This window comes from Triturus cristatus, chromosome 5_2 (assembly GCF_964204655.1).
Source record: "Triturus cristatus chromosome 5_2, aTriCri1.1, whole genome shotgun sequence".
Lineage (NCBI taxonomy): Eukaryota > Metazoa > Chordata > Amphibia > Caudata > Salamandridae > Triturus > Triturus cristatus.
In genome coordinates, this window is record NC_140588.1 from 168,564,334 (window position 1) to 168,852,691 (window position 288,358).

General features: G+C 45.7%; 1 protein-coding gene across 2 annotated transcripts; it reads right to left on the reverse strand.

Annotated features, from left to right (window-relative positions):
- Nucleotides 1–13,708: 13,708 nt before the first annotated feature.
- On the reverse strand, nt 13,709–189,831 carry LOC146822742 (MARVEL domain-containing protein 3-like). Of its 2 annotated transcripts, XM_085606928.1 has the most exons (5): nt 189,436–189,831; nt 121,557–121,831; nt 99,003–99,178; nt 26,226–26,264; nt 13,709–16,058 (listed from the first exon to the last, which is right to left on the reverse strand). In XM_085606928.1, the coding sequence occupies exons 2-5, from the start codon at nt 121,781–121,783 to the stop codon at nt 15,379–15,381; spliced, it is 1,122 nt and encodes a 373-aa protein (XP_085463054.1). In that variant the 5' UTR covers nt 121,784–121,831; nt 189,436–189,831; the 3' UTR covers nt 13,709–15,378. The 2 variants fall into 2 exon arrangements, with proteins under 2 accessions (XP_085463054.1, XP_085463055.1); XM_085606929.1 differs by lacking the exon at nt 26,226–26,264 and having other exon boundaries at nt 189,436–189,828.
- Nucleotides 189,832–288,358: the final 98,527 nt, after the last annotated feature.

The following is a 288,358-nucleotide window of genomic DNA, read 5'->3' on the forward strand; positions in this document are numbered from 1 at the left end:
GTGCAATTTTACATTTGAAAAATCAGAACTTAATGACATGGATTCTTACCCCATTTCTTGAGTACAAATATGTAGATTTTTTTATACCTTTCCATTAGCTCTATATGACCTAGGTTTGTTCCTAGTGAATTACTTCTGTATTGGCCTATGTAAGCAATGTGCGACAATAACTTTGATGAAGTGAGATGTAGCAAACGTCGACAACACGCAGCATGTATGTACTCATCTATTACATTGATGGAGAATGTCAATGTGCCTTATTATGAATGTGGATAATATGACCTTGAATGTTGTAACAAATATGTACTCTAGGTACATACATCACAATAAATGAGCAAATGGCAGGTATACACCAGCGATGATATTACTTGATCCAGCACGTTCAGTACTTGACAGTCATTGATATTTAAGATTGTGAACAAACTATCAGTCCTAAAAAAATCATCAGCCATCAGATATAATGCCATATGTACAACAGATACTTTAGAAGTGAAGATTTTTGCCTACACTATTTTATTGTCAAAAGATGTTCATACATTCCCACCTTGATACATCTTTGCAGGCACACACACATCTCACATTTTGCGGTTGTTACCTTCTAAACAAATGTGGGGTCCATGGTTTGCTGTTTGCTTTTACACTACTTGTGATTCTGCTAGCTCACACAGTATGACAGGTCTGGGTATTTTTTCATCCTTCCATTTCTGAATCTGTGAGGTAATCACACATTGGGACATCATTGGTTACATGTTTAAGTGACATACTACCACTAAGTGCACATCAAAAATGCACAGGTGGGTATTCAGTCATTAATTTATTTCAATTTAGGTAAACTATTTGTTATCCTGTTTTTCTTACCAATGAGTAGGCCACTTCCGTACCGGCCGTTCTTGAACAGCTGATTGATGAGACTGTGGCAGAAAATGTAGGAATCATGGGTAATTCCAGGATTTTTAGCCAGAATGTTGATGAAGAGTCCCTGATGGTCCACTATTGCCTGGACATTTATTGAATAATTAGGTTTCCTGTCCTGTATAGGTGTGTAATGTCTGCAGAGGGGCACCAATTGCTTGTGTGTGCAATCTATGACGCCACATGGGAGAGTCATGCAATATTGTAGAACCCTTGCTTGTTCTCGAACTGTTGATTCGTTTTGCGGAAGTGTAGGTACTGTGGAGTCAGTTTAACTACGGCATCCAACACAGGTGGGAGAAAGGGAGATAATGCTCTCTGTTACAATCTTGGTCTCTGGATTTTTCCAAACGTCAAGGACAAGATTCACAGAGTCCTCAATATGTCATGTGCTAGAATGGTATGGGTCCTTGTAGTTGCTATCTGGAGACTTGGGGCTATCTTCTCTAAGAAGTCCATGATGGACTCCCTCTTAAACCTGTATGACTTACTGCTCCCTGAGGTTGAAGAGGGATATGCTCTTGGGGGGGGGGGCGGGTGGGGAATACGTTCCTACCTCCTTCTCTTCCTACCTGGTGGTGATCTTCTAGCTACTCCTAATTGCAAGCCACTTATAATTATGCCACTCAGTTTCTTGTGGAATTAAACTGAGGAGCAAGCTCTGTTGTTCAAGTGCATGTCATTCCAGGTTTTAGGAGCAAGGTAAGAGAAGGCACAAACTGCAGATATGGTTCTGCATACGCTGAAGGTATGTGTAAGTAGGAATCCAGCTGAGCAGAGGTGTTTGGTAGGTTTGTGGAAGTTTAGGCGGTACGTGGGGCCTATGTTGTGTAATGCTTCATATGTGTGCCTGAGTTCTTGTTTTTGGATTGGGAGCCAGTAGAGCTCTTTGAGGTGCAGGGTGATGTAAGTACAGGATGGTAGGTTGAGGGTGAGCCTAGCAACTGACAGGACATCACTGAATTTTGTATGGACTAGTCTTCCTGATTCCAGCATAGAGTGCATTGATATATTCCAACTTGCTGGTGATGAGGGCTTTAGTGATAGTTCTGCATGTGTTGGTGGAGAGCCATTTGAAGATCTTCATGAGCATCCTAAATGTGTGGAAGCAGGAGATGGAGACTGCATTCACTTGGTCTGTCATGGTAAATTGGTTGTCAATTACTATTTCAACATTCTTTGCGTGGGATGCCAGGAGCGGGATGGGTCCAAGTTCGGCAGCCCACCAGGTGGAATCCCCGAGCGAGGCGTCTTTGCCATAGATACCTACTTGTGTCTCGTCTGTGTTGAGCTAGAGGCAATTGTTTTTTGTCCATCTGGCAACTTTGGTCATGCAGGTGGAGAAACTGGTCCCCCTGTTTGGCATCTAGTTGGAGAGGGAAGAGTATCAGCTGGGTGTAGTCAGCATAGGTATAATGTTGACTGTTGGCACAGATGATGCTGGTGAGTGGGGTCATGTAGAAGTTTAACAGAGTAGGGCTGTGTAAGGATCCTTATGGGACTCCGCAAATTATGTTGACCGGGGCTAGGTAGAGTGATTGGGTGTGGCCTGTCAGGAAGGAGCAAATCCAGAGCGGGACCTTGGATGGCAACTCCATGCAGTTGTTGGATAAGTATGGGGTGATAGATGGTGTTGAATATCCAGGATAAGAGCAGTGGTGTCCTTTCTGTCCATGATCATCTGGATGTCGTCTGTAGCAGAGATGAGGGTGGTCTCTGTTCTGTGGTTGGGCCTGAATCTAGAGTGAATGGTGTCGAGGAGGTGGTTGTCAGTAAGATGGGTGGCTAGGCATTTGTTTATCATCTTTTCAATGACTTTTGCCAGGTAGCGTAGTAGGGAGATAGGCAGTTAGTTCACTAGCATCTTCAGGTTTGCTGCAAATTTCTTGAGGAGGGAGAACAGTGGCATATTCCAGGGATCCAGGTAGGTGACAGGGAAGATGGAGTAATTCAAGATCGGGCTGAGGGCTGTGCTGTGTGGGACCAGTCCCTTAAAGGTTTGTAGTTTTCGTAGATGCGGATGATCTTGTTGGTGATGAATAGGGGCATCTGGGTGAAAAAGGTCCCTCATGGAGCTTGCTGCCTGAGAGATGAAGTCTTTCACGATGGCAAAGATTTCCTTGGCTCGGTTGGTGCAGCTTTTAAAGTGGTCTGTGAGTGTGAAGCATTTGGTGACTCTGATTTGCTGATTGTAGCATCAGAGGACGGATTTTTCTGAGTCATTCTGACTTTGCCCCATTTGCATTTAAGTTGCTTGCATTGGTGTTTGGTGAGCCAGAGCTCTTCCATGTACCCACTTGCTTGCTCTTTGGTTCTCATGACTTTGTGAGGAGCCAGGGTATCTGTGCAGGCGGTGAATCAGGCATTGAAGTTGGGAGATGGATTTGTGGATGATGTTGACCAGGATGCTCCTGAGATCGTGATGGGGCTGAAACAATAAGATTTTATGATGGTGTTTCTGTGGTGGTGGGGAATGGGTATGCTGAGGTTGATGAGGATATGGTCAGATCTAATGATTGGTGTGGGCTGGTCTACTCAGCTGTTGCTGAACCTGGGGAACATGGGGTCCTGTAGGTGTCCTGCAGAGTGTATGGGGCCTTCCACTCACTGGGTGAGTCCGAAGTTGGGTAGGTCCTCCACTTGTTTGGTAGTGTTGGGATCGGTGAGGTCCTCTTGGTGGTAGTTGAGGTCACTAGGGAGGATGAAGGAGCTGGAGTTAAAGATCAGGGGGGTGACAAAGTATGCAATGGTGCTGCTGAAGATGGCACATGGTCTGGGAGGGTGGTAAACCAGGGTGCCATTGAGGGCGTAGTTGGCGGTGATGAGGTGTTTGAAGGTCAAGTGTTCCATGCTACTGTTGGAGCTTTATGGGGTCGGTTTGTCCTTTTGCATGGGAATGTTCATGTACCACTCATGAAAAGCCCCCTTGGCTCAAACTACTACATAGCACTTCTTTGCGTGACCTAAGTCAACTTTCCAATACAAATTATGATTTGTTTTTAAAAATAAATCCCAACACAATACTTTGCACCGAGTTTCTGTCACTTTGCACCAAGCATGCATTGCAAAAGTATTTGTAAATTTCCTCCCTAGTCTTTTGGACAAGTAGATATTTTATAAAATGTACACCCCTGAGTTTACCACTACAGATAAAATCTCAGATAAAATCTCAGCCAGAGATCATGACATACACTTCAATTTCATCTTCATAAATGAAGACAATTCTAGTAATGGATCTCCTGTGATGGAAATTCAAGCTCAACTTAAGGGAGGTAAAATGTGATGAGTGGCTTGATAACAATGGCAAAAAAGCATTGGTACTAGGGTACAACCTTTTATGAATGGTTGCCAGTTCATGGAGTTGGTCCAGGGTCAGCCAAACAACAGACTGTATAGGAGACAGATCAGGAGAAGGAAGATCATTCCAAATTCAAGAGTCTAAAGCGTATGAAACAAAATCAAAGGCCACCGAATCAAAGCCCACTCCACCTTATGGTCTGTCGAGTGGCTGATTTTCCTGTTGAGATCATAGCTCAACTTGAATTGTGTGTAAATTAACAGAAGCAAAACAAGCAAGGACAAATCTGAATTGATACTTGGTGATCAAGGAGGGACCAGCTTGATAAAGTCCAGATAACTGACGGAAGTAGGGCAACTCGAGAGATAACCACCACTCGAGGAAATCTTTAGAATGTTTGTAGAATAGTGTTATGTTGGTTTTGCAGTGCTATTTGTTAGCAGAACACATGTAGAGGTCTTGTTGTCAGACTATAACAGGACAAGTAAACCTTGGAATGTTGTTACCCACTGAAAGAGGGTAATGCCAGCTTTGCATGTATCAAGCCACATCAAACCCCCTCCTACCCGCCCTGTAACCTCTAGAGAATTGAGGAGTCTAAAATTGGCACAATGCTTCTAATATTCAGACTGCTCTATTCGCAGTTAGCTCTTTCTCAGAATTTGTTACATTTGACATATCAGAGAAGGATTATTAGTGTTCTAGGTCTTTCCCCTCTTGCTGAACGGTTAAGAGCCAATGTATCATGGACATGTGGACCCCTAATTTGGCAGCTATAAACATAACCAAATGCAAAACCTAAAGTTCTCCCACTCTACTGCCCTAGGCAAAGCAGAAAGGAGTTTACGTCAAAATATTTGACATCAACTTGTGGATATATTCCTTGCACACCTTATAAGTTGAGGACGCCTGAAACTTTCAGCGCAGGACCCAATGGAGGACCCCTCAGTTTGATGGTAGGAGGGTGGTAAACTGAACTGTGGCAGCAGAGCACTCAACACAGGATGACAAAATAATGTATAAAAGAATGACTGTCCAATCATGAATCAATTAAATAGCACAACAGAGTTTGTTGAATAAAATTGGAAATGGTAGATTCTCTAGCATCGCTCATCAGCATACTGTCAAATCTTTAGTCCATAAGATTTGAAATGGACATCAATCTCCAGTGATGGTCTTGAGAGAGGAAGCATATAGCTAGGAGTATTTATAGAACAGAACACCATTGATTTTAAGGATCATAGCTGTTCAGACGACACACCTGAAGGGGGTGTAACTTGCCTATTAATAAGGCATATCATCCCAACGGATCACTATGAAGAGTCAGATTTAACATAACCCATCGATGGAACAGATATGTTAAAGCATACGGGAGAAGCACTTGGTACATTTTATTTCAAAATCCAATATTGCCAAGGCAAACTTTATGAGAAACAAATGGGTATAGTGCAAGAGTCCATTTTCTTGGTCAAGATACTACAGACCAACTGCACTGTTGTATTAAAACTTGTTTAAAGTTCATTTACACAGGCGATCACAATTGTACTCTATGAATTACAAGGGAACTCTTCCTGCTACCGAATTGAAGGAGATATTTTACAAACTTTATATGAGCAATGTTGGAGTTTCGTTATTTGCCCTGAAGAAGTCCCGTTGTCCATGGGACAAAACGAGCTTGCTGTGTCCATGTCTTGTTCTTTATTTTCATGTTTGCCAGACACAAAAAAGTTATAATACAAATCTACAGTGGTCCATAGTATCTTGACCAAGAAAATTGACTCTTGCACATGATCTTTTAATTTCTCCTAAATTTTGCCTTGGCAATTTTGGATTTTGGAATAATATATATGGAGTGCCATATGCTTTGATATATGTGGCTGGGTTGTTTTTTTGGGATGGTTAGCCCAGGAAGGTGAGCACCTGTTCTTTGGGAAAGTGCAGTGACTTATACCACAATCATTCCTAAGCACTCAGTTTGCCATCTATGGAATAGAATTGTTTAACCCTCAGAAACTTGATGTAAAAGAGAAATGATAGGACTATTCATCCCACCCTTTCAATGGATTGATACAGTCAGATGTAACTAAATGGGGATCCCAGTAGGAATAATACTTTGACCTATTTACTGCATAGAAGGAAAGACTGCCTGTTGCTTTATTACCAAAGCAACAGAAACAACCCTCAGACGCAACACAAATGGATTGTATAAGAGTCAAACCACGGGAGCACAGCATCATATCATATGCTCGAGACAGCCACCATCCACCTTGCGGGGGGGGGGGGGGGGGGGGGGCTGGTTCTAGATTCATGTACAAGACTGTGGAGGCAGAGCATACGCAAAGAGCTCAAACGTAGAAATGCGTTTTATTGTTTTTGTTGCTAGCACTTGTTGAGACAGTACTTTGAGCAAGGCCTGGAATCTTGGATGAAAGCGTGAGTTTAAGTAGTTTTGAAAAAGCAAAACTGATCCCAACTGAACCCTCAAAATCACCGGGAACATCATGGTGTATTTGGTGTTGCATTTACTTAGTTCCATTTCCACAGTGCTGAATGTGTGGGACTCCTGCTGGATTAGCTGGCTGAAGTCTGGGTACTGGTCAACCATGGTGAAGGAAGGTAATATCCAGTCATGGACTACATTTCGTAAAGGATGCACTCTCCCATGAAGTCCTTCTTGATCACTTACAGAAAGAGATACATTTTATTATGCTAGTATAGGCAGAGTGAGGAGTATAAGACTAACCTGCTGTTTATGCACTTTTGATAAAACTGCCACAGTGTTTGGAGATATATATGCTTCCATCTCCTAGTTGCCCAATTCATTACTACAATTCGGTCATTCCCTCGCCCACTTTATCAATGCTGCCCCAAATGCTGCAATACTGTCCATATTATCTGTAAGTTTAGATCACTAAAGCTATTCTCAGGGAGGTTAGCCTCAGGTTGGAGGTGATCATAGTGATGCCCCTGCTATTATGGGAGCTTTTAGCAGCAGTAGAGTCCATTACTCTATTTCTGTCTCAGTCCGTGAACTTCTGGAGGGTTGAAGGGTTACACCTTCTTTCTGATCTGCCCTTTATTCCGAGGCTGGTGGGTAGTCAGTAATGTAGCTGGATGGGACAGGAAGAATAGGGTGGACAAAAAGGTGGTCCAGGGGACAGTAGCCCATAAATTAGTGACCAATGTAGGAATCCTACTCAAGTGTTGTGGTGCTTAGTGGCATGTTACCTCTTGAAAATACTTACATTAGTACTCACGAATGGCCAAACTGGAAATTCCAGACAAAGGGACCGCCTATCATCTGAGGAAGAGATCTTTGAAAGTTGCAAAATAGCCAGGCATTTCTAGAAGTAACAGCATAACACTGATCATGAAATTCCCACGCCGAAAGGAAGGATGGTCTCAGCGAGTATTGTGTCAGGTAGTCAGAAATCAAAGTAAGTATCACTAAGGGGCCTACGAGATGGTGCAACATTGTCTGAGCGTACCTCATAGGCTCATGCACTGCGCCATTAGCGCAGGGCCGATATTTGAAGGAACTGCCCCCATTTCCTCAGCATCACTTCCACCAGGGAAAATTCTCATTGAGACAAAAAAAAAGGCTATGAATGGGTGAGGGGAACATGGCGGCCAGCTAGGAAGCCAGTTGCGAGCCGTTCTCCACGAACCTTCTTATATGGACTCCCCTTAACGCTCTGATATGACTCCGTTGATACTCTCTAAGCTGTAATTGAGGACGCTTTCTTGTACGCTTTGCCCTCTTTGTTACGGCCGTGTTCCTGTAGTGTACTTTGCTTTTGTAAATCTTGGCGGCTTTCAGGAACCTTAACCGCCGACCCCCTTTTATGTTTGAGCTTTGCCGCCACCACCGTAATCATGAGGCAATCCTGAGGCAGTGTTTGACGCTTGAGGCGGCGAAGCCGAGCGCGCCGTGAGCACCTCTCTTAGCCGCAAGCCTGGGGTCATTCATTTCAGCCGAGAAAACAGTGAGCAGCTAGAGAGGGTGAGGCGCGGAGGAAGCCGCCATTGGAGTGCAAGGGGAAGCTGCGCCGTTGGTGAGCTTGCACTCCTGTTGGGATTGGCAGGGGCTTTGATCCTGGATGTGTGGTGGATCTGTCTTCGCGTTTGAGGGCAGCCGGAGCGCTTGGTGAGTCCCGCCGCGGCCGGTGTTGTTCCTTTGAGCTGTCCCCTTACCATTGGGTGGGCTCCGACAGAGCTAGCACCCATGCATACGTTGCTCCTTAGTGTGAGATGAGAGTGCTTGTTGGTCCCAATTTGAGGTGTGTACTCCACCCATAGGTACCTCGGAAGGAGGCTTCATAACAGTCTGCCCTGTTAAAGATTTAGGCCAGATAAACAGGGATAAGGTAAGGCATGATAAGGCATCTGAGTCTATGGAGTTAGCTCTTCAGCAAGGTGGGGGAGAAAAAAAATTCAAAGGGGGGTCTCCCAACATTACACAAATCATTATCTGCCCTCCCTACCAGCCTTATTCCAGATAGCAAGGCATTATTAGGCAAAATGTACAAACTAAGATTCAGCACATTTCTTGGGAGAGAACCTCCTCCTCAACAAGATACACAGCTCAGCCAACCTCCAGGGGCCTTACTGAATAAACATAAATATAGGAAGCTGACCGTTAAATCAGGGAAAGCCACACCTGCAAAGGAGAGCAAGAAAACAATCTATTCTAGCGCCTGCAAAGGTGACTCCTTCACTCAGATCCTATTTTAAACTTAACTCGCAGGGTGGTATGGAAAACACTAAGCAGGGTTTATCTGTACCAGGGAACTCTCTGCCATCAAATCCAGCCATCACCTTGTCTAATAGATTCTCTCCTTCAAGTGAGTCAGCCGCTACATCGGGGGGAGGCAGTCAGAAGGAAGGTGACCGGATAGGAGATGCGTCCCCAGAGGTGGCCCCTGTGGTAGCACAGGGCTCGGATCCAATACAAGGGATGTTGAGCCAATTATCTGTGTAGATTAAAAAGCGCTTTTCTACCTCAGAAATAAATAAAAAGAAAATCCAAGATACTTGCACCAGTTTAGAGGAAAAAATGGGAGATGCTAAGGAGTATTCTTTCTACAGTAAGAAAAATGCCCATTACTCCAGAATTGATTATATATTCATAGAACTCCCAGAATTAGGTAAAGTAAGGCTAATTGAATATCTTCCTATCCACCTCTCCAATCACGGGGCAATAACCCTAAACCTGGAACTTCCCCCAGAACCCACTCCAAGGAGATGGACTATGAATAGGAGACTTCTCCTACAACCATTTATCTGAGGCTTGATAAAGAGGGAAACAGCCATCTTTTTTCAGCATAATCTGGGGTCAGCCCCCTTATATATAGTGTGGGATGCCTATAAGGCCTGGTTGAGAGGGACTCTAAAGGGTGCAGCTGTGGGTTGGGCTAGATCTGAAAAAGAAGAGACGGCAGATTTGGAGGTGCAGCTGGCAAAGGCAGAGGCAGCTTTAAAGGCTGGGCAGGCCTCGGGCGCGGAGAAAGAAAGCTTACTAGGGAGGGTTGAAGATCTCCAGCTGCAGTTTGGACTCAAAACGGAGGAGATAATGCTTCAGAAGTGGGAGGTAAGCAAAATTAGGGATTTTGATCAGGTTGATAATTGTGGCAAACTTCTCGCCATGAAGAGCAGAGCAGATAGATCATGCAATATTAGCAAGATTTAAGTGGGTAGCCAAGTTATGGAGGACAAATGGGATATTGAACAGGCCTTTCTGGAATTTTTTCAAGGTCTATATCGTAAGGATGTATCAGTGGAGGAAGAGGTTATAGATCATTGGCATACTGGGAAACAGCTTCCATAACAATCAGGATAGCCAAAAAACTTGTACCCAAGATATAACAGGGAGTGAGATATTGGCTGTCCTAAACAAAGCTAAGAAAGGGAAAGCTGCAGGACCCAATGCGATCCCAGTTGAGGTCTATGTTTTAATGATCGAATAAGTTATCCCGGTTTGGCTGAAACTGTTTAATTAAATTCTAGGAGGCCTTTCCCCTTTACCTGACTAGTGGAGTGAGGCTGTCATTACACTGATTCTGAAGCCCGGGAAGGATCCAGCCCAGTGCCAGTCTTACCGGCCAATATCTCTACTAAATTGTGACTGCAAAAACTTTGCAGGGATTTTGAATGCCCAGCTCTGTAAAATCGTGGGGCCGATAATCTATGAAGATCAAAAGGGCTTCCTCCCGGGCAAGCAGATGTCGGATTTGGTGTATACCTTAATTGGGGCGGTCAATCTGGCAACTGCACAGGGCCTCCCCCTTTCAATCATTACCGTTGATGCAGCAAAAGCCTTTGACCGAGTCAACTGGCACTATTTGAATAGGTCTATGAAGGCTTTTGGTTTTGGCGATGTCTTCAGGGAGGTCCTTAAGAAAATATATAAAGCTCCCCGGGCTCAAATTTTGGTCAATGGCAGCCTTACTGCGGAGGTCACAATAGAGCGTGGCACAAGGCAGGGGTGCCTGCTGTCCCCTATTCTTTTAGATTTGTACATAGAGCCCTCGGCCCAGAGCTTAAGGCAGAATGAAAAGATCACCCCCTTCACAGTAGATGGGTTTACGAGGAAGTTAGCATTATATGCTGATGATCTGATTTTATTGTTATCAAATGTCAATCTTGCGCTATCTGAGTTACTCATTGAAGTTCAGGCTTTTGGGAAGCTATCGGGCTATGAGGTTAACAATGATAAACAGAGATCATGGCCTGGAACATCGTAGCTCAAGGGGTGAGGCTCTCCAAGGAGCCAAGATACCTTGGAGAAATAATAACCCAAGATCTCAGAGATATTCCCAAAACTAACTTGGAGAGAGTCTCCAAGGAGGTGGATGTTTTATTGAAAAGGTGGCAGAATATCCGGTTATCTCACTATGGGTGGGTTAATCTGATTAAAATGTGTGTTCTGGCTAAATATGCCTATCTTTTTAATAATGTCCCCTTGGAGTTCGGTAAAGGAGATCTGCTTAAAATACAGGGTAGGATTTCTTCTTTCATCTGGGCAGGCAAAGGGATCAGGTTGTCCCAAAAGAAATTAAGACGTTAACTCTCACACGGTGGTATGAGCTTACCGGATCTCCAGTTGTACTGTTGGGCATATCAATTAAAAAATTGTAGGATGCTACTTCTCAGGCCAGACAGCTCGCTGTTAGGCAGCATGTTTAAAGCCATGCTGTTGGATGTAGAGTTGGAATGATATATGTATAAATTTGGCGCTCCTAAATTCTTTAAAAAAGTCAGTCTTAAGATGTTGTATGCGGCTGCCAAACTTTGGTTGACTGTCGGGCCTGTTTGGGATTGTCCTATTATAGTGAATGGACCCCAGTGTGGGAATCCCCCAGAGTGTCTTTTGGACGCTTTAGTTCAGCCACTAAAAGACGCGGTTGTCACACACTGGAAGGACATTGTGGTGGGCAACAATTGTTTCCCCTGGGACTTATGGAGTAATTTTACCAGCGGAGCTCTCTCCAGATTTAAGTATTACCAAATTTCATCATGGTGTAAGAGCCAACACTGGCCATCCTCGGAGGACAATTCCATGGAAGATGAGTTACAAGATCTGACTTCAAAAAAGAAGGAAGTGGCACAGTGGTATAATCATCTCCTTGCTGCTGCGGATAGGAAGCTGGAACATCCATACTTGGTCTGGGAGAAGTGCTGGTCGAGCGAGGAGTTGAAAAATCTTTGGCAAGTATCTCTAGACACACTTTATCCAGTGATTAAATCTGCCTCACTAAGGAGATACCACTTTTTACGCTGAACAGGATATACTAGTTCCCACTCAAACTATCTCAAATAAAGGGCAGTGGAGAAGCTAGATGTATGAAATGTGGTGCCCAGAAGGCAGACAATATCCATATGTTTGCTTCCTGCCCCATGATTCAAGAATTCTGGGGCAACGTGGGCAAGACTCTGTCCGATGCCTTGGGCATTGAGGTAAGCCCTTCTCTTATCTTGTTTGGCACTGTATTGAGTCCCAAAGGGGATTTGGGCTTCACAGGGATACAGAATAAATTGGTGTTTTATTTGATCCTTTTGGCAAGAAGGGAGATATGCAAATTATGGCGTCAGGCGGTACCCCCAACATGGAGTGTCTGGTGGAATTCAGTAAGATACTATAGAGATTTAGACCAGAACGTTAATGTATATAGAGAAAGAACAGAATTTGGGTTATTTTGGAATTTGTTAGATGATTTAGATCCTGATTAGAATACTTTATAAGGTCCAATGATTATACCTTTTGGTCAGCTCACGATGTGTGATACGGGTGGTTCCCGTAAGATCAACTGAGATTGGAATCCCCAGATTATGAGCAGCAGGGGTGGATCAGGCTGAGAGGGTGCTATAGCTACGGAGGTCATACGAGGACAAAAAAAAAAAAAGCTCTGAATCCTCAATAGGCAACCTGGAACTCAGTTGCTGGGTCAGGTGTTATCTGGCCCAGTACCACAGCATTTGGTGGCAAAACATCAGTGGTTGGCATTGTGCTTCGGAGGTTCTCGGACTCCAAGCAACAATGAGAATCCCTAGTAGGAAAGCAAACAAGTCGGTATATGCAAAGGGGATGGCAGTTGCCTTACCTGTATGTGTGGCAGCAAACCCACAAGCCAATGCGGATGACAGGCCCTAGATGGGGTTCATTAGGAAAATCATTAACTCTTCTGCGATCATTGGTGGTAAACGCCATACATGTACAGGAGACTCACCTGTGGGGAGTGTAACTTGCCTATAAAAGGACGTCATCACAGTGGATCACTATAGGGGGGATTTTGAACAAAATCTAGAGCTAGGAATCACTTATGCAGGATCAGCTTCAAAACAGAAGAAACAAGTCTTGAGGGAGAGAGGAGCCGGAGCCTCTCGCATCATCCTCGTGTGCCACACAGCATGCTCCTCTCACCTTCCTAGATGAAGCACATTTCAGTATTTCCATGGCATCACTGTAAGGCGATTTCGAAATTCATGGTTACACTTAACATCTGATGCCCTATCATCTGAGGTATTAGGAACACGTTTATGGTAGTTTCTAGTGATCCACAGATTGGCCTACACTCAAGTAGATTACTTATGTTAGAGTGGAGGTCTACTTACTCTGAGAATAATTTGAATTGTCAGTATAGTTGCAGGCCATCTAATCAAAGAATTACATTAGCGAGCTTAGGAGTGTAAGGGCAAAGCCAAAAGCAGACACCTCTTGATTTTACAATTGCTTGTTCAAGATGGCTGGTGGGAAACAGTTAGTCGAAACTAGTTCTTAGAATACAGGAACATTGTTGGTCAGAGACTTAGGTTAATCACTTAACAGTTCCTTTCGAGCATGGACTGCATAAGTAATCCTTAGAGTGCATTAAGCTCAAAACAAATCTCAGCAAAGAGGCAAATTTAAAGATCTTTTTAAAAACTGGAACAGTTAAAATGAAAGTATTTAATCAATCACATACCAAGCATGAATTCACTAAATTGGATCAGGACAGCGAGTGATAAACAGTGAGAATTTTAATGCATCATGCCACTTCAGAACACTCTGGAATATCATGTTTAGGACAAAGATTTATTCATAAAATTTGCAGCACAACTCCCACTATCGGAGGAACGAAAAGTATTAAAAAAGGCTGTATATAATACAAAGGGCTGAACTATGCGGATATAATCATTTAAGAAATCGTACACTTGTAGGAAAGACTTTAATAATAGAATTGTGATAAAGCACAAGGAATGTCTGCGAAATATGCACTTTGAAGTGCATAGTGCAAGGTTAACATCACTCAAAAACTTCCTATTTAGCACATATCCACTTTTTATTTTTTTTATTTTTTACAAATCTGATACATGCAGCACATTTTCCTATATAGATGGAAGGAAAAACATTGGAAGGTAATAAATAGTACACGGTGAACTTCTGTTCTTGTATACATTCCTACATAGAATGTCATAATTCTAGTAATAAAATTTAACAAAGTGATACAGTTCAATGGTAACTTTCTATTTGTAAAACCCAATGCAACAATGACCCTAGAGTGTGTTTAGCAGCACACAAAGTGCATTTTGTGGCTACATCTGACGGTATACATGTACGGTATCTAACCTCATAAAGGTACTCGCCCTGCAGCATTCGGCTTCTGTATGGCTGCGGAAATCCCTGGTGGTTTTTAATATCCCAATTAGATATGGGGGTGCTGTATCCTAGATAAATACATTGTTTTTCATAGTGGAAAATGGCAATATTAGCTACAACCTAGTCTTAAGTTTGTTGATCTTCAATTTCTCCCCCTAATTATCTGCCGGTAGGCGCATACAGTTAATGTTGTCCGTTCGCCTTAATTAACGTATGTGCATCTCCTAAGTATAAATTCAGTTTATATAGGAAACATATTGCACCAGAACAAGCCTGGTGGGTCTACTTTAATGTGATAGTTAATGTAATGGAGTAAGTCACCTTCGTTGACAAACCAAATAACCAAACCTTGAGCGATATTTGTCACTTTCCCTTTCTTCTGCACTTCATGGTGCAGCAGTGCCAGCTCAGTCTTGAAACTGCTTTAAAGTGGCGGTAGACTGTAGCAGTGAGTAGTTACAACAGCTGGTGCTGTTCACTATATTGCTCTCTGGATAAGGAATATTCTGTAAGCTTACATTTAGGTCAGTCTAGGCAACTTTGAAATATTTGTGCGAATCATAATAAAACCTTGCGCCTCGATATAAAAATAAAGAATGAAAAACTAAAAAAACAGGACGTTGTCAAACAATTACTATATCGTCCCAAGAAATAAATGATAGATGCTACACTAAACCCTCATTTGACGCACACACACATGCAGTACACAATTAAATCGTATAACTTAAGACGTATCTCTGAAAAAGCTGCAATTAAAAAAATTACAAAGATAAGACATGTTCCTTCTTTTGTTAATCCCCATTTCTTCTTCCTTCCTTGATGGCTGCCTGCCTTGCCTTACACAGGTACAGAAACAACCTTTCCAGCAGTCACTCAAGCAAACCTTGCCTTGCCTGGCCCTGCACAATCACTTTTGCCTCCTCCTTCACCTGCACAAAGATGGAGTGCTTGATTGGCTATTATGGAGACCATCAAATTTACTTTCAAGAATTGCATTACTTTTACATACTGCAACATGCTTCCTGCCGGAAAACTACACCAGCGTAATTTCTGCTGCATCTTCCTGGTTTCGGTACATCTTGTAATCTCGCTCTTTGAACGAGCTAGCGATGTAGTCCTCTGGGGGAAGGTTCCTCCTGTATTCCCGAACACTTTTGATAGTCAATCCACATAGCACTGCACTTGGCAAGTACAAACAAGCAGCAACAAGGCCAAAAATGGCAACCGCAGCATCGCCACCTTGAACCTCGCAGTTCATCCAGTTAAAGCCACGCCTTGCGTACAGCTGAGCCCTCTTTTTACACAAGTCTGTTGCATTCACCACCGTGATAAAGTGGAGATAGAGGGCAACAGCTACAATGTAGCCCACACAGGCAAGTACTTCAAAGACCAGTTCGGCCATGAGGATGCGGATTGAGAGATGATGGAAGGGTTTGGCTCCAAGAATTAAGAAACCAAGCGTGATGGCACCTACTGCCAAGCTGAAAGACACTCCACCATAAACGCCAGGTGATCTCAATTGGCTATATTGCATGTCTAGTTCACGTGCCTGCTGGAACTCTGTACCTTCAAATGGGCTGATCATCGAATCCATAGTCAAGGAGCCCATTCCTGCACCACTAGAGGAAGTGAACCCCGAGGTCACAGCAAAGGAGGCTACCACACATATAAGGACCAAAATGTTGACTAGAATTTCCACAAACTGCAAGATACCTGCAAAAAAAAAAAGAAAAACAATCATTTGTGGAGGACTTCTTGGTGCAAATTATTCACCATTAGACTGCACAATTTTTGTAGAAATGCACTCATAACATCCCTATATCAGTGACCAGTTAAAATTAAATTGAAATATTTGTGTTCGATCACATTACTGTAGCAACACCATATCATTATATTTCTTGGGTCCAAAGCGGTGGCACTTTCTTCTCAAATACCACCAATAGGCTCAGCTTATGCGCTATGTGACAAATCTCAGCATTATAGATTGTTTCACTCCAGGCTCACTTGTTCTTGCAGCTGGGGAATGAGTAAATTACCAGAGCAATGACATTTTACATGTATCCTGGGGAAAGTGTTTTATGGAATATCAGCATTATTTTATTAAACATCCATGGTCCACAATAGTTCTCAATTGGCTTTAGCGCAGGGGTTCTATATAGTTGCCTGCTTTAATTGGGTTGCCACTGTGTGCACTGGAAGAACATGTCCGAACAGATTTGAGGAAGGAAGGCTGCAAGTCGAACATTTGCTGCAGATGTATGAGGTGGTCAGCAGGTTGGCAGTACAAAACCAAAGCGGCTGTTTGAAGCACCTGCTCCATCTTTTTAACAGTGCAAGGGGTATCCTGCCTGCATGTCGAAGGGGAAACAGATCTCCCTACAGGATGGTGCAGTGAGGAACTGCACCCACTTACAGGGAGATGTCTTGGGGGGGTGATCTATGGAACGCACTTTGCCCCCTTTCAGGGATGCCAGGGAGGGAGAAACATTGCACCACGTCTTTGTGGCGCACAGCCAGTGCAAACACAGCACAGTGGCAAATGGTTTATTGCATTAGCATGGGGTCACGCCCACATGCTAATAAGGAACATCTTCTTAAAATAGTTTTGAATTATTCACCTGCAGGTGTTTAATTGGTCTGGATATGTTTTTTCGCTAGTCAGGCTCCAGTTAGTTGTCAGGGTGTTTGACTATTTGGAGCTAGGTGGTAAGTGCGGATGCTTTACTTTGGAAAAAAGTATGAAAGTTGCCTATGCCTGGTGACTGCACTATTGAACCCTCATGGAGGTTTCCAATACTTCTGTTAAACTGCCTAAACCCAAGGCATTGCACATTAGGTTTGGCATGATATCACTTGTGTGGCATTAATAGGAAGAGCTGCAAGTACTTGGACAACGAATTACAGCTGCATAATAATATAATTCACCATTCTCAAGGGTGATGTAGAAACCCCGTGTCTTGCTTGTGAGCTCAGTTGGTCTGGCTGGCACAGAAACATAACCATCTCCTGGTTAGATATGTGTTGGTTTAATCCCGCTCTAGTAGTAAGAAATAAACTGCACAGCCCCTTAAGGAATTTGTGGGACTTGTGCATCCTTTATTGTTTATGTACATGGGTCGTTGGACCTTGGACTATCTACAGCAGGGTCAAACTCTTGTCTCCAATATCCATACCAGTAGGCTTGTGCAGGAAGATAGAATAACATGAGTGTACATGATGTGCAGACTTTCTGCCAAGATAAGGGTGTCTCTTCACCATGGCTGTCACTTTTCAGAGAGAGCAAACTAATACGTAGCTCAAATTCTCCAGCAGAATTTTCAAACCCATTTGTTGTAAAAAATAGAAAGGACTTTCAGTCAAAAACTCATTATACCAGGTTTTGCTTTTCTGCAATTCATGCAACCATCTATCTTTACAAACACCTTAACTTGAACTACCCAATCAACACTCACTAGAAAAGCTCCTTCCATCCTTGGCAAATCCTTCCACACATCGCTTCAGGACCAAATATCACAGTGGTTCACACTCTAACAAAACATTTCAGGAAGCAAATACGCAGGACTTTCACAATACAAGCACAATCGCCTCCCAAAAGTAGAAAATCTACCTGCCAAACTGAGTACAGGCCTTAATAAGACCTTTTAATCTTGATTCCTAAAAGCGTCGATTGATTGAATGAAAGCCAAAGCAAGGGTCCCAGTCAAGATTCTTTGCCCCAAATAGACCGACTTGCATGCCAAACAGATCTTTCAGTTCTTCCTTTCTCCCATGACTTTACAGACCCATATCCAGAACACATCAGGGACTAGGACAGGTACTTCTTCATTTGGAGTCTCAATTTCTAGAACACCTTCCATCTGCACTGTAAATCCCGCACTACTTCTAATCTGCTTTTGGAGGCCTTCAAACCATACTACAAATCTCCACCAATAGCACCACCATAATAACAATATCACTGCCAACAAAAATACATCACCAATACCACACCACCACCAATACCACAAATGACATCAATACCACCATCAGTAACAACCATAGCTACCACAAATACCACCACCACTTCCAATATCCATACCACCACTAACAATATCCAATTACATATTGCCACTAATCCAAATATTACAGTTACCACACCACCATTCAATTCCAACCGCAACAGGAATATCACCACCAATATCACACACCAGCAATACTATACCACCACCAATGCCAATACTAATAACACCATATCCACTAAATACAACCACATATTACTATTAACCCCTTGAGTGCCCATGACGAGATGGTCTCGTCATGGGTCGCGGTTGCGCTGTGCCCATGACGAGACTATCTCGTCATGAGCCTCGCCCGCTAATTAAACGCCCGGCACAGGGCGTGGAAAGGGCGGGGCACTCAAGGGGTTAATACCTCCTATACCACAACCACATGTACCACACCACAATCTCAATAACACACCACTAATTCAACCCACATATCACTAATATTACCACACCCAAAACAACATCATCAGGACCAGTACCAAGCACTAGCAAAGACAATACGACTGGCTTTGATCAATAAGCTGTTGGATGAAAACCTCTGTATGCTTGTTTCTGCACGTGTTAGTCCATTGAATCCAGACCAATTGGCGTTGCCACTGCTTGCTCCCTTCGGTCCAATACCTCCCCCCCCCCTCTTAATTTGTTTCTACTGTTTGATTGTATGTTGGTCTTCCTGTATATGCTTTTCATCCTCTTCACACGCTCTCAATTCTCTTCATTTCCTCCTTTACAAACTTTTTTGCATTTCTCAATTCCTTGCTCCTCTTCCTCAACTCCCCTTTTGAACTTTAATAAAACTCGGCATTCTTAACTCTGCTGACAAATTCATATATGATCTTGCTCCTTCTCATCACTCTTCTGTTATTCATATTCATCTCTCATGTTACAATGTTTACTGGGCAGCCTAAGTTCTTATTTCGATCCCTTCGCTTGAGACTTCTCTGGCATTTAATGGGTCATGTATAATTGTCCACTTTACCTATATATCAATCAATCATAGGCATTTGTATAGCGCACTGCTCACCTGGAGGGTCTCAAGGCGCTGGGGGAGGGGGGGGGGGGGGGAAAGCTACTGCTCGAACAGCCAGGTCTTGAGTTGCTTCCTGAAGGCGAGATGGTCTTGCGTTGTCCGGAGGTGGATGGGGAGGGAGTTCCATGTCTTGGCTGCCAGGTAGGAGAAGGATCTTCCTCCGGCTGGGGCTTTGCGGATGCGGGGGACGGTGGCGAGAGCGAGGCTGGCGGAGCGGAGCTGGCGGGTGGGCTTGTGGAAGGTCAGGCGGCTGTTGAGGAACTTGGGGCCCAGGTCGTGGAGGGCCTTGTGTGCGTGGGCGAGGAGTCGGAACGTGATTCTTTTGTTGACGGGGAGCCAGTGCAGGTCTCTCAGGTGTCCGGAGATGTGGCTGTGTCGGGAGATGTCCAGGATGAGTCGTGCTGAGGCGTTCTGGATCCGTTGGAGTTTCTTCTGGAGTTTGGCGGCGGTGCTGGCGTAGAGGGCGTTCCCGTAGTCCAGCCGACTGGTGACGAGGGCCTGGGTGACCGTCTTCCTGGTCTCGGTGGGGATCCACCGGAAGATCTTTCGAAGCATGCGCAGGGTGTTGAAGCATGAATACGAGACGGCGTTGACTTGTCTGGTCATCGAGAGGGAGGAGTCCAGGATGAAGCCTAGGTTGCGTGCGTGGTCCGTTGGCTTGGGGGTGGCTCCCAAGGCGGGGGGCCACCAGGAGTCGTCCCAGGCAGAGGGTGATGATCCCAGGATGAGGACCTCCATCTTGTCTGAGTTCAGTTTCAGGCGGCTGTTCTTCATCCATTCAGCGACGTCTTTCATCCCTTCGTGTAGGCTGGCTCTGGCGGTGTCCGGGTCGCTGGTGAGGGAGAGGTTCAGCTGGGTGTCGTCGGCGTAGGCGATGATCTTGAGGTTGTGTTGACGTGCGATGGTTGCGAGGGGGCTCATGTCGACGTTGAAGAGGGTGGGGCTGAGCGATGACCCTTGTGGAACGCCGCAGATGACTTCGGTGGCCGCTGACCGGAACGGGGGGAGGCGGACTCTCTGGGTTCTTCCGGCGAGGAATGAGGTGATCCACTCCAGGGCCTTCTCCTGGATGCCGGTGTTGTTCAGGCGCTGTACCAGGGTGCGGTGGCAGACAGTGTCGAACGCTGCGGAGAGGTCCAGGAGGATGAGGGCCGCAGTTTCCCCGTTGTCCATTAGGGATCTGATGTCGTCTGTGGCTGCGATGAGGGCGGTCTCTGTGCTGTGGTTGGCTCGGAAGCCGGATTGCGAGTGGTCGAGGGATCCGTTGGTCTCGAGGAAGGCGGCTAGCTGTCTGTTGACGGTCTTCTCGATGACTTTGGCAGGAAACGGGAGGAGCAAGATGGGGCGGTAGTTCTTGAGGTCGGAGGGGTCTGCAGTTGGTTTCTTCAGCAGGGCACTGATCTCGGCGTGTTTCCAGCACTCCGGGAAGGTGGCGGTGTTGAAGGAGGCGTTGATGATGTCGCGGAGGTGGGGTGCGATGATGTGGCCAGCCGTGTTGAAGATGTGGTGTGGGCAGGGGTCCGTAGGGGATCCGGAGTGGATGGTGTTCATTGTGCGTGTTGTGTCTTCGGTGCTGACTAGGGTCCAGGTGCGGAGGGTGGCGGTGGGGGGCATCGGTTCGGTGGTGGTGTTCGTGGTTGGTGGGCCGAATCTGTTGTGAATGTTGGCGATCTTGTCGTGGAAGAAGGCTGCGAGGGAGTCGCAGAGGTCTTGCGAGGGAGTGATGTCATTGTTTCCGGCATCGGGGTTGGAGAGCTCTTTGACGATGCTGAAGAGTTCCTTGCTGTTGTGGGTGTTGTTGTCCAGTCGTTTCTGGAAGGCTGTCTTCTTTGTGGTGCGGATCAGTTGGTGGTGTTTGCGGGTGGCATGTTTGAGGGCCGTCATGTTGTCTGTGGTCTGGTTGGTGCGCCAGGTGTTCTCCAGGGAGTGGCAGTTCTTCTTGGAGGTGATGAGCTCGTCGGTGAACCAGGAGGCTTTCTTGCTGCCGCGTCTGCTGGGGGGGTTCTTCTTCAGTGGTGCGAGGGCGTCTGCGCAGTTGGTGATCCACTGTGTGAGGTTGTTGGCAGCTTCGTTGGGGTCCGTTGAGCTGGTGGGGGGGTTCTGGCTGAGGAAGGTGGTGAGCTGGTCGCCGGTGATCTTGTTCCAGCTCCTGCGGGGGGCTTGTTGAGGGTGGTGGTGGGTCGTCGTTTTACTGAAGCTGAAGTGGACGCAGCTGTGGTCAGTCCACTGGAGATTGGTGGAGTGGCTGAAGGTGGCGTATTTGCTGGATGAGAAGACTGGGTCAAGCGTGTGGCCGGCGTAGTGGGTGGGGGTGGTTACCAGTTGCTTGAGTCCGAGGTTGGCCAGGTTGTCCAGCAGAGCAGTGGTGTTGCGGTCCTTGTTGTCCTCCAGGTGGAAGTTGAGGTCCCCCAGGAGGATGTAGTCGGTGGAATTGATGGCGTGCGGGCTGACGAAGTCTGTGATGTCTTCGCTGAACTGTGTGCGTGGTCCCGGTGGTCTGTAGACGAGGGTGCCTCTGAGCGTGGTCTTGGGGTCGGTGTGTATCTGGAAGTGGAGGTGTTCGGCGGAGGTGAAGGTGGCATCGGAGTTGGTCGTGATGCGGATGGTGTTCTTGTGGATGATGGCGATGCCTCCTCCTGTCTGGTTGACGCGGTCCTTCCTGGTGATTTTGTAGCCTTACGGGACGGCGATGGCGACGTCGGGCGCTGAGGAGGCGTTCATCCAGGTTTCCGTCAGGAAGGCGATGTCTGGTGCTGTCGAGTCGAGGAGGTTCCAGAGTTCGACGGCATGCCTGTGAACGGAGCGGGTGTTGAGCAGGATGCACATCAGGTGTTTGTTGCTGGGGCTCGGTTTAGCAGGTGCGGTGTTCGGTCGGAGGCCGGTGAAGCGGCAGGACAGGCAGGTGAAGGGTCCGTGGGTGCGTCTCGGGGGGGCCCGGTAGCAGGCGGTGTTTCGGCCGGCATTGAGTGCGTGGAGGGTTTTGGCGTCGCAGATGTGCAGGGTGTGCTGGCGAGGACCAGGGGGTCTGGCGCTGGGCGTGGTCCAGGCGCAGACGGGCTTACCTTTGGCGCTCAATCGGCGCGTCCGCTGCGCGGTCGCTCTGGGGGCGTCATAAGTAAGGAGCCGGGAGGGAGGAGCAGCTGGGTGGCGGGAGCGGGGCGGCGAATGGAATCACAGGGGGGCGGGGCCGCAGGGAGGCAGCGGCGGGAAATTCCAAGAAGCAGCGGGCAGCGGGAAATTCCCAGGAGCAGCGGGAAATTCCCAGGAGCAGCGGGAAATTCCCAGGAGCAGCGGGCAGCGAGCGAAGGAATCTGCAGGCAGGAGGCGGCAAAGGCAGGCAGGAGCGGCAGCAGTGAGTGGGGCGACCAAGCCCTGTGGAGAGCTGAGCGGTCATTACATACATTACTTTAAGTAATGTATGTTATTTTGGTAAAAGCAACTTCTAAATGTAATAAGAGTACAAATAAGTGAAGGAACCAGAAAAATACATGTTCAAGTAAATATTTCATGGAAAGGGTCACGCACCATGCTAAGTCAAAGACTCTGGTGGGCTGGCCTGTTTTTTTATGTCTTCTGAAGGTGCTTGGACGTGCAGTACTAATTTGAGCCCCTTGTGTTAACCCACAGCCATGGTTTAAATTTGTATATCAAGATCTATACTCCAAAGATCCTTCTAGTCAAAGCAAAACTGTGTTTCACAGATGAGCAGAACTTACATCTGCAAACAAATTACAGACCCCGCGCCGTGGGCCTTAGGAGTTTCATAACTGTCAAGCTTCAATAGGGGATACAATATACGCATCATTATATATATGCTTGTCACATAGCCTACTCCTGGGCCTAAAGGACCAAATGACATGGAAATCTAGTATACTCAATTTGTGGGTCTCTCCTAAGGAGTAATATACCCTAATGATTGACAGTATTTTTAGTGTTCCACTGTAGCTTTGCTTTCTCTTGGCCCTAAATGGCGATGCCCTGAAAATATCACAACATTACAAAGGGAAGGAGCCTTACCGATGAAAATAAACTATAATCTTCTATGCACAAACATGCCTGCCTGCATGATGTATGCTAATGGAAAAATTAAACATTAGCCTTGGGAAAAGAAATCCGTTCTAATTGGCCAAGTTATTAAGGAAGAAAAAGCTAACTTCTTTTAAGGACACAAAGTTGCTTAAAAAATAAGACTTGTCAATAGTTACCACAAGGTAATATATGTTACACTCGTAAAAAATAAATATAATTTTCCAAAAATATGCAAATCTGTTAAATTGCTAGCACTTTCATTGCATATTGTTAATACACGAATATAAATATTCAACATCTTTATACTGCATGGGTTGTAGTACTCTTTGGAAAAGTTAACATTAATTAATGGGCATGGATTGTAGCCACTGAGAATGGATCAACAATCTACTAGGCAAGCAATTTGCCACCTCAGATTCACTTTTGTCATCATAAACCTATTGAGCCCTGCTTCGCGAAAACATGGCTGTTCTGGATATTAAGAGACCCCTATGCCTCTATGATTCCACATACAATTTAATCTACCACTAAGCCAAGGATGCAAACAGAAAGTTCTGTAAATGTTAGGCTTCAGGGGGCTGAGAGTGGATAGCACGCTCCCTTTGTATTTTGTTCCAATCTCGGCAAGCAATTATTTCAACTGCCCCAGGTCTCCAGATACAATTCACCATCTTCGGTTCAGAAGTTCTAATCCTTTTTGCAATGAAATCACTACGTTCAGCCCAAAAGACAACTGGATGTCAAGGACCTTTAAAGTCTGAGAAAAAATTATCAATAATTTAGAGAGTCTTGCCCTTACACAGTTGGCGCTCATTGAAACAAGGATTGCCGTCCCTCTAATGCCACTATCAATTTCAAACAATAACTCCTCCCTTTTGTCAACCATGCCAGTGGCGATGCAACAGAGAAGAATTAGCATGTTCTACTTACTCCACAACTAGTACAACCTATCTCAAACCCAGCTAGCTTTCTCTACACAGTCTTGCAGTATCTCAAAGTACCGAAGGGGGAGGCCCCAATGTGACACCCTAGCTAACTCATGCAGATCACTCAAAACCATCAGCATCCAAGAAGTGTGAAGCGTGTTGGCAGCTGGTGAAAATCCCCCATGACTTCAGACATTAAACAATGTTTTACTCACACCGGCCTGGAGATCATTTGAAAAATGTGCCCACCACGCCTTGTTCTAGGTCTGCTATTCCAGTCTCCTATGTGAGCAGGATACAATATTAAGCAGGACAGGCAAAAGCAACACCGAAAAAGGAATACACCCAAATGCAGAAAATAGGATGGTGAACATCAAACAAAGACTTGATAAATGGAAATCAGTCAGATCCTTTGCTCTAAACCATGTGATGTAAGTTATAAATACTAATCTAAAACTAATATGGGCGGTTTATGGAAAATGCATATCCTAGGTGTCCTGGTGGGCAAAGATCACATTGCATCAGTTCCACAATTTCTACATTTGCTGTTTTTTTTGGGAGAGTGAATCTTTGAAGTGCAATTTAACAAGCTCAGGTGGGCTTAGAACTCTACTATCTAAGGAGCAAGAACAAAATTAATCAGCAGACTGCAGGCATCGGCGCCAAGTGCTTCAGTTTCACTAGCTACATACAGAAAGAGCCACGCGTGCCAACCTTTATCAGTGACTAAAGAGCGGATGCCAAAATCGAAGATTATACCGTGCTGCTATAATTGCCATTTTTTTTCAGCACGAAGGCCAATAAAGCTGGATGGATTTGTTCGTTGTAATGGTTTGGCGCAACTATGAAGAACTCTTCAAGCGCCAAGTAAACCATTTCAGCATATTTTTTGGTGATCTGGAATTTCTCTTTAGACTTTCGACCTCACAACAGTTCATTCTCTTCATTTCGTTTACGATTTGTGAACCAAACATTTGATATTTTGGATATTTGCTAGTCGGGAGCTTCATGGGGAGAAGGAATATCAAAATGCAGGGTAGGGCTCCTCGAAGTTGGAAACCAAAATGAGCACAGAAGTATATCAGTAAAACAGAGAGGGGTGGTTACAAGAGCTGTGAGGGGAGTCAGGTCACCATGAATCAGACCGAGGTTTTGCACAAGAAATAAGTGGGAGTAAACACTTGCTTGTGAAAGACACCCACAAACTCAACAGTATAGCAGAAAGGCTGCTCGTGGCAGACTGTGACGGGAATGCGACTGAAAAACCTCAAGTACCAGGTTTAAGAGAAGAAATATGGGATTTAAATATGTGGGATATTTTTGGAGCATGCAGGAAGAGTGTAAAATCAGATGGAGGCTTGCAATCCTTTGAGATCATATTATGATGAGAATTTGGACAGTTGGTCCCAGGCATGTGTTGAGGACTGAGACAGTGACAAGATACGGGACAGCAAGGCAGGACAATTAAGCCGTAGAAGAAAGTTCAGCAGCTAAGCTGATGATCTAGAGAAAGGGTGGTTCCACACTGGCGAATCCAGAAAGCTCAGTATCCAGGGAAGCCAGAAAGAAATTAGGAGACCACACAGAAGATGGAGTGTAAAAGTTGAGAGAAATTCCAGTCATGAGGGTGCATGGGAGCTAGTTCGAGATGCTCAGAAGGTGCACCACTAGCAAGGGGGACCATACGGATGAGAGAGAAGGGACACTGTACTCAGCCAACAAAGTTTCCGTTTCAGAAAGGGATTGAATTATACCCGTTAGGGCAGTACAGATAAATACAGTCAAAGTATTATTATTTTTTTAACAGACACTCAGCTAAGTTTAATGGAATAGTCCATGCTCAAGTAAAACCTACCAAACAACAGTTCAGCTTCCCCAACGATAATGTAATTATCTAAAAAAAAAAAAGAAATAGTGCAGATTCCATAAGAACCAAGCAGGTTGGAACAGAAAGGCTTATGCCATTGACAGAATAGACCACAAAAAAAATCTACTTCTACGACACTACATATTAAAGCAAAGATGCCAGAACATGCCACAGCTTGCTTTTCAATACTCCCACTCGCCAAATTACCTTCTCCAATTTACACCTACTCTTATAAGCAAGTGAGTAAAATTATATTTGTTAATACCACTACTTCAAGAGTTTGTTTCTCAGCTTCCTGGAAAAGAGCATTTTTTTCTAGAAACGGGACTAAAAACACAAGAATTAAATACACATTTGCAAATACTTACGAATGCCACGCAAATGTAGTAGATAAGCTCAGAAAATAGAAATTATGTGCATTAATTTTTTTTTTTTAACTATTCTGAATAGATACAAGGTACTGCTAATTTCCGAGGAAAGCTAAGTAAACCCAACTTTAATTATTAATGTAGATATTGTTAGTAAAAAGCTCAGGGAGCAATACAACATGCACCAGGGCAAATTCTTTACCTGCAACGCAATAATGAACGCACTGTGGTCTCAACTGCACATTAGGGCGGAAGAGCCACCCTCGCACACGCTAATGCAGGCAATCAACACAATGAGCACCGGTCTGCATCTTATTAGATGGCTGTCTAAAGCGGACGTCACTCACACGTTGTTCCTCCTGGACAGGCTTCGTAACATGTGGGAAACAGAGCTAGAAGAGAGTTCAATACGCTGGCTCATATTTTCACTGTACCTAGGAATGCTAGATATAAGCGTATACAGTGTTATGTACTACAAAGAGCCTACCAGGCCCTGGGAAAATTACATTATTTTTTTCCTGGGTGCCAACGCTCAATGACCTCGATGTCAGCTACTGGACCTGGAAATGCCACAAGCTGAGGACATGCTCTGCATTGGCCCGTTTCTGGTTAGCGGATTCCCAACTGGGCCGAATATCAGGATACAGTAAGCTACACAGTAGCTGGGCTGTCTGCACACTGAGAGGCATATTTATCATAGGGTTGATTCACTTTTGCATCACGCAACGGAGTGCAAAAGCGACGCAACCCTTAAGTTTGAATTATCAAGCAAGGCCACATTCCAGATTTACCAATACTGGTAGACCTGGAAAAGCGCCAAAATGCTACGCCTTCCCAGGGGTTGCGTAACGAGGAGAAATATCTTAATTTCTCATTATTTCCTCTTTATATGTGTGATGCATTCTGCAGCACACATAGAAAGAGGAAAATGCCTGCTTACAATACAAGCACCCTTGCACTATGGTGTGAAAGTGCCTGCGTTGGCACTAGACAGAAATGCTCCATATTGTGATAAATGATGTGACTTCCTGCCATTTCCCTGTCATGCAGTACAGAAAGATGACTTGCTGCACTGTATGACTTTTTGTTATGTATGCCCCTAAGATTATTCAAGTGCTAAAAAAAAAAAAGCTGCTGAGGCTTTCTTCCTAGGCCTAGCCCCTTTTAAGGCAAAGTGCTTTATAAAGCCCCTTTAGAAGGCCAGTGCGCCCCCTCCCTTACCTTGCGTCACACCACGCAATTGCAGCTCTCACCCCTTAAAAGACATATGATCAGTCACTTACATCGTAACTCTTTCCAAGAACCAGCTTAGAATTTGTTGTTTAGCTCTTTATCACACACCAAGGGCCTAATTATGAGTCTGGCAGTCAAAGGACCGTCAGACTTGCAGGGGCGCAGCAGTGGTGGTCCAGCCACTGCCGCACCAGCGATCTGACCGCCCCATTAAGAGTTGGGCAATCAGACCGCCATTGCACCGCCGCAGCTGCCAGGGAACCGCCGCATGACGTTCAGGGCCTCATTAATATGTTGGTGGTGCTGCTGCTGCGACACCGCCATGCATATTATGAATTCCGGACTGCCAGCGGTGTCATGGAAGTCTTTTCTATATGAAAAGGCTGGTTGTCCTGAAACAAAGGGGGCCATACAGGGCCCCCATTGCCCATGTGCAATGGGATGCATGCAGGGGGACACAGCATGTGCTCTCCTGTGTGCATGCACTCCAGTTCCTGCACGGCTTGGGCTTTACAGTCCATGCCGTGCAGGAACTGTTTTTGGCGTTCCCATTGCCCATTTTCAGAGGCACCGCCTTGGGACTGCCAAAAACAGCACGCCAGACACACGAAACTCGTAATTGGGCGGGAGGTGCAACCACAAGTTTGGCAGTACAGGAGCAGACCGCAGGCATGACGGTCTGCTTCTGCACTGCCAAACTCATAATTAGGCCCCAAGTCTATTAAAAAAGATGACATACTAGGCAGTTCATCTGCCACAAAAGAGAATCCATCAATGACTTACCACACATGTCATCATTAAGATGGGACTAATTTTGTCATCTGTAGCAGAACGTTTCTTTATTATTTTTGGCTACATGGCCAGCTTACTGCACCTGCAATGCTTAAAACAAATATAATGACTGACTAACAAATCGAATGCCCAATGTTATTAGATTGTAACAAAAAAGTTAATTTTGCTTGTTGTGCCAACACTCATTTTACCACTGTTCTACCCAGTGCCTACCAAATAAACAGCCAACACTGTTGGATAATCTATTCAGGGCACAACTGGCTCTAAACATAAAAATATTTTACTGGCATGCAAAAATAAATGAAAACACTTCCACTAAAACATTACTGGTACATCTAACGAAATCAAACACTCACCCCCAGTCAACTGATCTGGGTTTAATCCATCATCATTCTTTAGCTCACTCCACCACAACAGTTCAGACATGGCCATATGCAAATCAGTCTGACCCTGTGCCTCATGGGAACAGTCCAGCCCGAACTGCAAAGCCACGTCTTCCCTGGACCGGAAACAAGCATCCTGGGACCGGTTTCAGGTTCATAACCCTCATCAGCCAGACTATCTTGAATCCAGTGGCAAAGTGAGCAAGGGACCCACGTCTGGGCATACCCTGCCAACTTAGTGCGAACAAAGCGATACCAAAGGGGATGATGGACGGAGCGTTTGAGCTGGACTGTTCCCATGAGGCACATGGTCAAGACTGATTTGCATATGGCTGGGTTCAATCTGGAATGGCATGGTGAGCAAAAACACAATGGATTTAGGCCCAGATCTCTGTACTGGGGTGAATGTATGACATTGTTCAGCATTCGGTCCATCAACTGTTTTTGCATTTGTCACATTAAATTATGAGCATCATAGTGTCCTGCAGCCTTGAGCTGCTGCACTCATTGCCTAGCTGCCTGAAATTCAAGCAGTGGATCATGTTACACAGGCTCACAGCGAAACCAAATTAACATGTCCCTATGTTATGTATAAATGAAAGGTATACACTAATTTCTAGGCCATGGCATGTGTATGGACACATTGAATAATGGTGCTCGAGCACACCCAATAATAATGGTAATTTAAAGATGTCCATGTCCTTCATGGTCTTCCGTCCTTCATCCAGAAATCCTAGGACCAATTTTTAGCTTTCTCCTGCACAGCGCTTATGAAGTCTTTTGTAAGTAAATAAAATCATTAAAGGGACTTACAAACCGGATCCAACTTTCCATTTGTTTTCCTGCTTGTCACTCTTTATCTTGCATTTTAAGGGTTTGGGCGTGTTATTTCCTGTTAGTTTCTGGTCGATTTCTTTCGTTTTCGTGGTTTTTTTCGATTCTGTTGAGCGTGGACCAAGTACTCATTCTCATTGCAGATTTCATCCAGCTTACTCGAGCTACTTTTTTCTTTGTCATGCAGCTTTATTGTTGACTGCGCGTCTTTTTGGGAGCTGAAGATAGTAATCAAGCTGGTTTGTCTGCTGCACCTAATTTGTTTGTGCAGTTGTGTTGTTTTTACAAGACATCCCTTCTGTTACATTGCATATGGACTACCATAATTTTTTGGAATACAATTTTTTCTTTTTTTTAATGCAAACACATTATTTGTTTGTTTAATGCACTAGTTCATCCACTGGGAGCTGTGTATGTTGAGCCTCCCGCCGAGAATCTAATCGGGTTCAGCTGTCACGCCATATTGCCGCACACCATAAGAGTACATGAGTTTGAACACAGTCTCCCCTTTTTATTATTATGTATATTACACTTTAATATAGCGTGAACTCGACCTGAAGGTATTGAAGCAAGTGTATGTGTGCGCATGTGTTTGTCAGAGGTGAGAGGTAGGGGTTGCCGCATTGGTCATCATGTGAGCTGAAGCTGGTCCAGTCATGGGGAAAACACCAATCTTTTGCAAACTCATTTTTGCGCTCTACAGTTGCCTGTCCCCAGCTTGAATTTAACACAAAAATCGGTTGATGGCTGCACAAACTTGCACGTAGTGGCGATGACTACTTGTGTCTTCACTTAAAAGCCTCATAACGTCTCTCTAATCAAGGCTGTTTGTATTATGCCCTAAAACATTCCAGACCGATTTCGAGTAAAGACAGCCTTTTGTAGTGTCTGACAATATTACGACCCAAAATATGCCTTAAGAACTTACTTAGTGCATTATGTTGTAAACACAGTCTTTAAAAGTATTCCCATTTTACTATAATTTTTTCCTGGCTGGCAAAAGCGCTGTAGCACATTCAGTAATTCATTCATAACAACCGAGGTATACCGATAATGCAGGGTAGATTTGTCTTAGTGGTTTACATCAGACAAGCGTTCACATTTGATGTTCAAGGATCCCCGGCTGTAGACTGGCAATCTTCAGTAAACTGCTATATAATGTCGGCAATTAAACAAAGGAATGAACTCGTTCACTTAGAAATTTTGGACTATGAAACAATATAAAGTGTATTTTCGTTATGATATGTATAATGATTATGTGTATTTTAAATATGTAATAATGCTGCTTCTTTCTGGTTATAAATGAATTTTTATTGTATTTTATAGTATGCTTTTATGGACATTTTGTAGGATCCGATTAAAGCTTGATATTGATTGACTGGCAATCTTAAACTGAAAGCCTTGTTACACCCCCGCCCCCCCCCCCCCCCCCCCGCTCATCCCTCTCTCCCAGAACAGCTGCTTACAGCTCAGCAGTAGAAGGCATTGCTCCGGTCAGTCCAATAGTCAGGGCCACTGGAATTATGCAGCAGGAGAGGGTAAATTAAGAGGCAGGGTTCAGTAAATTATGCAGCAAGGAAAGGCAAATTATGCAACATAATGCAGCACATTTTATAGTCGCATTACTTCATTATTTAATCATTTTTAAACTTGGTTAGACTATCTGGGCATTGGTAGCACCTCAATAGTACCAGTTTAATATTGAAATATAGCAATTGGCAACAGAAAGGTCACCAGTCCTGCTTTGCTAAGGACTTTGCACTGCACAGCAACACCTATTGCTGTATTTTAAGTAACTTGTGATACGTTTGAGCTATAAACAAAATGTATTTTTTGTTAAAATCTGCAGAATATGCAGCAGATGGACTATTTCGCAAATTAGGCAAATCCATACTTATGCAAAAATCGTTGCAGCATCACAATTGCATAATTCCAATGCCCCTGACAATAGAATAGCATTGCTTTGCAAGAATGCTTTTTATTGTCTCAGACTGTGTGCTACAGTGACAAAAAGGGAAATAGTTTTCTAAAAATCATGAAACTTATCCAGTATAGTTTGTGACAAAAAAGCAAAAATTTTCCAGCTTCTGGGTAAATACATTGTGTTAATAACTAGTATATGTTAAAGCAGTATGGCATAAACCACCTGTGCAGATTTATGACTCACGGCTGCCCTGTGCCTACTCTTGATCACTGCAGGAGGACGAGATAATTTACTGTCGGTTGACCTCAACTCAACAGATATGCTTGACCAGTCAATGAATGGGATTGTGCTGTTTCACGGAGTTTTTTTTTATTATTATTATTTTTTATATAGCACAAACTCGACCCAAACATTTTGGACCTCTTTAAATGAGCACCACTTATATATCACATGGACACATTCATTTTTTGTTGGCACAGGGAGATTGTGATTTGCCCAGAATCACAGGATGTTGAGCCAACACAGACTGGGATCTGGTTCCACAGTTCCAAAGTCGGCAGCTCTGTCCCTTATGCCACATCCTCTCCCAAGGGTTTCAGCTGAGATTACGAACTGAGGTGCGCCACAAACGATATGATAATGTTAAGGACCTGGCTTGATGTTTATAACTTGCTGTTTGGTTTTATTTTGCACTGCTTGTGCTGTAATACGAAGATGTTCCACTGTGTGATGGTAATTATTGAATTGGGGCTTTTTCCAGGTTGTGTGGTCCCTTCAAATCGGTGTAAACTGATGTTTTATTGGTCCTTTAATACTATGCTGTCGAGAAACGCGTTATTTCCAAGAGGAAGCACCTTTTATTGACCGTAATAAGTATGTTTTTTTTTTCTACTTCCGTGCCCCTTCTTGGTCGATATTAAAATTGTTAACATGCCCTCATTTATCAAATTTACACAATTGCAGGAGCACACAATTTTAATTGGCTGACTCGTGTCCTTTTCAAATGTTGAAGGACTTAATTAAGGAACTGGCACATCAAACGGTTTTGATTTTTTTTTTTAGATGTGGACACAATGCTGATATTTGCACAAGACGGTTCCGCACTCAACAACGCAACATAAAAGTCAAGACAGTCTCTGTGTGCTTATTGAAAGACTTCCAATTCACGATTGTTTCTTTTTGATCTAAACTGTTCTCAATTAAATTTTCTGTTAAAATTCAATGGCCATAGCCGACGCGTTTCGTCCCCAAAGGGACTTCTTCAGGGCTCCACAGTGTAATAAATAGCTTCCATTAATAACATTAGTTCTGTAGTCTGGTTTAGGTCTTCTGTTCAAATATTTTGTACGGTATATTTTACATTTTTACGGCTCGATAACCGGCGGTCTATTAGTGCAAAAGTTTCAGAATTTATACTTTTATTTTGTATATCTGCCTCCTTACAATAACTGAATAAAGATTGAATGATTGGTTGAGTGTATGCTTCCACTGATGAAATTATCTTTTTCATCATTATTTGTGATTTAGCATAGATGAGAGTGTTATGTCCTGCTACTTTCCCACTCATTCTATTTATCCCTGATCAAGTGCATGCTCTCTTTCCCTTGCTTCCTCACCTCAGACATCTTTCTCCTCTCCCTCTGACACCAACCACTGCTGTGGCCCAGAGACTCTCTCATTTTTCACTCTCTCGCCCCCCACCACTCGCCCCAGCTCTATCCTACTACTAGCCATCATCCGCTTTGCCAATGCCTGAAGCTTTAAAAATTGCATCAGCAAAGTCAATAATGGCAGCCAGCTATCCTCTTGGAAGTTTATTTATTACACTTCCAAAATGACTGCCATATTGCAGGACATGGTGTTAATCTTGGAAATGTAGTTTTTATATTGCTATCTTAAGTGTATATTTTTTACTTCCCCGATGCTCTCCACGTTACATGGTGTGGTGTGACACTATGCCTTGGGAGTGTAAAAAATTATGTTGGAAAAGGGCCGAACATTTTCTAGGAGATTCAAAAAATATATTTGCTTGTCGTTCTTTGCCAATACCAGCTCAAATTTAACAAGCACTGCCAAAGCAAACAGCACCAATAACAAGAATGGCAAAGCGGGACCAACTAGCTCAGCCAATGCTTGCTACAAACGTGGATCCACAAAAAGAGACTCTGCTCAGTCGGAGAGGATCTAACACCTTCATACTTGAACCTCATCTTTTCTGACCTCTTCTCAGTACTGTTAGTCTGCAGCTTTTGTGATAGTCTAACACAGTCAAGCGTTCCTAGTGGCATCTCTACCTAAAGTATCCTTTGAGGACATCAAAGCAAATGACCACACATGCTAGGTGAGATAGCCAATGCAACCTCATTAGGTTACGTTAGGGCCTGAGAAAGCCCAATATTGAAAATCCTTGCATTTAATCTCTTGGGTTCGCCTCTTTGCACCTGCCATTCTACATCTCCTCAAACATGGTAGGACACAAATCACATAGAATCAGGAGGTCTCGCTCATACAACATCATCTACATATCGGACCTTCACTCCATCGCTATACAGCATTTGTCATTGCTTTCTGGAGCTACAGGATCCCTACATCACTTTGAGCCTTGTCAAATCATCTTCTACCTGAACAGCATGGCACAGGACAGCTCCAGGGATCACACAACCCCATTTCAGGGTTCCTGTCACTTTACCCCCCATTTTCCAATTCACCCTACGGCATTCTAGAGCACTTTTCTTTAGCCATGGCAGGCAGTGGCCACAAAGTCTCCCTGCTGCGTAAGGACAAGGAACTTCCAGGGTCTCAGTACTACATGCACAATGCATCCCACAGAATGTTCAGGGGCAGACATTTTTGCTAACTACACAGAAAGGCCCTCTCATAGTTCAGTCAGCAAGAAAGGATGCTGGTCACGGCAACACTCAGGCTCCACAAACTCTGGCATGTAAGAGGAAGGAACATTCTAAAGACAAAGTGCAGCAACAATGTAGAAAATGTGGGCAGCAGGAAACGTGCAGCTCTAATTCCACAGATAATTTCAGCCTACTTGAGGAGTGGGGATATCCTTTACATGTTTTTCTTATGGGCAGAAAATGTATTAAAGCAGCCAATTGCATCAGGGGTAGTTTTCCATCTGCATTTATTACATCTTGTCCTCTAAAGTAGATAGTCTTCCTTTCACTTAAGGACACATCTTCATCTTTCACAATACTGGTCACACAGCTCACAAATCTGTTTTGTAATATCACAGCATATTTCAGAAGAAAAACTTACTCATCTTTAGAAACAATAACTCTTGTAATTTACTTACCTTCAGTAACAATGTTCTTGGTGGGAACAATCTTCCTGGTGTCAGTATGGTGCAGAAAAGTATTTCCCAAGCAATATCACTCCAGTGCTGCATGTGGGTCATGCCAATTTAGCCTCAACTCTGCCACTAGATATGAAGACACCAGAGTATGTTAGGCACCAATGGGCACTGTGGCATCAATTGCTGCTTTTCCATGCCCCATCAAGGAGGAATCGCAAGAGCATCAATGACAGTAACAAACATGGTGCATAAAAGGATTACAGACTTTGGGATCTTATTAATCATAGCACTAACTCAGATGAGTTACCAATGGCTCCACAGCCTACACACACACTAGAGTCTATACTTAACTTGGGATAGGGGCAGAAATTAGTGCCCTTAATATGTAAAGACCTTAAGACTGTAAGGAAAAACGTGATACTGACCGCTTTGGAGGATGACGTGCAAAAACGGAAAAAGGATGCAGAATGGAGTGAGGTGTGTGCTCATGTGAAGAGGGTCACAAATATTAGGTTTAGTTCGACTCACTTCAATTATTTGCAGCGCATGTACCTGACCCCCAGTGACATTGAAAAAGATTTATCAAGAGAGGTCCTCGAACTGCAACAGGTGCAAGGATCCTGAAGCCACATATGTACATCTTGCATTACATTGTGAAGTAATACAGAAGTTCTAACTGTTGAAGGTGTGCTTATCGATGCTCTTTTCTTTACAATTGACACACACAAGAGGTTTCTTTTGTGTGAATCGCATCTTTTGGTAGTAGATGTGGTAGAGTGATATAAGCACCCCATAACCCAATTGACAGATTTTGTTATTTACTCACACTGCACTACCTTGTATTTTGATACTGATTGAATTATTGATGTGCGGTTCCGTTCCCTTTAGAGGAAAACACTACTACCAATGTGTTTATAGTTTGTAATAAAGAAATGGTGGTAGAAAAGCTACACAGGGTAACAGTCTTTAAGTTGAAGGTTTTCCCTAAACAGTGCCTTCGGGGGTTCATAAAAAAACTCAAATAAAAAGTCCATGGTTGATTTGTGACACTGAGCTAGTACCGGGGAAGAGACACCTAGATACTGTCCTCGAAGTCTCACAGGAAGCGAATGGTAAAGAGATGTCACTAAGACACTTTAATGCGGTGAGGTGTGATGATGGAGCACATGAGGACCTGACAGTGTGAGTGGCTATGTTAAGGAAATGACAATTGTGAGAAGTTGGCCTGGTATATGATGCTCACTAGTTAAAGTGATCACCTTGTACCATGCCAAGCAACCCTTATGGTGTGGTTGTAAGTCAACCTTTTCGGACTAGCTGCCCTAGTGGTAGCGTAGGCTAAGCAGTCTTTGAGGCTAAACTCGTGAAGCGTGTTAAGCCAGCTGTTTTACCAAATGCAACCCCCTTTTATACCAATGAAAGGACACCACACAGATATATATTCAAAATATATATGTATTTATTTCTCAAAGTAACCCCTAGTCTCTTTATGAGCACAGGAGCACAAATCGTCAAACAAGATTATCACAGAATACACAGAAGTTGCACGTTATATGGATAGGCCCTGGTGGCCACTCAAACCATATACTAAAATAGTGGTATAAGTACCACGAACAGAAAAGGAAAAAGGCCTAGGGCCTCTAGAATCGCTGGGCCTACAAGGAGCTAACGTCAGTTAGTGACCAGGAGGTCCACGGGTGGCGTGTGCAGAGCAAATAGTCACACGCGTGCTCCCATAGGTTTCAATGGGTGCGTAAAAAGTACAAAGTTACTGCAAAGGAGATCTTCCGGGTTGACTAGGAACTTAAGATTTGGAACACAGGCACTAGAGATGTATTACTACACATGGGCACCGGAGTACCAGCTTTACCTCACCCACAGGAAGCGGGTGCATAGGCCTCAAAGTGCGTCGGGTTTCTTCTATCTGTTCCGTGGAGCTTGAAGACAAAGATGCTGCAGGCGGTCGGTCCAGGAGAGATGCAGTGGATCCAAGAGTGGATCGGAGATGTTGAAGACCTGTAAGCAGAGGGGACAGTGTTCACAGTCACTAGCCAGTGACCAGCGTGGCACCAGGGGGGTACCAGGCGATGTCGGGTGCAAACAGGTGATGAGGGGTAGCTTGTCTCCGCAGCCACGTGGTCCCTGAAGGTCGACGACGTCCAGGAGTCGGCTCACGAGCTGTCCCACGCAGGTTCTCGCTGTCGGCGGTGTCGGCGACTTGATCGAAGCAAACAAGCCTTGGCAAAAGCAATTGTAGGAGGATTCGGAAATCAGCTGTTGGTTCTGACCAGCAAGGTCAGAGGGATTGTTCCTTTGGAGGGGAGCAAGGGCCAGTCTGGAGCAACCAGACCAGCGGTGTTTGTCGTAGATTTCGTCGCCAAGATGGCCACTAGCCAGCGGGCCAGCAACCGGTTAGGCGCGTCGAGTGGCAAAATGCAGAAGGGCCCCACGCAGATCGTGGAGATGCTGGAGGGCTCACCTTTGGTGCAGATGCTGCTCGAGGGTTGGGCTTCTCAGGACCCAAAGCACAACTTGGAGGGAGCCTCGGTTGTTGCACTTGTCAGCTTGTCGTAGTCGTTCCAAGATGGCTGGCTCCACGTGTCTCGGTGCCTCCACGGGTCTCCTCTTTTCAGGGACTGTGGATCGGGCGGTGAGAGGTCTGGAGGTCCAGGTCTTGTCAGTCTCTGGGCTCGGGCTCCGGCGGGAGGCGGCGGCAAAGCAGACGGTGATTCGCTGGATGGTGCTTGCGTTAGCAAGGTGGTCACTCCCTGACCACAGGGGAGATTTTCTTCAGTCTTCTGTGCAGCAGAATGTCGAAGTTCCCGTCTTCTTCTTAGTTTCAAGTTGATTCCAGGATGTCTGAAGTCTTAGGACACAGCTCCTACCTTTAAGCGGATTCTAGGGGCCGGACTACCTGCTAGGTCCCTCCCTATGGGTGGGACCAGGAAGGGGGGTGGTTACACCCCCAACCCTTTGTCCAGCTCGCCCCAGGCCCGGGACTGGTGTGCCCCAGGACCGGTTTGAACTGGCATATGCACCGAGGCTCCTTGTGAGCCACAGGCATGTCTGGTTTCTTTCAAGCCCTACCTGACCAATACACAAAATCCTGTCTGGGGTGGTGCACGCACCTCCCCTGGCAGGAAACCCTTTGTCCACACCTCCCAAGCTGGAAGGACTCCCAGCAGCAGGAGGGCAGACTTGTGTCTGTGGTGGCAGCATCCATTTTGTGGAGCTGAGGCTATGTCTGATTTTACCCGGGTTTCAGGTACTGTACATGTCGTGTCCCTCTAGAAGGGTGGAATGCTAACCCCGTCGCCAGAATTGGCGAGGGGTTAGTATTCCAATTCGTATGACACCTTACTCGACATGTTTTGATAAAGCCAAACCAAAGATAGCATTTAACCGCGAGGTTCATAATGCACTTAAGAGTATATGGTATGACGATATCTGGAAACAGTAGAAGGAAGTTGTTCCGACCACTGCAGACAGGCTCAGCTCATGCCAGAGCACCATCTCACATGGAACCAAGCACTCTGCCTTCAGGATTGTTAAGGCCTGCCATAGGAGTGACTTATAGGTTACCAGGTGTCCCATTTAAGGTTAGGTATAGGTATACTACACCTAAGTAAGAGGTGATTACACCAACTTACCCCAGCTGAGTGATCAGCCAGTTGTGTCAGATTGTTAGGCCAAGCCTGGGGTGGCATAATACATGCTGCAGCCCCTGGCAGGCCTTGGGTACACCAATGCCCTGGGTACCTAGTGTACACTGGTACAGGGGCTGACAGGGTGATCCACTTCCAATTGGTTATGCACCTAGGGTGCATAGTTTTAATTTAGTAGAGAGAACAGCAGGCTGGGGGTCTGATTGGCAGGCCCACAGCCTCAATATGTCAAAAACCAGTGAAGCAAAAAGCAAAAATTTGGGGTGACCATAGGATAGCAGACCCTACTCTCCTACACAACCCCCCCCCAAACGCTGGGACATTAAACTAGCCTTGACCAGTCTCGTCTTCATGTCCTAAGTGGAAGTACCTGGAGAGACCATCTGCATTCCCATGGTCAGTACCTGGCCGGTGCTCCACTGTAAAGTCCATCCCCTGTAGGGAAATGGACCACCTAAGCAGTTTGGGGTTTTCACCCTTCATCTGATTTAGCCACAAGAGGGGCTTATGGTCGGTCTGAATCTTGAAGTGAGTGCCAAACAAGTATGGCCTCAGCTTCTTCAGGGCCCACACCACAGCAAAGGCCTCCCTCTCAATAGCTGACCAATTCTTCTCTCTGGGGGTCAACCTTCTGCTAATAAAAGCAATGGGTTGGTCTTGACCATCTACATTAAGTTGTGACAGCACAGCTCCCACACCCAACTCAGAAGCATCTGTTTGGACAATAAACTCTTTGGAGTAGTCAGGACTTTTCAGGATAGGTGCAGAGCACATGGCCTCCTTCAGGTCATCAAATGCCTTTTGACAGCTTACTGTCCACTGAACCTTTTTGGGCATCTTCTTGGATGTCAGATCATTAAGAGGAGTCACAATGGACCCATAGTTCTTAACAAACTTCCTGTAATACCCAGTCAAGCCCAAGAAAGCTCGAACTTGAGTCTGGGTGGTTGGAGGGGACCAATCCTTGATGGACTGTATCTTACTCTCCAGTGGTTGAACTTGGCCCCCACCTACAAGGTGGCCCAAATACACAACCTTACTCTGCCCTATCTGGCACTTAGTAGCCTTGATAGTGAGGCCTGCCCTTTGCAGAGCCTCAAGAGCCTTCTTCAGGTGGATCAGGTGATCCTCCCAGGTGGAACTAAAGACAGCAATGTCATCAAGATATGCTGCGCAAAAGTCATCCAACCCAGTAAGGACTTGGTTCACCAGCCTTTGGAAGGTGGCAGGTGCATTCTTCAGACCAAAGGGCATCACCACAAACTGATAATGCCCACCTGGGGTTGAGAATGCTGTTTTGGCCTTAGACTCCTCAGCTAATCTGATTTGCCAATAGCCAGCTGTCAAGTCAAATGTGCTCAAAAACTTTGCAGAAGCTAGTTTGTCTATGAGCTCATCTGCCCTTGGAATAGGGTGTGCATCTGTCCTGGTGACAGCATTGAGTCCTCTGTAGTCCACACAGAACCTCATCTCTCTCTTGCCATCTTTGGTGTGAGGTTTGGGGACCAGAACCACTGGGCTAGCCCAGGGGCTCTCTGAGGGTTCAATGACACCTAATTCCAGCATTTTATGTACCTCAGCCTTTATACAGTCCCTGACGTGGTCAGGTTGTCTGTAAAGTTTGTTCTTTACAGGCAGACTGTCACCAGTGTCCACAACATGGGTACACCAGTCAGTTTGACTAGGTATCAAGGAAAACATATGTGAAAATGATTGTAGAACCTGTCTACATTCAGTCTGCTGATGGGCAGTGAGGTTGCCTCCAAGGGTCACTCCTTCAACTGAGCCATCTTCAGGGTTCTGAGACAACAGGTCTGGGAGAGGGTCACTCTCTTCCTCCTGTCCCTCATCTGTAGCCATGAGCAAGCCCATGTCTGCCCTGTCAACATATGCTTTAAGCCTGTTAACATGGAGTACCCTGTGGGGACTCCTGGGAGTTCCTAGGTCCACCAAGTAGGTGACCTCTCCCTTCTTTTCCAGGATTGTATGGGGTCCAGACCATTTGTCTTGGAGTGCTGCTGGGGCCACTGGCTCCAACACCCATACCTTCTGTCCTGGCTGATACTCAACCAAGACAGCCTTTTGGTCATGCCAAGCTTTCTGTAAGGCCTGGCTTGCCTCAAGGTTTTTAGATGCCTTCTCCATATACTCAGCCATCCTGGAGCGGAGACCAAGTACATAGTCCACTATGTCTAGCTTAGGCTTTTTGAGAGGTAACTCCCATCCTTCCTTCACCAAACACAGTGGGCCTCTCACAGGGTGCCCAAACAACAATTCAAAGGGGCTGTAGCCAACTCCTTTTTGTGGGACCTCTCTGTAAGCAAACAGAAGGCAGGGTAGAAGGATATCCCATCTTCGCCTGAGCTTTTCAGGTAATCCTTTGATCATACCCTTTAGGGTCTTGTTGAATCTCTCAACAAGCCCATTGCATTGTGGGTGATAAGGGGTGGTGAACTTGTAGTTGACACCACATTCCTTCCACATAGCTGTCAAGTATCCTGACATAAAGTTGGTACCTCTGTCAGATACTACCTCCTTAGGAAACCCCACTCTGGAGAATACTCCCAGCAGGGCCCTGGCCACAACAGGAGCTGTAGTGGTCCTAAGGGGAATTGCCTCTGGATACCTGGTGGCATGATCCACTACCACCAGTATAAATCTGTGCCCAGATGCAGTGGGAGGATCCATGGGACCCACTATGTCTATTCCCACTCTTTCAAAGGGGACCCCCACCACAGGTAGTGGTATTAGGGGGGCCTTTGTTGTGCCACCTGATTTGCCACTGGCTTGGCAGGTAACACAGGAGCGACAAAACTCCTTTGTATCTTCATTCATATGAGGCCAGTGAAAGTGAGGGACAAGCCTGTCCCAAGTCTTGTTCTGGCCTAAGTGTCCTGCTAAAGGAATGTCATGGGCCAAGGTAAGAAGGAAGCCCCTAAATTGCAGAGGTATGACCAACCTCCTGGTTGCACCAGGCTTGGGGTCTCTAGCCTCTGAATAAAGGAGCCCTTCATCCCAATACACTTTATGGGTACCTTGAGCATTCCCAGCAGCCTCAGCAGCAGCCAGCTGTCTGAGGGGTTCAAGAGAGGGACAGGATAACTGAGCCTGCCTCAAGTCAGCCCTTGAAGGTCCCCCTGTCCCCAGAAACTCAACCTGATCAGGTTCAAGCTCTTCAGGGACAGTTCCTTCAGGGTCCTCTAGATCAGCTTCCTGGGAAGGCTGATCATCACTCTGAGGCAGGGGGGAAGGCACAGCCTTGACCCTCCTGTTCTTCTTCTTGGTAGGTGCTTGGTCCATTGTTCCAGGATCCAAGACCTGAGGTTCAGTGAGGCACTTTTTGGCCTGTGACCTGGTCACAGCAAGGACATGTGATGATATACCTAACATCTCTGCATGAGTCCTGTACTCCACTTCTGACCATAGAGAACTCTCTAGGTCATTGCCCAACAAACATTCTACTGGGAGGTCTGCACTAACCACAACCCTTTTGAGGCCAGTTACCCCTCCCCATGAGAAGTTAACAACTGCCACCCTATGTGAAGTAGTGGCATTGCTGGCATTGGTCACCAGGTAGTTCTCACCTGGTATGTACTGTCCAGGGTCCACAAAGCCTGGTGTCACCATAGTGACACTGGCACATGTGTCCCTGTAGGCTTGAGCCACTTTGTCATTAATTAAAGGAGTCTGTCTGTACTTGCCCAGGTTACTGGGGCTCACAGTCAGGGACAAATCAATGTCCCCATCACAGATCAAGACTGCCTGTGTAAGGGTTCTGTCTAAGTCAGAATCTCCTTCAGTTCCCATAGTGATTCCCACTACACCCTTTGTCTGGGGACCAACACTGCTAACAGTAGTACTGGGAGCAGGTGCCTTAGGGGCAACAGTGTTGGGGGCTCCACCCTTTTTGCAATCACTAGTCCAGTGAGTTGTATTTTTACAATGATTGCACCAGGGTTTCTTCTGACCTTCTTTCTTCTTCTTGGACTGTTGGGACCCACCCTCCTTAGCAGTAGTTTGGGGCCCTGTTGAAGACTTCTGGTCTTTAGGTTTCTGATCTCCACCCTTTTGGTCTGTTTTCTTCTGATCACCCCCTTGGCCCTGGTTCTGGTTCTTTTGCTTAACCCTGGTTCTGACCCATTTGTCTGCCTTCTTTCCCAATTCTTGGGGAGAGGTCAGATCAGAGTCAACCAAGTGTTGATGCAGTTGCTGGTTTTGACAGTTATTTAAAATCTGTTCTCTCATCATCAAATTATACAATCCTGTAAAATCAGATACCTTACTTCCCAGCAACCAACCCTCCAAAGCCTTAGTGGCACATTCAATGTATTCAGACCAGTCCTGAGTCTGTGTCTTTTGGGTGTCTCTGAACATTAACCTGTACTGTTCAGTGGTTAAGCCTAACCCATCTACCAGAACACTCTTCAGGACTCTGTAGTTTCTGACATCCTCTTCTCTAACAGTGAGGAGTCTGTCTCTGCCTCTTCCTTCAAAGGAGAGCCAGAGGATTGCTGCCCACTGGTCTTCAGGAACCTGCTGTACTTTGCAGGCTCTCTCAAGAGCAGTTATCCATTTGTGGATGTCATCCCCACTTTTGTAGGGGGGCACAACCTTAGACAGGTTCCTATTGTCAAAGACCCTATCTTTGTCCTTAGGGACAATGCTGCCACCAGTGGGTATAGACCCACTCTCTCTAGGTTGCCTAGCCTTGTTCAGTTTTTCTTCCATCAGGGCTACTTCTAGCTCCTGCTTCCTGATCCTCAGCTGGGCTTCCTGCATTCTGGCCTCATGTTCCCTCCTCTGAGGGGTGGTCATCCTTTTCCTGGAGTGACCTTGAGAGCCCCTAGAGCCATGAGAAGCATTGGAGTCACCTGAGCGATTCCTTTGCCTCCCAAGCCCTGTGTTAAGTCCACTGGGGAGATCCAATGGGGGGAACCCATTGTCAGTCCCCAATAGCCTTAGTTTAGCTGGGCCAAGTATAATACTTGGCACTGGGCTAGTTCTCCCTTCATCATCACTACTTTCTGTATCCTCACCACTTTCCTCCCCTGTAGTATGGTTCTCATCTAAGGGATGGCTATTGGAACTGGGTACCTCTGTAGTATCTTCAGAAGGGGGGCCTCCTGTTCCTGACCCTAAGGGGGCTAACTGGGAAGCTTTCTTGAGTGCTCTCTGATTCTCATCATTCTGTAAGAGCTCTCTGAGCTCAGCAGAGTTTGGGTTCTTGGGCTGTTTAAGGCCTCTAAGAGTTGCCAAATGCCTGAGCTCATTCTGATTAAGGGTAGCAAAGCTGGATGGTGCCCTCTGGGGGTCACTCTCAACAGAGATGGGTACAGTGGACCCCTCTGCCCCGGCCATTGCTCTTAAGTGTGGGTGGATGTGTTGCAATCTACCTACACTTGGGTTTACCTACTAAACCTATCTAGTAGTTGTAGTCAGGGTGTGCTACTCCCTTTGCTCTACAACAACTAAGTTCAGTAGAACTTATGTATATCTAATCTTGTTTTATATGTACCTACAGGTACCTATGTGATCTTTCAATTGGTAACCAAGAGATTACAATGGTAAAACACAGCAAGCTCAAATCCAACCGCTGCTCACCAATGTGAGAAGTTGGCCTGGTATATGATGCTCACTAGTTAAAGTGATCACCTTGTACCATGCCAAGCAACCCTTATGGTGTGGTTGTAAGTCAACCTTTTCGGACTAGCTGCCCTAGTGGTAGCGTAGGCTAAGCAGTCTTTGAGGCTAAACTCGTGAAGCGTGTTAAGCCAGCTGTTTTACCAAATGCAACCCCCTTTTATACCAATGAAAGGACACCACACAGATATATATTCAAAATATATATGTATTTATTTCTCAAAGTAACCCCTAGTCTCTTTATGAGCACAGGAGCACAAATCGTCAAACAAGATTATCACAGAATACACAGAAGTTGCACGTTATATGGATAGGCCCTGGTGGCCACTCAAACCATATACTAAAATAGTGGTATAAGTACCACGAACAGAAAAGGAAAAAGGCCTAGGGCCTCTAGAATCGCTGGGCCTACAAGGAGCTAACGTCAGTTAGTGACCAGGAGGTCCACGGGTGGCGTGTGCAGAGCAAATAGTCACACGCGTGCTCCCATAGGTTTCAATGGGTGCGTAAAAAGTACAAAGTTACTGCAAAGGAGATCTTCCGGGTTGACTAGGAACTTAAGATTTGGAACACAGGCACTAGAGATGTATTACTACACATGGGCACCGGAGTACCAGCTTTACCTCACCCACAGGAAGCGGGTGCATAGGCCTCAAAGTGCGTCGGGTTTCTTCTATCTGTTCCGTGGAGCTTGAAGACAAAGATGCTGCAGGCGGTCGGTCCAGGAGAGATGCAGTGGATCCAAGAGTGGATCGGAGATGTTGAAGACCTGTAAGCAGAGGGGACAGTGTTCACAGTCACTAGCCAGTGACCAGCGTGGCACCAGGGGGGTACCAGGCGATGTCGGGTGCAAACAGGTGATGAGGGGTAGCTTGTCTCCGCAGCCACGTGGTACCTGAAGGTCGACGACGTCCAGGAGTCGGCTCACGAGCTGTCCCACGCAGGTTCTCGCTGTCGGCGACTTGATCGAAGCAAACAAGCCTTGGCAAAAGCAATTGTAGGAGGATTCGGAAATCAGCTGTTGGTTCTGACCAGCAAGGTCAGAGGGATTGTTCCTTTGGAGGGGAGCAAGGGCCAGTCTGGAGCAACCAGACCAGCGGTGTTTGTCGTAGATTTCGTCGCCAAGATGGCCACTAGCCAGCGGGCCAGCAACCGGTTAGGCGCGTCGAGTGGCAAAATGCAGAAGGGCCCCACGCAGATCGTGGAGATGCTGGAGGGCTCACCTTTGGTGCAGATGCTGCTCGAGGGTTGGGCTTCTCAGGACCCAAAGCACAACTTGGAGGGAGCCTCGGTTGTTGCACTTGTCAGCTTGTCGTAGTCGTTCCAAGATGGCTGGCTCCACGTGTCTCGGTGCCTCCACGGGTCTCCTCTTTTCAGGGACTGTGGATCGGGCGGTGAGAGGTCTGGAGGTCCAGGTCTTGTCAGTCTCTGGGCTCGGGCTCCGGCGGGAGGCGGCGGCAAAGCAGACGGTGATTCGCTGGATGGTGCTTGCGTTAGCAAGGTGGTCACTCCCTGACCACAGGGGAGATTTTCTTCAGTCTTCTGTGCAGCAGAATGTCGAAGTTCCCGTCTTCTTCTTAGTTTCAAGTTGATTCCAGGATGTCTGAAGTCTTAGGACACAGCTCCTACCTTTAAGCGGATTCTAGGGGCCGGACTACCTGCTAGGTCCCTCCCTATGGGTGGGACCAGGAAGGGGGGTGGTTACACCCCCAACCCTTTGTCCAGCTCGCCCCAGGCCCGGGACTGGTGTGCCCCAGGACCGGTTTGAACTGGCATATGCACCGAGGCTCCTTGTGAGCCACAGGCATGTCTGGTTTCTTTCAAGCCCTACCTGACCAATACACAAAATCCTGTCTGGGGTGGTGCACGCACCTCCCCTGGCAGGAAACCCTTTGTCCACACCTCCCAAGCTGGAAGGACTCCCAGCAGCAGGAGGGCAGACTTGTGTCTGTGGTGGCAGCATCCATTTTGTGGAGCTGAGGCTATGTCTGATTTTACCCGGGTTTCAGGTACTGTACATGTCGTGTCCCTCTAGAAGGGTGGAATGCTAACCCCGTCGCCAGAATTGGCGAGGGGTTAGTATTCCAATTCGTATGACACCTTACTCGACATGTTTTGATAAAGCCAAACCAAAGATAGCATTTAACCGCGAGGTTCATAATGCACTTAAGAGTATATGGTATGACGATATCTGGAAACAGTAGAAGGAAGTTGTTCCGACCACTGCAGACAGGCTCAGCTCATGCCAGAGCACCATCTCACATGGAACCAAGCACTCTGCCTTCAGGATTGTTAAGGCCTGCCATAGGAGTGACTTATAGGTTACCAGGTGTCCCATTTAAGGTTAGGTATAGGTATACTACACCTAAGTAAGAGGTGATTACACCAACTTACCCCAGCTGAGTGATCAGCCAGTTGTGTCAGATTGTTAGGCCAAGCCTGGGGTGGCATAATACATGCTGCAGCCCCTGGCAGGCCTTGGGTACACCAATGCCCTGGGTACCTAGTGTACACTGGTACAGGGGCTGACAGGGTGATCCACTTCCAATTGGTTATGCACCTAGGGTGCATAGTTTTAATTTAGTAGAGAGAACAGCAGGCTGGGGGTCTGATTGGCAGGCCCACAGCCTCAATATGTCAAAAACCAGTGAAGCAAAAAGCAAAAATTTGGGGTGACCATAGGATAGCAGACCCTACTCTCCTACAACAATGGAGAAAGAAACTGTGTCACAGTTCACTAATAGAGCCTACAATAGAAGCCCTCCATCGCACAAGAAACTGAAAAACACTGAAGATAAGGTAGGGATAGGGATTAATAAAAATGCGGCTCCAAATTTTGAAATACTTTGTTTTCTATGAAAATTATAAATAAGCTGTTTAATAAAATTCACAGGTGGAGCCAAGAAATAGAGGTATGTGCAGGAAGCTAATCCATCCAAAATGTAATTTCTAAAGGTAAGTATCTTTTTCTTCTCATAGATACTTCTTCATGCAAAATCCTCACCTTAGTTACTATATAGCTATCCAGTAGACATCTGCAACCAGGACACCTATGGATAGAACTGTAGAAGCAACCATAGTCCTAGTGGAAAGGGCATGGATGCCCTCCTTAGTGCTTATACTGGCTAGTGTAGTCAATCTTAATATAGCGGATAATCGAATGTACAAATTGGCGGTTTGTAACCGCGTTGCCTTTCTTAGAGTGAGCAGAGCCCACAAAGTGCTGCTCATCCAGTCTGTCCTGTAAGGTGCCGTTGAAGCAATAGGATGCCATACACCTGGGATCAATCCTGTACCATCTCTCCTCCTCTATCGTTAGATGTGGAGTAGTGAAGAATGACAGAAGTGAGAGAGACAAGCCCATATAAAATTCAGAAACCACTTTGGTTATATAGGGTGACCACCTCTCTCCAGGTCATTAAGGATACCGTTTCCAGTCCTGGACTTCTGTGATAGCCTAATGTATTCTGGGTGTTGCAGTCTTCTTTTGCTTATATTGAACTGAACTAGCTTACCTGAAAGCAATCAGTTCAGGATCCGTGTCTGTAATGACTTAGTGGGAGGATGGGCAGGTGAAAAGGACTAATGAATCTGTGTAGTGAACTGTGAAAGAAGGAGGAGCTGAGCCAGTCTGAAGCGCTCCAACCCCTTGAATTGAAGGTATCATCATCATCATCATCATCATCATAGTTGACTTCATGGTAAGCCCAATTGGGCAACCGTGCATCAGCTCGAATGGGGATGACATCAAGAAAGTTACCATAATATTCAAATCTTACTGAGGAACAATAAACAGAGTGTCTGAAAAGAGATAAGTGACAGACCAAAAAAGACAACCAGGGGCAAGAGAGACAAGCGAACAGAAGAGGCAAAAGACACACAGGGGTGTAATAAGCAGACAAGACAAAAGGAGACAAAAGGCAAAATGTTGTGGGCAGAAAGTGTACTTTGAACAACTGATTAGAAGACCTGTTGCAGTAGGAGCTGGCACGAGGACCTGCTCAATGGGGTCATACTGTGGTCTCCATTACGTAGGTTTTTGTGAAAAGGAGGGGCGGAAGGAAACAGCGGGAGGGATAAAGAGACAAGCAAGAAGAGATGAAAAAAGGCAAACGGGGGCCAAAGTGCTAAACGAACAGAGGAGAAAGACAACAGGGGCAAGAGTGACATGAGTGACAAATGAGCAGCGGAGACAAGTGGCGACAAAAGGCAGAAGGCAAACGGTTGTGTGTGGACTGTGGGTAACTCATCAGGAGACCTCTCGCAGCGGAAGCTGGCACGAGGACCTTCTCCCACTGATGGGAGGATCTCTGGAGAATGGTTAGTGGTGGTGAGGTTGGTGTATTGGTCCTATTGGACCCATCAGCAGCTTTTGATACCACTCCGATATTATTTCCCAGAGGGATCCATCCTATGTCCTGTAATAGTTCCCCAATGGATCTATCATAGTTCATATATTATTCGCCATCTACTAAAGATGGGTGAGCCCACAATTGAACAGGTACAGCCGAGCCAGAGATCAGCCAAGGGTGTGCACGAGCAGAGCCATGAAAATATTTAGCATGTAAATCATGCAAGAACAAAAAATATCTTAAATGACTCTTCAAATTAAAAAAAAAAAGTATTTGTCTAACTTGTGGAAGCATTTCACCTTAATACATCAGATTATATCACTGCAATGAGAGGTTTTTATTCAAAGTGATCGCTTGTAAACTTGAACTCTGAAACATTCCTGGCTCCTCGCCCCTTGACAACATCATTAATGGACGAAGCGTCAAAGCGGTTGTCCTCTCACCCTATATGTAACCTAGATTCTCATTATAGATGGCGCAGCTTATAGTTTATTTAATCAAACACAAGGTTTTTGTAAAAGTCACATCTTGAACTTGTGTATTTGAAGGTGATCACATATGTGATAATGAAGAAAAAGGACCCTGTCAGCCCAATTTTTTTTTTTAATCAAAGATGAATGCTTTATCTAATATTTTGTGTGTGAGTTTAGAGCATGGGTGGCAGGTGAAAGATGAATGAAAACTCAGCCCATTTTAGGTTGAAGGTCAAAGAGGACCTTGAGCAGAGCCAGGTTACTAGCTCGAGCTTTCAGTGGCTCATCCACCTCTAACATCTACACATACCCTTCGGCAGTTCCACTTCATCATATGAAGACTCATATTTATATGGATGTTGATGACACCCAAGTTATTTTCTGCTTAGCTAAAGAGAGCCATCTTATCAAATCATATGGCCCTTCCACGAAAAAGTGTTTACTATATACTAGGTGGCAGATGTGGAAGAACATTTTCAACCCATCCCCCCCAAAAAAATTACAAAATAAAGCTAGCCTCTTTTAACTCCGGACGAGTCCTGCCCAACAAATTCCTTAGATTGTCACAAAAAAATGGGCCCTTGTTCAATACTCTCTATAAAAGGAACATACTTCACCATTGATAATAGCAGTGATCTTTCACTGAAAGCTCAAGCAAAAAAGGCTGGTGAACCCAGCTACTGGCAATTGAAAGCTCTAAGAAAACGTCTTGCCTTAATAGAATAACGGGTTCACATTACAGTGATGACTTTTCTACTCCAATCTTGATTAAACCTTGGAAATGAAGCCTATTTGTCCTCTCCATAATCCACTATTCATCAATTACAGCTAGTTCAAACTTCTACTACACGTCTTATCACAAAGACTCCCAAGAGTGCACGTCCCTACAGTACTACCTCAGTTGCACTGGGTCCCTTATAAAGAATAGGATAGTATTGAAACCAGAGAGGACTGTCTCAATAATCACCGCACTTTCTTGTAAAAACTCTCCTAGACAACTGTTGTAATAAATTCCCACTTTTTCGCAGCACTCCCCAGTCAGTGAGGACCAGCAACAGAGCTTTATCGGCGAGAAAGTGGAACTCTTTTCTTACTCATCTTCAGGCTGAACCAAATGTCCAATTCAGGAAACTTCTAAAAACTCATTTATACAGTTGGTAATGTGTCTGTCTTCTGGGTTGTGCTGCATACTGTAGACGTACAAAGAATCTAAAGACAATACTCCACTTTAGATGTAATCCAACATAGACCATATCCCTTCTCTTGGGATACTAACTTTATAAGACGCAGTCACTATTGTTTTGGTCTTATTTGGCACCGCGCCTGCTTCTCTGCAACTGTGTTATTCACTATGGGTTTATATTCCTATATATATAAATATTTAGCCTATTAATTAAACCATTCTCAAGTTTCGTAAATGTCCTCAGATTTATCAGTGTCTAACTAGGCTTGAAATTAAATAACAGTATTAACGATTATTGATGTAGCTTTCTTATTTTCAGAAGGAATTAAAGGGCTCCAATCCCACTTTAGCGGTTGACACTGGAAGTCATATAGCCATCATGCTTCCAGGTTACAACACATTGCTCCTCCACACTTAGTAATGCTGGAGAGATGGCAAAAAGCAAAAGAGGGCAAGGAAACTCCTGCCAAAAGGATAGGAAAATTACAAAGTTAATAGACATTTTGAAAAATGCTGGAGCTACTTGTAACGTAACTATTCCCTTTTTTATTTTTAGAATGTTTATTCACATCACAAGTTTAAACAAGAGACATAGTAACAATAATCAAGTTGAGTCTGACAGTTTTAACTTGCATAGAAATCCTGAATAAAAGCTACCATTTTAAAACCATTCCTACCACCAAACGTTCTTGAAGCAAAAAGAAGTAATACCTTGCCAAATAAGCAATGTCAAACTCAACAGGTCTGCCTTCCATTTGAAGGTTATTGGTCAGACTTACTGGCTTTGGCAAAGTCACTGGGGATACTGAATTTGCATTGCTGAAGCAGCCCATAGTCAGAAGCAGGGGAGCTGCCATGCACACTGAATCTTAATAGCCTAATGCTGAATGTGGCCTGGTAGGGAAGGCAGAAACCATTACAGTAACACTTTGGCATCCCTAGAAGGTCATCTGTTTTATACTTAAATCAACTAGGGCATAGTGCAATAAAAAACATAACAGAGAAGTTTCCTTTCTGTACTTCTTTGGCCTGATCAAAGATGTAGTGGAGACACTCCCAAAGTAATGACAAAAATTGGTAACACAAAGCGCACATTAGGCCCTATTCACGAAGATGAATTTACATTTAAAGAATTTCTTATGGTTAAACTTACTCTTACACTTAGGTGTAACTTTATTACTTTTGACTATAAACTATTTCCATAGTAATGTTACTACAAAGTGTAGGTTTACATGTCCCAAGCCCTGAAGTCAGGGAATGGAGCCAAGCGTACGAGTAAAGTTACTCCTAGTAACTTTTCACGAGTAGGCGGCCGTCTCCACCACAGGTGCAGAAATCTTCCTATGATAAGGTATGGGGAAAAGTAGAAAACAGTTTATCAAAACTGTAAAATAATTTAGTAAAAATATGTTTATTATTGCAAAAATATTTGTATATATTTGTTTAAACGCAGAACAAAACAAAGTTACAGAAATATAAAAGTATATAAAAATTTAATTTAAATATATTGAAAGTATAATTATGTCTTTAAAGATTTAATATATATATTTTATTGTAGGTAGAATATTTTTTAATCTTTTTTAAGCTGTATTAAATGTTACTAAAATGTATGTGTGCATTCAATTTTAATTAATAGTTTTACAAACATAAGACATTCATTTTTAAATGTTTTAATTTATATTTAAAAATTTATGATAAAGGTTTTAATTATATATCTTTTTGACATTAAATAAAATGTAAGTCTATTTTTTTTAAAAGTCAAAATAAGTGAATTTATTTTAATAATATTTCCTATGTCATTTTATTTCAATCACCTGCCTCCATTATTTTCCTATAGAAGGGATTTGCAGTATTGGCTATTTGTAGTCCTGGACTTACTCCAGGTTTGACCTGGAGTGCATTTGCAATTGTTTTGTGACCCTTTTAACTGTAGTAAATGTATAAGTGCAGTTTGTGAGTAGCAATAGGCTTTCTCTTTTATGGTGGGTGTTTGTCTCTCCCTAAGCCCCTCCTCCTTACCCCTTCTTAAATACCTTCCTTTTTATAGTAAGTATTCCCCATGTTTTAGCCACTCCCCCTGTAATCCCACATTTACTAAAAAACACATGGGCTTACTTATGTGGAGATGTTCACATAGAAAAGAAAGGTGAGATTACGGTTTCTGAGTGCAAGTTTGTGAACAGCATTTCGTAGAACATGAGTTGTACTACAAGGTGCAGTTGGTGAATATTGTAAAGAACAGGACATTAAGACCGCTATTCTGTCAATTTAAAAACATTTAGTGCTTAAAAATAGCTTATATAGATCTGCTGAAAAAACTGATCATAACTCAATCATATTTTTTTATACAACAATAAAAGAAGCCAATTGTTACCCAATGAATCTGAATCTTAGATTTGCTGATAGCAGATTATACATCATCTTTTAGGTATTTGCATTCTTCCATGGAACTAAAAAAATAATCAAAACTGACAAAAAAATAGTTCTATGTTATCCTCTCAAACGAAGGCAGGTATGGGGCAGGACGGTGATGTTTGTAACTATACTTTTAAATAAGTCTCCCTCCCCATTTCCTTGCAAATGGCTATGTTCACTTTACGAGAAGTGACCTAACAGTTTTATGCACACGCATGAAATATCATCTTCCAGACTCTCTCACACGCCTCTCTGTCCATATGTACCCCTTTCTTACTCTCACCCTGCACCTTACTGATGTTAGTGTAGGCAGTGTCACCATGTTGAACAAGCACTCACACAAGCCGACATGAGAATGGCCGTGAATGCAGTCTGCAATTTGCTTGCGGAGGTCAAGTCATCTTACCTAACCCTCATTTGCATCCCATTCCTCTGTTGGACTTATTGGTAACTACTGTGGAACCATGCTCACCTGGCTCATTTTCTCTGTCAAATGTTCTATAGTTTTCACATTTTGCAAATGGCCTTATGGGGACTTTGCAACCTGACTTAGCTTCCACAAATCATTGCTCACTGTGAAATCCGGGCTGCCCTTTTAAATAATTCAAATACCTCCCAAACGATGAAAAATAAAATTGAGTTTGAATCCCTCAAAGCACAACTCTACTTTTAATCTCAAGGTCAACACATTCAGCTACATTATAGCAGGAAATACCAGCACCTAATATTAAAGTCCTTGCAAAAAAGAAAAATACTGTGATATATCAACATTATCATATAGGCCTTAAATCCAAGTCTCCTTAGGTTTTGGAGCAGTTCAGAACTGAAAGTTGAAGGTTTTACTGAAATCTTCTCCAAGAAGAACTGCAAGATACAAAATGTTATTACCTTGGCAGGCACTCTTCTTCATGTCTGCAGCACTGGTTGGTTAAGAAGGTTTTGACAAGTATTACCACATTCTGTCCAAACACTCCTATTCGCATGTGGATGGTGGCAATGCCCTACTTTACTGCCTCACAGATTCCACACTGGCACCCCCTAAGGGCATCCTACACACTGCAGCATGTCTCATCCAGGGCCTGAAGAAATATTAAGACAAAATCCCCATCCCGATGAAACTTCATTGGTTCTCCTTGCTGGTCTGCACCATCTTCAAAACCAGCTGCATCTTTTACAAACCTATCAGTCAGCACCCCCAGTAATTTCTCACACACGCTCATCTCTGGTGGATCCCAACATGCCCACAGCCTAGACCCCCATCAGACTGCAAACTAAGAAGTGTGGAAAAAAAAAACGGCTGACCTTTTCCATCGATGCACCCATGATAGGAAAAAACAACGCCCTATCCATCACTACTGCCCTAACGCTGCTCCAATTTAGGAAAGATTTGAAGACTCCCTTATTTAAAGGACACTACATCACAATGCATTAAATGTCCTCAACACCAGCTTCCTCTCCTGTTACTCATTGACTTTATGTTCGCCTTTGACCATAAACAGCGCTCGAGTCCACTCCCTTTTTGCTAGTTTTCAGCAATAGAAATACCATATACATGCATGGTAAAGCACATGGATGCACAACTATTGTTTAGGAGCTCCTCATCAACAGGTAGAGCGACAATCTAAATTTTGAAAAACTTTACTCTGAACGGCTTCCAGAAGTGGACTAAAGTGTAGGGCACTATATCCATGGTTACCATCCACAGCACAGAATCTCTTCCACATATAAATTGTAAAAATGTTGCCCGGCCTGTGAATTTACTTCAACACAATGTTTGGACCATGACGAAACAGAATGGTAGCCCGCTCATAGCAATGAGGGAACAGAGTAGACCAAGTGCCTCAAGGGAGCAAACCTGGTTCTGCAGTAGTTTCTTGGGCGTGGTAGAAACCTCTGGCAGCACATGAATCGAGGTCAACATGCATGGGAAAAGAGAAACCACAATAGAGCTGTGTCATTTTGCAGAGGTCAGGTCTTCCCAGGCCTAAGACAAAAGGCAATCAATCCTGTGGACAGAATGAACTCTTCAAAGGACATAGCCATTCGACAATAACAAGGAGCTTCATCAACAGGAAGGCCATTACCTGCCAAGGGGAATTGGATGCCTCACCACATAATCCAAGGGTTGCACTATGCACTATGGATCACACAGGAACATTTTAGTTTTGAAATATACAGATTAGCTAAGCATTAAATAAAACGGTGGTCTACACTTTGGATCTCTGTTTACATATAAACACATTTGAGGTATTTTTTTACGTCTTACACCTGCCGGTTTTTTCTTCGTGCCAAAGATAAATCGACTAAGAGCTTCTTCAAAGGCTGCTGCATCTTATTATGGATGGAATGTTTATCTTCACTTTGTAGTGCACTCTTCCAACAGTGGGTTGTCCCTTTTAAAAGGACTGAACCAGCGCTTTTATGTTTGAGGACGTCATCAAAACGTCTCTCTCACATAACTATCCCAAGGAGGGCATTGTTGCTTGCTTGTTCCCAGACAACAAAACGTCTTTTCATTCTGTAGGTGCAGAGTGCATAAAGCGTTCTGCCACCACAAAGCATTCGGAGTAACCAAAGAACGCCGGGAAATTCCCAGTTCTCACAGGCAGAAGCAGACATCGCGTTGAGAAACCGCCGTTCTCCTCCGTGTACCGGTGCATGTAAACACTACCGGTCGCCAAGCGGAGGGACCACAGAATAAATGTTACACAATGTACAGGTTCCCGGTTTGCCATTAGTTACAAGTATTAGCCTAGCGGCACAAGCTGGATTAACGTAATGAGCAAAAGTAATTTATTAACATATTGTAGTTACGCTTAGGCACATTTTTTATTATGACTTCTATGTACATATGTAGATCATCATAAAAATAAAATTAAAAAAGTGACTTCTTCAGACTGCTCTAGGCAAATACCGAGTAAATAAGAACTGCTTTGATATCGAAAATCAGGGCACAAGTTAAAAAAAAACAAAAAAACAGTAGTAGAGGACTAGTTACCATTTGCAATTCTTTCACAGCCAGGGACCTCATAGGACAGGATATCTCATTCCTAATATCCTCTGTGTAAAAGAGAACAGCTTCTTTTACAACGAAAAGTGTGCTGCAGTCTTTTCTAAATATATAAACATGTAAGTACTTGTATAGAATGTATCTACTTAACTAAAACCAAACATATATTTTACATATACTTGTCTGTGAACACAAAGGGGTTAATGGTTTAGACAGTTAGCAAATCTATGTTTAAAGTACAGTCCATGCTTTTATAAGCATTTTAAATATTTGAATACTATAAAATAATGTGCAAATGTGTGCATGTGATGTTGGTAAGATAGGCGCTGTTGAAGTTGTCATTTATATTTTTCCGATAATGAAGCTGGCATCCCGGACAAGTAACGTTAAAGAGAATTATTTGTGGTACATAAAAAATTTGACAGGGGCCTGCGCTTAATTTGTGCATCACACTTTTGACCAAGATTAAGAAATGAATGCATAAAAGAAAGGAGGAACAGAAAGATAGGATAACAGTGTCAAAGGGAAAAAGGGATGAAAAAGAACCTACAATGGTAAGAATGTTTCAAAGTGAAATGAGGTGCAAGAAAACAGGAATGAGATGGAATAAAGACTAAGCATCCCTGGAATTTGGCAACCCAGACCTTCGGCTGCGCCAGCGATGGACTCCCAGAAAAAAAAGGTATTTTTTTAGTTTTTTTTATTGTCAGTTAAATGCGAACATGGTACATCAGGTTTGTGATCAAGTGTAGTTTTAACACCCTCTCTGAAGAGGCCTTCAGTCCAGGTGCGTAATGCCCTTGGGCTAAAGGTCATATCGTTCACTGTGCACTCACATAAGCACTCCTGTCACTCACACAGCTCACCCTTCACTTACATGGGCAAGGCACTCACCCTGCAATAGCAGCACGCAAACAAGCACAGCACTCACTCTGGAGTTACACCACTCACCCTGCACTTCCTCCTCTCACGTGCGTCAAAATATTGTAAATGAGACCCATGGTGGGAATGTGTGTGTGAGTGTATGTGTGTTATTGGTGCAAGTTTGCTGCTAATCTGGCATACTGATGGTTATTCTTACCTTATGGACAAGGGCATTAATAGCTTATGGATGGGAGGTGTTACCTATGGCAAACTGCTGGCCCTGACATGCTTCTATTAAGACACCATCATTGGCTGTGACGCATCAAACTGTCTGACTGAGAAAGCCCCTAGCCCAGTCATATCCAGTGGCAGGGACTCAAAACGCACTACCACACCTAGCAGAATGACGTGACATGATGCACTTAATTCTTAGCATATGGATTGGACCCATAGCTAAATGATGGAACTGATATTTGAAGTAACTCTTGTCATAAGATTTCCTGTACTGATTTTATAGGGGGTGTCAATGACAACATGCTAACCATTGTATACCTGCATACACCTGCTTGGCCTAAGGGGCTCACCCATGAAAAAATGGGTGTAGTGGGAGTAAATTCTGACTTAGGACATTTGAAAAAAACGAGATCTACTCCTAGGTTTGGCCAGGTTTCCCTGGCGCACAATGAATGTACTGGAATATTTCATGAATGCCCTATAAGGGTCGGAGGCATTTTAGCAAATTTTGTTCCAGAAGTTTAAAAAAAGTCTCCAGGGAGAAGTCTTCTCTCCCTTAAATCATCTACAAGAAATCCGTCAACTTGTTTTGCTTGCTGGAATTTGGGGGAAGTATCACACCCCACCACTTACACAGATTGGGTGTAGTTTGCGGAGTTTTGCTACGCAGAACTCCGAAGATACAAAAAAACTGTGCAAAGTTCAGCGAGTGGCGGAGTGCAGTGCGAACTGCATTCGTGCTGGTATTCCTGCCGCTCAAGCAGAAATTCTACCCAAGCGGCAGCTCGGGAACTTACCGTTTGCGATTGCAAACTTTCTGTTCGCGATCGCAAGCAGGGAAAAAAAACTCAGCTGCACATCCCGAAGCGGAGTTTTCTGCACTCCGCAAGCTCCGCGGAGTGCGGACAACTCTGCAAACTCCGCGAACAGAGCAAAGTTCACCGCCCAGGCCTAGTTACCCTCATATAATGGCTATGAAGTTCGCCCTGAACCATTTCTGGAAATGCTCGTCCTGGCCCATTGCTGGGAGCAGAAATGGCTTTAGGGCAGTGCAACCATTGTAGCTACAACTGGCCTTGTCTTTGGTGGGGGGGGGGGTGCTAGGTTTAAAAGCACACGTACGTCAGTGTGCATCAGGCAGTATTCAGGCAACAGTAAAAATGCCAAGATAACCCTGATGATTAATGTTCCTACTGATGAGTGTTCGGAATTTCATCTAATGGTAGTTTTGGATCATCGTAAAGTAGCGCAGAGGGTTAATGTGCCTGCTGCAAAGAACGTGTACATGCAGATCAAAGAACAAAGAACTGAGTGTGAGTGAACTAGGAGTAGCACTATAAAAAATTAAATATATATGGGAGTGGGGCTGTGGAAAGATGAGGTGCACTTTTGGAGAGTGGTAGTGAGGGATTGGATGGTGGAGTAGGAAGTTATGGGGGGAGGAGAGCAAAAAAGTAGACTATTGTTATGGCCACCACCAGAGCTCGAGCCGGCTCTGGCAGGGACTCTTAGTCCCCGCACCCCTGCTGAAGTTTGGGTCGAGTTACGCCCCTGCTTCAGTCTGCTTGTCTGCTTTATAAAAACAAATGTGGAAAAAAAGTTTTGGTTTTACAGTTTTACTTTTTGTATAACGCCTCTGTTTTCCCAACAAGTGAACCATTTTATACAGTTGAGGAGTTTGGTTATCACATTCTACAATTGCTTTTGCAGAGTTAAAAAAAGATCTATATATATATATATCTACTACCGACAGCACTGTAATTCATACTTTTGATCTTCCTAAAGCAAACAATGCTTTCTCATCATTTGACGGCTTCAGTGTCCATTTTTTGTTGCTCTTAATTCAATTACTTTGCACCCTATTCTTGTGTATGCTCTGCCCCTCGAGCATTTTTGCCTCACCCTTGTTTTTAAATAGTTGAATGTATTCTTCCACTAGTAAAGTCAAGGAACATTTTTTTCTATCTAATTTTTTCAAAACATTACATTGTGATCTAGTACTCAAGACCGTGCGAGCCCTGCTCCTTTCTCTCTGTCTGCCTCTCCTCTATGGACTGTGTGCACCAAGTCACCCACCCCTTTTTACATATCGCCTAAGGCAGAGGATATGCTGTCTTTTGCAAGACATTTGTTAACTTACAGTAGCCTTAGAGCCCAGACACAGCTTCTAATTGGTTGGTGTTCCTGTCAGTCATTTGCTTGTTTATTATTTGTTAGCTTCCGAGGGTTTTCTCTCCTCTTCTGGTTTGTCCCTCCCAAGAAGTGTGGACCAATTACTTGCATCCTTCCACTCCTTTCTTTTCAGGTGCAACTTTTCTCTTTTTGGTTAAGCCCCCTACAACAGTACATGTGTTTTCCAGCGGTCTCTCTCACGCACTTCGTATCACTATTTCTCCCTTGTATATTTCTCCCCTTGCTCTCCCCTCCCTCAGTTGCTGTCCTTGCTTCCTCCCAGACACCCCACCTTTGGCTGTTGTTCTTGCTGTCTATTGTCCTTCCCCAATCCCTATCTGTCCACTCTCTCCTCTGACATGTGCTTGCCCATCCATGCCCTTCTGCATCCAAGAGCTTCCATATTATTGTCTCTTGCTTGTCCTTCTCCCGCTGGGAGCATTCTCTTCGCCCTTCCTTCGACCACGTTTCCTTATTCCCGCCTGCTCCTCTTCCCCAACCCACTCCCCACTGTGTTTCATTCTTTAAAACACATTTCACACAACATTTTATTACTAATGAATCTCGGATTGGCAAATAAAAAGAAAAAAAAAAAAGACTGGCTCGTTTTTTTAAGGGCACGCATCGGTGTTGGCAAGCCTACAAACCATTGCAACCGCCATGTTACAGCACTCTTTTTGTAATACTCTTTTCAGACAATGTTCCACAGCAGCTGCTCTGTTTCTTAATATACCTTTGGCAGCACAAGTAAATGCTGCAGGTCGGTGTTGGTCTTTCTCTTTCCCTCCATCGGTCTTTCCCCTTCACTGCTTTACTCTATTCCATCTTCAACTTTTCCCTCCCTCCCTTATTCCAATTGACTTGGCCAACAGCAGATGCTTTTAAAGCTTTGCCAGCATTGGCAAAGCCAATGTTGAAAGCCAGCCAGCTTGGCAGTATACATAAGTTACATTCCAAAATGGTTGTACATTATTCTTTTTTTTTTTTGCTGATGGTCTACCATGCTGGGTCGACATAAATGGACAGCCCTCTTGAAAGTATAGAAAGCCCACTTCCAAAGCAGCACAATAAATAAGCATTGGCAAACCAAGATTGGCTTAATTATTTTTTAAATAAAGAATTAACCTTTTGCTGTTAGTTTGTTTGCTTCTTGCATGCACTACTCCTTAACGATGAAAGGGTAAATAGCGGACACTTATGGCATACACTGTTAACACAGACCCCTCCAAGTTTATTCTCACAGTTGAAGAGGGCCTGCCACTGGGCTGGAATGTCAAAGTCAAGAAGCCACATTGCAGGACTATGATCTGTGATACAATATTTATAAATGGAAGTTGGGACACAAAGGGACACCACAAATACTTCTCTGCCTCTGTCAACTTCAGGCTAAGGGGGCAGGGTGTCAATCTGATAAACATAGTAAGGGACAGTGGGGGAAACATGTTCCACCCAAGGCGTGTGCTCGGTCTTAAGATATTAAACTTAAAAGTATCGTTTAGGCGATGTACCTCGCTAAAGTCCCATCCACTCCCCTATTCTTGCCAAAATGCACCTTCTGTTCACCTCCTATCATTCTCACTCACTGAAATTCTCTGAAGGTTGTTTTGAGCCTGTGATTTCCTGTTCTATTTATACTGTTCCTATGTACCTGGTTCCTAGGTGCTCAGCCAGTGTGAGTGTTCTGTGTGGAATGTTGGTGTGAGTGACATGTTTGGAATGCTAAGGTGCTTGGTGTGAGTGTTGACAGTTGAAGATGGGCTGAGCAGCAGGGAAGCTGCTCCTGGTGGGACTGCTGGTACTGATGTACTTATCTTCCAGCTTTTACATGGACTTAATAAATAATCTACTAATTTACTACTTGGCTACGTCTTGTACTTCATCTCCACTCATGGTACATCATTATTACAGAGTCAAACTCTAAATTCCAATGAAGTTACCAGTGATCACAATGCCACTTAGTAAACCTTCCTCCTCAATTTGCTTGAAATCTGGTCAAAAATTGTATTTTAGGTAAGCAAATCAGAATTTTAGGAGTCAAAACAGAAATCATGAACTAGACAAGCACACATCTTGTTCAAAACACGTTTTGTTTCAAAGTTACATCTAGACCCGATTTTTTTTTTACTCATTATAAATCAGTGTGAGTGCTGTGCAATGAGTAGAATCAAGATGTGCATTAACATGCGTTTTCAAATAAAGATAGGCTTACAGTTGATGAAAATCTTATTTTAGCCACAGTAGGGCACGCCCTTTGTCTGTATCAAGTTATAGTGCAATCACATAACAAAAAAGACCACACAGATGTCCTCTCTAAAATACAGCACCTTGTTAAAAATAATTTCTGTATACAAACTGTGGTTTATATAGTTGTATGTTTTGTGCACAGTTAATTGTAGTAACACTATCTTGCAGTATAACGAGTCATCTCACCGCTGACAGTAAAATGTAATTTGAAAATTCCTGCCGGATAATCTACAGAAACAACAGTACAAACAATAACAGTAAAAACAAAGGTATACCTCACTTTTAGTTTAGAAAGATGGAAATTGAATTACAACACAACAATGTTTAATGAGCGAACAAATTCTTGGATCACGGGGGAAACATGGCGGCCGTGAGCTAGCGGTCGCGGCACCCGATCTGTGTAATGCCTGGCGCTCGGCATCACTGAGCCTAACAATATGATGCCTATACGCCGATTTATGAGCCTGAAGTGATTGCGGTTTCTTTTTTTACCTTCAGCCCCCAGGGGGGGAATAACTGTCATCGTAGTCTCCGTTGTCTCCGTTGTCTCCGTTGTCTCCGTTGTTGTCCTCGCCGCTGTTTTGCACCGTGGTGACCAGCCTTGCACTTCATCAATGAGCGGTTCCTCTTCCGGGCTCTCGCTGCAGCATTCGACTCTCTCAGGCGTCCCTTGCTGGATTCGGGCGTCACGGGGGGTTCGGAGAGCGAGGAGCGGACTGCAGAGCTCTATGCGAGGCTGGGCGCGGGATAGGACGCTCAGCTCGGCTCCTGTGAGAGGCTTCACCCTGGAGGGAGACACAGCAAGCTTTCTGAAGGCGACTGAGCAGCTGCCGATTACCGAAGGAGTGTGTGAGGTGGTAAGCCCATTAGGGGAAACGGCAAATGTTAGGCAAGCCCAGACTGCCTGTGCCACCCGAAGCTCTAAGCGTCAGGGCGGACAGGCAGTTGCGCAGGATAAACAAGACCTTAAAAACAGAAGAAAGGGGGTAAAAAAAGAGTGTAGTTAAACCCCGCAAAAATATCGTCACCGCTGTCACTACTACAGCTATTGTTAGGAGACCACAGCAGACGACGGGTCCAACGAGCAAGCCGTCTGGCCAGACAGACAGCCCGGTAGCTCTCTCAGGCGTCACTTTTCCAACGGAATCAGTTCCTTCTGTTCCTGCTGTATCCTTTGAACCAGTAGCCACCCCAGTGGCAGGCAAAGTATATACTTTAAAACAGAAACGAAAAAGCCAACTGGGGGGGTTCTCAAAATAACACCTTCCTTGAGATCTTATTTCAAGGTGTTACCCCAGATTTTGGCGCTCCCCAAAAGTCCAACTTCTTGTACCACCTCAATGCAGGACTCCTTAGAGCTTCCTGTCATGAGCTCCTCGGAGCTATCAAGTAGTCTTTCTCAGAATGACTTGTCCTTAGGGGCCTTAGGGGAACCCTCGCAATCTCAACTGGGGGTTAAGTCTCAAAGCGGGGGCGCAGGAGCGGGACTATCTGATACTACCGAATTGCAAGATGACACAATTGCGTCCCTTCCCGGTGGAGAGCTCTCTCTGCCTCCAATAGATGAACAATCGGAGTACTCTGTTGGGCAAATGCTGAGAGCACTATCTCAGGACATTAAATTAGGTTTTCAGACCTCAACTGCCAACCAGTTGGAGATCAGGAGTTTCTGTGAGTCTTTGGAGACAAAAATTGACCTTCTAAATACTAGAACGGCAACACTAGAAAGCAATGTTACAAATTTAACCTCGAGTCTTCAACAAGCGAATGATAAAATAGAGCTCTTAAAAACCAGTGAAGCTAACCAAGCGGAGAGAATGGAGGCCCTGGAAAACAACAGTAGAAGGAACAACCTCCGACTTCTTAATGTTCCGGAGGAAAGAGAAGGGGGCGATATTAAGCAGTTTATTGTTTCCCTTCTAAAAGAAGCTCTGGGTCCAGATATATCGGAAGAGGAGTTATTGCGAGATATACAAAGGATCCATAGAGACCCATTTCGTAAATCCCCACAAAGACAGAAGCCCAGGAAGATTCTAGTCAACTTCTTGACGTATACCCTTAAGGAAAAGATATTAACTCTAGCTCTCAAACAGAAATCACTTTCAGCCAAAGGTTTCTCTTTTCAGATTAGGTCAGATCTTTCAAAAACTACTCTTGAAAGACAATGGGAGCTAGGTAAAAGACTGGAAGACTTCCGTAAGCTGGGTGCTGTGGCCCAGCTGAAGTTTCCCGCTGCCTTGAGAGTAATGTACAATAACAAAATGTACAATCTTAGATCTGTGGAGGCAGCGGATGGGCTTCTTCAACAACTTAGAGGAAAGTAATCCAAAAGAAAAAGTAAAAGAAAAAAAGGGAAGGGAAAAAGGGAGAAAAGAGGAAGAAAAGAAAAAAAAAAAAAAGGTTATTCCTTTATTTGCTTGGCTTGCGGGATGATAGAATGGGATAATAAAAGAATAATATAGGCATGAAGTTAATCACAGTCGAGTGCTTTGCACTATGCAGCTAAGGTGCTGAATTCTGGACTAGGTCCAGATTTTTGGGGCAAGGGTTTCCATGGTTGGGTGTTTAGGGGTGGTAGTGGTGGCAGGGTTGGGACGAGGGCACGGGGGGGTGACAGGGTTGGGTGTTGCATTGGGAAAAAAGAAAAAAACAGTCCTCATTCTTCTCATTATAGTCCATTCTGTCCTTTGTTTGGGAGTTAGAAGCATGATAAGTTTGTATGGGATTTACAGCCAAGAGGTTTTTTTTTTTTTGGTTTTTTTTAGGATGACTCGGAATCATGAATAGCTTAGGCATTCTCTCCTGGAATGTTAATGGCTTGTGCACTAACTCAAGGAGGCATCGGATTTTCCAATATTTACGGGATAGTAGTGCGCGGATCATAATACTACAGGAGACGCATTTAACTGAGTCAGAACTATCTGTTTTTGTTAAGAGGTTGGGCTGGTTGGATTTTACAGTTTGTACCACTCAATCTGTTAATACCAGGGGTGTAGCTATACTGGTTAAAAAATCGGCCCAAGCAACACTTCTTTCTAAAGTCGTGGATTCAGGGGGGAGATGGGCCATAGCAGAGTGTCAAGTAAAGCATGCAAGAATAACAATTGCTGGTTACTATGGTCCAAATCAGGACGACCCCTTATCTTTCAATGCCATGACATCTGCTTTAATAGCGTTTTCTAGCCCAGTCATCTTGGCAGGTGATTTTAACCTGATATTGAATCCCCTGTTAGACAAGACCTCACAGTACAGGCCATCTACATCTCACAAAACTAGAACATGCCTTAATGATTGTATGAAACAATTGGGTTTCTTGGATATATGGAGGATAAAGGCAGGGACTAAAAGAGAGTACTCTTTCTGCAACTATAAATACGGGCATAAGTCTAGGATTGACTTTATTTTAGTGAGTCAATCAATAAAAAGCTGGGTAGAGGATATTTTCTATCTTCCGTCTCACCTCTCTGATCATTCTGCGGTCAGTCTAGTCATCAATAAACCGGCACCCCCAGTAGAGATGACATGGTCAATGGACCGTACTCTACTTATGCAGGAAGAGATATTAGCGGACCTTCAGGTAGAAACTGAATTATTCTTAGCTAGAAATGCCCTAACTGCGTCAACCACTACTATATGGGAGACTCTTAAGGCCTATTTGAGGGGGCATATTATAAGTATTTCCTCCCATAGGTCAAAGAGGTACAAGGCGGACATCGCGGATATCGAAAGTAAAATCAAAGCAACCCAAGTAGTTATTGATCTGGGCAACCGAGAGAGTATTGAGGGTGCACAAGAGACTCTACGGTCCCTGAAGGGGGACCTGGAGTCTGTCCTTAATTCCAGACGATCACAAAGATGGGAAGCTAGCAAGATCCCCCATTTTGAGTATGGGGAGGGCGCCGGGAAACTTCTTGCCTGGAAAATTAGATCAGACCGGGCAAGGAATTATATTAGCTCAGTTTCTAAATCTGGGATATCGTACACCTCTGACGAGGATATCAAAACACAATTTTATTCCTTTTTTTCGGATTTATATAAGGAAGAGGGAAACCATGACCCCGCTAACGCTCAGTCCCTGTTAAATAATATAAACCTTCCTGGGTTAAATTCAGACCAACAAACGAAAATAGACGCACCTATGGCTTACCTTCGGAAATGTATATATGCTTGGCTAAAGAGATCGTCCCTTTTCTAACTACCTTGTTTAATGAAATCTTACAAGATGGTACTCCTCTTCCTCCCTCGTGGAATAAAGCGACAATATCACTAATATTGAAGCCTGGGAAATCGGCTTCAAGTTGTGAATCTTACAGGCCAATCTCAATTTTGAACACCGATTACAAGATCTTCGTTTCTATCATGGCCAGTAGATTGGGAGGAGTCGTAGGTGCTCTATTACATCCAGACCAAAGGGGTTTTGTTAAGGGCCGTCACCTGTCTGACTTAACCTATGATTTCATTGGAGCCATTGATATGGCTTCAGCATGGTCTCTTCCTTTGGCGGGAATGACACTGGACGCGGATAAGGCCTTCGACAGGGTCAATTGGCTGTTTATGTCGGAGGTCTTGGCCAAATTCAAGCTAGGCGATAAATTTAGACGAGTCATCTCTCTTATATACTGCAATCCATTGGCTAATATACTGGTTAACGGTTCCCTCACAAAATCTCTTGCGATAACAAGGGGTACGCGTCAGGGATGCCCTCTTTCCCCTTTACTATTTAATTTATATATTGAACCCTTTGCACAGATGTTGCGAGATGACATTAGGGTGTCTCCATTTAAATACGGAGAGTGGAAAAGGAAAGTGGCACTATATGCCGATGACATCCTTATTTTGACAGACAACTTAAATATGGCGTTCACAGCTGTTATCGAACTAGCCCAGAAATTTGGATTCGTTTCAGGCTATAAGATTAACACCTTGAAGACGGAAATTATGGCCTGGAATATGTATGTAGACTCCCATCTTCCTTCCTTAAAAACTGATATGAGATATCTGGGTGTCCATGTTCTTCATGAAATTGATAAGATTCCCTCTCACAATTTACTATTAATTATAAAAGAAACCAGAAAACTATTGAAAAATTGGGCCAATTTACCTCTGTCTATGTTGGGTCGGGTTAATCTGATCAAAATGTCAATTTTACCAAGGTTTACTTTTCTTTTTGATTGTATCCCCTTATTTTTTGAGAGTGCTCCTCTAGCAAAAATACAGAGTGAACTTAACACCTTTATTTGGGCTTCTAGAGGGTCCAGGATCGCCTGGAAGAACATAAGAAGACGTAGAGAGAAGGTCGGCCTGGCAGCCCCAGACCTGCAAATATATGCTTGGGCCTTCCAATTCGCCCATTCACGGATGCTACTAAAGGTTCCAACAAGTAGCGGTATAGGTTTGATGTTCCTGTCCATGCTAAGAGTGAGTGGCTTTTCCGAAGATGGCTTTCTATTTAAATATGGAGATCCCAAGTTTTAAAAAAAAGTTAGATTAAAGGTTTTATGGGGTTTGTTAAAAACTTGGGTTAAAATGCGAACCGCAATGAAGATGGGGTACTTCTCGAACCTAGCTCCAATCTGGGACTCGCCTGGGACACCCGAGTTCCTAAAGGATAGTTTGTCCTTACCACTGAGGGTGGCCGGTATAGCGAGGTGGGGTGAACTTTTCGTGGAGGGCTCACTGATCCCTTGGGAGGCCCTCTGGGAAAATACTGGCTTTTCTATCTCTAGGTTCAAATTTCTCCAGCTCTCTAGCTGGGCCACCACAAATCATGCTATTAGAAGCAATTACATCTTAGGTAGGGATACACAATTGGAGACACAGGCTACGCAGAAACCTCCATTTAGAAAAGAGGTTGGTTTTTGGTATCGCACTATTCTTGAAGAGATCGACGGAGACTTTAAACTCCCAACTTCACTGTGGAATAGCTGCATCCCACAGGTTGATCTTGAGCTGCTGTGGCTTAATTCGTGTAAGACACTATGGCATACTGTAAAACCTGCTTGGTTAAGAAGGAATCACATCTTCACGATCCATAGAGCCTATTTTTCACCACAGAGGCTAACTAAATTTGCAGCAGATCTTCCTGTGTGCTGTGCTAGATGCGGTGAAGAAGCGGCATCAGACGTCCACATGTTTCTGACTTGCCCTCTTTTATCGAGCTTTTGGTACCAAGTGGGGAAAGTTTTGTCCAGCTCTTTAGGGATATCTATTACCCTTGACTTTCCTCTGATTTTCTTTGGATTAATACCCAATCTGGCTGGTCCACCCAAGCATCTGCTATTTTATGCCATCTTAATAGCAAGAAGAGAGATTTGTATTAAATGGAAAGACCCCAAGCCTCCGGAATTTTTAGACTGGCAGGCTTCTCTCTTAAGGATATCCAGGATGGACCTTATAAGACCAGGAAGTAAGAAGAAGCAAGAATTCTGGAAACTTATGAAGTGGTGACGGGGTTATTTTTTTTTTTTCTTTTTTCTCCCCCCTGTCCAATGATTTCATTGCCCTTCCTGCCTAGACAGATTTCCTCTTTCCCAAATATAGGGGATGGATAAGTTGCTATTGCCTCTCTGGCCTAGCAATTGGGTCCCTCAGTGGATATCGCCCTCGGCTAGTGTTTGAGAAGGAGATGCACGGTAAGCTTGTCTGTTGATAAAGTTTACAAATCCAGTGCACTGAGGCGGTGTTACTCTTTTCTTCTCGCTCCAATGCCTGGGTGGCTCCAAATGGGCTGAATATGAGGACAAAAAAAAAAAACAATGTTTAATGAGCAAGGATAAAGGCTCTAGAGCCAATATTACTTTTTATTCTACTGAAATTGACGTTTTACTGCCAAACCACAGTAGGAGAATCATCTTCCGCTTTTCAGTTATGGTAAGCTGCAGTGACAGAACAATGCAGCCTTTATGTAAAATTAATTTCAAAGTTACATGAAATTTGTAAATTCCATCATGAGTTAGTCCCACTTTTAAGCCACAGCTGTGCTTTGGTAATGGTCCCAGTGAGAGGGTAGGGCAGGGAGAAGATTCAAAATTACACCTGCTAGCAGAAAGCGTAATTCCATTGGCCTATGTTATTATGTACCCCCATTGTTTACTATTTTTTGTGTGTTGATATTGGCAAACTTGTGCCTCGTTTTCAAATCTTCAATAGTGATCAACAGAACAAGCATGCAAGTAAATTGTTTGCGAACAGTACCCGTGCGGTGCATCTGTCATTATGGTTACCTATACCCAAGAACTAGTTTGGATATTTCTGAAAAAGACAGTTGCAAGACAGTGAATGGACACATTTTAAGAGGGGACACTTCCCAATTGCTCCTCTGTCACTCTGTTTGGCATGGCTGTCTGGATAGACTATGCAAGGGATCCTGCCTGAAGAGCCCTGTAAGGTGTACCTGGTCAAATGCATGCAGACTACTGCATGTGACAACTGTATTGCATTCTGGGGAGAAACCCTTCCCACACAACCCTCTTTGGAGGGAAACTGTGGCCAACATTTGTGAATGTACCGACTACCTGGCAGTGGGAAATGCACTACCTCCTGAACCTGAATATATAAGCTGGAGTTCAATTCCAGCTTGAACACGTTTTGTAAATGGATGTGCATGGACCCTGCTGCTGTTGATGGCAATGATGATTCCAGAGTATGGAGTAGAGTGCTGCCCACTTACACTAGGTTGGAAACAAAGCCATGTTGAATCTCCTTTGGACTGTTGTTACTGACCCTGTGTGCACGGAAATCAATGGACAGCCTGAAGAGCCACAGAGGGATACTTTGCTCCCACTGCATCTCTTACCAGAAAAAGCTGGATGGATTCCTTACAAAACATAACACTGCAATAGCAGGTGAACTGAATGGTAACTGCTCAGTAAGCAAATTCCATCTTGCACCCACTTTTATTATTTTCGGTGTTTAATTGGCTCAGCTATTTACGATGGGCCAGTTTATCAAAGATAACCACAACCATGATCCACTCACCTTATGTCCTGCAATAGCAAACACATTCAGCAATAGTACATCACCTTCAACCTCTGAGGACAATACTCAATCCTCCACCACACATGATCATACCATATCAAAACACCTCCCTTAAACTGCCTACTAATAAATGCCCATTCTATGTCCAAAAACAAGCACTACATCTTTGTTAATGTTATTGATATTTCTAGAGCGCATCTGTTACCCGGAGGTGTCCTGGCGCTAACTGAAGTCCTACAGAGGCCCAAACAGAGGAGGAGTAATGATGAAGATTAATCAGTAAAAAGACAAGTTTTGAGGGCTTTCCTAAAGGCGAGTAGATTTGTCATGCATCTAAGATGCAACGGGAGGCCCTTCCATGCCTTGGCTGCCTAGACCACAAAGCTTCTGACACCCCAGTTGGCTTTGTTTACAAAGGGCACTGACACCAGTTTTGCTTCTGTGGAGCGTAGTGCTCTTTTTGGTATATACCAGTGGAATAACATTTTAAGGTGATTGGGCCCAGTTCCTTGAAGGGCTTTATGAACCATGCAAAGAGCTTTGAACTGAACACGTTTTTTCACAGGCAACCAGTGAAGCCTTCTAATCTCAGCCGAGATTGAAGCGTATTTTGGTATACCGGTAAGCAATCAGGCAGCGGCATTCTGCAGAAGTTGAAGTTTGTTCATAAGCCCTTTCTGGATATTAATATAGAGACTATTGCAATAGTCTAGTTTGGACACGGCTAAAGCAGTGATAACAGTTTGTTGGCTGTCTTTGGGCAGGAATGGCATAATTTTCTTGCAGGATTTCAGAATATACGATGCAGAGGAGACTACCGCATTTGCTTGATCCCTAAAGCTGAGTTTATTGTCTAAGTAGACAGCCAGATTTTTTACCTTCTTAATAGGAGTAGGTAGCGGACCCAGTGTATCCGGCCACCATGCCGGGGTCCAGAAATTAGGGTCATTACCAAACAAAACCACCTCCGTTTTACTGGAGTTGAGTTTAAGGCAATTTTGGGCCATCCAGATACCCACCATTGTCATGCAGTCGTGGAATCAGTGAGTCGTTTCCTGTTGCTTTCCTGGCAGTAGTGACAACACAATTTGGGTGTCGTCTGCATATGAGGTCAGCTTAAAACCAAAAGATTCAATCAGGGAAGCCAATAGTGATACATGCACATTAAAAAGTGTTGGGCTCATAGATGACCCCTAAGGGACCCCACAGGGCAAAGTAAAAGGTTTAGCAGAGAAATCGCTGAGGGAAACAGTCTGTAATCTATTTGATAGAAAGGATTTGAGTAGTTTGCAGGCGGTGCCCTGGACTCCAATCTCCTGCAGCCTGTCCATCAAGAAGACATGATGGATCGTATTAAAGGCCGCTGAGAGGTCCAAAATAATCATAGCAGCTTTTCCTCCCTGGTCGAGTATAGCCCAGATTTCTTCAGTGGATTTAAGAAGGGCAGTCTCCGTTCTGTGCCTCTCTCCCCCCTCCCCCCCCCCCCCGATCGATTGCCTGACCTACTCTTCATAAGTATTGCTGGGAGGGGGTGGGTGGGAAACATTGCCTCAATATTGCATGAATCCGTTCCCCCACGCTATCTAACTGTTATACAAGATTGCATAGGCAAACAAAGAGGTGGTTTAGCCATCATATTCAAGGAGACAACAATTCTCACCAAAGCAGAGGATGATTCCTTGCAAGGTTGTGAGGTCTTCCTGGTCAGAAACAACTCTCCAACAATGATTTCCTCCAACTTTGTCCTTCTTTACAAACTACCACCTAGCCATGGAACACTGCCAGACACCTTGCTAGACATACTTTCAAACCTACGTAACAAATACTCAAACCCATGCATTTGTGATGACCTGAACATATGATTTGCCAAACGTAATATGCCCCCACTTCAGAGAAATCCTCACTGGCCTGGACACACTTAACCTAAAACAGTTATATTTCCAGCACAAGACAGCATAGCCCAACACAGCTAAATGCAACTTAGCCACAACTACATATCAATCTAGGAATAAGCTGATGTTGGAGAACCTGTAATCCCAGCTTACTTCGAACACAGATCTAGACACAAACTCAGCTCAAAAACTCAATGGATGGCTTTATAAAGCTTTTGATATTTCAATCCCACAAAAAAACATCAAATCATAACACAAGAAAACATGAATGAATGCAGTTTTAATAGAGATGTAAATCACTAAACTTCAATGCACCTGGCTCAAAGCTAAAAATCCTCAAGATAAATTACAACTACTCAGAGAAAAAATAAGTCAACAAAAAACAATCTAAAAAGCATACTACTCAAGCAGAATCCAGAATAGTAAATGCCCCAATAAATTGTATTGTATTGTATTCTTATATAGAGCGAACTGTCACCCTGCGGGTATCCTGGCGCTGTAATCTAGACAGATGGATTCAACAGAAACGAACCTGATTATTAGTGGGGAGCATTGCTCACATTTCTGGGGAATAGCCAAGTCTTCAGACTCTTTCTAAAACATAAAGATTTAGCTTGTCTGATGCTCTGAGAGTAGCTCTTTCCAAAGGCGTGAGGCTGCTGTGCCAAACGCCCTGCCTCCCAGCCTGGATTTCTTAAATCTGGTAGTTGTTACCAGATTTGCACTGGAAGAGCGAAGATGTCTAGTGGGCTGGTACCAGGTAAATCTCTCTTGCTTAGATAGAGGGCCCATACTGTGCACGGCTCTATATACGATGCATAGAGATTTGAAGCTAACTAAATAATTTTATAAAATACTCTCAGAATTTCACAATCTTGAATGCACCAAAGAAACCCATCCCATTTCCCAGGAATTTTGTCACAACCTGGCAAATCATTACACAACATAATCAGACATGTTGAATTCATGCCTGATATGCAAAAAAAAAAAAAAAACACAACAACAGCACTAATCCTTTTCCAACAATCCCCTCCAGAGGCAGGTTAACACAGCCTTAGCACCCCTTCAAAGAACCTTCACCAACTGACTTTCTGAATCTTGTCAAAGCCACCAGGCTGAGTCGGCTGCCTATCTGACACTTTTCACTCACAAATCTTCAAAAACATTGTGCTAACAACCTCAGCAGAAATTCCAGGCAGAACAATACTTCCTTCCTTCAAGCTCAAAAAACGCATTCACATGAAGAAAACAAACCTGGACCGTCATGACCCGGCAATTACAGACCTATAGCAAATGGACCATTCCTATCCTTCACCCAAATGTCACAATCCATTGAAGAAAGCACCCAGTCTAAGACTTTCAAATGGGATTCCATCGAGGAAGAGGCACTGAATAAGTCCTAATCTCCACCCGGCATGACCTCAAAAACACAGTAGACCAGAATGGGGTTTGCAGTGCTACTTTTCTCAGACCTTTCAGTTGCCTTTGACACAGTCAATCATGACACACAAATCCAAAGACTTGAGGACGCCGGCATACAAGGTACAGCTCCAGCTTGAGTCTCATTTTACCTAAACACTAGAACAGATGTAATCCATAGTCGTCCTCTCTCATCCAAACCATACAGCATAAAAGAACCATACAGCATAAAAACAGGAGCCCCTTAAGGCTCTGCCATCTCACCCCTCATTTTCAACATCTACATGAAATCATTACCAGAACTGATCAATGTTTGAGTTCAAATGCTAAAACTACGAAGATGACATTCAGATACTTCTTAAATTGGAAAGCCCCAAGGAAATCGGAAGCTGTTAAATCTTCATTTGCCTCCGGGCTGTTGACCAGTGGATGACATGGCCTCAACTTAAATGCCTCCATAGCAGAAATACCAATCTGTAGTGACTGGAAAACCTATGACCCAGCCTGCACCTGGCCTGATGATCTAGGACCATGCCAAAAATATCCAAGGAGATAACAAACCTTGGAGTTACCATGGGCTCCAAGCTGTCCATGAATACCAAGTGCCTAAAATATCAAGATTAAGCTTTTTAAAATTTTTACATGAAAACACAGTGACATCTTCCCATGCCTAGGATTTCCCCAAAAGGTAAAGCACCAATCTCTTTTGTCCTAATAAAACTAGACTATGCTAATGGTCTAATCACACTCACGTTATCAAGCTTGAAGATTACAGATAATATAGTACTCTGATACCAGACTATTTTTTTTACATGTAAGCCACAAGCCCATATCTTCCCTGCCTTAAGAGCCTTCACTGGTTACCACTTGCCTAAAGCTCCTCCTTCAAGCTGCTTTGTATCACCCATAAGGCAATAAGTGGCAAAGGACCGCCTTTCATCTGGAACAAAATCCCAAAATATATCCAACAAATACACTCTAAACTGCCACCCAGTCTCAAAATTCAAGCCTACAAGAAAGAAAACCATGGGTGGAACATCTTTGAATGTGCAAGCAGCTAAACTATGGAATTTCCCCGTCCCGTAAAAATGAAATGCAGTGAAAATCATCTCGCCTTCAGAAGACTAGTCAACGGATGGCTCTTCCCTACATGATAACAATACTCACATCAAAAATGAAGTACAGCAATCAACAAGACATCAAAACAAATTATTTAAAAAAAAAAAAACTCTATGTACACAACAATGAGTGTGCATTTATACATGACAACGAACACATTTATATATAATGCGTAGATCAATCATAATGGATGTGTTGGTACATGCGTGACGTTATATGAACCCGTACTTTGTATGGGGTTGTGAAAGTTAGGTGCATATACATAGACATACGTTTGTCCCTGCGTATCCAAGTCTATATTTACAACACACACACACACATACATGTATATACATATGCAGGTTAATTTATGCACTACATAAATTATGCCTATCTGGATACATAACTGTTGCTGTGTAAATATGCATTTGCGCATATAGCTTTAGCCCCTGTGTAGGAATGTACCTGCTTATTTGTGTACGAACATATGTGTTTGTGTAAACTTCAATACATTTATTTATACATGTGTGTGAATATATATTTTTAATAAAAAAATGTATGATCAGGAGAATTCATGCATGTGTATGCATTGTATGGACATGCATGTCAGCCCATATAAATATTGCTATGTGCGTGTAGATGAGATTAATCTATGTACTTGAGATAATGCATTTTAGCAGGATATATGGTTTATATAAACAGAAAAAATTAAGTTATGTAAACAGTAAATGTATGTTTATGCTTTACATATTTATACAAGTTAAAAAATGCAGATAACATATGTATGAATGAATCGTTTATTGTTCAGTAAATTCAAACTTTTACAAAAACGCAGCCAGTCATACAAGATAAAATATTGAAAAACATAATATTTGCAGAACCGTCGCCAACAATTTACAAACATAATGGAAAAATGTAAAAACGTCGTGCTACACTGAGTAAGGATATTGCTTAAAATACTAGAGGGAGAGTGCAGTGAAACACGATGCCATAATTTGGCAGGAACACGTCAAGTTGCCTCAGACTTGAGGTAAATGCTGTGATTATCACCATAACGTCTTCCTGCACTTTACGATCATTCACCCCTAACCAGTAAATGAAGTGCTTGATAAGAGGTGCAAATGCAGCAAGACACAATGCATTGGTTTGGCAAAAACAAATTAGGTTACAGCACACCATACTGAGTGCCGCATTTACCAACGTAACACAGGGGCACAACGCCCATTGGGCTGAAAGGGATTCAGCTGTAATTAGCAATAGGCAAAATGTGAGGCAGTAAACCTAGGGCTGGCTCTGGTAGATGAGACATGCCAAGGCACACTAAAAACAAATCAGAAACCTAGGTCAGCAGCAACAGGGTGGCAATCGCCTCCAACATACCGTGAGCCCACAGTAGGGCCCTTTGGGTTCATGGACGAGACCTTCAGGCACCTGGAGAGCATTTCACACACTCAGTGCAAGATGCGGCAGAAGATATGCGAGTAAGGATGGCCAGATATGCAGGAACTTGGCAGCCGTATGGGCCAGGTTGTGGAAGAGTTGCTCCAACGCCATCACATGCCAGAGGCGATGAAACCATTGAGTGACGGGGCGCCATCGGCTTCTTCCAAGCCAGCGCTATAAGCTGCTGGGGAGCATTTAACAAATGACTGATGGGCCAGTCTGCGTGGGTCATAGCTTCTAACCACTGAGGCTGAATACCCACGGTGACAGTGGCGTAAGTGTAAGGTATCGGGTATCCTACCACCTCTTTAATGTGCCCCAGGACTTCCTTCCAGTACGTAGCTATAAGGGGAAAGGACCACCATGTACAATAGAAATCTCCATGCTCTGACCCACACTGCCAGCAAATGTGGAGATGTAGAAGGGTAGATAGTGTGGAGGCAGGACGGCGTATTGTACCACTGGACCATCAGCTTATAAGCAGTCTCAAGCTAGGGAATGCTTCGGTATGTTTTGGGGATATCCTCCCGCAGAGTTTCCCATTGTGTGGCCAAAATGCCCTCTGGTGTGCTAGTCTGCCAGCTAGTTTGGTAGTTATGCATGCAAAGGGGTGTGGGGTGCTGTAGAACTCAATAGGTGTTAGAGATCAGACCACTGAAGCCAGAATAAGCCTGGACAAGTGTTTCAAAGGGGTATAGTCTTGAGTGGCTCCTTGGTGGTTGGTGGGATGTATTGCCCAGTGGTGCAATTGATAGTACTGTAGCCGTGCCGTCTCAGGGAGGTTAAAAACTGCCTTACATTGCTCAAAGGCACTCAACAGCACCACCCAGGCACTCAACAGCACCACCCAGGGTAAGACCTTCAACATTTTACACTCCCCTTCTGCCCAGCTAGGGAACACGTTCATAGATAAAGTGCTAGTGGGCCATCCCAGACATATTCTAGAAGATTGGGGCTTGCCACGTTCCCTCGGTCTCTATGCATCAAGAGAAGGGAATGTTGCAGTCTAGGTCACTTACAACAACCCCCCCAGATAAAAGCCTGCAAGTCCCCCTGTAGCCACAGGATGTCATCCTGTTGGATGGATGTGGGCAGTGACTCCTTTTCCATGAATAAGTGAACTTGTATCAGTATGTGAGGGGCTGAGTTGGGGCGGTGAGCTGCTGTGGACACCCGATGCAACCTGTCAAGAGCCGGCAGCAAAGCATCACCGTATCCCCAGATCATGTGCAGAAGGTCAGCAATGAAGGCCATAGTGTCATCATCTTCAGCTCCTATTCATTTTCCTTGGATACAGAAGTTGTTCCTGCGACTTCTGTATTCATGATACTCCTCCTTGGCTAGTAGTTCGATCTGCTGGTCCTTTAGGGCCGCTACCCTGCGCAAGAGCATTTCCTAGTCTTCCGTGCGCGCATCTATTGTTCTCTCCAGATCATTGATGCTCCCTCAAATGTCAGACACTTCCCGGCATACATCTTTGGGGGCATGATTTAAAGTCTGTCTTGAACGAGCTTATTTCAGAGCGTATCTCTGCAAGGAATTGGGCCCTATATGCCAGGGAGATGGGCACAGACTACGAGCTGCAAGGCGCTGCCGAGGACATAGTTTTTACCAGGGCCACCTCCGCTGCAGGCACCTTGTTTCAAAGCGAAGTCACAGAGGGTTCCTAGGCAGATTTGGAGCGCGGCATATCAGAGTGCTATGAGAGTGCAGGTGCTACACGAGAGTTCTACTTGACAGTCAGTCAACTGATAAGGGCAGCCAGCAGTGAGGCAGTAGAAGGAAGATGAGGGAGGCTCGGGGCTCCCATAGCAAGTGTCCATGGTGCCACAGTGCACAGCTCTAGTTTTCCTAGGAGGACTCCCCCCCCCCCCCCCCACCCCGGGGACATAGGCTACATCCCAGGGCCCCCACAAGGCGGATACAGTGCATTGCTCAGCCTACAGCATCAATTGGCCCCAAGTGGCTACCCTGTCTCGCTCTCCAAGACCACTCAGTAAAACCAGGGTAGGGAAGCATAAACCAGAATGGCAGCCCGGCAAAACTGGACCAGGCTGTAAGCTGCTGGGATGGCCCCCAAGAGCTAGAAGGGCTACAGAAGTGTTAAATAACCCTCCTCAAAGTTCAAGGAGGCCCCCATAGTGGACAATCACAGGTCATGGGAAGATGGGTGCCAGGCACAGAGGAGTCCACCCTGCTAGTGCTGCTTCTAAGGAAACTAGCAAAGCACTGCACAAATCCTCCCCCAACAAAGTCTCCGGGAGGCCATACTGCACAGTTCAAGGGCCTCCTCAGGGCAGGCACAAGGGTTGCATAATTCCCACCAGCTGAGGGCTCCAGATGATTGTCCTCTAGGACTCCAAAGATGGCACAGCGGTCCCAGAGCAGCAAGGCCTAAAGAAGAGGGCAGCTCCGCGAGGCGACCACGGGCCTCCATACGCAATCCCAGAGGCAGCCAGCCCCCAAGGAGACCATCTTGTGCCCCAAGAGACCATCCCAACACAACAGTAAAGGCACAAGGAGGAGGAAGGGGAGGTGGCAGTAGGGCAATGTGGTGACAAAACCGTCCCTCCATCAACGCAGCTCGCGAGATTAGCACTGCAGCACATGGCTCTCCCACCGAGGCCCACACACTTATTTAGGAGGTCTCGATGTAATGTAGAGTTCACTGCTGTCACTGCACACTCCACCCAGCTGCCCAGGGTCCCCAGGCGGAGCAGGAGCTAAAATGCAGAGTGGTAGCAGGCACAACTACTACTCAGGGGGAGCAATACAGGCTGCAGATAAGCAGGTTCAGGCGCAGGCATGTCGTCCAATTCCCTGCAGGAATCTGGGAGCACAGCCGATGCAGTCAGAGCAGGAAAAATAGCAGCAGCTGTTGAGCATTACAATTTAATGGCAGGCCTGCCCCCAGGTGCAGTCTCAGTGGTGATGCAACTTCATGGCTTTGGGGTGCGATGGCTGGCCCTTCCTGCAGTATCCTCACCTCGTGTCAGGACCACACGAACCCCAGGGACACTCCTTTAGGGGTCAAGCCAGCCGATAAGTAATGCCCAGGCCGGACTCTAGTTACAATATCGCCCCTGCTGTCAGACAGCCCGACGGCGATCTCTCCACTCAGAGGAGCTGGTGCCGGATTGTGTGGCAGAAGCAGTGGCATAATGAAACTTAAGGGGACCCTCCTACAAAATACATTGAGCCCCCTGACCCCCTAACCCAGTGAGGAGCTCTCGGCAGGACCCTGCCACCTGTGCACAGTTTACTGTGCTGGCGGAGCCCCATGGCACTCGGTCCCCCGCACCACGAGGGTACTGTTAAGCCAGTGATAGCGCCTCTCTTACCAGCATAGGGTTTTAGAGCACTTTACATCACTCACACATACAAAGACAATGATTCAGAATAGGTTACATGAGACAAAGGAGACTACAAGGTGTAGGATTCACATTTGTACTAGGAAGCATTTATTTATTTATTTATTTTTTTTAAAGAGTGCTCGGTATGGGGAAGCATAACCTCAGGATTAGGAACATAGGACCAGGGTTAGGGTTGGCTTTACTAATAACCATGTATTTCTACCTAAACAACACCTTTTTATTAAAATTGGGATAGTCAAAGACTGGGGCGGGGGGGGGGGGACATTACTTTCTAACCTGTACCATGCTGCTTGCATACAGCTCTTTGATGGCTGCTCATAGCTCACTGCGCTACATTATGATTGTAACTTGTGAACTGCACACTAACAAAAGATATTTGTGACGAAAGCAGCATCCGACTGAGCATCGCTTATGAAATACCGTTCTGTGATCGGCATGGTAAACATACTTTGCAGCAGGCATATTAACCCTCTGTTCTACCTTAGACGAGTCAAAACTGCCACTAGACAAAACTCCAATATCTCTCCAGTAGACACATTGATTACCAGAGTGATCTTGGCGCACTTATTGTAGCCTGAAAACTGTTGGAGATGCCCAGAACACTGAAGTGCTATTAAAACTGATGCACTGCTACAAAACCGCTCCCCCCGTAACAAAAGTAGCCCCCCACCCTACCAGCCTCCCGGTACGGCCTGCCCGGCCTTGATGTAGATGTAGTGTTCATATCTGCAGCATGACACTTTTTCACTAAGAAATGTTTTCACATTGAGGAAATGTATTGTGAGCTCACTTGTAATACAAATATAACCTCAGAAAAAGCTTAAGCAGAGTTTAAACATTCTGTGCCTTTGCTACAATTCTGTTTTGCTAAACTTTGTACACAAAAAGTCCTTTCCATGGGTTTAGACGTGCCAGTGGATGGGGTAATTAGGAAGATCATATTCGCAAATTGTGCATTGGTCTTTATTAGAAATCTGTATCGGTTCTTAATGGATGCAACAATCTCTGCCTGCCACCGTGCAGAGGTTGGGATTAAAAGTACCTTTCCGTTCTATGCCCGTCATTTGCTCGGTGTGAACAGTAAGTGAAGCCATCTGTCTGGCTGTGGCAACCCGGAGTCCCTAAATACAGCAGCACCCTACGCCCACTTCAGAGAAGAGAGAACAAGGCATGTGATTGTGATATAGAGAGTATGTCTCATCTCGTTTCACTCTCACCTGTGGCCTGCAGCTTGGGTGGCAAGAGAACTGATCAGATGCCCCCACCGGCCACCGCACGTGCGGTTTACACTGCTCAAGTGTGCATGACACAATACAGTTGCACCCGCCCTACCCCACCCTGTGCCCCACCCTGAAGACCACGCAGCGGCGCACACAGAATACATGCACCATGTGTAACATAGTGAACGCACGAGCAAGCGTAACTATACAACGGACTTATCCCAGACCCAGTTAGTGAGTCCATGAATGTGTTAAGCTGAGGGGGCCCCTGAAGCTTAGTGCCACCCCCCTGTGCCACCCCCCTTCAACCCCCCCCCCACCCCCTCTTTGGGGGCTTTGGGGACTTGTGTTACGACAGTGAGCTGAAGACAAGATGGCCATTTGGTGGCAACAAGTCGAGCAGCGGAGCAGCAAACACAAGTGTCTCAGATCTCTCCCTGGGTGCGGTCGCCCCCTTCTGCTCCCCCACACTGGCACAGGTGTAGCCCCAGCATGGCTGCAGCAGTGGTGTCAGGTGGGTGTCTAATAACAGCTGCATAGGCCCACGGGTATCCGGAGCTGAGGCACCCCCCCTTGATTATGCTTCTTTGTATGATAATAAATATACGTCATTATGTATACATGGTTATACGTACCACTACCTAAGCTTATTGCTCCTTACGCTTTCTATGAGTGTATTAAAATGTATTTGTATTTTAGAAAATATGTAAAAAATATATATGTGTAAGAATTTAAATATTCCGAATATGACAAAATGTTTAAGTCTGGTTATACAGAGGAGGTTGTCTTCATGCTTTCTATAAGCATATAACAATATAGGTAGATATTTAACTAAAAAGAAATAAAAAAATAAAAATCCATGAATATTCTAACAACGAAATATTTATGTCGGGTTATGTAAATGAGGTTCTCCATATACATGCGGGTATGTATATGGGTGTATGCTCCCATTTATAATGGTATGCATCTATGTAGAAATTGAAAACAAAAAAAATCTATGTATATTTATGAACAAAGAAGCCATGTGTATGTTTGGTCATATAAGAGTTATAAGAATTATGTTACTTGCCCTGTAAGCATCTGTTCTTGGCATGTAGTGCTGTAAATTCACATGCGTTGCATATTCCTGCCATCTAGTGTTGCATCTGGATGTATGCAAGTTGTTTTTCTTTAAAGAAGTATTTCAAGTGACAAGGTAGAGTGACTCCTCCTCTTGGTGATAATGCTCATGAGCATAGACTCGATTGTTAGATTGTTTTCCAGCAAGCGAGTGAGCATGGAGTGTAAAGTAAGTGCAAGTAAAGAGATGTCCACGCATATAAAAAGGTAAAGGAACTGCGATGGTCACAGGTTTCTGGGGAGGAGGGTGGATGCATGCAAATCTACAGCACTACATCCCAAGAACAGATGCTTACAGGGTAAGTAACATAATCCGTTCAAGGCATGTGTGGAACCCGGGGTGGAATCATTCTCTTAAGCCCTTCCATAAAGGCTTTGATGACTGGTACTTTGAACAAAGACAGGTGTTGTCTATGTTGCAGATAGGCAGCCATTGCAGCCACATGCAACCATAAGGATGTGAAAGCAAGGCTAGAGAGCAGTAAATGCAGAAGGTACAATGTTTTGTATTGTAGCATTAAACGGATTGATAGTCTTATTACAGTAATAGACAAATCTTTTCCATGGGTTGTGGCTTGAGCAGCCATCATAATGGACGTGCTTGAAGCAAGATCTGCTGTTCACCCTGGTTATCTGGCAATTATCGTGCCGGGAGCCTATCATCTACGGTCATACACCTCCGTCCTCTTGTTCCCTGTCTGCCCTGCTGCCATCACGGGTGAGATCGCTGCTGTGGGAGGTGAGGAGGCGGATCTGCAGCATACATTTGCGTGGGCCTGGGACAGGGTCTGGAGCCCACAAGGCATGGACTCCGAGGTGGCGTCCCCCGGATGAAAGTAAAGAGCAGCGGAGGACATCGCTGCAGACATCTGAAGCCACCGGTCCAGGTCTGAGAAGCTGTGCACTGAGGAACACAGAGGTTTCAGTGTGCCTGTCTGTCCTGGACCACCCTGGTGAGGTGAGTTTCGTGGCTGAGAAAGGGAGACAGGCCTTGGAGCTCGCTGCCAAGTAGTGAGTTGAAGCATGTTGCGGTCCTGGAATGCCGCACTGAGGATGCGGAGGACTGGGCACGCAGCAACAATATAAGTGTGGTGGGCTTACCAGAGGCAACGGAGGGATAGGATGCCATTGCTCATGTGTAGCAATGGCTGCAGTGGCTGCTACCTCAGGATACTTTTTAACAGTTTTTCCTCAGTGGAGCACCCGTCTTGTCCCTGTACATTGCCAGCTGCCGAGCTCCAACCCCAGACCATTTTTGTTCCGCCTACTACACTACAGAGACAGGGATGCTGACTTGCGCAAGGCACGAAAAAGCTACACGACAACGCAAAGGTACTGTTTTTCCTGGAGTACACTGTAATGGTGCAGAAACAACACAGCTCCTTTCTCGCGGTTAAGCGCTGGTTCCGAGAACTTGACATCCGATATGCTATCCTCTTTCCAGCGCAACTGAGGGTAGCCGTGGGGGGGTAAGACACACTTTTACAACTACCCTGAAGATGCATGTGTCTGGCTGGAGGCGGAAAGGCACTCAACAGCTGATCACACTGTACAGACTGACACCGCAACTTATGGTGGGACAGCCTTGGGGCAGCGTGGCAGATTTCCCCGAATTCAACACTTTCCTCGATTGAAGAATGCACCTGACTTGGAACAAGTTATATGAGAGAGACGTCAGGCTTTGCATTATGCTGCAGCAATAAGTGAACATGGCCTATGCTCGTACTCGGATGAAGACACTGAGAAGTCCATCAGTGATGACGATTCCTTGACCACGTGGCCGTTTAGAGTGGACTCATTGGCAATGCCTGAAGTCACGCCAGAAACGTCTGAAGAAATTATACGATTTATAGAATGCCTGAATGCTGCTGCCTGGCATTTTCGCAATATCTGCGTGGACGTTTCTCGATGTGTCCACCTCTTGTAATGTATAATCTATTTGTTCTCCTTCTTTTGCAAGAGTGAGGGGTCAATGGTACAGGCCACTGCCAGGCCCAATTTTGGTAATCTTATTACACTTATGCACGTCTAAGCGAACATATTGTTCAGGTTCTGCTAGAAGTATGGGCTCCTGAAAGTACCTCATTAACAGTATGGGGTGTCCCATCACTGACTGTGTAGCTTTCCCCCCATCAGCTCCACGACTGGTTAACTCTTGCGGAGTTTGGTTATTTAATTGGTTGGGTGAAACATGTTGTCCCTCTGCTCTCCTAGTATTTAAGTACATGTTGTCCCTCTGTTCTCTTGGTATTTATGTTTTTCTATTAATGCTTCACATATTTTCAGTTGTGACCTGTGACTCTTCTTGGCACAACACCACTACACTTTAGCTGCCACATGCGCTGCGCTCAGATCATGGGTGTTAGACCTGGCACCTTGGCGTGAGTCTCCCTTCCACTTTTTGTCGCGGTGCCTCATGTGTTTTTATGGTGTTGGCTGCTCAGAGTACTGTGCCACTGCCAACCAGTGCCACAGTGCAAGTGCTCCCTAGGTAAAAATGTATATGTTGGTTGGATTCCATGATTGGCTTATTTGGTTTACTGTCAGACCCCAGTAAAGTGCACCAGGAGTGCCCAGGGCTTGTAAATACAAATGCTGCTGGTGGGCTTGCAGCACTGGTTGTGCCACCCACAGAAGCGGCCTAGTAAGATGTGTCTAAGGTCTGCCATTGCAGAACCTGCGTGCAGTCTGGTACTGTCATGCTGACTGGGCAAGTGCACCCACTTCCCAGTCCCTAAACCTTCCCTTAACTTCATATTAGTCACCCCTATGGTAGGCCCAAGGGCAGGGTGCATTGTAAGCATAAGGTAGGACAAGCCCTGATGTGTGTGGCATGTCCTAATAGTGAATTACAGCCATTTTCGTTTTTCACTATTGTAAGGCTACCTGTTCTCCATAGGCCAGAATGGGCTGTTAGAATTGTTACATCCTATGATCCTAACAGACCCAGGGAACATGGTAGAAAATCGAGTTTAGTATGCCTGAACTCAGAATAATAAAATACATCTTTTAGTAAAGTTTATTTTAATATTCTGTGTTTGCAAATACCACTTTTAGAAAGTAGGTATTTGCATGCTTAAGCATTTCAGCCCGCCTCTGCTATGACGTGTATCTGCCTGTCTGGTTTGTGTGAGTGACAGGGCTGGGGAAACCCAGAGGGGCAGGGCTAGGTAGCCTGGTGGTGAATGGAGAGATTGGCATCCAGATGGGTGGGAGGAGTACACCTGGACTCTGAATAGGGTTGTGCTCTGCCACCACAATGCTGGCTCCACCTCCTGTGGAGCGGCTGATGTCTCTGCCCGGCACCCTGAATAGAAAGGCAGAGTCATGTCAACAGAGTGCTCAAGAACTGGTTTGGACTGGGCAAAGGCCCCTCTACCCCAGAGGAACAAAGGAATTAGGGGTATAAGTATTGGGACCCTGCTCCCAAGAAATTAGATCCTGCTTGACAAGAAGAACCTCTGCCTGAGGAGAAGGAACTGGGAAAGCTGTAAGGAGGAGTACTGTCCCTGACCTGGGGGATTGGCCTGCAGTGGTTGCCTTGCTGCTGAAAGGAGAGGAGAAAAGACTACAAAGACTTTATTTCAACTTGTGCTTAAAAGATCTCCAAGGGCTTGAACTGAGCTTGCCCCCTGAACGAAGTCCCAGGACCTGTGGACTTCACCCCCAGCTCCCCAAAGTTTTTTGGAGATGCCTGCTGCTGTTGTTGGGCCTTCTGAGGGACTACGTGTCGCAAGGAGCTGGAAGCACGACTGAGGAAGGAGAAGCGTACCGCCGTCGGAGCCGCTGTCATCGCATCTTGCAAAGGGTGTCGCCGCTGCAGCATCGCATCGAGCGGAAGCGTCTCGCATCATTCCGGAAGTATCTTGCATCGAGGAAGAAGCGTGTCGCCATCGCAGCCATTGTAGTTGTCGCATTGCACCGCATCAAGAAAAGCGCCTGGCATCCACGGAGAAGCGTGCCGCCGTCGGAGCTGCTGTCGTCGCATCGCGTAAAGGGGTGACGCCGCTGCAGCATCGCATCGAGCGGAAGCGTCTCGCAAACGTCGGAGAAGAGTGCCGCTGCCAAGGCCGCTGTCGTCGCATCGCGTAAAGGGGTGACGCCGCTGTAGCTGACGCATCGAGTCGAGTCTTCTCGCAACATCGGAGAAGCGCAACGCATCTGGAAGATCTTCACGTCTTTATTTCTTTGCACCAAAAACTTCATCGCATCAGCATCGTTGCAACACTTTCGTTGCCCTGCGTGTCGCATCTAAGGTACGTTGACTTAAAGTGTTGCATTTAAGAACTTAAAAGAACTAAGCAAACTTCTACCCTCTGAAAGTAACAGTATTGTGTATTTTTGTCGTTTAATGGTCTTGTGATAATTCTATATAAAGAATCCTTATTTTTGATATAAAAACCTGTGTGGTGTCCATCTGTAGGGTTGTCACTTGGTTACTGTATGTGTTCACAAATGCTTAACCTATACGCTCTGAGATAAGCCTTGTCTGCTCGCGCCAAGCTACCTAGAGGATGAGCAGGGGTTATTTTAGGAGTGTAACCCCTTACCCTGACTAGAGGAAAGGTTCCCTGCTTGTCACAAGTACCTACCTGTGCCAACCAGAGAACCCGGATTCTAACAATGGGCAACAAGTCGCATCATTCATGACCCAATTTAATATACTTACATGCAACTTGAGGTGTATGCCTACACCATTGTGCCGCTACTGAGTCTACTCCTACCTGAAGCGCCGCTCCACGCATATTGCGCTGTTACAGGAGACTCATCTCATACATGCAGAAAGCACCAAGCGGCAATGGCGCAGGTGTGGGCAGGCATTTGCTACCAACTACTACACCTATGCCCGGGGGTGCTCATACCTGTGACCCCATTTGTAACGGATGACGCAATACTAGACCCCAAGGGCTAGGTGTAAATGTCGGAAGCCATTACCATACACATGGGGAAGAGACAGGGCTGCCCGTTATCACCCCTATTGTTTTCCCTGGCAACTGAACCTCCAGCTCTGGTAATGCAACATAGGGAGACACAGTGGAGCATCCCTCTGGACAATGGCATGCACATGATATCTTTATACACAGACAATATGTTTATCTACATCAGGGACACACACAACATTCATGTCATGATTGCTTCAACTCTGACCATTTTTGCCACCATTTCTCAACTGCAAGTAAACTTGACGAAATCTTTTCTATTCCCATTTCTACCTGATGTCTCTGATCCATGCTTTGTTCTCAGCAGAACACAAGTAGACTGGCAGCAGCATACATTCCAATACTTGGGGTTGCAGTTTTACCACTCTATGACTGATCTTGATCATGTGAAGGTAAAGTCATTCCTTTGGTAACATCTCTGCGTGCCCAGGTGGCTTTCTGGCACACACTGCCACTGGCAGAGTGGGTGGCACGATTAAAAGTGGTGGTCTTGTCCCAAATTATATATTTTTTCATAAATCTTCCCTTTCCCACCCCTGTTGCATTCTTCCGTGTGCTTGATCAACAGATCCGAGAATTCATTTGGAAAATAAGGAAGTGAAGGGTGGCATTGATAAAGCTCTACTCGCCCACGTACAAGGGAGGTCTAGCTTATACGCATTTTAAGTAGTACTATCTCGATGCCCAAGTACAATTGATTGATATTACTATTGCTGGGGGTTGCGTGTCATTGCTATCGTATATGCCTAAGCTTCATTAACCACGTGATCCTGTGTGTTCGGGGCTGGCACTGCTGGGTACACCTAGGGCTAGGGGGCCCACATCATCCGCTGAGCTGATGGCGTGGCATGCACTGGGGGACCTGTATGAGAATGGTACACTGCCCTTGTCTGAGCTGTTAATGGAGGAGGATGGCCTACCCTTGGGATAATTTTTGTCTCACAATTCATTGCTTGCCACGCTCGGGCACCACCGGGGAGAAATGACCACAGAACTGCCCATGCATCTCACAAACCAATATTTACATGTGATCGGTAGAGGCAGACACCTCATATTTTGTTTCGCTGATTCATTCCACTCTCACACTATCCCACAATTCCTCACACTACGGCAATTTTGGGAAATGGACTTAACGTGCCCCTGCAGTGAGAAGGAATGGGCCACCTTATTGGAAGGCCCACAATACAGGTCACGCAATACCCAATTCAAGCTTATTTAGCTTTAGTACACAGGGCTTCTCTTACACCTGCTAATGTAAATAGGTTTTATCATAGAGAGGATGCAGCTTGCCCCATGTTGCGCTCACGTAAACTCTGACATTCTGCATATGCTTTGGTCCTGCCCCATTTACATACATATTGGACCAGCATTACATCAAACTAATCTGCATGCACCGAACACCCAGACCTGCATAAGTGGGAAATATGCCTCCTGGGGTTGTATCGTAGGAGCAAGAAATATAGGGTAACCTCCCACATTGTAGACTTGGGTTTCATAGTGGCTAAGTGTCTTACTACACACAAATGAAAATCCTCTGAGCCCCCACCAGTAGCAGCGAGGCAGCGCTCGATGCTCATTTGGGCACAAGCAGAAAGTGTAGACTTGCATAGAGGGGACATGCATGTGCTGAGGAAGTACCCCACTGGTACTTACTGGGATACTATTTTATCTTATTTGCAGTCCACTTGTTCACACAAGACAGACATTAGTGCTGAGGCAATGGCAAGGGCCCCACATAAGTAGACAGAAGCTGTGGGCTGCTGTTGCAAGCCTTGTTCACCATGGCGTCCCTCAGGCAACCCTTTTTGGGGTTATTGGCGGTGGTTATTTCACACAGCATCAATCGAGGATGAAGGATGGCAGAAATGGGTGCAGGTCCTTACGTTGTGTGGTCTGTTAAAGTTGTTTCGTTTAAGTATTTATTGCTAAATGTTTATCAAAATGTACAAATCTGTTCCTAACGTCAACTATGACTTGCCTCGCGTACCACCTTTCCTAATTTTTATTGCAGGGGTTGACATGAAGACATCTCATTCATCACGCAAATATGTACATTTTGGACATATGCCCTATTTTGGAGCGAAGCTCAAAAATTCATCCTATGGCACAGGTTTACTGGTGTCCGTTCACTAATGTCACTCAGCCGTATTATCACCATAACATGACTGCAAAAATATTTTACTTGAAAAATGTGCCATCATGCCTTCCACTGCGTAACATGCAACCTGTCTCTTGCTTTGCCATTGTACTGTATAATTGAATAAATGTCAATAAACAGATAAAAAAAAAAAAAGACCAATCTTTTCCACTTAGCTGCATAGCATGCTCCAGTAATAAGCATGCACGATTCTTTAAGAATGGTCCTACATTCAGGTGGGAGATTGACATAACCGAATTTTATGACCTCAGGAGCAAAATTGTTAGGTTGAGTTCCTTGGAATTTGGGTGCCTCATTGCTCTATTGTTCTGAGTGAAAAGGTCTGGGTTGGAGACAGATTATTGTAGGGAAATACTAATTTAGCAGTGTTGTGAACCAGGGCTGTCGGGCCCATGTAGGAGCCATTATGTGAGTGTGAGAGAGGTTTATCCGAGCTTCCAAACCAGAAACGGAAGAGCAATCTTACCGTTACTTTGTAATCTATACATCAAGCCCTTAGCTAATGCAATTAGAGCTGCTCAAGAGGTTACTCCCTTCCATTTTCAGGGGTGGCAGAAAAATGTGGCATTTTACGCAGACAATTTAATGATTTTTACAAGCAATCTAATAATGTCACTACCAAAAATAACTAACATCTTAGATCAGTTTGGGATCGCATCCGGATATGAAATTAATCATCTAAAAACAGAAATTATGGAGTGGAACTCCCCGAACTCTAAACCCCTATCAAAAGACAGGATAAAATACCTAGGAGTAGAGGTATTGAAAAATATTGATGAAATAGCTCAAGTGAATTTTAACATGAAGATGAAGGAGATAAACAAGCTATTAAAAGTATGCAGTGGTTTACCATTATCGTTTATGGGGAGATTCAACGCAATAAAGATGTCAATATTGTGAGAAGTTGGCCTGGTATATGCGGTCCACTAATTAAAGTGGGCACCTTGCACCCGTCCAAACAACTCTTATGATGTATGAGGGCAAACATAACCTTTAGAAAGCTATCCTAGTGGTAGCTGTGGAGAGCAGCCTTCAGGCTTAGTCTTGAAGGAATGTAAAGCAGCTTGTTTTACCAGAATATCACCTTTAGTATTAATCAAATGAAAGGAGAACCACACAGTAGTTACAAAAATATGTATATAACACTCTCTAGTATCCTCTAAACGAGGATGCAACACTAAGCACACAATACTTTAGCAAAGAAACTGTTCTAAGTAGCACAATACACAGTGGGCTCCAGGGGGAGACCAACCCCTATACTAAAATAGTGGTGAAGAACCACGACTGGAGTCGAGACAGTGTCTAGAACACGAAGAATCGCTAGGACCCCAAGGAACCACCCAAAGTGAGTAAACAGGGACTTCACGGAGGACGGGTGCAGTGTGCTAACACGACGCGGGCTTCGTACAATTTAATGGGGAAGTTGTGGTCACAATTTTAAAGTTTAAGGACCCTTCTCAGTGGACTTTGAAGAAACCCTTTGAAACTTAGGAGGTTGGAAAGCCACCCCACCCGTGGATACCAGAGTACCCGAGTTACCTATCCCAGAGGAGCCGGGTGCATAGGTCTGGACCATCGTTTTCAATGGAGGGCTTCAAAGAAAAGCTGCTGCCGGGAAGGAAGAAAGTGTCCGTTAGAATCCAAGGGTGGATTCGTTATGGAAGGAACCTGAAAGCAGAGGGGACAGAGTCTGGGTCACTTCAGGGTGACCAGGGGTTCGGTAGACTAATGCCCACTGATGTCAGGTGCTTCAGGTGCAAAGAAGGGATGCCGGACTCTACGGCCAGGAAACGTTGAGGACAACCAGGAGCCGGATGCGAGCTGTCCCATGAAGGATCTCGAGTGCTGAGGGGTCATTGTCCGGCTGGAGAACCAACAAGCCTTGGCAACAGCAACCCACGCAGGAAGGTCAAGCAGGTTACGGTGTGGACCAGCAAGGTCCAGGGGACTCACCAAGCAATGGGGAGTCAGGGCACATCTGGAGCAACCAGGGAGGCCCAACAGAAATCAAGTTGACCCTCAAGAGGAACCACAGGTCAAATGACCAGGAGTCGCGAGGGGACCTCAGCAAGGTCACAAAGTACCAGCCTACGGAGCACTCCGTGTGAGGTGGCTGGAGTTCTTTGGTGGAAATACTGCTCGGGGTCAGGACTACACAGAGTCCAATGCACAAGCTCAGGAATCATCAACAAGCATATGCACTTGCAAAAGTACACGGTGACCCCACGAAGCTCGCTTCAGAAGGGTGGAATCATACCTCCCACACCGGTTTCCGGTGTGGAGGTATGATTCCAAGGTGTTTGATACCAAACACGAAATGTTTTGTGTCAGCCATTTTCGAGATAGCATTTACTGCGAGGTTATAATGCACACCTCTACCTATATGTCTGGATGAGTCACAGGCAACCCGGGAGAATGGTCTCCAAAGGCTGCAGAGGGGCTTTGCTCATGCAGGGGCACCCTCTTACGTAAAACCCAGCACACTGCCATCAGGATTGTTAAGCGCTGCTATAGGGGTGACTTAAGTTTTAGGTGTAGTGATCTTATAGATATAGTGAACCTATATCTTAAGTAAGTGGTGCAAGCACCAGCTTACACAGGCTGCAATGGCAGACCTGTAGTTCCATTTTGCATGGCCTCTCATGGGTGGCATAATACATGCTTCAACCCAGGGGAGGCCTCTGGGGTACCTATGCCATGGGTAAATGTGTACCATATACTAGGGACTTATAAGGGTACCCCAGTATCCAATCCGGAGTGTACATGGCATAACATTTTAAGGAGAAAGCAGATAGACTGGGGTCCTGATTAGCAGGATCCCAGTCAGACTAGTCAAAACAGTGTAACATCAAGCAAAATGTGGGGGTAATCATAAGAAGCAGATCCTACTTTCCTACAAATATTACCCAAATTCACCTACATCTTTAATGCTATACCCCTTGTGCTACAAGGGGAACTAAATAGTTTTATTTGGGCTGCTAGGGGAACAAAATAGCTTGGAAAATGTTGTGACGAAAAAAAAGAACATGGAGGGATTGCTAATCCGGACCTCTTACTATACTGTTGGGAATTTCAGTTAAAAAATATAAAATTGTTGCTCAAGGAACATCCCTTCAACGCATTATATCAACAAGTATTAATTGAAGGAAGTTTCTTCCTCTACAAGTTCGGTCATCCTAAATACTTTAAAAAGTTAATCTGAAGACACTTTTATCAGCTTGTAGACTCTGGTATCAAATTAGGAGAACACTAAGGATTCCATACAATAGCAATTATGCCCCAATTTGGGAATCCCCAGGAAAGATGCAGAAATAACAAAGTGGCGGCAGTTGGCAGAAGGAATATCTATGATAGGTTGGGAATCCCTGTCAATAAGCAGACAGAAAGTGGTCTAGATTTAAATATTATCAGTTGACAAGTTAGGAAAAAGAGTTGGAGAAAGACTGCGTTGGAAATATGGAGTTAGAGGAAGAATGACAAGGAGACCCAGTACGTAAGAAAGAAGTAGCCAAGTGGTAATGGACTATGATTCAAGCTAGAGAAGAAGACTTTACACTCCCAACAGAGCATTGGGGAAGAGACCTGCTGATGCGGTATGCACAATACCTATGGCAAGTATCTATGTTAGCATTATGGTACACAACAAAATCGGCACTTCTCAGGAAAAACCATTTGTTCACACTACACAGAGCCTAATGGACCCCAGAAAAGTAGACAAAGATAAATAAGTGAGAGCTGAAGAGATGTCCGAGATGTGGAAAAGTAAGAGCAAATGACATCCATATGTTTTGGCAGTGTCCCCAACTCCAGCTGTTTTGGTCCAATGTGGGTAAGGTCCTGAATGAAGTGTTGGGGCAAGATATAGAGGTAAGCACAGACCTAGTTATTTTGGGGGTTGTGAGTAATAATGCTGTGTCACCTTTTTTTAAATAATAAGCAAAAACAAATTTTATTTGGATTAATTTGACTTGCTAGGCAGGAGATATGTATAAAATGGATACTTAGCAGTCCTCTGGCGCTACACGAATTGCTAGCATCAGTGCAAAGTGTCATTAAGTTAAACCGTAGTAGAGAGAAAATAAGAGAACACAATTTTGGGACACATTGGACCGGAATAAGGAATAGGTATTTAGAGGGGCTGTGTAGGAAGTGATTACATTCTACAGCAATAAGCATTATTCGGGGGATCTGCTGTGGAGGCTCCATGAGCAAATTTCCCATTGGATCTGGGGGAAGTACCTGGTCGGTAGAGTTTTAAAAGAAGGAACTCACATTTCTTCTCATCTACTTGTTGCACAAATGAGGACAAAAAGAAACTGAAACGGAAGAGGAGGTAGATGTAGAGACGGATAGGCATAGGCAAATACCCCTGAATAATTAATTCATAGAACATTGCCTTTGGATAGTGGGTGTGGGAACCTGGAGGCAAAGTTTTGGCATTTTGGGTTGTCCGCGGTTGCGAACAGATCTATTTGTGGAAATCCCCAGTTGTGGAGTTGTTGCTGCATCCTGCTGAGGAGGTCCGCAAGATCGCTGTCTGTTTCCGGGAGGTGTTCCGCTAACAGAGGAATGTTATGGTGTAGAGCCCAACGCCAAATGGTCTGAGATAGGTGTTGTAACTGTGGAGAATTTACCCCAGCCCCGTTTTTTAACATAACTCATGGTTGTCATACTGTCCATCCGGATTAAGGCAACCTTGCCGATCAGGTGAGGCGGGAACGCTTTCAATGCCAAGCGAACAGCTTGAAGATCTAGGTAGTTGAAGTGGAGGCCCTGGTGTTAGGTGTCCCAGAGACTCTGGACTGTGAGGCTCTAAGTGAGCACCCCAGCCCGTCAGTGATGCATCCATTGTCGGGATTATGTGGGGAACAGGGTCTAGGAAAGGCTGTTCAATCAATCAATCAAAGCATTTATAGAGCACGCTACTCACCCGTGAGGGTCTCAAGGCGCTGAAAAAGGGGGGGCTGCTACTGCTCGAAGAGCCAGGTCTTGAGGCGTTTCCTGAAGGTGAGATGGTCCTGGGTCATTCGTAGGTGTGCGGGGAGGGAGTTCCATGTTTTGGCTGCCAGGTAGGAGAAAGATCTTCCTCCGGCGGTGGTTCTGCAAATCAGTGGGACGGTAGCGAGGGCGAGGCTGGCGGAGCGGAGCGGAGCTGGCGGGTGGGAGCATAGAATGAGAGGCGGTTGTTGAGGTATTCGGGGCCTATGTCGTGGAGCACTTTGTGTGCGTGGGTGAGGAGCCTGAACGTGATCCTCTTGCTGACGGGGAGCCAGTGCAAGTTTCTCAGGTGGGCGGATATGTGGCTGTGGCGAGGGATGTAGAGGATGAGTCGTGCGGAGGCGTTCTGTATGCGTTGTAGTCGTTTTTGAAGTTTGGCAGTGGTTCCTGCATAAAGGGCGTTGCTGTAGTCCAGTCGGCTGGTGACGAGGGCCTGGGTGACGGTCTTCCTGGTTTCGGTGGGGATCCACCTGAAGATTTTCCGGAGCATGCGCAGGGTGTTGAAGCAAGAGGACGAGACGGCGTTGACTTGCTTGGTCATCGTGAGGGAGGAGTCCAGGATGAATCCCAGGTTGCGTGCGTGGTCCGAGGGTGTCGGCACGGAGCCCAGTGCTGAGGGCCACCAGGAGTCATCCCAGGCGGAAGGGGATTGTCCGAGGATCAGGACCTCCGTCTTGTCTGAGTTCAGCTTCAGTCGGCTGAGCTTCATCCATTCTGCAACGTCTTTCATTCCATCCTGGAGGTTGGTTTTGGCGGTGGCTGGGTCTTTGATGAGGTAGAGTATCAGCTGGGTATCGTCGGCGTAGGAGATGATGTTGATGTTGTGTTTGCGTGCGATGGCGGCGAGGGGACTTATGTAGATATTGAAGAGGGTTGGGCTGAGCGAGGAGCCTTGGGGTACGCCGCAGATGATCTTGGAGGCCTCTGAGCGGAAGGGAGGAAGGCGGACTCTCTGTGTTCTGTCGGAGAGAAATGAGGTGATCCAGTCCAGGGCCTTTCCTTGGATCCCAGTGTTGAAGAGGCGAGTTATTAGGGTGCGGTGGCATACGGTATCGAATGCTGCCAAGAGGTCCAGGAGGATGAGGGCGGTTGTTTCTCCGTTGTCCATCATGGTCCTGATGTCATCGGTGGCTGCGATGAGGGCGGTCTCGGTGCTGTGGTTGGCTCGAAATCCGGACTGGGATGGGTCGAGCGAGTTGTTTGCCTCGAGGAAAGCAGTCAACTGTTTGTTGACGGTCTTCTCAATGACTTTGGCCGGGAAGGGGAGAAGAGAGATGGGGCGGAAGTTCTTGAGGTCTTTGGGGTCCGCTGTAGGTTTCTTCAGAAGGGCGTTGATTTCTGCGTGCTTCCAGCTCTCCGGGAAGGTGGCTGACGTGAAGGAGCTGGTTATGATGTTCCGGAGATGGGGTGCGATGATGGTGTCGGCTTTGTTGAAGATATGATGGGGGCATGGGCCCGAGGGGGAGCCGGAGTGGATGGAGTTCATGACAATGGTGGTGTCTTCAGTGCTGATGGGGGTCCAGGAGCGGAGGGTGGTGGTGGGGGTCGCTGGTTCGGTGGTTGGAGGCGGAGTCGGAGGTCTGAAGCTGTCATGTAGATCTGCGATTTTTCGGTGGAAGAACGTGGCGAGGGAGTTGCAGAGTTCTTGTGACGGTGTGATGTCGTTGCTGGCGCTGGGGTTGGAGAGCTCTTTGACAATGTTGAAGAGTTCCTTGCTGTTGTGGGTGTTTTTGTCTAGTCGCTCTTTGAATGATGTCCTTTTGGTGATGCGGATCAGTTGGTGGTGCTTGCGAGAGGCGTTCTTGAGGGCTGTCATGTTTTCTGTAGTCTGTTCGTGGCGCCAGGTTTTTTCGAGGGATCTGCAGGTTTTCTTTGATTCTTTGAGGGCGTCTGTGAACCATGAAGTTTTCCTGTTGCTGGTCATGCCTGGGGGGTTCTTGAGTGGTGCGAGGTCGTCGGCGCAGTTGGTGATCCACTGTGCGAGGTTGTGGGCTGCGTCGTTGGTGTTGGCTGGCGGGTTCTGGCTCAGTGATGAGAGTAGCTGGTCTGTGGATATTTTGCTCCAGCATCTGCGGGGGATTTGTTGCGTGCGGTGGTGGGATGTGTTCTTATTTAAGGTGAAGTGAATGCATCTGTGGTCGGTCCAGTGTAGTCCGGTGGAGTGGCTGAAGGAGACGTGGTTGCTGGCGGGGAAGATGGGGGTCGAGCGTATGGCCAGCGGTGGGGGTGTTCACCAGTTGCTTGAGTCCGAGGTTGGCGAGGTTATCGAGCAGGGTGGTGGTGTCGTTGTTGCTGTTTTTCTCCAGGTGGAAGTTCAAGTCCCCTAGGAGGATGTATTCTGGTGAGGCTAGGGCGTGTGGGCTGATGAAGTCGGCGATGGTTTAGCTGAATTGTGTGCGTGGGCCCGGGGGTCTGTATATGAGCGTTCCTCTGAGGGTGGTCTTGGGGTCGGTGTGAATCTGGAAGTGTAGGTGTTCGGCGGCGGGGAGTGTGTCATCGGTGTTGGTCGTGACGCTGATGGTGTTCCTGTAGATGATGGCGATTCCTCCTCCAGTTTTGTTGATGCGGTCTTTCCGGGTGATCTTGTAGCCGTCCGGGATGGCTATGGCGATGTCGGGGGCTGAGGAGGCGTTCATCCAGGTTTCCGTGAGGAAGGCGACATCCGGTGCTGTTGTGTCGAGGAGGTCCCAGAGTTCGACGGCGTGTTTGTGGACGGAGCGGGTGTTGAGGAGGATGCACTTGAGGTGGTTGTTGTTGCGAGGTCCGGCGGGTGGTTTGCCGGTTCGGAGGCAGGTATATTTGCAGGTTTGACAGGTGAAGGGTCCGTGGGTGTGCTTCGGGGGTGGCTCGGTAGCAGGCGAGTGTTCGTCCGGTGTTGAGTGCTTTGAGGGCGGCTGAGTCGTATCCCAGCCGGGTTCCTTGGCGGGGGCCAGGGGTTCTGGCGCTGGGCACGGTCCGGGCACGGTCCAGGCGCGGACAGGCACAGACAGGCTGCCTTAGGCGCGCCTTCAGCGAGCCAGCGGCGCGCCCGCTGTGCGCGGCCTCCATATGATCGGGAGAGGGAGGGAGGAGCAGCTGGGAGGTGGGAGAGGGCAGCCAATGGGAGTCAAGGGGGCGGGGACGCGGGTCGCAGAGGCGGGAAAGAACCGGCAGGGGACACGGAGGCAACGGGGACAGAAAGGAAAAGGGGGTACAATGTGGGAAAAACGAACACAGGGGTACAAAAGGCAAAAGTGGCACAGGCAGAAAACAAGCAAGAATGAGCACACAAGAGCAAGGAAACACAGTACTCAGCCAGGTTTCAGGCGGCTAACACGAGCGGCAGCAGAATACAGGACACGAAGGGGGCTGCGCGGCGGTGAGGGGAGCGACCTACCTGGTGACATGGTTGTTTAAGTTCCACCACTGCACAGAGTGATGAGTGCGGCTGTTCATCATTACTAGCTCCTCTAATTGAACCTGTGACTAAGACCACTGTTGGGTTAGACATTCCAGCAGCGGACGGATGAGCAGCTGAGCATATGACACTATGGCGATGCATGACGCCATCATGCCCAGTAGGCACATGACAGATCGGTCTGTCAACTGTTGAATGACTGGGAAACATGGATTCGTTCTGTACTGGGATAGGCTAATCCCACCTGTGTGTTTAGGATAGCCCCAGAAATGTGCAGCTACCACTGCTAGGTATTTGGTGAATTCTTGAGCTGCCGTAGTCACTCCAAATGGGAGGACTTTGAAGTGGTAATGTCTGCCTGCTATCACAAATGTTAGGTATTTGCGATGTACTGGATGAAAGTCTAGGGCTGACAGAAAGTTGCCTTGCTGGAGAAGTGGGATCACGTCTTGGAGAGTGACCATATGGAAATGTTTTGACAGGATGTACATGTCATCCCCTGCCCCATGCCTGAGTGTGAAGGAGTGTGGGGACCCTTGAGGTGTGATGTTCAAGGGATCATCCTGCAAGTGAGGTGAAGAGGGTGAATCTGGTGGAGGTGGTGGAAAGAGGGGTAGGAGTAGGGGTGGAGATGGGGGTAAAGGACTGATGACCTTGTCCGACTTCGTCCTCTTAACCTGCACAGATACATCGATAGCTTCTCTGAAACTGGAGCTTTAGCAATAATACGCCCAGTACGAGGCTGGATATGGAACTGCTTTAGGCGTACATCCAGTTTCGCCTGCAACTTATGGAGAATAGACTCCCTAGGATTGCCTGAGTTGGATTTAGGAGCTCGTTTGGAAGGTAAGATTTTGTTTCAGCGCCGAAGTGGTCGGTGCGAAGATGGAGCAGGTTGGCTCAGCACCGAAGGTCAACTCCGCACCAAGGTGCTGATTATTTCGGTTGGTGTTTCGGCACCGAATCAGAGTTTGGGCGTCCTAATCATTCTTTTGATGCCGACCAAGGTGTGAAGGAAGTGGTGGATCAGGAGCCTTGTGCTCAGTATAAACCAAATCTCTTTTAGGTTGAGGGACAGGAGCTTCTGTACTCCCGGTCCGTTGAGCGGGTGGAACGTCCTGCATCTCCAAGTTGATCTCAGAGCTGCCCTCAATGGCGAATGCCTCTTACTCCTCCATGGAGGCCTCAGGGAGGTCTTGCTCTTCTTCCTCGACATTTTGATGGCCGAAGATGTCAGGAGTGTCTTCCATATCCCTCTAATGCGTTTCTCTTTGATGTGCCAGATGGTCTCAGAGTCTTCTTCTAGCGGAAAGAGAAACAGGCCTCGCTATCCTCCTCCCTGGGTTCCAGTGACAAATACAGCTTATAGACCGGATGGAGAACGGTCCTGGGGTATTTGGCATGGCAGCTAGGGCAGCAATGGAAAGGCGTCCATTTCATCACCAGCAGGGCATTCTTCGGTGAACCTTGAGGGGATCAAAATGTAGGCCCCATGGGTGAGGCCCTTGAGGTCTACCGGTATAATTTGTTGCTTGTCGATTAAACAACAGTTAACGTTTTATAAACTTTGATACGCAAGTTGGAGTATGCAAGCAAAAACCACATCAACAAGAGCGAGAGTGGAGCACGACTCGAAAAGAGTGTCCAAACCCAACAGTGGAAAGAAAACAATCCAATATTGGGGTCTATGCCCATGTGCATTATCACAAAGAGGAAGAGTCACTATCTCCTGACTTGAAAAACTTCTTTAGAGGAAAACAACTTGATCACATCTGGACCCCACACAAGGTGGCAGGAGTACACAAAACGTGTGTGCGTGTGCGTGATTATATAGATCTATTACCCAGTGGAGAACCGATTCTCCCAAATACCACCTTCAATACAAGGATTTGTGTTTGAACACAACTAGAACCTCAGTATGCTTTCTTTATGATTATGGCCTCCAAACACGAAAAAGTTCTCACAGCGATTGCTATTAGATAATAAAAGGTTGTGCCATGTTGCAAAATTGTAATGATGACAGTCATTTTGCCAAACTATAGAAAAGGTCTCTATTTGCTCATTCTAGCACAAGATCATCACCATGGACATTGTAAGCACCATCCATGGAAAGGCATTTACTTCCACCTTCCCTTGGTGGCAAACTATGTGCAGATTGATTCAGAATACCTACAACTATACACGTTTGTGTTCTTTTCATTTTACACGCCCATTTCAACCCTCAAATTACCACAACTTCACACCCAACCCTAATTTCATGAATGCTGTATTTCGCCCCCCATTTATGGTTGTCTACACTCATAACTATATTTTAACAATAAGGAACATTTTGCGAATGCAGAGTCTGTGAATCGAGGGATGGATCCGTCATGTGTAAACAGTTCTCTTGGCAAAACTATGTGGGATGCAGATGTGTCAAATCTGTGAATGTGGCCCTCCAGGACTTCTGGAAATTAGGAGAATTTTTAATGGATGGTTTTGTTATTACCAAACATAAATTAACAGCAACATATTTATGTAATAGTTGTTGATCCAATAGATTTAATGCAACACAACAGAATCAACCTCTTCATTATTGTAACTTTAAAGAAAGCATGCTTTTTCTACTCATGCACAATGACTTGAAAAAAAAGATACCTCTTCGGGAACACAAATTTGAGCACTTTTCAGAAAAGGACAGCTTTTCCAGGGGCATGTTGCGTGATGGAATGCCGTACGACTGCGTGGCAGATACTGGTGATCTTATATGTGACTCAGAGTGAACAGTTGGTGGTCTTGAGTGTTGGCTTCGAGGAGGGCCTTGTGAAGGTGGCCTGTGAGCAGGAAAAACTTAGGTCAACAATGGACGGCAAAGCAGAAGTTTGAGACAATTCTTTCACAACACATTTGATCAAATGTCAATTTGGATCTAGCACTATATTCAAAAGCATGCGCTACTCAAGTAAGGCAGTGTTAGGCTGAAGGTTCTTGTAGCGTGCAAAAAAAAAAGTCCCACACCCTTAACAAAACCAATTACTATAACCTGCCAGAAACCAGACAAATCAGGAAATATGGGCGTGCTCACTTCAAAAAGTATGTAAACCAGTAATAACTAGAGTATTTTTTTTTATTGCTTAACATTTCTTTCCATTTGTGAAATTTATGAGCATATGTTAAATGAGGAGGAGTGATAGAGTATTAGTACATCAGTGATGTTATAAAAGCAAAACATGGCATAGATAACATGTACACCACTGTGTGTAAATGCACAGAAACCTGTGGTACTGTTGTTACAACACATAACCTGTTTTGGATATGTAAAATGTTTAATCAGGAGGCACTGCTCATCAGCAATGCAATTATTAATAGGGATATCAAATCCTGACTGTATGTGCTTTTGATATGATTAGTCATTGAAAGCGACAGAGCAGGCACCAGTTAGGAAAAAAGGGTAATAAGTTATGGAAAGAAGACAGAGCTCTCGATGGAAACACTTTAACAGATCCTTGAAGACGTTCAGTCACTTTATAAACTTATCAGTAAAAGGTTCAATAAATGTATAGCAACTGCCTGTTCCATATTGCAACAGCCAGTACTTGTTAGGGCTTTTTGCTGTTTAATGATTTTTAAGAATGTCATCCAAAAAGCATTACAAAAGTGACAATGAAAGAGGCACAATGAGATGAGTGAAAACAGTAGAATCTGAATTTTAAACTAAAAACATTATTTAGAGATATCACGGAAAATTACAGTACACATTTTTCAATTAACAATTTACAGAATATGTATTTTGTCACGATTGGTGTACTGCAGTTACGACTGATAAATTAGTGACTGTTCATCATCAGGACTGGTAATTCAAAGTAATTGTCGACGATCTTAAGTGAAAAAACAACAATAAGCAATTCAAACAGCCCACAGCCTGTCACATTGCTAGACAACTATAGATATTTAAAAATTGCTGTCCCACAAACACCTCTTCTCAGCCGTGATGTGGGTTCAGATATTGCAGTACACCATAAATTAAATAAAACGGTTAACAATAGGTGTAAATTCAAGAAAGTACTGTTTGTATAATCTACTGATCCAATTAAGATTATTCCAATACCTAACACGCAGTAAAACATATAGTAAAACGATTACCATAAAACACCTTGTAGCCAAACTGTCAGTGATGAGAGGGTGTACAAACCAAAGGCTGCATAGACAGGTTGCAAATAGCAGGTGTGGACGGTACATAGACTTTGTGTGTTTTGCTTGCCATTTTACGAACTGAACTACATTCTAAACGTTTGCATGGCAAAGGGCCCCAAAATTACCTGCCTAACGTATGTTAATAAGGTAGACTCCATTTGCATGGGGCCATCTTCCCATTTGTGAATCCTATCACCCCAAAATGAGTCTAACTTTTCAATGGTATGCAACCACAACTGAGGTCACAAGCCACTAATACATTTCATGACAAAGGAGGGGATACTCCTTTCAAGCCCTCTCCTAATTGCGACTCAGAACTACAGAACCCTTTGTGAGTCTAAGAATTTTCAGATTCGCAAAACAGGATTTATTACATCTCAAAACACTCTTTTGGGGGTCATAAGCCCTGTGATTTTGCAAATTATAGGCTATGTGTTAGACCTGGCACCTTGGCGTGAGTCTCCCCTTCCACTTTTTGTCGCTGTGCCTCATGTGTTTTTATGGTGTTGGCCGCTCAGAGCACTGTGCCACTGCCAACCAGTGCCACAGTGCAAGTGCTCCCTATTTAAAATGTATATGTTGGTTGGATTCCATGATTGGCTTATTTGGTTTACTGTCAGACCCCAGTAAAGTGCACCAGGAGTGCCCAGGGCTTGTAAATACAAATGCTGCTGGTGGGCTTGCAGCACTGGTTGTGCCACCCACAGAAGCGGCCTAGTAAAATGTGTCTCAGGTCTGCCATTGCAGAACCTGCGTGCAGTCTGGTACTGTCATGCTGACTGGGCAAGTGCACCCACTTCCCAGTCCCTAAACCTTCTCTTAACTTCATATTAGTCACCCCTATGGTAGGCCCAAGGGCAGGGTGCATTGTAAGCATAAGGTAGGACAAGCCCTGATGTGTGTGGCATGTCCTAATAGTGAATTACAGCCATTTTCGTTTTTCACTATTGTAAGGCTACCTGTTCTCCATAGGCCAGAATGGGCTGTTAGAATTGTTACATCCTATGATCCTAACAGACCCAGGGAACATGGTAGAAAATCGAGTTTAGTATGCCTGAACTCAGAATAATAAAATACATCTTTTAGTAAAGTTTATTTTAATATTCTGTGTTTGCAAATACCACTTTTAGAAAGTTGGTATATGCTTGCCTAACCATTTCAGCCCGCCTCTGCTATGATGTGTATCTGCCTGTCTGGTTTGTGTGAGTGACAAGGCTGGGGAAACCCAGAGGGGCAGGGCTAGGTAGCCTGGTGGTGAATGGAGAGACTGACATCCAGATGGGTGGGAGGAGTGCACCTGGACTCTGAATAGGGCTGTGCTCTGCCACCACAATGCTGGCTCCACCTCCTGTGGAGCGGCTGATGTCTCTGCCCGGCACCCTGAATAGAAAGGCAGAGTAATGTCAACAGAGTGCTCAAGAACTGGTTTGGACTGGGCAAAGGCCCCTCTACCCCAGAGGAACAAAGGAATTAGGGGTATAAGTATTGGGACCCTGATCCCAAGAAATTAGATCCTGCTTGACAAGAAGAACCTCTGCCTGAGGAGAAGGAACTGGGAAAGCTGAAAGGAGGAGTACTGTCCCTGACCTGAGGGATTGGCCTGCAGTGGTTGCCTTGCTGCTGGAAGGAGAGGAGAAAGACTACAAAGACTTTATTTCAACTTGTGCTTAAAAGATCTCCAAGGGCTTGTGCTGAGCTTGCCCCCTGAACGAAGTCCCAGGACCAGTGGACTTCACCCCCCAGCTCCCCAGAGTCTTTTGGAAGTGCCTGCTGCTGTTGTTGGGCCTTCTGAGGGACTGCGTGTCGCAAGGAGCTGGAAGCGCGACTCAAGAAGGAGAAGCGTGCCGCCGTCGGAACTGTTGTCGTCGCATCTCGCAAAGGGTGTCGCCGCTGCAGCATCGCATCGAGCAGAAGCGTCTCGCATCATTCCGGAAGTTTCTCGCAACGCCAAAGAAGCGTGTCGCCATCGCAGCCATCTTAGTTGTCGCATTGCACAGCATCAAGAAAAGCGCCTCGCATCCACGGAGAAGCGTGCCGCCGTCGGAGCTGCTGTCGTCGCATCGCGTAAAGGGGTGACGCCACTGCAGCATCGCATGGAGCGGAAGCATCTCGCAAATGTCGGAGAAGAGTGCCGCTGCCAAGGCCGCTGTCGTCGCATCGCGTAAAGGGGTGACGCCGCTGCAGCCGACGCATCAAAACGAGTCTTCTCGCAACATCGGAGAAGCGTAACGCATCTGGAAGATCTTCACGTCTTTATTTCTTTGCACCAAAAAATTCATCGCATCAGCATCGTTGCAACACTTTCGTTGCCCTGCGTGTCGCATCTAAGGTACATTGACTTAAAGTGTCGCATTTAAGAACTTAAGAGAACTAAGCAAACTTCTACCATCTAAGTAACAGTATTGTGTATTTTTGTTGTTTAATGGTCTTGTGGTAACTCTATATAAAGAATCCTTATTTTTAATATAAAAACCTGTGTGGTGTCCATTTGTAGTGTTGTCACTTGGTTACTGTATGTGTTCACAAATGCTTAATCTATAACGCTCTGAGATAAGCCTTGTCTGCTCGCGCCAAGCTACCTAGAGGGTGAGCAGGGGTTATTTTAGGAGTGTAACCCCTTACCCTGACTAGAGGAAAGGTTCCCTGCTTGTCACAAGTACCTACCTGTGCCAACCAGAGAACCCGGATTCTAACAATATGCAATTGTAAAAGTGTTTTAAACATTGAGCCCTTAGTTTCCAGACAACCAAAGTACACTGATTTGCCCAAATTAAATTGAGTCCTGCCCCAAACTAAGGGACTTAAATAAGTTTGTGTTTATTTACTCATTCAGGTTTTCAGATCTGTTTGAGTCTAAGAAAAAATATTACAAAGGAGGTATGGGGCATTAGGAGAATCCTAGACCAGAAGACGTAAACAAAGAAAATAAGTGTGCTAACATGATTTGATGGTGTGAGCAAAGATCCCCATACTAACCCTAAGAGAAAACACTCAAGAAATACCAACTATGACTATGAAACACTTGGCAGAGGGATGGTTGACTCAAAAACACTTTTCTTGAACAAAACCTATCCAATGAGCACCTACAAACTACACTCATACAAACATTCACAAAAAACACCATGTAAGTCCCTTGTAAAGTGGTATACAATATACCCAGGGCCTGAACTCTAAATGCTACTGGTAGGCCTGCACTAAAGGAACAAATTGGCAGAATGCTTAACAATGCAAACATTCACCCCCAGTCACAAAGATCTGGGTTTAATCCATTGTTCTTTTGCTCACCACGCCACCCCAGTCTGGACCGACCTATATGCAAATCAGTCTTGACCCTGCTCCGGAAAAGTTCAGCCCGAATGGCCAAGCCAGGTCCTCCCTGGACCAGAAACAAGCATCCTGGGACTTGTTTTGGGGCATTACCCCTCATCAGCCAGGCTAGCTTAACTCCAGTATAGCAGTGAGCACTGGATCCAAGTCTGGGCAAATCTTTCCCACTAAGGGCGACAAAACCAAAAGAAACAAATGGACGGAATGCCACCCACATAAGTAGTCTTTCAAACCTGTCTCGGGCCTCTGCCATTGCAGGCTCTGTGTGCGCCATTTACCACCTGTTAGAATCCGGGTTCTCTGGTTGGCACAGGTAGGTACTTGTGACAAGCAGGGAACCTTTCCTCCAGTCAGGGTAAGGGGTTACACTCCTAAAATAACCCCTGCTCACCCTCTAGGTAGCTTGGCCCGAGCAGACAAGGCTTATCTCAGAGCGTTATAGGTTAAGCATTTGTGAACACATACAGTAACCAAGTGACAACACTACAAATGGACACCACACAGGTTTTTATATTAAAAAATAAGTATTCTTTATATAGAGTTACCACAAGACCATTAAACGACAAAAACACAATATACTGTTACTTTAGATGGTAGAAGTTTGCTTAGTTCTTTTAAGTTCTTAAATGCAACACTTTAAGTCAATGTACCTTAGATGCGACACGCAGGGCAACGAAAGTGTTGCAATGATGCTGATGCGATGAAGTTTTTGGTGCAAAGAAATAAAGACGTGAAGATCTTCCAGATGCGTTACGCTTCTCCGATGTTGCGAGAAGACTCGACTCGATGCGTCAGCTACAGCGGCGTCACCCCTTTACGCGATGCGACGACAGCGGCCTTGGCAGCGGCACACTTCTCCAACGTTTGCGAGTCGCTTCCGCTCGATGCGATGCTGCAGCGGCGTCACCCCTTTACACGATGCGACGACAGCAGCTCCGACGGCGGCACGCTTCTCCGTGGATGCGAGGCGCTTTTCTTGATGCGGTGCAATGCGACGACTACGATGGCTGCGATGGCGACACGCTTCTTCCTCAATGCAAGACTCTTCTCTTGATGCGGTGTAATGCGTCAGCTACAATGGCGACACACTTCTTCGGCGTTGCGAGACACTTCCGGAATGATGTGAGACGCTTCCGCGTGATGCGATGCTGCAGCGGCAACACCCTTTGCGAGATGCGACGACAACAGCTCCAACGGTGGCACGCTTCTCCTCCTTGAGTCGCGCTTCCAGCTCCTTGCGACACGCAGTCCCTCAGAAGGCCCAACAACAGCAGCAGGCACTTCCAAACAACTCTGGGGAGCTGGGGGGTGAAGTCTGTTGTTCCTGAGACTTCAGCAGGAGGCAAGCTCTATTCCAAGCCCTTGGAGATCTTTTTAAGCACAAGTTGAAATAAAGTATTTTGTAGTCTTTCTCCTCTCCTTCAGCAGCAAGGCAACCACTGCAGGCCAATCCCCCAGGTCATGGACAGTACTCCTCCTTACAGATTTCCAAGTTCCTTCTTCTCAGGCAGAGGTTCTTCTTGTCAAGCAGGATCTAATTTCTTGGGAGCAGGGTCCCAATACTTATACCCCTAATACCTTTGTTCCTCTGGGGTAGATGGGCCTTTGCCCAGTCCAAACCAGTTCTTGAGCACTTTGTTGACATGACTCTGCCTTTCTATTCAGGGTGCAGGGCAGAGACATCAGCCGCTCCACAGGAGGTGGAGCCAGCATTGTGGTGGCAGAGCACAGCCCTATTCAGAGTCCAGGTGCACTCCTCCCACCCATCTGGATGTCAATCTCTCTATTCACCACCAGGCTACCTAGCCCTGCCCCTCTGGGTTTCCCCAGCCCCTCTGGGTTTCCCCAGCCCTGTCACTCACACAAACCAGACAGGCAGATACACGTCATAGCAGAGGCGGGCTGAAATGGTTAGGCAAGCAAATACCAACTTTCTAAAAGTGGCATTTGCAAACACAGAGTATTAAATAAACTTTACTAAAAGATGTATTTTATTATTCTGAGTTCAGGCATACTAAATTCAATTTTCTACCATGTTCCCTGGGTCTGTTAGGATCATAGGATGTAACAATTCTAACAGCCCATTCTGGCCTATGGAGAACAGGCAGCCTTACAATAGTGAAAAACGAAAATGGCTGTAATTCACTATTAGGACATGCCACACACATCAGGGCTTGTCCTACCTTATGCTTACAATGCACCCTGCCCATGGGCCTACCATAGGGGTGACTAATATGAAGTTAAGGGAAGGTTTGGGGACTGGGAAATGGGTGCACTTGCCCAGTCAGCATGACAGTACTAGACTGCACGCAGGTTCTGCAATGGCAGACCTTAGACACATTTTACTAGGCCGCTTCTGTGGGTGGCACAACCAGTGCTGCAAGCCCACCAGCAGCATTTGTATTTACAAGCCCTCAGCACTCCTGGCGCACTTTACTGGGGTCTGACAGTAAACCAAAAAGGCCAATCATGGAATCCAACCAACATATACATTTTAAATAGGGAGCACTTGCACTGTGGCACTGGTTGGCAGTGGCACAGTGCTCTGAGCAGTCAACACCAGCAAAACACATGAGGCACAATGACAAAAAGTGGAAGGGAGACTCACGCCAAGGTGCCAGGTCTTACACCACCATTAGACTTGGCATTTAAAATGACTTAACCAACCCTTAAATTCCCCTTTTACTATACACAAGTCAACCCTAAGGCAGGCCCTAAGTGACTAAGGGCTGGGTACTGTGTAACTAAAAGGCAGGACATGTACTCTTATGTTTTATAGGTCCTGGCAGTAACAAACAGCTACATTCGTTTTTCACTGCTGTGAGGCCTACTACTTGTATAGGCCAGCACTGGGAATTCCCTTATATACTTTAGGTGTTAATTCCTAATCAGAAAGGAGTAGCTTTATTATGTTTGGTATGGTTGGAATAGTAATGATGAATCCTCTTTAATCGTAAAGTTGGATTTAACACTACTATTTTAGAAATACCATTGTTAGGAAGTGGACATTTCTCTGCTCTTTGCTTTGTGTGCCTTGCAGCCCGTCTCCAATCCACGTCTGACCTAGCTAACAGCAACACTTAGTGCACACTCTCTAGACAGCCACAACACAGGAAGGGCTGTGTGTGACAGGGGATCCATCTGCAATAATCTACATACTGATGGCCTTCCTGGGCTGAGAGGGGGAGAGAGGACTCGCATGTGTGAATAGGCTGGGTCCTACTCACAAATAAAAGGCAGATGTAACCCTACTGGTAGTCTTGAGCCAGGGCTGGGCTGAAGGGGATCCTTGTGCACTTCTGAAGGTTCTTGTGAAGTCACCCACTATATCAAAGGCACTTTGGGGTATACATTTTAGAGCTGTGGCCCTATCAAGAGTAGTAAACTACTTGACCTTAAGGAAACTCTGAAGTAAAGACAGCTGCGCAGGAAGGATTGCCACTTTGCTGTGTCTGACTGTTCTCAGAAACTGCTGCCCTGCTTTGCTGTACAAAAGGGGGTGGTGATGGACGGAGCATCAGAACCAATCAAACACTCACACCCAGTCAACAGATCTGGGTTTGATCCATCACCGTTCTTTAGCCCACTCTGCCACCCCAGTTCAGACATGGCCATATGCAAATCAGTCTGACCCTGGGCCTCATGGGAACAGTCCAGCCCGAACTGCCAAGCCATGCCTTCCCTGGACCGGAAACAAGCTTCCTAGGACCGGTTTCTGGCATTTCAGCCGTCTTCAGCCAGGACTGCTTGAATCCAGAGGCACAGGGTCAGACTGATTTGCATATGGCCATGTCTGAACTGGGGTGACAGAGTGGGCTAAAGAACGGTGATGGATTAAACCCAGATCTTTTGACTGGGTGTGAGTGTTTGATTGGTTCTGATGCTCTGTCCATCAACACCCCCTTTTGTACCGCTTTGTTCGCATTAGTTGGCAGGGTATGCTCAGACGTTGAGTCCCTTGCTCACTTTGCCACTGGATTCAAGCAAGCCTGGCTGAAGACGGCTGAAATGCCAGAAACCGGTCCTAGGAAGCTTGTTTTTGGTCCAGGGAAGGCATGGCTTGGCAGTTCGGGCAGGACTGTTCCCATGAGACACAGGGTCAGACTGATTTGCATATGGCCATGTCTGAACTGGGGTGGCAGAGTGGGCTAAAGAACGGTGATGGATCAAACCTAGATCTCTTGACTGGGTGTGAGTGTTTGATTGGTTCTGATGCTCCGTCCATCACCACCCCCATTTGTACCGCTTTGTTCGCCATAAGTTGGAAGAGTTTGCTCAGACTTGTACCGCCCTGCCTGCTGACCTCTGCCTTCCTAAAATAAAGTAAGGAGTAAAACCAGAGTGTCTCCAAGGGCTTTCTGAATTACCCCAATTCTTTCCTGAGGTCTCAGGAACATTCAAGACCTTGTGAGTGGCTAAATCTGAGCCCGTTCCACCTCATGTGAGCATTCTGTGCTACACAACTGCCTGGTGATCAGCAATCAGGATTTACAAGCATTTTCTTTGGTTCTACAAGGACTGTGCTTTCTCCTGTGAGTGCCCAGAGAGCAGCGCATCCCAACTAGTGAGCCTCTGAGAGTCTGCGCTCCTATCACGAGCACTGCAGGAGGCGCTGTTTGCAGGCTAGAACTCGGCACCAGCTGGCGCTTGGAGTCGTTCAGCAGCATGACTCTTCTCCCCAGTACAGCAGGCAGTGTGTGAGGCCCACTGTCGCCCTAGCAACTGAGGACAGAGTTGAGTGGCAGCCAGGTCTCTCCAAAGACCATTAAACAACTCAGACAGTGCCGACATTGAGCTCTACAGGACACCCCTGATGGAGGTGCCTCGCCCAGTTGCTGCGGCAACTACGACGTGCTGTACGTGCCTGCACCTTACCTGCCCTGTGAGCCGCGCCCAAGCCCAACTCCACTGTCAGCGGCGACACCTGCATTTGACCAGGTACTTCCTTGTCCCAGCCCGTGGCTGCAGAGGTGTGTTTAGCTATTTGACTCAGACCCGAGTGGTCCCGACGTTATTTAACAGCACTCCTCGTCATAGGTAAGGATCCACTTTATTAATATCTTCAAGACCACCCCAACAGGGTCATGTTTGACAGAGAAGATGCATATTGACTTCTAAGAGGGCAATTCCTAGTGCATTTCCTCAAATTGCCGTAAAGTCTCTTAAATGAGCCCCGCTGATTTTAAAGCACTGCTTGCTTTATTTAAAAGTGAACGTCTCTGGAAATACTGATCAGATTTTTGTTGTTTTGGTCTTATTTTATTAATATAAAAGCCTACTATTCTTCTAAACCTGTGTGGAGCCTTTTTGTGGTGTATTCATTGTGCTTTGTGTTTTTGCACAAACTCTTTACACATTGGCTCTCAAGTTAAGTCTGCCTGCTCTGCTCCAAGCTACCAGAGGGTGAGCACAGGTTGTCTTTGGTGTGTAACTTACTTGTCCTGACTAGATTAGTGAGTTCGGTCTGGCTTAGGTGCCTACCCTGGCTAACCAGAAGCCACATTTCTAACAGGTGTTCAATTAAAGTGGAATGTGGACCAGTTGTAGATCCGAACTGTAAATACAGATCAAGGGCTTTCCGAAAAATCCTTAAAGAATACTGTGGTGATGTTAGTGAAAGGACAGCATTTGGATTAGCATCCGCGGCCTCTGTTTTTCAAAGAATTCTTGAAAAGGAGTACTGAATGATTTCAAGGGAGTGGTTACTTTCCAAGATGATATCTTAGTGGCAGGAAAGAGTGTGGAGGAACATGACAGAATTATAAATAAGGTTTTGAAGAAACAATAAAAATCTGGTATTGTTGCAAACATGGACAAATGTGTGTTTCAAAAAAATAATGTAGAATACAACCCCGACTAAGTTTGGTTGAAGCCATCTCCCTGGCTACTGCCCCTGACACATGAGCAAATTGCCTCATTTCTAGGTGTATGTAAATTCTATGCTAAATGTATTAAGAACTTTGCTGCTAAAACTCAGAATTTAAAGAACCTTTTAAAGAAAGGAAATCTATATGGGATGAAAACTGACAAAACGAATTCAAGTTGTTCAAAAATATTGTTTCAGCTGGTACTTTAGCATCGTTTGATCCTGCCAGGGAGTATATCTTCACAGTGGATGCAAGCAATTAGGGACTGGGAGCCACTCTTGCTCAGGAGGGAGCTGGCGGTGAAAAAACCATAGGTTTCATATCTGGAGCATTAAGAGAAAATGAGAAGATTTTCTCTGTGATTGAAAAACAACTCTTGGCATGTTGTTGGGAATTGTAACGTTTTAAGTGTTGTACCTGGGAGAAACTTGTCACATTAAAAACAGACCACAAGATCACACTCCTAGGGTAGCGAGGTTGAGTTCAAAATTACTATAATATAATTTCTAAATCAAACACATCCCTAGGGGAAGGAACATTAGAGCGGATTACCTCTCAAGCTCGCCAGTTGGTAAGTGTGAAAATGATGAGAATGTTGAGAATGAAAACGGAGAATGTTGAGAATGAAAACGATGAATGTCTGATAGCTACCGTTGATGTATGCAAAATGTGTGGGTTTTCAGAGAATGAATAGAGTGCGACGGTATTTGAGGATGACATGTTGAAAAACGTTTTTCATTACGCTAAAGAAGGATGGCCCAAAGAGAAACAAGTGTCTAATAAAATTCATTAATTTTGTAAGGTAGCCATGACACAGAATTGCTTCCTCTAAAAAAAAAAAAAAAAAAAAAATGAAAGTGACATTCAGATTAAGGGCACAGCAATGCTTTACCCTAAATTTGGCGATGCTATATATGGATTATTTTGAATAGGCCAATATATTTATTAGCCTGGACCCTTTCATGACTAATATAAACTTTGGAAGCAAATATGTGAAAGATGTGTTTTTTTTTTTTAAATATGGGTAGGTTCTGGTGATAAACTGCATTGCCTAGAGAGTACTGCACTTCTTAAAAAATTTCTCAACTCAAGGAGTTCTACAGTTATATCTCAAAAAGCTGCTCTCTGTAGACAGAACCTTCATTTGTCAATTTAATCACATCAGCGGTGTGTTACAAAAGAGAATAACCTTGCCCTGGATATATGTATTGCACCTAACAAGCTACCGCCTTCTGGAAGGGAGTCCATTCATGCACAACTTTTTAAAGGCGAATAGCCTAATTCCATCATTGTTTGTTAAGATTCAAAGCACTATAATTTCTTATGTTACTCGTGCTTTCAAAATTGCATGATGTTCCTCTCCCCTTTTTAATTGTTGTTTTTAAACTTTTTCTTAGACTTTACTAACCTAAAAATCAGAGTAAATAAATACTTTATTGAAATAAGCACCTCACTTTGAGGCGAGGCACACTAATTAAGTTATTTTCTCTATTAAAGTTCCTCCTTAATTCCTTACAGAATATATTGCCCATCTAGAGGCCTAGAGCTATAGTTACCTCTGCTCTAATCCCAAAACGCAGTTTCAATTTGTAACCTAAAACTAATGCACTAATAGGTTGGTTTTCAAATAAGGAGTCAGAATGGGTCCAAAAAAATAATAATAGGAAAATGGGATTTTTTTTTTGCTTATTACAAAAAAAAGGTTACATTTTTCAAACTTTTTATGTGAGAGCTGGCAGTGGTCCCAGGAACTACAAAACTACTTTCACAGAAAGTTGTACTCCAATTCAATAAGCATCAGGGGGTCCAAAGAAGACCTCTTCCTTTTTTGTAAATAGGGTACCACCCAAACTTGGAAGTCAGTAACCTTTTAATGGTTTGCGACTAGACTTTTGGTTGCAAACCACTGAAATATGTAGTACAGAATTACAATTAAGCAGGGATGCCCACAACATGTACCTTCCAAATGCCAATGTGGTATCCATTTGCAGACCCAATTTAAGAGTATGTAATAATACTAGAGTTGCAAACTCCGAATCTGAGTGTTTACAATTGCTGTACGTCCGACCCACAGATTTTACATCATCTTATTACTGAAGGCTTGTTCATAAAATCTTTAACTAGTAATTTTTTTACTGCATGTTTGTTTTCAGTACTATAAATCCCACATGAAGATGTAATATTGCTTAATTGGGTTTGTTGACTATTTAAACTTTACCGAATTGTGTTTTATCCTGGTTTTAACCAATGGTGTGCAACTCTTTCAGAACCCACACCTAGGCTGAGAAGAGGTTTCACGCAGGGCCACACGTGTATTCAGTTGTGTAGGCATGTATAATTCATTTAGGGCCTGTATGAATTACCTATTCCTATTTTCTCTTCAGAATGATGACAGTTAACTTGTATTACCAGTCCATACGGTGACCTGATCCAGTTAATGACTTACAGATTGAAACGTTGACAATCCAAACTCGAAAGATTGCCTATTATGTGGATTCTGTAATATTTTTGCTATTTTACATTAAACTTTTATGGTTTACAAATAGCACATTGTCATTCTGCTGCTTATATAATATGTCACTGTTTTTATTACTATGGTTCTTGAGTAATGTTTTTATTCATAATTACAATGCAATACACCGGAATAAATATTGGCTCTGTACTATGAAATAGGTCATTCTCGTACACACATTAAACCTTTTACTGACACATATACAGTAACAACGTTTTTAAAAGTAAGTTGAGGGCAAACTATTTTCTGCTCTACTTTGGTAAGATTGGGGCATCCCTAACGGGTTACTTGGATTATCAAAGGTCCTGCAGGGAAACGCATAGGTTGTTTAAACAAGCATTGGCATAGCCAATAGGTCTCGTCTTTGGGACAATATAAGTGTTGAGCCATGCAACAGTTGCATAACTAAATACTTATAAGGTCCCAAAAGCGAGACCTATTGGCTATGCAAAGCGGCCCTGCGGCCGCGAAAGTGATTGCGATCACGATCAAACATCAAACCGCGAAAGTGAAAGTAATCGCGGTAAAGCGCGGCGCGCGCGCGCACATGCACTGTAGCTTTAGGCTGGCCTGGTAGCACTTTTTGGAGCCCTCTCAATAAGTCTCGCCAGACCAGCGCATGCGCTGGGTCAGGCGAGACCTAAAAACGGGGAAGAAGTTGTGAAAGGGACGAGAATCAGCTCTAAATGAATTTAAATATAAGCGTACCATTGCCCGGATATTTTGCATCTGCATCTATTATCAAAATTGGATATATTGCGGGCTGACCGATACAGTCCCCGCAGGGGACCCTTATAAGAGGGCGGCCCCTTTAGTGCCACAAGATGGCACACTGGGCAGCATAGTCTTTTGGCCAGAGACCCCTGCTGGGGTCCCCCACGTCACTTCCAGCCGGTGGGGGGGTTCAGGGAGAGGTATATAGTCCTCCACCGCCACCCTGGCGGCCTCTTTGTCCCCTCGCCCTGACGCCGACTCAGTCCTGTCCCCAGGAGCTGCCTACTATCGCGGTGAGTGATTTCCCCCCCCCCCACCTACCCCGAGGCTGGGTTGCTCAACCCGGCTTCGGGTGTGGCAGCGGTCTGCCAGTGAGGCGGGGAGGGACAGCTCCTGGAGGGCTATGGTGCGGCACCCCTCCATTCAGGGCAAGCTCTATGCTGACTGGGTAGGGGGCACAGAGGTGGAGGTACGCGGTGTGCTCCTGAGCCTCGGGCGTGCGGTCGGACGGGAGAGGATGTGGTCCGTCGGCTAGTCTGCCGACTTTGGTTCAGGAAACCAGGGTTCGAGCCTCGAGGTCGCGTCCACATCCTGTGATTCTTGGCAAACCAGTTAGTTATCTCCCCGACCCTGAATATGTAATGTTAAACGGCGCTTATGTACAGCGCTCCAGTCGTCCCTGAATACGTAATGTTAATACGGCGCTTATGTACAGCGCTCCAGTCGTCCCTGAATACGTAATGTTAATACGGCGCTTATGTACAGCGCTCCAGTCGTCCCTGACTACGTAATGTTAATACAGCGCTTATGTACAGCGCTCCAGTCGTCCCTGAATGTGTAATGTTAATACCGCGCTTATGTACAGCGCTCCAGTCGTCCCTGACTGTGTAATGTTAATACGGCGCTTAGGTACAGCGCTCCAGTCGTCCCTGAATGTGTAATGTTAATACGGCGCTTATGTACAGCACTCCAGTCGTCCCTGTATTTGTAATGTTATTACGGCGCTTATGTTCAGCGCTCCAGTCGAGTTCGCGCTATATAAAAGATGCATAAATAATTGTTGTGGGCCCACAAGTCCTGTGGGCTGATTGTGTTTGGCCCCGGGGGTGTCTAGTTGTGGTGGGGGCTGCTCCAGCTCGGGAAGCAGCAGGGAGAACAGGCTGTGCCTCTCGGGTGCCCTGTGGCTCGCTTTCCGCCTGCGCACGCCTACCACCTTCCGGGGTTCTCCAATGTGGAGTCCCTAGCGTTCGCCCCCGCGCTCCATACCTCGAGTCGAGTCGCGCCAGAGACGTTATCCAGCGGGGCAGTCCTGCCGTCTACTGGGTCGGACTCGCGGGCGGGCCTAGTCTAGGCTCAGCTCCGCGATTTTTTGGACCAGCAGCGCGCCGGACTCAAAGCGCAGGCAGATCGGCAACAGGCCCCCCCCAGGGGGCTTTTCTGCCATTCTGGCCCGAGCTCCGCTTGGGGGCCCACGAGGCGGCCCGTTGCTACGGCGGGACAGGCCGTGGGGGGCCTTTGTTGTGGAATGGCAACTTTTCAAGTTAAGTTTGGAAGTTAAGCAGGGTCGGGCCCGGTTAGCACTTGGATGGGAGGCCTGAATGGGAACACCAGGATGCTGGAGCCTTTGCTACGAGTTTAGGCCCATTTTATGCAGTCAAAATAGGATCGTAAGGCAGGCAGCGCTGGATTACTGGGGTCTCCCCTAAAACTGCGAATTTTGCTATCTTTGCGCATTTTGTAGGCAGAAAAATGTAATATGTAATTTAGGGACGCTATGTCATGCGCTTGTTCAAGGTTGGTTGTGAAAACCTTCATTTACAGTCAGTTGCAGTTTTGGAAGTTGGAGTATAATGTGCAAGTTTAAAGGACTGTCCTTTCATGCACCAGTCCTCATTCCACAGTCAGCAAGTGAAGGCCGTTGCTTACACCAGGGATTTTAATCCCAACATAAAATCCTACACCCACCACAGGCTGTTTTAGTGCGGGGTGGGGAGGTGGGAGCAGCTCGTGGCAGTTACCCCCCCCCACCCAAAAAAAAAAAGACGTACAGCACAAAGGGCCCTCCCGTTTATGGTGCTTTTCTGCTGTGGCACGATCGCTTGTAGGGTTTGGTTCTCTAACTCTGGCATCGTCTGATCGCGACATGCTTATGCTCACGAAAAAGCGCCTCTCAAAATCGGTGTATTAACACTTGTTACACAGAAAGTATGGAAATGTTACTATTTGCAATCCTTTACTTCGGCAGCTATCTTCAATGTTTGATCCCTTTCCCTGCCACTGCCATCCACAGTTGAATGACAGACCCAGTTAACAGCAGTTACAAATTACGCGAGCAGTATGAAGCGATTTACGAATGTTCAGCAGCAATAGCAGCCAACAATTTTAATCGGGAAGTCGGTGCTTCCCCCCAGTAGCCAAAGGCAAATGCAGCATTGCAGCTTACAATGTAAACGGGTAAAAACAATGTTCACGGCAGGTATGATGTACTTGCTGCATCATAAGCAGTATTGTCTGTCAGCGCGCTCAAGTGAAAGTTTGCAATATTATTTACAAGCTCAGTTGCTGCTTATTTATCTTATGCAACTACCAACCATTGACAAAGCCAACAACCCTGACGTGTCGGGTATGATGTTCTTGCTGGATCATATATCCGCATGCAATGACAGAAACAGCAAAATACCAGTCTGGAGGCACATCACCTAGGCACAGAATAGCTCCCTCAAGCACAGGGGGACCCGGGTGCAGGTACTCAGGAGGTGTCACCAGGGGCAGGTTTACACGAGGTTGTGTGGTTGCAACTACACAAGAGGGGACACCGGGTGCATCCCTCATGTGTGGTCACGGAGTGCAAGCACACACGAGGTGTCTCGGCATGCAAAGCAAGGCACGTTTCCTGGTAATAGGAACAGCAGGACTGGGGCATCTTAAGTTAAAAACAAATAATAAATAATCCAGTAATGCAAGGCATTCATTTTATTTAACAGAAGTGCCAGGGCACTCGTCAAGTGCCTTTGACAGTACCCGTGGGTGAGCACGCAGGTCCCTTGGAGGACGTGATGGGGTTTGGCCGTCTGGGGCGGGGCCTGCACAGACTTAAAACTGGAGGTCAGTCCAGGCTTCCCACTTGACCCAACTGGGTGATCACAGGCACTTTTGCATTTCAACTCGCTTCCTTGTGTTCTTCACACGTGGGAGTGCTCTCATGCGAGTCGATTTAGCAGACTGCAAGGTCGCTCTAGACCTCATGAAGGATACAGATGCAATTAGGTCTCAGTTCACTGGTAGGATGTTCACTTATACTGAGGTCCACAACACTACAGAAATGACATACAGCGGATGATGCAAATGCCCATAGTTACCACGTTTTCAGATTGGGACAGGTTACTGGGTATGCCTTGCCAGGACAGTGACACACACTTTACAAGAACTGGAGCCTTAGTAAAGGTATGATGGAATCGCAAACTGGTAAGTGGGACTCTCCTCTCCAACATGCTGCGGGGGCATTATGTTGGCAGAGCCGTGACTGGCAGACAAGGGCATCAAGGGGCGGTATTAAGCAACAGGGTCAGTTGCAGGGTGAACTGCGTAGGTTGTCACTCAGCGAAAGGGTGCGGTGGTGCCACACTGGGCACAATTCATATCATTCCCAAACAAGGTCAGGAGTGCACACTCGTGCACAACAGCACATGCGGTAGTATTAGCAGTTGCCCTTGGTAGAAACTCATTTGGGGGCCCCTGTTTGGATCAGCTCTGAATTTGAGACAGTCCAGCTCTTTCTTGCCCACTTTGGGAAAAGTACTACAGTGCACGGGCAAACTCTTCCAATTTCTAAATGTGTTTCTATACACTATTCGGGGAGGGTGATGTGTTTGCAATAGGGTAACACAGCAACAGCTCACTAATAGTAATGAAAATAATAGGTGAGTCTGCCAACTAAAAGAAACCTTTTAGTGATGTCGTAAAGGGGAACACATGGCCCAAGCGGCGCATGGTGAAGCTTTGCAAGGGGGCATACTGGGCTCGGAAATCTGAATGCTGTGGGTCGGAAGTGCGATCATTGGTGTTAGTTTCGCTCTCACAGGTTGAGAATAATAATACGAGACTTGTACTTGGTTGGTGCCAATTTGATAAGGGACTGTCTTCTCCGCAAGCACATGTGCCACCTGTCCAGAATTGTTGCATTTTCAGTATACTACTACACCAAAGCCATATTAGGGCTGTTCGCCTGGTTGGTGTCCTGTGCTAGAGAAGGGCAGATACGGGCCTCCCGTCCCCGTGAGGGAAGGGCAGTGCTCTCTCTAGGTGCAGCTGCTAATGGGGGGGGGCCTTTGGGGTGCATCTAGATGATGGCACCATGGGTCAGCGAGTGGCGTGCTCAGTACGAGGCGAAACCGGCACAAGCCGGTTCCCCCCCTCAGCGCAAGGTGTGTACATCACGCAAGGCTTGTAGTTTGCAGGCGCCCATCTCCAGTACTTACGGTGCCAGGCTGTCAGACTGACTGTGGTTGTTGGTCAAATAGGAGTAATTACTGATATCTGTATGTCTCCCTCATCCCCAGGGTTTGATTGCTAGCAAGAAAGTGTAATTCATAGTCTTTTATATGTCACTCATAGTGCACTGGAATGATGGAAATGTCACATATAGCAGTTGAAACCTTGGCAGCCGTGGATGGGGCCGGCTAGCTCTTGGTTGGCTATGCAAGAAAGCTATAATTGTGGCTTATCTATCTTGTGCAACTAGGAAGCATTGTCAAAGCCAACAGATGGGCTTGTTGTAGGGTATTGCTCCTTTTGTAGTAATATAGGGAGGCAATGACCTAGCGGCTAAATACCAGGCAATATGCAGCACATTGCCTGAGCGAGCTGAGTAGCCCTGCAGATTAGTTGGGCCTGCACGAGCCACACATAAAGCTCCTACATTCTGGCCCAGGCTGAGACATTTACATAAGTTGTTTCACAACATCGCCAGTTTCTATACTCAGGCCCGTTGGTACTATGGTGATGCATCATCAATTTGCACAGATTTTGGGCCTGCATTAGCCACACATACCTCCTCCAGTCTACCCCCACTAAGAACATTCAGCTCTGGGCAAAGTTCACCCGAGATGCCAGACAATATTGCCATATGGGGGCCTTCGTGGTTTTAGGCAAGTAACCAGAGGCACCGAAGCCAGTAGCACTAGCTTACAGGTTTATGTATTTGGTGGATACATCTGGACAATGGCCACCAGCTCATCTGTGCATCATTCTCCCTCAAGAGAGCAGGCATTATTTGAAGCCCCCATCCATCGAAGGCACATATTTAATTTTATGACACTTCTTGATCTGATAAAGTAGAACGGCTAGGGAGCAGAGTAGTCGGACAGCGTTTGTGGCTTGAAACACAAATCATGGCAGGGCACACATGGGGGGATGCACAATAGACATACAGTCACACAAACCAGAGGGACATCATTCAGTTGTTCGACACATTTCAACAACAGAATTGCCTGCGCAAAGGTCTGGTCGATGCAGCAGAGTAGGTGCACTCTGTATACAAGGGCATGCTACCAGTTGCTCAGGGGAGACAAAACACCCGCCCTATGGCCGGGGAGCCAGGCATTTGCAGAAGATGCCATTTAACTAGTGGGTTGCGGTGCACAAAGCTGGGGGGATCATGGGGTCATAGCATAATTTGGCTACAAAGATTGAGGAATGATTGTTTTGGCATTCCCACTGCTCGGGAAAGGGCAGGTAGTCGTACATGTTGTTCCTCCCTCCTATACGTCAGGTACACGAGGACACCAGTGCTTAATGTCGCCTATCCCATGGCAGGATAGTCACCAAGGGGTGGACAGGCCATTGGTATGCCCTGCCAGGACAGGGATAGCCACTCACACTATCTGGAGCATCTAGGGAGGATATATGTTGGAAACACAGACTGGGGTGCGCTGGGCCCATAACCCCTCACCAAAGTTGCGAGGGGCATCATGCTGTCAGGTGTCTTAGAGGGATGGGCAAGGGCATTAAAGGGCATTAGCTCGTGACTAGGCATTTGCAGGGATGCAGAAGGGTCCCAGTGGATACACCAAAGGGACTGCAGCGAAGCAGGTGACACAGAACCTGGTAGTCTGACACCACTACTGGTGAAGTATCAACGGTTCAGGGAGAGGTATATAGTCCTCCCCTGCCCCCCTGGCGGCCTCTTTGTCCCCTCGCCGACTCCCTCCCATCCGCTTACACGGCGATCAGGGTGAGGGGAGGAAGGATGTTCTAATCTTTTTATTTGTGTTGCAGGCGGAGTTACATGGCGATCCAGAGGCGGAAAGGTACTCAGGGGAATCCTCTTCAGGAGCACAAAGGGTGCTGAGGCCGAATATCCCCAGGAAGTCTGTGCGGTGGACCCTGGGATGCGACGGCGGCCCATCTGTCCTACGGGCGGTTGGAAACCTGGCTCCAAATTACATTTGGGGTCAAGACATTCAGACTCCTCTATCAGTTGGCTTCGGGGAATTAATTTATTATTAAAAAAATGTATCCAGCTTAATTCATCTATATTGGCACTTGTATTTCTAAAATTTCCATTTTCTAAATTATTAATTATGCTCCAAAACATTCTCGGATCCTTAGATTTACATGCGTAATGGAGTTTAGCCCAGGTCTCTTCATAATACAAATGTTTAGCCCTCCAAATTTCGTTCTTGTAACCCCTCTTTAATTTTCAGATTTTGAGCGATGTTAAAAAGTAGAATGAACCCTTTGCTTTTCTGTACACTGATCTTATTGATTTGTTAAGAGACCGTTTCAGATATAATAAGCGATGGGAAAACCAACCTGGGTTCCTAGGATTCAAAATTCCACCCCCAAATGGTCCCCTATTGGGGAATTTATTCAATAGAGATTCACATATGGTAGGCCAAAGGGCAATCATCGAGGTTCCGTCAGAGTATTCGACCCGCGCATCAAGGATTAGAAGAGTGAGAAAGTCAATAATATCTTTCTCTGTTTTCTCATTTCATATTAACCTTTTTAAATTTAAATGCGGAGAGGTTTTTCGCTTATTTTTCTGCTCAAAATATTCTGATGACCCTGCAGTGTCAATGCCAATCTCTCCTGCTCTACAAATACAGCAGCCCCACACTGCCCTAAAATCTACGGGTTTCCATAGGTTTTTATATAAAACTCTCGTTCAGACCTCGCAGAGCACTGTGGAGCACACACAGTAAATCAAAGTATCAAAGACACACTTGGCTATTGTCACAATAACTGAAAGAGTAGCAGAGATGTATTTAGGTTTCCAGGGAATGCACAGAAAAAAAAAAATACAAAGTACTGCATGCTGAGACCATTATTTACAGTACCACCTAAATATAAAAAAAAAACTATTTTAAACAAAGAACGAGCAAAAACCAGCTTCAATGTTATGCATCCTGACACCCGGTTAAACATTAACTGTCAAGCATATTAGTCAATCTGAGAAAAACTGAAAGTCTGTGCATTTTCCTTTTCCGTCTCTTACCATATTTAGGCCAAGGCACCCAAGGGAGGGCTATTTCCTGCAGTAAAATACCCATTTCTCCTTTTGAAAGTTAAAATATCTTTCAGTGATTTGTCGCAACACATTCACAGCCCCATTAACAAATGGGCAGAAGCACAACCTTTACCGTGTGAGAATGGCAGAATGTGCACCTGCGTTTGTTGTTGTTCTTCGTCCAGGTGGACATTACATCTGGTTGAACATGAATTTGCCAGACATCATTTCAGGAGATGCCCCAGGGATACCTTAGGCAAGAAACCGCAATATTTTTCCTGGAGTGCGAAAGCAACCAGTGAAAAAGAGAACATTTAGAAGGAACTGGACATTCACACCTCAGTGAAGGTGTGATCAGTCGGTTGATCTGTCAAGAATTCCCTGCCCTCAAGGTTCAGAGATACCATGAGTAAACACCCCCCACCCGAAGCTGTGCATTTATGGTAGCTCAGAGGGGGAAATCCTAGGTACCCCGAGTACAGTGGAAGATACATGTGGTTACAGCCAAATTAGAGCTAGCATACCCACACTGTCTTGCCACTTGATTGCGTTGGTATCTCTAGCAAATGCAGGGTTTCCACCATGTGAAGGCAAAATCCACATCTCCACTCCATCTTTTAATTACGCCTAGGTGCAGGATGCCAGGCTATGCCCTTCACCCCATGGTCAAATTTCTAATACATTCAATGACCTGTGGGTAATGCTTTGAAAACAAAACATCGTAAAAATTGCAAAACATTGTATTAATAAACGACTGATGCAATGTATGTTTCGAATGGTCAAATCCAGACCTATTCATCATCTAAAATGAGGTACCTGAGGGAGTTACCTTGCTCAATTCTGGATGTGCCACTTGCAAATCCTGCATGTGTACATTTAATATGTGTTGTATTTTAAAGGCAGAAGGCTTCCTATGAAGAATAAACTGAACTTGGCTATAACTCAAGGGGGTGAAAATTGCTGAAAAGGGGTGGCGCCTGCACGGTGTTTTAGGGCTGTCTCCATCAAGTCTCTCCTTTTATTTCTTGAGCTTCTCTTGGCAATTCTTTCTTAGAAATGGCAACAAAATATTTTGTTGCGGTGATTACCTTCCATTTGTAGGATGCGTCTTTTGATCTCTCCTGTCTGCACTGTCTGACCGGTGACTCTCTCGGCTTCGGTGCAGCTGGTCCCGTGGAGTGTCCCGCCCTCCGTGCTGCTTTTCCCGGTGGTTATTTTGATATCTTTTTGGTCTCTCATGGTGCAGTTCTTGGTCTTGTGATTTGTTGGAAGGAGGGCCTCTGTCAGTTCGGACACTTCTTTCAGAGTAAACCATCTTGGTCTTCTCACAAAAAAGTATGTGTTCTTCTTGAAGTAATCAGCTCTGCAGGGATTGAGAAATGTACATGTACAGGTTACTACTGACATTGCTAATTTTGAAAGCAAAATACAAGTTACAGCGCAACAGCGTCAAGTTTTAATCAATGCAGGATTTTCATGACTACCAATAGTCAAAGAATCACATTTAAATTCACGCTCTAGATGTATCTCATATGGGCTATCTTTAAAATCAGACATGGGGCACAACCAAGCAATCAAATGTGTACAACAATTCTGTGGATTGTTACAGAATGAGTGGTTATTGTCTGTTACTGGATGGATTTACAACTGAACTCAAATCATTTCCTCTCATGAATGGCTTATGTGAAAACATGTTAATGCAGCTGTGTTCCTCAGATTAACCTAGCCAGCAATGGTGTGGAATGAAAAAGAAACTCCCGATAATTGAGTTACCAGTCTTTTTACCCCATTGTACCACTAAACAGAATTCTGGTAAATAACAGAAGGTATTGCTTTAATCTTGAACATCACCTGTTAATTTCACTAATTTCACAAAGTCTGGTAGTCTTTTGCCATCAGTGGAATTTAGCAGTAATAACCGGCAAAAACAGTTGTGTAAACATGCAGTTGCACTAGGTATTCCCCAAGACTATGGAAAAGGTGAACATACATTGGGAAGTGGCTGCATGTAATGCTAATACTGGACATCTCTTCCAAAACATTTTACTTCTTGATTTACATATTTAACATTGGTGTCTAGATGTTTTAGTGAGTTTGCCTGACTAGCTGAAGATCACTGGAATGGGCCAAAATCCAGATCTAAAACCTTGAATCCCAGTGGCTGTGTTTAACCTATATCATAAGGCACCACACTGAACCTTAGGTGCCCAACCTTTTCCTACTGTAAATAAAGTGCAGCTCTTCTTGAAACGTACAGCTCCAACTAGACTGACGTAAGCCTTGACTGCTCACCGAATCAACTGTTGGAAACCAGGAGAACAACTGGTCAATTTCAAGTACAACTGTATCTAAAGCCCTGGGATGTTATTGGTAAACCTAAGTAGCCATGATGGATTTTGCCCAGAACATGGAGAAAAGGCCTCCAGCAGGGCCCATCCTCAGTAGAACTTTATAGGTAAGAAAGAATTGTATTAAATCTGTCAAGTCCAGAGGACCAACCAATCTAAAGCAGACTTCAGATTTACAGCAAAGCACAGCACATTGAGTTGCCATAATGCAATATTTAAAGAACTGCCACATAGCCAAAAAAGAGATCAGCAGTCATGAGGCTACTGGCATTTTGGCTTCCAGGTAATGTAGGGAAGTCCCTGCACGGTCCTTAATAAGGTAAGACAAACAGATGGTGAATATTTGGCATGCATTTAATCAATCAGTAGATGTGTAGAGTGCTTCTTGTCATCCAGTTGTTGGCAGGGTTCAGTTGATAAACAAAATAGGCAGGTCTTCAGGGACTTTAAGAACTCTGAACGAGATGGGGAGGTCCGGAGATGAAAGGGCAGCTCATTCCATTTCTTTGCTGCTAGGTAGGAGAGGAGGAACCTCCGCATCTACTACTTCAGATGCGGGGGATGAGAGTTTGAGAAAGGGACACCGAGAGGAGGGGTCTGGTGGGCTGATGGACGTTCAGGCGGCGGAACAAGTAGGCGGGCACGCAGTTGTGTAGGGCCTTCTATGCATGGGTCAGGAGCTTGAACTGGCATCTTTCCTGTTCAGGGAGCCAGTGTAGATCCCGGAGCTAGGAGATGATGTGGGTTCCCTCCCTAGAGAGTGTTTCTGTATACAGTCAGCTGGAGAGGAGGGCCTGGGTGATGGTGCATCTATAGCTTTGGGGTAGCCATTTGAATGTCTTATGAAGCATGCAGAGGATGAAGAAGCAAAAGAAGGAGACCAAGTTGACCTGAGTCGTCATAGTTAGCTTGCTGTCCAAAATGAGGCCTAGGTTCCTAAATGTGGTAAGTTGGAGTAGGTCTGTGTTCTGAGGGCCAGCAGGATGTGTCCCATGGGGAGCTTTTGTTCACGAAAATCAGTACCTTTTTCTTGTCAGAGTTGAGCTCCAGACAGTTGTCCTTCATCCTGTTGGCGACATCTGTTATGCAGTTGTTGAAGTTGGTCTTGGTGGTGTCTTCAGAGAGGGAAAGGATGAGTTGTGTGTCATTGGCATGGGATATGATGTTGAGTCTCTGGGTTTTGATGATGCTGGCCAGGGGTGTCTTATAAGTGTTGAAGAGGGTGGGGCTGTGTGGGGCTGAGCGAGGATCCTTGGTGTACTTCACAGATTTCCTTAGGTGGGGGTGAAGAGGGAACGCAGACATTTTGCATTCTACCGATGACAAAAGATCCATCTGAGATTGGCTCCTTGGATGCCTATGTTCTGCAGCCTTGGAATGAGTGAGTGGTGAGAGACTGCATCCAAGACTGCCAGGAGGTCTAGGATGATCAGAGCCGCAGTCTCTCATTGGTCAAGTAGGCCTTGGATGTCATTGATAGCTGCGATGAGGCTGTCTCGGTGCTGTGGTTGCTGCAGAATCCAGATTGGAAGGAGTCAAATGGGAGGTTCCGTTCCGGATGCAAGGAGAGTTGTTGGTTGATAGATTTTTATAATACTTTGGCCGGGAACAGGAGCACATTAAGGTAACAGTGGTTCGGCCACTTAATCGCATTCAAAGCGTAGGAACTTATTTATAAATAAATCAGTCCCTCTGTCCAGATGGAACTCGTCATAAATGAAACAGAAAAGTCCAAACAAAAAAAGGAACTCCTACACTTCTCAATCAGTAGAAGATTTTTAGTGTATTGAATTAAATTGTGTACTATATAAAATTTGATTATAACACATATAAATAAACACACACAGATATGGACTATACATTTGCATGTAGACTAGTGACGTGAAGTGGAACTACAAGAAACGATTTACATATCACACCACAATCTGTACATAACATATACATTTTATAACAAACATTTAAATACAGTGCAAAGTATTTTAGATATAATTATGCCCAGCAAGAAATTCATCCAATGATCTTAGTTGTTCTGGGTGATCATAGACACTCAATATTGTACGTCGACGTTTCGACCCCTGAAAAATATTGCGAATATGTAATCGTCTGTGTGGGGTCTTCCTCAAGACTAGAAATTGAATCTGTGTGTGTCCTATTTAAGAGAAATAACAATAATTTAGAATCCTTAAAAGGTTTGGACTGTAGAATTAATGAGAGACGTTATGTGACTGCTCACCTGCTCACCTTCTGATAGGTTCCAATTGGATACCAAGGGGCAGCACGGCAACTTGTAAAGTTTAGATGGTTAACCTGCCAAAAATACATTAAATTAGGCCGGTAACCTCATGCGTCCCAAAAGGGACAAATTCAATTATATTGTGCCCTTACAGGGACTGTACCTGATTCAAGCGTGGTTCATCTTGCTATTAGACAGAATTGATCTGTGGCACATCGTGCCTTCCATTCTAAAAAGGGGACGATGGTTTGTATTAGTCATAGCATCTGTAACCATCTAATTATGACACAATCGATGCCATTACATTTAATGAAAACTTGTGAAAGTAAAGTGCGTGTTACTGACCTCCGGCGTCTGGCGCTCGGGGTTTCCAATAATAAATCACTCTTTTCTCAGTAAATTACTCGTAGGGGCCTTCCGCCTCCAGGGAATATTTTTTACTAATCCCAAGGCTAATTAATCGCCTTTAATTCTCCTAAAAAGAAAGGTAAATAAGCAGGCCTGCATGAGTATATGGAGTTAACATTTGACCTCCTATTAGCAAAGTGGAGCATAAAATCTCCGTAACTGGAGCAGGCAGATCGGTCAGTAGTTGCTGAGTTTGCAGAGGTCTGTTGATGGTTTCTTTAATCGGGCGTTGACTTCTGCATGTTTCCAGTACTCGGGAAAGCCAGCCATGGTAATTGAGGTGTTGAACAAGGTGGTGAGTATGTGGCTGATTCTGGATTCACCCAGGCTGAAGATGTGATGAGGGCATGGGTCAGTTGGCTCCTGAGTAGACCGAATTAATGATGGAGCGGTGTCCTGAGGGGGAAAGCTGGCTCTATTCAGTTAGTTGGGTGTCTGTGGTGGTAGCAGGATCATTGTGTTGCTTGAAGAAGTCGGTGGCCTTGGGCTGGGGTTTGAAACTCCTTTAGATGTTGGTGATCTTGATTTTGGAGAAGTATGCAAGGTTGTCGCAAAGTTTCTGTGAGGGGGTAATGTTTGTTGCAGCGGAGGGGTTGGAGAATTCTTTGACGATGATTAAGAGTTCTTTAATGTTACTGGAGCTTGATTCGGTGCATAAGGCTAAGGCCTTTTTCTTCGATTCTCTCACCTCTCTGTGGCAGAGGTTGAGGGCTGACTTGAACGCTGTCTTGTCAGTCATGTCCTTGCTAGTTTGCCATTTCCTTTCCAATGGTTTACACGGTCATTTAACAGTTCTGAGGTCTTCAGTGTATCAGGTAGCCTGGTTGGTAGATTTTCTGGGGATGTTGTTGCTGATGTGAGCGATGCTGTCTGCGTAATTGGTAATCCAATTGCTGACATTTCTGATGTTCTGATCTAGGTTGTTGGAGGAGATGGGGTGGGTGGTGTTGAGGGCATTGATCCATGTGTCCTTTGAGACACTGCCCCACCTGCAGTGGGGGGGTGTTGGGAAGAATTCTGTGAGCTGGTGATGTTTGAGTGGACGATGGACTGGCTGGTCCAGGTGAGTTCCGTGGTGTGACTGCACCTGATGCGGTCACTGGAGGAGTAGATGAGGTCTAGTGGGTGGTCGGGGTGGTGTGCGTGGGGTCGTGGACGAGTCTGATGTTGTTCATGCTGTTGAAGAGGTAGGTAGTGTTGACGTCATTGTGGTCAAGATGGAAGTGGAGGTCGCTGAGAAAAAGTTTCATTGTTGGAGTCTATGGCGAGGTTGACATGGAGGTCGACAATGAATTTGAAGAAGGCTGGACGTGGTCATGGAAGATGGTAGGTGAGGGTTCCCCTGATGGTGGCATTGCTGTCTGTTTGGATTCAGAAGTTGAGGTGTTCCATGGCTGGGGTGATATCGTCATTTGTGGTGGTGCATTCAATGGAGTTCCTTGTGTATGATGGCGATCCATCTTCCAGACTTGTTGATGTGGTTGGTGCTCTTGTATCCTTCAGGTATTGCGATAGTGACGTCAGGCACGGAAGTGGGGTTGAGCCAGATCTCAATAAGAAAGAGGACGTTGGGTGTGAGGGTGTAGATGTGGTCCCAAATCTCAGTGATTTGTTTGCATAGTGAGCACATGTTGAGAAGGGTGCATGCATGTTGTTCAGGTGGTGTCTGTGTTGAGTTCAGGGTGGGGCTGGTCAATGGGCTAGGGTGTGTGCTGTGGCAGGTGATGTGGCAGTGGGCAGAGGTGAAAGGTCCTACCGTGGAGCATTGGTTGGCGCAGTGCCAGGGTTTGTTGCAGTGTGGTGTATCTGCGGGATTGGGAGGGCCAGGGGTCATGGCACTGGGTGCGGTTCAGGCACAGATGAGAGCAGACATGCTTGCATTTGGCGCACCTTCCCACTGTGCTTGTGCACTGCGCGGTCACACTGTGGCCTGCCTTAAGTAGGTACAGGGGTGGATGGGGCTTCTGGTGGCTGGAAGAACAGTGAGTGGGGAAAACCCAGGCAGTGGCGGGGTCACTGGAGCAACCAGGAATTAGAGGCCACAGGCAGGGCTGTCTTAACAGCATTATAGGCCCCTTGGCAAAGCTGTGCACTGGGCCCTGCCTACAAAACCACTCACAGGAACAAAAATGTTTAACTGAAAATTAGTGTTAAATTATGGTCTACATGGGGCCTTTATGCTCGTGGAGCCCACGGATAACTGTTCAGCCTGCCCATGCGTTAAGACGGCACTTCCACAGAAAAGTGGCAAGATAGGTGTCCAGGTCCCTACAAGCAATTACAGCAGCCATTTGTAAAAATGAATTTAAGCGAAACATTTTTAAATTCCTATTAAACTGATAGATTGCTCGCTTTGTTATTGATGGTGAAATTCCAAAATAAAATCTAGCACTGCATCAACCCTCTTGCCTGACCCTCATATCCCACACTTCACAAAGACAAGTGCAATGCCACCAACCTCTTATTTAATGAAAAAATTCAGAAGATCAGCCAGCACATACACAGCACGAGCCTGCTGCTCCTGCTACACCCACCCTTTCTCATAGAATTCCACAACGGTCACCCTTCAAAGCCCAAGCTCTTGAGAGCTCACCTACATACTCAACTCCCTCAAAGTCACTTTCGATGAGGATGGCATCTCACCGTAGTCCATCAAATTTCTCTCTGGAAGAAGCTCTTTCGCATCTACTCATAATGGTCACAGCCTTCCTCACTCAAAGCATCTTCCCAAAAGCTACAAAGACTTGTCAGATCCTCCTATTCCTAAACAAACTTATGCTAGACACTTATGACGTCGCCAACTACTGACCCATCACTTACCCACACTTCATTGGCAAGATCATTGAAAAAGCAGTCTGCATTCAATTCCAAGTTCACATCGGTGCTAATCATCTCCTGCATAATGACCAATGTGGCTTCAGCTCATGGTGCAGTACAGAGACTGCTAGGTTCACACACAATAGACAACACCCTTCTGACCACGAATAAAGATGACCTCTGCCTCATGATACTGCAGGACCTTTCAGCTGCCTTTGTTACAGTTGATCATCCCAACCTCATCAACACCCTGAAGTCTTCAATGAAATTTAGTTTGAATGTCCTTCACTGCTTCTCCTCTTACCTTTCCAATCCACACCACTTTATTCATAGGAGTATCTCCAATTCCGAAAAGATCCCCATTACCTGGGGAGGCTCCCAGGGTTCCATACTGCGCCTTATAATTTTCATTAACTACATAGATCCGCTTGGGGCTCTACTTGATGTAACAGCACCAAATGTCACAAATATGCTGACAGCCCAAAACTCGAGCTTGAAAGTCTCCTCTCACCAGACATGCCTCAAACACTGCCAGGCTTGCCACTCTTACCTGAAGCTCATCACCGCAGAATTCCTGTTATTTGCCAAGAACAAGAAGTATATAAAAAAGCAAGGAAGGTCTAGTTCCAGCTTTCTCGTGTAAATTAAGTGAAGCCATTTCTTCCACAAAGCGACTAATTGCTGTTCACCCGCTCGTACTCTTGCATCTGGACAACAGGCAATTTCTGTCTATGCACCAAGCACCAGGAAAAACATCACCGTATCCATCAGGGCTACCCCACCACTGCTCCAATTTAGTATAGAGTTGAAGACACACCTATCGAAAAGAACACTACATCACAATGCAGCAAGAGTACACTTCTGATCCTATAACCAAGCTACCTCTCCAGTCAATGCACAGTTTACCACTGCCATTTAGCTAGTTTCGTGGCATGCAATTACCATATACATATATACAAAATCTTAATTCTGCTCATTTACTGCTAACTTTACAAAGTCATTCTGGAAGAGTGACACATCAACAGATAACAAATAGAAAGAATGGCAGTGGGAGGTGAAAACAGAAGAGGGTGAAGCAATTTTTGTATTGATCATGACAATTGTCCATGAAAATCAGAAATATAGTTGCTCATTATAAGCTACACCCTTCAAAAACACCCCATATCATAGGCAATTCACTATTCCAATCATTTTTCGTATATACACTGTAAAGCTGGAGTCCTGAATTTAAAAAGAAACAGTCCTAAAGTATAAATATGCAGGACCGATTGTTTAGTATAAAATTACCATACAAAGCCCTGCAACGCGTAATTTATACAAGCATTGGCAAAGGTAGAAGGTTTAGCATTAATATGCTAATACCGGCAAAACACAGGCATCTAATGGACAGAGACCGTGTGCGCTATGTTTCTGCACAACCTGCCTTTTAATTTATTAAGACAATGGACAACTTTTAATGTCCCTATTTTGAATGTTATTTCTTGCCGAACCGCAACAGCAATTTAATTAGATAAGCTATTGTGTTAATAAAATCTGCGCCCTCTAGGTTAAATAACGGCACAAGTGCTTCTCTGTAAACTAACATTATCATGATCATAATGTTGACAATAGAAAAGTTTAATTAATTTTCCTAAATGAAGAGAATAAAAGAAAATAACCGTATTTTCTATAGGTCACAAATTCAAATAGGTAATATAGTGCATGTCTTTTTACTAGGTAGGTAAGGTACATTTTTATTTTTTAGTTAATTAAGACCATAACAATATTAAAAGTGCACGCCAGATTCAAAAAATGAAAAACAAAAAAGCTTAATGAACACTTTATCAAACGTTGGCTTCTTGCATGAAACTAATCCAATTATTATACTTCGGCTACAAACTAAACACAAAAATCTAAAAAACAAAAATGACATTCTTGCATTGCTACATTAAAACATGGTCAGGATATCATCTGAAGGTGAATCGAGTGTGCAAAATAAGCAAACAAAATCAAGTACATCGTTCTTCGATAGAAGTACATCTAGGTGATAGTACAGTGTGCAAAATGAGCAAGGTAATGCTCCAACTTCGTTCTTTAAAGTCATAAAATACATAATGCTCGATAGAAGTATCACACAAGCATCATTCTTATGTTTCACAAAAGCAAGCATCTACTATCATGCGAACACTCTAATGAAATGCATTCAGCTGTAAGCTCAGTTTACAATACCGACAGTGGTTCTACTGTAAAAATGTGTACGTTTGTAAGATTTAATAATGCGAGGCTATTTATGATGCTAACAGAATGCTTCCTAGTTAAATACAAAAACACGCAGAAGGTTAATGAGAAGATTGGTGTTTAATTTCATAATAGAAAGTGCATGAAAAATGTTGCTACTTAAAAAAAAAAAAAACAGTTTTGCTTCACTACTGTTCACTTGTAAATACCACTTCTCTTCAGCACCATTTCGAACAACGCGTGTGATTTGTAACTAACCGTAAAACATAGATCACTAATGGAGTATCGGTGTAAAACCATCATGGACAACCTTATGGAAAACATAAAAATAAACTAGCGGCCAAATTCTTTAAAAAAAAAAAAAAAAAAAAAAAACACTCACAAAGTGCACCCGTTTGTGTCCTTCGATTGGTGCAGATTGATGACTTTCATGAACTTGCAACAGTTTACCGACATAGGCCTGAAAACTATACTCTTAGCAAGCTTTTGTAAGTCCATTTGGGCATTACCACAGCCACAGGATTTTTTTGGGCTGATGCAAAAAACTGTTGAAGGATTGCAAATTCACTTTCCCTACGCCCCTTTTTTGCCCACATAGAAATGTTTCACTCCTTGTGGCAACCGTTGCATCTTCCTCATGAAAGTTCATTCGTACAACAGCCGTCATCAGTATCTAGTTTGTATTTATCTTATCTAGAGCATTTGATAGATTCAATCTCACTCCTCCACATACTGCACACTCTCCCTTAATATAGAGAACTTTTCATGCTTGGGGCAATTAACATTGCCTTGTGATTTGTAAAGGGGAGAAGGACTAACACAATAGGCGAGATATCGGTGGATTGCCTCCTATAAACCACTTACACACTTCAGGTATCTGAGGTTCTCAATATTTGTGGTACTACTTTTGAAATTTACATATACCATTAATGTGTTACATACCTCTGGGTTTCATGTACATATAGTAGAAGAAAACCCAGACCCACAGTATGAAAACTGAACTAATGCAAGACATTCAAGTGAGAAATAAAATCCTCTGTTCGCACATTCTAGAGATGATGACCCTTTACCAGTAAAATAGTAAATAAAGTAAAAGCTGGTGTTTCCTATTCAAGGAGGGCCAAGAACAGACTATCCTTATAGCTTTTCCTTCTTCACCCCGAAGTCCTGCAGTTTTAGATTTCTGAGCTCACATATACAAAACACCAAATTATGGTCAGGCTAGTTTCTCCAGCGGGTTTGCAATACGGTTTATATTTAGGTCTCGCCCACTGGACAGCACATTCGCTGCCTGTTGCAAGATGTATTAGCAGCTTACAGTGGGCTTAGAGCCTGTCCACTGCTTGCCAAAGGTTTGGCTTCATTGCCACTCATTTATTTTTATGTGAAGTTTTTTTCATTAGTTTGTGTGGAGTTTACTTCTTTGTGCATTTTTTTTCCTTTTGTTTTAGCCTGCCGCACAGCATTGGGGATTGCTGTATAACTTCGCTAAAACCATTTGCAAAGCCAGTAGGTCCCAAAGACATGACCTATTGGATTTGCCAATGCTTGTTTGACTTAATTACTAAAGAAGTAGAATTGGCTCTTAGAGGAATTGTTAGCGCATTTCGTTGGATTTTGTTCAATGGCCCTTAACTGTAAGAGGGTTAGTTACATAGGCATGGACCCGTAGTCAAAGCTGTATGATTTTACCTGTCGTTGGGAGAAATTGTCAGAGTTCTTCTCAACTGCAGTTTTCAGTATAGATATTTTTTGATAAATATGATCTAGTGATCAATTCAAGTGTCTTTCTAAACTGAATCTCTGCATCATCAGAACTTAGTAAACCCAATCAATGTTTTGCCAGTATTAGCTCTCCACCACCACCACTTCCCTTAAATTGGTGACAGAACTATTGGAACATACATGTATGCAATTGGTTATACATTATTATTTGTATATTATTTTTGCAAAAAAGAAACAAAACTATATTCCTTTCCTACAGCCTTAACAAGGTGTATGGTTGTTGGAGTAATTAAGTAATTAAGTATTATTGGGCAGTGTTCATAGCACTTTTCTTCTTACTTTCTGCCAATAACTGTAGTCTCCATGGAGGTCAGCTACTTTATAGTAGTATTGGGATGTGTTCATAGACCACAAAAAAGAACGCTTTCATTATCAATAGTGTTATTTTATAGAATATAAAAACACGCCAACAGTACTCCTTTGGCACCACAGGAATGCAGAATCACCTGGAGGCCATCCACTCCACAAGGTGTGCGAGGGTGGGAAGGAGGCATGAGCAGGAGGTAACCACATCAACATAGTTAGCAAACACAGCTGTAGACACTGCACCCCCTTCAACATTCTGAAGGGTCGGCTGGACCTCCACCACCATCCACTTCATCTGCTCGGCCCTCAGTACTTGCTCCTGGCACCTCGATGTCACTGCGGAGGCAGGATCATCATATGGTGAACCAGTGTGCAAATACTACCACCTACAGCTTACTGTGTCACACGGTAATTGCTGCTGGTGAGAAAGACATTAACATTCACAGGGAACTTCTCATTATTCACCAGTGTCCTTGCCAACATCCCTAGTTTTATTTTTCTCACTATTTTCTTGTCTTCCTCTATCCTGTCCATCTGGTTATAGCTTTGTTTGCCACACTGACTTGTTAGGAAAAAAAAAAGACAAAACTTTGACAAATAAGAAGAAAGCCGAAAAAAAGGTTCTTATAAGATATTTCAAATAATAAAGAGCTTGTGTTAATATTAACCATATTTTTCAGGTCACAGAAATATATTTTGGGATTTAATAGAATGATCAAAGGCAAGTGTAAAGTAGGTCAAATATATTATTTTCAGTTGAGTGGTGGGGCTTACACTACAGTGTAGTGTTGTACAGTGAAGTGTTATTAAGTTAAGTCTAGTTATGTGTGGGTCATCGAATGAAATGGTGTTCCGTTCAGTATGTTTGGGAATACTGGTATTAAGTCTAATATAGTGAGTACAATGTTGGAGAGTGGAGTGACATACACTGGAGTGTCGAGTAATATAATGGTGCGTCTCACAGTGGAAGGGCATACACTGGAGTGGCGTGGAGTGGAATTTTGTACAGTACAGTGGAATGCGGTAGAGTGGAGTGACAGGTCATACACTTCATTGCTGTGTCACCTAGTCGAGTGGATTGGCATGTCGTACACCCTCAAACTACAGTATAGCACCATACAGTAGAGGGGCTATTTGACCTGGCATCCTTGGTGTCTTCCACCCACTCCTTTTGCTGACTTTGTTCTTGTTGGCTTTGGGAATCTGCACAGGTCACCACCGCTAACAAGTGCTAAAGTACTTGTGCTCTCTCCTTAAAGTGTAGTAGAATTGGCTTAAATCCAACTGGCATATTAAATTTACTTTTAAGTCACTTGTTAAGTGACACTACCTATGCCCAGGGGTGTTTGTGCCACCCACTTAAGCAGCACTTTAAGCAAGCCTCAGGTCTGCCATTGCAGCCTGTGTGTGTAGTTTTAAGATCCCAGTTCAACCTGGTAAAACAAACATTTTCAAATAGGGGAGCGGGATGCACACCAAAATTCATAATTTAGTTTAATCACAATTATTCTTTGAATGCGTGCAAACTGGTATTGTGCCATGCCCAATAGACACTATGAATAACAACAACTTAGAAGTGGGGCGTCATTACACCCTAACCAATTGCACTGCTGAAATACGCCACTTTGGCGAGAATATTCCGTCATGGTCATCCTTGTATTCCTCATATTTCATCCTGTATATTCATCACGAATTTAATCAGCTGTCCAGCGACCACTTTCTAAATCCACACACCGGATGTGAAATGCCATTTTCATATTTTCTAATGTTCCCACTGTGTCCGTCCGGACCTCTTGAAAGAACACGGCTGAAGCAAAAGTTCATCTCTGACAGCATTTTATTCAATAAAAACCCAATGCATTTCGGGCCAAACGCCCTTCGTCAGGGGTCACTATAAAAAATGAAAACAATCACCAATTAATATATTAGCTGTAGTTTGCCTGTGCATACTTAATTAACAAAACAGATTACCTTGTTGCTTTTTTTTTTATATATCTCAAGCATTTTACATGTAATCAGTCCCTCTTTTCTGCAAAGCCTCTGTTACCCCACTGTGCGCATAACGTGCTAATGACCACATCACTCCACTTTCCGTTTCTCCTTTATATAAGCGCATTTGTTTCTGTCACTTTTCAAGTGCTCTTTAACTCCTCACGATAGATTTGCATGTTATTGAACCTTCGTTAGTTTTCTACACTGCAACTCGTTGCTTTACCCTTCATTATCCATACCTGCAGTCAATCAAACAAGTTTATATCCATGGATATAAACTTGTTTAATTTAATATACATGCTGAGAAACTAGATTGTTTTTTGCACTAAAGAAGTGAATTATGGGAATGTGAGTCCATCATTGCAAAGTAGTGAGTGTAATGAATAGCTGCACTGGGATGGCGGGAGAATTTAATTAACAAGCCAATCAGGAGGCCAGAGCGATAGGTTAAAGGTGAGAGGAATGGTGAAGTGAATAACGGCTCGCTGATACATACAGATGAACACCGATGGTTTTAACGATTGACTGCAGGTATGGAAAGAGCTGGCAGGGAGATTAAAGTTGAGGAAAGTTAAGTGCATGAAACAATCACGAGTAAGCGCTAAGGTTAAAGCATAAGTTGTCTTAAGAAGCGGTAGAAATAAATGGGCGTAAATTAATGAGAAATGAAGGGTAAAGCAACGAGTTGCAGTGTAGAAAACTAACGAAGGTTCAATAACATGCAAATCTATCGTGAGGAGTTAAAGAGCACTTGAAAAGTGACAGAAACAAATGCGCTTATATAAAGGAGAAACGGAAAGTGGAGTGATGTGGTCATTAGCACGTTATGCGCACAGTGGGGTAACAGAGGCTTTGCAGAAAAGAGGGACTGATCACATGTAAAATGCTTGAGATATAAAAAAAAGCAACAAGGTAATCTGTTTTGTTAATTAAGTATGCACAGGCAAACTACAGCTAATATATTAATTGGCGATTGTTTTCATTGTTTATAGTGACCCCTGACGAAGGGCGTTTGGCCCGAAATGCATTGGGGTTTTTTTTAATAAAATTCTGTCAGAGATGAACTTTTGCTTCAGCCGTGTTCTTTCAAGAGGTCCGGACGGACACAGTGGGAACATTAGAAAATATGAAAATGGCATTTCACATCCTGTGTGTGGATTTAGAAAGTGGTCGCTGGACAGCTGATTAAATTCGTGATGAATATACAGGATGAAATATGAGGAATACAAGGATGACCATGACGGAATATTATCGCCAAAGTGGCGTATTTCAGCAGTGCAATTGGTTAGGGTGCAATGACGCCCCACTTCTAAGTTGTTAAAACAAACATTTTGCCAGGCCTAAACTTTTCTTTACCATATATATAGGTCCTCCTTTGGGCAATCCTGGACGACAGCACAGAGGGCCAGGTGCAGAGTATTTAAAAAAGTTGGACATATACTTTTTAGTTTTACATGTCCTGGTACTAAAAATCTCTTAAATTAGTTCTTCACCACTACAAGGTCTGCATCTCCCATAGAATACACCGGAGTTAACATTTTACTTTTAATAAGTAATAAGGTGAGCAGATAACCAGTTCATGTTTAGGGTTTTTAGAATTGTAGTGAAAAATACTCTCATTGTGAAGTCAGATTTTAAATAAAAAATTTAAAATGTCACTTTTAGAATGTTGGCATTTTCCCGCCTTAGTCATTTAGTTCCTGCAGCCCATCTCTGGGTCAAATGACTGGGTGAAGCTGACAGTTGGGCTCTGTGTATTCCTCCTAGACAGCCACACACAATAGAGAGCTTAGATGTGCCTGGATGGGCCATCACTGGCAGGATTGTAGAGCGGAGCTTGTTACGGCCCTACAGACTGTGTCCTGCCTCTTCAGTACACTTCTGGACCTGTGGATAGTCTGCCAAGAAGGAGAACTGTTGTGCTGCTGAAAGGACTGCCACTCTGCTGGACTGCTGCTCTGAATGACTTCTGCCCTGCTGTGCTGACCTTCTGCCCTCTTGCCTGGGTGAGAAGTTCTGGACCTGCATCAGTTGAACCCTGGACCCCAGAGTGACTCCAAGGGCAAGTTGGCTGGTCTCCTGACTGGAGTCTTAGGGACAGAAGGCTCCAACAACCTTGAACTCAGCTCATGGCCATCTGTGAGTGCTAGTCTGCCAAGAGGTGCCACCCCAGTCCAGGACCCTTGGAAGTGGGCCTTAAGGTGCTCTGCGAGCCCATCCGTGGATCCAGCAGAACCAACACACCTCCTCTATTGTGAGATGCCCAGAGACCAGAACCATTACATTTCCTCTGCTATGCAAGGATTCACTCAGCGCAAGGACTGGGTGACTTCATAGCCTGCATCAGAACTGCCGCTGAGTGAAGTTTCACAGATGCAGGCCCTCACATAAAAAAATCTCTTTAATGGCAGCCTGAACAATGATGCAGTTTCTTGCAATGCAGCTCTTCAAAACCGATGCATCACTTTGACTGCGCGATGTATCCTCGATGTCAGACTGCATATCACAAGCCCTTGGCGATGGGATCCGAGATGATGAAGTAGGACCTCTCATCGGAGCGCCTCAGAACCAGACTTGGGGTACTCTTATTTAGTAAGTCTACCTGGGTCTCTGTAGCCGGCCCGGGCTCCATCACGGTCAGACTGAACTTGTGGTCTTACTCCCGCCCAGCGTGACCAGATATCCAGAGTTGGGGCTTTTAGGCACTCATTTTACTGAAATAGTTAAAATTCCATATCTCCCGTTCTACTAATTGAATTTTTGTTATGGTCTTGTTATATTTATTATAATTAACTCTATTTTACTAAATTGGTGTGGGATTTCTCGTGTTGTGTTTACACTTTATTACTTGAAGTGCTACATAAATACTTAATACGTTGCTCGAAGTTAAGCCTGACTACTTTGTGCCAAGCTACCAGAGGGTTGAGCACCGGTTAATTTGGGGCTTGCGTATGCCTCTTCTGACAAGGAGTGTGTTCTAGTTACTTCAGATAACTACAACTGGTGAATTTCAGTTGTTTTCAGAGTTTAAAACATTACGTTGTTCCTGAACGTTTCACCCAACTATAATGGTACTATAACCTTTGTTTTTTCAGTGAATGTCTAGGTTTTTTTTAACGTAAAGTAATATTTAATTACCATACTTAGAAATATATTATACATAAATATATATATTTACACACACGCAATTAATTTGGGAGAGCTTGGCAGTTCCATTTTGCTATCAAGCCACCCCTCTCTCTTTCCTGTGCTTTCCCCTTTTTTTTTTATTTGGATTTCAAAGATTGCCGTTTGCCAACATTGGAATGGTAAATTACATTTTTTTTTTTTTAAACTAAAATGACAACTGTTTCATGCTGCCTCCCAATTCATGAGGTGTGATCCAGGCCTGCTTAGATGTCAAAGTGCAGCTCTGTGTTTTATTTTGCCAATATTGTTCTGCATCAGCAAACAATTTTTTTTTTTTACCAGTGCAAAACCGCATTAGCAAAAAGTGCCGACAAAGTCAACAGTTTGGATAATTACATTACAAAGGCACAAGCTATTGGATTTGCCAATGCCTTTTAAACAGTTTCAATTCCATCTGGGGTTTTGCGTAGAGGCGTACCCCATCCTGAATTCACGCGGAGAAGCCCTGTGGGAGTTGCTCAAGCAGTGCTCAATAACCTAGGAAAGGGTCAACTTGACACTAGGTCAAGTTTCATTTAGAGATCTGGATATGAATGTCATCTAGTGAGACCTCCCATCAAAGGATCATGGGGCGTGATATAGTCAGAGGTTTCGTTGTTATTACTCCTCTGGGTCGTGAGGTCACTCTCGTCACTGATTTTCTGCATAACATTGTTAACAAATTATTCTTGCCTTTAATTGCAACAAGCCCACAAGCTTGCCAAGTCCTTGAATAGAGTGTGAGTGGTGTAAACAGTGGCATAGTTAGTCAATTTGTGTAATTTCTTGGCATTCAATACAATTTTTATTTGTGTTCAGATATAATTACTTTATGTCCCTTACTAAGTTTCTTTACTGTCATAACTGTATCTCCCGAGAGCTATATACTCCAGTCTTTTAGGCTTTGTGACATGAATTTTCACAATCGCATTTTTCAAATACCACACTACCATACTTATGGTCATCAATGAAAATAAAACGTGTAAGAATTCACTTGTATGTTACTGAAGTAAAAGATTGTCATTTATCAGTATGTGAACAAAGTGGCAGCCAGACGTGCAATCTGTAATCACGGGTGATCAATTTATTAACCTCAGATGAAAGTTGGCCTTCAAGAGGAGTAATTCTGTGACCTGCCAATATGGCACAATCTCTCTAGAGTCATTTTCTCGCCTTACAATATTTTACATTTGGAAAATTAGACATGATAACCACGAGCCAAAGAGATCATTTCCACCACCAGTTTGTCGGTGAAAAACATGCAGGTTGCATGAACAGTAACAAATTATTACTTTGTATTTGTTGCTTAAATTCAAACCTCGACATGTTTAATTGTTGTAAGCAGCAGGTCACCTTTCCCAATTTAATAGCCCTAAAAATATAGGCATTGGAAGAATGAAAGACTGAGTTAGCCCGGTTAAGATCTGAACTTACAACTTGCAGATCAGACTAGTGCTATGAAATGGCAAGCACTGGATGTTGGCACTGGACACAAATCATGTACTTTCTAGGCGGATTTCCATCTTGCTGGTTTTCAGTAAAATTATGACTGTGGGTGGTGGTGTCATACTTTATCAGTCAAACAAGCTCTGCAGGACTCACTGCGAGATTCGGGTGAGGAAGCCATGTTGGTGGACAGTTTAGCCTCGGTTCATCTTCGGGACTAGGGTTGGTAAACCATGACCAAATGGAAATCCTAACCCTTGCTGTAAGGGTTGGCCATTCCTCCAGGACCAGGTTCATCTGTTTTACAGCGACTAGTCCTTCGAACCTGGTTACTCACCAAATTAACCACTAACCTTGGATTTCTGGAGCAGTGTGCTGCCCTATGTAGAGCACATCAAGGGCTCGTCAAGGTATGTAAGCACTATGTACAGGAGCAAGACCTCTGACCTCCTGGCCAGTAAACTGCTCTCTCATCGTGCAGCTCCGTCGTGAGTGCCTCTGCCCCCAGCACTTCTCTGACCTGTGTTCGAGGCCCCTGTGCCTCGCCTCACTCCTGTCCTTGCCATTTGTCTTCTCTGCCTATTCTTGCCTTTCTCGCTTCCTCCTGTCTTCTGTCTTGCTGCTTTTAGCCTTTCCTTGCCTTTTTGGTCATTTGCCTTGCCTCTATGCCCTTTTGCCTTTTACCTGGCTCCACTTTTCCTGTCCTCTGCCTTTTTGCCCGTACTGCCTTTTCCCCTTTTTTCTTCTTCCTTATTCTGAGCCTTCTGCCTTTGCCCTTCTCTTTACAGTCTTCTTTATCTGTTTTTTCCCCTCATTCCCAGGTCGTTTTTCTGCCGCTGCTGCCCCCATGGCCCCACCCCTCCCGCGTGCTCCTGCTCACCCTCTTAGCTGCCCCGCCCACCCCGACCCCAACTTAACGGTGGCCGCTGCACGGCTGCATGCAGCAGCACACCGAAGGCAAGCCCTTCTGCGCCCATCCACGACCTGACCGCAGACAGCAGCAGGGACCCTGGCCCTCCGACCCACCAGCGCAACAACTCGTTGGCCCTCCACGCACTCAACACCAGCCAGGACAACTGCAAGCGTTCTTCTATCAACAACCACGGACCTTTCACCTGCCACCATTGTCGCCTCTCCTTCGCCTTCACCGGAACCCAGGACCCATCCCCAACCTACCCACCACAACTCTACCGCAACCCAAACCCTGCAATGCATCCTCCTCAACGTCCGTTTCCTCCACAGACACGCCACAGAAATCTGGGACCTCCGACAGCACCTCCCCAGACGTCACCTTCCTTACAGAAACCTGGGCGAACGTCGCCTAGGGACTCGACATCGTGATTGCCATCCCCGAAAGATACAAGAACACCCGGAGGGACCGCCTCGGAGGAGGCATCGCCATCACGCACAAATCCAACCTCCGACTGAGCACCCACAACGATGGGCCTACAGACCTGATGGAACACCTGCACTTCAAGATACAGATCAACCAGACCACCACCCTCCGAGGCACCCTCATCTACAGACCCCCTGCACCCGTGCACCTGTCACTGACACCATCACTGACATCATCTCCGTGCAAGCCATCACCTCCACTGACTACACCCTGCTGGGAGACCTCAACTTCCACCTCGACAACCTCCAAGACCCCAACTCCTCTCACATGGACAACCTCGTCAACATGGGACTCAAGCCGATCGTACCAGAAGCCAAGACTTAGCAGGACCACCCTTGACCCCATCTTCACAGCAAGAAACACCATCGCTTTCAGCCATACCTCCGAACTCCCAAGGACGGACCATCGTTGAGTTGACTTCACCTTCAAAACTAACATCACCTGCAAACGTCCACACCAGCTCCAGCACAGGAATTGGAACAAGATATCCGATGACCAGCTTACCACCTCCCTCAGCAGCTGCGCTCCCACCGCCATGGACGACGACCCAACCACCGCCACCTAAACCCTGCACAACTAGATCACCGACTGCACCAACACCATCGCCCCCCTCAAGAAGACCACCAACCCTCGGGCCAAGAGAACCAGCTGGTTCTCCACCGAACTCTGAGAATCAAGACGGACCTGCAGATGCCTCAAAAAGACATGCAATAACTCTAAAACCTCAACAGACCTCGACAACTTTAACCCCTTCAGTGCCCGCCCCTTTCCCCGCCCTGTGCCGGCCGTTGCATTAGCGGGCGGGGTTTATGACGAGCTGGTCTCGTCATGGGCACAGCGCAACCGCGGCCCATGACGAGACCAGCTCGTCATGGGCATTGAAGAGGTTGAAGCAGCCACCGCCACCCACCACAAGCTCATCAGACACACCAGGAAGACAGGACCTCCGCCTATGCACACAACAGCAAGGAACTCTTTCGCGTCGGCAAAGAGTTCGGCCAACCCAACAGTGAGACAACAGACATCCCACGACCTCTGCGTTAGTCTTGGTCTTCTGGAAGAAAGCGCTGAGTCTATCTATGACAACTTTGACGACACCAACTTACACGAGGAACCTACACACACCACCCCCTACACAAGACAGCTGGACCGCCCTCCACATCAAAGACACCCTGAAGACTATGAAGTCCACCTACTCCAGGGCCCCCACAGACCCCCTGCCTCCACCACATCTACCACAGAGCCGCTGACATCATGGTCCCTGAGCTCTGCGGAATCATCAACCACTCCTTCGAGACCGCCTCCCTCTTCGATGACTAGAAACACGCCGAGATCAACCCTCTCCTGAAAAAACCACGGCGGACCCCAACGACCTCAAAAACTTCAGACCGATCTCCTTACTCCCGTACCCGGTAAAAGTCATCAAAAAAAGCAGTCAACATCCAGCTTGCCACCACCTTCATAGAAGAAACCAAATTCTAGACTCCACCCAATCAGGCTTCAGGAAAAACCAAAGCACCAAAACCACCCTTTTCGCCGTGACTGACAACATCCATGCCCTCCTCGACAGAGGAGAGACTGTGGCCCTCACCCTCCTGGGCTTATCCACAGCCTTCGACGCAGTCTCTCACCGCACCCTTGGCCGCACAGTACACAATGCGGGAATTCGAAACAAGGCCCTCAACTGGATATGCTCTTTCCTTTCACACAGGACACAGAGGGTCAGACACCCCCTTCCTCTCGGATCCCACACCAAGCACCTGCGGAGTTCCCCAAGGATCCTCCATCAGCCACACCCTGTTCAATGTCTACATGGCCTCGCTCACACCCATCATCAGATCCCATGGACTCAACATTGTACCTACACAGGCGACACCCAACTCATCCTCTCCCTATCCAATGAACCCAACACCTCCAAACAAAACTTCCAAGAAGCAATGGAAGCTGTCGCCAGGTGGATGAAGAACAGCTGCCAACAACTCAACATGGACAAAACCGAAGTTCTCATCTTGGGCCCACACCCCGACGCCTGATACAACACCTGGTGGCCCCCTGCCCTCGGGAACCTACCCTCCCTCACCAACCATGCACACAACCTTGGAATCATCCTTTACTCCTAACTCAAAATGGACCATCAAATCTACGCTGTCTCCTCCTCCTGCTTCCACACCCTCCACTTCCTACGAAAGACCCTCAACTGGATTCCTCTCCACTACATGAAAACCGTTACCCCTGCCCTCATCAGCAGCAGACTGGACTAGGGCAACGCACTCTATGCCAGGATCAACAAGACCCTCTCCTGAAAACTCCAAAATGTCCAGAGCGCCTGTCAGACTAGTCCTCAACCTACCTCACCACATCACCCAACACCCACGGACACTACATGGCTCCCCGTCGAGAAGAGAATCACCTACAAGCTTCTCACCCACACCCACAAAGCCCTCCACAACACCGGACCTCCCTACCTGAACCACCGCCTCTCGTTCCATGCACCCCAAAGATCCCTCCGCTCAGCCCAGCTCTCCGTTGCAACGGTGCCGTGCATCAAGGAGATCAGAACAGGAGGTTGCTCCTTCTCTTTCCTTGCGGCCAAGTCATGGACGACCTCCCACTCCACCTACGGCAGACACCAACACTATCCAAGTTCATGAAGGACCTCAAGACCTGGCTCTTCGATGAATCACCATGAACTTCCAGGAGCCGCGCACCCCCCAGCCCCTCCCCCAACGCCTTGAGACCCTTTCGGGTAGTAGTTGCGCTATATCAACCCAATGATTAATGTACATAGCGATTAAATCAATCAAATTACAATGCAATAATTCTAAAGCTATGGGCAGTTCACATGTATGGCACGAAGATTATCTGAGGTCTACACATATGCCACCATGTCATACAAGACAGGAAACATTCGCTGGATTATCACAGAAGCTCACTTCAAAAGATGGCTGTGTGCCTCTTATAAATTGTTACACATGTACACTCTCAGCTATCTGAATCTTGGTAATTGCATGCATCATACAACCCTTGGAAGCGTTCGGTAGCATTGAGCTTGGGAAGTGTTCAGCTGTGTCACACTCAAATATGTTCACACAGGTGGCCAAATGTGAACTGCTTCCTGGAGAATCTTTGGTAAGGACTGAATGTTTTACATTGTACCACAGAAGTTGTGACTTAAAAAGTAATTAAAGTAGTCTAAATAGAAAGGGCGGACTTGTTCACGTGTTTGAGAATAGCAGGCTTTTCAAGATGTATACTAGGTTCTCTTAGGTTTACAATGGTGTGTCATCACAAACATTATTGACTAATGAAATCACTTTGAGGGCATTAACCCCGCCCTCAAATGTGACAACTGCAACATGTGTTTGAGAGTATGTAACCTGAAGAGGAGAGTTGGAATAATAAAAAAGTGAACACTAGTTTACAGGGGATGGGAGGCGCACCTGTGGCTCACCGTAAGCGTGTGCAAGACACAATCATTGAAGGGCTGCTTGTGCCGGGAGCCGGACACAGGACAAGCAATGCAGTGCTCGAGGGGGCTTACACAAGGGGATGCTGTAAAGAATACTATGCGTCAGCCACAGTGGGCCTGTGTAGAGAACCAGGTTAATACATGGAAACTCCAAACTCACACCATTAACCCCATAGCATGCAACGGTATCATTATTTCATCTGGAGCTACAAAGAGCAGGTATGCATTTACTTTATCTAATTTAATAGCACGTACGATATTGACTTTGGAAGGGTGAACAGGTGTGTTGGCCCTGCCCAGACGTTAACTTATGATCTTCACGGTTTGCATACCATGCTAACTGCAAATACCTCTGCAAAATAGCGACAATTTAGAAAAGAAAAACGTTTTTGACCCCATGCCAACAGGCTTAGGAGAGCGGGGTATTACTACCCTGCCCCCTTGTGCCTTTTTTGCTTTTTCTTAGGACTTAGGCCAAGTCCAAGATGACTGCCTCCACTTCCTGTTTGAAGAGTTGGCAGCCAATCAGATCCGCAGACCCTCTGCATCCCTATATATACACATGAGTCTTTTCTCTTTAATAACTCTAAAACTACTGAACGGATTTACACCAGATTACGACAGGACGTCTTCCTGGACCAAGATCTAGCTGTATGCCAAATCTGGTGTAATTGCGTTCAGCGGTTTGAACTCTAGTTGTGTCTGAAACCCCTATGGGAAATAGTATGGGGAAAACATTTTGGGGACACCCACACTTTCTCAGCCCCACTTGACTAATCACCCCAAACAGCAGATGAAGTGACTGGTAAACTAGTTTTGAAACTTTCGTGAAGATTCGTCAAACGGTGCCAAAGTTATTAGCAAAACAAAAAATGCTTTTCCTATGGACACTAGGTCCGCACTATAACTATCTAATGTCAGCAGTTATTTTGGAGTTATTAAACAAAAAAGATTCATGTATATCTAGGGACACGGAGGGTCCATGGATCCGACAGATCTCAAACTGAGCTGCAACCGACCCCGAGCTGAAAAGGCCCAGGGCCAAAAATGCATACAAATAGGGAGGGGGCCACGTGGCACCCCTACCCAAGCCTGTAAAGTCCCCAGGGAGCCCATTCCCCAGGTTTGGCTCACTGGCCCCCACCCCTGGGACATAGCAGTTTTCCTGCCGGCACCTGCGCAAGCATGGAAACCGGTGCTTGTTCTCGCTTGGCAGGAGCATTTTCCAATCTCCCACCAAGCAGAAGCAAATGCCAAGTTAGCTCCCAGCTGGCGGGATCTTCAAAAATGCTCCCGCCTGCTGGGAGCAGACTCTAGATCTTTTCCCCTACTCGCAGTGATGCTGGCAGGGACACATCTATATATTGCTCTTGCCTGCAGGGTGAGAAATGTCGGCTCCCGGTGGATGCGGAGAGCTAAATGAGGCTGCAGGGCCTTGGGGTTCCCCCTGTGGGCCCCAACAGTGTTGTAGGTTCCCTGGCTGGGCACCAAGACACTCAACTTTTCTAATGCCTAGCTCCAGAGGAAGGGGTCCCTGAGGCTGGATTGGGGGACTGCGTGCCCCCTACCCCTTTAATATGGTGCCAGGCCCTACTGACCCTGGGGCCGAAATCGGCCCAGGGAGGGGGGATGCATGCCTCTTTCCCCCTTCAATATTTTGTAAGACCTAGGGATGGGGTTCTCAGGGAGGATGGGGGCTGCGTGCCACCTTCCCCATAACAATGGCGCCAGGCCCTAGAGGATGGGGTCCTTGGGGTTGAAATTTGCCCGGGGAGGGGGCCACGTACCCTCTTCCCCATAAAAAAGTGCCTTGACCTGTGGTATGTGGTCCTCGGGTCAGAAATCTGCTCAGGGAGGGGGGCACGGGCCTCCCTCCCCCTTGAATCGGTTACCGGAGCTGCGTGCCCCCCTTCCCGTATAAAGATTGTGGCTGGCCCCGAGAAACATGGTTCTGGAACCAAAATTGGCCCTGGGGATGGGGTCCCCAGGGCCAAGTCCTACGTCCACCTCCCTACTACACATGGCCAAAGGCCATGCGCTGTGTGGGGTCGGCTGTATGGGGGGTGCATTTACATATAGCCATTAACTATTACTTTACATTAAAAAAAAATAGAAATCCACTGAAAAAACCAAAAGCTTAACACACACAACATTTTAGTTAGGTGTGATAAAAGGACCTGCTTTTTTTCTTTTTTTTAAACCCTGAGAAACTTACTGAAAAACAAGATTGAATTTGCAAGTGACAACATTAACATTTTGAACTGAAAAAAAACCCACAGAAATTCACTAGTTATAGTTAACAAGGCTAAATACATCAACTGTGCAAATCCATTTGTGCGTACAACAGAAGGAGTTAGGTGGATATCCCCCTTCCTTTCTCTGAGTGGGTTGCCCTGTTCAGGAAGGCGCCCTTGGATATTGAGAGATAAGGGGCCACTGGAATCTAGTACTTCTCACTGTGGCACATGCCCCTGGGCGAACATTAATCCAGCAAAACTGGAGCTGGAACTTCAGTGGTTGTTGCAGTCTAATTGCATCCCTGTTGTGGACGGCTTTTCTCATGAAAATAAGAATTTTTAGCTGCAGAAGGATTTTTTACTTTCTAATTGTGTCCATGACAAACTTCTTCCCCTGGTTAAGTATGGTCTCTGACTCTATTAGTACATCAATCTCTTTCAGAGTACAATTTTCAGATACATTTTTATCCGCCTTTGTTATTTTACTCATTCCCTGAAGTGGTTCCTCCACTTTCCTTTCCACCGCAAGTGCTGCCTGACTGTGCTATTAGTAGCTCAATTATTAGAGAACAGTTGGTGCTTCAACTCAGCATATATATTGAGACAAACTATTAATGAAATGGTCTTCGTAGGTGGGGTTTAATCAATCTAAAATATTCAAACCTGAAACCCGCTTTCTGAATGCCCCTTGTAGATTAGCTAACAAAAAAAGCTAAATTTACACATAAAAAAACCAGAGTCCCCTTTGGGTGCAGAAACCAAGGGGAGTGGCTGCTTTTTCCTGGCTTTGACAGGAGCAGATGGGCCAGCCCTTGACCCAGACCGGTCCTATACAGTGGGAGCAGACTCTTGCTGTTCATCGTGCCCAGAAAACGATACAGAGGTGCCCTTGCTCCTCCCCGCTGCCTCCAATTGTGTGCAATGAATCCCCATTAGTTACAACACGAACTACAGAAGAGGAAATACTTGTAAAACTATACAGATTGAAATGTATTATTATAACATAACAATGATTGATATTTAAAACTGGTAAATGTCTCTTTTTAATTATTCGGATATTGCCAAGTGTGGAAGAAGAATACAGTCACAAACAGCAAGCCGATAATGCTGGTTTTGGTTTACTGATATACATCTTTTGTTCAGTGGTCACATTTCTTGAGCTTGGTGGTGCAGAAGTCTTCATAAACAGCCCAGTCGTTCAAAGCACGCAAGCTCCTTAGATGGCTATACCCCTACTCTACACTGTCATCACTCTCTGTACAACTCTTCACCGACAGCCCATACACTCCAAACACATAAGCACGCCTACATACTGAGGACCAGACTATGGACGGCCTTCATTTTCCGCACAGGTATATACGGAGAAGCCACTTCTTCCAGAAACCAAAGACCTATTAAGTGTGGAGCACAGAGTAAGCATAGATTTCGCCCTGTGTACAGCTCTTCCCAGAGAGTACACACACTCCAGCTACCAAAGACACATTAGGAGACCAAGACACTACTACCATCAACTTTTATTTACCCTGTGTACACCTTTTGAGAGAGCGGTCAGTCCCTCCAGATACACAAGCCTCATTAAGTGGGAAAGCACTTTCTAAGCTCACCCTGTGACCTGTGCATACATGTTCATAGAGAGCCCACTCATACCAGACACACAAGCCTCATGATGTGGCGAAGCACCTACACACAGCCTTTGCCCTGCAAAGTATTTTTATACATCTACAAAGAAATGGTACAGTTGTACTGTCTCAATACACTGATAGACTTTGTGCAGACTTTAACTAACACATGCACTGAAACTTTACTGCAACAAGGTCTGCTTTGTGTTCAGGATAGCTATTGTGCAGGAAGGAGTGCCTTCCTGCTCTAATGCTAGCCTTAAAGACCATTTACTCATTGTGATGTAAAATATAGCACACATACAAAGAGAAACACAAATATTTCTCTGTGTTAAGGCAGCCTCAACGAGGAGCAGAACTTTGGCACCAATCCATGTCTATTTATAGATATGAATTTGTATCAAAATCAATGGGTTGATACATGAAAATCCCCATACAACAACCAAGGAACACTCCCTTGATGCATACTAATGCTAGGCAGTGCATTACACTGCACCGAATTAGTATTGGATATAAACCAACAGAAAAAGTGATTTCTGGTAGTTTGCAACTAGAAATATAACCTTTGTACTGGGTCTGCATTTAAAAAAGTAATACAAACCTAGTGCAAATTATTTATAAATGTAAGACAAATGTATTATAATAGTTTGGTTTTACTTACATTTATAAACAATAGACTTACCTTTTTTTCCATTATAGACTGCAACAGCAGACTATTATGATATACCAACATAAAGAGATGCAAGGACAAACAACAAGAACAGTTTCAGTTTTTTAACCAGACTAGGCGGTTTTGAAAAGTAACCCACTTTAAAAAAAAATATTTTTAAATGTTTGCAATTGTTAATTTTTTTTGTGTTTGAGCTAAAAAACAAAAACAGTGCACCAGACTTATGGGGAGGTGGAAATGGGGGGGGGAGAAAATTACTTCTTTTTGGAATACTGGTGTCCCAACAACGCTTTGTCCCTGATAGATTGGCTCTGCTCTCCAGCATAAACTACCTTACTGCGCCTCCTGCAGTGGTCTGACTGGCCCTGGAAAACTATGGTGGGAATATCATCACTGGATGAAGGGACCAAGTGTTCAGGTGGACACCAGCTTTTGAGTGATGCCCCTGGCACTTAGCCCTATCCAGACAAGTTTGATTCAGGGGAAGCAAGTGCTTCCATATTCCAAAAGTTTTGATTATTTCTTGGCAGTCCCATAGCAGATTTGCTTGTTGCAGATTTTACAGGTCATACATTTTGAGTATATTTTTTTCCCTTCCTGGACTTTCATAACAAAAAGAGACCCATTGGTAGCTTTAGGAGTCTCCTTTTCCACTTCTGCAACATCCTCCTTCCCGTCTGACCTTAAAGCCATGGTTCAATCCTTCCCCATAAAAACTGAAAAATGCAACAGAAGCGCAAGGGGGCAGCACAAGATGTTGTAACACCAACGTTCTATTCCCAAATGAGGATCAAAAGGGTGGGAACTTCATGTAAAAGGAGTAAGTCCGTGATTTTAACCAATCATATGTAATTTGTGTGTGTGTCGGAGGTCTCTCAGTACTCCTGTGGAATCACAAAGCTCATTAGGATGGAAAATTAAAGCACAATACTGATAGCTAAAAAAGGAAAAACCAAAAAGAACATTGAAATTATACCACACTACCCTAATAACATTTTACTTTATGTTTATTATAAACAGAAATTCATAGGGAAAAAAACAAAAGGTTGAAATGACGTTATAGTTGGGTATGAAGAAAAGACCTCAACTTACATAAATGTTCAATTACATCATTGAGGACATCTCAACTGACAATTGATGACATCATCCAATGAGTGTTACCGTTAAGTAGAAAGCTTATCATACTGGAAGGTTTTTAGAAAGGTAAATCTAGATCTAATTTCGTTTGGCCTTTTTACTGCTAATGGGTGTATTTGCAACATGCTTGGCCTCCAAATGTGTTTTGCATGAGTAAAGAGAGTGAGCTTTCCGTGAATGGTTGTGGACAGAGAGAAGGCAGTGCACAGCAGAGACCTGCAGTCTCATACATTGACCACTATCTGTAAATGCTTTGCTACAGGGCGAAGTTTGTACATAGTAGATGCTTACTCTTCTTGAGTGAGTGGAATCTGCATGAGACGTTGTGCATAGGAGTGAAAACTGTATGCACCAGGTACTTGCCCACCCATTTGTTCCCTTGATTGCCCGCAAGACATCAACTATCTTCAAAGTGTTCAGTACAGGGTGAAGGCTGTGCATGTTAGGGCTAGGGTATCTAGAGGATGTGGGCTCTTCGTGGAGTGTAAGGACTGTTCACTGTGGTTACTTTCCTACCAATGTCTTGTTTTTTGCCCTCAAGATGCCAGCGATCTGAGAAGATTTTGGTGCAGGGAAGAGGCTGTGCATAGTAGGGGCTTGGTCACCTAATTGGGCTTGGGAGCCTGGAGAAGGGATTCTCCCCATGAGTTGTTCACAAGGCGAATACCGTCTGCAACAGGGTCTTGCCCAAGTGTCGGGTTGATTGTCACATTAGCTCAGCTATCCACAAAGTGTTCGCTACGGCTGTGCAATAGAGGACTTGGTTCACCTAAGGAGCTTGTGTGTCTGAATGGAAATGTATGCTTTACATGTTTCTACTACAAAAAGAACAATTGATGGACAGAATGCAGAACAATGTCATACATTCACCCCAGTACAGAGATCTGAGCCTAAATCCATTGTTTTTTTGCTCACCATGACATTTCAGTTTGAACCCAGCCATATGCAAATCAGTCTGGACCCTCGCCCAATGGAATCAATCCAGCCCGAACTGCCAGGCCAGATTCTCCCTGGAATGGAAACAAGCATCCTAGGACCGGTTCAGGGGTTTCACCCCTCTTCAGCCAGGATAGCTTGATTCCAGCGGCATGGAGAGCACTGGATCCACGTCTGGGCATACCCGTCCCACTCAGGGTGACAAATGCAAAAAAACAATTGATGGACAGAATGCAGAACAATGTCATACATTCACCCTAGTACAGACATCTGGGCCTAAATCCATTGTTTTTTTGCTCACTATATCATTCCAGTTGGAACCCAGCCATATGCAAATCAGTCTTGACCCTGCGCCCAATGCAAATGATTATATGGCATTTAGTAATTAGTACTGGTTTATAGATAAATTTGAACTGCAGTTGGTTGGATGACGTCATCAATGCTGTCATCAATTATCTCATTTGAGAAGTCATCAGCGAGGTCTTCAATGATGTCATTGAACATGTCATGAGTGATCGAGTATGTGAGATCGTAAACAGTGCATGGTGGGGATGCAATTTATAGTTCGCTCACTGAACAACAGCTGGAGAAAATCTGTGTTTTTAAGGGATTAATATGTTGCACTATTAATGTTTTTAGTGCCTAATAATAATGTCCCTTTATCCTTTGTTTTTTTCCAACAAATTTCTAGGTTTTGCATTTAACTCCTCTAACTAGGACATCGCTTTGACCTTTGTTTTTTAAAGTGAATATATATATCTTTTTTTTATTAGGGTTTAAGGTGGTGCATCAGAAAATAAGTGGATGATGTCATCAGTGATGTCATGAGTGATGTCATCACTGACCAGGTCATGAGTGATGTAATATGTGATGACATCAGCAGTGCATTGCGGAGGTGCGAGTATAATGGCCGAATTTCTCTGGTGTTGTACGAGTGAAATGTCCAACTAACTATAACGTCCCTGAAACCTGTGTTTTTTTCAGTGAATATATATAACAATATTAGGTGGATTTTAATACCATCTATACTTGTGAGTGATGTAAAGTTTACTTTAATGTAATGGCTCCTGATTAAATATACTTCAAACATATGTGCTAGTGGAAGAGGTGTGGCACAGCGGCCAGGGTGCCTGACTCCGGACCACAGGGTACACAGTTCGATCCCCAGCTCCGGCGGCAGGTTAGCCCAGCACCATGTGACTCTGGGCAATAGCTTGCTTAATCTTCCCGACGGCCCCCAACGCCGTGACATCTCTCCGGAGGTAGCTGTGCGCTTTACAAATGCTGGTATTTCATTTCATTTCAAGTAGTCACTCCCTGTGTAAGGCCCTGGCTGAATTAGGGGATTACAACGTCACATGGCCTATCACTTTTCAGAATATACATAGCACCTTTTTCACCTTTACATTCCAACCAAGGAGATCCTGCGTCATGTGTTACGAGTCCAAAACCATGCTGTAAAGGTCTGGGTGTTATAAGGTTACGCAAATCACACAATTATAAAAGAGACAGCAGGGCTCAAACATTTCACAGGTTTATACATGTCGATTTACAGAGAGCGTACAAGATCAGACAGCTTACATGCACGCATAGGACTAAAATAATAATGCTATCATGAAAAAAATCAATATAGAAGATGAAATGACCACACAATTCATAAAACAGCAGCATGTGCCTTCATGTATAAAAATAGAAAATAAGCCACCCGAATTCATACTGAATCATCACTCAAATGCCACCTTTATAGCTAGCACAATTATTTTTCTTTTCAAACATCCGCTTGATAGTTTGGGGCAGGAAGGGTGCCGAGAAGGGGGATAGTGGCAGAGAGAAAGACAAAATAACGCTGAAGAAAAAGAATGAAGACAGCAGTTAAAAGAAGGTTACATGCAGCGAGTATGTCAGAGGCAGGTTTTGCTAAACTGATGACCTTCGTGAATTAGGATCTGCTATTGCGTGCACAGATTGCCAGTTTCCCCACAAGCTTGTCTGACTTGAATGAGAAAGCTAATCTGGACCAACAAAAATAAAGTATACCCAAGGCCACTGGAATTGTGAAACTCTGAGGCTTCAGCATATTACGTATGATTAAGGATTTACCGTGCTTGTCACACAATCTATCATCTGCTGCAAAATTAATTAAAAATAAACTGCTTCCAGCTCAAACGTGTAAAGTGTTATTAAACATGCTACCACAGGAATTGCTGTGCAGTGGCATTAAGTTCACTTTAACAAGTAGTGCCAAAGCAATTGGGTCATATGTTGACTTTTGGATTTGTCAATGCTTACTTCTTTATTGTTAAGGTGCAGGGCCCTCGCCAATACAAAAAATTTATAAACATTAGATAAAAGCAAAAATGTATTTTTGGCCTCAAAGCACACTTTGTCAAAGCAGTACCTAGTAGTGCAGAACCTACTTCCTATATGTGCCATTTGTGGAAGAGTTCCAAGCCGTCACTCACAGTGGCTGAAGTGAAGTCACCCATTATCACATCATGTAACTGGTATTGATTGAGAGAAAATATGAAAGACAATATTAGAGCAATAGTTGAAGATAACTATGCTAAATACATATCATTTTAGTAAAATCAAGAGGTTTTGATTTCCTCCAAACCCAATAATGAAAAAAATAATGAAGTGATACTGCCACAAAATGTGCCACACAATTTGCCTTTCCTTGCCGCATAACTTAGTCAACCCTGCCGCATAAAGTTGGTCAAACCCTACTGCATAATTCCAGTGGCCAATGATATGACAGAATATTGCAAAAAACACATTTTACATGACACGGCATACATAACCCAACCCATAAGCTCTGAGGTTCACAATTTTAAAAATGTGTTAGCTGGTGGTGCCTCAATGTGGATGTTTTAAAAGGAAGAGCTTAAATCACTATTGAATCCAATTTACATACGGACTATTCCTAGGACCTCTGATGAACTCTCTCACTTTTTCAAAACTTTACCTACATGTGCCTTCTCTTCTTTGTAATCTTTTTTGTATTATAGTGGAAATACCTTCATGTATCACAAGCCCAACTGAGCTACATAATATTGGGTAATTTAAAATGTCATTACTTACACAAAACAATTTAGCAGTCGTCGTTAGCAAAGCAAAGCAAAACAAATTTTTGAGAATCTCGTTACCCCAAAATCCGGACCATGATTGTGCCATAGACCACCTACAGGTTACTAGACACTCAAACATGAAATAAAATGTTAAAAAAATAAAAAGTATACCATTTAAATGGGATACCAAAGGGGATGAAGGACGGAGCGCTTGAGCAAATCAAACACTCACCCCCAATCAAATGATCTGGGTTTAATCCATCATCATTCTTTAGCTCACTCCACCACCCCAGTTCAGACATGGCCATATGCAAATCAGTTTGACCCTCTGCCTCATGGGAACAGTGCTCTCCATGCCACTGGAATCAAGCTATCCTGGCTGAAGAGGGGTGAATCCCCGAAACCGGTCCTAGGATGCTTGGTTCTAGTCCAGGGAGGACCTGGCTTGGCAGTTCAGGCTGGACTGGACTGTTCCCATGAGGCACAGGGTCAAGACTGATTTCCATATGGCTGGGTTCAAACTGGAATGGCATGGCGAGCAAAAAAATGATTGATTTAGGCCCAGATCTCTGTACTGGGGGGGAATGTATGACATTGTTCTGCATTTTGTCCATCAACTGTTGTTTTTACCATTTAAATGTTGCACTACAAGACGTTCTGAACAACCAAAACGTGAGAGCCAACACCAACTAACCAATGATAGCCGTTCCTAACCACTCTGCCTTCCTACCACCCTCTATCGCCTCCCCAAAAATATTATACATTTGAATCCTGTGTCTGAAGGAGATTTAATCAAACTCAATCCATCATGAATGCTTTGCCAACCGTAGTTTTCTCATGCCTAAACCAATCTAGGAACATCTAGCTTAGGCCATTCTCCAGCCCCAATTTGTAACGCATCCCTGTCTAAAGGAATTGCCACCAACCACAAATATGCCAGTAGTCACCCTTATTATAAGTATCCGACCAGATATAAACAGCTTGGCAAACCACAGACCTAATCTAATCTTTCTTGCTAGTTTTAATCAGAAACTATTGTAAAGCAGTCATCTGACAAAGTTTTGAATAGGATCACAAGTCCGGCTTCAGACCCGGGAGAGGAACTACAACTATTCTAATGAATATTAAGGAAAACCTGCTGACAGCTTTAAATATCGTAATGTTCCAATATTGATAAAGCCTTCGATCTGCCTTCAAGTGATCTACCCGACCCTGAATTCAATGTGGGTTCCGGCTAAAGAAAAGGTTAGACTCTTGTGAGAGCAAATAAAAATCGTGACAGTTTTGAAAAGGTGTGTTTTCGGCCTTTCCACGAGTCAATAACACTTTATAGTGACAGGAGACAGCTACGTGCTGGGAGATGTGGAAAGTTGAAACTCCCCCAATTTTACCAGACTACGCAAGCAAGTGCAATAAATAAATTCACCCACCTATAAGAATCCATCAACATCTATCCAGAAAGGAAAGGTTACAACCCGACCCATCAAATCAATATAAAGACTAAACATTCAAAACACATAAGTACAAAATAAAGTGCTTAGAAAGCATCTCAAATTACATTTATTTATGGAAACAAAAATGTGGTATGGCTCCAGCCTGACACCAATCCGGGTGTTAGGCTGGACAGATGTTATACTTATGTGAAAATAAATGCCAGAAAGATTAAAAAAGTGCTACAGACCCAACCAAAAATTCTTATTATAACTTTACTTGACTCACACCAAAAGGTAGCCATGAGGTTCTATCAATACTTCCACAAATCTGGTCCTAAGATTCTCTCTTTTGCAATGCTACCAGTGCCCTTGAGTCTTACATCAAAAGAGCAGGTATCTCACTACAGCTATGGACACCTCACTAGCTTGCAGGCCTCAAAATTCAGGGTGTGAATAGTTTCTTTCTCAAGAATGAAGTTAAATGTTGATCGAAAATATAAAAACTGTGCAGGTTGGCCCCCCTGCAGAGTTGATCTTGGATGAGGAGGGTACGAGGGGGCAGAGGCCCAGGGGAAAAGAGCCAAACATCACGGTGAAAGCAGTGCCGTTTCTGACTGAAATTAGAGTAGCAGTGAGACACTCTACCATGGGCCATCAGTAACATATTCCTGTACTGCAGGAGTAATATAAGTGCAGTATTTTGTAATAAAGGATTACAATGTTAACACTTTGCCTTCAATTTTCTGGAAGACACCGCTTCCAATGAAGGTTGGTAATCATGTATGTGATTTGTAATAGGAATAACTGAGCATAACTGTGTTTGAATTGCTAAATATATACAGAGTGGTATACTAGAGAATTATTGTGAGAAAAAACACAGGTTTGTCATTCTGTATTATTTGGTGTTGAGCCCAAGTAGCCCCAGATTTTCCCTAGGTCTGTGCCATTGCACGTTATGTTGCTTTGAAAGTGCTATGTTGAGGTTAACGGGAAAGTTCTTTATACAAGACTCTGGAGCCACTCGGGAGTGTTTTTTTTTTTTTTAATATACTATATTAGACCCTCAGGACTGCAATAGCAAGTAGGCCCTTGTTGCAGTTAGCGCTCTAGCGTTCGACGCTAGAGCGCGCAAGCAAGGGACGTTATGCGTACGCCACGACGGTGGCGTACGCGGTTGTATAAATAAAGGGGGCGCGCCTGGTTAGGCATTCGCGCCGAGACTGTTCATCTGTGTGGTATCTGTTATTGGGGCGCCACGCCCTGTCAGGGCTCCATTCGCCCTCCAACTGTCCCTCTATCATAGCTTCCACTCCAGCCCATTCACAAACATGCCATTACATTCACTCGCAGAATTCCAGACACCAGCCGACACTTGCACGGAATAGGAACACAGAGAATACAACATGATAGCTGTTGTTTGAAATTGATGCACTGTTTCTCAAGTCACCTTTCAAAGTTTCTTTTTAAGGGACTTTAAAACTGTAGCTTTTAGTTAATTTTGTCTTGCAACATCATAAAATGGAGGCAAACTTTTCGGTTTTCACATGAAAACAGACAAGGAAGTGTTCACAGTATGGGTTAGTAAGCGTAAAATACTTGAGAATGACAGGGAATGCGCGAGAAAACTGCAATTCTACACCGGTGTCCGTTTACAAGCATGCAGTGACGCAACTCAATCCACAGGGTGCAGTATCGTAAATAGAAGACAGGGATGTACAGTTTCAAAAGGTTGAAACAAAACACGTGAACTTGAGAAGAACAAAAAACAGTTTCGTCTTAAACTTCCTGGTTAAACACAATTGCTTAATACCTTAAGTATGACCTGCCAGAAGGGAAGGTCAGCGTGTGAAAAACAATACATAAACTCAGCAGTTTCATTCACAACCTGGGCATCCATCCAAAACAGAAAAAGAAGTTCCGAGCGTTATATAAGTACCACGCTCCGCCCATCAAACAAAAGCAAGTGCTGGTCGAAGACGTAACGTGCTGTGCTACAAATAGACTGCCCTCGGGCGACCTCGGATTTTGGTTTTAAGACCCCGCCAGGAAGTTCGTTAGTCATTGTAAATTTGTTATATTTATTTATTTTTTGTACATTCCTTGCTTGCTGTGTTTGATATTCTGTTCCTCTTGCATGCTGTGTTTGATTCTGTGTCCTGCTATTTTTGTACGTTCGATTTTGTAACATTTCTCTCATGTATCGTAACTGGTTCTATTGTACAGCGCTCCGACACCTTCGGGTAAAGTCCGCGCTTTATAAAAATACATAAATAAATAAAAAATAAATAAAAAAAGATCTCGATTTGGTGTCCACCTGAGTGACATGCCACACTTCTGAAAGACATGAGACACTAACTAGCACATCTAAAAGAAAATATGAATTTTAGATTCCAAACTCCAATGAGAGGATGTCACCTGCGCCTATTGTGTTCCCGTGTTAGCAAATGGTGAGCGATGGTACGAGTTTTTTGGAGGACCATGGATTATTTTTCTTGACCATACTTTGACGTAAATCAAAAACGGAAAAAACGGGAGGAGAGCCATTAAAAACAAGTATTTGCAAAGCAATAGGTCTCGCATTTGCGAGAGTTTAAACTGTTGGCATTGTAAATGATAATGCCTTCTATCGGTTTTGATAATTAAATAAATAAAAGGAGTCATTCTTAATGCCAATAACTCCAACTCTTGTAAATACGAGACCTCGACCGCCACGGGCTGCTTGGAAGAGGACAGGCTGCTTGGAAAGTGAAAGCAATGCGCCAATGCGCACTGAAAGTTGCAGGAAAGTATGTCAAGACTGCAGTAGGAGAAATGCACTAAGGACAGTGGTGTAGGAAGGGGGGTGCGGGCCGCCCCAGGTGTCATCATTGAGGGGGGTGACAAAATGGCAGAAATATGTTTTTAAACACATATTTTTGCCATTTTGTAAAGCCGGGGGTGACAAGAAATTTTCCGCACTGGGTGCCACCTGACCTTGCTACACCACTGACTAAGGAAAATGGTGCTTACAGATTAAATAAAACATACCGTGTAACAACTGAAGTAAAAGAGCCAGTCCTCATGAGAGGTTACAAATGAAGACAAGGCGGTACAAAGGAGGGACTAACAAGCCTATTAGCTAATCAGAAGTCAGCATTTACCAGGGACAAGGACACAAGTCAATGGAAAATATGGGCGGAGAGTGGGCATAGCTTCAAGCCCATACTCGAATACAGCATGTCTCACAGAGCAGCGAATTCGCTGCCCGGGCTCGACCTACAAAGGGAGAAAGCTTTTTTGAGATAAAGAAGCAGAAGGCAGGGTAGCAGAGTTAAAATTCATGAGGTGGAACTCAGCCTTCGCCTGCCTGCCTTGGTATTCTGCAAACCCATCGGCACCAGGTTCGTTAGTAAAACTATGCCCCTCCCTCGCACTTTTTTTCTTTAAACAAATTAAGCACCAGCTCACGATAACTATATCTGGGAGTGAAAAAGTAATTCCCCCCCCGTCTCTATAACCGCGACCAGGGATTCTTTTTAAAATTTATTTTAGGTGTAGAGAAGTGGTCAAAATCGAACACATTCAATAGCCTTACGGGTACAGGAGTTTTCAGACGTTTCTCTTGTCGGTGGGCCTCGCAGCTCGAGTGTATAGGCTTTAATATTATTTGGCCAGCTTACAGATTCATTTTACTCATTAAGTCTACCTAGTTCCAGGTTAATTTTACTCATTTTGTTTGCTAGTGTCGTGAAGTAGTTTTATGGGAACGAATTTAAGACTAAATTAGGGTTGTGCTTGGCTTACAAAAAAAAGAACAGAAACACACACCTTGGAAGACAAGCGTTGGCAAAACCAATAGGTTTTGACTACGTGAGATATATTAGCTTTATTAATGTTATGTTATTAGATGTGTTGTGTGTTTGGTGTTTTGGAAGGTGTGCTGTGTGGTACGGTATGGTATGATACAACATGCCCGGTCATTATACAGTATGGTATGGCCGGTCATTGTATACCATGGTTTGGCTGGTCAGTATCTAGTAAGATATGGTAAAAGGCGTTTTTTTGTGAAGTATGGCATGGCTTGTCATTGTATTGTCTGATATGGCTTGTGATTGTATAGTAGGGTATAGGCAATTATTCTATAGTATGGTATGGCCTTTCATTGTACAGTTTGTCATTGTATGGTACTGTATTCCCCATCATTGTATGGTACGGTATGATATGGTCTAGCCTGCTGTTGTATAGTTTGGTATGACATTTTTTGAAGGGCTTACATTGTGTTGTAAAGGTGTTACTGTAAGGATGCTTTAAATTGGTTGTCGGGACTAAAGGAATGTGCTTCCAAAATATAAGTATCTATAATTAGGGAGATGTTGCAAATCTTTAGTAGGAGGAACAGGGCAAAGCAAAATATAACATAGAAGGAGTGTGGCCAGGAAGGAACAAATATTAAAAGAAACATAAGGGTTCCATTTTTTAGTAATTAAACATAACACCCTATATGGGCTTGTAAAGTAACGTTAAGCCTGAAAAAGTAGAAGTCGAGCCCCGGAACGACCAGGTACGTTCAATAAATTCACACACAGGCACCTGTTTATTTTGTTGTTAAACATTTGTAAAAGTACACCAAGTTGACTTTGTAGAAATTAAAAAAGGCAACAAAAGTTGATTACAAGAGTTGTTCCCTTTGACCATGTGGTTTATCAATACTGTATGCTAGCTGTTTTAGGAGAGAATTATTCTCTATACAGAAAGCAAAGTTGTGGCAGCTGCTTATATGTTAAATGAACTGTTCCGAACAACAGCAAGGGAGTTGTATAGCACATGTATGTAGCTGTTTCCCTGCTGTGCGTTGGTTTGTGTGTCGAATCTAAAGAACGTGAACTCAAAATACTCCAAAAGTTGTCTAGTGGCGAGACAGCATAATTGAAAGCAGCTGCCAATGAGCAATGAAAAGAAAAGAAATAAGAGTGAAGAAGCAAAACAATGGTAAGTAATAGGCAGGCTTGAAGCACTTTTTATGGGTTTTTTTAGGAAACAAAATATACTGCAAGTGACAGCTCATGCATGGACTTCGGGAAGACATAAAAGAAGCATTTGCAATGCAATAGGTCTTGCATTCACATGAGTTTAAGCTATTTGCTTTGTAAATGACAAGGACTTATTTATGTTTTGGGTTTTAAAACATAAATAAAAGGCATTGTAATTTTCAATACTAATAGCTTAAACTCTCGCAAATGCGAGACCTTTAGCATAGCAATAAAGGGTCTTCTCAACCATTTGTTAGATTGTAAATATCAGAGACCGGCCTGAGACGTCTTCAAAGTAGTGATAAATAGTGCAGTGAAGAAGATGTGTAAGTGTTTTAAAATTACACAGACACAAAGTGTGAAGTGAGAGTTACATATGATCCGAGTTATAAACACTAACAAAGCGCTCCAACACCTTTCTCTCTGTGATTGCAATGTTGCGGCTCAGGAGGAAGAGCGGGAGGGGGTGGGGGGGCTATTTCCTGCCCACTCCGTGATTTGAGTGTGCAATGTGGCATTGTGTAATGTAATTGCTATCTTTGGCCTAATAAAAAACACTCCAGCTGTAGTAGGGCCTTTGCTTCACCTCCTGGTGCAGGGCGGGCTGTGCTTTATGGCAGGCGGGAGGGAGGGATGGATGGTCTCGGCTGCAGCTCCGGCCTCGTACAGTGCCCCTGCTATTACAAGCGAGTGAGAGGCCCTGAGGTGGTGGTATTGGTGGTGCTGGTATTGATGGTATTCGTAGTGGTGGTGGTGGTATTGGTGGTACTGGTATTGGTTGTACTGGTATTGGTGGTGGAGGTATTAGTGGTGGTGGATGTATTAGTGGTGGGGGAGGTATTAGTGGTGTTGGTGGTATTGGTAGTGGTGATGGTATTGGTGCATTGTGCTGTGTGGGCTAGTAGCTGCTGTGGTCTGTAATATGGTTCAGTGAGTTAAACTTGTCGTGGGCACGTGCTGTAACCTTCAGGTCACAAGTTAAACACCAGATCACAACGCCTTCCTGATTCAGACTAACACCTGGACGACTACAGCGCTTGGAAGCAGTGATCAGTTGTTCGAAGAGCTATATTTTATTATCATGTGCCTAAAATGATCGCAACCTTTGACTTGATCCTTTTAACACTATCAGCAGTGAGCCAATCATGTACCTGTGAGCAGAACCTGATTTTTTGGGTTGATATATTCTTGTCACAATGCTCCTTGCCGATGCCTCTGTCGCTGTACGGGGGCATTGGCCGTTTCGACATCTCGACAAAAACCAAGAGTAAAATGCCAAGAGCGTTGTGATAGATGTCCCCATTGTTGCTGGTTTTGGATAATAAACTCTAAAAACAGACATCTGCAGTCAAACTCACCTATATGGCATAGCACCTTGAGGTACATATTGACATTTGATCAGTTAATTTTTATGGCAGGTCTAACGTGCTCCGCGCCAAATTATAGGGAGAATACCATTCGATGTTGCTGGGTCTTCACTCATAAAACGAAGCCTGGACGTCATCTGCACCTCTGGATGAACTGTATTCTAAAGGTAGAGTTTCCGCTATGCTCTGCCAGTGTGGGTGTTTATGGGTGCATGTCACACGCAGAGACTGGCAAACAATCACCGTGACAGTCTTGAACCCCAGGAGGGCGGTAACACACAGACACGTGCACGCACGTGCCTGAAATGAGCTAATAATTTAACGCTGGTTCAGGGGCTGAAGTTGGACCCAAAAACCCAAAAAAATCTCAAACAGAAGAGAAACGCTTGATGGAAAATCGTCCACAAAACCGTGAGAGGTCAATGTAAAGCCAAAGTGAGCACTATGCTGGCAGCAGAGTCCCCAGCGGCTGAACATGCAGAGCACAAGGCGCTAGGTGTGTCCTTCGATGATGGTGTGCTTGGAGCACTACATCAGAAGTGTTGTTTGTGCAGGTGGTGGCTTAAAGGAGGTGATTGACGGGCCAAAAAACAAAACACTGTTGAAAAAAATGTAGACCGGTGGTTGACGTCATCTGGTAAGCAGGTATATCACTTCTTGTTCGCAAAGAAGTATTTTTTAAAGGCTATTCGTACTTTTCAGGCATTCCTGTCTCCTATGCTTCTGCACGTGAGAAAAGCAGAGTTGTACGAGCGCAGCGATCACAAGAGAATCTTTCGGAATTCAAAAACGAAATGACAAAAAAAAGACTAGTACAGATCGGTCCTGTGATGCTGTAGTATCCTGCATATGTATTGTGATGTATTTTCCACCACCTGCTCAGCCAATGCCTGTGCTCTGAACTCAATAGAATGTTGGAGTCTGGATAGGCCTCGGAATGTTGGGACACAGAGAGGTGAAGTGACAGTTGGACATGGGCTGAGCAGCTCCTGGTGTGGCTCTCCTTCACAACTTAACTACCTGTTCTGAACTATTCAACATGTTAATTGCTTGAAATAAACATCTTTAATACTACCTTCATGCGTGGACCTCCTCACTACAGATGCCCTTCCAGAACGTGTCTTTGGAGGTGAACAGTTTAAAGAGAGAGAAGAGCATTGCAACAAAATGGCCTGAAATCCTAAAACAATGTTGATAGCCTACATAATAAAAAGGCAGATCAGGATGACCAGGAGGAACCGCGGACATATTGGGATGTCCAACGCAAGCAAACAAGGAGTGAAATCGCCTGGGTGTGACCAAGCACGCAAATGCGGGAGAATCAGACCCAATGCACCAATAAAAGCCCCGTATTTCTAAATAGCACAACAACAAACAAATGGCAATTCATGGGCTTGCCAAAAGCCGATAGAGGAGATAACAATAGGTCTGGCATGAACGCTGCCTAGGCTCAACCTAAAAAGGATAATTACTGACAAAAAGAATTTTCATATAAATTTTTAGTTACAAAAAATCTTGTGTTCTGTTGCATGGAAACACTTTTTAAAGTTTCCACGCCACAAAATAAAATACAAGACTGCTGAAACTCTGTGTACATAGCCAAAGTAAAGACTTTTCTTGTAACTATATCATCAGGAACAAAAAAGAGACACAGTTTTTGTTTAAGCGTCATTATTGGAAACAGAAGCTATGAAACCTTGTCATAAGGTCACCGTTAAAGTTATTATACTGGCCAGGCACAGAGGCAGGTTGCACGGGGGGGGGGGGGGGTGCTTCGGCTGAGCTCGCCTCTCTACAATGTAATATAAACATTGGATTGATTCTCATTCATGATTCAACCACCGCGAAGGGGCACCGCATTTTCACCGAAATCAAGCAAATGCCTGCCAATGGGTACCTCAGACACATCAGAGGTGAGGTCAGAAGTCGGACAGTTCTGTCAGGCTCACAGCTATAGGTCGTTAGTTGGCTCCCACCCTCCAGTGGCGCAAGCAGTCAGTAGTTCAGAATGGGCAGGCTGCTGTAGATGAGCTGCTCACAGTGCTGCAGTAATCAGAATCCTTCTGCAGCCCGCATCGCACCAGACAAGGACCTGACCCAGACAGGCAAGGCCTCACCTGAGAGAGGCAAGCCACATAGTGCCAATATCGGCAACAGTTATCACAACACACATAAGTACATAAATAAAACACACGACACTGAATGTAAGTGGAGAAATATTGCTGCAGGTTTATTAGCATAATAAATATGCAAACACGGTGGGTTATCTTACGGGCGATCCCAGGGCAGGCCAGCCCCAAGCCGCCTGCCCGTCTGATAAGCCTAGAGTCACCATGGCAACGCCAATTGGTGTATACCAAATGTTGGGAGGGTCCCCCCCTCCCATCCGTGGACCTCCAGTCCACATGCTTCACACGCCCCCCCGTGATGGGTGGGCGGAGCATACATGGCAGCCCCCGGTTGCTCAGACCCACAACCGCCTGTCGGTTAGCGGGGCGCCGTAGGTCTTCCAGTGGACACGCTAAAGATCCCTGGGTATCCTGGCTTAGCACCACACGGTGCTGCTGCATGCTATACCCCTTGGTATGTGCAGACCCTGGATCGCCCTGTAACTCCTCCTGCAACACAAAGTGAAAATTGTTAGAAAAACCTGCCCCCCCCTTTGTCCCTCCGGATGCCGGGTAAGCGGATGGGCGGGCAAGGCGAACGAGCGGACAAGAGGGCGAGGAGGGGGCGGGGACAGCATATGTACCCCCCTTTGCTCCTCCCCGCCGGAAGCAGCTACCTGTCTGGGGTCTCCCTTGGTCAAACCCAGGGACACGACCTCCCACCCCTGTGCCTTCCTGTGGCACTAAGGCGGCCGCCCTCAAAGGGGCGGGCCGCTGCGCAACCCCCCCCCCCCGGGCAGCCTTACATAGTGCCAATATCGGCAACAGTTATCACAACACACATAAGTACATAAATAAAACACACGACACTGAATGTAAGTGGAGAAATATTGCTGCAGGTTTATTAGCATAATAAATATGCAAACACGGTGGGTTATCTTACGGGCGATCCCAGGGCAGGCCAGCCCCAAGCCGCCTGCCCGTCTGATAAGCCTAGAGTCACCATGGCAACGCCAATTGGTGTATACCAAATGTTGGGAGGGTCCCCCCCTCCCATCCGTGGACCTCCAGTCCACATGCTTCACACGCCCCCCCGTGATGGGTGGGCGGAGCATACATGGCAGCCCCCGGTTGCTCAGACCCACAACCGCCTGTCGGTTAGCGGGGCGCCGTAGGTCTTCCAGTGGACACGCTAAAGATCCCTGGGTATCCTGGCTTAGCACCACACGGTGCTGCTGCATGCTATACCCCTTGGTATGTGCAGACCCTGGATCGCCCTGTAACTCCTCCACAGCCTTGGGAGTGGCCACCGTCACTACCAGGGCCCCCCACCAAGGTAGACCTATTTCCTTACAACCTGCTGCAGCCAAAGCTTCCCCTAGGTCCAGAAGGAAAAGAACCGTGCCTAAACTAGAGAGGTGCACCCCATCTCCCTCCCGGCACCCTGTGGACTTGGCGTGTATAAGACCATGCCTGATGAAGCCCAAAACCTCTTTGCTCTGCGCAACTACGCATGGCTCCAGGTAGACCTTTTTACCTACAGCAACTGATACCGGGCTTCTCCCAGGTCCAGCCAAGACAATCTACGCCCAGCTGGACCGGCGGGCGGCCTGCCCCTCAGGACAGGTGCCCTCATCCTTTCGAACTCCCCCGTGGATTTTGAACGAGCGGACAAGAGGGCGAGGAGGGGGCGGGGACAGCATATGTACCCCCCTTTGCTCCTCCCCGCCGGAAGCAGCTACCTGTCTGGGGTCTCCCTTGGTCAAACCCAGGGACACGACCTCCCACCCCTGTGCCTTCCTGTGGCACTAAGGCGGCCGCCCTCAAAGGGGCGGGCCGCTGCGCAACCCCCCCCCCCCCGGGCAGCCTTACAAACAGCCGGCATGTATACAGAAATGCAGTGGCTCTCGCTGGCCTGGCCACCGGCGGCCGTTACAAATTCAAGTAAGGGTGTCTACCTGGGCGGACCGGAATCCAAGTCAAGCCAGGGGCATAAATTAAAATCAAGCAGTAAATTCAATTTAGTTGCAGGTTATAAAGTTCCAAATTGTGTGCTTCAAAGCCTGCCTTGCCTTCATCCAGTAAGTTCCATGGCACACACACAATGTCCACACAGGCTTCACTTGACATGCACAGTCAGTGTGCTGCAGCTTACTGCGCAGTCACTCTCCGGTGCAGGCTGACGATCATGAATGAATAATCATCTGCAAAATGTATTCGGTCGAGCCTGCCAGTGGCTATAATTTAGCGATGTGCATGAATTTTGAAAGGAACGGTGGTCAGAGTAGGCAAGCAGTGACTTCACTTTTCTAGTCAATTCGAACTATTATTCCAGTTCATTCAAGTGTGTACCATATGTCTGCAGAGCCAGCCACGCAGCACAGAGTGCAGGTTTTTATTATTTTACACAAAATAACTCGGCAGCACAAATAGATTTTATGACCATGAACACACACACTATGCTTGAATTTATTTAGAAGAACCACTGTGTGTGCAATGCTTATCCTTACTCTCCTGAGGCTTGCACAATGCCCAGTGCAGTCTGGGCAGCTGGAGCGAGTCCAAGTCAGATGACCGTTGCTGACTAATAATTTGTTGTGATTAGGCAGCAGCTGAGGAGATCAGTGTTCATACTGGGTTGATTAAGTAGCACTATAGTCAAGTCTAATACAAGCATCCTGTCTCGCTGTAATGTGTGCACCTTACTCTCCTGATTTCTGGTGCTTTGCAGTACTTTTAAGATCGTCTTAGAGTTTCTTGTTGCTCAAATTGGCATCTTTTTTGATATTTATATATGTTTTCCTTGTCATCATTGCTTTACTTTGCATCTGCGAAAATGTCAAGCATAGTCGTTAAAATTAGGCCTGGGCGGTAAATTCCGTTCCGCTTGTGGAATTGGCGGAATTTGGGTAATTTCGCGTTCCGCGGAGAACGCGAAATTGCCAAAAATTCCACGATCCGCGGCTTTGCAGAATTTTTTGCTTGTTCGCGCTTTCAAAATGCGTGTTCGCAAAATATTTCTCCCCAAGCACGCAAACAGCGTTCGAGAACGAAAAAAGCATCGTGAACGGGCGGAACAAGCAATTCCGCCTGTTCGCGGAACTTTTGGGTGCTCGCAGAGATTTTTTACCATTTCGCAGAGCTTTGTGTAGTGCGACTACGCTAATTCCGCCCACCCCTAGACTTGAAATGTCACTCATAATTACAGAGAAATTAAGAAAATGTCACATAAAGATATCTGAATCCTTGGCAGCTATGATGAATGTTGCTCCTTAGAGTTTGCAGCACTCTGCACTGCAAGTCAAGCCCACCATGGAATCAGAACAACATAGCTACAACAGAAGTGGCACTGCTACCAGACAATACACAGACTCTGCTCTAACGCCCAGCTCTGGATTGGGATTCTTTAATTACACAAATCACATGTTCTATTTTCCTCTTTCTGAGAATAGATCCAAAAAACGCACAATATAAATAACAGGTCCTCACCCGATAAGAAAAATAAAAACGGAGTCCCAGCCTCCAAAATTTAGGGCAACACTTTTTTTCTGCCCTCTTGGAACAGCTCCAATGCCACCTAGTTGCCTTACAAACTTCACCCATAGCCACAGTGGATTTCAGCCAAAAGATATACATTTTAGATTGTAGGCACCTAACATCTAAAACAGCTTTCTCGGACAAGCTCAAATAGATGCTGCTTCAAATTTGCTGCACTAGATCTGGAGCACTTCTTTGGCAGACCAGCACCACATTCAAACGCTTCACATTTGGTACTCAAAGCACACATACACCTTTACAATTCTTCAGACAAGGCAGTAGCGTCACCACAAGGCTACACTAATAACAGATGGGGAGAAGGGAGTGAGTGGGTGAGTGAGTACGCATGTGCTATAGTTACACAAATGACAAGGGACCTGGAACATTCAGATTAAAAAAACGAGTTACTTTTACAGTCAACTTGAGCAATGACATCGAACATACCAATTTTATCTGTCATCATTTTTAAAAAGGGACTACGTCCGAAGGTAGATATCTGCAACAGCCGAAGCCAACAAAAGTATACAGCTGGTAAAAGTCCTTCCTTCGGCACAAAATTCAAATTTCTCCTGGTCTGAGCTTTCCCTCCAAAGTTAACGGTTTCCGAAAGACCTCATGCAGAGGTTATTCAATTACATGGAGGCCCAAGCCTGCTGCCGTGCCCCGCGAAAGATTTTGGACTTCCAATTCAGAGACTAAGTACAGAGGTAAAACTTTCAACCCGGTTGAACCTTGTTTCTGTATACGACCTGTGTTCCATGGTTGTCAGACCTAACTTGTTCCTAGGTACCAAAACCAGTTCACCACAGTTGCTGGTTAACATTTTTGGGTTCTATTTTTAAATTTAAACACTTTAAAAATTCATTACTCCGGTTTCCCTTATTGGATTTTGTCGTTTTGGTGTCATTTTATTTATTCAACTTTACTCTATTTTTCTTAATTGGCTTGGGATTTTTCTTGTGTTTGAGACTTTATTATGGTTTTGGTGCAGCATTAATACATTACACATTGACTCGAAGTTAAGCCGGTCTACTCTGTACCATAGCCACCAGGGGGTTAAGCTCAGGATCATTTAGTGACTCTAAGCATTCACCTTGACAAGGGTAGCTGTTCTGATTGGGGGGGGGGGGTACCTCACCCCCTAAAATAATACCCCATTTTATTTATTTATGAAGGTCTTTGTTAGATCTGTCAGCCTTAGGGTGATCACTCCCAAACTCTTCACCCGCTTGCCTTCTCTCTTTGTCGACCTTAAGACTGAGCACTTTACCACTGCTGGCCAGTGATAAAGTGTATGTGTTTCTCCCCTAAAAATGGTTACATTGGTTTATCCACAATTGGGATATTTAATTTATGTATACATCCCTAGTAGAGCGCACTACCTGTGCCCAGGGCCTGTAAATTTGATGTTACTAGTGGGCCTGCAGCACTGATTGTGCCACCCTCACTAATAGCCCTTTAAACATGTCTCAGGCCTACCGCTGCTGAGCTTGTGTGTGCAGTTTTATTGCAATGTGTACCTGGCATTTAAAACCCCTTGCCAAGCCTTAAACACCCCTTTAATTACACATACGTCACCCCTAAGGTAGGGTCTAGGTGTGCCACAGGGCAGGTTGCTGAGTAAGTAAACGGTAGGTCATAGTCTTTTTAAGATTTGCATCTTCTGGTACTGAAAAAAAAAAAAAACAATTTGTTTTCCACTACCATGAGGCCTACTCTCATAAGTTAACACTGGGAATTTCTTATTACACTTTTAAGATGCAATTCCTGATTGAGAAGGAGTAGCTCTGACATGTTGTATGTCATTGGAATGGTAATGATAAATCCTCTTTACTGGTAAAGTTGCACTAAACATTATGTGTAGAAATACCCCTTTTAGAAAGTTGGCATTTCTCTGCTCCTAAAGCAGCGTGAGCCTGCAGCCTGTCTCCAATACGTCTGGAGTGGGCGACAGCTTGACTTTGTGCATTCCCTCTAGATAACCATATAAAAAGGAAGGTTAGGTGTGTCTGAGTGCCCATCTCCCGAGTGCCCATCTCTTTCCTGAGGGCTCATCCTGGGAAGGATGGGAGGGAGAAGCTGGCACTTACACCCGTATAGGCAGTATCCTGTCTCCACACAAAGGGTTGATTACTCCCGTGTAGCGATTCTGGAGCCACAGCTAGAAGGAAAGGACCTCTTTGCACTTCAAAAACCCTTCTTTAAAGTCACCTCCACTTTAAAGGCACAACTAACCGGGTACAAGTACTGATTCTCTGACCCCACCAATCTGACACTTCTGGACCTGTAAAGAACCTTTGTCAGAAGGACTGGTGTGTTGATACAAGGACTGTCACTCAGCTGGACTGCAGCTCTGGGAGAACTGCTTTTCTGCTGTGTTGCCCTGCTGCCTGCTACCCTCTGACCAGAGTGATCTCCAAGGGCTTTTTGGCTTGCCTCCTGTTTTTGAGACTCTGGGATATCAACGTCTCACCACCTGCTCCTGTGCCTAGTCCATTGGAAGTGGAACGATGTGCTTACTCCAGTCGAACCAACGCATCGCCTGTCTGTGTGTAGCAGAATTGATGCATCGTCACTGCTGCGGAAGCAGAATCGGTGCATTTTCCTCAGAACCAGCACTTCGCCTTAAAGAACTGACACATCGGAACCAACGCTTTGCCACTGCTGCAGTGATGGAATATCAGCCCATCCCATCAACTTAATTGACAAACCTGCACATAGTCTACGAAGCCAACATTTCTCGGCTCAGCACATCGTCTCTAGAACGGACGCATCACCACCACTGTGTGGAGAAAAAAATCTACGCATCACCTCGACTGCAGGATCAACATAGACACATTGCTCGGCTGCACCGGACATCTCACTGTTTCGACCAGGACCAAGATACTTTGTTTAGCAGGCCTTGCATAGCTCATGTATCTGGCCTGCCCTCTATTGCGATCAGCCTAAACTCTTGACTTTGCTCTGGTCCAGCACGATCAGATAACACCCATGGGCAATTATTGCTTCTAATCGCTATTTTTACTTGTAATCTTTAAAAATTAATATCATGACTTCTACTTATTAGATTTTTGTCATTTTGGTCTTGTTCATTGAGTTACTGAGTTACTGTATGTTGTGCTGCACAAATACTTAACATATTGCCTCCTAAGATACACCTGCTGCTCTGTGCCAAGCTACCAGAGGGTGAGCACAGGTTGATTTATGGTGTGTAACTGACTTACTCTGACTAGGATTGTGGTCTCTACTTGGACAGGGTGCATACCTCTGCCAACTAGACACCCAATTTTAAACAGTCTTCAACAGTTCAAAAAGAATAGGCACACAAAGCAATGGGAGGGAACAGGCGACACAATGATGCTTGAGCTTCAGCAGTAGAATCATCGAGCCCTGTTAGGGAGACTCCATTTGCCCATGAAGCTTCTTAAATAAAGCTGTCCGTGAGGTATGCTATATCCACATAAGTGGAGGTGACCCTAGATGTTCCAGGAGCTGGGGGAAGTTTGCCCGCATCCATGACAGCTGAAAGCATAGGCAGGCCAAAAGAGTGGCATCCCTATGGTGATTCTTGATGGTAGCACGCCCAAGCAGGGGCAGACACACAAAGAAGATGTTGGTGCATGCATACTCCTTGGAGGAAATGGGGCTCTGGGGACAAAGAATGCAACCACTCCCAAGTGTGTGTGGGGGGTCAGGGTAGCACATTTTTTAAAGAGTGTGAAACCTCCTCCCCCTGCAGCAGGGGAGCGGGTGAAAGAGTAGGGGAGTGAACCCACCCCCTAGCAGCAAATAAAACCTATGGAGATTTTAGGAGACTCCACCCTATAAAGGGTGGCAGGTTGCAGTAGTAAGAAATCACCTCCAAGAAACAGAAGGGCCACCAAAAAAGAGGGGCAAGCCCTCATCAGATCAAGCCAAGGAAAGCCCGGGGGACAATGAAGGGGCATCCGTTGTCAGGGACTTTCAAAACAGAAAGAGGAAGGCAGTGAAGATTCAGGGAATGACAACAAATCTGACCCCCACAACTACTGCCTAACCCCCTGCAACATATGTGGAAGTATGCAAGGAGGCCCTACACCAGCTCAGCCACTTGCCCTGGGCAGAACAAAATAAGAACGCGGAGTACCACAGGTGAACACATCAAACCTGGCAGATGAACAGCTGGGAGGACGCATGACACAAGGCAAACCTTGGCTCCAGCTTGATCCATTGGTATTGGCAAATTCTGTAACTCCAAAAACAGTGAGGAGTAATTGGCAAAATTTCAGTTCAGAATTCCAGTCTAGAGGGCTAGACAGGCCTGGATGGGCACACCAGACACTGAATAAAGATTGACAGCAAGAGATGGCCTGCTTGCTTGGTGGACAGAGAATGGAGAATGATGGTGTGCTCATCACTTCAAGAACATCGTCCATTCGAAACAAATATTTCAGTGACTATGAGATGGATTTTGTGGAAGGGGTAAGGAGTGCTGTGGGTGAGGAATGACACAGCTGTCCTTGAATTAGACAGTGGTAGTGGTGCATAAGAAATGCCACAAGCGTGGAGAAGGGTGCTGCAAACCTATCAGAAAAAATATAACCACATGACGTTCAAGGGATGCTTGGCAAGAGGGCAAAAGGTAGCATAAAGACAGAAAATAAGTCTATGGAGAGCCAAGGGTCAGAGGAAGGTGGCTAGCCCAGGCTAAGGTGAGGGGTAAGTGGAAGAAGGGAGGATTTCAACAGCTGCAGCAAGGAGGAGTTATGAAAGGTCGCCACAACAGGGAGAGAGTGCCCATGGAAAAGGTGTGGGAGATGCTTCAATAAAACCAACAGCTCTCTCTGGGATGATCAACAAACACTGTGGAAGTCATGTAAGGGTACTGCAGGATGTCTGGGATCCAGAGCTGGGACAGTGATGAGGATAATGACGAGGTAGGCAAATGGTGGGATGCACAGAGGATGGAAGACAGGCCGTCGTGCAAATGTGAGTGGTAAGGCTGATGCAGCAGTTGCGACTTCAAAGAGGGTTCGGAGATCAAGAAGTATCAGAAGGCTCATTGGAAATGCAGGGATAACATTTTGGAAAAGAGTTGTCTAGATGTTGCTCTTGCTCTGATCTAGATGGGGTTGTCAAAGTCAAGAGAGAGGGAATGGAGATAAAGAGGGTTGCAATTTAGCATGTGCAGCTGAGGGGAAAGAGCATGAAGCCAAAAAATGAAAAGGGAATGGGTAAGAAGATCGTAATGATAGTCAGTAGTAAGAAGGCTGGGATATATGAAAAAGAAGAAGACGACTCAAAGGGCATGACTTAGAAAGTGTAAAAAGTCACCATACATAGAATTGTGGATATCCTATGTGGACATTTGGTATTGGGTACCAAAGGAAAGATATGGGCAAAAGAGTACATCAATATATTTAAATTGTTACATAGAGAAACTAGGTGAAAAGAGGGATCAAATGCCAAGGAAATGGAGCTAACCGAACATCTGAAACTGCCATCTAACAGACATGTGGCAGGTACACTTTATGCCAGTATTACATGTAAGACTATGCTCTGGTGTCGATTGGCGCTTTTTAAAATCTTAGATGTAATAATAATAGCAAATAATATTTTTGAGAGATTAGATTTGTTATGCTATCATGAGCAGTTTAGGTCTCAATGGAGTATCTACCAAAATATATTGTGGGGGGCAGTGAGAATAGAGTGGTAATCTGGACGATGGAGGAGGAGCAGGTCTGGAGATTCAGGTTGGACTGTTCCCATGAGGAGCAGGGTCAAGACAAGCATATGGCTGGGTCCAAACTGGGGTGGCATAGTGAGCAAAAGAACTATGGATTAAATCCAGATCTCTTGATTGGGGGAAATGGTTAAAATGCTTCAGCACTGCGTTCCTCCTCTTGTCGTGACCCACTTAGGCCAGGTGGGCACCGCAGTGAAGAGAGAGGGTCGTTGCCCTGGAGAACTGAGGTCGCTGTGCGTGTTTTGAGTCTTGGTCTATATAAACCTTGCAACTACCTACCCATCTTCCCATCCCCCATTCCCCCGAGAAGCCTTGGACCGCTCGACCTTCCACTACCACAACGTCAAGTGCTGAAAGGGTAGTATTTGGCCCAATTGCTCAGAGTCTACAGTAGGTTGGGCCCCGAGACAATGCAGTCAAAACAGCAGTCTTCTTTGCTGACCTGAGGGAAGACGAAACTTTAATTTGCAAACATCTAGTTGAAAGTAAACAGATGTTCCCAAATACTGTTGAAATGTATCTGCGGAGGAACAATCAACAGACCTTACATTGTTTTGGTGGGGGAAATATGCACAACAAAACTACAAGCAGCATTCCCTGTAATGTTTTAGTTTTATAGCGGAGGAGTTTGGAATTCACCTAGAGCTCTGCCAATATTTGTTCAAACCTCTCAGGGCATTTCTTTATTAAAATAGCTTTGTTTCTGGGCCTCAGGGGACTCCAGGTTCCAGAATTCCAAGCACCAGGAGGCGCCAGCTGTATCATCAGGGCACAGGACTTTACCAACCTGCTATATAGAGCTGCCCTTACTCCCACTGCACAGAACGCATTGATTGTGGGCCACAGGGGACTCCAGGTCCCGGTATTCCAAGCGCAAGGACGCACCAGCTGTATCTTCAGGGGCAGGAATTTACCAACAAACTACATTTCCCTGCCCTTGCTAATGCTGCGCGGGGCGTCCCCAGGCCACGGGTGGGCCCTTCCTGCACCAGTCATCGCTCTGAGGAGGTGGGCTGGGCCAGCCCTCTGACCCCTGCGGCACTCCAAATATGGTGTGCACTATTTTGTAAGTTTGGCTATGGAGGAGCTACACCTGTCTGGGACTTCTGTATTTAATTATCGTCCCAGCTAACTCTACTATCATGAGGAAAAGGAAGTTGCTGGAGACATCCATGAAAGCCTCATCAAGAAAGAAAATGACAACCCCTGCTTCTACTAGAAACACCCCAACTGAGATAGATAATTTGATAGAAAAAGTAGAAACAATTTTACATTTCACATCCCGGTTATTGGTTGATCGCCCGTCTGTGTTGCATGCTACCCCACCTCGTGGTGACTCTTTGGGTCCCAAAAACCCAATGCTGCGATTTTCTTTTGTTAAATCACAGAACAAGCGTCAAAGTTCCTCGACCTCAGCCTCAAACACTCACAAGCAGAAGGATGGCTGTATTGCAACAGGCCCACTGGTTACAGTTTCTGCTCCAGAAGTCCTCTCACCACAGTTTCCTGTTATCCCTAATGTGCCTTGCGGTAACTGCTTTGCTCCCCTGGCAAGCTTGGGACACGTCGATGTTGATACTCTTGTACTGCTCAGTGTGGTGGACCCAGGGCTAAGCACGCTGGCTCCCAAACAGAACTGGTCGAAGCCTTGATAAAATCTATTGCTGACCTTAAATCTGAGATAACAATTTAAAAGCAGAGATAGCTTCGCTAACTGACCTGCACAAAGCAACTTTGCCTCCACTCTGCCACTTACCAGTGGCTGACCCTTCCAAAGTGGGAAGGAAGCACGTGATTCCCGACTTTGTGGAAACTTCTTTGCAGCCACCTCTTGTCAGATCACTTGCTTACTCCAGCTCTCTAGCATAGCTAGCATCCTTCAGAGGCCTGCGCAGAAAATAGATTGTCTGGCTATGAAGGGTAGCTCCTTTAACTACTATTACTTTCCTCCAGCTCCTCAATAGCATGTCAGATGTGCCCTCGACCGCACAGGATCTGGCCCGCTTTAATCCACCTTGAGCGTTGGGCCTGGGTTCACGACGCAGGCATCAACTCGCCCCTATGGTTCCTTAGCAGCTAGTTTGCCTTTCCATCTCACAGGCGGAAGCAAACCAGAGAGCCGCTGCACCATTTTTGTGAAAAATGTTCCAAGGCTATCCGGAAGGGTAAGAGAAGATCAAGATTCCTTGACCAATAAAGCAATCCACTGGCTGTGTAATGTGAGGAAATGCTCATCCTGTATTCATTGCTGGAGTGAAGCGTATTCCATCTCCACTGGGTGGTCCAGATACTGTTGATCTCACTTTGCCTTCTTGCAGCATGGCAGACAACCTTGTTGCATTAGAGCTGCAATTTCTGACTCCTGCCCCGAATAAGGACGGTTTGAAACTTAGTGCCCCTAGGGCCTCAGCAGAGGATGTGCCAACCTTCTCCCAGCGCAGGGGCACAGATTCATCTGTGGTATGACAGCTACCTCCCCCGGCGTAACAACTTTTATCGATCCCTACTTCAAGACCACAACCTGAAGCCCGGAATATACTATCATGGAATGTTGCTGGCCTAAATTCCAAGCTGGCCGATCAGGACAGGGGGATTTTTATAGACTCATTTGATCTATGTATGTTGCAGGTAATGTGGTGTGTAGAGTCAGCTCATAGATCTGGGTATAAATCCTTTTTGCCCAGCTATCTCACGGGGCACGGGTCGCAAAGCAGGTGGCTTAACTTTATATGGGTCAATAACTCACTAGCTTGTGCAGTCACCAGGCTTGAAGTAAGTTCCCTGAACATTCTGGGGCTGTCACCTGCTAAGGGCGGGTCATCCTATCACATTAGTAATGTTTATAACAGGCTCAAAGGGTCCAATAGGCCATTGAGTATTCTTTACACCTTAGAGGATGCTATTGATATTCTTTCGCATGAAGGCCAGCTAATCATCTCCGGTGAGTTTAATGCAACATTTGAATCGCTTGATGCCTATTCCCTTAACTTAACAGAAGAGGAAAACACAGCTTGGGGCATTCCTCGGTTAGTCATGGAACCCGTAAAAAGAAGCTCAGTGGTAGCCTCCCAGTTGATGAGCTCATCTCTTCGCCTTGGTCTCAGAGCATGTATTGGTAGGTCCTTCTCTGATAGCAATGGTGCCAATACATTTTAGCACCTTCTGATAAGGAGCTGCATTGACTCTATATTACAATCCATCTAGCTGTAGCCCTCTCTCAGACATGGTGGCAGTAGAGCGACAATAAGTGATCAGAATGCTCTTAACATGACCATCAGGCGCTTAAGCCTTTAGTCCAACAGGGTGGCAGTTCTAAGCTAGCAGGGGAACTTACCCTTCTGAATAATAAGTAGGCTTTAAAATGGGAGTCTGTCTGTCAGGACACGAATGTGCTGGCTTAGATTTATGGTCCGGTCACTGATACTTTAGAGCTACTGTCTCCCAGCGAATTGAGAGGCCCTGATATGGGGTCTGTACTTAATCTTCACGAAAAATTGCTTACTTGTCTTCCGGGTTTCTTATGCAAGGATGGTTGCAAGGCCCCTAGAACCTCACTCATGTCATTCATGGTTTGGTAGCCACTGTAGAAAGGCTAGAAATATGCTCATGGAGTTGTTAAAAGGAGGGAATGGAATTTACATCTCTACAGGAAGGAAAAAATACAAAGTCGTACTGTCGCAGTCCAAAACCATGTGGGATTGCATGATGTGGGAGGATCTGCAGCAGCCGGGGCAAAGGATAGGAATCTATGCTGGGGTATATGGTGCCCATGGCAGTCGCAATGCTGCAACCCATGTTGATTTTAATTTACAACCAGAGAACTGGGTGGATCATTTCCAGAAGGTCTATGCAGCTATGCCTAACCATGTGTTCAGAGAGGTAAGAAGGCGGCCCCAATTCCTATGTTAGAGAAGCTGCCCTGTTGATATTTGACTTTAAAGACATTTTGGAAACAAAAAAGATGATCCCCCTTCATAAAGCTCCTGGCTCTGATTCTGTCCCTTGAGACCTGTTCCAATATTAACCCCTTGTCTGGGGCGTCATATTTCCACCTGCTCTTCCATTTCATTCAGGAAGGCAGCCTGATTTCGAGTTCTCGGCAGACCGCCGAGATTGCTACGATTTTCAAAAAGGGCCGCAAAGATGGCCCAGGGAACTATAGGCCCATTAGCCTTGTTGGTGCAGCCCAGAAACTGTTCTCTCATCTTACCCTAGGGAAACTGATGGAGTGGGTTCAGGAGAATGACATTCTCTCAGATTTGCAAACCGGATTCAGGAGCAGGGTCAGCACAGTTGACGAAATTCTACCATTCTGTAGCTTATACTGGAAAACAGTAACGCTAGACAAGGGCCACCTATATGTGGTCTTTGTCGACTTAAGGTCAGCCTTTGAATCGATCTCTAGAGCCAAGCTATGGGACGTTTTTAAACAGATGAGTGTCCCTGCTAACCTTCTCTCCATCCTAATTAGATTGCATGCCTCCAACACTGCGAGTGTCAGATATGGGAATAATGATGAGTTCCCAGACCCCTTTAAGATCAAGACCAGTGTCCGGCAGGGATGAGTGCTGGCACAGACACTGTTCACTCTACATAAACGACTTCATAAAGGCTCCTGATTTCTCAGACAATAATGCACCAAAACTGGCCCCACATTAATTTCCTTTGCTACTTTTTCCAGCCGACACACTTCTATTTTCCAAAACTGTGTGGTCTGCAGGAGATAGTTGAGAGCTTCCAAAGTTTTTGCTGAACTGGGGGCCTTTAACTCAATATCAACAACACCAAGTGCATGGCACTCAATCCCTATAAATCAGGAAGAGTGAACATACTGGTGCAGGAGTTTGTGTACTTGGGGTTCCGTCTAATCCATAAGATGAACTGGACCATGCACCTCAGCAAGAGCTCCCTGAAATTCCAGAAAGAAGCTGGTGCTAAGACCAAAATGTGTAATAAAGCTCAAGTATGTCCTCGTAGATCGGCAGAGGAAATGTACAACCTAAAAGCAAAAAACTCAGTTATGTATGGTGCACAGCTTTGGGGACACAGGAGGGTTGAAGACCTTCCAAGGCAGGAAACAGGTTTGTCGGGACTATTCTTAATCTTCCTCAGATCCCCAACTCAAGGGCATAGGTATTTACCAGATTATTCTTAGTGCAATGCTCTAACCCATTAAGAACTGGCACAGGCTTTGGCGGATCACCGATTAGCTGGAATTATTTAGGATAATGTTAAAGATGCTCCTATGGTCCTCAGGCTGCAAGAGGATTTCCTGGTTTATATATATATTAAATCAATACTTTATGATATTGGTTTGCCTTTTCTATGGGAGAGCCCGGAGGCAGCAAAGACAGTTCTTTGCTCCCTGATCGAAAAGCGCTTAAAGGAGTATCTATCATTGCAAGAATTGAAGTGAGTTAAGCCCGGGAGTTTAACTTGATCAGTTTTTAGACATTAAGATCATTCCTGCATCTGAGTTACTCCTGGATACTGTCCTGTGATCTATTCCTGTTCAACGTCATCTGAAATGGAGGAATAGGCCCCTACCTGGAAATAGCTTTTGAGCTAAATGGGGTGAGAAATATTATAGCTCCGGCAAGTGGCCTTCCTGTATCTCAGTTGATGAAACCCTGGATCATTTAACTTTTTTGCCCCATGTATGCCCGACCATGTAAAAAAAATGGCTTAAACCCATGTACAAGGTTTTGGGCTTGAGCCACTAGCACACGCACTACGTATCCTATGTTCAAATACGAGAGAAGTGATTGCTATTGCAATGGCAACATTTGTGGAGGCTTCCTGCCTCACCCGTAATCGCATTATTTGTCTCCACACAAGCCAGAACAGGCTGGAAGCATCACATTTGACATGGGTCTGCTTGCCAAGTATGCATCTTTTAAGTATATTTGATTACGTTCTTAAAAATACATTCTACTGAACGATTCTGGAAGCCAAGGTATACTCTGTGGATGGGACAGAGAGCAGATAAAATCAAAAACCTCCTTAGTCCCAACTCTGAATCAAGAGACAACTTATAACAGCCACATGTCCTCACTTTCCTAACCGTGAAAGTGTGAGCTGTATGTGCTGGCGATTTAATTCCAACAGGTGGTCTGTGGTGTAAATACATTTAAGCATGGTAAATATCATAGTTATTTAGCTGGGATTAAAGTAGTAGCCTCCAAAGTACAAACAGGTACGCTGGGCATAGTTTGGTCAGCAAGATTGGAGGGGATGAGCTTCAGTTTTTCCAACAATTGGGCAGGCATGTAATGTGAAAATGCACCATAGGACAAGCAGGGAGCATGAGAGGAGCCAAAGGGGCTGTGGACGGGGAGATGAAGGTGGATTGGTAGGGGTACTAAGTGAGAGAAAACGCAATATTTTGTGAAATAGCTAAAATTTTTGAAGACGTTCAAAACAGAGAGGGACAGAGCATGTGCGTTTTCATCTGTATGTATGTACAAAATTCCATGTGAAATCCGACAGACACCTCCCCATACAGGACTGAAAGCACCTGTATCCAACTCTTTTCCAGAAAATACATTCATTAGAGGGTGTAACACACCCCTAAAGCTACGACCTTGCAGGTGTATGCAGCACTTACACTATCGGAAAAGTTGGACCCATTCCCCTGCAGGGGTCTTGTATTAAGCACATTAACAACGTATGGTAGCATACTCTGAATGAAGTGCGATACCCACAAGTTAAATAAACACATATCAGGCAAATTTGCCCCCAACCTCTCTTGCTGGCACTAAAGTTGCCACCAACAGGTTCAACGCAAATCTTTGCTAGAGTCACATTATTTACAAAGACACTAGTAGCAACTAGATAATGGTTACTTTTTTTTAATCAGATGCTTGTATTACAAAATACGTAGAAGTAGCACAAAATGAACAATTATTGGTAAACTCATTAGATTTTGCAAGTGATTAATAATAAGCCTATTTTGTTGCAAGTTGTAGTTTGCCGAGTAGTTGTACAATACAAGTTACAGAAAGTCTATTAGTGTTATGACTTGTTTATGTACAAAAAGGCAATATATTGTGGTATAATGCGGGTAAGTAAATACAAATTTTTGAAAAATGAAAGAGGAGAAATAATAGAATTAATTGATATAATAGCAATATTATGTGTTTAGAGGAGTTCTGACAACTTATGGCCCCGGTACCACTGCACCTGCTGCATCATTCAAATTATGTCCCTATTGCCCTTAAGGTAACGCAGTAGTGATTGCCTGTTTAGTAGTAAAATATTGCAATAATTGCCGTTTAGTAGGGTTCCTAGACCTTTGGGCCGCGGTGTCACTGCGCCTGAAGCACCATTGAAATCATGACCCTAGTGCCTACAATGTAACTACACTTGTGACTGCTTATTTAGTAGTTCAATGTAGCAATATTTGGTGTTTAGTGGAGTACTAACAACTTTTGGCCCCGTTGCCACTGCACCTGCAGGACCTATGAAATCATGGCCATAGTGGGAAACAGCCTTAACAATGCTAGTGGGGTGCCTGGAGCTTTTGGGCCCGGTGTCACTGCACCTGGTGCACCATTAAATTCATGACCCTGTTGTCTGCAAGATAACTGCACTTGTGACTGCCAGTTTAGTTTTAAATGTTACCAATAATCTGGGTTTAATTGGCTCCCTAGAGCTTTTGGCCCCAGTGCAACTGCACCTGCTGCACCATGCAAATCAAGTCCCTTTTAACTGCAAGGTAACTGCAATTCTGACTGCCTATTTAGTAGCCAAATATAGCAACACTGTGTGTATAGGGGAGTTCTGACAACATTTGAGCCCAGTGCTACTGCACCACTCAAATCATGAACCTCTTGTCTGCAAGGTAACTGCACTTGTGGCTACCTGTTTAGTAGTAGACTATAGCATGGCTCTTGTATATTAACCTTATTTTTAACGCAAAATGTTTATTACAACATTTTAGATTTTATCATAAGTTCAAAGAAAGGTACTGATGCATGAATAGGAAACGCCACAAATGTTCTAAGGCTAAAGAATCTGCTTTACACAACTAACTAATAAAAAGCAAGCATTCCAGCATACTGTTAGAAGCTGTCTGCCTTTTCCATGGGAAGAGATCTTATCTTGTCAGTGAATGGAGCTTAAAGTGTGTAAACCACTTTAGTAGAAGTATTGTAAATAATGCGTGCAGCCAGAGGAAGTTAACAAAAAGAAGTTCCAGCCAAAAGTGAATGAACACAGTAATTTTGATTGGTAACTGATAAGAGGCCCATTTTAAGATATATTAAATACAAGAGATTTTGCAGGCGAAACCTAAGAAGGAACAGCTGTCCTAATAGAACAGGAGTCTCCAATATTTTCTTTAATAACAACTACTTAAGTTCAATGAAAATCATAACAAGCTACTATTACTTATAAGTGTTGTAATAACAACATTAAGATACATTAGTGGCCACAATATAAAACATTGCCAGCAGAGATCTCCTCAGTTTACCAAGGACTGGTGCCAGTGCAAATACCAAGGCGCGACACGGATTCGGGCATGCCGCCCCTATGGTGGTGTGCCTGTCCCCAACTGAGGGGGCGGGGCTGGTGATGGCAGTGAATGATGCTGCCAACGCCAGCCCCGATCCCGCCAGGTCATTGGCCCATTCAGCACGGTGCTTTGGAAGTACTTCAAGCACCTACGGGACAGGGAGAGCTGGTTTGTACTGGTTCCCGCCTCTTTAAAAGGACAGCAGAACAGCGAGACGGTCTCTTTTGCACCACTCTCCACTCCCGTCACAGCCCTGCCAGTGGCCCCACTGGGGGATTATAAAAATCTCTTGATTTCTTTTTTCTACAGGACGTCAGAAGGATCGAGAGCGCTCCACAGACCTCGTCAGCTGTTCGAGGTGCAGGCGGAGCGCTTATGGCCAGCTGGGAGCCGCACGGGCTTGAGTGTTTTCACTCGCCTAACCCGCATTTTAGAAATTGCGGTGGTGGCTCTAGCAAGAGGGGGCAGGAGGGCAGGGAGTGTTTAGGTGTTAGCCCCCGTTCTTGGTTTTCCCTGCATAGTTGGTGTTGCTATTATGCCTGCAGGGGGCAGCTAAGCTGCGTTTTGTCTCCTTTTGCATCGGTCGATGCTGGCCTTTTGGTTAGGAGTAACAGGAGTCGCCTAGCTTGACCAGGCTCGCTGGCATATTATTGGTACTTGTTTGGCTGCATGAGTAGGGGGGTGAAGTTGATTATAGTGGTGGCATTACAAGTTTAGACATTGCCCAGTTTGAAGCCAAAGGTGCATTTACTATTGTCCAGGCACGCTTGCTCACTGGGGAAAGATCTTAGCTGATTGAGGCCTGCACACAGCATTTTTGGTCAATTAGTGGGGGTTGACCTAGAGCATAGAAAGGGGAGAAGCACCTGCGAGGGGAGAAGCACCTGCGATTGTAGGAGCTGATGAAGGCGATGATGCGCAGGATGGACGATATGGGTCGATCTTTGGCAGAGTTGAGGAACCGGGTGGATGGGCAAGAAGGGGCTGAGGATTGGCAAGAAGGGGCTAAGGAGAGGCCTAGGCTGGAGTAGCTCCCAGAGCAGCATTCCCACCAGTGCCCAACAAAGCTAGGGCCAAATGGGGCGGGAGCGAAGGTAAGGGTCCACCACGGGTTTCTGGGGAGGAGATCCCAGAGCCCTCAAGACCAGGTGGAAGGGACCCTGCTGAGGACCCTCGTGTCTGCAGGTCCGAGGGCTTGAGGTGAAGTGCCAGGAGGGGGGACTGAATGCAGCCCCTAGACAGACTGATTTAGTGGCTAGTTTGGCTGCTGTGCTGCAATGGTTGTCTAAGTTCGGATGGTGGCGCTTTCCTTCTTCACAAAAGTGCGGGGCCACCAGGATCCAACCAGCTCTTTTTTAGTGCAGGGTCTATGAAGGGATGGCAATGCTTACAGGGGTCACAGTTTAATGCTCGGCGCCCTATTGGCATAAGTATGCTTGCAGCGATCTAGCGTTCGCTATGTAGCATTTGAAGGTCAACCAGGGAGGTTCGTCTTTTTAGGGCAACCTTCACGCTAGCCTTTTATGGTGCTTTCAGGGTGGGGAACTGCTGGCAAGCAATAAGCATTGGTGAGGAGGGATTCAGCTGGCGCATGTGCAAGTACAGGGGGGTTCGGTATCCTTATCGATCCCACGGTCCAAAATTGACCAGGGAGGCAATGGGACCACATCTTGTTGCACAGGGCGCAAGGGAACTTGTGCTGTCCCATCAACAACCTTGAGACATTCCTTGCTCATAGACCTCGGGGACAGGGGGTCGTCTCCTAATCCACGAGGATGGCAACCCTCTCACCAAGTTTCAGTTTACAAGGGTTCTTGGGTTGGCCCTTAGAGCGAGGGGGGTGGACCCTTCTGAATTTGGTTCCCACTCCTTCAGAATTGGGGCAGCCACAGAGGCCAAGGCAATAGGTCTTTCAGGGCAAGCGGTGCAGAGGATTGGCAGGTGGTACTCAGATTGCTATAAGCGCTATGTTAAGCTGCACATACTTTAGGCTATGAAGTTTTCCAATAACGGTTTACTTTTTTTCGCAGTTTTCATATCCTGAAAAGCAGGAAGGAAGCTTGCTGATGTGTGCGGGTCGAAGGATTCCAGTGCAACCCAGGTGCCCGCCTTGGGGCCGGGTTAAACTGAAGTATTGGTTGTAGGCCATTCTTATGTAAAAAGGTTGAAGCATGTTTTTTTCCGCAGGAAATTATATGGAACGGGCCCACCAGGCGGATTTCAACATTTCTTTTAAAGAGCAAGGAGGGCTACATCTGGGGCAGTGAAGGAGCATGTTTTGGCACTTGTTGGTTAAGTGGTGCATGCCCGCCAGAGTCATGGTAATACACCTGGGGGGCAATGATTTGGTACATCTGGGCAGGAGGGGCGTGTTTGAGGTACTGATCACCGAGATCAGGTGGTTATACAGGAGATGCCCGCAGTCAGTTTTAGCATGGCCCCACATCATCTTGCGGTTGCGGTGGCAGAGAGGCGATTCGGTCTGGGCCCTGAATCATTCTGTTAAGAAAAAATAAGTAGAAGCTAGATAAGCTGTTTAGGTCCCCAAAACTTCAGACCGTCTTGCATGGATGCAGGGGGGGGGGGGGGGGGGGTTCTTACGGCATGGCATCCACCTCTCAAAGTTGGGGAGGGAGTTTTTCTTGGAAAACTTATTGCTATGGTTGACCTGGGGGCGCGACACGGCATGGCTTTGGTTAGGTGGGGGGCCAGACAATGGGGAACTATGCTGGCTTGAGGCAGTAAGGTCGTCACTGGTGGGACTTTTACGGTCCTTAGTAGGCATCCCCATTGGTAATAGGGATAGGTGGGTGACAGCGGTCTCATGAACCGACGGGGGGCGCTTACAGCCAATCGGCTAGAGGGTGCAGAGGGTGGGGAAGTGCACACTTCCAGCAGGCCCTTACAGCCAATCCCCGCACTGGAGCATGGGCACCAAGCTAGCATGACAGCGCAGCCCCATGGGGGTGGTATTTGAGGGTGTAGGGAGGTGTCCGAGGTAGGTAACCTTCTGGGCAGACGGGTCTCCTGCGCATGCATGGTCACTCCTGGAGGGGGGCGGATTCACGCGTAGTTGGACCAGTCATGATCTTAAACGCAGGCTCAATGCAGGATGCGCAGAGACAATGCATATTTTTTATTAGTTTAGGAATGACTGTGTATTAGAATTTCAGTTAAGGCTAGCCATCCACAAATAGTGTAAATAATATTGTATGGAGTGTTATGGGGGTTTCTGAGTATTGAAATGAAATGTAAATGTTTGATGTGTTTTGTGTAAATATACGGTCAGGGTTGTTAAGACCCCTAACCCAAAAATGTATGATGGTAGTTGTGTGCGATCTGTGCCTCAGAAGGGGGGGGGGGGGGGGGGGGGGTAGAGGTACTCCACGAAGTTTATTGGGAATTCGGGTGTTAAGGGGTGGGGACTCTGCAATACCTGCCATATGTAAAACCGGTTGTCAATGTGGAATGCCTCTACACCATAATAGTTATTGATGAAATGCCCCTGGCACCCATGTATTAATAATAGTAATAAGTGTCACTAAGGCTGCATGATTTAGACCTCAATTATTATATTTTAATATTTTTGGGAAATTCAACCACTTTTCTCCAAACATCAGTTGATGAGTTTTGAAAATACACACTTGCGTATCAAATACATGCTTTTAAATTGTGTTTTACATAGATTACTGCAGCCAACCAAAAGCTAATAATTTAGAAGGTTGTGCACATAGGAGAGCTACGTATGGGGAGCTGGCAAGATACCAGTAGCTTAGCTACTCATTGGAGAAGCCTGTAATAAAAGAATGAAACATGTAAACATATCAGCTTAGCAAAGCTACCACTGGGGTTGCAACTGTAACGTTCTCAAATTACGAAATTCAATAAAGAAAAAGTTTTTTTTTTTTTTAATCCAGTAGTTCCTCTCAGGTTTCACCAGTATTGAACAGAGCAAAAAGTTACACACCTGCTGTTACCGCATATATAGCAATTATGAATAAGGGACGATTGAATTAAATTTGACCAGGGCAGGTTTTAGGCCGGTGCAGACGCACTGGGCGCTGACCAGGAGCTGGGGCACTCATCTCAGTAGGGGTGCTGTGTTTAGCAGTAATGTACACTTTAAAAGCACCTGCTGCAAATTTCTTGTGTGTCTAGCTTTCAGGCAGCAATAAAAATGTCATGATAACTCTTATGATAAGGTTCAAGAGAGATATCAGAGTTTTGTTTAGTAGCAGTTTCAACTCGCCATATAATAGTGCAGAGGGTTAATATGCCTGCTACAAAGAACATATATGTATTTTACGTGGATAGCTGGGTGGATTAGAAAAGCCATCCTTTATCAGCACTTTAAAACAAATGAAATGTATCCAAGGGGGGGCTGTGGGGAGAAGAGGAGCACTTTTGTCAGGTAGTAGTGAGGGAATCCGAGAATGTCATATGAGGAAGCAGCGCCAAAAAAGATTGTCGCACCGGGTGCCACCAGCGATAAAGCCAGCCCTGAAATTGATAATTAAAACCATTCAACATATACAAACCAGGGTCACATATAAAAACAAATAAGTGCTTGGTCGTATTCATACAGATATCCAACGTTTTCAAAAAGTGGTCATACATTTTACAACGCTGCTTTATTAGAACACCTTCTGTACAACTAAAACAAGTAGCAATTCCAGTTTGCTACTCAGTTGTCAGAAAACTGGTGCTATGAACATATTGTGTTCAGTTACTCCTTAAAAGCTAAAAATTGGTGGAGTCTGGTTTTATAATAGGTGATGAATATCACACCTGTTACAGGTCACTCGTGATGAGGACCAAAGAAAATCAGTGGCTAACGTAAGCAGAGGCGCAACTAGAGCCAAATTTCGGGGGGGGGGGGGGGGGGGGGAGAGCTAAGAAAAAATTTCGGGGGGGGGGGGGGCTGAATCTTTTAAGCCATAGGCAGAGTGGAGCTGCAGGGGCTCTTAGAATGGGTGAAACAACAGCAAGGCCTCATTAACATGCAAATGGTCTTTTAAAGACCTGTGAAGTGCTCGGGTGCGGATGTGTGCGCCGGGAAGTTGTCTCATCCCGGGCTGCCACACACGACGGGGGGGGGGGGGGGGGGGCTGAAGCCCTGTGAGTCCAATGGGTGTTGCGCGCCTGAACGTGAGGTCCTCAGGTGTCTTACTGGGATTTCAAAGGAAACCCGCAGGTGTGCAGTTGTTTCCTACCTACATTCTTTTTAGACACCGTACACAGACTACAGTGCTGTTTAGCATGAACCTATGTTTTTACCCTATTCTGTATAGTGGTTATATAGGTGCTCGAGGTTTGCAAATAGTTGTATAGCATGTTTTAAGTAAATTACCTTTACGTAGTTTTTGATAAACTTAGTGGTACTTATGTTAGTGAACTCACCGGTATGAAAAGTAGATTTAACCATCTGTGGGATTTGAAACAGCAAACATGCATAATAAGGGAGTTTCTTCAACGTGTGCTATTTTACGAAAAGGAGGGAAAGGGAAGGTTTCAGTTTCCTACTGTATTAGACTAAGCAAAACTGATTTGGGCGTGACTTACTCAGCACTGAGATTCCATTACACGCTGCAAACTGGAGCCGAGCAGCGTTCTGCAATTGAATGTGACAGCACTAGCACAACAGTGGCTACTACGTTTCAGAATCAAAGTGCACTGAGAGCCGTGTGCTCGTAATAAAGACTTTGGGGCAGATCTATATTGGAGATGCGCCACTTTTACGCCGCCGTTGCATCACTTTTGTGACGCAGCGGCGGTGTAAACCCTGCGCCACGTTGCGCCATATTTACATCGTGACGCATCTATGGAGATGCGTCACGATGTAAAGCCCTGCGCCACGTAAAACCTGCGTCAGGTTTCACGTGGGCGTGTCGACAGAGGGGGGGGCGTTCCGTCGCAGGAACGCCCCTGAAAAGTGACTCAGTCAAATCTATAAGATTTGACTGAGTCACTTTCCCTACGCTGATGCGCCAAAACCCTGCGCCTGCTTGAAGCAGGCGTAAGGCTTGACGCACCATGTTAGGGATAGGGTAGGTTGGAACAGTGCTGGAGTTGCGTCGCGCTTGCGACGCAACTGAAGCACTGCGCCAACCTTACGCCATCGGATGCGTCACGCATCTGTTTATTCCTGCGCCATGATGCGCCGCATTGTAAATGCTGCGCATCATGTGTGGTGCAAGGGTAAACTTGCGTGACGCATCATTCCTGGCGCATCCTTGCTGATTTGCAGGGATGCGCTAGGAAACATAAATCTGCCCCTTTGTATCCAGACCCCTTCTGCAGGGCTTTCAGTGGGATGAGAAAACGGCGAGGGTCTCTCAAAGGGGTGTGGCCAATGTAATTAAGGGCGTGGTTTAAAACAGGTAAGCTAAAAATCTGCTTAGCATAGTGTGCTGCTCGACTTGTATTTTGATGTTTATGTCATTGCATGCAGATAATTATGATACAAGTAACCTCATACCTACAACAAGTCAAGACTACTGGCTTTGTCAATGGTTGTTAGTTGCATAAGATAAATAAACAGCAACTGTGGCTTGCATATAATATTGAAAAAGCTTCCACTTAAAGCCCTGGTGACGCCATGCCATACCTTCTCCACTAGTGAGAAGAGAGCAGTGTGAGCACCCGCACATGGATGTGCCTGCTGTCACTGCAGTCCAGAAAAAAATGGACCGCCTGTCCCAGGGCACAAACCAGAGAACCATAGAGACCCGTTTCGAGGCCGCCTTTAGAAAACTGCCGGTACTAAGCACCGGTGAGATCCGGCCCACTTAAAACCCTGCCCTTCTGGTTTGGGGGTCACCTTAAAAGCAGGGGTTCCTATTCCTCCATGTGTTTTAACGCTATGTTGTGCAGAGCACCTTCTGTGCTGCAGCTGCCCCCTTTCTGTTACCTTGTGAACAAGCTCCGGCCCCTCCGAGTTCACAGTGTGCAGGGCTGGGTGATGGACAGATTCCCACCGGAACACTCCCGTGGACGAAGTAACCCAAATCAAAAGGGGCAGTCTGGGAGCTACGTGGATGACTCTGTACCAGGCGCGCGCTGCATGGCGCAGACCAGAGTAAAGGTTCATTGTGAACGCAATGTGGATTTCTTTAAGTGGCACTGTGCCGGCTAAAATATTAATAGCGTTCTGAATCAATTTAAGGGGGTTGAATACGGTAACGAAATACCCTTTGTCATAAACCATCATGTTCTAAACTTTGAATTTTTAAATACAAAGAAAAAAAAAACTTTTAGGTGATGGTTATACTGCACTTCGCAGCTGAAGAAGGTAAACAAACCAGGCCTTGCATTTGCTTATGTTGTGACGTCTCATTTTAAATGTTGAAGGACCAAGGAATACAGGCCCATGCTTTTCACACCTCGCATGACATACGTTTAATTGGGGGATGCAAAATCGTTACAGGAAAATCTCAGAAACGCAAAAATACGCCCATAATAAACACACACCCTCAGCCGTGGCAACGGGTGCCACCTACGTGTAAAATGAAAATATAAATACACACCCCTGTAGGTCCCGCCCTGTCTATTCTGACATGCCTCTTACACAAGTTTGTTTACAGAGATTTCACCTCACCGCTGAGACTACCATTGCGCCACCGATTTTACTCTTTAAAGACAATCAAGCACCCTACATGGCGTCAACGTCCAATGAAAGTTGACTTAAATTAGCCCCTGAAAGGCGTGACACTCCAACAAACACCCTTTTTAACATAAAGTGTGTGTGATATAGCAGTCATTTCGCGCGTGCACATTTTACTACAGACAGCGAGAAAAGGGAAGCAAGGTTTTTGGTAAACTGTAGTGCGTCACGTGCTGAGATTACGGAAATTCGTTTCTTTTACAGTTTTCCTGGGTGAAAAGAAACGAACCCTTGTTTACTACATCGCTGCTCGCGTATCCAGAGGACACAGGTGATCAGGAGAAGTTACAGCCACTTGAGAAAAGGGGTGTAAAGGGCCAGGGGTGTCATCCTTTGAGTCCAGAGGGGCCGCCCTTACCTCCGTTTTGAATCGGTTCACAAAGTGAAGTCTACTTCGCCAGGCACCCCCGGTACACCGACTCCGAGCATGCAACAAACGAGTGGGATGGGCGAAAAGAGTGCTCTTCCGCTGGCTTCTCCGGCGGGAAGCGGTCTGACCCACAACCTGCTCCCCCAGGGTTCCCTCTGCGGGAACTCGTCCCTGCCCCGCTGTTCTCGTCCAAGCAGCGGCAGGCTGCCCAGAAGTGCCTCTCACGGGTTTCGGGAGACAGGTGAGACCGGTCTAACTGAGAAAGGGGAGTGGAGGCTCCGACTGACGTGCTCCCTCCCTCTGACACCGCCCATCACGAGCCCGGCCGAGGCGTCGCGCGGAGGAGAGACGCTGCTGGCTGCCACCTGCGCTTCGCCCGGGTTCATCAGTTAAAGCGCGCACTGGACACGCGCTCCTAGCACAGCCCATACATACACAGACAACTATACAAACGATACCCAGTTTTCAAAGACTTAATAACACACGCCCCCCGCACTTGGCCCACTCCAGTTAGTTCACACCTCCCACATATTCCCGTTGATGGTAAATCACATTGTGGGGGGCGCACAAAATATACAAATAACACATACACACAATACACATAACATATACACGTTCATTTACACATAACCCAAACACATATCAAATACACAATAATATACACATTAACAAATAAACACATAAAAAAATAACTTACCTGCCACTGCCACTCAGTGTTCTGCCATACATGCCAACATTTCAGAAGAGCAAAGTGGGAGATTTAAAAAAAAAAAAAAAATCGGGAGAATGAGGCCTTCAATCGGGTTTCTGTCATGTATGGACTTTGGAAGTGTGCTGCTGCAGGATCGGACATTTGAAAGCAAATTCACGTGTTTTTTTTTTATCACCTTTCAGAAGCATGGAGCGCAATGGCAGGCAGAGAAAGAGGGGGATGCAAGAGTTGTGCGCGGTCAGTGCATACACCCCCCTCCCTCCCCCGTCAGCCCGGGCTGAAACAGCTTCCGGGCACACACACAGCCGCCCCCCCCCCCCCACCCCCAGTACTTCACAGGTGTTTAAAAGACCATTCGGTTGTTAATGGGGCTTTGTTGGTTTTTCACCCCTTCTAGAGCCCCTGCATCGCTATTCTGACTATTGCTGGAAGAATTAGCACGTTACACATTACCAAGCCCTGTCAGCTGAAACCCCGAGGAATCGGGTTTTTGCTTGCAGAAATCGGGAGGCGAGAGACCAGCCTTCAAATCGGTAGTCTCACGCCTGAATCGGGAGTGTTGGCATGTATGGTTCTGCCGTAGGTCCTTGTTGTTCTGCAGCACTGCTCCGAGCGCGAAGCCCACAGCCAACTCTCATCCAATCAAGATGCTGTATGCATTAGGGTGACCAACCGTCCGTAAATTTCACGGACTGTCCGTAATTTCGGCCGTCTGTCCGTTGTCCGTGAAGGATTCTTTAACGGATGCCATTTGTCAGTAATTTTAACCGGGCACCGATCGCACCACTCTAAAGCCGACACAGCTTCCACCCACCTCCCTTCTTGACTCTGATGCTGTTGAGGTCGGTTGTAACAGACTCTGATGCAGTACCAAAGCTCAGGGCAGCATTGGAGAGGCACAGCGAGATGGCAACCCTCACACCTTCAGCCCTTGATGAGCTGTTAAGAGGTGTTTGAAGGTGACTGAGAGGGAGGGGCTGCAGCTTCAGGAGAAGGGGCATCATATTCAGATGCAAACTGCCCTGAATGTGTCATGTCTCTGCAATTTAGAGGGCCTCACACATTCCCTTTCTGCCCAGGGCCCCGAAAATCGTAGAACCGGCCCTGATTACCCCGAGGCAGCACGTGGTTCTCTTCACAGAGCTTAATTACTGTTACTAAATTGTAAGCAAACCTCGGTTCTTCAAACATGCAGTCCATAATGTAATAAAATAAAGAAATGGCACAATCGCACCCACACTGATTAACAAAGTATGGAGAACAATCAGTTAAATCAGTTCTCTTGGAGTATCTCCTTTAAGTACTGTACATCACAGTAGGGGATGACAAAACTAACATTTTGGAAAGAGAGCCTGTTTTTTCGATGTCCTGTCCAGTAGGGGGTGAGGAGCCCTACCCCACCCTGGAAGAGACCAAGATGATACTAGAATAATGCATGCCCACCCCTGTGCCCACCCTGGTGGCTCCTGTTCCCCCTCCTGTGATGGCTCCTGCCCCCCTTCCAGTGATGGCTCCTGTCCCCCCATGTGGTGGCTCCTGTCCCTCCCTCCCCCCGCCTGTGATGGCTCCTGTCCCCCCCCCTGTGGTGGATCCTGTCTCCGCCCTGGGTGGCTTCTGTCCCGGTCCTGGAATGGCTCCTGCAGCGAGGGTGAAGTTTTTGATGGGCTTCTTCTCAAAAAGGCTCAGCTCAAAATTAATATGAAAAGGTGAGCGAGTGAGTAAGTGAAGGGATGGATGGATGGCTGGATGAATTAGTGAAAGGGTGAATGGATGAATGAAAGATTGAATAGATGGATAATGAGAGAGGATGGATGGATGGATTGATGAGTGAGTGGAAGGATGGATGAGAGAAAAGGTAAATAGCTGGATATATGGGTGGAAGGGTAGCTGGATGGGTAAATGGGTGGATGGATGAGTGAAAGGATGGATGAGTGAAAAGGTGGATGATGAGTGAGTGGGTGGATGGATGAGTGAAATGATGGATGGATTGATTAATTGAAAGGGAGGGTAGGTGGACAAAAGGATGAATAGATGAGTGAAGGAGTGTAAGGATAAATGGATGAGAGAAAGGATGGATGAGTGATAGGGTCAATGGATGAAGTCATGAGTGGATAAGTAGATGGGTGGGTGGATGGATGGAAGGAAGGATGGCTAAGTGAAAGGGTCGATGGAGAGAGAAAGGGAGGATGGATGGATGACTGAAAGGGTGGATGGGTGGAAGGATGAGTGACTGGGTGGATGGATGAGTAAGTGAAAGGATGGCTGGATGGGTGAAAGGGTAAATGGCTGGATGGATAGGGTGAAAGGGTGGATGGATGAATAATGGATGGATGAGTGAAAGGATGGATGAAGGGATGGATGAGTGAAATGATAGATGGAAGGATACATGATGGATAGGTTTGCAAATGGTTGAATATGTTTGGATATGGCTGGGCTTACTTATATACTATTGCGCGACCTCCTCTGATGTGTCTGTAAAACTTACCTATTGTCCTGAAGTTTTGTCCTGAATTTTGTCCTCCTGTCCTGAATTTGTGTCCTGAATTTTGACCCTTTGTCCTGAATTTTTACACTCACCGTCCTGAATTTGCACCAATGCCAGTTGGTCACCCTAGTTTGCATGCTGTTAAGTGCAGCATGAGTGACGGGTCTTGATTGTCGGGAGTGGGCATGCTCTATGCTTCTAAAGACACTGTAGGTTTGTGCCTGTTCTCCAACCAATAAGTTTGAATAGTGCATGTCCGTTTGGCCGTAGCAAGGTAGCTGGCCAAGCCAACATACGCAATGCAAACTTAAGTGGCCACTCCTCCCTGCTGCCAATCATTGGCAGCAGTGACGCACTGGCCCTGCCCTTGCACTCCCTTTGCTGGCAGAAAGAGAACAAATTGAAATGGTGATAAAATCATTATATTATCATTTCATTTTTTATGCTTTCTGCCCAGCAGTTGATCCAGCGGGTTACCAACCTCTGGTACTCAAACACCGTATACTCACCTGGGCCCATAAACACACATTCACATAGGCTAGTAAATACCTCTGGAGGTCAATTTTTATATAAATGCCTTTTTATGAGATTAGTTACCTGTCAAATTTTAACTAATCTCTCACTGATCAAAAAGTTCTTTCCTCTGATCAATGGACCTATTAGTTGGAACTAGTTGATGGTAAAATGACAGAATTATATTTCTTATTAAAAATTTGAAACAACCACAGACTCGGGAAAAGTTTAAATGTTTTATCTAGTTAAATTCATGTGAGCCAATACCAAAATACAGTACGTACCCCGTTACTCCAAGGAAGAAAAATCAATTATTTCAATAATTAGTCACCTACATTAGAACGAAGCTTCACAACGACAGTACTCAGAAAAGAGAGGATAGAGAGAGAAGTACATTGACATACTACACAGAAGTATATTTACCTAGGATGGTGTGGAAACCAGCCCCTTGGCCAAGGAGTTGGAAGGGTCCCCTGGGAAAGAACAGGTGACAAAGACTTCTGGACAGGTTTCTGGACAGGATTCAGGACAGGATAGATGACCTCTTCTAAATACAACGCCTGCGTTGCACCCCTTTCTGACACTATCTTTCTCCTCGATTCTTCCGCAATCATCTTCTAATTATTTGCCTTAGTTTCCTCCTCGATTCTTCTACGATCTTCTTCTAATTGATTGGCTTAAATTCTAAGTCTGCAAGTCGATTCTTCTTCAGCATTCGCTCAGCTCTCGGTCAGCATCCCGGTCTCTCAGCATCTCAGCATTGCTTCATGTATTCTAACTAACTAAACTCCCTCAATTATACCTTTCATTGCTCATGTATCACCCATAAATGTTTCAACTTTATGAAACTCCTAATTCTGATTGGACAGGCAAGGGGGGAATGATCATCACACCATGCTAAGTTTAATAATTTTCTTTGGTTCTTTGTTTAATGTTCCCGCCCCTTAATTCTTATTCCCAAGCTTTATTACCCACCCGCATTGCACATCTTTATCAATAAAAATGAATACATATAACAGTTGTCTGTTCCATAAGCAGGATGTCCAGCAGGTTCCCAGGACATATAACAATGATGGCCTTGGACGGGTTTCAAAATCGATATCATGGCTTCCCGGTTTGTTATTACTGCGCCTGCCTAAAAATCACGTGGAGTACAGGCTTCAGTCCCACTTGGAGGCCCAAATACGAACTAATAGAGAAATCAAAAAGAAACATATTAATTTAAAAAATAAAATTATTTCACTGTATACCACCTATCTCTACTCTTATCCCATTTACTTATAAAAGCTCTTCCCGCATTAGCACTTAGTAAATAGCTTGGTTTAGTTTCAGCGAAGCAGATGCTTAGCATGTGAGCTTCCAGGTGGCCATTTTAAATGCGTTTGCGCAGGTGCAGTAATTTTTCTCCAAGCAAAAGAACGTAATTCTGCGTAGATGCAGTTGACACATGCGCAGTACAGTTTCCCGCGTTAGCACCCATTTTAAGTTTCACTCGGGTTACTTGTTGGTAAAACACGTAAGCAAGCTTCATCTTGCTAGAAATGTCATGTAGTGCATATTAATTTACACAATACCTTATTAATACAGCATTACGAGTTATATGAGCGGATTGCATCCGAGCAAGTCTCTTTTATACGAGTCCTTGCTCCATCAGGCAGGAAGAGAAAAAAAATGAAAATTATTATATTATCATTGCATTTTTGATGCTTTCCGCCCAACAGTGTGGGGGGCAGAGGGGGCAATGCTCCTCAGCTCCCACAGAGGAACCGCAGCTGCATATACCTTTATGAATAAACTAACACCAGCCGTGCGTTTGTATTTTTCTGTGGGAATACTTGGCCACAGTGCTATTGCTTGCAAGATTTCTACGTTAAATCGTTGACCTTGTAAATCACAGTGGTCAGACATAATTCAAGATGACAAGGCCATAAATCATTATTACAGGTGTGGGAAGGTTGGATCATTTTAGCATGGTTACCCCCACTCTGCCTGGTGTAAGTGTGTTTTGGACTAGTCTGACTGGGACCCTGCTAATCAGGACCCCAGTCACTGTGATCTCTACCTAAATTGGACTATGGTAAGTACTTTAATACCTTCCTTATTGGCTACTGGCGTACCCTTCTAAGTCCCTAGTATATGGTACTAAGGTAACCAGGGCATAGGAATACCAGGGGTCTCCCATGGGCTGCAGCATGTATTATGACACTAATGAGAGACCATTAAAACTGTGACTAAAGGCCTGAAATTGTAGCCTGTGTAAGCTGGTGCTAGCACCACTCGCATTAGATATTAGTTTCCTTATATCTGAGGTCACTGCACTTAAAACCTCAAAGTCCCCCCTAAGGTAGGCCTTTTAGTCCTGAAGGCAGTGTGCTTGGTTATGAGTGTGAGGGGGCCCTGCATGAGCAGGACATCCCATACAAACGCAGTAGTCGATTCTCCAGGCTTTGTAAGTGCGGTCAGCCATTTTAGCATATAGTGGACATCAAGTCAATTACGAGATGTCTAACTATATATTGGTTGCACCGAAACCAGTCATGTTTGGTATCAAACATGTTGGAATCCTACCCAACACTGATTCCACTGTTGGATGTAGGATCCCATGTACTGGGGGCTCCCCTAGGTAGTCCCCCTGTATCCACGGTACCAGCCTCGCAGGGTCTAACAACATGCCAGTGCTGCTGCCGACCACAAAAACAATACTGCCCTCCTGCTGCTGAGCCAGGCACGAGCAGGGAAAGGTAGAACAATAGTTTCCTGTCACAGGGAGGTGTGACCACCTCCCAGACTTAGTGTACTGGGCTGTGGTGGGGGTGCTTGCCAGTGTCACCAGACTGCTTTGAAGGGCACATTTGGTGCCCTCCTTGCATACTCCAGTTGGAACCAGTTCAGTGAGGCGTTCGTTCCCGCTCTGGCATGAAACAGGACAAAGGGCATCGGATTATCAATGGTTAGAGCGGCAGGCCCTGATGCAGAGGTCTGGCCCGGACCAGGGTTCAATTCCCGCCTCGGCGGGTCTTGGGCTCAATTTCCCCGGACCCGATAATTCTCGCCTCGGTGCCTATTCTAATCATGGGTCTCACTCTGCAATTCTGGGCAATAGCTTGCTTAATCTCCACAACGGCCCCAAAAGCACTAGGATGCCTGGCTTTCAGCTTGGGGGTGCCCAGGAGTGGGCACTTCACAGGGAAAGGCCAGGAGGGTTCCACAGTGGTATGTGCACAGCGCCTGAGAGACCCTTTCGGGGGTGTGTGGAGCGCTATATAAATGCACTACATTCTATCCAGCCCCTCCTCTGGGAGGGACCCCTGAATCGTCCCAACCCTTTCCTTTGGGTACTTAAGGGTTAGCTGTGGGTGGCTCTTCAGATTCATCGTGGGACAAGATTCAGATCCGAAACCATTTCTACTTCAACCATCTGGGCACTTTGGACTTCGCTTTGGGAACCAAGACTGTATCTGGAAGACTCCTGCTGCTCCTGGTCTCGTCGTCCTGCCAGTCTTCTGCATCATCTGTGCCTGTACTCTATCCAGGTTCTTCTCCAGGCCTGTGGGCATCAAATACACCCACAAGAATCTCACTTGGAGTGAAGGAGTCACTCCCCTGCTTCTGCAGGCACAGCAACTAAGCTGACCAGTCTGCTGCTCATGACGCCCTCCGGACTTCGCAAGGCCCAGCAACACAAGTGGTGATTCTGCAGCTCCCTCGAGGCCTGCATTGTCTTCTCACCGAGTCTAAGGCCAGTATACCTCGTCAGAACCGTTGTAACAGAACCCCTGTGCATCGCGCCGACTTGCCGTTGCCAAGGCTCTTCTCCAGATATCTTCGGGCTCCAACAAGCTCCAGCCTCCAGCCTCCAGCATCTCTTGCTACCAAGATCTTCATCCTCCCCACATCCTCTGCACAGTGGGCCTGCATCATTGGTGAGCTGCTCAAGGTCCTCCTGCGACTCCTGTGCCTTTGGCCTGTGGTTCCTCTTGAGGGTCTTATTTGGCTCCAGTGGGCTCCCCTGCTTGCTTGGGGCCTGCTCTGACTATCCTGCACGTGGCGAGTCCCTTAGACCTTGCTGGTCCCAACACTGCACCTTCTTTGCTTTCCTTGTCTGTTGCTAAGGCTTGTTGGTGCTCCCGCCGAACACCGACCTCTTGGGTCTCATCTTCAAACGTGGGACAGCTTGTGAATGGTTCCTGGTCTTCCACAGCATCCCCTGCTCCTCACAGCTGCAGTGGCAAGGTCACAATCAACCCTACAGCATCTTCCGTCATCGGTGGTCATTGGTGTTCCGTGCCTCCTGGTCATTCCCGAGTGGCATAGACTCTGTCCCCTCTGCTTGCAGATGCTCCTCTTCAACAATCCACCCTTGGATTCCACTGGACTCTTTCACCTTCTTCACCAGCGGCATCTTCACTGAAGTCCTCCATTGTGGTCTGTGGCGGTTTCCAACATCACGTCGCACCTATGCACCCGGCTTCCCTGGTTTAAGTATCCTGGTTGCTGAAGTATCCACGGGTGGGGTGACTCTCCAACCTTCCATCTGCCACTGAGTTTTTTCAGAGTCCTCTGTGAAGGGTCCTTCTTCTGCAAAATTGCAACCGCATCTTCCCCATTAACTTGAATTGAGCACACATCTGTGTTTCCACTCTGCACACTGCCTCTGTGGGGTTCCTGGGTACTTACCATGGGTGGTTCCTTCGGTCCCCGGCTCTTCTAGGTCTTCTGGGTCCAGTCTTGACTTCGGCTGCAGTTCGCATTCCACTTTAATAGACCACTGTGTTTTTGTGCTACTTACCTCTTCCCCTTTTAAAATATTGTGTATATTGTGTTAGTGAGTGTGTATAATAAATATTACTATTTTTATAACTACACTGTGTGGTTCTTTTCTGTTTAACCTGCACCCTATGATTAGTACTGGTAAAACAAGCTGCTTTACACTCCTTCTGGACTAAGCCTGAAGGCTGGTATCCACAGCTACCACTTAAAGAACTTTCTAAGGTTGTCTAATACCACTAAAATCACCATAAGGGTTGTCTGGATTAGTGCAGGGTGCTTCATATAAATAAGTGCTCACCATATACTAAGCAAGCCTTCTACAATCATGCCATAACTCATTCTGAGTGTCACAAATCATTCTGACAGGATCGTAAATCATAATTATGAGACAGATTCATAAATCACGGTTGACAGGTCATACATTATTGCTGGTATACATAAATTATTTCGTCATGATCTTAAAGCCTTGCTGCTTGACAGGTCATAAATCATCAACGGATGATAGGTCCAAAATCATCTCTGCCATGTATCAATAAAGTCTATGTAATTTGCTAGTCATAGTTCTGACACCTTTTTGATGTTGAAGCCTTCATCCATGTCGCTTTTTGGGGTCATAAAGTGTTGCTGGTTGTTTATTGGTTCTTTCTCTGATTGTGAGCAGGGGTAAATTCTTACTGCTGTTAGGCTCAACTCGCTATCTTGTCTGTCCATTTTGTGCCCTGCCAACCAGTGATTCTGTGTTACGAGTGCCATGTGCCGCTTACTTCCTCGTAGGCCTACTTACCCTGGCATAAGGCATCCTAAGGTGAGTGGCCTTCCTCCGGCACACCACCCTCCGGTGTGCTTCCTTTATCAACCAACATACCCCTTTAAGTGCTCACCTGCCCTCTCAGCCTTGCGATAATGCTGCTGTTCTGGTGTGGGTATCGAAATTCATGTGCGCTGCCCCTGCCCCACAAATGTACCTTCTGCAAGGGCAGTGCAATCCTTTTAACCTCGTGCCCCAGCTGAGGATTCAGTGGTGTCCCCCCCCCCCCCCCTCATAGGGGGCTTTGAAAAATTACCTGGCGGTACCTGGGATCTCATTGGCTCAGTGTCCTTGCGCCAACCTTGGCGTGCTTTTCTTCCCCTGAAAGGGCGGGCAGGACACCCTTCCCCTCATTGACTGGTGCTATGGAAACTTAAACTAGTCAGTTCCGGATCCTCTGCTGCTATTATTGCGCCAGCCCCTGAGGCACCTTCAGGGGTGGCCTCTGCCAAACAATATACATGTGCTCCGCAAACTACCCATCCTAGTAATAGCTGCATAACCCCGCACTAGGCCCACTCCACCTTGTACATGCATATCATGGCTTGCATAACTTTTGAATAAAGTGTACACCAAATGTGCTTCTTTGTGGTAAAACTTGGCCGTAGTTTATTTTATTTTTAACATGTATGATATGCTTGCATCTTGTTTTGGTCACTCACAGTACCCAAATGTATTCATATGACAGAGCCATAAATCAAAATTACAGGATCATAAACCATTATTGACATGATCATAAATCATAACCGTGGCAGGCCATAAATCACAAATGACAGGTCATAAATAATTTTTAACCTGCTCATAGGTCATAACTGTGACTGGGCCTAAATTGCAACTGGCCAGTCATAAATCACTTCTGACTCGCTGATAAATCTTGTGTGACAGGTCGGAAATCACCACGAATGATAGGTCATAAATCATCTCTGAGGCAATCCTACATGCCATTTCCTGGGCTCATGAAGTTCCTTGTTGTTTTTTCTCCTATTGTGAATAGGCCTACTCCCCAGGTGACCTTCCTTCAACACACCTCCTTGCCGGTGTTCCTCCTTTCCCAACAAATGTACCCCTTTTGTCCGCCACACCACATGTGAGGCTCGCGTCTCCAGGTGGTTCCCCCTTAGCTCCTCATGCTTTATGGCATTTCAAACCCTTTGTATGTGCAGCCTACCAGCGTCATGGCTGTTCACAAGTTGGCCCAAAACACTTTCATTCCTTCATCTGACCGGTGCACTCCGTCTTTAGCGTATAACTCTGGCCGCCTAGGGTTGATCAGGTCATGCCTGATGCTGTCCAAGCCATTCGTTTTCAGTATTTGCTGATCACAATTTTTTACTTCCTTCTGAAGTTGTCCGCTGCACCGTTTGACATGGCCCCTCGCCAAGACAACCTGGAGATGATCTCTGACCATATGATGGCGGTGCTGCCACACAATCTTGCTGTTTTAGCTAACCCTAGGCGGATGTCGTGGAGGAGATCCTTCCTCCCTAGCTGTGCAAGGTCCTTGCTGCCCAGGTAGATCACCAAGATGTCGGGGTGAAAGGCAGCTGCCGACTGCAGGGGGCCCAGGGTTGCCAACAGCTGTTCCCACCTCATCCCTGAGTAGGCCCACAACCTAATGCATGTGGCTCCTGGAATGCCCTCCTGCCTGTGGTCTCTGCACATCCACCATGTCTGCATCCAGTGTATGAAAGAGTGACTGACCACCCAAACCAATCTGGGCCGGGTCCCTGCAGAGGCAACAGGCACAGTGTCAGTTTTTTGTCTTGCTGTGTGGTGTTTACTGAGTTTCAAACCAGTTTTTGTTTCACAAATGTCTTATATGCATTGGAGCGCCTCCTGACTACTGCCTTAATTCCAGCCTCTGGTGTCCCTGGTTGTGCAGCCATTGTCGCTGCCCTTATCCTGAATGAGTATGATCCAAATGAGTTGGGTGGGAAGCCTGCCTTGCCCAGAGCTATACACATGCCATCTGAAAACTGAATCCTGCTCAACAGGTCCTTTTTTTTTTTTTTGAATAGTGGGCCTTCCCCTGTGGGCCTGATTCCCATGCAGGTAAACAGGCAGCACACTGCACAGTATCTGGGGTCTTCTATGCAGTTGAACTGTACCCAGGACCCCCTTGCCCACCTGGTCTGCTTTAGACCTTCGTAACAGTAGCTACATTCTTGTCACCCCTGGCTTGACGTCTGCTGCCTCTAGGCATACAGTGCCTGCCCCTGTCTTTTCTGGGCCACAAGCTCGCTGGCCCTGAATCCCCTTAAATGCCATAGAAAAGGCTGCTTTGAATGGGGCCACCTCGAAAGGGCTCTTCGTAATCCCCTACAGTGTGTCTATTCACTGAGTTAATTTACCAAACTCTATGGGTCGCTGCGGTGCCTGCTTTTTGCCCTCCAGGTGCTTCCATCCCTTCATGGCTGCCTTAATATAGTGGAAGGCTGTGAGGTCCTTTCCTGTGATTAGTTTTGAGAAGGGGGCCACTGCTGCAAGGTGAGCCTGTGCCCATGAATTTAATTTCTGCTCTCTGCATGGAATCCACTGCCTAGGTTGTGGCTCCTGCCTCCCCCAGTGTTAGTAGCCTCCCTACCTGCTTCATGGTGGCTACATATTTCCTACAAAGTTTGGCTGCACAGAGCGTGAGTGCATGTTGGACTGTTCCGCACGCTCCCACATTTCCCCTGGAAAATGGGTCATCCTCTGTTACTCCTCTGCTGCTAGCTTTCTGTATTTGCTCATCTGCGAACAAGAGAGCACATCTCCTAGTGTGTTCTCCACCCCAGGGACATGTCGTGACTTCAGTTCTAGGTTTCCCTCTAGCTCAAGTGTTACCATGTGCCGCATGAACCTCACTATGTCTGGGCCCCTTGATGTGCCGTTATTGATGGCTTAAACCACTCCCTGGTTGTCTGGCCATAGTTTCCATGTTATCTATGCCTCCACACATTCAGGGCCACTACTATGGAAAAAAGTTCTAGGATAGTGAGGTTCTTTGTGGTGCCCAACTCCTGCCATCTCCTGGGCCAAAGCCCTGCGCACCACTCCCTTTCTAGCACTGTCCCAAATCCTTGACTACCGGCTGCATCTGTGAATAGGGCTAACTGTTTGGCTGCCACTCATCCTTCTCTTCAGATGAGGGGACCATTAAACCCTGTGAGGAATAAATCCCACATGATCAGGTCCCCCTGAACTCCTGCCCCTTTCTCCTTCTTTATTTTTTGCCGCACTATCTCTGGGTGTTCTCAGGCAGATTTAAAGTTCTTCATTTTGCCCAAGGGGATGGGACTATCAAATGGGATCACAAAACCCTCTTCCAAACCCTTTGTCAGTAGGGCGGCGTCTTTCTCGTTGTTACACCTATTGGCTAGCCTCCTGAACTGGTGGGTGTTGATGGGAGATCTAGCTAACAGGAAAACCTCCCCACCCTGTTTGGTCCCCACCCCAGCTCTCACGCCCCTGCTTCTTCTTTTTCTCTTTCTTATCTCTGTGGTGTTTTTTGCACCTGCATCCTGTTGCTGGGTGTCGTCCCACAGATTGAGCAAGTGTGCTTAATGTGCATGATGCACCCCACATGCATTCATCGGAGATGTACTTCCAACAGATTGGTGCTAACCCCCGTGAACTGGTGCTTTCCAGCTGTTGTGCCCAGGGCCGGACTGGCCGTAGCGGGCACCGGGCAATCCCATGGTGCGCCGCATGGGTGGGGGCCGGTTTTGGGCCCCTGGGGGCCGTTTTTGTTACAGGGCCGTTTCGCAAAATCGGCCCTGTAACAAAATCGGCCAAAAACCTGCCCTGGCAAAGAGCTCGGTGGCACCCCAACCCCCCGCGGGGGGGGGGCTAAGGTGAGGGGGCGGCCGACCACTTTGCCAGGGCCGGTTTTGGTTCCCAGTCTGGCCCTGGTTGTGCCCTTCGGGTCTGAAAAATGACTTTTGTTTCCCTATGAAGGGGTGATTCCGAAAGGGGTGCTTGCTTTTTCCTGTCCAAACCTTGATCTCCTTCGCCACAAACATTTTGTGGATGAACCCTGACACATCTTCCTCATTTCACTCCATTTGGGGTGGGTTTGCAGTTTCAATCTGAAACCTTTGTCATAATCCAACCATGCCTCTATGAGAACTGCCTATGTGCCCGTGGATGTTGGCCTCATGAAGCCAGAGGTCTTTAGCACAGTGGAGGTCCACAACATCAATAAAATCATACATCATACAAACATACATCATACAAGGACAACAGTAACTATCCTTTATAAAGTGACAACATGCATAGAACCATAGAATTTCATATTTCAATTCACAACACAATAAAAGCACTTTATGCTCACACATTCCCAAATAGTAGAGAAGCGAATAAGGCATATGAGGACTTATTCAATAGCTACATTTTCAAACCTTTATAAAGTGCGAGTTGCATGGTTAAATGTGCAAAGTGCAAATAATACATAAAATGTTCTTGTAAATGCAACCTTAAACAATAGCAGCACACAGCAATAACTACCCCTTATAAAATCACAATGTGCATATCACCCTATAGCATCTATTTTTGATTCATGTTACAGTAAGGCAATTATGCTCACGTATTTACAAACATTAAAGGAGCAGGTAAAGCATGTAAAGTACTTATTCAATAATTTCATATTCAAACCTTTGTTAAAAGCAACGTGCAAGGTGAGATATGCAAAGTACAGGTAATACATACAAGGATCTTATAAATACAACCTTGAAAGATAGCAGCATACATACACAGATGTGACATATAACAATGTCACAAATCAGAAAATAGCAACTGAAGCCCAACTCAATATTCAAAAAGAATAAAAAAAAATGGTAAATCTCATTACAAATTATTTCATTCAAGGGGAATAAAAGAAACTCACGGGCCTCCAAGGCAGAATAGATGTTACATTTAACAAACATAGGCCTTAAAACATAACGTCGACCATTCTGCAACACAGGGCACAAAAACAATAAGTTGTTAAGATCCTGAATAAATATTTGGCACAGCTCACATTTTTCTATCCTTTTTCGGGATTTTTTCCCAAATACCTGTAATCACATTTGGAGGGAGAAAATGCACTCCCAGCAATAGGATCAACCTTCTGATCCCATGGGGCAAATTCCATACTACTAAGGCATGCCATTATTCAAAATGTGTGGAGCCAGTTGACAAAATTCCTTTCTTTTCTCACCCTTTTCCTCTCCCTCCTGTCTTCCTCCTTTTTGACACATACTTTTAGATGCAACCCTTCTAACTGTATTTCCAGCTGAGAAAAGATGTAAATTAACTCTTTCCTCCAGATCCTTTCCTTTATTGCTAGGGGGATGAGTTTTGCTAGCCCCGGCACTCTTGTGATCATAGAAGGCTGTGCGTATGCCTCAGGGGCTTGCCCCACCAGCGCTGAGTTGGTAGCCTGTACCTGCGCTGCCCCAGGCTACTGGTGGCAATACTAATCCCCCGCTGCTACTCTCGAAGAGTTTGACCATTAAGGGGTCCTGACATGATGCCTTACCCCACTGGGAGGCCGGAGGTTGTGTGCGGGCTGAGTCTGTGCGCCCTGGTTCCATCAGGTGCCATGGGAGCCCCGACACCCCTCCCTCCTGTGCCAGTATGCTTGTTATGCCCTGCCTTTGTGCCACACCTATGCCATTGAACAAAACAAGGGAGCAAATGACTTCAAACACTCATGCACAATTGTGCTGGTATGCTCGCCACCTGCCGCCTTGCTGGTAGCCTTTCTGCTGGATACCGCCATTGCCAGGATGGCTGCAGGAGGCTGGTCCATCTGCTCCAGAGCCACTCTCTCCTCCATTCTCTTTGTAACCTTTATCGCAGTTCTAAGGTTCTTCATGGCTCTTTGCACTGTAATTGGTTCAATGCTTGCATCTTCGGTGTCTCCCATGGTGCCAGATGATCTCCTGTCCTGTTGGCTGCTTGATCCCTCACCTGGGTCCTCGGCCAGATGGCACCGCAGCCAATCCATTCCATGTATGTGTGTATGTATGTATGTAAAGGATTTGTAAAGCACTGGAATCTACCCCGCAGGGATATCCCTGCGCTACCATAGAGAGGGAACAAGACAGACACAGATCAGTCCCGGAATAGTTCCGTCTTCAAGAGTTTCCTGAAGCGAAAAAGACTGGGGCATTTGTGCAAGTCCTTCAGCAAGGTGTTCCAGTATTTCGGGGCAAGGTAGGTGACAGTTTTGCCGCCTGTTCGTATTTTCCTGTAGCGGGGGACCACAAGTAACCTTTTACCTTCTGATCTGAGTCGACGGTTCGAACAGTAGACTTTAAACTTATTCACCAGGTAGCTAGGGCTCGTACCATAAATTGCTTTATGGGTGAGGCAGCAAAGCTTGAACTTAATTCTCTGGCGGGTAGGGAGTCAGTGAAGTTGTTTTAACAATGGCCCTGGGGAGGTGCGAGGCGACTTTTTGAGAGCCAGGTGTGCGGCAACATTCTGTACAATCTGTAATCTGCTGAGAAGAGATTCGTTAGCAGATGCAAGTCGAGCATTACAGTAATCCAGACGGCCAATAATCGGAGCCTGAATCAGAGTTCTACAAACAGAAAGATGCAACCAAAGGAACACTCTGCGCAAAAGGCTCAGGGAATGGTAGCAGGTCCCTGAAGTAGTCATGATTTGATCCTTCATTGATAACAATACATCCAAACGGACCCCTAGATTTTTCGCCACTGTAGTAAGAGAAGGGGCAGGGCCTAACACAGCAGGCCACCACTTAGGGGACCAGGAAGCTTGAGCCGAGCCAAACAGCAGGATTTCGGTCTTAGCTGCATTCAGCTGGAGAAAGTGTTCCGTCATCCAAGCTGATATGGCTAGCATTCCCTTTGCAAAACGCTGATCGATTAACTCTGTGTCCTTATCAAAAGACAGGAGTAGTTGCGTATTGTCAGTGTAGGAGAACGGAGTAAAACCGTACTCCCTAATGATCTTGGCCAGCGGGGCCACATAGATATTAAACAAGGTGAGACTCAAACAAGAGCCCTGGGGCACCCCCTTGGTAAGCTTCAGGGTTTGGGAGCGAAAGGGACCCAGATTGATGGACTGGGTGCGCTGATCTAAAAAGCTGACCAGCCAATTAAGTGCCTGTCCCTGCACACCGGCCTTTCTCAGTTGGAAAATCAATTTCTGATGAGAGACCATGTCGAAGGCTGCTGTCAGATCCAACAAGACCAGCAGCACTGCTTTGTTATTATCCAAATTTTAATATGGTCAGTAACCCCAATGAGGGTTGTCTCTGTAGAATGATTGGGTCTAAACCCAGACTGGGAAGGATCAAGTATGCCTTGGGATTCGAGGTGACCCATTAACTGAGTGTTGACACAACCCTCCGCCATTTTACTCATAAGCGGCAGAAGTGAGATGGGGCGATAATTAGAGAGCACTTCTGCAGACAACTGAGCTTTCTTCTTAATTGGTAGCACTTGAGCGGCCTTCCAATCAAGTGGCATAATTCCTTCACATAAAGAAGTGTTCAGGATATTAGAAATAGAGGGGGCCAGGAGAGGTGCAAGGAGAGTAAACATGTGTGCCAGCATCACATCAAGAGGAGATCCAGATTTCGCTACTCTAAGCGTGGCTTCCACCTGAGAGACCTGGATGTCATTGAAATGTTTCAGGCCTTCATCTGAACTTCTTAGAGTTGAGGATCTAAAGTTAGAATACTCAACATGACACGAATTTTGAGGGAATAGATTGTAGATTAAATTAATTTTATCATCGAAATACACAGCTATACTGTCCCATGGTCCCTGAGAGGGGAGAATCTGCTGGGAGCAAGCTGTGGGATTGGTGAAAGAGTTAAGAATTTTATAAAGTTCCTTAATAGAATTTCCTGCCTGATTGAGTTTTAGTATAACATGATCTTTTCGTGCCTTTTTTAAGTTCCTATGATAAGTGGTGAGGGCCAATTTAACGTTAAGCTTCTCTATTTCCGAATGGGATTTGCGCCAGATTTTTTCCAGGTGTTTGCATCTGGATTTTTCACTGCATAACGCTACAGTATACCAATCTTCAGTTTTTTAATGAGAGTTACCATGTCGGTGTTTCACAGGAGCCAACGTGTCTATCACTGAACTGATGGCGTCATTAAAAACCCTAAGTTTCTTAGTACCGTCCATATGTTCATTAAAAACAGGAGGAACAAATAATTTGCTAAAAGAGTCATACGTGACTTTATGCCATTGCCTTCAGAGGCTATTCAGGGGACATACGGCAGTTTGGTTTCTAAGGCAACTATTCATCCGAAATGGAATCATCGAATGATCGGACCACATCAATGGGCAAGGGGGATCAGCAAGTATGAAGGATGAATTCGTAAATATGATGTTCAGGGTGTTGCCTGTCGAGTGTGTAGGGCTCGTATTGATCTTCCCCAAACCCAGGGAGGCCATATCGGCTAAGACATTAGCAGCATCTGTGTTCTCACTATCTTTGCTATGAATATTAAAATCCCCTAGTAGCAAAACGTTTTTGGAGGTAATAGTGTGAGGGGCAATTTTCTCCATCATTTTTAGATTAAAATCTTTAAGTGGCAAATGCAAATTTCCATCGTATTGCCCGAAGCAGAGTCAATAACTGTGACTTTCAACACCTCTTTGTATATTATGGCAACACCACCACCCACTTTCCCCTCTCTGTCCAGTCTAGAATTCGGTAATTCTAAGGGAGGGCAAGGGCAATATCAGGCATTGAGATGGATTTAAGCCATGTGTCCGTTAGGAAACCTAAATCTGGGGAGTCCAAACTCAACAGATCCCAGAGTTCCATGGCAAGTATAGGTAGTGAGCGTACGTTTGCTAAAAAACCCTTCCAAGAACACAGCTGATTTGGAATGTGGGGTCTAACTTGACTGTAAGACACCCCACTTACCCCTGCCAATCTCTCACTGCTAACATTGTCGCCCCGTGTGTCAGGCAGAATACGGATAACATCACAGCTAATGAAGTGGCAGAACAAGCAGGCAAAGGGACCTTCAAGATTGGTAAATGTAGAAGCATGTGGGCATGGTGTCAAACTGTGTTTCACCTGCAGAAGTTGTGAGAACGTATAAGAGTGCCTAGGAGCACTATCTGAGGACAAATGGACAGGGTTCCTGGCTTCTGGCGACGTCCAGGCGCAGACGGGCTTGCCTTAGGCGTGTCCTTCGGCGCACCAGCAGTGCGTCCGCTGCGCGTCGGCGCCATCACCTGCTTAAATGCGGGATGAGAGGAGAGCTGAGGAGCACAACTAGAGCGTCACCTCTCCGTAATGGCCGCCGTAACATGGCCAAAAGCGCAAGTGCACTGCAGAGTAGCCGGTCCAAAAATGCAGGTGAGCCCAACTGGGGTAGCGATAAAGTATAAAAACACTGTGGAATTTAAAACAAGTGGTGAAGCCGCGTCTAGATTGAGGAGCAACTGTGCAAAATAGAGTATATACAAATAATAGCCAAGAGGTCCCCCCACAACAGAGGTCTGCCCCAGAATAACACCCGGTACCTTTTCTATCATGGGCGCGTCGGTGCCATCACCTGCTTAAATGTGGGATGAGAGGAGAGCCAAGGAGCACAACTAGAGCGTCACCTCTCCGTAATGGCGCCGTAAAATGGTCTGCCCCAGAATAACTCCTGGTACCTTCTCTATCATGCTTCTATATTCCATGCTTCTGAGACGCCGCACATATCCGTTGCATATAGTCCTCCACCTCACTTGGCTGCTCCTTGAACCTTGGTTCTCCATGCCTCTGCCTCGCATTGCTGGACTGGTCAGGTACCTTGGTTTGGGATTGAGCGGGTGGGGGCAAATCCTGCAATGCTCTAGGGCCTGGGTTGCGTCATTTGTGGGTGAGCTGCCCCCTGCCGCTTTCAGCCTCTGCTTGTGGTAAATATTTCGTTACCGGTACTATTTTTTATGCGGTAAAGTCTATCAAGAATAACTCAGTAAATATAAGAGGCAGAATCCGTGGTATTAGAGGTTTTAAAAGGCTTTATTCCTATAAAAAGGAAGACAATTCGAATTGTGGGCCTTCTATTCCATCACCACGAAAGTTCAGGAAGGAAGGAACATATATTATTGACAGATAGGCAGTTTTATAGAAAATACATTACAGTAAAACAGATGCAAGAGGCGTAACAGCTGATAAAAGGTGCATACGTAGCTAATAGAGGGCGTAATTTAATAAACGTCATCATACATGATGTCATAAGTGGGTGGATCCATAAAAGAATCTTGCAATGTCAGCAGAAATAGTTGGCAGAGATGCGCGCGCAGCCGCATGACGTGTGATTGACGTGCAACTAGAGGGTGAAGGGGACTTGACATTTAGCTCTACATGTGGAGACAGAAGTCTGGGGTTATGTCAACCTAATCCCGAATCATATCTAATATCCTATGTTTAAAGAACTGTGTTATCCAAAAAAAGAGGTCTCTTAGGATAGAATCTTATTCTATACTGACTATACTGACTGTTAGTGCGTGTACAAGCGTCTAAGTGTCTACACTAGATGTGAGGGGGTAGGAATATTCCATGGTAACGGGGCTATGAATTATTTGCATGAGGGCAGCGAGGCCTGGCCCTTTGCACGGGAGCTGGAAGAATGTTTACCTAAACTACTAGACAGGAATGCATCGGATGAGGAGCGAAGGAGATAATCTCGAAGGTGAAATACAGTTTTTGGCAGGCGACAGGCTGGATCAGGCACCGTTAGCCGCGCAGGGAGTAAGACAAAGTTCATGGTCACAGATGCGGGCTCAGACTGGAGCTTTCAGAGGCAGAAGGCAGGAAAAGGCTTGATGACAGAATTCGGGCCTACTCGCCTGAATCTGTAAAATGTGGAAAGTGAACCACATAAAGTCGGTGGCCTTTCATACTTAGGAATGGAATATCTGACCCATTCATGGCGGATCTGAAAGAGGACATGTTGACGGTGGACACACATATATTTGCGTCTTCAAAACTGGAGCAGGAGGGAACATACATGTACTTATAGCATGCACATGGAGCCGTTGGGGTCTACGATAGGGGACATAACTGATCACAAAATTCATATTTCCTCATTCCCTCCTTGTCCCCTTCGGACCCTTAGGAGATATCGATCTTCATCAATCCATCGATCTGTTCATATAGCATCATTTGTTCTTCTTTCTTCTTCCGGGATCTCGAACGAATACTTGGATGTGGGATACACGAGGTGGCACACAGACCACAAATCGCTGGCCCACATTGTAGACATAAGCAGCAACTGAATAGTATGAGAAAGCCAATACCTAGGAAGGATAGGATTCTCTATCCCCAGGCTGACAACACGCTCCAGAACCAACCGGACCAAGTCCAGGTGCCTGGACTCTGATGTATCTGGCTTACAATCTTATGAAGGCGAGTTATGGCTTTATATACTGACGGCGAATTTTCTGGGATGAAAATGCAGCAACTTGATCCGATGACCCTACAAGCTCCGCCCCTATCGGCCAGGATGACGTCAAGGACAAGACGATTTTGGAGCACAACAATCCGCATAGCAGACTGCTCTTCTGTTAAATTGCCTAAGGCGGAAATAGTGTAAGTTCACTACGGCTTCAAGGGTTCTGGTTAATCTACGTATCAGCTTACTATTAGTGACTGTACCTATATAGGGAAAGAAACCTTTATTGAAATCTGTGTATTTCTCCCATGCTGTTTCAGTGTAATCGACAATTGGGAGATCTCTCTGCTGTCTATTGTGTACTAAATGGGTATTTCTATGATAATCAGGAGGAGCTAGGAAAACAGGTGGTAGAAGGAATGCTATGTAACAGGTACCATCCCAATCTAAAGGTAGACATATATATGCGGTCTGGCCACATATAAAGTAGGAATGACGAGAAGCTCTAAATGTAGACTTGCCTAGATCACTGAATTTTATTACAGTGGTGCATTTACTATGGCCCATGTGTATGGAACCATTCTTTCTGATACATAATTCCCCTTTTACTGGGAATACTGACATGGCGGGCAAGATTGGTGTAGCTTCAGATTCAACGTTCAGGATCATAAGGTTAAGTGTAAAATTACCTAATCCATATACTTCATTTTCTAGATCAGTTCCTGTTCTTTTGGGAAGTCCCTCCTTGTTAGGGTAGCAGACTTTAAGCAAAACTAAGTTCAGGTTGCCCCATACCCAGTTGTCTTGATAAACCGCGGAATTTGAATCCAGGGAATTAATCAAACTAAACCATGCTCCACAGGAGCCATTGTGTGTAAACGGATAGGGAAAGAGGGGCAAAACTCCCTTATAGTTCTGATAGGGAGGGAGTCGGCCACATATCCAACAATTTGTGGCATTGCTGGTTTGATGGGAATGATGTAACATACTAATGAATGTGTTGTTGCGCAGCGCAAATCTATAAGACAATTCATGTGGAGGTAATTCACTAAAAGAATGTTCTGCAGTTATATTATAAGCATGCTTAGGAATAGGGTAATACATGTGCAATAGGATGCTGAAAATGATGATCAAAAGACTTAGAAAAAACAAAATTAATAATGTTACTGTACAATGACTACGAAATGATTTACAATACGCTTGCTTCTTGAGCAGCATTTGATTATTTCTTTCTCTATTCCGGTCCAGAGGATACATGTCAGAGACAAATTCAACCGATTCACCTTGGAGAGGACTTAAACAATCAAATTGTCTGACTTACTGGACCTCAATTTTAGTTTATATAGTTCTGAGTTCGATTGCTCAACCAAGGGGAGCTTTGAGTCTGTCTGTGAGGGAATACAGGGGTGAGTCTCTATACTGGGTGGTAGTCCATAAAATTTCTTGATATGACTCGAGTGCAACCACCCTTTTCTTCCTTCGATTTTCACGGCTGTCCTTGTGGTGAGTAAAACTAACTTCGGTGACTTCCACCTAGGATCCAGTTGGGTCTTCCGGTCAAAGTTCCTGACCAAAACCAAGTCACCAGGAACCACGTCATGGGGCTTCACCTCAGTATTGTCGGGAAAAGCTGCGGATACCTGTGAACGACAAGATTGTAGTGCAGACATCAAGGAAGCCAGGTAATCTGTCAGCATATTACAGTCAACGTCAGTGATTTTGCGAGGTATAGGCGTCCCCCACATATTTGGTGGTCTACCGAAGATCACCTCATACGGGGATAGCCCTGTTCGAGAATGTGCTACCATTCTCATGTAAAAGAGCGCAACTGGTAAGGCTACTATCCAATCGACTCCTTTTTCTCTACATATTTTGGACAATCTAATTTTCAGAGTTTGATTATGGCGTTCTACGAGACCTGCTGCCTCGGGATGTCGGACACAGTGAAATTTCCATTGATAGCCTAATAGAAGGGAAACGTGTTTCATTAGTTCGGATGAGAACGGCTGGCCGTTATCTGAATAGACAACACGTGGTAAACCGTACCGTGGGAAGAATTCTCGAACTAACTGTTTGGCAGTAGTCGGGGCAGTGTAATCTGAAACCGGGTATGCTTCTGTCCAACGGGAAAGAGCACAGACAACTACGAGAACATATTTGAATCCTCGACATCGTTCCATCTGGATATAATCCATCTGGAGGACTTCAAAAGCATGATCGGGAGTTTGGAATCCACCCTGTTCTACGGGGATGCTTTTACCTGGATTAAACTGACAACATATCATACAGGTACGAACTTTTTGTTTAGCTGCGGCTCGTAAATGTTTGTTGAACCAAATGTGTTGAATGCTGTCTAGCATAGCTTTTTCTCCTAGGTGCGCTGGACTATGTATAGTGTTAATGATGACTTGGACCATTGAGTCGGGAAGAAACCATATAGATTTTTCCTTCGTCATCCATCCTTGATCTGTTTGGATCCCTCCTAATTCAGTCCATTTCTTTATTTCTTCTGGTGTAGCGTGTGTCTGTATATCAATTACATCAAGGGCGGGATCCTTAACTGTCATGCAATGTGTTGGTGTCGGAACTATTGTCTTTGTCATGTCAGTTGTGTGAGTCTGATTCTGAGCAGTCTGTTTAGCTGTTCTGTCAGCTAGGTCATTACCCTGAGAAATGATATCGGTAACTTTTGTGTGGGCTTTGCATTTCATAATCGATATTGCAGTAGGTAGATGAATCGCGTCTAATAGGGCTTGAATGAGGGGTCCGTGTTGGATGTGGGCACCGTGAGAAGTTAAATAACCTCTCTCTCGCCACAGTACGCCGAAGTCATGGACGACTCCGAATGCATAACGTGAATCTGTGTATATGTTGACTTTTTTATTTATGGCTTGAATACAGGCTTGTGTCAGAGCGGTGAGCTCTGCTGCTTGAGCTGACAAAGTGTTAATACAATTTGTTTCAATGACTTCAGTGTCTGTTGTGACTGCGTAAGCGGCCACTAACTCTCCTGTACTTGTTCTCATACATGACCCATCTACATACAATGTCAAGTCCGGATCTGACAAAGGGGTGTCTGTCAAGTCTTGTCTGGGTTTCGTCGTGATAGTAATGACTTCGACACAATCATGTGCCAATGGATCTGTTCCGCTCACTGGTAACAGTGTGGCAGGATTTAACGTATTACAACGTCTGATTTCTATATGTGGCTGAAACAATGTTAATTCGTAACCAGTAAGTCTCGCTATAGTCAAGTGTTGTGTTTGCGTGCGGTTCAAGAGAACCTCTACTGCGTGTGGTACTTGTACTGTCAGTTGGTGTCCTAACACTATGGCATCGCTTTGTCTGATTGCTAAAGCTGTTGCTGCCACTGATTTCAGGCACGCTGGAAGTGCCTGAGCTACTGGATCTAATGTACTAGAGAAATAAGCACACGGTTTGTGTGATCCTGCTTGTTCCTGAGTGAGTACCGACAAAGCAGTACCTTCGCGTTCTGTAACAAAGAGTGTAAACTGTTTACTGTAACATGGTGTTGCTAGGACAGGTGCTTGGCATAAAGCTTTCTTTAAGCTTTCAAAAGCGTGTGTATGTTCTGGAGTCCAAGGGAGGACAGTCGATGTGGCTGCCTCCTGTGTCGTCAACTGGATGAGTGGTTTTGCTAGAAATGCATATTGAGGGATCCACTGCCTACAGTATGAAGTGAGGCCTATAAAAGCCCGCACCTCCTTTTGTGTCTTGGGTGGTGGCATGTTAGCAATTAACTGGATGCGGTCGGATGTAAGCTGCCTTCCCTCCTTGGACAGCGAGTGCCCAAGGTAAACAACTCGCTGGACACAGAATTGCAGCTTAGAAGGGGACACCTTGTGCCCCTTGTCAGCCAGAAATTTTAAAACCGTCAGTGACGCTTTTTCACATTCAAGTTCGCTTCGGGCGGTGATCAGCAGATCATCGACATATTGAAGCAAGGCAGTGTTAACTGGCATGTGGATACTGTCAAGTTCTCGTTTCAGTGCTTGGCTATAGATGCTGGGGCTTTCTGTAAATCCTTGAGGTGCGCGTGTGAATTTAAAACTTCGTCCATTTAAACTAAAACCGAACAAATATTGACAGTCCGGATCAATTGGGACACTAAAGAAAGCATTCTTGAGATCAATTACAGTGAAAAATGTTGCTTCTGAGTCAATAGCTGTGAGTAATGAAGAGATATCTGGGACCACAGGGTATTGTGGTACAATGCATTTATTTAATTCGCGCAGATCAATAACTAATCGATATACTGGTGGAGCTTTTGGATCCGTTCTTTTAAGAATCGGAATTATCGGAGAATTACATACATTGGAGTCGGTTTCGACAACCACTCCTTGTGCAATGAGCTCGTCAATGATTTGCAGTAAAGCCACTACAGCATCTGGTGGTAACTTGTATTGTCGCATTCGTGGTAGTACTATTCCTGATTTCAGTGTAACTCGATATGGTGTAATGTTCATGCAACCAACATCAGTGGGGCCTTGTGCCCATAAATGTGTAGGTAAATTCTGCAGTCGGTGATCCATGTCTCTGGATACGTAGTGACCTTTAAAGTCACGTAAAAATAGTCGTACTCCTTCCGGAGAACAACATATTATGGCTCCTAGAGCTTTCAATGTTTTTATACCTAACAAGTTTTCCGGACATGATTTAGTAAGCAACAAATCTGTTGTACGTGTTAATGGACCTACTGTGAGTGCAAGAGGTTGTGTTACGTCATTAATTATAGGTTTTCCTGAGAATCCAAGGGAAATATTCTGTGAGCCTGAGAGGGGTGCCCCTGGAACTTCACTGCGTCTTATAGTTGTTCTGCTTGCCCCTGTATCAAGTAAAAACTTTCTGTCTTCCCCTAATAGTTCACTATGTACATAAGGTCCCTCTTGGTCTACAGGAACCTCAATAAGGGGTAAGCCAACTTCCCTCTCTAGGCTATCTCATGAGTATCGCTGATAATCGGGATAATCTGCTTGTGCATACTGATACATCTGTTGTGTTGTCGCTTGTGTTGCAGCAATAGGCTGCGTTTGTGGTGGTGCTACGATCTGTTGTGGAGCTGCCTGTTGCGGAGCTAATTGTTGCGGAGCTAACCTAGGTTGTGCCTGCTGAGGCGTCTGTTGTTGATTCTGATCCTGTCTGGGTGGACGTGGTCTCTCATGTGTTCTACCTGTGGCTATATTATGTTTCAGGACTGGACAATCGTGTATATAATGACCTGGTTGTTTACAATAGTTGCATGTCCCTTTTGCAGGACCTGTGGAATCACCCTTTTGATGACTATCAGCTGGAACTGACTGTGCAACAAGCATTTTCATTTTCGTATCTTTCATACGTCTTTGTTCGTGTTCTTGTTCTTCTCTAATTCTATTGTGATGATATTGTAACATCTGTAGCATCTGTGATGGGGTATTACCTTGCCAGGTACTTTCGAATTTCAATACTCTATTCTTGACTTGTAGCAGAGAATTTTCAACTAATTTTGTCACAAACAGATGTGGATATGACTCACTACTGGCTTTTATGCCACTATTTATACTGAAACATTTTTCAAATCGGGAATAGAAATCACTAGTGTCTTCATCTGGTTTTTGTTTACAGGCTGAGATTGCACCCCAGTCTTCCTTTTTCGTAGTTAATAAACGTGGCAGTACCTGTATTAGTAATCCTGCTAATGCTGTAGTCTTTTCCCCAAGCCCTGCTCCTGCAGCTCGGGCCTTTTCTTCGTTTTCTAATGCTGTCCAATCTATCTTTTGGTCTCCTACCTCCCATTCTTTTTCTTTGAGTTTTTCATAAACACCTGCGGGTAATAGGACTTTTAATATTTTCATAATATCGGGGTAGGTATACTCTCCCATGAGTAACATGTCTTTTATCTCACGGTGGAAACCTGCTGGATCTTTGTCATGACTGGGTACTACTTTCTTCATTTCTAATAATTCCAGTTTAGTTATAGGCGTGTATACAAACACACGTGTGAAATTATCGCCGGCACCTCTGATCGGGTGCACTTCGCGTAACGGGTTCTGTCTATCTATGTGATACATTTTTCTTCCCATTATGGGAACTGGAACGTGTTCTGGGCATACGAAATTTAAATATTGGTTTCGGGATTCTAGTATTTCCTTAATCAAATCAGTACCTGACCCTCTCCATATGTTGGTGAGTAGTTCTGTCAATATGTCAGGTAAGGGTCCTGGATCGGAGTGTTGGCTTTTATATAATATAAGGAGGTGTTGAATCATGTATATACTAGCTAAACGCTGTTCATATGGGTCTAGATTCAGAAACGTGTGTGCAAGTACATCATCATTGTATTCGCCGGGACTGTCAGCCCATTGTACTGCTGACCTGGCTAATTCTTGTTCGTCCATGGAATCGAGCACGTGGTACCCCCTTCGATCTCGGAGTAATTTATCAGCGGCTTGGAATAAGTGTTCAGGAGATTTTGTATTTAGCATAGTGTTTGGAAGATGTCTATTATATTCTGGACGTATTGGACGTATTGGGTCGTTAAAACCTCTGGTATTATTATGGGGTCTTCCTTTACTTACATAAGCTATCGTGTCTACTTGCTCTGATTCTTGCTCCTCCTCCTCTCTGTTTAGATCAGCGGCGTCTACCTCTAATCTTTCTTCGTGTATTCGTTCTACCTCTTTGCGGATCTTTCGGTACATAGCTACTATACATAACTGTTTATCATGTCTTCCTTCTGATATATTCCGGCCCCAAGTGACAAGTGTTTGCATTTCTTCCGGATTTACCCCAGGCCGGTCTTGATTTCTAATTACACAGTTTATGAGGAAACGTAACAGTTGTCCCTGTACCTCCGCTTTCTGGTACTCCATGGCTCTGCTAATACTTTCAGGACCTCGCCCTGACTGGACAAAGTGATATATATTTTCTAAATGTGTATTCATTCCTGGTAACTTCGTTAAATATATTGCAGCTCGTCTAATACGTAATGATGACAGCAGCATTTCGTCTCGTTTACCGGGCACAGGATCATATCTACAATCTACTAGAAGTTCCTTAAGCATGTCGGGAGTGGCTAGTTTGGGCGTACGTTGGTGTGCTAATTCTCTAAGGGAAAATTTATTTCCTCTGGGTGGCGTAGAAAAAATGTCTGTCGTACCTCCTGTAGCACCGTCTGGGGTGCTGGACGTGAAAGGATTTGTTGAGGGTGAGACAGCAACCGTCGTTGCGGGAAAAGCTGTAGAAACAGATGTGCTTGTCGGAATGTGTGTCGAAGCGTGTTGTTGCGGAGGTACAGACGAATGCTCTTGGCGATGAGCATCATCAGCAAGCGGTCTATGTGGTGCGGTATTAGCATACTCGGGAGCTGCGTCATCTAAATAGCGGGAAAGGAAAACATCTTCTGCGGTTCTGGGATGTCCCTTGGGATGTGCTTTTATCGGAAACAATGGAGTTGGCAAGTCTTTTGGTATTTCCGGAGTAGCCTTAGGTAACCCTTCGGCCAGAAGTGGATACATACCATTCATAAGGGCGTTTCTTTGTCTATCTACTTGTTCTGATTTTACTCGGGTACCTTCCTCAAGTAATAGATTTTCTCGGGTTTTATTTGAATTCTCTCTACCTTTCTCTTCCTGTCTAAGTGCTTTTTCTGTACGTCTATATGATTCTTTACGCCATAATTCAATGGCATCTTTCTGTGACTGTCTGGCTTTCTTTTTCCATAATTCTTCTTCTACTCGCATGATGCAATCTGCATCCCAGGTCCCCGCTGCGGGCCATCTCTGACTCTCTGGTAATTCTTTGGTGTAGTCCACCCATAAATCAAGAAATAATACGGCATCTAGGCCATGCTTATGATACATAAAGTACCCTGGAGTGTCCCTCGGTGGGATGGGAACAGCTTCTTCGAGTACCCCTTTTCTAGTTTTGATCTGTCTTAGTTTCGAAAAGAGCGGCATTTTTAGACCTTATTACTAGAACACACTTTATACAAAAACACAATAATGAACAGTCATTCACACCACAATATATAGAACGTATTTTAAAACATTTAACACTTAACAGTTTTACGAACAATGATAACTAATAGAAAACTAGTTACTGACATTATACTGACACTAGATAATACTTATTTATATGCAAGACATACTATATATACTGCTAAACAGTACAGATACACTGCTAAAACAGTGCAGACCGGATTTGTGTACCCAAACCCGTCTTGACCGGCACAGACTATGTGCACGTTAAATGCCTCCCCGGTAATGGTACTCACCGGGTAGCTCGGAACGGAAGGCCTCGGAACGGAACTTGAAACTGGACCGGACTGGACTCGACTCGACTGGACTCGGAACTTCGGAACCTGGCGGGTCTCTGTATACCTCGGATCTTGCTCTCTCAGCTAGGCTCTGGTCGGGATACTTCGCACTTCTCACCGCCTCGTCTGGGTGTTGATCGCAGCCTCAGTCGTCCCCGCTTGGCCGGAAGGAGACACAGGAAATCCTGTCGATACGCATTTTTGTCCGTTCAGCTGTGGCAGGAGACCGGGCCTGCAACGCACCACCGGCGCGTGAGATGAGAAAGTGTCCCTATTCGGGCGCCAATTTCTGTGGTAAATATTTCGTTACCGGTACTATTTTTTATGCGGTAAAGTCTATCAAGAATAACTCAGTAAATATAAGAGGCAGAATCCGTGGTATTAGAGGTTTTAAAAGGCTTTATTCCTATAAAAAGGAAGACAATTCGAATTGTGGGCCTTCTATTCCATCACCACGAAAGTTCAGGAAGGAAGGAACATATATTATTGACAGATAGGCAGTTTTATAGAAAATACATTACAGTAAAACAGATGCAAGAGGCGTAACAGCTGATAAAAGGTGCATACGTAGCTAATAGAGGGCGTAATTTAATAAACGTCATCATACATGATGTCATAAGTGGGTGGATCCATAAAAGAATCCTGCAATGTCAGCAGAAATAGTTGGCAGAGATGCGCGCGCAGCCGCATGACGTGTGATTGACGTGCAACTAGAGGGTGAAGGGGACTTGACATTTAGCTCTACATGTGGAGACAGAAGTCTGGGGTTATGTCAACCTAATCCCGAATCATATCTAATATCCTATGTTTAAAGAACTGTGTTATCCAAAAAAAGAGGTCTCTTAGGATAGAATCTTATTCTATACTGACTATACTGACTGTTAGTGCGTGTACAAGCGTCTAAGTGTCTACACTAGATGTGAGGGGGTAGGAATATTCCATGGTAACGGGGCTATGAATTATTTGCATGAGGGCAGCGAGGCCTGGCCCTTTGCACGGGAGCTGGAAGAATGTTTACCTAAACTACTAGACAGGAATGCATCGGATGAGGAGCGAAGGAGATAATCTCGAAGGTGAAATACAGTTTTTGGCAGGCGACAGGCTGGATCAGGCACCGTTAGCCGCGCAGGGAGTAAGACAAAGTTCATGGTCACAGATGCGGGCTCAGACTGGAGCTTTCAGAGGCAGAAGGCAGGAAAAGGCTTGATGACAGAATTCGGGCCTACTCGCCTGAATCTGTAAAATGTGGAAAGTGAACCACATAAAGTCGGTGGCCTTTCATACTTAGGAATGGAATATCTGACCCATTCATGGCGGATCTGAAAGAGGACATGTTTGTAGGAGAGTAGGGTCTGCAATCCTATGATCACCCAGATTTTTTGCTTTTGCTTCATTGGTTTACGACTTTCTCCGGCTGTGGGCCTGCCAATCAGACCCACAGCCTAGCTGTTCTCTCTCGAAATTAACACACATGTACATTAGGTGCATCCACTAATTGGAACTGGGCCGCCTTGTCAGTCCCTGTCTCAGCATACCACAGGTATCCAGGGCATCGGTGTACCCAGGGCCTACCAGGGGCTGAAGCATGTATTATGCCACCCCTGGAAGGGCCGCCCAAATCTGACACAACTGGCTGCACGACAGCTGGGGCCACGTGGTGTAATCACCCGTTGCTGTAGGTGTAGTATTCCTACACCTAAACCCTAAAATGGACACATGGATTCCTATCAGTCACTCCTATAGCAGGCCTTATCAATCCTGAAGGCAGAGTGCCGGGAATCATGTGGGACGGTGCTCTGGCGCGAGCTGAGCCCGTCGACGGCTTGCGGAACCAAGTCCTAATAGCCGTTCCATGGTGACGCGGGCCAACTACTTTTAATGCATTATAATCCTTGCGGTTATTTGCTAACTTTGGCATCACATCACCTACACATGTCGAGTAAGGTGTCATACGAATGGGAATACGAACCCCTCGCCAGTCCTGGCGACGGGGTTAGCATTCCCCCCTTTTAGAGGGACACGACATGGAAGTAACCTTGAACCCCGGTTAAAGTTGACTCAAGCCTCAGCATCACAAAATGGATGCTGCCACCAGACACAAGTCTGACCTCCTGCTGCTGGGGGACCTTCCAGCAAGGGGAGCTTGGACAAAGGGTTTCCTGTCGAGGGCGGTGTTAGCACCATCCCAGACAGGGTTTGTGTATCCCAGGTAGGCAGGGCTGAAAGGAAGGTGATTGCAAGTGGCACCCCGGTGCTCACTGTGCATAGCCCGGCTCAAACCAGTTTCGGGGGCACACCAGCCCCTGAGCTGGCGCGAAGCCGGACAAAGGATAGGGGTGTAACCACCCCCCTCCTGGCTCCACCCATAGGTAGAACCTAGTCACGGGCCAGCCCCTTTTCTTAGAATAAAGGTAGGAGCGAGTCCCCTTCCCAAATTGGATAATCAGATAATCGGATAACTCCGAATCACGAACCACTTTCCACGAAAGGAACTCTTGACTATTTCTGAAGACTCTCCCTTGTGGCTAAGGAGTAGCCACCCTGCACCAGCAGGCACCACCTAAGCGCTTGCGGTTTGCTGTACGTCTCCTACGGATCAAGACTGCCCAGCTCGACGAGACCCGAGTTCCCTGCCATCTCTGACCTTTTACCTACCTCATCAGCCCAGCTGAGAGTCGTAGGTGTGACGAGACCTGCGGGACCGGCTATCTTCAGAACCTGCACGACGCTTATCTAGCACGCCCACCGAGGGACCCTCGAGTGAGTGCACCTAGGGTTTGAGAAGCCCTAAAACCCTGAGCAGCTCCAGCATCGAAGTCTGTCTCCCCAGCATCCACGAGATCTGCGTGGGGGCCCTTCCGCTTCTTGCTGTTCCCAGCGTTGTCCGACCACTTGCCGACCGGCTTGTGGCCCTCTTCACGACGCTCCAAGATTATTTGCATCACTGGTCTGGTTGCTCCAGACTGGCTCTTGCTCCCCTTCAACAGAGGAGTACCACGGACCCTCCTGGTCCACTCCCGACGCCATCTGGACTCCCCCGCTTGGGTTGCCACTGCCAAGATCCGCTGCCCCTTCCTGGGCCCAGCATCATCGACAGCAGACACCTTCGTGGGACAGCTCGCCCTCCATCCTGGTCGCCGCCACGCCTCCTGGTCCGAGGAACAGCCGAGTCCGACGTCACCCACTCACCTGGTCGAGGTGACTTCAGCCGGTACCCCCCTGGTACCCACACGATCGCTGGCTAAGCGGTTGAGAACTGAGTCCCCTCTGCTTTCAGGTTTCCTTCATCACCGATCCCGGCTTGGATCGCTCTGAACATCGTCACTGGTCGCCTGCCAGCAACTTCTTCTTTCAGGCTCCTGAGACTACACGAGGACTCCCGACATCTTGCCGAACTTCACGCAGCCGCAGCCTCCGGGCTAGGTAACTCGAGCATCTCGGTGCTCCATCGCAGGTTCGCTCTACAAGTGTCCAGTTCCTTTTTCGTTTAGTCCCACTGATCGGAACACTCCGGAATCAGTACCTCCAGACTCTAACCATTCGCATTTCACTGTTAGTGTAGATGGTTTCTCGTGCCCCTCGGGCATTTGTGTAAATTGTGCAACGGAAGTATTTTCCTAAGAGTTTTGTAGTGTGCTTAGCTCCCTGACTCATAAAGAGCCAGGGTAGTCTTGTTATAAATAAATATCCTTTTATTTTCATAACAACTTGTGTGGAGTCCTTTCACTTGGTGTTCAAGGGGTATATGTGATGGTAAACAGCTGGCTTAACACGCCCTCTAGAGTTTAGCCTAAGACTGCTCGTATCCACGCTACTAGGATAGCTGGTCTATAAGGTTGACTTACAACCAATCATCAATAAGGGTCGTTTGGAATGATACACAGTGATCACTAGAATAGTGAGCACTACATATCAGGCCAACTTCTCACATTGGTGAGCAGCGGTTGGGATTTGAGCTTGCTGTTGTTTTACCACACACGTATCCTAAGAATATCGCAGTGAAAGATCACATAAGTACCCAGGTACATATAACTTAACTTAGAATACTCCGAGTTCTACTGAGCCGGCTGTTGTAGTGTAACAGGGCTTAGCACACCCTGACTACAACTCTTAGCAAGGGATCAGTAGGTAAACCCATAGTGTAGGTAGGTGCAACACTTACACCCCACTAGAAAAGCATGTCGGTCCACGGAGAGTCTGCAGGGACTCCCTTAGTGGTCAGCGACCCTCCACAGGTCGTGTCACGATATGCAACTCTTAGCTTCAAGGAGATGAGACAACTGTGTGCCTCCAGGAAGCTAAACCAGGGTTCTAACCCTACCATCGCAATACTGATAGGTCTCTTAGAGGCGTACGATGCTAGGAGGTCCTCTAACCCAGGTCCCCCCAGTGCAGATGGGAACATGCCTCCCTTAGAGGGAACCCTCGGTGACCCAGACCTCGACCTCCACACAGAGGAGGAGGACGAGGACGAGTTATCGGGAGACGAGGCAGACAAAGGTCCAGTGGTAGTCGGCAGGCTTACAAGGACCAACTTAAGCAGGCATGAGAATGGAACTGGGGGAGCCCCGGGCCCACGCTCAAGCAGGCTTAACCTTGGGAACGGACGAGCTAGGTCTCTCTCCAGAGGCTCTGGCAGATCGGTTCATACACATGTCTCTCAGGCACCTTCTCAGAGAGGAATGACTTCCCCTCAGAGGAGGGAGCATGAAGCGAAAATGCGGGAGGTCAATCTGAGGATCGAGCGGGAAGAACTTGCCCTCGCCAAAGAAAGACTTGCCTTGGCCCGAGAGCAGAAATTAAGTGGGTTAGACCCCACTGGTGGCAGCATTCTCAATAGAGAGAAAGACAGGGGTATAGACACTAGACACCTGAGTAAAATAGTGCCCCCCTTTAAACAAGGGGAAGACATCCACAAGTGGATAACTGCCTTGGAGAGGGCCTGCACTGTCCAGTGCGTCCCCCCAAGTCAGTGGGCAGCTATACTGTGGCTTTCCTTTGAAGGTAAAGGAAGGGACAAGCTCCTCACTACAAGAGCTGAGGATGCTAACAACTACCAAGTCCTGAAGAACACACTGATTGATGGGTTCGGCTTAACCACGGAACAGTACCGGGTGCTGTTCCGGGACACCCAGAAAATTCAGTCTCAGGATTGGGCTGACTTTGTCGATTGTGCCACTAAGGCTTTGGAAGGCTGGTTGCTGGGTAGCAAGGTTACTGATTACACAGGATTGTACAATCTTATCATGCGAGAACAGATTTTAAACAACTGTCAGAACCAATTGTTGCATCAGCACCTTGTCGACTCGGATCTGACCTCTCCCCAAGAATTGGGAAAGAAGGCAGACAGATGGGTCAGAACAAGGGTCAAGCAGAACCAGAATCAGAACCAGGGTGGTCAGAAGAAAGCAGACCAAAAGGGTAACAAGAACGAACAAAATGACCAGAAGTCTTCGACAGGTCCCCAACAAACCAAAGAGGGTGGGGGTCAGGCTTCACAGAAGAAGAAGACTCAAGAAGGCCAGTCAAAAAGGTGGTGCCAATACTGTAAAAGTAAGACTCACTGGTTTAGTGAGTGCACCAAGAAAGGAGGGCAAACTCCTGCCACTGCAGCCCCTAAGGCACCTGCGCCCCCTAGTACAGTCAGCAGTGGTAGTGCGCCTCCCAAGGCATTAGTTGGGTTAACCTTGGGAACCGAGGGGAGTGACGACTTAGTCGGCACGCTCACTCAGGCCGTCCTTGTCTGTACAGGGGATATGGATATGTCCCCTGATGCCAGTCCCAATACTTTGGGCAAATACAGACAGACACCTTTGATAAATGGAAAAGTGGCTCAGGCCTACAGGGACACGTGTGCCAGTGTCACCATGGTGACGCCTAACTTCGTGGACCCTGGACAGATCATGCTAGGTACCAGTTACCTAGTGACCAATGCCAGCAACGTCACTACCAATCACAGTATGGCAGTTGTTGATTTCTCCTGGGGAGGGGTAAGTGGCCCGAAAAAGGTTGTGGTTAGTTCAGACCTCCCCGTAGAATGTCTGTTGGGCAATGATTTGGAAACGTCACAATGGTCAGAAGTGGAGCAGAGGACTCACATGGAGATGTTAGGCTTGCCAGCACATGTCCTTGCTGTGACCAGGTCACGGGCCAAAAGATGCCCCACTGAACAGGTGCTGGATCCTGGAAGAACGGACCAGACACCTTCCAAGAAAAGGAGCAGTAAGGGTAAGGCTTCGCCTTCCCCCTTGCCCCAGGTCGTGGATCAAGTCTCCGAGGAGGCTGACCTTAAAGAACTGAGGGAAACTGAGCCGCAAGAGCTTGAACCTGGTCAGGTTGAGTTTCTGGGCTCAGGGGGACCCTCCAGGGAAGACCTGGGGAAGGCACAGTTAGACTGCCCCTCACTTGAACCCCTCAGACAGCAGGCCGCTGCTGAGGCTGCAGGGAACGCCACAGGTACCCACAAAGTGTACTGGGACGATGGACTCCTGTACTCCGAGGCAAGAGACCCCAAACCTGGTGCGACCAGGAGGCTGGTCATCCCCTTGTCTCTGAGAGGTTTCCTTCTCACCTTGGCCCACGAGATTCCCCTTGCAGGTCACTTAGGCCAGAATAAGACTTGGGACAGAATTGTTCCACACTTTCACTGGCCCCACATGTCCGAAGATACGAAGGAGTTTTGCCGCTCCTGTGTCACTTGCCAAGCCAGTGGTAAGTCAGGTGGCACGACAAAGGCCCCCCTCATACCACTACCAGTGGTGGGGGTACCCTTTGAACGAGTGGGGATCGACATTGTCGGACCAATGGAACCCCAGACAGCATCAGGGCACAAGTTTATACTGGTGGTGGTGGACCACGCCACCAGGTATCCTGAAGCTATTCCCCTCAGGACCACTACAGCACCTGTGGTGGCACGGGCCCTACTTGGAGTGTTCTCCAGAGTGGGCTTCCCTAAGGAGGTCGTCTCAGACAGAGGTGCAAACTTCATGTCGGGATATCTGACTGCTATGTGGAAGGAATGTGGTGTCAACTACAAGTTCACCACACCCTATCACCCACAATGCAATGGGCTTGTTGAGAGATTCAATAGGACCCTAAAAGGGATGATTCACGGACTACCTGAAAAGCTTCGGCGGAGATGGGATGTCCTGATACCCTGCCTCTTGTTCGCCTACAGAGAGGTCCCGCAGAAGGGGGTTGGCTACAGCCCTTTTGAGCTTCTGTTCGGACATCCTGTAAGGGGACCCCTTTGTTTGGTAAAGGAAGGATGGGAGAGACCTCTCAGAAAGCCGGCATCAAACATTGTGGACTATGTGCTCGGTCTCCGCTCGCGGATGGCGGAGTACATGGAAAAGGCGTCTAAAAACCTGGAGGCGAGCCAAGAATTACAGAAAGCTTGGCACGACCAAAAGGCTGTCCTGACTGTGTACCAGCCTGGACAGAAGGTGTGGGTGCTGGAGCCAGTGGCCCCAGCAGCACTCAAAGACAAATGGTCTGGGCCCCACACGATCATTGAGCAAAAGGGAGAGGTCACCTACTTGGTAGACCTGGGAACTCCCCGGAGCCCCCACAGGGTGCTCCATGTAAACAGGCTCAAGACATATGTCGACAGGGAGGGCATGGGCTTGCTCATGGCCACAGATGAGGGACAGGAGGAGGAGAGTGACCCTCTCCCAGACCTGCTCTCTCAGAACCCTGACGATGGATCAGTAGATGGTGTTGTCTTTTGCGGCAGCCTCTCTGGACATCAACAAGAGGATTGTAAACAGGTTCTTCAATCCTTTCGACATATGTTCTCTCTGACACCCAGTCAGACCAAGTGGTGTACCCATGAGGTCGACACTGGGGACAGTCTGCCCGTAAAGAGTAAAATCTATCGGCAACCTGATCATGTCAGAGACTGCATCAAGACAGAGGTGCAGAAAATGTTGGAGCTGGGAGTCATTGAACCCTCGGACAGCCCCTGGGCTAGTCCCGTAGTGCTCGTGCCGAAAACCTCACACCCAGGGCGGTAAGAAAGAGATGAGGTTTTGCGTGGACTACAGAGGCCTCAATGCGGTCACTAAGACTGACGCCCACCCGATACCAAGAGCAGACGAACTTATCGACCGGTTGGCCTCGGCCAACTACTTAAGTACGTTTGACCTGACAGCTGGGTATTGGCAAATCAGGTTAGCTGAGGAGGCCAAGCCCAAAACAGCATTTTCTACCCCGGGTGGGCATTATCAGTTCGTGGTAATGCCCTTTGGTTTGAAAAATGCACCTGCCACCTTCCAAAGGCTGGTGAATCGAGTTCTCACTGGGTTGGACGACTTCTGTGCGGCGTATCTGGACGATATCGCTGTCTTTAGCTCCACCTGGGAGGATCACCTGGTCCACCTGAGGAAAGTGTTAGAGGCCCTGCAGAAGGCAGGCCTCACTATCAAGGCCACCAAGTGCCAGATAGGGCAGACACAGGTTGTATACCTGGGCCACCTTGTAGGTGGAGGCCAGGTTCAACCATTGGAGAGCAAAATACAGGCCATCCAGGACTGGGCTCCTCCAACCACCCAGACTCAGGTTCGAGCTTTCTTGGGCCTGACTGGTTATTACCGGAAATTTGTCAGAAATTATGGATCCATTGTGACCCCGCTAAATGACCTGACAAGTAGAAAGATGCCAAAAAAAGTTCAGTGGACAGCAAGCTGTCAGAAGGCATTCGATGACCTAAAGCAGGCCATGTGCACAGCACCTATCCTAAAGAGTCCAGACTACTCCAAACCATTCATTGTCCAAACAGACGCTTCGGAGCTGGGTGTGGGAGCTGTTCTATCGCAACTGAATTTTGATGGTCATGACCAGCCCATAGCTTTTATTAGCAGGAGGCTGACCCCCAGAGAGAAGAATTGGTCAGCTATTGAGAGGGAGGCCTTTGCTGTGGTTTGGGCCCTGAAGAAGTTGAGGCCATACTTGTTTGGCACTCACTTCAAGATTCAGACCGACCATAAGCCCCTCTTGTGGCTAAATCAAATGAAGGGTGAAAACCCCAAACTACTTAGGTGGTCCATTTCCCTACAGGGGATGGACTTCACAGTGGAGCATAGACCTGGCACTGATCATGGCAATGCAGATGGGCTCTCCAGGTATTTCCACTTAGAGCAAGAAGACTCACCTGGTCAAGGTTAGCTTATTGTCCCAAAGTTTGGGGGGGGGGGTCATGTAGGAGAGTAGGGTCTGCAATCCTATGATCACCCAGATTTTTTGCTTTTGCTTCATTGGTTTACGACTTTCTCCGGCTGTGGGCCTGCCAATCAGACCCCCAGCCTAGCTGTTCTCTCTCGAAATTAACACACATGTACATTAGGTGCATCCACTAATTGGAACTGGGCCGCCTTGTCAGTCCCTGTCTCAGCATACCACAGGTATCCAGGGCATCGGTGTACCCAGGGCCTACCAGGGGCTGAAGCATGTATTATGCCACCCCTGGAAGGGCCGCCCAAATCTGACACAACTGGCTGCACGACAGCTGGGGCCACGTGGTGTAATCACCCGTTGCTGTAGGTGTAGTATTCCTACACCTAAACCCTAAAATGGACACATGGATTCCTATCAGTCACTCCTATAGCAGGCCTTATCAATCCTGAAGGCAGAGTGCCGGGAATCATGTGGGACGGTGCTCTGGCGCGAGCTGAGCCCGTCGACGGCTTGCGGAACCAAGTCCTAATAGCCGTTCCATGGTGACGCGGGCCAACTACTTTTAATGCATTATAATCCTTGCGGTTATTTGCTAACTTTGGCATCACATCACCTACACATGTCGAGTAAGGTGTCATACGAATGGGAATACGAACCCCTCGCCAGTCCTGGCGACGGGGTTAGCATTCCCCCCTTTTAGAGGGACACGACATGGAAGTAACCTTGAACCCCGGTTAAAGTTGACTCAAGCCTCAGCATCACAAAATGGATGCTGCCACCAGACACAAGTCTGACCTCCTGCTGCTGGGGGACCTTCCAGCAAGGGGAGCTTGGACAAAGGGTTTCCTGTCGAGGGCGGTGTTAGCACCATCCCAGACAGGGTTTGTGTATCCCAGGTAGGCAGGGCTGAAAGGAAGGTGATTGCAAGTGGCACCCCGGTGCTCACTGTGCATAGCCCGGCTCAAACCAGTTTCGGGGGCACACCAGCCCCTGAGCTGGCGCGAAGCCGGACAAAGGATAGGGGTGTAACCACCCCCCTCCTGGCTCCACCCATAGGTAGAACCTAGTCACGGGCCAGCCCCTTTTCTTAGAATAAAGGTAGGAGCGAGTCCCCTTCCCAAATTGGATAATCAGATAATCGGATAACTCCGAATCACGAACCACTTTCCACGAAAGGAACTCTTGACTATTTCTGAAGACTCTCCCTTGTGGCTAAGGAGTAGCCACCCTGCACCAGCAGGCACCACCTAAGCGCTTGCGGTTTGCTGTACGTCTCCTACGGATCAAGACTGCCCAGCTCGACGAGACCCGAGTTCCCTGCCATCTCTGACCTTTTACCTACCTCATCAGCCCAGCTGAGAGTCGTAGGTGTGACGAGACCTGCGGGACCGGCTATCTTCAGAACCTGCACGACGCTTATCTAGCACGCCCACCGAGGGACCCTCGAGTGAGTGCACCTAGGGTTTGAGAAGCCCTAAAACCCTGAGCAGCTCCAGCATCGAAGTCTGTCTCCCCAGCATCCACGAGATCTGCGTGGGGGCCCTTCCGCTTCTTGCTGTTCCCAGCGTTGTCCGACCACTTGCCGACCGGCTTGTGGCCCTCTTCACGACGCTCCAAGATTATTTGCATCACCGGTCTGGTTGCTCCAGACTGGCTCTTGCTCCCCTTCAACAGAGGAGTACCACGGACCCTCCTGGTCCACTCCCGACGCCATCTGGACTCCCCCGCTTGGGTTGCCACTGCCAAGATCCGCTGCCCCTTCCTGGGCCCAGCATCATCGACAGCAGACACCTTCGTGGGACAGCTCGCCCTCCATCCTGGTCGCCGCCGCGCCTCCTGGTCCGAGGAACAGCCGAGTCCGACGTCACCCACTCACCTGGTCGAGGTGACTTCAGCCGGTACCCCCCTGGTACCCACACGATCGCTGGCTAAGCGGTTGAGAACTGAGTCCCCTCTGCTTTCAGGTTTCCTTCATCACCGATCCCGGCTTGGATCGCTCTGAACATCGTCACTGGTCGCCTGCCAGCAACTTCTTCTTTCAGGCTCCTGAGACTACACGAGGACTCCCGACATCTTGCCGAACTTCACGCAGCCGCAGCCTCCGGGCTAGGTAACTCGAGCATCTCGGTGCTCCATCGCAGGTTCGCTCTACAAGTGTCCAGTTCCTTTTTCGTTTAGTCCCACTGATCGGAACACTCCGGAATCAGTACCTCCAGACTCTAACCATTCGCATTTCACTGTTAGTGTAGATGGTTTCTCGTGCCCCTCGGGCATTTGTGTAAATTGTGCAACGGAAGTATTTTCCTAAGAGTTTTGTAGTGTGCTTAGCTCCCTGACTCATAAAGAGCCAGGGTAGTCTTGTTATAAATAAATATCCTTTTATTTTCATAACAACTTGTGTGGAGTCCTTTCACTTGGTGTTCAAGGGGTATATGTGATGGTAAACAGCTGGCTTAACACGCCCTCTAGAGTTTAGCCTAAGACTGCTCGTATCCACGCTACTAGGATAGCTGGTCTATAAGGTTGACTTACAACCAATCATCAATAAGGGTCGTTTGGAATGATACACAGTGATCACTAGAATAGTGAGCACTACATATCAGGCCAACTTCTCACAATGTTGACGGTGGACACACATATATTTGCGTCTTCAAAACTGGAGCAGGAGGGAACATACATGTACTTATAGCATGCACATGGAGCCGTTGGGGTCTACGATAGGGGACATAACTGATCACAAAATTCATATTTCCTCATGCTCCTGAACTGCTGTCACCTGTTGCTGCCACCAGCTGCCCCTGGTGTGCTACTATCAGACTTGGCTCTTTTGCAGCCTGGTGTATCTTTGGCTGTAAGCATTTCTGTATCTGTTTTTACACCAAACTTATAACCCTAATGCTTTGATGTTAAGTTATTTTTACACAGCCTCCCAGAACTTAATTGTTGCTATCGTGGGGTGCTGCCTCTTAATTTGCACCAAGTGCAATGGGTCTCAGGCACTCCCTATGCCTTTGCCAGTGAATCCTGTGACTGCCTGGTGGGTGAGGCCGACTTGTTTTTGAGGAGCATTGCCCGTTTAGGAGCTCCTGCTCTCTGTTGGCTGAGCAGGGCTGAGTCTCCTGTGCTGAAGCCGGCAACGGTGCATGCACGCAGAGAAGAGTGAACAGCCGGGCCCTGCACTGCCTAAGTCCTGCATGGTGAGCATCCTAACTCTTTTTATCAAATGCAAGTCAGACTGGGAGTGTAAGCAGGCTTTAAACAGGCTTCTTGCATGCCCAAAAAGCCGTTTTGTCTCGGTTTGTACCGATCACTGAGTCAAACCATATTTGCAGCAGGGGCAGCGAGTTGTTGTGCAGCTTCTGCCTTCTATAAGACGCTTGCAGCTTACCGCGCCTCAATGGAGCAATCCAAGTACCCTGCAATGAGGTCTGCTTCCTACAGAGTCAGTGCTCAGGCGGTCCTGTAACTACATCATGTGCACGCTGCTGTGGGCGTTGCCATCTGGAGTGTGCTTGATTGAGGACTGCCTCACAAAGTAAGGGTGGTAGGCCCCCAAAAATGTAGGCCTCTAGGGCACATTTGCTTTTTGTGTGCATGAAATACTGTGGGAGTACAGGAACAGTCTGCCCTTATAAATATGTCTTCTTACCCCGTTCCCTGGTAAACCCCACAGGGGTATTTGTGTATAAATATTATAAATTAAAGCAAAACCTATCACCTAGCAAGCTCCCTGTTATATTAAAAGGATATGTTATCATCTTTAACAGTAAAGTCAGATTTTAAGTCACAATTCTGAAAATGCCACTTTTGGAAAGTTTATTAAAACTTGAGGGGTTGGGCCTTTAAATCAGCCTAAGGCTAGGCCACATTTATACTTTGTGGTTCAGGGTTTTAATTACCTGAACCTTGGTTATTTATTTACCAATCTTTTAATTATTTTAAACACGTTTTCAGGCAACGGGGCACCTATCCAGCAGCACCATCGGGAAAGTAGTCTGTGAGACCGGCATTGAAGAAACGCAGACCAGGAACCCAACCAAGCCCTGCAAGCAGGGTTTCTGGCAGCGAAGGAAACTCACAGTGTCCAGGAGGCCTACCACACATCCCGACGACCAGCAGCTCCCACGACGGCCCCAGGCACTCCCAGAGCCCAGCAGGAGAGACCAGGAGGCAACAGTGAAGGAGGTAAAAGCCCAGCAGTTACCTCAGCGTTCCCATCCAAATCTACCAACAGGAAACAAAACAGGATGTGCTTAGCACTGGCTATGTTATAATAGCCCCTGGCAGGAGGGTGGATGAGGTTAGCAAGCGTTTCCTGTTTTGTTTACTGTCAGTAAATATTACCTCATATGTTATGACCGGGTCGAGGACAAGGGACGTAGAGGTAATGCAGAGGCCACCTCTGACAGTGGCCTCACAGGCCCGCACCACAACGGCCACCATGGACCTGAAAATTCCAGTTTTGGCTGCCAAAGCACGGCCAACAACAAGGGGGAGTTGCCCCCTCCCACCAGGCCAAAAATACGCGCCAAAGTTAGTGCGAAGGGTAAGGGCCAATAGATGCCCAGGTAATTATTCAAACACCCAAATGTGGGAACACTGCCACCTTAATGAGGATCAGGTGTTAATAAAGTGCATTGATTGTTACTCGGGCTACCCCTATGGTTCTGTGACTCATGCTTTACTTACTTAATCAAAGATTGCCCCCGCACAGCAACCTAGTTGTGGCTAAGTTCTCCTTCCGGGAGTGACTGAGCCGAGTGGGAGCTGGTTACAAATACATCGCTGGTGATACTGTGTTACCGTGTGACGGGGAGTGGGCTTCAAGGGAAATGTAGTCCAACGGGTGTGTGACTGACACTCGTCAGATCTACAAGCACAGCATCTTTTGGAGATGGTGGATCGCAGCTTTATAGAAGCGCATGCGTGAACACATTTTTATACTTGGCTACACTTTATGGCCAAAATTAAATATAGAGGGAGAGCTTTATGTAATGCATGTGTGCACACAGAAGGGGTTCTAGACTCCACTTTTGGCCAGAACGACCTGTGGAGTGTCTGAGGGGCTTGGCAAGGGCGAAGTATTCCATATATGTTATGTCAAATGAGATCCATCTTTTGCACTGTAAGGACCTCTTCTGTGAAAAAAATATTCCTAGGGTTGTGGGACAAGGCTGTGTGTACAAGGCTGTGTTGTGAGGCAAAGCTGTGTGTATTATAATGGGCACTGTCACTTGCAGAAGGGACCGCAGTGTCTGTCAAGAGTGTAAGACTGTCCCTGTGATATATTATTTAAGGGTGATGGCACCCTGTGCTGTATTTTTGCAACACCAAGGTTCAAGGTCGGTAACACTATCTCAGTCAGGCTGATTACATCCCTCAATCATCGGAGGGGGCCCCTAGGGGTGGTAACCTGCAGTCTGAGGGGGTTGTTGTGCGTATATTTAAACTCTCAATCTACAGTCAGGGTTTGTCCTCATTAAGGCCCATGATATGTGTTTTCAAATGGTACACCCACCGTTCCTCTCGTTCAAGCCGTATCTGGTTAAGATTTTTGCTGGGGTGAATGACTAATGCCTCCAGAATTACCCAGGTGAGTTCTTTGTCAGTGTGCGCATTGTCCAAGAAGTGCTTTGTCATGCTAGTGGATGGTCTTATACATCTAATGGTACTGCAGTGGTCACTGATTCTGAGTTTAATCTTCTGTGTGGACATGCCAATATTTATTTTGCTGTATGGGCATGTGATCATATAGATTACGTTTTTAGTGTTGCAATTGGTATGTTGTTTCAACATCCATGGGTGATTGGTTCCTATATCCACCTCCATACATTGTTTGGTGAAAGGAAAGGCAGCACAGTTACTGTACTGAAAAGGCCCCAAAGCATCCTGGTTGCTGGTGGTATGTCGGTGTCCTGGAGGGGTGCGGGTGTGTACCAAACTATCCCTTGAGTTTGTGCTGCATTTAAAGGAGAATAGGGGTGGTTCCCAGTCTAATCCTGCTCTTCTCAGAGTGTTCAACCTATCCATATATTCCTTAGGATGTGTTTCAAGGAGTGCCTCTCTGTAATTTTTATGGGCTCTTTTTCTTTCTTTTGCCATTATTCTTGACGGGTGCCCATGTGCTTTCAGTCTGCCTAATCTCTCTGTTTGTTCGTTGAAGGTATTTATATCAGAGCAGTTGCAGCGGTACCATAAAAACTGTCCAACTGAAAGATTTTCACTCAGAGACTTGGGATGGAGACTGTCGAAAAGCAATAGGCTATTCCTGTCAGTCGATTTCTCATGGACCTTCGTGATCATTCTGTCTCCTTCAATAGTTATATTAAGGTCCAAGATGTAATGGTTTTCTTGTTGATTGTATGGGTGAACCATAAGAATGGATCCTTGCCATTGATCCATTCACATATAGACATGCTAGACTGGGAGAGAAGGTACTTCCCATAGAAGTGCTCTTCACTTGCTGGTATATAGTTTTATTATATTCAAATACTTTTTCACTGAGGGCCATTCTAGCACAGTCAACAACTAATCTTACTGAAGTGATAGTATCCTCCACTGTATCCTCCAAATGATTCTCAACTACAGACAATGTGCGCTCTGGTGGTATAGAGGTATACAATGCCTCAATGTCTAGCGTCATAAGGTCTGTCTCAGGGTCAATGTGCAGAGTATTGAGAAGACACAGGACATCTTTAGTGTCCTTCAAGTAGGAGGGCATTTCTTTCACAAGTGGTCTAAAGAACCAATCACAACATTGTGATAAAGGTTTTAAAATGGACTTGATCCGTGAGATAATGGGTCATCCAATTGGTGAGACTTTATTCTTATGCAGCTTGGGTAGGATGTAGAACATGGCCATTCTAGGTGTAGTAGGAGTGAGAAATCGGGCCTCCTGTGCTGTGACCCAACCCATATGCAAGGCTTCTTCTACTAAAGTTTTTTTTCACTGGTAAGTCGCATAGTGGGGTCTTCATCCAGAATCTCATAGCTGTCTCTGTCAGAGAGTATTCTCTTACATTCATTGCCATACATTTATATGGGGTGTATAACAGTAGCTCCCCCTTTGTCAGCTGGTTTTATGACAATGTCTCGTCTCCCTTCCAGCTTACTGAGGGATTTTTGTTCCTCATTCGTCAGGTTACTGAAGAAAGTATTGATATTTATAGCATCAACCTCCCGGGAAATCACCTGCTCAAAAGTCGCTATTGCTCGGGGGTGGTCTGTGTGGACAGTAGAAATGTGGATTCTATCTTTAATCCAGTGTTTTTAAACACCCCCTCATTTCCAGGGGATTCAGTAAAAAAGGCTTTCCATCTAATTTTCCTAAAAAACTCAGCTGACTCTTTTCTAAGCATGAATGTATCTGTCCAGGGAATGGGTACAAACCTGAGTCCTTTGTTGAGGACTTCTAGCTTTGTTCGTGTGAATGTTATAGTGCTGAGGTTATCTACCAGGGATCCGGCGGTACTAACCTATTAAGAAGGTCTCCCCCAATCTATCTATAGTGCCTTCCAGCTCGGCCAGCCTGGCCTCGCAAAGTAAGTGTGGTAGACCCCCAAAAGGTAGGCCTTTAGGGCTCATTCACTTTTTGTGTGTTTGAATTATAATACCCATAAGACATAGTTTAAAGACACAGGGATAATTTAAAAAAGCTGAAGTGAGCTCATTTGCCACATGCTGTGGTGTGTAGAAGCAAATTGTGAATGACAGATAGAAGTTCAATGGATGAAACAGGCTGACCCAAACCCCTTATATGCATGTATTTATGTATATATATATATATATTTGTTTTTTTTTTCACTGAAAACCCAAAGGTTACAGGGACTTTATAGGTGCTTAGATTTTACATGAAATTTTGCAGTTATATTTGCCTGAACTAACTATAATTTACGCCCCCGCAATGCACTGTATCAGGAACTAATCTGGGAAGAGGAATGTTGGAACGCGTTCTTCTCTCTGTTGGCCACGCAAAGGCAGCTGGACCCCAACAATCCCCAGAAATCATCCGACGAACACTGAGCCAGAGACACCAGTGCTCATCTGATAATCTCAAGGGAAGGGGGTTTGGAAACAAACAATAAACTAAAATAAATAGTTAAAACAGAAAGCTAAAATAAAGAAACAACTGGTGTGCGTTTGTGCCGGTGGAGAAGCAAACTTTGGGTTACAGAACAATCTGGGACATCTGTCCTAAATCTAGGAATGAGTATGGAGACCAGCTCCTGCAGCAGTAGTAAAAGACATCAATAACAACACAAATAATCAATGACATATATCATGCATAAACGTCTGCATTGGGTTACGATAAAAGAGGTCTTTTAGAATGATTAGAATAAATCAGAACTGTATACATACCATATGGAGCCAAAGATAAATACACTCATACAATATTGCGCCAAAGATAAATACACACTCACACAATATTGTCCCAACGAAGATTACACATCAGCACACCATACACTCTTATTTCAAGGAGATAAGACATAATCTGTATGCTTCAGCTGAAGTATGTCCAAGGCTTCAGAGTGTTACCAAGACCACCTTTCAGCGAGAAAAAACAGAAATGTAACAGGATAACAATAAACACTGCAATAAAAATATACACTTCTATCAGCAAGAACTATGCACGAATTACATAAATGATATGAGGAGGAAATTACTAAAATCCAGGCAAGTAGCGTAAAGTAAGCTGAGTGGGAGCAAGAGGGAACTGTGAGATAGGAAACCAAGTCAGGAAGTCTCTGACTGCAAAGAGTTTCATGTGCAGTTATCCAAGATCTCCCTGATATCCAGAAATGAGCCGGGAGTCAAAACAATTGAATTCCACTGAGCACGAGAGTTAAATGTGGCCCAAAAAGGATTTAGACTTAGTAGCAGCAGCAAGGATGGAACAGGACTCGTCCGACCAGCACCTGCAGAGAAGAGCCGTCACGCCGCATTATCTTCAACAGGAAACTCAATGGAAGCACTAACGATGAGCATGGGTGAGAGTTAAATACCTTTTGCCAGTCTGATGAGTCATGGAGGTTGCTAAGTCATGGAGGTTGCTAAGTCACTGAGGCTGCTGAGTCATGGAGGCTTGTTGAGTTACGGAGGTTGCTATGTCATGGAGGCTGCTAAGTCATGGGGTTGCTGAGTCACCGTGGCTTGTTGAGTCATGGAGGCTGCTGAGTCATGGAGGTTGCTGAGTCGAGCTCTGGCGTGGCCTGGAAACAAAGATAAGGAAAACACCACCACATACCGGAGCAGAGAATTAAATAAATATGTCAGCTTTTCTTCCTCAGGTAACACGGGGAGTAAAAGAGGGGACGAGCCGAGAGCGAGAGGCATGTGTTGAGAACATGCTAGGAGCCCCCACCCGACAGGCAGTCTTCCTAGGTAGGATTTAAGTGAGTGAAATGCACCTAGCACCCTGGGGTTCACCCTGAATAGCTCCCCCACTACTGCTGGAGTGCGGAAGGTGGTGGGCAGTCCGATGGATCCTGACACACTGTTTATTACCTCACATATTACATCACTCATGACATGGCCAGGCAACCCCTGTGCATCCTGTTGAGTGTTTGAAGTAAACTGTACAGATCCACTACATATATCTACAAGGTCTTGAATACGTGAAGGACAATGTGTTATAGTCCCATTAGTACATACACATTGCAACATAGCATACCGTGCAGAACATAGTCTCTTCTGTGGTTTCTGTTCAATTGCATACACAAGAGGAGGTAAATGAAAGTGTATGTCTAGAACAACATTTGCATAGCAGTTGACACCAGAGGGGTTTGACAACTGGTAACCAAGAATATCTCCCTCATTGTCAGTTTCTTTTTTCTTAACAACTTCTTTCTTCTCTATCATTTCTTTCTTTCCAATGAGATCCGTACACTCATTTGGAAGCTTTCACTTTCAATAGATGATGAGTTTTTCATAAATGGAATGCTGTCCTAAATGAAGAGCATATATACTTCTTAATCAATTATACTCTTTAACACAACTTGGATCAGCATTTACTTTGATGTTCTATATATGACATTTCTTACTTAAACACTGTACTCCCAACATTATCCAATGCTGAATCTACACTTAAACTTTGAGATTTATAAATACTTACAGCATCTGCTAGTTAACTGGAAACTGTTTCTGTTGCACATATAAGTCTTTCACAAGCAAAACATTTACATTGGACCTTCCGATCTGCTTTATGCTATCAATCTGATCAAATTTAATTACTTGGTATTCTATTTCATTCCTGTTAGGAAAGCTAATAAAAACAATAATTTTACCCATAGCACCATAATCCTTCCTCAACATTTAAGTTTCAACACAAAGTTACTCTACAGTTCTTGCAAACACTTAAACATTTCTCCAGCCCTGCAGTTTTTTAAACAGATTTTTCCAATTAATCCAATTTTGTTTGCAATCTTTTATTTAGGAATACTGTGATGCCCTGGAGTTCCATTTTGGCTAAGGCTATCTGTTCCAAAAAATGTTCTTACTACAATTGCAGCAATTCTTTGTTGAAAGAGGTGCACCCCACTAGTGTAGGCATTAGGCACACACTTGGATTTCCTTCTTGAATTTAAGTAAACATTATCTCTGCTGCTCTCTTGTTAAATGGAAACCCTTTCTTAAGAAGATGACTTTCTAGCAGACGCTTTCCCGCTTTAGAAAGAACACCTACTTTAATATCCTTCAAAATTTATGCCGTATTCCACGACAGATGCTTGCGGCATATTCCTAAGTAATTCTCCATATTGGAAATGTAAACAAATAGTGACATTCCCAACGCTTCCCAAAAAATCAGAGTTTCTTCATGGAGCAGTGTTTTGAACACAGGCTGTCCTTTCACGGGTATAAGTCGCAGTAGATCTCCAAAAACAATCAAGTGTTTTCCTCCAAATAGGACATCATAGCCTGTTTTTAGAAACTGTTGCATTCTTAAATGTACAAAGGCAAGCATTAAATTTGAGACCATGCTCACCTCATCGATGATTAAAAGCTCTAACTTATTTTACACTCTCAACACTTCATGTCAAGCTTCACCGGATAACTTTTGATATTCTTCTTTGTTTTCATGCTCCACAGGCAGCATCAAAAGTCAATGCAAAGTAATTCCTTTGATATTATGTGCAGCTAATCCAGTGGATGCTGTTACTACACATGACAAATTGCACTTGTAGTCTTCTGTAGGAAAGCAGTGAGAACTTGTTTTAAAAAGCTTTTACTGGTGTCAGCTTGACTGTTGGCATACAACAATATAGGCTTAAACGCCATGCATACACACTCTTTCTTGTCATGGAGGAATCCAGGCTCAACTTCGTCCTTCACCTCCATATATATATATATGTTTTTTTTGTCATTTAGTTGTGCAACTAACTCTTCCAAATCAATAGTTTCCTGTCTTGCTAGTTGCATTGCAGTCTCCACTTCATTCATTGCAATGGCAGCTTCATTTTCAAACTGGCTGTCCAAGAGAAGCTTGACTTAGAAGACCTACATTTTGGCTGCTTTATGAACTCACCTTAGCTATCCCAGCAGCTATTTTTTCTTCCTGTTAAAGGTAATCATGTAACATTTTCAAATGGAGGGGGAAAACTGAACACTCAGTGCTATTCTTTGCAGCATTGAAAAAGTCTTCATAGTAGTCAAACTCTCCTAGAAATTCTGATTCAAAACACAAAGGCTTAAAGAGCTGTAGAAGTGCCAAATAGAAAAACAATCTTTTTTCAGCTGTCTGGCAGCTCAGTTGTCTATGATTAATTAGACTGCCTTTACTTTGTCGTGCCAAACAACCATCCCAACAACCTACTGTAAATTTACCTTCATCAACATTTTCTGTCACATTGTTTCTATATCTATAGTTTTGAAGTATTTCATAAAGACATACATTTTCAAGATGTGGACTCCCTTTTGGATGGATGGTGTCTAACGTGTTTGTTTTGACAATATCTGTACTTTCCAGGTCATATTTTGCAAGGTGCTGAAATTCAGGAAAAGACTTCAACACTCTATTTTGCATGTATGCTAGGCCTAGACTCACCCAAACAATTCCACTCAATTTATAGTATATGCCCCCCATAACTTCTTTTGAATGCAGTGGATGGATGGATTCTGTAGTGCGCGTAGATTTCTTCAGATTTAGTTTTATCCATTTTTTCAAACTGTGCACTTACAGGTAACATTTCTTCCACCATGTGACTTCCAACTGTGAGAACATCTATATCTTTGTAATACACATTATTCTGTTTCAGATAGAATGTAGCATTCTTCACATTATTCACATCCACTAGCTCTTGCCAGATTTTTTGTTTTTTGTGGGTACACCATTCACTAGCATAATAAGTGGTTCACCTATATCTCTCAACATATCCACACTTTAAACATTACATTTAAAATCTAAAGGTAAATACACAACTCTACTTTTAAGGCCTTTCTGTATCTCAGCTGTGGTAATTTCCTTGCCTTTGGTTCCATACGAACTATTGCTTGAAATGGATGTATCAATTGTATTGATATTGTTTCAGTAACATTTAGATCACCTCAAATAAATACACAGCAAATTGTAGTCACTTTTCTCTGTTTTCCTGCTCACTTTTTAAAAATGCATTAACGTTTCATGTTCGGTCTTTGTAGTAAGTGCGCTGACAACATATATAAACATAGGTTGGTTTCTCTGTAGAAACTGCATTAAACGTTACTATTTTTCTTACAAAGTTATCAGTACTAACATTTGGGTTTTCTTCCTCTACACCTGGACATAACAACTCTTCATCTTCCCCAGACTCTACTTTAGGACCAAAGAAATGGAATTGTATATAATCACAATCTTTTTCAACCTCTGATACAGTACCATACAAAAGTGGTTTGTTCATTTTTACCTAAACACAATGCTGGACATTTTACAAAGTAAAGACTAATTAAATTTCGCATTTTTGAATGGTGAACAGCCAACATTCGGAAATGATGAAAAGCGCTTGTGCACCCCCCTTACATTTTTCCTTTATTGTTGTATACAACATACTCACTTTCGTTCAGCTTATATATACTCATAACTTACAATATACTTTATTAAATAAACACAGGCACTGACACACCTGTGAAATTTCTGTGCTGCTCTACAATTTTATTCTCAGCGTCACTTAGAATCGCTTCTCAGTAAAAATCTCAAACCAGCAGTACAAGAATGGTATACCACTCTTAATCCAGAAAAACCAGTAATAGCAACCCTTCCCACTCTCTTTTTTATTTGTGTTATAGCACTTCTGAATGGTCAGTTTTTATTAACCCTTTATTAAACTCCTGTCAAGAAGCCCAATTTGGTAGTGCTTTTGATCAGATTTGCTGCTCTGCGTGGTGCTCAGCATGCCCCCCGTCGAAAATTTGTGACAGGTCTGCAATTCCACACAAAAGGCATACATGCATTTATCATTGCACTGTTTATGGTTTGCATGTACGTTTCACTTTGTAAAAAACTAGTGTGTCTAATTTTAAGAGTTATCGTACAGTCTTTTTATTTCCCAACCCTCCCACTCTTTTCGCTCCATTTCCATAGTGACCATGTTTATAACTCTCACTGCTAGCAGCAGGTCAAAGTTAAGAATCGTTTCTGTGAGCAACATACTACCTTCAAATTGAACTGTAGCTCAGGTGTGGTTGCCTATTTGGAATATTAAGCATATCCCAAACAGCTTCACTTTATTTTTTATTTTTCCAGAGCCATTCACAGAAGTAATTACTTTTTTCTGAAAATCATAACCTACTTTTAGGTACCTGAGTACTAAAAACATTCAATCAAATATGTTATTTTTTAAATTTAGGTGCTGTCCTCCATTATAACTACCTTTAATTTTGAAAACCTTATTCAGTCAGCTACAGCCTTTTCCTGCATGCTACTTTAGTTTGCCTCCAAAATGGTTAGAGTGTGGATTGTGGACAATACGTTTGTGTTTTGGGACAGAGGGAGTGCTAGAAAGAGTGGTATTGACAGGGACGTTGGTTCACTTAATGTAGACAATGCTTAGCTTGGCCAGAGAGGATTAAAGTGGCACCAATTGCTACCTTTGGTTGAAAGCATTGTGGATTGCCAACATCCAGACCTCATTGTGGTGGAAATGACCAAGGAACAATCACTGGGCTTGGGTTGGAAATCTTAATGAAGGATACCTTTGGTAAATTAATGGCACTTTCCCCACACACTGCTTGGTGTTCTCCAACATTTGCCAAAAGCAGAAGTGGAAGTGGTCAAACGAATTATAGCCACAGATAGTGAAATCCAGGAAACATGTCAATAAAACTGTTTCTACTTTCCTCAGAGACCACAACATGAGTTCTATAGACAACAACAATGTATGCTTTGTTATGGATGGTACATATAGAAATGATGGAGTTCATTTAAAAAAGAAAGGCAGCAGGGTGTTCCTCAACAACTTGAAAGACTGCATGCTCTTTTATGTGTAGTTATTATCTGTGCACCATATACACAAAGGCTCTTTTTAGAGCCACCATTTTTCTCAAACACTGGTTCATCTTTTTAAATCCTTTTTTGAAAATGTTACTTGACTCCATGGATCCACAAACCAAAAGCACACATTCAGCACCAAGCTGCAAATATAGGATTCACTTTTACGCATTTGTGAATGGATGTATGTCTGTGTGTGTGTGTGGATCTGTGAGTGAGTGTGTGAGTGCCTGTGTGGGTCTGTGAGAGGGTGTGTGAGTATATCTCTGGCTCTGTGAGTGGGTCTGAAAGTGGGTCTGTAAGTGCCTGTGTGGGTATGTAAGTGGGTGTATGACTGCCTATGTGGGTTTGTGAGTACCTTCATAGGTTTGTGAGTATGTGTTCAAGTGCCTGTTAAAGTCCAAATGTGGGTGTGTGAGTGAATTTGTGGGTCTCTGAGTGAGTATATGAGTGCCTGCACATGTTTTTGAGTGGATGTATGAGTACCTGCATGGATCTATGAGTGGGTCTTTGAGTGCCTGTGCTGGTCTATCAGAGGATTTGTTAGTGCCTGCATTGGTATGTGAGTGGATGTACGAGTGCCTGTGTGGCTCTCTCAATGGGTCTGTAATTGTCTGTGTGAGTCTGTGAGTGGGTGCAAGAGTGCCTGTGTAGGTCTATGAGTGGGTGTGTGAGTGAGTGTCTGTGTGGGTCTGTGAGTAGGTGTATGAGTGTGTCTCAGTGAGTTTGTGAGTGTCTGGGTGGGTCTGTGAGTGGGTGTATAAGTGACTGTCTGGGTCTGTGCAAAGGGTGTGTGAGTGGTTTTGTGGATGTGAGTGGCTGTCTGTGAGTTTCTTTGTGGCTCTGTGAGTGGGTCTGTTAGTACCTACATAGCTCTATGAGTAGGTGTGTGAGTGCCTGTGTGGGCTGTAAGTAGGTTTGTAAGTGAATGCATGGGTCTATGAATAGGTGTGTGAGAAGTCACATGCATATGTGATTGTCTCTATGAGTGTCTTCATTGGTCTGTGAGTGGGTGTGTGAGTAGATGAATGGGTCTGTGAGTAGGTGTTAGACCTGGCATCTTTGGCGTGGTTACCAATGACTTTTTGCCTCTACCCCCTGTATTTTTGATGCTATGCTGGATTTCGTTTTTGCTGGTTTAGATTCTTTGGGCACTTTGCCACTGCTGATCAGTGTCAAAGTGCAAGTGCTCCAATTGGTAAATTGTTATATTGATTGGTTATCCATGATTGGTATATTTGTTTCACCTGTTAGCCCCTAGTAAAGTGCACTGCGTGTGCCAGGGCTGGTGATTCAAATGCTACTAGTGGGCTGCAGCACTGATTGTGCCACCCACAGGAGTAGCGCTAAAATGATGTCTTAGGCCTGCTTGCAGTGCCTATGTGCAGTCCAGGACTGCCATGTCGACCTGGCCAGTGCACCCACTGACCAGGCCTTATCCTTCCCTTTCTGTACATGTCAGGCATCCCTATGGTGGCCCTAGGTACCCCCCTGGGCTGGGTGCAGTGTATCTGAAAGGTAGGGCATGTACTGAGGTGTGTAACATGCCCTGGTAGTGAATTACAGCCATTTTCGTTTTTCACTGCTGAGAGGCTAGCTTGCCCATAGGATAGAATGGGGAAGGCTGTTTACATGCCTATCTTCCCATAAGGGCAAGATAGAAAATCCAAGTTTGGTATCTCTGTGTTCAGAATTTAATTATACATCTTTTTAGCAAGATGGTTTTTAAATTCACTGTGTGAGAATAGCACTTTTTAGAAAGTAGCTATTCTCCTGTTTAACCTACCTGTGTGCCTGTGTGCTGGTTGGCTGACTGGTGTCATGTGATGGGCTAGGTGGCTCCAGGAGCCTGGATGAGTCAGCAGCAGGGTGAATAGGGAGATCTGCTTTAGATGGGTGGGAGGAGTAGTCCCTGGGTTTGAATAGGGCTGCCCCTGCCAAACACAATGCTGGCACCACCCCCTGCTGGCCAGGCTGAGGACTCTGCCTCTGCTGGCACAAAGAAGGCTCCACCTCCTGCTGAGCGTCTAACGACCCTGCCCCTCACTCTGAAAGGAACCAGGTGCTCCAGAGCAGAGCACACCCAGGAACCGGTTTGAGCAGGGGAATCCCCCCACTGAAACAAAGAGAGACAAAGACTTGGAGGGGTATAAGAAGAGGACCCCAGACACCTAAACTTTAGATCACTTTGGAACTAAGAAGAAACCTCTGCCAAGGAGAAAGCTGAAAAGAACTGAAGAGGAGAAGACTGCCTGCTTGCTGTTTTGCTTTGCTGCCAAGGAGAGGGGAAGGACTTTGCTGTGTCCCCTTCTTTTGATTCTGATCTCCAAGGGCCTGAGAAGAGCTGGCTCCCTGTTAAGAAGTCCCAGGAACAAAAGGACTTCACCACCAGCTCCCCTGGAACTCTGCTGAAGGAGTTCTGACCTGCCTTGGAGTGCTCGCCCAGTCTTGGGGCCTCAGGAGGTCGTTTTGCTGTGTTTTGGGAGCTGGGAAGCAGAAGCGTGAAAAGAGTAACTGGTACCCAACGCATCATCCGATTGCGTGTCGCAAGAACGAGAGTGCGAGGAGAATTTCATCGCGGCGTCATCGCAGCACCCGGAGTCCCCACATCGCCGAGTGCGTCGAGCATCGTCCCGGTGCGAGAAGATTCCTGATGCTGCGAGGGTCGTCGCAGAACCAGTTTGCGGGCCGCACCACTGCCGGTGCGTGAAAGTATCCAGTCGCTGCATGCGTCGACGCAGAGTCCCGTTTCGTGGCGCATCGAGAGTTGCAGCGCCGGAAGTCAACGCTGCGCCGCGCATCGTGCCACATCGAAGAGTGTCGCATCGAACCTGTGCGTAAAGCTTCCCCCTAAGAAACCTACGCAACAAAAGCCAAAGTCATCGCATCCTCCCCCTACAGATCGGAGCCGGCGCATCCACCTCTGCTGCGTGAAGCAGGGCTGCTGCAAAGCCTCCCCAGGATCTCAGGAGTATCGCATCGCCTTTGCCATCTTCCTTGTGATAGCTTTTGGGAACCTTATCGCAACTACAGGTACTGTTGGGCACGAGAGTGTCGCATTTTGTGCATTGAGAGTCGCATTGTGCAGGACACTGACTTTTACATCCTGGAGTACTTTCTGCAAACTCTTGAACTATCTTTAAAGTAACCTTTTGAAATTATATGTTGGTTTGTCTGTAGTATTTGGTCTTGTGAAGTTTTTAGTAAAGATACCTTATTTTTCTAAAACTGGTGTGGAGTAAATCTGTGGTGTTTTCACTGTGTTACTGTGAGTGTTGGTACAAATACTTTACACATTGCCTTTGATAGCCTAGACTGCTCAGGCCAAGCTACCTAGAGGGTGAGCAGGGGTTATCTTAACAGTGTATCCCCCTTTCCCTGACTAGAAGCAAGGGTCCCTACTTGGACAGAGGTACCTACCCTGCCAACTAGAGACCACCAGATCTAACATTGGTGGTCAGCGGTGAGGATTGAACTTGTATTTGTACTTGACCCAGAGTAATTGGTGTACATCACTAGTTTAAGTGCAGACCAATAGACAACCACATACTGTATTTTTCTATTTTTGAGTAACTCTTCAAGAGCATCATGTCTCAGGTGACAACAAGTGAGAGGGCAGAATTGGAGTTTTCCATTGCGGATTTATATTCATACAAAGTTGAGGAGCTCAAGCAATTCTGCAAAGACCTTGGTTGCCCTGTGAAAAGCGGAGCTAGAAAAGATGTTCTACAAAGAATCTTGAAGGCCTGGTGGGAGGCTCAAGAGGAAGGTGGTGCAAATGAAGAGGATGGTTTTGTTCCCCAAGATCTGCCCGTGGGCAGAGCAGTCTCAAGGGCTGGCAGCTCCCATTCCAGTAGGGGGCTCACTCCAGAGGAGTTGGAGGAGAATCAAAGGGTGAGAAACCATGAATTAGAAATAATGAAAATGAAGCAATTGGAAGTAGACAAGGCGGCGGAGGAGAGCAAGAATGCCCGTGCCTTGGAGGAGAAGAAATTGCTTCTGGCTCATGAAGTGAGCATGAGAGAACTGGACATCAAGGCTAAGCAGGTGGAGTCCGGTTCAAATGGTGGCAGCGCACAGCCAGTGCAGGGGGGTAAAGTATATATCCCCAAGGATTTAGTGCAGAATTACAATAGGAGTGAAGATATCTATGCCTGGTTTACATCGTATGAAATAGCATTGAGAATGAATGGTGTGCCTGAACAGCATTGGGGGGCGGGCCTGTGGAAACATTTTGAGGCTTCTGGGAGGAGTGCTCTAAAGCCCTTAGAATTAGCAGGTGCCATGACCTATCCCAATATGAAGGAGGCCCTATGTCTCAGGTATGGACTTACTCCAGAACAGTATAGACTGCAGTTTAGGAACTCCAAGAAGAAAGAGTCTGAGATTTGAATGGAGTGTGAATCTGTACTCGCGGACACTGGAAGGTTGGATGAAGGGCAGCAAGGTAACTGATTATAAGGGGTTGTTACATTTAATTAGTTGGGAGCACTTGAGTAGTCTATGTGTTCCAGAGCTGCGCCAGCATCTTTTAGACAGCAAGCTGACGGACCCCATTGAGCTTACTAAGGAGGCGGACCGCTGGACCAGTACCAGGGTCCACAGAGGAATTGTGGGTACCATTGCCAAAGGTGGGCAGGGTCCCCAGCAGAAGAGTGGGGGGGACAAGGGTAACCAAAAGGAGTTCTCACAAGGGCCCCAAAACAGTTCCCAGGGTAACCAGTCCCAGCCCCCCAAGTCAAAACCCAAACCAACCTGGCCCCCTAAGGGCAGGTCGGATAACAAGGGTCCCATTAAATGCTATTACTGTCAGGAATTGTGTCACAAATCTCCTGTGTGTCCCAAGAAATCCCAGGCACCCTCTGGTGCTCCAACACCGGGTATAGCTAGTGTAGCTTTTGGTGGGGATTTAATTTCTAGCGATTTGGAGGGATTAGCAGTTATGTTGCTTGTCTCTTTAGGAGACACAGAGATGGTCCAGGAAACCCCTGTCCCTGATAACACTAAGAAGTACAGGCAGTGGGTGACCATCAATGGGAAGAGGGTGGAGGCTCTCAGGGACACTGGAGCCAGTGTGACCACGGTCAGGTGTCAGTGGGTCCCTGAGGAGCTGATCATTCCCGATGTACTTCACCCTGTAGTGTCAGCTGACAACTCTGTGCGCCTTTGCAAGGTAGCACATGTTCCCTTTGAGTGGGGGGGGGGTCTCAGGTCCTCTCAGAGTTGTTGTGAGTCCATCCATGCCAGTAGACTGTCTGCTAGGTAATGACCTGGAGAGTTCCCCATGGAAGGAGGTGGAACGCCAGGCTCATTTGGAGATGTTGGGTTTGCCTGAGTGGGTCTGTGTGACCACCCGGTCCATGGCAGCCAGACAGGGTTGTGAAGCAGACCTGGAGCCTGAAACAGTGGCCCAGGTCCCTACCAGAAAGAGGAAGGGCAAGGGGTGTGGTGTGTCCACCCCCGCTGTTCCCACGGTCCAGGAAGGAGCAGAACCTGCGGGGGATGCCCTGGAGCCTACAGGGGAACAGGTAGCTGAGCTGGGAGACATACCTGAGCTGACCCATTGGCAGCAAGAGGGTGGTCCCTCCAGAGAGGAGTTCTGCCGAGCGCAGAAGGCATGCCCTACTCTTGAAGGTCTGCGGCACCAGGCTGCAGACCAGGCAGCAGGTGCTGATCCGAAGAACTTCTTTCTCTACTGGGAGAATGACTTGTTGTACAGTGAGCCTAGGTTTGCTGAGCCCAGTGGATCACGTACCCTGGTGGTACCCGCAGGGTTCAGAGACTTCCTACTGGGTCTGGCTCATGACGTGCCTCTTGCAGGACATCTCGGGCAGGACAAGAGCCGACAAAGGCTTGCCACCCACTTTTACTGGCCCGGGATGAAGACGGACGTCGCTTCCTTTTGTAAATCATGCCAGACTTGCCAGGCAAGTGGCAAGGCTGGAGGAAAATGCAAAGGCCCTCTCCAGCCTTTTCCGGTATTGAGCACCCCTTTCGAGCGGGTGGGGATAGATATTGTGGGGCCACTGGACCCCAGGACAGCCTTAGGCAACAGGTTCATCCTGGTCCTGGTGGATCATGCCACCCGGTACCCGGAGGCTATCCCTCTCAGGACAACCACAGCCCCGGTGGTGGGCCGTGCGTTGATGGGGATCTTTTCCCGTGTGGGTTTCCCCAAAGAGGTGGTATCTGACCGGGGTACCAACTTCATCTCCAGGTATATGAAGTCTCTGTGGGAGGAGTGTGGGGTAACTTATAAGTTCACCACTCCTTACCACCCTCAAGGAAATGGGTTGGCTGAAAGGTTCAACCGGACCCTGAAAGGCATGATCATGGGGCTGACAGAGCCCATGAGACGGAAGTGGGACGTCTTTTTGCCATGCCTATTATTTGCCTGATGTGGGGATAGGAGTTGAGAGCCCGTTTGTTTGCGTCGCTATTGTTCTGATTTGTTTTGGTTGTTATATTTTTACGTTTTTCGTTCTTTGTTATTTTGGCTACTTTGAGTGGTTTGATTTATTTTTGCTGCCTGCTAGTGGAGTTGTAGGGAGAGCACGCCACGAAATTCGAGTCCATTTACATTGTTTTATTCATCTCCCCGGGGGGAACGGAATAGTTGTGATTACGATTAAGTGTGTGATTGTCTACAATTTCCGAGAACCAGTCCTACCTTTGTGTTTGGTGATTTAGGGACGTATGACGTAATTGCGTACATACGCATTTAACCAAGGCCTGATAGGAACCAGTAACACCAGTTCATTGATATGACGGACGTTCACGGAGCATGGTGTCGGTGTAGAAGACCAGGAAGAAATGTAAGTGGCGATCACTTGATTCCCTAAGTAGGAGAGACTGAGTAGGGTTTGCACACGTATGGAATTAGTTGAGACCTAGATTACAGGTTTTGTGTTTCTTGTCGTTGTTGTAGTGACCTGAGATTACGTGAAGATAATCGAAGAATACCAGGGCTCACGAGAAGATGCAAGTGTATTGAGGTTCGGTTTCTTGTACTATTAGATCTTCTGTAGGTCTCTACATGAATGATAAGAGTTGCTAAAAAGCACCTTTCCTCCTTCCCCGTAGGAGCCTGATACCGAGGAGTGGGGCCGTAGTATAAGCCGCCCGGCTTTTTAAAGTGTGAGACCGGGTTGATTCGGATGAATATACAGGTATTCCAGCCTTGAACCCGGCTTGGATTTGATAATCTTGGGTAGCGTTGGCCTTGATGTCACAACAGTGGTGTTGGTGTGCACAAGGTTTTTAGGTCTCTGCGCTCACTTTACATTCACCAGTTTGGTGCCTCAGCTTCTTGAATTATATTAGTGAGGGCGTTTTATGACCAGTATTAGTAATTATTATTTCTTTTTCATTTTGATTAATGGTATTATTGTATGATTAGCTTGGAGACTATAACTATAGTTTCCAGTAAACTGTTGCTACCGTGCGGACTCTCCTCCTTTCTTAACACTGTCTGGGCAAATAAGGGACAGAACACAGCACATAAAATATTATGTTTTTTTAGGAGTTCATTGTAGTTTAATTATTGTTGTAGATTATATCCCCGTCCTGAGGAAGCCATAAAGAAAGTGGAGGCTGAAACGCGAACGCGTCGACACATAGATGAAGGAGGAGTCCACCTATTTGTAGAATCAATACATGAGTTTGTTGGCATTACAAATTAAGATGGAGTACCAATATCTTTGTTTTGCCTAGAGGACGACCTTCTAATGTATCACTAGGAGTGAGAAGTGTACATTTTTATGAAATATATCTTTAGGGGAAAGGATTTTTTGGATTTTTTGGATTGAGATATTTTTGCACATGAATATGTATATATGTATTGTTTTGCAAATGAATTTTTTGGTATTTGTGTAATGAATGTGTGTAGTCTTGTGAACCATTCGTTTTGATGCTCACCGATGGATATTTGTGCCTATATAAAATAATTTTCTAAATTTTCCAGAAGAAATAGGCTGTTTGCCAAGGTAATTAATAAACTCTTGTGCTAAACAAAATATGATCTATCCCTCTATACCATTTGTTGATATATCCTAGATGTTTCTATGCCCAGGTATAGGAGGGTCATTTGGGCATCCCCCTGATTGTTTTGATTGTATTATTTGCCTACAGGGAGGTACCACAAAAGTCTCTAGGGTTCAGTCCCTTTGAGCTTTTGTACGGGAACCCTGTTAGAGGACCTCTCAGTCTGGTGAAGGAGGGTTGGGAGAAATCCCCTTGGAAAACCCCCCAGGATGTGTTCAACTATGTGCTGGCCATCCACAACCAGACACAGCGCTTCCGGGCACTCGCTCAGGCGAACCTGGAAGCCAGCCAGGATGAGATGAAGAGATGGTATGACCAGCATACCACTCTGGTGGAATTTCAACCTGGGTAGATGGTGTGGGTGATGGCGCCAGTGGAGCCTTGCGCGCTCCAAGACAAGTGGACTGGGCCATATGAGGTGGTGGAGCGCAAGAGTGAAGTGACCTACCTGGTCAACTTGCGGTCTCCCAGGAACCCCATGAGGGTCCTACATGTGAACCGCCTCAAACCCCATTTTGAGAGGTCTGAAATAACAATGCTACTTGCTACAGATGCAGGGATGGAGGAGGATAGCGATCCTCTTCCTGACCTCCTGGAAGCTAAGGAGCAAGATGGGTCAGTGGATGGAGTGGTCCTCTCGCCCACCCTGACCCCAGAACAGCAGAGGGACTGTCGCCATGTGCTGGGTCAGTTTGCATCTCTGTTCTACCTGCTGACCCCCGGTATCACCAACTGGTGTGTCCATGACGTTGACACGGGAGATAGCATGCCTGTGAAACAGAAGTTTTACCGGGTGGCTGACAAGGTCAGGGCCAGCATCAAGAAGGAGGTTTCTAAGATGTTGGAGCTAGGGGTGATTGAGCCCTCCAGCAGCCCCTGGGCTAGCCCAGTGGTACTTGTACCGAAAGCTGCTGCGCCAGGTGCCACTCCAGAACTTAGGTTTTGTGTGGACTACCGTGGGCTCAATGCGGTTACGAAGACTGACGCACACCCCATCCCCAGAGGTGATGAGCTCGTGGATCGGTTGGGAGCTGCCAACTACCTCAGTACGTTTGATTTAACTTCTGGGTACCGGCAGATTGCCTTAACTGATGGGGCCAAGGAGAGGTCTGCGTTTTCAACGCCAGAGGGGCACTTCCAGTTCCGTGTCATGCCCTTTGGGTTGAAGAACGCCCCTGCCACATTCCAGAGACTGGTCAACCAGGTGCTGTCCGGGCTGGAGCAATTCAGCGCCGCATATCTGGATGACATTGCTGTGTTCAGCTCCACTTGGGAAGAACACTTGCAACACCTCCGCAGTGTTGAAGGCTCTGCACAGTGCAGGCCTCACTATCAAGGCCAGTAAGTGCCAGATAGGGCAGGGTTCGGTGGTGTATTTGGGACACCAAGTAGGAAGCGGCCAGGTGGCGCCCCTACAAGCCAAGATAGATACCATCCGGGCCTGGGAACCCCCCAAGACCCAGACAGCGGTGAGAGCCTTCTTAGGACTCACCGGGTACTATCGCCGTTTTGTCAAGGGGTATGGCACCATTGTTGCTCCCTTGACAGAACTAACTTCCAAGAAGTTACCGAAGAAAGTGATTTGGACCAGTGCCTGTCAAGAAGCTTTTGATGTCCTGAAGGAGGCCATGTGTACAGCACCTGTTCTCAAGGCGCCTGACTTCTCCAAGGAATTCATAGTGCAGACAGACGCTTCTGAGCATGGAGTGGGAGCGGTGCTCTCACAACTAAATGATGAGGACTTGGACCAACCTGTAGCTTTCATTAGTAGGAGGCTACTTCCCTGGGAACAGAGGTGGAGTGCGATTGAAAGGGAAGCTTTTGCTGTGGTCTGGGCGCTAAAGAAGCTGAGACCCTACTTGTTTGGGACTAACATCCGGGTTCAGACGGACCACAGGCCCCTCAGATGGTTGATGCAGATGATGGGTGAGAATCCTAAGCTGTTGAGGTGGTCCATTTCCCTACAGGGGATGGACTTTACGGTGGAACACCGCCCCGGTACAGAACACGCCAACGCTGATGGTCTGTCCAGGTTTTTCCGCCTTAGCGATGAGAACTCCCAAGAGGGTGGGTAGTTCTCCCCACTATCAGCTGGAGGGGACACGTGTTAGACCTGGCATCTTTGGCGTGGTTACCCCTGACTTTTTGCCTCTACCTCCTGTATTTTTGATGCTATTCTGGATTTCGTTTTTGCTGGTTTAGATACTTTGGGCACTTTGCCACTGCTGATCAGTGTCAAAGTGCAAGTGCTCCCATTGGTAAATTGTTATATTGATTGGTTATCCATGATTGGTATATTTGTTTCACCTGTTAGCCCCTAGTAAAGTGCACTGCGTGTGCCAGGGCTGGTGATTCAAATGCTACTAGTGGGCTGCAGCACTGATTGTGCCACCCACAGGAGTAGCGCTAAAATGATGTCTTAGGCCTGCTTGCAGTGCCTATGTGCAGTCCAGGACTGCCATGTCGACCTGGCCAGTGCACCCACTGACCAGGCCTTATCCTTCCCTTTCTGTACATGTCAGGCATCCCTAAGGTGGCCCTAGGTACCCCCCTGGGCTGGGTGCAGTGTATCTGAAAGGTAGGGCATGTACTGAGGTGTGTAACATGCCCTGGTAGTGAATTACAGCCATTTTCGTTTTTCACTGCTGAGAGGCTATCTTGCCCATAGGATAGAATGGGGAAGGCTGTTTACATGCCTATCTTCCCATAAGGGCAAGATAGAAAATCCAAATTTGGGATCTCTGTGTTCAGAATTTAATTATACATCTTTTTAGCAAGATGGTTTTTAAATTCACTGTGTGAGAATAGCACTTTTTAGAAAGTAGCTATTCTCCTGTTTAACCTTCCTGTGTGCCTGTGTGCTGGTTGGCTGACTGGTGTCATGTGATGGGCTAGGTGGCTCCAGGAGCCTGGATGAGTCAGCAGCAGGGTGAATAGGGAGATCTGCTTTAGATGGGTGGGAGGAGTAGTCCCTGGGTTTGAATAGGGCTGCCCCTGCCAAACACAATGCTGGCTCCACCCCCTGCTGGCCAGGCTGAGGACTCTGCCTCTGCTGGCACAAAGAAGGCTCCACCTCCTGCTGAGCGTCTAACAACCCTGCCCCTCACTCTGAAAGGAACCAGGTGCTCCAGAGCAGAGTACACCCAGGAACCGGTTTGAGCAGGGGAATCCCCCCACTGAAACAAAGAGAGACAAAGACTTGGAGGGGTATAAGAAGAGGACCCCAGACACCTAAACTTTAGATCACTTTGGAACTAAGAAGAAACCTCTGCCAAGGAGAAAGCTAAAAAGAACTGAAGAGGAGAAGACTGCCTGCTTGCTGTTTTGCTTTGCTGCCAAGGAGAGGGGAAGGACTTTGCTGTGTCCCCTTCTTTTGATTCTGATCTCCAAGGGCCTGAGAGGAGCTGGCTCCCTGTTAAGAAGTCCCAGGAACAAAAGGACTTCACCACCAGCTCCCCTGGAACTCTGCTGAAGGAGTTCTGACCTGCCTTGGAGTGCTTGCCCAGTCTTGGGGCCTCAGGAGGTCGTTTTGCTGTGTTTTGGGAGCTGGGAAGCAGAAGCGTGAAAAGAGTAACTGGTACCCAACGCATCATCCGATTGCGTGTCGCAAGAACGAGAGTGCGAGGAGAATTTCACTGCGGCGTCATCGCAGCACCCGGAGTCCCCGCATCGCCGAGTGCGTCGAGCATCGTCCCGGTGCGAGAAGATTCCTGACGCTGCGAGGGTCGTCGCAGAACCAGTTTGCGGGCCGCACCACTGCCAGTGCATGAAAGTATCCAGTCGCTGCGTGCGTCGATGCAGAGTCCCGTTCCTTGGCGCATCGAGAGTTGCGGCGCCGGAAGTCAACGCTGCGCTGCGAACCGTGCCATATCGAAGAGTGTTGCATCGAACCTGTGCGTAAAGCTTCCCCCTAAGAAACCTACGCTATGAAAGCCAAAGTCATCGCATCCTCCCCCTACAGATCGGAGCCGGCGCATCCACCTCTGCTGCGTGAAGCAGGGCTGCTGCAAAGCATCCCCAGGATCTCAGGAGTATCGCATCGCCTTTGCCATCTTCCTTGTGATAGCTTTTAGGAACCTTATCGCAACTACAGGTACTGTTGGGCACGAGAGTGTCGCATTTTGTGCATTGAGAGTCGGATTGAGCAGGACACTGACTTTTACATCCTGGAGTACATTTTGCAAACTCTTGAACTATCTTTAAAGTAACCTTTTGAAATTATATGTTGGTTTGTCTGTAGTATTTGGTCTTGTGAAGTTTTTAGTAAAGATACCTTATTTTTCTAAAACTGGTGTGGAGTAAATCTGTGGTGTTTTCACTGTGTTACTGTGAGTGTTGGTACAAATACTTTACACATTGCCTTTGATAGCCTAGACTGCTCAGGCCAAGCTACCTAGAGGTTGAGCAGGGGTTATCTTAACATTGTATCCCCCTTTCCCTGACTAGAAGCAAGGGTCCCTACTTGGACAGAGGTACCTACCCTGCCAACTAGAGACCCCCAGTGTTGAAAATTAAAACAGCGATATGATTAAGCATTCACTAAAGACATGAATTCTTCTCTCTTAGAACATGTTTCTTGTCTTATGTTGACTAATGTCTGGACTCCATCTTGTATTGTCATGTCTCCACGTGCTGTGCACGAGAAGAGTCCTACCTTTTCGCTAGTTACTCTTGTAATCTGCCTAGTAACAGTCTATAAATAGCTCCTTTGTCCGTCTGGCGCATGCCCAGACTTGACCACATCTGTTATCAGTTAGTCCTTGTTTGACCATGTTTTCGCGGGCTCAGGAAATTGTTAACTCCGCCCATATATTGATCCTGTATCGAAAATGCCCATAAATGGTAATGAATCTTGCTCTATGTTGTATCCACCCACTTATGAGCCCCTCTGTTGTGTATAAAAGGGGACCGTGTACGCAAGTTCTTTGTGCTACTCTATGCAATACTGAAGAGTGTTGTGTAGGTTGTAGGACCACCCTTAAGGGTTAATAAACTCTGTCTTTGTATTTGCAGTTTCCGTGCCAACTTCCTTCTAGCTTTTGTTACAGGAGAGCGAACCCTTGTATTCTGCGGGCCTAGCTGGGGCCTGTATTCTTCAATTGGCGCCCGTCACGTGGGGCTCATCGGTGACTCGGATGCTCAAAGGATTGGTCGTGACGAAGGTGAGGAATTTGGACGGGGATGTGATCACTGCCAGCGGCGTTTTTAGTCCTGGCATCCCGAGGTTTCTTCCTTCCCTTCCGAACTGACCTTCTGGGTGGCGCCGGTCCTCGACTGAGACCTCTTCTGTCGGTTTGCCGCGACAGCCGTTTGGGCAAATTTTGGAACTTGGCAGTTGGAATCTGGACACTCTTGATTGGTAAGAACCGTTGTACGGTACTTGCTCCGAGTTTTGAAGCCTGGGTTGGCTATTTGAGTTTGATTTGTGATGACAGGTCATATGTTGTATTGATTAATGTGAGAATATATGCGTTGCAACACATATAGGCAGGTAATGTGGAGATATTTCTCCGGAGTTGTGTAAATCTGAACGGCGCAAAGTTTAAGTGCCATTTTTGATAATACTGCATATTTTGCATTATTTTTGAGCATGCCTGCTTTTAGCGCACTCCGTAAGTGGTGCTGCCGCTTTGGAAACCGGTTAGATCTTGAGGAAGCTGCTCCAGCCCCCCCAGAGGGGACTCCTAATAGGGATATGTATGTGAAGCATGGTCTTTCCTCTATAATGTACAGCACAGTGTGGAGGAAATACACCAAAAAGGATCCTGAGTTACGATGGCCTTTGTATGGATCGTTTGATATGCGTAAGATTGAGTATGTGGAACAGTGTATGTGTAAACGGCGTGCTCGACAAGATATGTTTGAATGTGTACGGTTATGGGTGAAGGAAGTGCGTGAGCGAGAGAAACGTGACAAAGCGCTGTTTGATAAAGAGCAACGGAAAAATTATCATGTGAGAGCACAGGAAGCGAAGCGTCGGGAGGAAAGAGAACTGGCGGAGAGACAAGAGAAAGAGCGTAGGTTGCAAGTCACGGGTCAATATGCTGTCCGCCAGCCACTTTATCCTGTCCTTACTAATCTTGAAGATGATTTTTATTTATTAGATCGTTCTCCGCCCCCTTATGTTGGCGCGTCTGCCCCGAGGTCACAGGATTCTGGATCGGTTTCGGATAAGGTAGACACGCGGTCCATGTTATCAATTGAGCGTATGGGTGAGCTTCGGAAAATTTCTCTGCGGGTACTTAAAGGCAAGCTATCTCTTGCTGAACTGTTGGAATTTTTGGAAAGTTGGCAGGATAGAGAGAAGCTGTATTTTACTGCAATTTTTTCTGATGAAGTGATTACTGCCTTTCGGAAATATTCTGATGTTTTCGAGCCTGATGCTGTAGTATCAGATGCTAAAGCATTACGTAACGGTGTTTTTTCTCCATCTAAGGTACCCGATGCGGTCCGACGGCTGTTTGCATTACGGGACGCGGCGTTTGAACTTAAAGAGAGAGCGCGCCTGCAGGCAGGGGAGAAGGAGCAATCGGATTCACATATCGGCGGCGACCAATCATCTACCTCCCATTCAGATAAGAGTGAACTAGTGCATGCTAAACCGATGCGAGAGGCGGCACCTTTGTATGTTCCTCCTAAAGGAGCAGGAAATAGTTCAGATATATCTTCCCCCGATGCTAGGGGATATTTTGTGTATAATTGGGTTTATACTCCCTGGCATAGGGCTGATGTTATGGCATTAAAGAATGCGTTGCCTGACCCCCGCAAGAATCCAGCGGCCTTTTACGAAGAGGTCGAAGGGGCCTTGAATTCTTGTACTATGACTTTAGCAGATATAGATTTGTTCTTTGGGCTTATTTTACCACCGGATATGTGGCGATCTGTGCGGAAGGTGGATGATCAAGCCGCTTTTAAGGCCAAATGGTCTGAGATTGAGGATGTGGATAGGGAGAGAAAACCCGCGCAAAAACCACCCCAGCTTATTTTAGATCTTCCTGCTGCTATCTTGACTAAATTGAAAACAATTATCCCCCCTAAAAAGATTGACTGGAACATGTTAGCCTCATGTCAACAGAAGGTTGATGAATCAGTTTCAGACTTCTTTACGCGCTTTGAGGAGACATTTCATGATTTCAGTGGTCAGTCACTTACGGATGATACGGGTCGACATCTTTTTGTTGATAAATATGTGGCGAATTTATTACCGGGAATAGCAGCTCGATTGAAAGCGAGTGAAAGTTCTTGGTCCACCTCGTCTCCGGCATCCCTCCTGACTATGGCTCAGTATTACGAGCGTCAGGAACAAGAAGCGAAGGGGCATGAGGAGAAGGAATCGAAAGATTTGAAAACTAAGGTGATGTTAGCACAAGTGTATGGGCCGCCTCGTCGGGGTGTCGAAAGAGGTAGAGGAGGATTTTATGGTCCCCCTTCAAGTCGGTCAGATGTTAATAGAAATCAATGTGCGTATTGTAAACAGTCGGGTCATTGGGCTAGAGATTGTCCGGTATTATATGCATCTCGTCAGGGACGTGGTCAGGGACCACCGAGAGGTAGAGGGGGCTTTTCGAATTTCAGAGGGCATTCCAATGATCGTGCTCGCTTTGAGCCTAACGTGCTGCAACGAGATAGACCTAATGTGTTTGATCGGCAACATCAGTATCAGATGTCTGGGAATGACCGCCCTGGGTACCATGATTCGCAGCATGCATAGGATTGCGTTGGATGGGGGTTGGAATCAGTTGAAGTACCGGTTGATCAGAAGGGTCCTTATGTTTCAGCAAATGTTTTGGGTTCTACTGATCGGTTCCTAGTTGATACAGGAGCTACTCGCAGTGCGCTGTCCAAACAATTGGTTCCGAGGGCTCCCCCATCTGGCTTAATGGTTACATCGGTAGGGTTTGATGGTACACTCTCTCGAAGCCCTCTATCCCGACCCCTTGCATTTCATGTTGACCACTTTTCTGCACCCTGTCCGTTTTTGCTTGCTCCGAACACGCCCGACAACATTATGGGTCTTGATATGCTTAAGCACTTCAGAGCTACGATCCGCTGCTCCCCTACTGGAGTACGTGTGATATTAAACGAGAATCACCCAATGACAGAACGGATGTGTGTGGTTGCGGAGGATACTGCATTAGCTTCCCTCCCTCATTCTTTGTGGGCCATTTCGGATACTGATGTGGGACAGATGGTGATTCCGCCTGTCCACATTAGTGTCCAGGAGGGTGCCGTGTTACCACGCCTCCCTCAGTATCGTATTTCCCAGCGGGGGAGGAGGCACTCATACAGATTGTGCAGGATTTGATTAAGGTGGGTGTGGTGGAGGAAGTTCCCTATAATGTCTGCAACAGTCCTATTTTACCCATTTTGAAGAAAGATACCGATACCAGGGTTTATCGGTTTATCATTGACTTAAGGGAAGTGAATAAGATAGGGATACCTCAGTATCCAGTGGTTTCTGATATTACGACGTTACTTACTCTGGTCCCGCCAACGGCGACCACATTTTCAGTTATTGATTTGAAAAATGCTTTCTTTTCGATTCCCATTCACCCTGATAGCCGATATCTTTTCGGCTTTACTTTGAATAATAGGTCTTATAGATTTTGTAGAGTCCCTCAGGTGAGGTTCCGTGAGAATTGTAATGACATTTTTGGGTTTGTTCGAATATGGACGAGTTTGGTATCTACGAACCGCAAATGACGAGTTTAGTGGGTGTACGCGTTTTCGCTACGCTACTATGTATGGTTCGTCTCATTCCTGGGTGTGTCCATCTGAACTCTTGGGTTCCATTTTAGATGCGGCATCCATTTTGTCTCTTGCCCTCAAGTAGCCAGCGAACGGACACTGTCCGCTTCATGACTCTGGGATTCCCAAGCTTTCGCGGAGGACACGTGTTCCTCTGAAGGTGTCTTTATGATGAGGGGGATGACACGGCAAGGGCAGATGGCTCCGCTCGAGGCTCATCTTGTCGTACTAGTCTATTGTTTCAGTCGTGCATGCATTAGGCACGAATCCTTTGATCCTGCAATCATGTTTCCGATATTGCTCCCTACACCCTTTTCCAATCTGTTGATCATCCTTGTTTTTCCTTTGCCCCTGTTTCTGTCCCTTCTCCTAATTCGTTTACAGTCAGAATGGAATGTGCTTAATGTGGGGATAATGTGCTTTTACAGTTGGGAACCGGCAATGCTGCTGTAATTATGTTCCGGGTTTCTGAAAACATGAATGCGACCCTTTTGAAGTTTACTGTGGGAACTGAGTTGTAACCTTTTGTTCGCCATGTTGTTCAATGACGAAAATGTGTATAAAAGGAGCGATCCACTTTTGCAATTTGAAGCAGTCTCTCAGAACCTACACGTTGTGTACTTCTTGCGATTTCTGTATCCCTGCAGTAAATAAATACTGACCTTTGACGCCGCAGGAAGTGTCCCGTGTCTCTGTGTTTTGTACGCCGGAACAGGTAACCCACGAAGGTTTCAGGTGTTGTCCCCTGGCACCGCTGGGCCTTAGAATAGCCCAGTCCTTCAGTTGGCGCCCAACGTGGGGCGACATCAGCGGTACCGGTCCAAAGCCCGACGATCGTGAGGAACTTCGTGTGAAATCTCCGAGGGAAGGTGCACCCCGCTTCATCGATCCAGTTGTCGAAATAAGTGGTCCGAAGACTTTTCCCGCGAAGATTCCCGCCTCCTGACGGCTGCGACGGACTGATGCCCTGACTGTCGACCTGTTTTGGCGCCTGGCGTAGTCCTTTGTACGGCGAGACGATAGACGGGCCTTCCTGGTGACGCCACTGCTCTTTCAGTTAAGTATTTGTGGGTCGCTCCCAGAGTCCATGGTTTTGTAGTTCCTTTTTGAGACGGTTACTTTGTATTTTTGTAACTTGGTTAAACCTGGTTGTTTGCATGGTTCCATTGCATTTGTGGTTCTTAGTTGTTGGTTCTTAGTTGTTGGGTTTTATTTGACAATTGCAATTGCCAAAAACCGAGGGTCTTGCATTTTTTTGCGAGGACATCGTAATTCGATAGCCCTTGAAGTTTGTAAACTCGGTTAGTGTGCACGATGCCTGGCCGTAGTACTTTGTTTGGTTTCCTTAAATGTTGCAGCACGGATTCCCGGCTGGAGGATTCATGTCCGATACCTCCAGTTGGAACTCCAATTTATGAGCTCTATAGTCGCCACGGAGTAGGTCCTATCGTATATAATGAATATTGGATTCGTTACACTAAAAATGATGGTGTTCTTAGTTGGCCACCACATGGTAGTTTCGAAACTGCAATATTAGATAATCTTGAAGCTAAATTGTTTAAAAAGAAAGCTAGGCCAGCCATGTTTGATTCCTTTCGGTTATGGCGTAAAGAGGCCAAGCAGAAAGAAATCAAACAGATTAAGAAAAATAAGAGAGAAGGTGTTATTACGGTAATGCGAAATGCAGAACAGTATCAGCGAGACAAAGACGAGAAGGAACAGGAAGTTTTTGCTAGACTGCATCATATGGCGGTGGATAAATGTTATCCGGTTTTACTGTCTCGTTCTGATAGGAAGGGAGAAGAAGCGGTAGAGGATCCATTATTGTCTTATCTATTGAAATCACCACCTCCCTATGCACAAGATACTATGGTTCCTGTGATTCCTCCTGTTCCTCAACCTGTTGTTCTGGCGGCTGCTGGCCAGCCTGTCGTTCCTTCTGTTCTCCCGAATCCCCTTGTGCCCCAAATTGTTCCTACTCCTTTACCCGCTCTTCTTCCTACTGCTCCTTTGCCTGTACCTCATCAGCCTATTGTTACTACTACTCCTGCTATCCCGACTACTGCTACTGTTTCTACGTTTACTCCTAACGTTGTTGCTCCTGTACTTCTTTCTTCTTCCCCTTCTGTTCGTAGTCGTATACCTAATGTTGTTGCTAATCTCTATTCTCCACTTTTTGGACCAATACTTGGGTCCGATCTTTCTGATGTCTCTCAGAGGCGCAGTCAAATTCCTGATGGTAGAGAAAGTGAGTCGTGAAAATGGCGCGTAAATGGATTAGGCATCCTGCTAAGTACACTTCGCGTATAGTTTTCGAAACATTTTCTCAGTTTAATGAGCCCACACAAAGATTCGTGTTCGAGGAAATGTGTAAGTCCTTGAGAGAAGAGTGGGATAATGATGAGGTAGACAATGTACCGCCCGAGAGGACTGAACTTCAGAATCAGTTTTCGAATGGTATGATTGTGGGTGGTAATGTCCGACGTGCTTTAGAGCGTCTGTTATCTTTTCGATCTACAGTACAACCTCGAGCATTGTTTAAGGACGACACTGAGGAGCGGATGGCACAACCTGGTCAGTATCCTATGCGGGAAGTTCCCCCAGTGTGGATTCCAGGTGATCCTGCTGCTAATCCTGCTATTCTACCACACTTTCAAGGAGTTTGGATGCACCTCCCATGGAAGCGATCGGATGTTTTGCAGGTGAAGCAAACTTTGCCTGACCCCCGTAAAATTCCGGCAGGTTATTATAAGGAGTTATCCCAATTAGTGGATGCTACTGTTATGAACCTCGCCGATATCGACATGTTGTTCGGTAACGTAGTACCTCAACCGATTTGGGCGAAAATCCGTCAAGAGAATCACGCAGCTGAGTTAGGCGATGATTGGGCTGCTCTTGCGGCAGCTGACGGACGACAAGTTGGTGGGTCTAAACCTGAACAGATCATTGAGAATCTGCCCCAGAGGATAATTACACTTATGAAGACGCTTATGCCAGCAATAAGAGTTAACTGGGACAAATTGTCTGCGTGCAAACAAAAGAAGGGCAAGAGTGTCTCCGATTTCTTTACGAGATTTGAGGAGGCATTCATCGATCACAGTGGTCAGGATATGAGCACTGAGGGAGGTCAGCGACTGTTTGTTGATAAATTTGTATCGAATTTGTTGCCTGAACTAAGCAACAAATTGAAGAATTCTGAAAGTTCGTGGGCCGTTTCTACCACTGCTCAAATATTAGCCACGGCCCAATACTACGAAAATAGAGAGAAAGAAGACAGCGAACGTGCAGATAAGAAAACGAAGGATCTTAAAACTAAGGTCTTATTGCAGCAAGCGTATCCTCCGCGCTCGAATCAAAATGACTTGCAACAGCAAAATCGATTACAATCACAGTTTTCTAGGTCGCAGTCGCGTACTGACTCCTCTACACCACGATCTATGCTGGGGTATAATCAATGCGCGTATTGTAGGGGTGAGGGCCATCTGAAGTTTAATTGTCCAGTTTTGCGTGACCGAAACAATGGTGTTTCGGCTCGAGGAGGTCGTAGTGGTCCTCAACAAGCATCACGTGGTAGAGGTCGCGGTGTTACTCAGAATCAGAATGAGCGTTTTGCCACTTCATCATACTCGCAAAATTGCTTCGATCGGCGCGATTCATCGTCTGGTAGATCTGCACAGTATCGTGTGGACGACTATTATGTCGAGCATGATGTTGATGCTGACGGTAATTACTAGGACAGCCATAGACAAAGAGAGGGAGTAGTATCACTTCCGGTTGATCAGAGAGGCCCTTACGTCGCAGTTGCCACATTGGGCGTAGTTGAGCCTTTTCTGTTGGACACTGGTGCAGCGAAAAGTTCCATCATGCATTCGAAACTCCCTGGCGCACCTCTGTCTGGCTTAACGAATGTTTCCGTTGGATTCTCTGGCGCCCCCGTTAGCAATCCAGTTTCTAGCCCTTTGCCCCTTACAATTGGGTCTCGTGAGTTAGAAGCTCCTTTGATTTTGACTACTGGTTGTGGTGAGAATCTTTTGGGCCTGGATTTGTTGAAGCGGTTATGTGCGACTTTTTACTGTTCTCCTGCGGGAGTGGAGCTCACGTTGGGTCAGAGAGTGATCTCTCCTATGTATTTGTCAACTGATAAGCTCCCACCGGAATTGAGTTCTCTTCCTGAGTCTTTGTGGGCAACAGGTCCCAATGACGTGGGCCTGCTGGATATACCACCTTATGTTGTTCAATTGAAATCAAACGTGCGATTGCCACGCATTCCCCAGTATCGTATCTCTCTTGATGGAGAACGAGCACTATTAGCGATCATTTATGATTTGATCGATAAAGATGTCATCGAAGAAACTCGGGGTAACGTGTGTAATAGTCCTGTGTTACCTATTTTGAAACGAACTGATCCATCCAAGCCTCCTGTGTATCGTTTTGTTATTGATTTAAGAGAGGTAAATAAAATTGTAATTCCTTAGTACCCCGTGGTGCCTGATATTACAGCTTTGCTGACTTTGATTCCAGCTTCTGCATCATGGTTCTCGGTAATCGATCTGAAGAATGCCTTCTTTAGCATTCCGATTGCTGAGGAAAGCAGAGATCTATTCGGTTTCTCATTAGGTGGTCGCAGCTTCAGGTTTAAACGCGCACCTCAGCGCTACTGTGAGAGTCCATCGATCTACAGCGAAGCTCTTAAGAGTCAACTTGATGCGTTTGTGTTACCGGCTGGTGCGGCCTTGATTCAGTACGTTGATGATCTGTTGGTAGCTGCTGACACTGAACAGATTTGCAAAACTGCTACAGTATCACTGTTACAGCATCTATGTGACTTACATCACAAAGTGTCACCTTCTAAACTACAATATTGTTGTCAAGAAGTAACCTATCTAGGTCACTTATTGTCAAAGGAGGGAAGAAGGTTGACCCCAGAAAGAATTGCAGCGATCGCTCGAATGACTGTGCCAACAACTCAGAGAGACGTGCGTGCCTTTCTAGGTATCACATGCAAAAACAACAATTGATGGACAGAATGCAGAACAATGTCATACATTCACCCCAGTACAGAGATCTGGGCCTAAATCCATCGTTTTTTTGCTCACCATGCCATTCCAGTTTGAACCCAGCCATATGCAAATCAGTCTTGACCCAGTGCCCCATGGGAACAGTCCAGCCCGAACTGCCAAGCCAGGTCCTCCCTGGACTGGAAACAAGCATCCTAGGACCGGTTTCGGGCTTTCAGCCCTCGTCAGCCAGGTTTGCCTGATTCCAGTGGCATGGAGAGCAAGGGACTCACGTCTGAGCATACCCTTCCCACTCGGGGTGACAAATGCAAAAACAACAATTGATGGACAGAATGCAGAACAATGTCATACATTCACCCCAGTACAGAGATCTGGGCCTAAATCCATCGTTTTTTTGCTCACCATGCCATTCCAGTTTGAACCCAGCCATATGCAAATCAGTCTTGACCCTGTGCCCCATGGGAACAGTCCAGCCCGAACTGCCAAGCCAGGTCCTCCCTGGACTGGAAACAAGCATCCTAGGACCGGTTTCGGGCTTTCAGCCCTCGTCAGCCAGGATAGCCTGATTCCAGTGGCATGGAGAGCAAGGGACTCACGTCTGAGCATACCCTTCCCACTCGGGGTGACAAATGCAAAAACAACAATTGATGGACAGAATGCAGAACAATGTCATACATTCACCCCAGTACAGAGATCTGGGCCTAAATCCATCGTTTTTTTGCTCACCATGCCATTCCAGTTTGAACCCAGCCATATGCAAATCAGTCTTGACCCTGTGCCCCATGGGAACAGTCCAGCCCGAACTGCCAAGCCAGGTCCTCCCTGGACTGGAAACAAGCATCCTAGGACCGGTTTCGGGCTTTCAGCCCTCGTCAGCCAGGATAGCCTGATTCCAGTGGCATGGAGAGCAAGGGACTCACGTCTGAGCATACCCTTCCCACTCGGGGTGACAAATGCAAAAACAACAATTGATGGACAGAATGCAGAACAATGTCATACATTCACCCCAGTACAGAGATCTGGGCCTAAATCCATCGTTTTTTTGCTCACCATGCCATTCCAGTTTGAACCCAGCCATATGCAAATCAGTCTTGACCCAGTGCCCCATGGGAACAGTCCAGCCCGAACTGCCAAGCCAGGTCCTCCCTGGACTGGAAACAAGCATCCTCGGACCGGTTTCGGGCTTTCAGCCCTCGTCAGCCAGGATAGCCTGATTCCAGTGGCATGGAGAGCAAGGGACTCACGTCTGAGCATACCCTTCCCACTCGGGGTGACAAATGCAAAAACAACAATTGATGGACAGAATGCAGAACAATGTCATACATTCACCCCAGTACAGAGATCTGGGCCTAAATCCATCGTTTTTTTGCTCACCATGCCATTCCAGTTTGAACCCAGCCATATGCAAATCAGTCTTGACCCTGTGTCCCATGGGAACAGTCCAGCCCGAACTGCCAAGCCAGGTCCTCCCTGGACTGGAAACAAGCATCCTAGGACCGGTTTCGGGCTTTCAGCCCTCGTCAGCCAGGATAGCCTGATTCCAGTGGCATGGAGAGCAAGGGACTCACGTCTGAGCATACCCTTCCCACTCGGGGTGACAAATGCAAAAACAACAATTGATGGACAGAATGCAGAACAATGTCATACATTCACCCCAGTACAGAGATCTGGGCCTAAATCCATCGTTTTTTTGCTCACCATGCCATTCCAGTTTGAACCCAGCCATATGCAAATCAGTCTTGACCCTGTGCCCCATGGGAACAGTCCAGCCCGAACTGCCAAGCCAGGTCCTCCCTGGACTGGAAACAAGCATCCTAGGACCGGTTTCGGGCTTTCAGCCCTCGTCAGCCAGGATAGCCTGATTCCAGTGGCATGGAGAGGAAGGGACTCACGTCTGAGCATACCCTTCCCACTCGGGGTGACAAATGCAAAAACAACAATTGATGGACAGAATGCAGAACAATGTCATACATTCACCCCAGTACAGAGATCTGGGCCTAAATCCATCGTTTTTTTGCTCACCATGCCATTCCAGTTTGAACCCAGCCATCTGCAAATCAGTCTTGACCCTGTGCCCCATGGGAACAGTCCAGCCCGAACTGCCAAGCCAGGTCCTCCCTGGACTGGAAACAAGCATCCTAGGACCGGTTTTGGGCTTTCAGCCCTCGTCAGCCAGGATAGCCTGATTCCAGTGGCATGGAGAGCAAGGGACTCACGTCTGAGCATACCCTTCCCACTCGGGGTGACAAATGCAAAAACAACAATTGATGGACAGAATGCAGAACAATGTCATACATTCACCCCAGTACAGAGATCTGGGCCTAACTCCATCGTTTTTTTGCTCACCATGCCATTCCAGTTTGAACCCAGCCATATGCAAATCAGTCTTGACCCTGTGCCCCATGGGAACAGTCCAGCCCGAACTGCCAAGCCAGGTCCTCCCTGGACTGGAAACAAGCATCCTAGGACCGGTTTCGGGCTTTCAGCCCTCGTCAGCCAGGATAGCCTGATTCCAGTGGCATGGAGAGCAAGGGACTCACGTCTGAGCATACCCTTCCCACTCGGGGTGACAAATGCAAAAACAACAATTGATGGACAGAATGCAGAATAATGTCATACATTCACCCCAGTACAGAGATCTGGGCCTAAATCCATCGTTTTTTTGCTCACCATGCCATTCCAGTTTGAACCCAGCCATATGCAAATCAGTCTTGACCCTGTGCCCCATGGGAACAGTCCAGTCCGAACTGCCAAGCCAGGTCCTCCCTGGACTGGAAACAAGCATCCTAGGACCGGTTTCGGGCTTTCAGCCCTCGTCAGCCAGGATAGCCTGATTCCAGTGGCATGGAGAGCAAGGGACTCACGTCTGAGCATACCCTTCCCACTCGGGGTGACAAATGCAAAAACAACAATTGATGGACAGAATGCAGAACAATGTCATACATTCACCCCAGTACAGAGATCTGGGCCTAAATCCATCGTTTTTGTGCTCACCATGCCATTCCAGTTTGAACCCAGCCATATGCAAATCAGTCTTGACCCTGTGCCCCATGGGAACAGTCCAGCCCGAACTGCCAAGCCAGGTCCTCCCTGGACTGGAAACAAGCATCCTAGGACCGGTTTCGGGCTTTCAGCCCTTGTCAGCCAGGATAGCCTGATTCCAGTGGCATGGAGAGCAAGGGACTCACGTCTGAGCATACCCTTCCCACTCGGGGTGACAAATGCAAAAACAACAATTGATGGACAGAATGAAGAACAATGTCATACATTCACCCCAGTACAGAGATCTGGGCCTAAATCCATCGTTTTTTTGCTCACCATGCCATTCCAGTTTGAACCCAGCCATATGAAAATCAGTCTTGACCCTGTGCCCCATGGGAACAGTCCAGCCCGAATTGCCAAGCCAGGTCCTCCCTGGACTGGAAACAAGCATCCTAGGACCGGTTTCGGGCTTTCAGCCCTCGTCAGCCAGGATAGCCTGATTCCAGTGGCATGGAGAGCAAGGGACTCACGTCTGAGCATACCCTTCCCACTCGGGGTGACAAATGCAAAAACAACAATTGATGGACAGAATGCAGAACAATGTCATATATTCACCCCAGTACAGAGATCTGGGCCTAAATCCATTGTTTTTTTGCTCACCATGCCATTCCAGTTTGAACCCAGCCATATGCAAATCAGTCTTGACCCTGTGCCCCATGGGAACAGTCCAGCCCGAACTGCCAAGCCAGGTCCTCCCTGGACTGGAAACAAGCATCCTAGGACCGGTTTTGGGCTTTCAGCCCTCGTCAGCCAGGATAGCCTGATTCCAGTGGCATGGAGAGCAAGGGACTCACGTCTGAGCATACCCTTCCCACTCGGGGTGACAAATGCAAAAACAACAATTGATGGACAGAATGCAGAACAATGTCATACATTCACCCCAGTACAGAGATCTGGGCCTAAATCCATCGTTTTTTTGCTCACCGTGCCATTCCAGTTTGAACCCAGCCATATGCAAATCAGTCTTGACCCTGTGCCCCATGGGAACAGTCCAGCCCGAACTGCCAAGCCAGGTCCTCCCTGGACTGGAAACAAGCATCCTAGGACCGGTTTCGGGCTTTCAGCCCTCGTCAGCCAGGATAGCCTGATTCCAGTGGCATGGAGAGCAAGGGACTCATGCCGGAGCATACCCTTCCCACTCGGGGTGACAAATGCAAAAACAACAATTGATGGACAGAATGCAGAACAATGTCATACATTCACCCCAGTACAGAGATCTGGGCCTAAATCCATCGTTTTTTTGCTCACCATGCCATTCCAGTTTGAACCCAGCCATATGCAAATCAGTCTTGACCCTGTGCCCCATGGGAACAGCTCAGCCCGAACTGCCAAGCCAGGTCCTCCCTGGACTGGAAACAAGCATCCTAGGACCGGTTTCGGGCTTTCAGCCCTCGTCAGCCAGGATAGCCTGATTCCAGTGGCATGGAGAGCAAGGGACTCACGTCTGAGCATACCCTTCTCACTCGGGGTGACAAATGCAAAAACAACAATTGATGGACAGAATGCAGAACAATGTCATACATTCACCCCAGTACAGAGATCTGGGCCTAAATCCATCGTTTTTTTGCTCACCATGCCATTCCAGTTTGAACCCAGCCATATGCAAATCAGTCTTGACCCTGTGCCCCATGGGAACAGTCCAGCCCGAACTGCCAAGCCAGGTCCTCCCTGAACTGGAAACAAGCATCCTAGGACCGGTTTCGGGCTTTCAGCCCTCGTCAGCCAGGATAGCCTGATTCCAGTGGCATGGAGAGCAAGGGACTCACGTCTGAGCATACCTTTCCCACTCAGGGTGACAATTGCAAAAACAACAATTGATGGACAGAATGCAGAACAATGTCATACATTCACCCCAGTACAGAGATCTGGGCCTAAATCCATCGTTTTTTTGCTCACCATGCCATTCCAGTTTGAACCCAGCCATATGCAAATCAGTCTTGACCCTGTGCTCCATGGGAACAGTCCAGCCCGAACTGCCAAGCCAGGTCCTCCCTGGACTGGAAACAAGCATCCTAGGACCGGTTTCGGGCTTTCAGCCCTCGTCAGCCAGGATAGCCTGATTCAAGTGGCATGGAGAGCAAGGGACTTTCTTCACTGGGGGAGAATGTCTGCATTGTCAGCATTCCGTCCATCATTTGTTTGTTGTAACGCTTTTCACCCTAAGTGGGATGGGTATTCCCAGACGTGAGACCCGTGCTCACTACGCCACTGGAGTCAAGCTATCCTGGCTGATGACGGCTGATAGCCAGAAACCGGTCCTAGGATGCTTGATTCCGGTCAAGGGAAGACATGGCTTGGCAGTTCGGGCTGGACTGTTCCCATGAGGCACAGGGTCAAGACTGATTTGCATATGGCCATGTCTGAACTGGGGTGGCGTAGTGGGCAAAAGAACGATGGATTTAACCCAGATCTCTTGACTGGGGGAGAATGTCTGCATTGTCAGCATTCCGTCCATCATTTGTTTGTTGTAACGCTTTTCGCCCTTAGTGGGATGGGTATTCCCAGACGTGAGACCCGTGCTCACTACGCCACTGGCGTCAAGCTATCCTGGCCGATGACGGCTGATAGCCAGAAACCGGTCCTAGGATGCTTGATTCCGGTCCAGGGAAGACATGGCTTGGCAGTTCGGGCTGGACTGTTCCCATGAGGCACAGGGTCAAGACTGATTTGCATATGGCCATGTCTGAATTGGGGTGGCGTAGTGGGCAAAAGAACGATGGATTTAACCCAGATCTCTTGACTGGGGGAGAATGTCTGCATTGCCAGCATTCCGTCCATCATTTGTTTGTTGTAACGCTTTTCGCCCTAAGTGGGATGGGTATTCCCAGACGTGAGACCCGTGCTCACTACGCCACTGGAGTCAAGCTATCCTGGCTGATGACGGCTGATAGCCAGAAACCGGTCCTAGGATGCTTGATTCCGGTCCAGGGAAAAGACATGGCTTGGCAGTTCGGGCTGGACTGTTCCCATGAGGCACAGGGTCAAGACTGATTTGCATATGGCCATGTCTGAACTGGGGTGGCGTAGTGGGCAAAAGAACGATGGATTTAACCCAGATCTCTTGACTGGGGGAGAATGTCTGCATTGTCAGCATTCCGTCCATCATTTGTTTGTTGTAACGCTTTTCGCCCTAAGTGGGATGGGTATTCCCAGACGTGAGACCCGTGCTCACTACGCCACTGGAGTCAAGCTGTCCTGGCTGATGACGGCTGATAGCCAGAAACCGGTCCTAGGATGCTTGATTCCGGTCCAGGGAAGACATGGCTTGGCAGTTCGGGCTGGACTGTTCCCATGAGGCACAGGGTCAAGACTGATTTGCATATGGCCATGTCTGAACTGGGGTGGCGTAGTGGGCAAAAGAACGATGGATTTAACCCAGATCTCTTGACTGGGGGAGAATGTCTGCATTGTCAGCATTCCGTCCATCATTTGTTTGTTGTAACGCTTTTCGCCCTAAGTGGGATGGGTATTCCCAGACGTGAGACCCGTGCTCACTACGCCACTGGAGTCAAGCTATCCTGGCTGATGACGGCTGATAGCCAGAAACCGGTCCTAGGATGCTTGATTCCGGTCCAGGGAAGACATGGCTTGGCAATTCGGGCTGGACTGTTCCCATGAGGCACAGGGTCAAGACTGATTTGCATATGGCCATGTCTGAACTGGGGTGGCGTAGTGGGCAAAAGAACGATGGATTTAACCCAGATCTCTTGACTGGGGGAGAATGTCTGCATTGTCAGCATTCGGTCCATCATTTGTTTGTTGTAACGCTTTTCGCCCTAAGTGGGATGGGTATTCCCAGACGTGAGACCCGTGCTCACTACGCCACTGGAGTCAAGCTATCCTGGCTGATGACGGCTGATAGCCAGAAACGGTCCTAGGATGCTTGATTCCGGTCCAGGGAAGACATGGCTTGGCAGTTCGGGCTGGACTGTTCCCATGAGGCACAGGGTCAAGACTGATTTGCATATGGCCATGTCTGAACTGGGGTGGCGTAGTGGGCAAAAGAACGATGGATTTAACCCAGATCTCTTGACTGGGGGAGAATGTCTGCATTGTCAGCATTCCGTCCATCATTTGTTTGTTGTAAAGCTTTTCGCCCTAAGTGGGATGGGTATTCCCAGACGTGAGACCCGTGCTCACTACGCCACTGGAGTCAAGCTATCCTGGCTGATGACGGCTGATAGCCAGAAACCGGTCCTAGGATGCTTGATTCCGGTCCAGGGAAGACATGGCTTGGCAGTTCGGGCTGGACTGTTCCCATGAGGCACAGGGTCAAAACTGATTTATATATGGCCATGTCTGAGCTGGGGTGGCGTAGTGGGCAAAAGAACGATGGATTTAACCCAGATCTCTTGACTGGGGGAGAATGTCTGCATTGTCAGCATTCCGTCCATCATTTGTTTGTTGTAACGCTTTTCGCCCTAAGTGGGATGGGTATTCCCAGACGTGAGACCTGTGCTCACTACGCCACTGGAGTCAAGCTATCCTGGCTGATGATGGCTGATAGCCAGAAACCGGTCCTAGGATGCTTGATTCCGGTCCAGGGAAGACATGGCTTGGCAGTTCGGGCTGGACTGTTCCCATGAGGCACAGGGTCAAGACTGATTTGCATATGGCCATGTCTGAACTGGGGTGGCGTAGTGGGCAAAAGAACGATGGATTTAACCCAGATCTCTTGACTGGGGGAGAATGTCTGCATTGTCAGCATTCCGTCCATCATTTGTTTGTTGTAACGCTTTTCGCCCTAAGTGGGATGGGTATTCCCAGACGTGAGACCCGTGCTCACTACGCCACTGGAGTCAAGCTATCCAGGCTGATGACGGCTGATAGCCAGAAACCGGTCCTAGGATGCTTGATTCCGGTCCAGGGAAGACATGGCTTGGCAGTTCGGGCTGGACTGTTCCCATGAGGCACAGGGTCAAGACTGATTTGGATATGGCCATGTCTGAACTGGGGTGGGGTAGTGGGCAAAAGAATGATGGATTTAACCCAGATCTCTTGACTGGGGGAGAATGTCTGCATTGTCAGCATTCCGTCCATCATTTGTTTGTTGTAACGCTTTTCGCCCTAAGTGGGATGGGTATTCCCAGACGTGAGACCCGTGCTCACTACGCCACTGGAGTCAAGCTATCCTGGCTGATGACGGCTGATAGCCAGAAACCGGTGCTAGGATGCTTGATTCCGGTCCAGGGAAGACATGGCTTGGCAGTTCGGGCTGGACTGTTCCCATGAGGCACAGGGTCAAGACTGATTTGCATATGGCCATGTCTGAACTGGGGTGGCGGAGTGGGCAAAAGAACGATGGATTTAACCCAGATCTCTTGACTGGGGGAGAATGTCTGCATTGTCAGCATTCCGTCCATCATTTGTTTGTTGTAACGCGTTTCTAGGTATCACGTCATACTGCAGACAGTGGATTCCGAACTTTTCACTGTTAACGAAGCCATTGATAGCTCTCACGTGCAAGGATGTTTCGACTCCTTTGCCATGGACGGAGGAATGTCAGAAAAGTTTTTCTGAACTGCGTGATGCGTTGTGTTCGGCTCCTGTGTTAGGTACTCCTGATTACAGTAAACCATTTACACTATACGTTCACGAGAGAGAAGGTTGTGCGTTGAGTGTTTTGACGCAACAATTTGGTGGTAAGCAGCGTCCATGTGCATATTTTTCCTCGACCTTAGACCCGGTAGCTAGAGCGTTGCCGAGTTGCTTGAGAGCGACAGCGGCAGCTGCGGTGTCTATTCGACAATCCGCAGGTCTGGTCATGGATGATATGCTCACAGTGATGGTTCCGCATGCAGTTGACACTCTCCTGAATCGTACAAAAACTCAACATCTGACGAGTGCAAGGTTGTCCGGTTATGAGTTGACACTTTTGGCAAGTCATATACAGATTAAGCGTTGTAATGTGCTGAATCCGGCGACATTGTTGCCGATTAATATGGAATCAAATGATGTACCACCACATGATTGCTATTTACGAACTGAGGAAGAAACGAAGGGTCGTGTTGACCTGAAAAACACTCCATTGATAGACCCCGATGGCACTTTGTATGTTGATGGTTCATGTTTTAAGTTGCCGAATGGTGATGTGACGACTGCGTATGCTGTAGTGACGTTGAGTACGGTTGTGGAGACTGCGAGATTGAGTCAGAATTCAGCGCAAGCGGCAGAGTTGATTGCGTTGACAAGAGCGTGTGTTTTGTCTAAGGGAAAGCGAGTGAATGTGTTTACTGATAGTCAATATGCGTTTGGCGTTGCACATAGCTTTGGTCGATTGTGGAGAGAAAGAGGATTTATGACATCGCATGGTACGAAGATCCAACACGGACAGCTTATGAACGATCTTTTGGATGCACTTACATTGCCTAAACAGGTGGCAATCATTAAATGTAGTGCGCATCGAAAGGTTACGGATGATGTTGGTCGTGGTAATACATTTGCGGATGAGGTCGCTAAGGAAACGGCTAAGAATCTTGCGACCCGAATGTATGTTACGAGTTCAGTGAGGTGGCCGACGGAGACTGGTATGTGTGAAGACACTGTTGAGAGCGTGAAAGCAATTCAGAATGAGGCCACTGAAACTGAAAAGACCAAGTGGAAAGAAAGCACGGGAAAGTTAGACGCGCATGGATGTTGGGTTGACTTGTCAGAATGTCAGAGGTGGATGTTACCGGATGCGTATGTACTAGCCGTTGTGACTATGGCTCACGGCTTGTCACATATTAGCGCGAAAGGTATATGTAAGTTGTTGTCCCCTGTATGGAAGAATGATGGTATTGCTAAATGTGCTGAGAGAGTGGTTAAGAATTGTATGGTGTGTTTGATGCATAATCCTGGCAAGGGCATCCCCACTCCACCCGGCCATTTTGCTCCTCCTGCATGTCCCTTTGAGGTTATCCAACTGGACTTCATCAATATGGAGAGATGCAATAACCTGAAGTACGTTTTAGTTGTGGTTTGTGCGTTCTCCAGATGGATCGAGGCCTATCCTCTTAAGGATAATACTGCCCTGTCCACAGCGAAAGTCCTACTGAAGGAATACTTTCCTCGGTATGGAATGCCACGGATTGTGTGGTCAGATAACGGAAGTGAGTTTGTGGGAAGCGTGATGCAGAGTGTGTGTAAGGGCCTTGGAATTCGACAAAAATTCCATAGCGCCAATCATCCCCAGGCAGCGGGTTTGGTTGAAGGGTACAATGGTACTCTGAAACTGAAACTTGCGAAGATACAAGCTACGACTGGTCTGTCATGGCCTGATGCCTTGCCTCTGGCTCTCTTATCGACCAGGGCGACTGTGCACTCTCGAGTAGGGCTTAGCCCATATGAGATTGTGTTCGGCCGCCCTGCAAACATTTGGGGAGTCCCGAGGCCTAAGGCCTTTGATAGTCTTGAGTATCCAATGTTAATCGATTATCTTCATGATCTGACTGCTAAACTGAGGTTAATTCATCAACAGGTTTTTGAAGCTCTACCGGCACAGACAAAGGGTCCTGGACATCGGCTCCAACCGGGTGACTGGGTTGTCACCCGCAATTTTGGCAGAAAACGCAACTTGGAGCCGAGATTTGTGGGTCCCTTCCAAGTATTGCTGGCTACAAGGACTGCAGTTCGGTTGGAAGGCAGAAAGAACTGGGTGCATGCCACCCATACCAAAAAGGTTCCGATCCCTTCACCAGCAGACAATTGGGTGAGAACTGGTATTGCGGCAACGGAAACCGAGACCCCTCTATGTTTCGTGCCGTTTAGTGATGCTCAACCTGTAGGAAACAATTCATTGCAGCCAGACACATCTGTTGAGTCATCAGTTTTGGAGAATTCAAGGTCTGAATTGTCACCTGATCGATTGAACACTGTTTCACAATCTGAACAATTATTTGAAGAGCAGACTCGGCCTGGAAGAAGTCGATATTTTCTTCGTTCACGTGACAAAGACTAATACATTTTTTTGGACTTATATTGTCCTTTACTGATTGCCACGAACATTAAGAACAATTGCATCCTTTATTGATTTTCGAGTTCCTTTTCATGTGTACTTTTTACAGCTAAGAGATTTTTTTATTAAATTGGATGTTTGTTTCAGAAAACCTATCATCCGGGTTGACCGTAGGGCCGTGCGGGTACTTCCTTCTGTTTAGCAGGTTCCTGATACTAGGTCGGTTACCTTTTGTCTATTCCTGGGAACTCCTGGGAATTGATAATCGCTACTCAGAACGAAGTGCATCAAGGACGTCACGGACGGTTTTTAGAGGATGGCATTCTCTGAGCTGTTGGAAGTAGAAAGGATGTCGGCGCAAAGATCATAATTGCATAAGATTGTACGAACAAAATGCTTTTTGTTTCAGGTATTCCCGCTGTTTCTGACTGTTTCTATGCTATTGGTGGGTGGAGTGTATTTTGGAATACAGTCATTATTGCCTTCCATTTCACCTACTTTTTCTCCTAAACTAAGTTCTATTACCACTGTTTCTCCACATTCCTTTCATCCTCTGCCCCAACATGAACAGGTTAGACGTGCGGAATTCATGAATAACTCCTTCGTTCAACTCCTACATCAGCATCAGTTGGTGATGAATACTACCAACTGTTGGGCGTGTGGTTTAATGCCGCATACCATGGATAGGTGTATTCCGTATTTGGTTCTTCCTTACAGCTCCCAGGGGTCAGCTCGAGCATTCCAAACTATGTTCCGTAGTGCACTAGATTCCTACCCCAGTCGAAAGCCACGTTCTGCAAATTTCGGTCCTGGTCCGTACCACAAGCCTTTGGCGATAGCGATTGCTGATTTAGATAGAGATATTTTTGATGCATCGCTTATTCCAGATGAAGAGGTGCAAGCATATAAAGATCTGAGTGAGGCTGAGTATAGTATGTCAGTGGGTGATAGACAGCTTAAGAGCTCGTCTCCAATATGGATCGTACCCCACCTCAGTAATTTCTGCTTGAAAGGTCTTGGTCGAAATCCGAGAGCCCAGCTTGGAAAGAGTGCTTGTACTGATACGTATGTTCTACCGATGCTCTCTTCCCCTGTTTTCCTGACTGCCAAGGGTACCTATTTTGTATGTTATGAACGTGCATATACATGGTTGCCCCGTGACTTCTCGGGTACCTGTTATATTGCGAATCTTTTGCCACCGACTTTTACGGTTGCCTCAGACTATTACAAGTCTAGAGTTGTGAGAGGCGTTATTAGCAAAGAGGACACTGCCGGTCAAGAAGCAGGAGATTTCTTTAAGGGTTTCTTGCCGTTTCGGGGACCTATGGTTAATAGTAGGAACCTGAGACAGTTGACCCGTGTGGTGGAATTGACTGCTAACATAACTGCAAGTGCTCTTGGTAATTTAACAGCAGAACTTCAGGCGGATAGACTCATGACGTTGCAGAACCGTATGGTTCTAGACGTTGTTCTTGCAGATAGAGGTGGTGTGTGCAAGGTGATCCATTCGAGCTGTTGCATTTTCATCCCTGACAACGCTCCAACTGTTTACCAAGCCATCTCGAAGTTACATAAGATTTCCGAGTCCATACACGTGGACGAAGGTAATTGGACACTTCTAGGATGGTTTTGGGGCCTAATATCAACTTGGGGTTGGAAGATTCTGATGATCATAGGGGTTGTTGTGACGTTTCTGTTCACGTGTTGTCTTTGTGTGCAGTGTGGTCCTGCCTTATGTGGCCTCTGTGCTACAACGTGTATAAGACGGCCATCTGTTACCAAAGAGACATTGATAGATAGAATGATGTTCCAGCAACAACTGAACGATTTGATGAATATTGAAATCGATTCTGATCTCGACTAGTGCTTGCCTACATGAGGGCAAAAGGAGCGTCTGAGGTTCCGTGAGAATCGTAATGACATTTTTGGGTTTGTTCGAATATGGACGAGTTTGGTATCTACGAACCGCAAATGACGAGTTTAGTGGGTGTACGCGTTTTCGCTACGCTACTATGTATGGTTCGTCTCATTCCTGGGTGTGTCCATCTGAACCCTCGGGTTCCATTTTAGATGCGGCATCCATTTTGTCTCTTGCCCTCAAGTAGCCAGCGAACGGACACTGTCCGCTTCGTGACCCTGGGATTCCCAAGCTTTCGCGGAGGACACGTGTTCCTTTGAAGGTGTCTTTATGTTGAGGGGGATGACACGGCAAGGGCAGATGGCTCCGCTCGAGGCTCATCTTGTCTTACTAGTCTATTGTTTCAGTCGTGCATGCATTAGGCACGAATCCTTTGATCCTGCAATCATGTTTCCGATATTGCTCCCTACACCCTTTTCCAATCTGTTGATCATCCTTGTTTTTCCTTTGCACCTGTTTCTGTCCCTTCTCCTAATTCGTTTACAGTCAGAATGGAATGTGCTTAATGTGGGGATAATGTGCTTTTACAGTTGGGAACCGGCAATGCTGCTGTAATTATGTTCCGGGTTTCTGAAAACATGAATGCGACCCTTTTGAAGTTTACTGTGGGAACTGAGTTGTAACCTTTTGTTCGCCATGTTGTTCAATGACGAAAATGTGTATAAAAGGAGCGATCCACATTTGCAATTTGAAGCAGTCTCTCAGAACCTGCACGTTGTGTACTTCTTGCGATTTCTGTATCCCTGCAGTAAATAAATACTGATCTTTGACGCCGCAGGAAGTGTCCCGTGTCTCTGTGTTTTGTACGCCGGAACAGGTAACCCACGAAGGTTTCAGGTGTTGTCCCCTGGCACCGCTGGGCCTTAGAATAGCCCAGTCCTTCACAGGGTTATACAGAGAGCCCTAGTATTTACAGTCAAACATTGAAAAGACAATTGGATTCCTTTGTTCTGCCTGATGGTGTCGCCCTTATACAATATGTCGATGACATCTTGTTGGCGGCCGACACTCCTGAGCTGTGTGAGAAGTGTACGTTATCCTTGCTTTCCTTTTTGGCATCGCACAATCACAAAGTGTCGAGGAAGAAATTGCAATTTTGTAGACCAAAGGTGACTTATTTGGGTCACCTTTTGTCTAAGGAGGGGCGTGCACTTACACCAGATCGTATTCAAGCAATTTTGGACACGCCAGTACCTTCCACACAGAAGGATGTGCGTGCATTTTTGGGTCTTGCTTCTTTCTGTAGGCAATGGATATTGGGGTTTTCACACATAGCTAAGCCATTGTTAGCACTCTTGACAAAAGACACTCCGATTCCTCTTCCCTGGTCAAATGAGTGTGAAATTGCTTTCCAGCAATTACGACAAGCCCTTTCTTCAGCACCAGTGTTAGGTACCCCTGATTATATGAAGCCCTTTTCACTGTATGTGCATGAGAAAGATGGATGTGCATTATCAGTTTTAGTGCAGATGCACGGCGACAAGCAGCGCCCTTGTGCATATTTTTCGGCTGTACTTGATCCTGTTGCCCGAGCATTGCCTGTTTGTTTTCGCTCGGTTGCGGCGACAGCTGTGTCAATACGCCAAAGCGAGGGAATTGTGTTATCTCACAAACTGTTGGTATTAGTTCCCCATGCTGTGGATGCCCTGCTTAATCAGACAAAGACGCAGCATTTGACCAGTACTCGTTTAACGGGATACGAGTTGACGCTTTTGGCTCCTCATATTACGTTAAAGAGGTGTGCAACGTTAAATCCAGCCACATTGTTGCCGTTTCCAGAAACTCAGTCTGAAGCACGGAAAGCACATGATTGTATTCTTGTGACTGAGGAACAGACAAAGGGTCGTATTGATCTCCAGGATACGCCCTTTTCCAGATGTAGATGGAGAACTATGGGTGGACGGATCATGCCTGAAGCTACCAGATGGTACGACTTCAGCAGCGTATGCAATTACCACATTACAAACAGTCGTGGAGACAGCACGCATAACGCAGAAATCAGCTCAAGCAGCGGAACTGATAGCATTAACACGAGCATGTGAGCTCAGTACAGGATTGTGTGTGAATGTTTATACAGATAGCCGCTATGCCTTCGGAGTAGCGCACAATTTCGGCCTACTCTGGAAGGAGAGAGGGTTTCTAATGTCACACGGAGCACAGATAATGTATGGAGAGTTAGTTCACAACCTTTTGACTGCATTAACATATCCAAAGAAGATTGCTATAGTTAAATGTAGTGCCCATAAAAAAGTGGTTGATAAAGTTGAAGAAGGGAATGCTTTAGCAGACCGGGTGGCACGAGAGACTGCGATGCAGCCTGGCGCTACTGCAATGTATGTTGTGAAGTCACAGGCAGAAAGATGGCACGATGCTAGGAGAGAAGTGCTGGAGATACAGAGGACCGCTTCCGATAAGGAACGGGAGCAATGGTCCAATGATGGAGAATTAGATGATGAAGGGAGTTGGAGAAATAAGCAGATGGATAAATGGAAGTTACCCACAGCTTTCGTACAACCTATGGTTCAGATGGCACATGGACTAGCGCATGTCGGAGCTTCCGCAATTGTTAAATTACTCACACGAGTTTGGGAGCATCCGGAGATCGCTAGTACGGCAAAAAGGGTAGTGCAGACCTGCATGATTTGCCTGAGGTACAACCCAGGAAAGGGTACACGAACTCCAGCAGGAGGATTTGCGACACCCACTGCACCCTTTGAGGTTTTGCAGATGAATTACATTCAGCTTGAGCGCTGTAACAATCTGAAGTATGCTCTAGTAGTGGTTTGTGCCTTCAGTAAATGGGTTGAGGCATACCCTACGAAAGACAATACTGCAATGACTACAGCTAAGATGCTATTGAAGGAGTTCTTCCCTCGATATGGTGTTTGTAGATTGTTGTGGAGTGATAACGGACCTCATTTTATAGCAGACGTTATCAAGTATGTCCTGAAAGGGCTAGGCATTATCCAGAAGTTTCATGCATTATTTCACCCTCAGTCTGCGGGATTGGTTGAGAAATATAACGGTACTTTGAAGCTTAAGATCGCTAAGATCCAAGCTTCGACTTCTTTGACTTGGCCAGACGCTTTACCGCTGGCATTATTGTCAATTAGATCGATACCGCATTCTCGGACCGGTCTCACACCCTACGAGATCGTGTTTGGACGCCCAATGAATATTTGGGGTCCACCAAAACCGAAGTCAGTGTATGATGTACCTTGGGTAATGATGAATGATTACCTGGCACAGTTAACGGATAATTTGGTTTCTATTCATCAACAGGTTCGAGAAGCGCTCCCTGATCGGTCCACAGGTGAAGGTCATAATCTCCGACCTGGAGATCATGTCATGATCAAGGTGTTCGAAAGGACGAACAGTCTGGAGCCGAGATGGGTTGGTCCTGAGCAAGTCTTGCTCGCAAAGAGGACAGCTGTGCGAGTTTCTAATCGGAAGAACTGGATCCACTCCTTGCACTGTCGTAAAGTGCCGCCTGGATTAGTGGAGCCTGCTGTGTTGACCGACCATCGAGAAGTCCTGACCGCAGAGAAAGGCCGTGCTGTGGAACCGAACGACACTGAGGAGCTCTTCCCGGACCAAGCGATTCCTGGAGGAGGAAGATATCATCTTAGACCGAGGAAGTGATTTTTTCTGTACCCAGATACGTTGTCAGAATGGCCCTTAGGTTAGTGAAACGGAGATCCAATGAGGCAAGGGGGTGGGATCAGCCCTGCATTAGTGTAGTGACACCCGTCTTGGCCCGCTGGTGAAGAAATCAACGGCTGCCTAAGGGGAAGAGTTCTGACAACCTTTTTTTTTTTAGTTTCAGGAAGATATTGACTTTTTATTACAAGATGGAAAAGAAGAAGATTCTTTGTGCGACAAGCTTTATTATCATTGTAGCTATTGTTGGTATAACCACATGGTTTGTTGAGGATGTGACTCCTGCCCGTGAGTTGCTTGTTTTGACCACTCCAGTGCCTGAGGAGCACTACTTTTATACCCTTCCGTATCAAGAATTGAAGCATCGTCAGTCTTATTTGAATAATACTTTCATCCAGATGTTGCATCATACCCATGTTGCTACAAATGCCACGAACTGTTGGATATGTGGTATGATGCCAGCTCATCAGAAGAAAGGAGGAACGCCGTTCATACCTCTTCCTTTCTCTCATAATGGCTCTTGTAGAGCATGTACACTTTGCTTTTCGCCACACGGAAACCCACAGTGGGACGATTACTTTTCAGACTTAATAGGGAATGTCATCAAGATAAAGATGGCTATCCACAAGCGAATGGGACAGTATGGGAATGGGAAGAATATCGACCAGACAATGAATCGATCCCCTACATCTTCACGAACACCAGAGACACTGCTGGGAATGAACAATTCGTGATTCAAGTGGCACAAGCTCAAGCGGACCTGTGTGTCCAGAGTGTGGGTTATATTCCTGTTGGTGTTAGCGATTGTATTATTGTTCTGAACATAGATGGATTAAATAATAGTACTTTCTTAGCCTCCCATAACACATACTTCGTATGTGGGAATAAGGGTTATTATCGCTTACCAGCCGGCTGGTCCAGAGTATGTTATGTAGCGTTTTTATTACCTCCTGTATTCTTAGCACCTGCATCCTATCATAAAGATTTGAAGTTGTTGAATAATGTGACTGTAAATAGGTATAAACGTACTCTATCTATTGATGATGTTGATCAAACTGATACTAGCTTACAGCAGTATGTTGATTTTAATTTAGGATTGTTTTTCTTTGTTGGAGCTGCCCTAAATAGTAGGAAGGTTCGAAGGTTAACGAGAGTTGTAGAGGCTGTGACGAATCAAACCGCTGCTGCTCTTGGGAATCTTACAGAAGAATTACAAATTACTAGAATTGTTGCATTGCAGAATCGTATGGTATTAGATGTTATGTTAGCTGACCGAGGTGGAGCATGTGAAATTATCGGAAGTAGTTGTTGTGTGTTAATTCCTGACCATACGACATCAGTTTATAACGCTATTAATAAATTGCATAAAATTGCAGCTGAGATTCATACAGAAAATGGCACTTGGACCTTTTCTGGATGGTGTTGGGCATTGATCACTACATGGGGATGGAAGGTTTTAACTGGTCTCTGTATTATTGTAGCAGTTCTGTTTTCCTGTTGCATCTGTGTTCAGTGTGGTCCTTTACTCTGTTCTCTATGTGTGTCATTCTGTATTCCTGATAAGAAAGCTATTGCCAATGTCACCTATCAGAAACATTTAACCAAAGAGGTGGAAGAGATGATGAAAATTGACATATATGATGATTATCCTAATAAGCCGAATGTCTTCAGTAAATGCTGAAAGGGTCGTCTGTTGAAAATTAAAACAGCGATATGATTAAGCATTCACTAAAGACATGAATTCTCCTCTCTTAGAACATGTTTCTTGTCTTATGTTGACTAATGTCTGGACTCCATCTTGTATTGTCATGTCTCCACGTGCTGTGCACGAGAAGAGTCCTACCTTTTCGCTAGTTACTCTTGTAATCTGCCTAGTAACAGTCTATAAATAGCTCCTTTGTCCGTCTGGCGCATGCCCAGACTTGACCACATCTGTTATCAGTTAGTCCTTGTTTGACCATGTTTTCGCGGGCTCAGGAAATTGTTAACTCCGCCCATATATTGATCCTGTATCGAAAATGCCCATAAATGGTAATGAATCTTGCTCTATGTTGTATCCACCCACTTATGAGCCCCTCTGTTGTGTATAAAAGGGGACCGTGTACGCAAGTTCTTTGTGCTACTCTATGCAATATTGAAGAGTGTTGTGTAGGTTGTAGGACCACCCTTAAGGGTTAATAAACTCTGTCTTTGTATTTGCAGTTTCCGTGCCAACTTCCTTCTAGCTTTTGTTACAGGAGAGCGAACCCTTGTATTCTGCGGGCCTAGCTGGGGCCTGTATTCTTCACCAGATCTAACAGTGGGTGTCTGATTTTCTGTGTGGGCCTATGAGTAGGGTGTGTGTTTGCCTGTGTGGGACTTTGAGTGGGTGTGAAAGTGCCAGCATAGAACCATGAGTGGGTGTGAGTGGCTGTGTGGGTCTGTGAGTGAGTGTGAGTACCTCTAAGGGTATGTAAGTAGATGTATAAGTAGATGCATGGGTCTGTGAGTGGGTGTGTGAGTACATACATAGGTCTGTGAGTGTGGCTGCAAGTACCTGTGTGGTTCTGTCAGTGAATTTGAGAGTGTGTGTGTGTGTGAGTGGCTGTGTGGGTCTGTGAGTAGGTATGTGTAAGAGTGGCTGAATGGGTTTGTAAGTGGGTGTGTGACTGCCTGTGTGGGTCTGTGAGTTTGTCTGTGAGTGGCAACATGAGTATGGGAGTGGATCTGTGAGTTTCTGCATGTGTCTGCGAGTGTGTGTGTCAATGCCTGCATATGTCTGTGAGTGGGTGTGTGATTGCCTATGTTGGTCTGTGAGTGGGTGTGTAAGTGTCTGTGTGGGTTTGTGAGTGGATGTGTGAGTGCCTGTGTGGGTCTGTGAGTGGGTATGTGAGTGCCTGTGTATGTCTGTGAGTGGCTGTGTAGATCTGTGATTGGGTGTGTGAGTGTCTGTGTGGGTCTGTGAGTGTGTCTGTGTGTAGGTGTGTGAGTGTCTGTGTGGGCTTATGTGTGAGTGTCTGTGTGGGTCTGTAAGTCAGTCTGTGTGGATCTGTGTGTGTCTGTGTATAGGTGTGTGAGTGTTTTTGTAGGTCTGTGAGAGTGTCTGTGTATAGGTGTGTGAGTGTTTGTGTGGGCCTATGTGTGAGTGTCTGTGTGGGTCTATAAGTGAGCCTGTGACTGTCTGTGTGGGTGTGTGAGTGTCTATGTGGGTGTGTGAGTGCCTGTGTGGGACTGTGAGTTGGTGTGTGAGTGCCTATGTGGATATGTGAGTGTGTCTGTAAGTATACCTGCATATGTCTGTGAGTGGGTGGGTCAATGCATCTGTGGGTCTGAAAATGGGTGTGAGAGTACCTGTGTGGGTGTCTGAGTTGGTCTGAAAGTATTTTTTTTAAAGTACAGATTTGCGAATCTGTCGTGGATTTAAACAGGGGGCCGCCCTGAACCTTGCAGGGATCTGGTGATTCCTGAAGTGAAAAAAACCCTGATATAACACAATTTTGGGCCCAGCATAGGTTCCTCTGACACTCCTCTAATACACCCATGAGGTCAGTACCTCTAAGCCCGACCCATTAAAACATTTTCCAGATTAATTTTAAGACCCGGGACCATTCCCCAATTCTTTAAATGGCAGTCACAACCTCCCAGTCAGATTGTGATCACCGAATAAGGGCGCTGCTGGTGGCTTGTGGCATCGCGGATCCAACGTGGGGGATCTGCGGAGGGTCCGTGTCCCTAGATTTACAGTTTTGTTTTTCATTTAATAACACTGCAACTACTAAACGGATTTACACCAGACCCCAAAAAAGCTTTTTCTGGACCAAGAGCTAAGCCTCTGACACATTTGGTATAATACTGCCAGCAGTTCGGGCTATAGTAGTGTTCAAAATCCCTATGGGAAATTGCATGGGAAACACACATTTTTTGACCTGTCCTTTTTATCGGTCAAAACCAGAGAAATTCAGCAGTTATGCGCCCCCGCAATGCACTGCTTATGACATCACACATTACATCACTCATGACATGGTCAGTGATATCACTCATGACATCTCAAATGACATCACTGATTACATCATCCACTGACTGTGAGTGTTTTTAAAATGTTTATGAGTGTTAAATATACATACCAAGGTGTATTGGTGAATCAGTGCATGTATGAGTTCCTAATTGGATGATTCAGTGGATGTATAAGTGAATAATTACGTGTCTTTGTGAATGTATGGGGAGTGACTTGTGTAAATGTCAGTATCTGTCTGTCAGTTGGTGTCTAAGTGGTTTTATAGGTGTGTGAGTAGGTATGTGAGTTTCTGTATGGGAGAGTGATTGGTTGTCTGAGTATGTGTATAGGTGCCTCAATATCTGTGTGGGTGGGTGAGGGGGTGTGTAACTACCTGTATGGATGAGTGCATGGGTGAGTTAGTGGGTCTATGGGTTAGTGAGTGCATGTGCAAGGGGATGTATGGGTGAGTGAGTGTGTGTATGGCTGTGTCGTTGAGTGAATAGATGTGTCTGTGATATATTTGGGTGTTTAATGCATATGTGTATAGGTGAGTGTTGGAGTATATGAGTGAATGTATGTGTGACTGAGTGATTGCGGGAGTGGCTGTATGGTTGACTGTGTGCTTAGTTTCTGTATAGATACATGAGTGGGTGTGTCTAACTGTATAGGTGAGTAAATGGCTGTGTGATTTACTCTATAGGTGAGTGAGTAGGTGTGTGAGTTGATCTATGAGTGACTGACTGTGTGTAAGTGGCTGTATGGGTGTATGAGTGGATATATCAGTGGCTATTTTAGTGAGTGAGTTGGTGTATGAGTGGCTGTTCGGGTACCTGAGTGGATGGGTGTGTAAACCTATGAATTAGTGCATAGGTATGTAAGTACTGGTATGGGTGTCAATGGTTATGAGAATGTTAGTGTAGAAGCTGGAGTGGGTATATGAAACATTATATTGGGGTGTGAATGGGTATGTGAGACATTCTATGGATGATGTCAACAGTGATATCATGAGTGATGTCACTGACCATGTCATGAGTGATGTATTATGTGAGGTCATAAGCAGTTCATTGCGAGGGCGCGAGTTATAGTTAGCTCAGCTAACTATAATTGCTGGATTTCTCTGGTTTCGTGCATGTGAAATCTGAGCCTAACTATAACGTTCCTGTATCCTTTGTGTTTTTTTAGTTAAATTCTAAGTGTTTTTTTAATTGTATTTCCTAACTATAACAGCCCTGTAACATTTGTTTTTTTCAGTGAATTTCTAAGGTTTTTTTAAATGCTAATTTGAATGCTAATTCATAACTATAGCGTCCCTGTAACCTTCCTCATGATTGTGCACTGAGGTGGCAATGACCTAGGCACATTGACTGGGGTAGAGCTGGAAATCCTAATGAAAGAAACCTTTTCAGAACTGGTGCCGCTTTTCCCTCACATTGTCTTGGTGTACTTTAACATATGTCAAAGACAGAAATGGAAGTGATCAAATCAATTCTGTCCACAGATTGACAAAGCCAGGAAACATGTTAATAAAACTGTTTCTGCATTCCTCAGAGACCATCGCATGTGCTGTATCTATAACAACAATCTGTGTTTTGACATGCATGGAATTTATAGAAATGATGGAGTGCATTTTACAGCTGAAGGCAACAGGGTGTTTCTAAGTAACCTGAAACACTACATCCGGTCTTATGTGTAGCAGCCACATTCACACAATGAATGCAACGGCTCTTGTCAGAGCCACCCTAATACCCGAAATATTGTGAAGTTGTTTTCTAAAGGGTTTTTGTTTTTTGTTTTTGGGGAGCTTCGCGACAACATCGCGATCCCTGTGGACACGTCACAAAAAAGGAAAACAAAAGCAAACATTAAATAGCCACCAACACATCCAAAAATAATATTTAAAAGTTCCATTCTGAACATTGCGCTACACATATTACTATATACATACTTCTTTCAAAGCATGTTTAAACTCATATTTTCTACTAAGTTTCTTTAAAAACCATCTTTCAGACTTATTTTCAGTTTTTGCGGTTATTCGGGCCATTGCGATGACGTTCTTAACCGCAACGACTGCGCCTTTTTCATAAAGTCTAAAATACTTATATATACACACACATATTACAGTATTTAACGCACTAGGAGTTTCTTACAGTATTCTATAAAGTCATGTTTTTCTACAGAGTTTCTATAAACACCATCTCTAAAACCTATTTTATATTTTCATGGTGAGGCCGGAGATCGTGATGACATTGGTAATCGCGATCCCCGCAGCCACGTTGTGAAAACAGAAAACAAAAGCAGGAATTCAATAGCCACCACCAAAAAAAAAAAACAACTATATAATGAATTCTAACCATCATAGTAGATAACTCACTATATAAATAACTCTATAAAAACGTTTATTAGAATATCAATATCTCTATAACAATGCGTATTAATGACTCACTGATATATTTTTTCATATTTCCACCATTGTTCGCAACAATGCCGATAGTCGCGATGTTCCCGCAATGGTACACGGGGGCCGTGCTGGCAGTCGCAACAACATTGTGAGTATCGCTCGCAATTTAAAAAAAATTATTTTGTACACATACCTTGTGTCACTAACACCCCATTTATTAACCATGGGGTAAAAATATCTCCACACTGACCCCTTATGTGTGCTTTCACACAAAATTTCAGCCCCGTGAACCGTTCCCGAGCAATACAATGGCGGCCACAACTTTCTTGACAGGTTCCGTCTGGCCAATCAGAGCAGAGGTTAGATTTGACCCTAAAGAAGTAAAGAGCGGCGAGCAGCCTGTTGCCAGGGAACAGGCGGGAGGGGGGCAGGAGAGTAGGAGAAAAGGAGCTGTGCAGCGGATGACAACACTCCATACACTGCCCTGGCTGCCTTGATCGCTTCTCTTTGCAATAATAGTCCTCTTACTGTTCCTACTCCTGGGTGACGATTGAGTGGCAGCAGGAGCCAGCAGAAGTCAGGCACAAGGTACCAGGTACCAGGTGTATACTCAGACAGCAGATGCTGAAGCAAGTGTTGACTCCTGGCGAAGGAAAGCTGAATCAAATTCCAATAACCCCTGCAGTAAATCTAACTAGACCAATTGGGGCCAGCCACGAGGTGTTCTAAAACACACTGATTGGCTACCTGCCCTGCTACTAGGTCTAAATGCCTGATCTAGGCCTTATAAATCATAGACCTATAAAATCTATAGTTCACTTGGGTCCGTCAAGGAACAGCAGCAAGTGCTTGCACTTGGAGTGCCATAAAAAAAAAAATAGAATTGGCAACACAAACAAAAGATATGCGATCTGGCAGAATCAGGAGGATGCCAGGGCAGAAAACTAATGACCCAAAACAGGTATCCCAAAAAAAACTAAGATTAGAAAATTCACCAAACACTAAAGACTCATGCCATGAGTCAAGGAGTCCATTAATCTCACCAAAAATATGCCAATTAGACCTAAAACCCCAGAACTTTAGATTACTTCTGGGCTCAAGAGGAACCTTTGCCAAAGAGAAGAGGTGAAGAGCTGTGAGGAGAAGTACTGCTGCTTTGATGTGTGCTGTGTTGGGGTGGCCTGCAGTTGCTGCTTCTGCCAAAGAAAGGACTGAGACTGGAACTTTGTTGTGAACCTGCTTGAAGAAGATCTCCAAGGGCCTGTGTGTGCTGACCTCCTGTTCTGAAGTCTCAGGGACACAAAGACTTCACCCCCAGCTCCCCTGAAACCTCTTGCTGAGAGTTCTAACCTGCCAGGAGGTGCCTATTCCAGTTTTGGGCCGTTGAAGGTTGTTCCTGCTGTTGGGAGCTGAAAGAAACCTAAGAGAAGCAAGAAAACCTGTTTGTGATGCTGTCAGCAATGCCGCTGTGATGACTTGACCTGCACCGAGGATCCGAGGCACCGCTCGTGTAGTGAATGACGCACCGCCTGGCAAAAACCGCAGCTCCGACGCCCACCAATGCCTGCAGTCATTGGCCGTATCC

Excerpts from the sequence above, each read along its gene's own strand:
- LOC146822742 (XM_085606928.1), bottom strand. The coding sequence starts at position 121,783 with ATGGTTTACTCTGAAAGAAGTGTCCGAACTGACAGAGGCCCTCCTTCC. Across the intron at positions 26,265-99,002 it reads AAATTTGTGTTCCCGAAGAG|ATAATTACATTATCGTTGGG; the intron begins GTATCTTTTTTT and ends TTTTTTTTTTAG. Across the intron at positions 16,059-26,225 it reads GGAAGCTGAACTGTTGTTTG|GTATCTTGCAGTTTGTGGAA; the intron begins GTAGGTTTTACT and ends TTTTTTTTGCAG.